The sequence below is a fragment of the Antechinus flavipes genome, chromosome 1, assembly GCF_016432865.1.
Source record: "Antechinus flavipes isolate AdamAnt ecotype Samford, QLD, Australia chromosome 1, AdamAnt_v2, whole genome shotgun sequence".
Classification (NCBI taxonomy): domain Eukaryota; kingdom Metazoa; phylum Chordata; class Mammalia; order Dasyuromorphia; family Dasyuridae; genus Antechinus; species Antechinus flavipes.
This window is the reverse complement of record NC_067398.1, coordinates 241402029-241690386: the sequence shown is the minus strand read 5'-3', so window position 1 is coordinate 241690386 and position 288358 is coordinate 241402029.

The window sequence follows — 288358 nt, the reverse complement described above, 5'->3', positions numbered from 1 at the left end:
AATAATTTGGAACACCTATCAGACTGGTTAACATGACAGAAAAATTAAATGACAAATGCTGAAACATATGTGGGGACGGGGGAAAAGAGACACTAATTCACTATTAGTGGAGTTATAAACTGATCCAACCATTTTGGAGAACAGTTTGGAACTGTACCTAAAGGGCAACACAACTGTGCATTCTTTTGACCCAGCTATACCACTACTTGTTTTGTATCCCAAAAAGATCAAAGAAAATGAGAAAGGACTTATGTGTAGAAAAAAATATTTATGACATTTATTTATGACAAAAAAATTGGAAATTAAGGGAATAGCTATTAATTGGGACAGCTAGGTGGTATAGTAGATAAAATGCTAAGCCTATAGATAGGAAGATGTCTTCCTAAGTTCATATCTGCCATTAGACACTTAAGAGGTATATGAGTCTGGGCAAGTGATTTAATTTTGTTTGCCTCAATGTACTCATCTGTAAAATGAGCTGGAGAAGAAAATGATAAATCACTCCAGTATCTCTGTATGAAAACCCCAATGGAACCACAAAGGATCAGATATTTCTGAGAAATTATGGAATAGGAATATCAATTCAGAAAGGGATGATATGGTGTTTACAATTATGATGGTACACTATTGTGCTATAAAAAAAATGACAAGCAGAATGTTTTCAGAAAAACTGGGAAAATGTACACGAATTTATGTAGAGGGAGCAGAATCAGGGATATGTTGTACACAGTAATAGCAATATTATAATGATGATCAAATATAAAGACATAACTACTCTGATCAGTACAATAATCCAAGACAAATTCCAAAGGATTCATGATAAAAAATACCATACACTTTGAGAGAGAAAACTAATGAACTCTGAATGTAGAGTTATGCATCCTTTTTTAAAAAAAAAAACTCCATTTTTCAACTTTTCTTGCTTTATTTGCAACATGGCTAATATAGAAATCTATTTCTGCCTTAGTAACTCAGAGGGTATAAATGTAACTGATAAAATGTGAAGATACAATAGATGAATAAAAACCTCATTAATATATAGAGAATTGACCCATATTTATAAGAATTCAAGTCATTCTCCAATTGATAAATGGTCAAAGGATATGAACAGACAATTTTAAGATGAAGAAATTGAAACCATCTCTAGTCATATGAAAAGGTGTTCCAAATCACTATGGATCAGAGAAATGTAAATTAAGACAACTCTGAGATATCACTACACACCTCTCAGATTGGCTAAGAAGACAAGAAAAGGTAATGACAAATGTTGGAGGGGATGTGGGAAAACTGGGACACTGATACATTGTTGGTGGAGTTATGAATGGATCTAACCGTTCTGGAGAGCAATTTGGAAAGAATACTCAAAGAGTTATCAAACTATGCACAGACTTTGATCAAGCAATGTTTCTACTGGTTTTATATTCCAAAGAGATCTTAAAGGAGGGAAATGGACCCATATGTGCAAAAATGTTTGTGGCAGCCCTTTTTGTAGTGGCAAGAAACTGGACACAGAGTGGATGCCCATCAGTAGTAGAGTAGCTGAATGAATTATGGTATGTGAATATTATGGAATATTATTGTTCTATAAGAAATGATCAGCAGGATGATTTCAGAGAGGCCTGGAGAGACTTACATGAACTAAAGCTAAGTAAAATGAGCAGAACCAGGAGATCATATAGCAATATTATATGATGATCAATAAGAAGCTTTCTTCAACAATGAGATGATTCAGACCAAATCCAATGGTCTTGTGATCAAAAGGGCCATCTACACCCAGAGAGAGGACTGTGGGAACTGAGAGTGGTTCACAAGATAGCGTTCTCACTCTTTTTGTTGTTGTTTATTTGCATTTTATGTTCTTCATTATTTTCTCTTCTGGTTTGATTTGATTTTTCTTGTACAGCAATATAATTGCATAAATATGTATGCATATATTGATTTAACATATATCATGTTTACCATATATTGGACTATTTGTCATTTAGAGGAGAAGGGTGAGAGAAAGTGGGGGAATCAGAACACAAGGTTTTGCAAGGGCTAATTTTGCAGAATTATTTATGCATATGTTTTGAAAAATAAAAAGATTTTAATAAAAATAAAGGAGGCAATAGGTGCCAAAAATGTTCTTACTGCCCCTCCAGGAAATAGTTAACTTGCAGTTTTATTCTATGTTAAAATATGATTAAGAGAAAGAGCCTTGTTAGTCATTTTTACATTCATACAAATGACTTTATCAGAATTTTCTTTGAATATCATGTTGGATAGCAGAATGAATGGACAAATAGAGCATGTGGCCCTTGAGTTTCTTGCAGAAGAAAAGAGGAAAGAGCTGGGATCATGGATAAGGAACATAAAAGAATTAAGGCTCTCTAATTAACCTAAGTAGGTGCCTATTCATTCCATTCTAAGGAAGATGTGATGGACTTAAGACACAGGAAGGAGAAAGAGCTACAATAGGTTAGTATGCAGCCTCATTCATTTGCATTGTGAGCACTGACCTCTCCTTCCTTCATATGTTTTGCTATTATTAGAACCTGATTGATGCCTCTTTAGGAAATCATGCTAAAATATAAACTGAATCAGGGATTATTGCCAAACTAATCAATATTATGGCAGCCCAGAGCTTAATATCATGAGTCTTTCCCCATTTCTTCTTTTTTCATGATATCTTTAGGTAAGTATTCCTTTAAAAAAAGTTACACAATGAAACTGTCCCAGTTGACTCTACAATCTGGGACAGTGGAAGTCCATACTTTAGCCAGCAAATTCCCTGGATTTGCTAAAGGCATTCATTTCCATCCAAAGTCCCCAAATAGAACAAATTCCAGGCTAGCCATTCTGCTACAAGGATAATTAGCCCTACAGAATCATCTGTAGGACAGGTTTAGAACTTTAAAGCTCTCTCATGCCTTGGGAGGAAAAAAAATCAAAAATAAAACCCAAAACCAAAACAAAACAAAAAACAACTTGACCTGTTCTATTTCTGCTGGGGGCTGCCTTATTTATTATATCTTGAGATGATTTGCTGGTTAAAGCAAGCCCACTCTGCTTCATCAAAGTCAGAAGAGCTATCATTCTCAAATACTCAATAATGACTTTAAAAAGTGATTATGAACTAGCTCATTTCTCCATGCAGAGAGCACTACAGTAATAATCCAAATTGCCTGTGACTTATGAGTATATTTGGCAACAACCACTAGCTCCCACTGTAGTGTGAAATTAACACCACAGACTGAGCCATGGCATTAATGGAGCACAGGGGAGCTGATTATAGCCTTATAAATTCAAAAGCAACCTCTGCTATTACTTAATTAGAATCAGGATATGTGCATAAATTATGGTAACATTCACTAGGCCCGTTATGGTTAAAAAATTTGTCAGCTTCCTTATTATACCAAAAGTCTCTTCTTTTTTCTTTCCTTTTTTTTTTCATATAAACCTTCAATTTAGGGGGGGAGGTAATAAGTTATATGTAAAAACTTACTCAGAAAAGAAACTTGGCGGATTCTTTCTTGAAGACCAATAGTATTTTACCTCTAACAGAAGTTCTTAAAAATAAAAATTAAAAAAAAATAAACCTTACCCAACTGTTGTTTTGATTTTTTTTTTAATTTTTAGATTATAAAGTTTATCCCATTTCTCTGATACACTACTGAAATTTACTTCTTGGTAGTATGACTTTGGAGCTATTTTTTAACATGACTTTATAGAACAAAGTATTTTTCTTCACTTTTAAAATGAATGTAGTTTTGACCCTTTTTTCTTTAGATTATTTTCTTTAGATTAATCCATTAATTTTTTTTAGTATTTCAACAACTACATTTCAATATAATTGGTTACTTTTGTAATTCCATATCTTCAACTTTATTAATTTAAAAGCACTATTCTGAGAAGAGGTACATAAGCTTCATCAGACTGCCAGAAGTTTTCATAAAGGAATATACCAAAGTCAGCTCATAATGGCTCATAAGAGCCAATTATATAATTTTCACTGGGAGCACTTACACAGCAAAATTTGAAAACACTATAAATTAAGTGTTTACTGTTTTGATGATTCCCTAGACTTACAAAATTGATAGAGAAAATGTTGGTAGTACAAATAAACTTAAGAGCATTATAAATCTACCCTAGCCTTCTCCTCCTCCACCCTCTTATAGAGTTGGTTGTTAAATATTTACCAACATGCCATTGATTCCAAAGCACACAAAAATTTAAGACTCCCTATTTTAGAATTTTAACACAGAAGTAATAAAGAGAGAAAGAAACTGTAGGACCATGAGATACCTTAGAAATACAACAATACCCAAAGTAAGATTCCCCTCAGGCAACTAAGATATATTTAGTGGTAGAAACCATCAAATCAATCAAAAAATAATTGATTGAGAATTGAATTTTTAAATTTTAAATTTTTGAATTTAAAAAAAAAATTTAAAAAGAGATTGATTTTTTTTTAACATCTCAATTGGCTTTTTGCTGCTACTACAGAAATGCCTCCCTACCCCATTTCTCAGACAGTTACAGATTTACCAAAGAGATTGCACATGTGCACATAAAGAGACAACATTAACTAAATCCCTTCCTGTTTTCAATTACATTCAATAAGCCATTTTATTCTCAGATGGGTATGGTCCATACTTTAGCAGTTCAATATTTTAAAAATCAGATCTCTAAATTGGCCACCGTGGAACTGGGTTTTAAAACACAACAGACTGAACTTGTAAATACAGAAATGTGCCAAATAAAATTACCATTCCTCATAAATGCTTTGCCTACTTGCCTTCCTCCATAGAGGCATCACTGTTAGTAAAATGAAGGAAGCCAAGAATCTTTTTGATGAAGTGACTAGACCCTAGCAAACAGCCATATTCCTGGTAGCAACCCAATGTCTAGGTGGGCCCTGGGGAGGAATATTGACAAGATTATTTTGTTTCCAAGTGGGCCTTTGTGGAATTTCTTGTATTAACAGTATTATCTTGTACAAATAAAGCTGTCTTGAACTGAGGTCCACCGTTATTAGATACAATCAGGAAGCCAAGCTATAAATGTCAAGTTGTTTTATATAAATATTATTTAATCACAAGTTGACTTTCTGAGATAAGGAACCAAATATAGTGAACACAGCATACTCTGAGTCTTTTCCCTGTAAAAGATCCCCCTTTTCCCTTGTACATTTTAAGTTCCACTAGGAAACTTAGCCTACCTTATGGCATCATAATAAAGCTTTTGCCTTTTGACTGGAAGATGGCCTGAGCCTGTGAATTGTTTCTTGATGACTTCTCACTTTCATGACTTGTACCCTATTGTTCTGGTTCCCAGTGTGAGAAACAGTCTGTTGCCTCAAGGCTCCCAGTCAAAGTAAGTTTTCCTTTGCCCTGAAGTTGGGTTATCCTTTCAAGTACTTAGGAAGACTTTTGGGTTTTGAGTCAGGCCTGTCAAATTGAGGGCTCTTATAGAACCTTGATTGGGAATGCCTTGTCTTGGGAATATCTACAATTTGCTTCCTCTCTCTTCAGGATGCTGGCAGAGGCTAATGATTACAGAAATTTTTGGTTTCTCCTTTCCTTCTCCTTTTACAGCTTACTGGAAAAATAGGCCAATTTTCTTCTGTACCCCAGGATTCACCTTTAAGCTGCCTTTTGCAGAACTGGAATAAGGTCAGTCTTCAAGATCTTAAAAAGGAACATCTTGAATGGTCTTATGTAACACTGCTTGGCCTCAGTGTACTCTGAAGGATAGGAAAAACTTGGTCCATCAACAGGTCTCTCTTGTTTTCTTTTTAAAATATGTGTGTGTGTGTGTGTGTGTGTGTGTGTGTGTGTGTGTGTGGTGTTCTCTTCTTTTAAACTATAATAGTTCTCTCTGGGAGCAGGCTTCTTGGGGAGGTTTTCGGAAGGCAGCCTTAGTTTCAGCTCAGAGTAATAATCACTCCAAAAGCAACTAGCTGATAAAATCCAAACATTTATTTTCTCCTTCTTTGGGCCTGGGTAGCTTTCTTAGAGGCCTCAGCTTTCCTTGGTTCCGAGACCTCTCGTAGGTAGTCTTTTGCCTCTAGCTCAACTCCGAATGTCTCCAGCCAGCAAGGTGAAAGTTGGAATGAATCTGTCTTGCCTCCAAGAGAGGGTTTCTGGCTCTCAATCTCCCAGAGTGCTCTGTGTCTGTCCCAGAGTGCCTCTGTGTCCCTAAGAGCTTCTTGCTTATATGAACTCTCTAAAGGTGTGAATACAAGCATTGTTTCTATCAGTTCTATTTAGTACCTTGTTTCAAGTTCTGGCCCATAACATCTCCTTGTAGGATCAGATCAATCATACTGAACCATGCTAAATTAGATAATTATTGTCTCTATCAACTCTAATGAGTTAACACTTTGTAAGGATTCCAATATTTGTATGTATGTGTGTGTGTATATATATATACATATATACACACACACATATATATATATTTTCTTTTAAGACACTATGATCAGAGCTTTTATATCATAGCCTTAAGTGTAATCATTTTAGGATTTCAGTAGTTTATCTAAAATGTATATTAACATCATAAAAGCTGTTTTTCTTTAATATGTAATGTGGTGAAAATTGTGAGAGAGATAGAGTATTAACTGTTTCCAGAATCTAAAAAATGAAAAAATGAAAAGCAGGACAAAAAAAAGGGTGAATATAATTTGTAATTTGGAAAATTTGGGGGAAATGTATTAAGAAGGATGTCAAGCCTTTTGTAATTTGTTAATGGATTTTGAAGTAACTAGAACCCACTTTTGTCTTTCAACAGGAACACAATTCACTTCATTCTGCAAGGGGATAATAATTGAACACATCTCCTAGGGGTGTTGTGAGGACCACATGACTATAAAAATACTTGGCATAGGGCAAATGCTATTGAATGTTAACTTTTTTATTGGATATAACTGCTTGGATAGCTTTATATAGGTCTTTAGATGTGACCAATACATATTGTCAATGTTGTGATAAATGATTTTCTGTGTAAGGCAATTTGGAAGCACATTCAAGTAAATTAAGGTCACCCTGATTGGTAATTAATGGGATACCCAAACCTAGGCTCCTGAGGAATAGGAGGATGGTGTATAGAGAAAAGAGTCTCTTTTTCTCACCCTCTCTCCCTCCTTAACTGCCACAGGGATGGGTAGACAGAAAAGAAAATGAAGAGGCAGATTTAGAGAGCTGTGCCAGTAAGAATTCCAGGATGAAGGTCTTCATTCTGAAATAAGAACTGACATCCCTTTCTTGGCTCACAAAAAAAGAAAAGAGGTTTGTGTGAACTGTGAAACAACCAAAAGGTAATTGCGATTGACTGGAACATTTAGCTAGAACTTAGGAGAATTACAAACCAAAGTTTAAGTGCTGGTCAGTTATACTGTAACCTTTTAAATTGGTGGGTATGTTAAAATTGGAAATTTGGTTGTAAATTAGATGATTCCTACCCATTTCTGTGGTAAGATTATGTTTTATCTGAATTTTAAGAATTGTCTTGTTTTCTCCCTAAAATTTAATTAAAGGAACAGGAGAGGGAAGCCCAGGCCCTTCCCACAACTTCCCACAGCAATAGCTTGAGAAAAGTAAAAATTCCTACTAGTTGGGTCGACTTCTGAGTGATATGACTCAGTAAATACTAATTGATGAGAAATGGGTTAATTCTGAGATTGTAGAAGACAAATTTGGTTTGTCATCCAGTAATTTGAATGTTATAAGCTGAACAATTAAAAGAAGGAGAAATATTTGTTTAAAGTCTATTGTTATTTTTTTTCAGCTCAGCTAAACCTGTTTTTATAGTGTTTTATAGCTACAATTTAAGGAATTGCTTGTAAGTTTAGAGGAAGTTACACCTAATCTAATTTGGCTATCACTTATGAAAATTGTAAGATTGTTAATTAAATTATTTGGAGTTACTGTCATGATAAAATCTAAAATTGCTAATTGTTGTTTATTCAAAGCATTTAGCCTTAGGGTATGAAAGTATGCTGCAGAATTAGTTTATAACCTTCACTCTTTCATAGAATTGGGGAGATGTCAAAGAGCACAACCCACAGCAGCCCTAACAATAGGGTGGACAGGCAGGAGCAGCAAGCTCAGCCTCTTCTTCTCTGTGGTTCCCCTTATTTATAAAATTGCCAGATTTCTTTAAACCATCTTATGAACAAGGTCATCAGCCCTAAGATAGTTTAGGGTATAGAGTTCCTAAACAATAAATTTGGCTTGCTAAGGATTTCCAATCTGTTTATTATATAGAAACAAGTTCTAATTGTTGATCTTTTTACCAGAATAAATTCAAACTCAAGGAGGAGAAAAAATAAAACAAGTAAAAGATATTAAGTGAAATCTATGTGTGTTAGTCATGGTAAACTTTGTTATTGTAATAGAACTAATTTAATTGGTTGTATTGTGTCACCTTAAAGTTGTTCCTATTATTTAAAGAGATTTTTAAAGCAGTAGTCAATATTTATTTACTTTTGAGCATGGTTATAGTCAATACTTCTTATTTAGGATATGTGAGTCTTGAAAACTGAACCTACCTGAAATTAGTAAAACTTGCTGCTTGAGATAAAATCTCTTGGGACTATAATTCAGATATGATTTTCTGATCATTGTTGGATCATTAAGTCACTGACCCACCATTTAAGAGAGATTCCATATAAGGCTGTGATCCTGAACCCTTTACAGGTGGAGGTCTATTTCTGAGCAAAAACTGGGAGAACAATCCCAGGGTGGGATTCTTCTGGCTCTGTTTCCCATAATGGTCTTTTGATCAGGAATGCTTATCACCTGATTATTCCTGAGTGACTGAGATTACTGCATTATTAGCTGCCAACTACAATTCTTACTGGAACTCATACAAGCTAAAGATGCTCTATAATCATATCCCTGCTTTTCTTTTATAGTAAATTTCTATAATAACAGCAAGTAGACAGTAGAAGACATGAGCACAATGCAAGTATGTAATATCTCACTGTTTTCAGCATGAAAATATGTAGTCATTATATCATGAAAGATCATGTAAATGAGTATTTAACTTTGTCATCTGTCTATTGCTATATGTGTGTGTGTGTGTGTGTGTGTGTGTGTGTGTGTGTATGACATAAAGTCCTTAAATATTTCAAAATGAGGTAAGCCTAATTAGGCATTGATACAACTGTTTGTGGGACCTAGTTATTATTGATCATTGAAATTAAATCAGAAACATCTTCAGTGTGGTTTGGAGAAGAGAATTTTAAGGATTTAAGTGTAATTGGAGTAAAGTCAGTCTTTTCTAAGTAAATTCATTTCTGCAATGATTCAATCTAGGAGTAGAAAGCCTTAATCTGCAAAAATGTCTTTACACATGTTTCTATGCCAACTGAAAATCCACTCAGTCTGGCATCCTCACTACCCAATGTCTAAACAACCCCTTTTAAACATTTTGGTACATGTATCCTTGGCCACCTCCTTTACTGTTTACAATACTACCTTTCTTATCCCACTTCTCATTAGACTTGTTTCCTCTAGGCTCTAGCTGATTCACCTTCAATGATGGCAAATACTGGATATCATCCTGTTTTTGATGCTAAAATTCAGCACTCACTGTATACTGCTTAGACCAGCTTCTGTGCCCTTGAGCACATCATCTCTCTGAGTGGGACTTATAAGGCAGAACTAGCTTTATGCTTACTCCTATCAGGAAGCAGCTTTAGATGGCAGAGACCATCACCCTGTACTCCAAAAGATTTTGGTTCTCATTTAGTTTAAGAGGGCATGATGGGGTAGACTACAGCAAAAAGCTATGTCCCTAGTAGCAATCCATTGTCTAGATGGGCCCCAAGGAGGGATTTTCTTATCCCTAAGTGGACCTCTGTGGAATTTCTTGCATTTACAGTATTATCTTGAACAAATAGAGCTATCTTGAACTGAGGTCCACAATTACTATATACAATCAGGAGGCTAAGCTATAAATGTCAACCCTGGAAGTTGTTTCATACAAACATTCCTTAATCACCAGTTGACTTTCTGAGGCAAGAAACTAGCATAGTTAGCACAGCTTGTTTCAAGTCTTTTCCCTATAAAAGGTTTCCCCCTTTCCCTTGTAAATTTCATACTCCACTAGGGAATTTAGTTCACCTTATGGCATCATAACAAAGCTATTACCCTTTCACTAAAAGATGGTCTAAGCCTGTGAATTCTTTTTTGATACTCCTCCGCTTTAAGACTTGTACCCCATCATTTTCCTTTTACCCAGAATTAATTCTATTTACCTTGGGTAAATGAGGACTTTTGAGTTAGTCAGTACTTCTTACTGTGTTAAATCTTGGACTTTGTTAAACACTGAAAAAACAACAGACCAGAAAAAATCACCCACTTCAAGGAAATTACATTCTTTGGGGGTAGGAGAGAGACAACATGCAAATAACAATATACATACTATATATCTGTATCTATGTTTGTGTGTATGTGTATGTACGTATGTATAAAAGCACAAATGGAAGGTTGTTATTGTTTGTTGTTGTTGTTTGTCCCTCATTCTGGAAAGAAGACCATGACATTAATGAGGTATTGCCATGATGCAAAAATTAATTGGATTTAAGTGAGGGAGGGCCATGCAACATTATCTGATTTGCTTTCTCTTCAGAGCCATATGAGTCCTCTGTGCAAGATATAGTTCAGGACAACTAGAGATGGCCCTGGATGTAGTGGAGATGTTGGCTAAGAATAAAAACTAAGGCTTTAAGAGTTCTGAGTTTAATTAATTAAGGCAAGGCTCACTAACCCTAACCCTAACCCTAAATTCAGTGATCAAGGCTAGGTTAGAATTGAAACAAAGACTAGCATCTTTTACCTGATCATGAAATAACCCAAAATCCAATCTGAGAGGAGAAGACCCTAAGACATCTGCTGAATTTCCAGACTTCATTTGGAGAAGGGGGGAGTGGGGCTTTTATGTCCCTAGGTAATTAGGGAGCAAAGTTAATAGGGCCAGAAGCTATGTCAAAGGAGGTGAAACTTAAAGATTTAGATACAGGTTCAATCAAATCACAGGACTATCCTGGACACTTTTTAGGAGGAAAATATACTAACCTATATTGCAAAGGAAGAGGGGAAAGCTGGAAAGTACCATATCACATATCAGGCAAAATCTTAAGAATCTTCTAGAGAACCTTCCACAATTTAAATACTTTTAGGACTTTGGCTGAAAAAACCTCACAATATAAGCTAACTACTAAGGAAGTCAGGGAACAAAAAAAAATAGACATAAAAGATTAATCACAGAAAAAAAGTGATGATGAATACAGGAGTAGCACCAGTAACATCAAAATATGACACCTTCAGCACAATCAATCCTCTTCATGTAATCCATGCCATTAAAGTGACTAAGAGAACACAAATCTCTTGCAGGCAATTTGTTTTGGGAAAGCACTGATACCAAGGTTCTCCCAATACTGCTATTTAGTTTTCTTGGACTCAGTCGCCAAAATTTCTTCCTTTCTAAGAGCCATATCAAGGGATGACTGAAAAACAAATAAGGACTCTCTTTTCATCTTTTCCCCAGGACATCATAATTTGTACTGTCAATTTCTGAGTAAATACACATTTACCATGGTGACATAGTGATGGTTTTACCTTTTATATGTTGTAGGAAAACAAAGCACATCTCAACAATTTATCTTCTTGGTCCCCTAAACCCTTTCTTGAAGAGTTGTTTAAATCACCCTAGTGAAAAGGAATCCTGTCAATGAGAAGGATCAGAACAATGCCACCCCTCTGGGGGAAAAAGGCTTTCAAGCCTAGATGATTCTACTTAAGTAATAAGAAAGGACCATAAAGAGTCAGCTGAAATTATCTCCTAAAATAATTGATTCTTAGCAATTAAGTCTTCCTGCAGATTGAATCCAGAGAATCCTTTCCATTCTTGGGATGGCACTGATTCATCACAGACATGGTCATGGCTACTGGGAGGCTGGGCACCAGACCTGAACAGTCAGGTTTATGATGATATAACTACTGATTAGCACAAGCAGACCTTTTGCCCTAAATGGGGTAAGAATGATATTTTGCCAATCAAAGGCAGTTTGATGAACATGTGTTAGGTAGATTGTCTGACTGGGCATAAGGAGCCATTTGGATAAGAACAGATTTATTGTCATTAGGGGCATAATATGGTCCCAAAGCCCAGAACAATCTGACATTACAACCTCAATGTCAAGATTAGCAATAGACTCTCTCTCCAATCTTTGCCCTTCTAATAATGGCCCCGATTTGATTGTATATGATGTTACTCGTTCCAGCCATTCTGGAGAGCAATTTGGAACTATGTTCAAAAAGTTATCAAACTGTGCATACCTTTTGATCCAGCAGTGTTTCTATTGGGACTATATCCCAAAGAGATTGTTATGAAGGGAAAGGGACCCACATGTGCAAAAATGTTTGTGGTAGCCCTTTTTGTAGTGGCAAGAAACTGGAAACTGAGTGGATGCCCATCAGTTGGAGAATGGCTGATATATACTTGTGATATATGAATCTTATATATTATTGTTCTATTAGAAATGATCAGGAGGATGATTTTAGAGAAACCTGGAGAGACTTACATGAACTGATGCTAAGTGAAATGAGCAGAACCAGGAGATTATTGTAGATGGTAATATCAATATTATATGATGATCAATTCTGATGAACATGACATTTCAACAATGAGATGTTTGATGCCAGTTCCAATGATCTTGAAATGAAGAGAGACATCTACACCCAGAGAGAGGACTGTGGGAACTGAATGTGAGTCACAACATAGCATTTTCACTCTTTTTATTGTTTTTTGCTTGCATTTTGTTATCTTACTCATTTACTTTTTTTAATCTGATTTTTCTTGTGCAGCAAGAGAATTGTATAAATACGTTTATGCATATTGGATTTAACATATGTTTTAACATGTTTAACATATCCTGGATTGCTTGTTATCTAGGGGAGGAATTGGGGGAAGAAGGAGAAAATCTGAAAAACAAGGCTATGCAACAGTCAATGTTGTCAATTTATCCATGCATGTTTTGAAAATAAAAAGATTTATTAAAAAAAAAAAAGAAGAAGAAGAAGTTCCTTATAGGTGTTGACATGTCCCACAAACAACTGCATGTAGTGAGAGGCATCAAACAAAATTCCTCCATTGGTCTTGACCCTTTGATTGTCCAGTCTCATTCTTTGTAGGTTCATGTTCATTTAGTCAGCCTGATGGCTACCACCCAGGATAAAGATTTTTTTTTCCTATTCCATCCTTTAAAGGCTGTCTTACATGCCAGCCAGTAGGTATAGCAATTATTTCTGTTTTGGTCCAAATTCTGAGGGTATTTCCCTTTTAGTTAAAATAAGCCTTTGGGGGAAGGGGGGTTCATTTATCACCTAGCCTCAAACAAACTGAGACCCGGGAAAGAGCTTAGTTTTTAAAAGGCCAAGATCTCCCACTGTATCTGAAGCCATCTTCAGTGATCCTCATTTATATCTTGCTAGTTTTTCTAGATGGCTCTGTAGGAGAAAGTGAAGATGGTGATTTTACACAACTCTCTCTCACTTAAATCAAGACATCACTTTCCTGATGTTACTAGCCTTTTTCAAGAAACAAGGACAGACAATAATCTTCAGGCAGTAGTAATTGACCCACAGGAGATACAAATGAACAGTTCCAGTTGGGGAATGCTGTTCTTTCTTTTTTTTCCCCCTCCCTCCTCCCTCCTTCCTTCCTTCCTTGTTTTCTTTCTTCCTTCCTCCCTTCCTTTCTTTTTGGCTTCATTCCTTATTTCCTTTTTTCCTTCTTTCTTTCTTCCTTCCTTCCTTCCTTCTTCCTTATTTCCTTCCTTCCTTTCTGCCTTCCTTCTTTCCTTCTTAGTTGCCTGTCTACCTTCTGGCCTGCCTTTCTACCTTCCTTCTTTCCCACTTTCCTCTCCCTCTATCCACATAGGGAATCAGCCTTATCTAAGGGTACTCTCCTCAAAAAAATGTAAATTTTTTTCATTGACTATATATAGCTTTTATGGAAACAGAAAAGAACAGATCTCAAACCCTGAGGACACTATAGCCAAATCATTTCCAGATGAAGCCCCAAAAGGTGATATGAGTTGGTCTCCATCTCACAAGGCTCTCTTGGAAGAATTCAAAAAGGATCTTAAAAGAAAATTAGAAGGAAAATAGGGAAAGGAAATGAGAACTTTCCAGGAGAGTTTGGAAAAGGAAACACAGAAATTATCTGAAGAAAACTCCTTAAAACTTAACAAAATGGGAAAAGCGATTCAGTCTTTACAAAACAGATTTGATGAAATGGAAAAAAGCATAAAACTCCTTACAAAATAGAGCTGACAAAATGTAAAAAGAAAACAACTGGTTGAAAAACAGAATTTGTAAAATGAAAAAAAAAAATCACAGTGAACAAAACGATTCATTTAAAAGTTCAATCAACCAAATGCAAAAGGATATTTTTTAAAAAGTTAGCTGAAGAAAATAATCCAGTAAAAATTAGAATTGAACAAATTGAAGTGAATGAGATATCAAGAATCAAACAAAGAAAGCCAAAAAAAATGAAAAAATAGAATAAAATATAAAATTACTCATTGGAAAATCAACTGACCTGGAAAATAGATCCAGGAGAGACAATCTAAGAATTATAGGATTACCTGAAAACCATGATAAAAAATAGCCTAGACAATATCTAACAGAAAATCATCAAGGAAAACTGGCCTGATTTCCTAGAACCGAGGGTAAAATAGCCATTGAAAGAATTCACCAGTCACCTCCAGAAAGAGACCCCCATGTGAAAACTCCAAGGAATATTGTAGCAAAATTTCAGAATTATCAGATCAAGGAGAAAATATTGCAAGTATCCAGAAAAAAAAAAAAAAAAAACAATTCAAATAGTGAGGAGTCACAGTCAAGATTACCCAGGATCTAACAGGTTACACTCTAAAATTCAAAAGTCTTGGAATATTATATTCTCAAGGGCAAATGGGCTTGGACTACAGCCAAGAATCAACTATCCAACAAAATTAAACATTATGTTTCAGGGGAAAAGATGGATATTCAATGAAATAGGTGAATTTAATTTATTTCTGATGAAAGGACCAAAGCTGAACTGAAAATTTGATCTTCAAATACAGAACTCAAAAAAGCATAAAAAGGTAAAAAGGAAAGAAAAAAATAACTTTCTTTTAAAAATTAAAAAGTTTGCATCCCTATATGGGAACATCTTAAACATATGTTTAACTTTTAAGAATGGTATCTCTGTTTGGAGTATGTTTAGAGGTATAGGTATAATTTGATTTTATTGTGATGATATAAAAAAGAAACTAGAGGTGGAAGGGGGATTGTACTGGAAGAAGAGGAAAATGGAGGCAAAATGAAGTAAATTACATCTCATGAGGAGGCAAAAAGGACCTATTACAATTGAGGGAAAGAAGGAAAGGGGATGTGCATTGTGTGAACCTTATTCTCATCAGATTTGGTTCAAAGAGAGAGTATCAGACACCTTTAGCTTCACAAAGAAACATGTCTCACCCCATAGTGAAGAAGGAAAGGAAAATGGGAAAGAAAAGGGAAAGCTAATAGAAGAGAGAACAGAAGTTCAAGGGGAAAGGGATAAGAAAGGAAGAGGGGCTGTAAAAGTGGAGAACTGTTTGAGAAATGTGGTGGTCAGAACCAAACACTGCAGAGGAGGAAAAAAAGGGAAGGGAAGAGAAAATATATCTTGGGGAAAATAAGATTGTGGGAAACACAGAGTTAGTAATTTTTTCTGTGAATGTGAATGGGATGAATTCTCCCATAGAATAAAAGTGGTTAGCAGACTGGATTGAAAGCCAGAATCCTACAATATGCTGTTTACAAAAAACACAAGAGTAAAGATAAAAGGCTGGAGCAGAATCTACTATGTTTCAGCTGAAGTAAAAAAAAAAAAAAAAAAGCAGGAGTAGCAATCCCTATCTCAGATCAAGCAAAAGCAAAAATAAATCTAATTAAAAGAGATAAGGAAGGAAACTAGATTTTGCTAAAGGATACCAGATATAATGAAGTAATAGCAGTACTAACCATATATGTACCAAGTAGTGTAATATCTAAATTCCTAGAGGAGAAGTTAAGACAGCTGCAAGAAGAATTGAACAAAAAAACTATACTAGCAGTGGATCTCAATCTTTCTCTCTCAGAATTAGATAAATTGAGCTACCAAAATAAATAAGAAAAAAATTTAAGGAGGTAAATATAATTTTAGAAAAGTTATGAATGATAGATCTTTGGAGAAAACTGAATGGAGACAGAAAAGAAATATACTTTTTTCTTGGTGGTACATAAAACCCACAGGAAAAATTAGCATCTATTAGGGCATAAAATCCTCAAAATCAAATACAGAAAGGCAGAAAGACATCAAATCATGATGTAATAAAAATTACATGTAATAAATGGCCAGGGGAAAATAGATCCAAAATTAATTGGAAACTAAATAATCTAATCCTAAAGAATGAGTAAGTGAAACAACAAAACTGATAATTTCATCCAAGAGAATGTCAATAATGAGACAACATATCAAAGTTTATGGGATGCAGCCAAAGCAGTTCTTAGGAGAAATTTTATTTGTCTAAATGCTTACTTGAATAAAATAGGGAAAGAAAAGATTAATGAATTGGACATGAAACAAAAAATGCTAGGAAAAAAAAAACAAATTTAAAACCTGCAATTAAATACTAAATTTAAAATTCTGAAAATAAAAGGGGAAATTAATAGAACTGAAAGCAAGAAAACTATTGAGCTAATAAAAACTAAGATTTGATTTTATGAAAAAAAAAAACTAACAAAATGGATAAAGTTTTAGTTGAGTTGATTAGAAAAAGGACAGAAGAAATTCAAATTGTTGGAATCAAAAATAAAAAGGGTGAGTTTTCCACCAATGAAGAGGAAATGAGAGCAAAATTGTCCAACTTTTTGCTAATTTTGTCCAACTGTATGCTAATAAAACTTATAATCTAAATGAAATGGATGAATACTTACAAAAATATAGATCATCCAGAATAACAGAGCAGAAAATAAATTACTTAAATAGTTCCATTTTAGAAAAAGAAATTAAACAAGCTATTAATCAACTCCCCAGGAAAAAATCTCCAGGACCAGATGGATTTACATGTTAATTCTATCAAACATTTAAAAAACAATTGATTCTAACACTATGTAAACTATTTGGAAAAATAGGGAAAGAAGGAGTCTTACCAAATTCCTTTTGTCATATAAATATGGTGCTGATACCTAAACTAGGTGGGGTCAAAACAACAAAAGAAAATTATAGACCAATTTCCCTAATGAATATTGATACAAAATTCTTAAATAAAATATTAGCAAAGCAATTACAGCAAGCTATCCCCAGGATAATATACCATGATCAAGTAGAATTTATACCAAGAAGAGAGTGCTGCTTCAATATTAAAAAAATGAAAATAAAAAATTATTGGCACAATTGACTATATCAATAACTAATTTAACAAAAAAGCATATGATTATCTTACTAGATGCAGAAAAATCATTTGATAAAATCCAACACCCATTACTATTAAGAATATGAGAGAGTATGGAAATAAGTGGAGTTTTCCTTAAAATGATTAGTAGCATCTATTTAAAAACCAGCAGCAAATATCATATGTAATGGGGATAGACTAGAATCATTCCCAATAATATCAGGGGTGAAACAAAGCTGCCCAGTATCACCATTACCATTCAATATTATATTTGAAATAATAGCTTTGGCAATAAGAGAAGAAAAAGAAACTAAATGAATTAGAGTAAGTAATGAAGAAACCAAATTATCAGTCTTTGCAGATGATATGATGGTATACTTAGAGAATCCTAGAGAAGCAACTAAAAAACTACTTGAAACAAAATTTTAGCAAAGCTTCAGGATACAAAATAAATCCACACAAATCATCAGCATTTCTATGTGTTCCCAACAAAGTCTAGCATCAAGATATACAAACAAAAATTCCATTAAAAATAACTGTAGATAATGTAAAATATTTGGAAGTCCTTCTGCCAAGGCAAGATCAGGAACCATATAAACACAAATACAAAACCCTTCACACACACAGATCTAATCCATTGGGAAGATATCAAGAACTAATGGGTAAGCCAAACTAATACAATAAAAATACAAAAAATTAATCTACTTATTCAGTGCTATATCAATCAAACTCCTAAGAAATTATTTAATATAAAAGTTTATATGGAAGAACAAAAGGTCAAGAATTTCAAGGGAATTAATGAAAAAAACGTAGATAAAGGTGGCCTAGTTGTAGCAGACCTAAAACTGTATTATAAACAGTGGTAATCAAAACCATTTAATGCTGGTTAAGAAATGGAGTAGTTAATCATTGGCACAAAACACAATAATCAATGACTATAGTAATCTAGTGTTTCATAAACTCAAAGATGCAAACTACTGGGATAAGAAGTTATTATTTGACACAAATTGCAAGGAAAATTAGAAATTAGTATGACAGAAACTAGGCATTGACCCATATCTAACACCCAATACCCAGATATGGTAGAAATGGTTTTAGGATTTAGACATAAAGAGTGATAATGTAAACAAATTAGGAAAATAAAGGATAGTTTACCCCTAGATCTAAGGAGAAGGAAGGCATTTGTGACCAAAGAAGAACCAGAATACATTATGGAATACCACATGGATAATTTTGATTATATTAAATTAAAAAGTTTTTGTACAAACCAAATCAATGCAGACAAGATTAAAAGAAAAGCAATAAAATGGGGTGGTGGTGGTGGTGGTGGTAGAATTTACATCTAAGGATTCTGATAAAGATCTCATTTCTAAGATATATAGAGATTGATTTAAATTTATAAGACTCCAAGCCATTTTTTAATTGATAAATGGTCAAAGGATATGAACAGACAATTTACAGATGAAATTAAAAGCATTTCTAGTCATATGAAAAAAAAATGCTCTAAATCACTATTGATCAGAGCAATGCTAATTAAGGCAACTCTAAGCTACTACTACACACCTCTCAGATTGTCTAAAATGACGGAAAAATAATGATGAATGTTGGAGGGAATATGGAAAAACTGGGCCACTAATATGTTGTTGTTGGAGTTGTGAACTGATCCAGCCATTCTGGAGAGTAATTTGAAACTATGCCCAAAGGGCCATCAAAATATACATACACTTTGATCTAGCAATGTTTCTACTGGACCTATATCCCAAAGAGATCATAAAGGAGGAGAAGAAAACCACATGTGCAAAAAATGTTTGTGGCAGCCCTTTTTGTAGTGGCAAGAAACTGGAAATTGAGTAGATATCCACCAGTTGGAGAATGGCTGAATTAGTTATAGTATATAAATGTTATGGAATATAATTATTCTATAAGAAATGATCAGCAGAATGAAGAGATACTTATATGAATTGATGCTAAGTGAAGTGAATAGAACCAGCAGAATATTGTACATAAAAACATCAAGAATATATGAGGATCAATTCTGATGGATATGTCTCTTTTACAACAGTGAGGTGATTCAAGCCAGTTCTAATGATCTTATGATGAAGAGAGCCATCTACACTCAGAGAGGGGATTGTGGAGATTGTGTATCACAACATAATATTTTCAATTTTTTTTGCTGTTTTTTACTTGCTTTTTGTTTTCTTTCTCATTATTTTTCTTTTTGATCTTATTTTTCTTGCGCAGCATGATAATTGTGAAAAATATATAGATGAATTATTGCACATGTTTAACATATATTGGATTTCTTGTTGTTTAGGGGAGGAAATGGGGGAAAGGAGAAAAAATTGGAATACAAGGTTTTGCAAGGGTGAATGTTGAAAATTATTTGGAAATAAAAAAGATTTTACTTTAAAATATTTCTAAAAAAGGAGAAAATTATAAAAATATAATTACAGGACAAAATAGAAATTGAAATATATTAGTGGGGACCTTAACTTTCCTCTCCCAGAATTAGATAAATCTAACCAAAAAATAAACAAGAAAGAAATTAAATAGGTGGATAAGATTCCTTAAAAGTTTGATATGACAGATATCTGAAGAAAATTGAATGGGAATAAGAAAGAATATACCTTCTTCTCAGCAGGGCACGGAACCCACATAAAAATTAACAGTGTAGTAGGAAATAAAAATCTTACAACCAAATACAAAAAAGCCAAAATAGCAAACATTATTTTCAGATCATAATGCAACAAAAACTACATTCAGTAATGAACAATGAAAAGAAAAATTAAAAAGTAATTGGTAATTAAATATTGTGCTCTTAAAAAAAGTAGATCAAAGAACAAATCATAGAAACAATAATTTCATTGACTTAAAGTACTTAAGGGCAATTTTATATTTCTAATATTTCTAAAATAGAGATAAATCAGATCAATGAATTGCTCATGAAACTTAAAAAAAAACTAGAACAAATTTAAAAATCTCCAATTAAATACAAAATTGGAAGTCCTGGAAATCAAAGGAGAGATTAATAAAATTAAAAGTAAGAAAAGCACTAAAATAATAAATTAACTTTGAAGCTGTTTTTTTTTAAAATAAACAAAAATAACCCAACAAAATAGATAATTGGTTAGTTTGATTTAAAAAAAGAAGAAATTCAAATTACTAGTATCAAAAATGAAAGAAGTGGTTTAGAGGATAGAGTGTCTGGCCACGGCTCTAGGTATGCAGGCTGTTCAGCCAGTGAACAGTTTTACTGTGTCTGGATTCCTTGAGGCTAGCCAGATAGGGAAAAGCTTCTGGAGGCTACATCTTCCCTGAAACAGCTGTCCCTGAAGGCTAGGTGTTTCCTGGCAAAGGACACCTTTTACAGCAGAGGGAAAAATAGAAATCAGACATTTCTCTTTACAGAAGGGAATAAGAAAAAGGTCTTTTGCAGCATTAATATTGTTCATACAGGCACTGTAGTGGGCAAACCACCTGCACCAACCTCAGGAAGAAATACTACTGGCTGGGGGTGTCTGTCTACATCAAGAAATAGATCAAGATATATGGGAAATGCCCAGACAAAAGCATAAGGGCAGCCTGGAAGCAGCATCACATGGAACACTTTAAGAAGACACTTGCACGGATCGTCACTTCTTAACCTTTACCAGCTAGCAGCTCTTTGGGATCCTGGAGCAGATTCCCAGGGGAGCTTGCTTTACCTTTGAGGCTGTGGACTACTTTACAAAGTGGGTATGTGAGCAGCAGGCAGATCCTCACCTGTTGAAGTTCAACTTACTGGAAGAGATCCATTTGTACTGAATTTTGCAGCTTCATCCTCCAGCTAAATCAAAATTTGAAAATAGCTTTGAAAATACAATTGTAACCTGGTTCTGAAATACAATCTTCAAACAGACTGCTGCCTGGAAAATGCTGGGTCCTTTGTGAAGAAGCTTCTTCCTCTAGTGCTGACAACAATTCTGACCACCTGGGACCATCCGCCAGAACGGATACTTGGGCTACTCGAGACTTAGGGAGGCTGGAGGCCGATTCATAAGAGCCTCCTCTGCCCCATCTGGAGCTGTCCCAGAGATCCCACAGGGTTCCTGCGATAGGCAGAGGGACTTCTCGGCAAAAGCCCGAGGCATGGAAACGTGTGTGTATTGTAACTGACTTCCTAATGAGAGGGACAGTGATGTGTTTGTTGTATTACAGTGTGACAAATGCCTAGCATGGGCCCAAGACAAATGTGTGAGTCAGCAGCATGGACAAATGGACCTGAAAATCGGTTTCTGGTGCAAAACCTGGCTCCTGGCAAATGTTGGAGCAGATTCAGGGCCAGAAACCTTCTCCAGAGCTCTGGAAACATGTGAGAGGGGGCAAGCATGGTGGGGACCTCAGGAGGGCTCTGCAGGCTGTGGGCACTACTAGATGTGCTCATTCATCATCTTCCTACCTTTTAGCTGACAGGCCTTAAGGCTGCATGTCTGCCAGGGAAAGACTGATGTGCCCAGATCCTGCTGTGACTGGCGAAGTCACTCAAATCTCCGATGTCTGTTCAGTGTATTCCTTAATATTTGATATTTTATTTTTCCCAGTTACATGGGGAACAATTTTTGACATTTGTTTTTGAAACAATTCCAGATTTTCCACTTTCCTCCTGCCGCCCCCTCCTTCCCACTGGAGAGACAAGTATGAAGTTGTGAAAAATATCAACACTTATGGGATCTTTGTAGTCAGAAGTCTTAGACTGCCTCATTCATTTTCATTTTTGTTTCTACTTCCTCCTTCGCAGAGACAGGACGATCAGAAAACAGTCAAAACCTATCTCTTAGATGCCTGCCAGAAAAGGTGTAGCCACTGTGCCCAGTATGTATATCTGGCTCAAGACCCCTAGCTCACCACCTCTCTAGAAACGCATAGGGTATTCTTTTATTAAAAGTTGGTATATTTGAGGATTAGTTGAGAAGTTTTGCTTTGGCAAAATTTAGTATCAAAATATTTTTTTTTTGTAAACCCCCAAACAAAAAAAAAATTAAATTCATTTAAGATATGTAGAAAGAAAAAAAGAAAGAAAGGAAGGAAGGGAGGGAGGGAAGGAGGGAGGGAGGAAGGAAAGGAGGGAGGGAGGAAGGAAGGGAGGGAAGGAGGAAGGAAGGAAGAAAGGAACAAAGGAAGGAAGGAAAAGGAAGGGGTGAATTGGTGAATTCACCACCAAAGAAGAAGAGATTAAAACAATTGTTAAGAACTATTTTGTCCAATTATATGCCACTAAATTTGATAGTCTAAATGAATTACCCAGGTTAACAGAAAAAGAAATAAAATGGTTTAAACAACCCAATATTAGAAAAATATATTGAATAAGCCATCAATATGCTTTATAAGAAAATATTCCCAGAACCAAGTAGATTCATAAACAAATTCGAGAAAACTTTTAAAGAAGAATTAATCCCAATAATAGGTAAAATATTTAGGAAAACAGATGAAAAATCAGTCCTACTGATGAGGATGTCTAGTTTTGGGGACTCCTGGTATGGGAACCAAAAATATGAAGAGGTGAAGTCTAGTTTTTCAGAGTTCCTCATCAGGGAACCAAAATATGATGAGGTTTAGGTTTTGGGGTTCCCTTTTGTAGGGAACCAAATGATAAGGTCTAGATTTAGGGAACCAAAATGAGATTAGGGTTTCTGGTGGTCAGGGAGTTAAATAATAAGGTTTAGTGGCAGGTTTGGGGTTCAGGGAACCAAATGGAGAGGCTTGGCTCCCCTGCATCCCCTTGGGATTTGACACAAGAGTAGGGAATTTGGGGGAAGCCCTTTCTGCTGGCCCCGGGATTCTCTGTAAAGGAATTTACAAACCCGAAAACCTCAATTGATAAAAGATTTATTATAGGGATTGGGAAGTAAGGTTAGAAATCTTGACAAAGAGACATATAATCTCATTAGGGAAATAGGTGAGATAAAGAGAGGGTAGCACTGGAAAAGAATATTATCCAGTGGGCAGAAGCTTCCTTGGCATAGCATGGCATAGCATAGCATGGCATGTTTAGACCCTCTGCAAAGAGGATTTTAGATTGTCTCTTTTATAATAGTTTTGGCTACAAACTGGGTTTCAGCTTGAGCTGAATTTGAATAGAATTGAATGAGTTTCTTTAATTCAATATGGCTGGAATTCTTTTGCTCAGGACTGAACCAACCCCATCTAGATAAACCACTTTATCTGATTCCTTGGGTCTGTCTTCTCACTGAGGCAGAGTTGAAGGAGATTTTCTACTTCAAGGAGTTTTCGAGTTTTGGGGTCCCTTCTTCACTACCAAATTCCTTTTATGACACAAATATGGTGCAAATACCTAAACTAATAAGAGCTAAAATACAGAAAAAAAATACATAGACAAACTTCCCTAATGAATATTGATGCAAAAATTTTAAATAAAATACTAGCAGAGATTACAGCAATATATCAAAAGGATTATGTACTATGACCAGATGGGAGTTATACTAGGAATACAGAGTTGGTTCAATATTGGAATAAGTGACCTTGTCAATAACAAAAACAACAGAAATTTCATGATTATTTCAATAGATGTAGAAAAAGCTTTTGACAAAATTCAGCACCCATATTAAAATACTCAAGAGCATAGCAATAAGCAGAACTTACCTTAAAATGATTAGTAATATTTATCTAACAACCATCAGCAAACAATATGTGTAATGAATATAAACTAGAACTCTTTCCAATATAATCAGAGATGAAACAAAGATGCAATTACCACCTCTCTTATTTACTATTGAACTAGAAATGTTAGCTAAAACAATGAGAGAAGAAAAGGAAATTAAAGGAATTAGATTAAGCAGTGAGGAAACAAAACCAGCCTTCTTTACAAATGATATGATGTTATGCTTAGAAATTCATAGAGAACTAACTAAAAAACTACTTGAAATTATTAACAACATTAGTAAAGTTGCAGAATATTAAAAAACCCACATAAGTCATCAGCATTTCTAAAGTCTAAAGTCCAGCAACAAGAGATAGAGAAATTCTATTTAAATTCACTATAAACAATATAAAATATTTGGGAGTCTATTTGCCAAGACAAACCTAGGAACTACCATGCTTCCCCGATAATAAGACATTGTCTTATTAATTTTTTGGACAGAAAAACAACAGAGAGCTTATTTTCAGGGGAGGGCTTATTTTAATGAACATTGACAGCAATTTTAATAAACAGGTAAATGTGAACAAAAAAAAGTACCTTTATTCAATAATGTTTTAACCCCATCATGCTCCCTGAGTGCTCCTTCTATCCTCCATGATGCCCCTTGAGTTCTTCTTTTATCCTCCATCATGCCCCTTTTATCCTCCATCATGCCCCTCACTCCCACTTACATACCGGGTTTTTATGTTGTCCTGCCTCAGCTCTCCTCCGCTGCACTGCTCTCAATGGCACCAGCAAGCAAATCACTGGGGAAGAACAGGATGATGCGCTCACTGCTGCAGCTCTGATTGGATGCAGCTCAGAGCGCGGCATGCATTTCACCCCTGGGGGGGGTGGGGGAAGTGGGGACGGTGCATACAGAGGGTACCGTAATGTAGCGTGTAGCACAGGGGATCACCTTCACTACAGTAGCAATCTCAATAAGGCTTATTTTCGGGGGAGGGCTTATTTTAGAGGAATCTTACACAGTAAGGGGAGGGCTTTTTTTCGGGATAGGTCTTATTATCGGGGAAACACGGTATATGGACATAACTATAAAACATTGTTCACACAAATAAATCATATCTAAACAACTGGGGGAAAAAAACAGTTGCTCATAGGTAGGCCAAACCATCATAACAAAAATGACAATTTTACCTAAATTAATCTATTTAGTATCATACCAATTAAACTATTAAAAAAATTTTCTATAGCATTAGAAAATAATAATAAAATTCATCTGAAAGAAAAAAATTCAAGGATATTTTTAAAAAATCAATTTAAAAAAATGCAAAAGAAGGTGGTCTAGCCATTCCACATCTCAAACTGCATTAAAAAGCTGTAATCATCAAAACAATCTGATATTGGCTAAGAAACAGAATGGTTGATCAATGGAATAGATTAGGATTAAATTGCATTATAGGAAATGATCATAGTAATCTTGTATATGATAACCTCAAAGATCTAAGGTTTTGGAACAAAAACTCATTATTTCTCAGAAATTGATGAGAAAACTAGAAAATAACATGGCAAAAACTATGTATATACCAATACCAAATACCAAGATAAGGTCAAAATGGGCATATGATTTACACATAAAAAATGATATTATGAGCAAATTAAGAGAGCATAAAATGGTTTATCTGTCAGATTTATGCATAAAAGAAGAATTTGGGACCAAAGAAGATATAGAAAAAAATTACAAAATGTAAAAAGGATAATGTTGTTTATATAAAATGAAAAAGGTTTTGGACAAACAAAACCAATGCAACCAAAACTATATATAAAAAAAACAGAAAACTGGGGGGGGGGGGATGGAGCATAGAATTTTGTAACAATTATCTTTAATAAAAGCCTCATTTTTCAGATATTTAGAGAACCGAGTCAAATTTATAAAAATAAATTCCCCAGTTGTGATTCCCCAATTGATATATAATCAAAGAATATGAACAGGCATTTTCAGACAAAGAAATCAAAGCTCTTTTAGTAATATAAAAATGTTCTAAATCACTATTGATCAGAGAATTGCAAATTAAAAACTCTGAGGTAATACTTCTCACCTATTAGAGTGGATAAGATGACCAAAAAATGGGAAGAGTCAATGTTAGAGGGGCATTGGAAAGAAGCATATTGAGGAACTATTGGTAGGTGTTGTGCAGTGCCCCAGTCATTCATGCTTTGGGAATTGTGCTAAAAAATATAAATAAATTATCTGTAGTTTTTGACACTTTAAAAACCCACTACTGGAATTAAATTATTTGGGATTGGACTTAATTCAGTTAAGTTTAGTCATTAAAACTCAGGACTGAAATACAATGAAATACTTGTGGACCAACATAATTCAATTAAAATGAATTTAATTAACAATATAAAGACTTCAAAAAGATATGATCACTGATCTAGAGAGATACAACTCTTTTCCTTCTGCATTTGCATGGCAACAATATCCAATCAGAAAAACATGTCAATTTAATTGGCAATAAGAGAGTCCATCAAAACTGTAAATCAAGTTTTTAATGCCTCAGATATATAGGCCAAGTTGTCTAGTTTAAATTAGATAATGGCCATTTCTGTCATACCCAGGAAATCAAAGACAAAAAGGGGGTGGGGGGGGGAAGTTGAATCTATAGTAAGATATTCATAGCAGCCCTTTGTGTGTAAAGAACTGGAATAAGATAGATACCTGATTAGAGAATACTGGTGGGGAGGAGAGGAGAGGAAGAGCAGGGAGGGGAATATAGGATGGGGAGAGACAACCTGGGGACATAAATGTAATGGAACACTGTTGTGCAACAAGAGACGATTAATATAAAGAATTCAAACAATAAGAAGATTTGCATGAACTGATAAAAAGTACAATATGCAGAAGCAGAAAACAATAATTAAATTACTTTTTTAAAAAAGTAAATGAAAGAAACACTTTGAGTTATTGAAAAACCAATGGAGGCCTCAGAGAACAGATAATGAAACATACATCACACTTTCCCTTTTCCCCATCCTTAGGTCAGAGAAGTAGGGGACCTAATAGGAGAGAATAGGGGATATATATTTTAGATGAAATCACTGTATTGGATATTTTTGTTTAAAAATTTTTCTTATCACACATGAGCATTCATTCAGGGTCCATATGTGTATTTGTGAAATTAATTATGATATAAAGAAAAAATCACTAAAACATTAAAAAGTAATAATAATAAATTTAGCACCTTCTAAATTTGACACCTAGAGGAAAACACTAGTAACTGTTCTGCTTCTGGTTCTGCTCTTGGCAAAGGGCTTATATTCTAGGTCTGTTATCATAGTTATTCAATATATCGATAATCAGGACATACCATTTTCTAAACATATACACACAGAGTACTACTTACTACAAAGTAGTGAAATCATAGGTTAAAATGCAGGTCAGTGGAGCATTAGGCTTAGAAGGAAAAGATTGAAAAGGAATGAAGTAGGGTGATGGAACCTCCATTAAGAGCAGCAGCATGTTAATATGAAAGGATTTGAGTGCTGTACAATTTGAAAGAATAAAAATCCATTTCTTCAAAAATGGCCTTAATATAGTCTTTCACAAAAGACTGTAAAAATTCCAAATGGCTTGCTATTATATATAAAGTAGAGGATAAATAATGCACTTTTGAAAATTTGCCTAAGCACACACATTTGCATTTATTGAATTTCTAAGCCCACAATATACTAGCATCATTAGTTGTCATGTCACTTTCAAACCCTCTTCTAAGTGATTTTATTTTATTTTTCCATCTTTTTTAAAAAGACGATTACATAATGAAGTTGCAAAAATATTGCTGCTGAAAATAAAGATGCTGAGTATAATTTTGCATATTTTCTAATGCAAAAAGAGTAATAATAACCATTCAAACCAAGCAGAGTCTGTGTGTCACCTTATCATTGTAAATGTATTATACTGAAGCTGAGAACTGAGACATCTTGCCTTTGGCTGCTCTGAGTCCAAAATTACATTCACTTCCACATATTTATTAAATGACTACATGAAACACAGAGCTGGACTTAATGGAAAGAGTGTGTGAAATGATAGAAAGAGTACTGGATTTGGGGGTCAGGATTTCCTTCGGTTATTACTGCCTATGTGACCTATAAATCACTTGATGTCTCTGGAGCTCCATTTTTTTATTCATAAAAGAAAGGTGTTGAAGTAGATGGTTCCTAAGGCCTCTTCTAATTCCAAATGCATGTAGGTATCATTGAGGTGAGAAAAATGTTTCCAAGATCATTTGTTTGGTGATGACTCTTTGTATAAGAATGTATCATTTTAGGTACAGAGAAGGATCCAGGATTGCTAGCCTCCTCCTATTTTTCCATGTGACAACCTGACAAGTACACTTGGATCTAGTGATGCTGACCTCTTTGTCTCATCTCATTTTTTTTTAACAAGAAGCCTCCTCCAATTTCTATTAATTCCAGTACTTTTCTTCAGTTAATTATTTCCTATTCATTCTTTGTATTCCTATTCATACTTTGTATATGTGCATACATATGTATATATATATGTATATGTATATACATATATATGTATATATATATATATATATATATTTGTTTCTCCCATGGGAGAGCTACATTGTAAGCTACTTGAAAACAAAAACTATCTTTTGCTTCTTTTTGTATCTTTAGAGATTAGCACTGTGCTTAGCGCAAAGCAGGAGCTTAATAAGTGTTTCTAGATTGATTGAGATTCAAAATAAATGATAATGGTGAGCTGATGAGCATTAACTAGCAATAATATCATTTTCTACTTAACTGTGGGAGAGGGAACCTAGGTGGAACAATGGAGAGAGTGTCCAGCCTGGAGTCAGAAAAACTAAGTTCAAATTTGGCCTCAAATACTATTATCTATGTGACTGTGGGCAAATCACTTAATCTTGTTTTTCTCAGTTTCTTCATCTATAAAATGAGCTGGAGAATAAAATGGCAAAGCACTCTACTATCTTTGACCAAAAAAAAGGGGGGAGGTGGGTGGTGGTGGTGGTGGGGGTCATTATAATGACTTAAAACAACTGAACAACAAAAAATTAGCTCCAAGAATCTACAGATTACATGACAAAGAGCAGCCTGAGTCTCGGAGCTGCAACAAAGAACATCAGGGTATTTGAAATGGAAACAAATCTCTGGCAAGACAAGCAATCAGCAACCACTCCTCTCTTGGTTGGTGATTTCAAGAGTGGCAGCCAGAAGTGAGGAAACTGTAATAAAACTTGAAAGACCAGGCAGGAACCAAGTTAAAGTACAGTAGGGTTAAAAGAGTCTGTAATGCAAAATCACAATAAAGCCACAAACTTAAGGTTCAAACAAAGAGAATGTCAAAATCACATGTATAATAGGAGAGAGGGAAAAAAGTTAGAATCAAAGTCAGGTAGAGATATAATATAAGGTCAGATACCAGAAAATGACTAGAAATCAGTAGCTAAAGTATGGTGCCAGACTTAGGAGAATTTGATAGCTTGTTCAGCTTTTTGGAAAAACCCCAGAAACTTTTATAGTCCTTAAATCTAAGCTAAAGTCAGATCTAACTGAAGAATTATCAGGAGACGGGCAAGAAGAGGTAAAAGGCAGCAACCTATTGGAATGAGGAGAAGAGGAAGTGTCCGTTCTTGATAGTCTCCAGCTAGAACACAAAAAAGACATTCTTAGTTTCTTGCATTTATAGGGAAATTTGGAAAGAAAAAGAAAAAGCATTTGAATTCTCAGTCACATAATGTTAATCCTGAACAAAGACGGTAAACATCTACCAGTTTGAGGATCTTCACAGCAATGTGAATGGATTTCAGCTGTTCATTTTTCAGATTTCCTGACATTAATTTAAGCCACAGATATTAGTATATCATTGTTTAATGCCATTGAACATCTATATGCTATAGTGGATACAGTGATGAGGTTCTAGGTCACTAGAGGGGTTAGCAGAGAGACTACTGACAAAAAACAAAGCAAGCAGTGAAGGGCACTGATGGGGACTAGTTTAACCTTATAGTTTCACCCTCACTGAAGGTTGTAGGAAGTCCCACTTTGATTTGTTCTGTCAGAAATCCAAGTTATATCAAATCCCCAAGGTTACATTTCCCTTATAAATCTGTCCATGGTCCAAACCGGCTTTGCAGAATCTCTTTGGGGTTATAAGACACCACAGCTTCTGTCTCATGGTATCTTTCTTCCTTTTTATAGTAAGTAGCTGTTTTAGAGTGCTAAACTCCTCTACAGATTTAGCTGATCTGTTAAGGGCATACTCTCACTTCACAGTGTGTGTGTGTGTGTGTGTGTGTGTGTGTGTGTGTGTGTGTACACACCTTTCCCCTGGTTAATTATGAATACCACTAAAGAATTTGTGTTTTTCTTTGTGAATTGTTAAAAATCACTTTTCTAACTATTCCCAATTCTGCTTCATATTTACCATTCCTTATGTCTTTGTATCTCTTCATTCCTCTTCTAAATAAACCTACCTTTTACCAAAGAGAATGGCAATTCTTCGGATAAATTCTTCTACTAAAATATCTTCCCTAAACTCTCTCTTATTATCCAACTGTGAATTAATTTTAACTTTTTACTTTATGCTTCCTATTTTAATGAATTATCTTTGCTAACTAGAAACTGAGATCTGCTATTTATATGCCACTAAGAGATTTGAGGCCCTTTAGAATCCTAATCACTATTTTTTGGACTCTACCTAATTCTTCACATGATCAAATCCCAACATTTACTGCCTAAACATCAATGTCATCATTTAGTTCTGTACCCTGAACACATCACTAGTGTGGGAACTGAAGTAAGGAGTGAGTGGATTAAGATCCCAACACTTGAGCTCTGTGACCCTCAAATCATTTGATCTCTTTAGGTCTCAATTTCTTTACCCAATAAGAGGATGATAATTATCTCTATCATACATACAATTATCCACATGATATGTAATTATGTATAATATAATATACATATTTTAATGAGCTTTAAACTTTAATCTGCCTTTATATAACTTTCCACCAGTGTTCCTCAGTTTGACTTCTGGACCCAAACAGGAGGAAAATAACCCCACACTTTCATCTATAGACTTTCAAATATATGAAGACTGCTAAAATATCTTCCCTAAATCTCTTATTATCCAAATGTGAATTGATTTTAATTTTTTGCTTTATGCTTTCTATTTTAATGAATTATCCTTTATAACTAGAAGTTGAGGTCTGCTATTTAAATGCTACTAAGAGATTCAAGGCCCTTTAGAATCCCAATCACTATTCTTTGTATTCTATCCAATTTACCAAAGTTCTTAAAAAGTGGCACCTAGAAATGAACACAATAGTTCAAATTTGGTCTAACTAAGGCAGAATATTAAGAGATTATCTTCTTCCTGGTACTGGACTTCTTCTTAATCTCTTAATTAAATCTAGGATAATAATAGATTTTGGGGATGTCACATCATATTGTTGACTCATTTTGAGGTGTTGGTGAACTAAAACTTCCACATACTTCTTCAGATAAACCATAGGTCATGTAGTCATACCTTTCCCATTTTGCATTTATGAAATTAAGTTTTGAACCAAATATAAAACTTTATATTTGCCCCTATAAAATATTATCCCAATAGATGCAGTTCAACATTTTAGCTGTTTGGCATCTTTCTCAATTCTAATTTAGCCATCTGATAAATTAATTATCTCACTCAGCTTTGTGTTTTTATTAACTTTGATAATAGCATCTTTGTCTTTATTTAAATCACTGTTATGTATATTAAATAGAATGTGACCAGTATAGGTCCAAGAAGTATTATTAGAAACCTCACTTCATGATAATATTAACCCATTAATGACTATCCAATCAATTCTAAATCTACCTAACTAAACTGTCATTTAATCTTCATCTTTTCTGTCATGCCCCAAAATATAAATATCATGCCTGGGAGAAATGTTCTCAAATGGTTTTCAAGAACTTAAATATACTATATTTAAGGAATTCTCTTAGTTGACAGAAGCCAAATATGTAGATTACATGTCACTTGAAGCCCAGAATACTCCAGAATATGGCTTGAACCAAATTAAAGCATAATCCTACCTGATTTTGATGTGTTGATATATTAATAACAAAAATAAATTATACAAACATGTGTGATTTTCTAAGTTGCTATGTTTTATAGAGATCCTTCTATATAGTTTAGTAGACCCCATTTCTGAGTTTCACACTATTGCCCTAGCCTACTCATGTAATAATTTGGGAGAAAGGAAGAAAGAAGGGAAGGAAGGAGAAAATGAAAGAAAGAGAAGAAAGAAAAGAAAGAATGTGGGAAGGAAGGAAAAAGAAAAAGAAAGAAAAAAGTCTGATATCTATTTTTGATAAATCCATGACAACTTTTTATATTCATTGTTTCCTTTTATAATTGTTCACTAATCAATACTTTAATAATAATATATTTAGATTTACTAAGTATTAAAATCAATTTCACAGGTCTATTACTTAAAAATTCTTTCTTCCTTCTTTTAAAAACTAGGACAACAATCTCTACTTCTTTGACATTTCTACCTTTCTCCTAGATCTTTCGGAAATGATCTACAGTGGCTAAGTATTCACATCTTTCAGTCACCTGAGATGTAGGTTTTATGGGCCTGATAATTTGAATTATTTAGGGCAATCTGGAAAAATATAGAAGCTTATGCTAGCTCTTCAGATTTTAGTATATATTTTTTATAATAGAAATCATGTACTATTTCCCCTCATTTCCTGTGGGACTTCAGATGATTTTTGTCTTATCTACCAGTTCCCACTGAAGTAATTTAGATAAGACCATCCTGAGAAATATCTGTGAAGGCACTATCAACATTCTCATATCTGGCCCTTCTTTGGGGAGTAAAAACCTCCTCACACTTCAGAAGGAATTGTTGTTGTTCAATCATGTCTGACTCTTTGTGACACCACAAACCACACAGCACACTAACACATGACAAACACAAAGTGGTTTGTCATTTCCTTTTGCAGTATTTTAAGGCAAACAATTAAGTGACTTGCCCAGGTTCATACAGCTACTAAGTATGTGAAGCTAGTTTTGAACTCAGATGTTCCTAGTTTATATATATATATATGTTAGAGTAAAGGAAGCACTGTTTGAGAGACAATGTAGTTTAGTGGACAGGTCACAGGACTTTGAGTCAGGAACTTGAGTTCCATTCCTGTCTCAGATATTTATTTGCTATTTGACCATAGGCAAGTAATTTTACTTCTCTTGCTTAGGTTTCTTTCACTGTAAATTGTTGTTGTCATTCAGTCTTTTTAGTTGTGTCCAATTCTTAGTGACTCCCATTTGGAATTTTCTTGCAGATATTAGAACTGTTTGCAATTTCCTGCTGGAGCTCATTTTACTGATAAGGAAACTGAGGTAAACAGAGTTAAGTAAGTTGCCCAGGGTTATGTTAATAAGAGCCAATAAGTGTCTGAGACCAAATTTGAACTCAAGAAAATGATTCTAGGCCCAGAATTCTATCCACTGAATCACCTAGTTGCCTGAAAATTATAAAATTGATAAATTTTAAATGATATATGGTGTATGATATATGATACAGCACCAAATGATAGATTGATAAAATTGTAAAATTGATGACCTCCAAGGTCCTTTCCCTTCCAGCTTGAAAGTATGATTCTCTGAAATTAAAGATTGGAGCCTTCTGTACTCAGTAGGGGCTGCTACCTCAGATACAGCAGGAATGGACTTTGAAGCTGCTAATTTCTACCTTATCCTGTATGGTTCCAATAAACATCTCTAGTCTCTCAAGTGAGTCATTTCCAGTATTTCATAATTTGAACCTGATTAGTAAATAGCTGGTCCATGAGTTTTAAATAGGCAGTTAGATGTTCTCTTATTATTCCTTATTTATTTTGGGTTTTAAAGTACTTATTAGCTATATTTGTCCAGTCTTTTCCCTTGTAAAGATTATTCTTCTTGACAGAGAAAAATAAAATAAAAATAAGAGATTTTGGGAGGAACTGGCTTTTTCCTCTCATCCATTATCATTGTTCCACCCATCCTGAGCAATTCAGTCCTATTCCTTCCTTGGCCTGTCTCATGTGATTATTATAGCTTACAAACTACTGTTTTTGAGGTCAGTGATAAATAAAAAGGTCCTGCATAGCTAAAATATTTATAACAGTTCTTTCTTTAACAAAGTAATGGAAAAAAGTAGGTCTTCATCAATTAAGGAGTGGCTAAATAAAATATGGTCATGAATCCACTGGAATATTACTGTGTGATAAAGAAATGATGACTAGTATAAATAGAGAGAAGCATGGGAAGTCTTTATATGAACTGATCCACAATACATATAAGAATTACAATAATGCACATAGAAAAAACAACAAAATAATTGAAAATAGATTCTGAGATATTATAATGACTAAATTTGGTACCAAAGAAGAAATATAAGAAGACAGCTTCTTTCAATTCTTTACAAAAATATGAGGACATGAGGAGCAAGGTGGATGTAGTTGATGTGAAAACCAAAAATATAAATAAAATTTGATTAAAAAAAAAAAAAAAACTATTGCCACAATCCAAGTGAGAAATGGTAGCCATGTGAACGGAGAATAGGAAATGGATGTAAAAGATATGGAGCTAGAATTGACAATTTGTCAACTATTTGTGATGAGGTCCTGAAAAAATAGTCTGAAGTATTGATGGAATTACTCCCTGAAGCAAACAAGGAAGGGTTCTGATGGGGATCGGTTTAACCTCTATGGAGATCATAGGTAGCCCTATCTTGCTATGTTCAGTCAGAAATCCAAGTTATGCTAAATCCCTGAGGTTAAATTTCCCTTACAAATCTTCTTGTAGCTCATTCCATCTTTGCTGAACTCCTTTTTGGGTTATAACCCATGATGACACTCTGCCTCATGGTTTCTTTCCCCTCACCTCTTTCCCATGCCATGTTTCACATTCTTTTTTCCTTCTTATAGCTAACTCTTTTAAGAAAATAAATCCCTTTTAGGATTTAGCCTGCCAACTAAGGTTATGCTCCAACTTCATGGGGTATTGTGAGTTCCACCAGGGAACTTGTCTTTTTTGTTAAAAACTCCTTTCCTTGCTAATTGTATGTTTTATCAACACTATTTCATATTTACCATTCTTGGTGTCCATTGTTATCTCTTCATTTTGTCTGTAACCTCTTCTAAATAAACCTACCTTATGCCAAGGAGAATGGCCATTGTGAATTGTTCACATGACCAACTCTCAAGATTTGATGCTTACATCAATCTCACCAAGAGATTGCTCTCCTGAATCATTTACATTCAGGATATAATTATAGCTAGGAATTATTGAATCAAAGGCAAGAAAAATAAACTGCTTGGGAAAAGTAGCATGAAATCTCATTTGAAAGAATGGGGAGAAGCAAGTTCTGGAAAAGAGATATTCACTCCAGTGTATTTGTTGGCAACTTGACATTTTAATTAATTGCTCTTGCTAATGAGGTGCTAATTTCTGTTGTTTTAATGTTTCTGGAGGACTACACTTGCTATCAGTATCCTCTAATTTCATATTCTGGACCTGAATACTGATTATCCTGATCTAGTTATGGTTTTATTTATGGGAGTCAGAGAAAAAAGAATCAAGAATAGCGATGATGTTGTCCTCCTGCTTGACCAGAAGGACAATAGTGTCCTCAGTAGAAATAAAGAAGATTAGAGGCTGGGAAATTTTAATGTCTCTTTTGGACATATTGGTTTGAGATTGTCTACCAGGAGAAGACCTTCAGTACACACTTGGAACTATAAGATTGAAGTTCAGAATGGAGATTAGGACTAGTTATACATATTGATCATGATCTTGATGAAAACAATAATTGAAAGGAAGGGAGCTAGGAAGATAACCAAGAGACAATGTACACAGAAGTGGACCCAGAACAGACTTTGGGAAACTTGGGAGGATAACCATTCTATCTACTAAATTGTTTATAGACCCAAGTTTGATGATGAAAGATCAACTAAATAAATAAAAAGTCTCTGATTTCAAGAATTTTACATTCTGGTGAAGGGAGAGATTTGGTATAAAAACAAATAAATTTAGTTTAAAATAATTTGGGTAGGTTGTTCAGTCTTTTCAGTCATGTCTGCTTCTTTGTGATCCCATTTGGAATTTTCTTGAAAAAAGAAACTAGAGTGATTTGCCATTTTCTTCTCTGACTCATTTCTTACAAATAATAGGCAAACAGGATTCTGTGACTTGCCCATAGTCACACAGCTAGTAAGTGTCTGTCTGGATTTGAACCCAAGAAGATGAATCTTCCAGATTCTATTAACTGTACCACCCAGTTGCCATCTGAGGCAGGATATAAGACTAAAAACTGGTGAGAAAAGCTATTCAGAAGGAAGTGCCTGAAAGTCTGAAGCATGAGGATTCAACAAATATTTGTTGGAGCAACTGGAGTTTATCAAATAGTAACAATATGCTCTATCTATTCTTTAGAAAAATCTCCTTGATAGCTGGTTGAAGGATGAATTGAAGTAGACAGAGATTTGAAGCCAGGGGACTGAATAGGAGACATTATAACACTCTAGGCAAGATATGCTCAGGTTTTTAACAAAGGCTATGGCTATGTGAATGGAGAATATATATGAAAGATGTTATAAAGGAAGAAATTATAAATTATAAATTATACATGATGTTAGCCAGTTAGTTTTTCTCTTTGAATTTTATGTTCTTTAAAAAAAAAAGTATTTTTCCCCCAATTTCATGTAAAGATAATTGTCAGCATATAGCCAATTAATTTCTTAGTCTCTTCCACCTCTAAACAACCAAGTTCAGGGCTCATGCCCTAGTATTGGAACATAGAAACAGAATTTTATCTCCTCTGAATTTGAAGAATTGAGGACTGGTCACCAGATGTGTGAGCTTTGTCAGCTTTAGGAAATCTCTTTTTCTCTGTTTCCCTATCTTCCCTAAAATAAAAGATTAGATTTGAGCGTGTCCAGTACTGGGCATTTGAGAGAATGTGCTTTTGAAAGGCAAGAGAGTTGCTCTTGGAAACAGGAGATACTAGCTTAGGTTTTTACAAGAATTTTTTGAAAAGTGTATCATAATCAAATGAACTTAGCAAAAAATTGTATATAGGGGGTGAAGAAATGGAGATTATACTCAGGCTGAAAATCTAGGTGACTGTGAGGATGATAATATCTTTAATAGAAATGGGGAAGAAGAGAGATTTGGGGAAAGGAAAGAGAAAAGTAGTTCCCTTTGGGTATGTTGCATTTGTGATGCCTATGGGACATGTGGAGATTTCTAAAAAGGCAATTAGTGGTGTGTATCTGTAGTTCAGGAGAGAGTTTCATTCTGAGCTAACTGGAAATCACATAGCAATGGAAATGGAACATATGGGAACTAGTAAGATCACTATGAGATAGTGAGATAATATAAAACAAAAAGAGAAGAACTCCCAGGAAAAAGGCACAATTAAGAGTGATATGAAGAAACAGCCAAGAAGACTGAGGAGTAGAGAGAAGAATGAAGAGAGATTAGTGTCACAAAAACCCATAGAAGAGAAAGTACACTGGAGGAGAAGCATTAAATGCTACAGATAAATCAGAAGGATGAAGTTGAGACAGAATCATTTGATTTGGCAATTAAGAAATCATTAGCAACTTTGGAGAGGGCAAATTCCATTGTATGAAGGCCAGATTGAAGAGAATTTGTTGTTTGTTGTTTGTTCTCAAAGAGATCTCTGACATCAGGAAAGTGATGATTGACAGGCCTTCGGTTTTATTCGGGTTTGTCCAGGCCTTAAACTGGGGCTAATTTTCTACTCAATAGAAAGTTGACCATTCCTCAGGCTGAGATTTCCAATTGAATAAGATTATTTATCTTGGAGTTATCCCTAGGAGGGTGAGCCCCTTCTAGAAGCCAGGAGGGTTTGAGACTTTGGATCACCCTTCCCCCAGAAATTAAAGGAGATACAATTTACATCGGGGTCCCCCCAAGATTAAAGGGGACACAGTTTGCATCAGGTTTGCCAAACACTTTGTTTATGTTATGCCATTAGATCTTCACAATCATTCACAATCACTTCATAATAGGTGCTATTATTTTCACTTTACAGATGTGAAAGCTGAGGTTGTAGAAACTTGCCTAGAGTCAAACAGCTAATAAATATCTGAGGCAGGATTTCAAATCAGGTTTTTCTGACTCTAAATCCAGTGCTTTATCCATTGTAGCTCTCTAATCTTAGTTAAATCTCCTGTTAGATCAATTGAGTTTCAAACTTTATCTCTTTTCCTATTAAGTCTCACTAATACTATTGAATATCAGAGTCTCAACTCACTTTTTTCATGAAGGTCTTTTCCCATGGGGACAAATCAGAGGTGGGAGGTCTTCAGGGTTGTGTCCCTAGGTTCTGGAAATGTTTAGGCATCTGCCTTCTTCCATATTCAGTGGCTCTTTGAATAATAAAGCTATAAACAAACTATTAAAACACTGAAACTCTTTCAGTAGTGTAGCTACCATATTTAATAGCTATGTTTTGAAGCAAGGTTCCATAAGCACAGGTAATTTTGGGTTACATTTACTACCTTTAGTACAATATCATCTTTTCCTTCCACTTTTCGTGATCTTGGAATCGCCCCTGCCAGGTAAGTATTTCCTTCCACTTTTCATGATGTTGATGACACTCTATTCTCTTTCCTAACTTGACCTGTAGAGCCAACTTAACTCTACACTATCTTCTGTTCTTGAATCATCTGCCCCCTTTTCCTTCAATTTATGTGCAATTGAAACTAAAGGACCCCCCCCCTCCGTCCCTTCCCCTCTACACTCTCTCTCTCTGACTGAGTCCACACTACCAGGAAATTCTTCTACTTCCCTGATGGATTGTGTCACCTTTAATCTTGGGAGGAGGGCCTGATGTAAATTGTAACCCCTTTAATCTTTGGGGGGGAATGGTTGGAAAAGAATCTTTGGGGGAAGGGTGATCCAGAGTCTCAAACCCTCATACAAATATACCAATCTGGCATGAGTAGACCTCAGGTGTCTTTGATTACATCAATCATGATTAGATCTGATAATGTTGAACACAGCTGCTATTAGAATTCATTAAGAGTCAGAGACAGTATTCATGGTTATACATCATATTTGAGGATGTTAGGAACTGTATAGTTCCTAATTGTATAAAAAAACTGTATAGTTTTTTTTTTATTTAGGTATTCATGGTTATACATCATTGACTGTAGTTGTCTCTGTACTCTCCTTCTCTGGAAGGGTGGGAAGATCTTGTCTAATCAGCCTGTGTCAGGGATACTTTATTATATGTCTAATAGATTTTAAGGGAAACAATTCTTACACCTTTGTCCCTTAAATTTTCTTTTTTTTTCCCTGAGAGTTCTGAGAATTATGAAATTTAGACAAGTTATAAGAAACATTTATGAATGCCTCCCAGTTAGTTGCTGTGGCTTTTCTAAATCATAGAATATTTTACGATAATAAATCTTGTTTACCTTTCAACTTGCTAATTTCCTTTTTTTGTGTGTTTTTTGCTGATATCCTTATCTCCGAGAACTTTCTTTGCAATTTTATCCCTTTCTTTTAATAGCTAGGAAATGAACTTCTTAAACAGTTTTTCCTTATGTTAATAGATAGACTGGAAATTCAATTTGTCCCCTTTTTTGAGGAAATGGTCCTAATCTACAGAGATCCTATGCAGGCTCTTATGTCTTGCTCACTTGCTATTTGCTTAGTTAACTCTCTTCAAAAGGGTTCCACAGTAATGTGTGTGTGTGTGTGTGTGTGTGTGTGTGTGTGTGTGTCTGGGTATTTATATATATATATATATATATATATACATATATATTATGTATAGAAGTATACATATATATGAAACTATGTTTTTTAGTTTTAAATTTGAATTTAAATAAATTTAGTAGTAAATTTAAATCTACATTAAAGAAAGGTTCAAAATGAGGACAGTTTGAGTAATGTGATTGGTGGAATATATAGACAACCTGACCTACTGGGAAGGTCATTTGAGTAAGGAAGATGTAACTACCAATGAATTTATTATTAATATAATAAAAACAATAATAAAATGGTATTTTTATAGCACCTTAAAATTTGTAAATATTTGCTGTTCAGTTATTTTTCAATTGTCTCTGACTCTTTGTGACCCTATTGGAGATTTCCTTGGCAAAGATACTGAAATCACTTGCCATATCCTTCTCCAGCTCATTTTATAGATGAAGAAATTGGGGCAAACAGGGTAAAGTGATTTGCCCAGAGTCCCACAGTTAGTAAGTGTCTAAAGCCAGATTTGAACACAGGAAGATGAGTTTTCTTACTCTAGACCTGGAGCTGTATCCCTTGTATAACCTTAGAAATATTACTTATTATCTTAGTTCTTTCCACAACAACTCTGGGTGCTATTATTAATTATTTTTTGTAATGGAAAAAACTGAGGCAAATAGAGATAAACTATCTTTTTTCCTGTTCACCCAACTAGTGTCTAAGGCTATATTTGAATTCATCTCTTCCTAAAACCATATTTAATACATCCATTGCACCACCTAGTTGCCTGTTTTTTGCTATTAAATCATACTACTTGCCCTAGAAATACTAATACCTGGATCTGGATGTTAATTCCTATATATAGCTTTTTCATTATTATTCTCTCCTTTCTTAATTTTTCTTATATTTATTTATCTGTATAGGTGACTATGATGCAATCCAAGATCCATGAAGGTGGGAACTGTTTGTCATTTTTGTCTTGGTGTACTTGTGATCTAGCACAGTTCCTTCCTCCCAAAATGAATGAATGGGCAAATAAAAAGTATTGATTAATAGCTTCTCATGTGCAAAACACAGTGCTAAGGCTGGCTATGTAAATGGTAAAGCAATACAGTTCCTGATTTCAAGGACCTCATATTCTTCTAGGAAGAAATAACATCTATAGATTTTAGCTTCAAAACAAATAACTAAAAAGTAAATGGTTTTTGGCCCAGTGGTGCATTGGCAAAACAGGCAGTAATATATCTTTCTTAGAGTCATTTTCATTAATAAAACCATATCCCTTTTTGATGTTGAATCTTTTGATAGTACCAAGAGCTTTGGTGGTGAGAACTTTCAACTCCAGGTCTTTAGCAGCTGTGGATGCTGAGTATGCAGAGACTTTGGAACAACTATAGTGAAAATTAGTGTAGCCCTCAAGTCTCCATCAAGATTTCTCTTTTTATTGGCTATTGTGTATATTAGATTGGGGAAAGGGATGGTAGTTTGGACCCTGCTACTGCTGTGTTAGGGCAGTTGGGCTTCCCTGCCTTTGAGGATCACTGTAATGGATCAGTAGTATGGTAGTGGCGTGGCAGGGGTATAAGCTCCTTCTCAAGGGTGAATGAGGATTATGCAGCAGGAATTGGGCCCTAAATAAGGCTTTGAAGCATCAAGGATTCTGTAAATCAGAGAAGAAAAGAGAGTATTTTCCAGGCAAAAGGGACAGCCTGTACAAAAGCATGGAGGAAGGAAATAAAATACTATTTGGGGATCAGTGAACAGACCAATTTATCTAGAATGTAGAGTGAATATAGGAGAGAAATAAGATATGTCTGATATATCAGACAGAAACCAGAATGTGAAGAGTCAAATGCTAAATTGAAGATTTTATTTTATTACAGGTGTAATAAAGAATTACTGATGATTTTTGAGAAAAATGGTGACATGTTCAGATTTGTGTTTCAGAAAATTTATTTTAACACTTTTGTAGAGAATTAAAGAGGAAAGGAACTAGAAGAATGAGAGCTTAATTCAATAGTTCAAATGAAAGCAGAGAGGACTAAAGAGTATGGATTTGAGAACTACTGTGTGCGGAATAATTTAGATGTACAATAGAATTTGGAAGGGGTGGAAGGAAGATGAGGCAGTAATGTCTGTAAAGGGTAGAAAGGTACTTCAGGCCAAATTACAAAGAGTGTTAAAGGCCAAGCAAAGGGACTTCTATTTGTTTCTGAAGGTTATTGGGAACCACATGAGTTTACTGAGTAGGGGGTAATAAGATTAGACATAAGATATAAGAAAATTACTTTCAAGCATCTGTTGAGAATGCATTGGAATAGAGACTCAAGAGAAGGAAATCAATTAGGAGGCCATTGCAATAATCCAGATAAGATATGAATCATGGTGATATCCATGTGAAGGATGAAATGGGATGAATGTGAGGGATGGATGTGAGGGATGCTGTGAAAGAAGAATTGGCAAGATTTGACAACTAGTTAGATATCTCGTGTGAGAATGAGGAGTTAAAGATGACTCCAAAGTCGAACAACTGAGTAGCCAAAGGATATGGCATCCTTTACAATATAGGGAGGTCCTAAAAAGGGATTAATTTTGGGGGAAAGATAATGAGTTCTGATTCTGATAAATTGAATTTTAAATTCATATGGGACATTCAGTAGGCAATATCTAATTGGCAGTGGATAATGAAGACCTGGATCTCAGGAGATTTTAGGAGGGTAAGATCTGGGAATAATAAATAGAAAGATGTTAACTTTGTTAAATGTTTATTGAAGCTCTTGCTTTTATTTTGGTTATTTGTGTATTGTGTATTTTTGTTTTGTTTTAATATTTACCTTTTTTTCCTTTTTTACATTTTGAGGATGTTATTGATATTTTGATTTCATATTTCCCAATTAATTCTATTACTTTCTATATTGTAAATATAGAATTTTCAGAAAAAATTCTGAAAATATTTCAGAAACATACTTTTTCTGATACTGCTTTAGCTACACATCGAAAATTTTGACGTTTTCTCACTATTGAGGTTAACATTTAAGTAATCATTAATAGTTCCTTTGACTTATCAATACATTCATCATTCAAAATACCATTACTTAGTTTTTATGTAGGCTTATATTTAATTTTTTGTGTTACTTATTTTATTACATTATGGTCTATAAATGATATAGTTGATATGTCTGCTTTTTTCTTTTCCTTAGTATACAATCAATTTTGTAATGGTTCAATGGTATACTTAAATGGACCTTTGATTACATCAATTTGGGAGTTCCTGATAGTAAGCCATAATCCACTCATGAATACATTTATATACCTTTAGAGGGTATATACTCAAGGGTATACTTATATAGCCTTGGAAGTTTTCTAAACAATTTAAATAGATTATTGATCTTTGGGATAAGTTATATTATTATCCTCATTTTATAAAATAGGAAATGGGGTGAAAGGTAAGTGATACCCAAAGTTATGGTTAGAAAGTATTTAGGCAAATTTTGAATGCGAGTTTTCCTGATTTTTCTTAGTGTTCTATAAATTTTATCACCTAAATGACTATAAAAATGCTAAGAAGTATATGTATTCTTTAATGCCTCTATGCAGAAGATGCCATGAGTCTTTCAGATCAACTTATCTAATGTGAAGTTCATACAATGTAGAAAAATAGCTTTGCTTTTTCCTTTTTTTCTATTCATCTGCTAGCATAATCAAAGATTTTGCCCATTGGAGAACATGGGGATTCCAGACTCATTCTTATGGGTTACAGAACTTTGGACCAAGAATCCTTGACTTTCCAGGCAAGGGTATGAAAGTCCAGAATAGGTTTCATTCAAGGAAGAAAAATTCCCTTAAGGGACACTACACTTGCTTTCGCATTTTTGTTTATTTTTCTAAAGACTCTGGCAACTGGCATTTTTAAATTTGTTTATTTTTAATTGCCTATCTTCTACATGACCTTATTGTCTTTTTTAGAGTTTTTGATTTCCACTGCATTTTTTATTTTAATTTTCATTCTTTTAAAAAATTTTCCCATTTCTACTCTGAATCATTCTAGAATTTCTTACTCTTGATTTTTTTTCAGAAGGATTTGTAAGAAGTTGCAGTGGGGGTTTTCATATTCCTTTCATTGAAACATGTATTTTCATTATTGTTGTTGTTCTTCTTAATATTTCCTGGTTCTTTTATTAGTTTCCCCTTCTCTTATTATGAATCTCTTTGCTAGATTTTTTTCTTGTAAACCCAATATGTTACTAGACTTTCTCTTCCTTCTTTCCATTGCCTTCTGATAAAGTTGTATTCTATTATTATTTACTCCCTGCATTTCTCCCTTTACATTTCTCTTGTCTAGATTGAGGGTAACAAACTCAGAAAGGAGGAGAGGAGGAAGCAGGCATTAATCTGTATATAAGGATCCTTGCAGGTGGCATATTGTTTTAGTTTTAATATTTTATTTTATTTTATATTTTAATATTATTTTTTGTTTTATTTTATTATTTCTTTTCTTTTCTTTATTTTGTAAAATATTTATAATCTTATTTGTTCCACACTTAGCAGTGGTGTGGGCCACATGTGGCCTTCTGGCCATGTACTGATTTAGTTGATTTCAGAGACCTTCTAAAGTTGAGGACTAGGAGTTTGTTGAAGGCATTTCTGGTTGGATCCCTGCAATGTAGATGTAACACAAAAGGAGATACCTACAATTGACCTGATATTTTGTCCATTTTTTTCTCCCTGCACACATCTATTCCATGCTTCTGGATATTTTTTTGACCCATAATTGTTTACTCTATTCAAATATAACTCTAAATTACTTCAATTTTTAATCTTCCCCCCTCCCTTGGTTGGGGATAGGGGGAAGAGTTGGGAAGAGGCAGTGCACTAGACTGCTTGACAGCTAAGGGAAAAGTGAAAAAGTTATCCCAGCTAAGGTTCAATGAATTTGTAGTTGGTTGTGTAATTGGTTATGGAGGCATAAAGGTGGAACCCCGGCTGGCAATATAGGTTCTTCACCAATGCTCAGCATTTTCTTTCAGGAAAAAAAAAGAAAAAAATTTATTTTTGGATTTGTTTGTCATCATCTTGTCTTTGTCCTATACTATTGCAGTAATTATTTAACTGGAGCATTACATGGTGATTAAAGATGCCAAGTTTAGGGAGTTATGCTGAGACCTGACCTTTTTCAATCTCATAACTTGACTCCATTTTCTCTCCTTTGCATTTTATTTTTTTTTAAGAAAAGGTAAACAAAAAACTGCACAAAGTCAAAGGCCTAAAAGGAAATTTAAGTATCCTGATCCACTCTACTTCCTAATCAGGCAGTGATTCACTTACATCATTCATGATATACAAGATACAGGGACTTTTGGCTTGTACTCCGAGGATTCAAATCTTGCCTTAGAGTCTTTGAACATGAATGCCACACTGGTGGGGGGTCAAATGCTATATAATATTAAAGTGGGTAGATAATGGGGTAATCCTGATATCTGGAAATAGAAGCTATCCTCTTAGGACTCAATCTTTTGGTGTAATTTCATACTGAGGAAGTAGTTGCTACGGGTACTTCCTATGAGGGGACTAGACCTATGAGAGCTTGTTTAAAATATATTCATATACATGTGAATATGTGTATCCTTTACATTTTCAGAGAGTTACTAGAAAGATTTTCCATCTGGAATTCTCCTTTGGATGCTCTGGTTTTTCAGGGATCCAGTAAAGAAAAATTGACATTATTTTTCTTCTTTTGCTTTAGAATATAATCCATCATCTTCTCACTGGATTTTCATTAAAAGTCAGGTAACTCTGTGTGAGATAACTTTTGCTTGGCTGAATTCTCACATACTGTTATCTGCAGTATCACTGTGTTCATTTTTTAGTAAGGAAGCTATTATAAGTAGTATAGATATTGCATCCCTAGAATACTCATGACAACTAATAACCTGGAACAAAAAGCATCTCATCCATGAGACTTTGTTTGTTTTAACTTTTGAGCGTAGATAGATGCCAAAGATAGGGTAAAATATAGAGAAAAAAAGATTTCCTTGAGATGTTTTTCACAATTACCTCAATTGTGAAGACATTGAGGGACCAATATACAAATTATTTGAAAAAAGGGACATGAGTCATGAGGGAAAAAATCTTAGAATCTGTTGATATAACAAAGATAAGAAACCAAGAGACCATCAATGGCTGCCAAATTGTATGTCTGGTTTCCCATTTATACAAAATCTTTATGAGGATTATTTATATATCAATCAAGTCCATCTACAATGAGGGTACTGAGAAACAAGCAAGTTTTCACTATATATGTGTATGTATATCTATCTATATAGTGGTATAGATATCTATCTATATATGTATTGTGTATATATGTATAGATAGATTGCTATAAAGATACATGAAATATAAAATCCTATTGTGCTGTGGTTCTTGAATATGAAAAAAATAAATTCAGGAGGGCAAAATGTCACCTTGAATGCTCCTTTACAGCAGTGTCTCCCATTCATATATCAATATCATTAAAGATTTCTTGAAGATGTAACAATAGACATAATAACCTTATTTAAAAACAATGTCAAGTGAGACATCAAACAAAGAAATAAATACTTGTTGAAAGTATTCATCACTGTGACAGAAAAGATCCAATATAAAATTTAGGTCAAAGAGATTACCGGTGGATGATAAAGTCCTCCATATGTTACTATATATGAAGAAGATTGTATTATTCCCTAGAAAGAGCAAATGGATGAACAATGTCTATTCTCACCCAGATTTCAAAGCATATTAATGGGCTTCTGATAGAAGCTTGTTAATTGGTTAATTATATAATTGGTTAATATATAACCATTAATTTGGAAAGGAATGTAATCCCAGACCCAGCAGATATGGTGGAGTAGTATCCTCATGGAAGAATGTTAATTCTTAGGTTGTTTGTGAATTGCATCACGTCTTTGCCACAAAACAAAATAGATAAGCAAACAAAAATGTCTTCGTTGATTTGCTGGTGACAGTAAATATTTAACTGGGAAGAAAGTTAAGGGAAAGGGCATGTAATTCTCTCTCTCTCCTATTTGGTCTTAAGATTTAGTCGCAGCTAATGAAGTTTTAATGTGGTGTTAAAAGCACTGAAAAATTGAGGCCATACTCTTATTAGGTATGAACAAGTCATCTGATTGAATCAGAAAGGATAACATGGTTGACTGAGTAGAAAACTGGTCATTCTGAGTTTAGAAGTTGCTAGTTTGAATTTCAAGTTTGGAAGTGTTTTGTGGAAGAGACTCATGCAAAAGGACATAGAAGATTCTCTTCCCTATATCCCATAAATTATGGCATTTATAAGTAGAGAGGAAGACTCCACCAGAAGTTTGAGAAGTCATTGGTCTGAGAAAGTTCAAGGTGTTTTTGAAGAAGCAGATTCCCAGTGTAGAAGCAAATTTGAGGAATGGGGCCACTGTCTGCAGAAAAGATTAGTTGGCTATGTTTTACAGTGAAAAATGGCCCTAGCAATTATTAGTCAAACTTGGAGCTGAATAAGCTGGAAGAGCAGTACTCATGAGGAGTTGCATGAGGACCTCTTAGACTCCTGAAACCCCCAGAACCAGAAGCTATGAATTTCCTCGGCCTCACATGTATCCTATTCATTTATCACACTATCATGTACTCTAGGTTTGAGTCTATTCTTTCAACAAATGTCATGTATATTTGTGGGAGATTGTGCTCCAGGTTTTTTAAAAGTGTTTTATAGCTACTATTTTTACTGTGTGATCCTAGTGAATGCCTTTGCTAAAAACTAATTTTACCTACTGCCTGATTATTAATGGGAAGCACATAGATAGACACTTAGTAGATTGGATTCACTGAGAATAATAAGCTCTCTGAAGACCTAATTCTCAAGTAAGTGTAAACATAAATTGAAAGGTATATTCCAGACAAGATAATACAATATGTTAAAAAATTTAAAGCTGGAAGGGAATTTAGAACTTATCTAGTCCAACCTCCCACATTTTACTGCTGAGGAAGATGAAGTACAGAAAGGTAAATTTTCCAAGGTCACACAATTCAAGCCCTTTGACTCATATTATTCTTTGGAAGGTGGGCTAATCTCTTTAAGCTTCAGATTGCCCATCTACAAAACTGAAATAACAACATTTAATTGGTGGTGTGAGGGACAAATAAGATGTCTACGTCTACAGCTGTAGAAATTCCAAGTCTCATTAATTTAAATACTTCTATATGACTTATTAATATCTTTTTTTCAGGACTTGGTAAAATGATCCCAGAATGAATTTTTGAAATTATCTTTGTGGTTGTCTTTACATTCTTATAACTTGATTTTACATATGGTATGATGAATTTAATTTCTGAGCTCTGAAATCAAATGGTGCAATAACTTCCAAAATGTCACCTATTTGATTCCCCCAGATATTTTAGGAGCTTCTTGAAATTACACACATGCAAGGTTCACCAGTTACTGGCTCTGTTTGTTTTTGTTGTTGTTTGTAGTCCTGTCATGACTGTCTGAATCATATGCCAATCAGAACTTCTTTTTCCAGAGTTCATATTCAACATATCTTTTCATGATACATCCATAATCTTCTCACTCATTCCTAAGCAATGTTCCAAAAAATGTAAGAAACAAAACCCAAATCATTTCATGGGAGGCTTACCACTGAATGTCAATAAAAAATGGGACTTTCTGATAGATAGAAGGAGGCACTTGATGTTAAATTGATGTTAAACCATAAGCAAAGAATGAGATCATCAAGAAAAGAATACTGCTTAAATAACTGATCCAAAAGTGTTTGGCTATATTCAGTACATGCAAAATTTGATCATAGATTTTAAAAATACATTTGAAACATTATCAGCATTTCCCAACTTGGTTTCCTAATAGATGTTAAAGAAGAAGGTGAAAGAGAGGAAAGGAGTTTCTCATCAATTCTCATTATATGAACATTTCAGAGACCTCTGAAACCTGGACTAGGGAAACTGAGAGAAGAATTCCAAGAGCATAATGGGCAGAGCCAGAAGTAAAAGATCACCATAATTCCATTTAATACTAAATTCCCTTAAAGTACAGTGAGTCATCAAGGCATCTGGTTGGTTGGTTGGTTGTTATTCTTTGTTCTTGAAGAGGACCAAAATAACATTACTATATGAGAGTCAAGTTGCAGTATGTCCAACTATGGCTGATCAGACCAATATGATGAATCATACACAAATAGTCCTTTTGAACATTTGAGGTGCATTCTCCAACTTTGCACATTTCATATTTCTTCTGAGCTAATTTAATTCTGCATTGTTCATAGACCACCTTCTCTGATGAGGGCACACTATGCAACTCCATTTTTTGGCATGATGCTAGTATACTAGCCAAGTTTTACAGGCATTCAACAATGAGGTCAGAACAATGGCTTCAGTTTGGTAGTCAGTCTAATACCTCTCCTCTCCCAGACTTTCCTTCAGAAACTTCCAAACACGGAGCTAGCTATGGCAATGTGTATGATAACTATACTGAAGAATAGCTTTAGAAAGGAGACATAGAATGAAACTGCCTTCAGGAGAAAAGTCATTACTCAAGACAAGTTAATATATCACCATCAAATAAAGTAGGTTTTCTTTTGCCTTTATTTGTATCCCAAGTACTTAGCATCACATCTGGCACATAGAAGGTGCCTAATAAATGCTTGTTGACTGCCTGACTGGAATAATATGTCTCATGTTTCATGGTACAGTTTAAGAAGTAGTGATATTTGAAGAATGGATATATGTGGAGAAAGAATGTGGACAGCATTATAAATTTTGGTGGCAGGATCACTGATTTTGTACTGAGAAAAACTGAGTTTAAATCCTAGTTCCATTTCTTACTGTCTTTGTGATTTGGGTAAAAGTCATTTATCATTTTTAGACTTTAGTTTTAAACTTGGCTTTAAAATGAGAAAATTGTGATCTGTAAGACCCCAACCCCTCCTCTTTTCCTTTTTTAAGGTATACATATTATCATTTTATGAGCTTTTAGAAGGCTGTTTTCATGGTTTAGGCAGGGAATGGATTAGGGCCATAGGAGTGGGAATAAAGAGAGGAGAGAGGAAGGCAATATGACCAATCAATCAAGAAAGCTTATATTATATTGGGAAAGATAACATATATAATTATGTACAAAAATAAAACCAAGATTATTTGGAAGGCACTAGTAGTTGAGGGCATCAGGAAAACCTTAATGTAGATGATTGAATTTGAGCTAGGTTTGGAAATAAATAAAGGCTTCTAAGATGAAGAAGTGAGAAGGGCTCCTTGAGAGAAGGATTTGTTTCATTTTTTATCTTGCAAAATCTTTAGCACATTTACTTAATAAATGCTTGTTTATTGTCATTCTAGGAATGAGGAATAAAAATCAATGAACTCTGGATTCAAATCCTACTTCCAATACATATTGGCTTTGCAATGTTGAGTAAGCCACTTAATTCCTCATGCCTAAGATAATTCTCTAAAACTATAAATTACAGAGTGAATCTGCATTGGTGAAGGGATTTTCCTCACCAGGAATCCCTATACTAATAAAATTACTGGTCTGAATGAGAAGAGGTTATCAGAAGACTTGATTGTTCTTGTGGAAGTAGAATCTTTCTGTGGGAATTGGATATGAAAGAAACTCTATGGTCAAAGATAGAACTTGATGCGGAAAGGAACTTTAAAAATCTTAAAACTAGAGAGGGAATGTGTCCAAGTAGCTAGAAGAATGACCTTAAAGTCCTGACCCTAACATATATTATGTTCTAGAGCAAGTCTTTTAATCTGTCAGCATCCCAGACAATTCTTTGTAATGAAGATGTCAATCTACATTGGGAGGGGTATGTTTCTTATACTAATGAAAGCATAGCTCCAGGTTCTAAACTTTGGAGACTTTGCTTTATATTTTTCTACCTCAATGATCCAAGAAAATTCCAAAAGATGAAGGAAAATGCTACCAACATCAAGAAAAAGAAGTGATGGAATCTGAATGCAGATTGAAGCATAATATTTTCACTTTCTTTGTTGTTGTTTTTGTGGGTGTGTGTTTTTCCCTTTTGTTCTGTTTTTTTTTTCTTTTACAACATAAATAATTTGGAAATGTTATACATGATCGCACATGTATAACTTATATCAGATTGCTTGTTATCTTGGGGTGGAGGGAGGGAAGTGAGGGAGGAAAAAAATTTCAAACTCCAAATCTTTCAAAAAAAATAAATGTTGGAAATTGTCTTAAATGTAATTGGAAAAACAAAATAAAATGCTATTATATTTCTCTGTCTCTCTGTAACTTAGCATAGTGCATTGGACCTTGGAGATGCTAAATAATGTTGATTTGAATTTGAAAAGCATGGTCTTGCTTAATAAAAATCTTAGCACTTTGACATTTGATATCATTTTCTCCCATTCTCTTGGCTAAGGTATTTAAAAGAATAAAATCTAGGCAGAATTGATTTGGCTGGTCAAAGACTGCAAAATCCTATCACTTAGGCAAATATAGATATAAATACCACCAAATATTTTTTTTAATCTCATTAGCAAAAGATTCTGATCTAGGTTACAGAAAACTACCCAAACCTTAGGCTTCTTTCATTTATCTGGGCAAATACTAATTCTATGTTTAAAAATAAAATCTTACTCCCCTCCAAGAAGTGGGATATGAAAAAGTAGCCAGAAAAATTGCTATGGAAGTTACATTCAGAATCTTTTCTCAGGAAGATTCTTGCTCAAATATCCTTCCTTTGCTGCCTGCCATCTCAGTTAACACATTTTGATGTCCTTTACTTCCTCTCTGGCATTTATAGCAGAATGATATGGAGATCATTTTAGCATTTCCTCTGATTCCAGTTTCTGCCGGTTATCCTCTTATCTGAGGTCACTCACCTCATTTTTGATTTCTATAAAGCCTGTTCTGCTTGCATAGATTAGAATTTTGCTGGGTCCTTGAAATCCACTTTCTTTACGAGTAAGTGTTTGTCTTTCAAGCCTTTTTGGCCTCATTCAATTTCCCTCTAAGCTTGAGATAGGCCAGTGAGCTGTTTAGGAAGTATTTGAAGTCTCCTCAAAATTTTTTTATACCCTATATCAAATGGGGTCACTAAGGTTTTGTATTTTCATTTTTAGAAATTAATATGTTCTTTAAGATAGTTTAGAAAAATTAGGTTTAAAAGTTTTCCTATAAGAAGGGAGTCAATGATGTGAGAAGACTGGTATGAACAAATGAAAAGTCATACAGGAGACCAAGGGGAATAATACATACAAAGACTGAAATAATGTAAAAGAAAACAACACTAAAATGTAGCTCACTGAAATCAATTACAATGATGAGTCTTGGTCCGAGAAAACATGATTATACATACACTTATTCTCAGTAAAAGAGTAGAAGAATATGACTAGGAAATGTTGCATATTCTATTAGACAGTTTTGTTAGTTAACTTTGCTTAATTGTTTCTTTGTATTAGACAGAGAGAGTTCACTGGAAAAGAGGGATAATATCCAAGGATATCGGGTATGGTATAACAAAAATGTAGCTTTAAAATATTAAACTCCCTCAAAATGCATTTACCAATGAGGTAGTGTTTTTGTTCTAATTCAGTCATTTTCATGACCCTATTTGGGCTTTTCTTAACAATAATAATGATAATGGAGTGGTTTGCCATTTCCTTCTCCAGATCATTTTACAGATGAAGAAACTGAGGCAAACAGGGTGGCCAGAGTCATAGAGCTAGTAAGTGTCTGAAATCAAATTTGAACTCAAGACTTCAGGACTGACACTCTATCCACTGTGCCACTAGCTATAGAAAGAGCCAATAGATTTCCTCAAATAAAAAGATATAAGTACAGTTATCTTTGCCATGTTGTGACTGTGACTTGACATATGATATTAAATGGAAATGGGGAGAGAGAGAGAGTTTTGCAGAAGCCACAGACAATACTTGAAGGTCAGCAGGTGACACAGAAAAAAATTCAGAATCACCAAAATGCACAAAATATATCTATAGTCCTATATACTGTCAACCCAAATCTTACAATAAGGTACTGTCAACATCCTGTAAGAGAAAAAAAAAACTTGAGACTCCTCTGGTATGAAGGGGAGACCAAAAATTTTTATGAGCATTTTCCAGATCATGAGAGTGCCATGTCCCTTACTTCTGTGATGTAGAAGGGATAATTGTAGTGATATCAAGAAAACAGAAACACCCAAATTATAAATTGGGGGAGGGGGAAGCTATGGCTAAGAAGCATTTCAAGATCTTTATTTCTTACAAAGGACAATAAACCTAAGAGAATCTGGGAATTTCATTAACCAGAAATGAACTGGTAGTAGACAAGATACACCTATAGACAAAATCGAATCAAAATCATAGTTCATGAGCACCTGCTGTTATATTTCTTTTATTAGCTGAATCAGAATTATAATATTAATTTAAATCAAAATGTAGTTAAACAATATAGGAAAGTAACAGAAATATTCCTTCTCTCTATAGAGAATTGCATATTCTTTCCCACATATTGCTGCACCATCAGTAAGAAAAGGGACATACATAGAGAATATATGTAGCCAGGGCAACTTATACTTCTGAGGCTTGCAGAATCACTGATAAATTATGATTTAATCAAGTGATGCTGTCCCTTTGGCAACTAGGAGATGGAGTGGAGAGAGTGTCAGGCCTGGAGTCAGTAAGATTCATCTTACTGAGTTCAAATCTGCCCTCAGACACTTACTACTTGTGTGATACTGGGCAGCTCTGTTTGCCTCAGTTTCCTGATCTATAAAATGAGCTGGAGAAGGAAATTGCAAACTACTTCAGTCAATATCTTTACCAAGAATACTCCAAAAGGAATCACAAAGAGATAGAACTGAAAAAGGACTGAACAACAATATGTCCCTTTGTTAATGCAATAAGTGAGCCACTTTCTCTAACTGATCTAGAGTGTTCCTAGGATCTTCTGCCCTGTTCTCTCTGATCCTATAATCTCTAAAAGGTTTCTCCACAAAGCTAAATTCTGCTAACAAATTACAGGATTGTATTATTTGCTATGTAACCTTTCCTCCAGAGGAGGAACAAACTCTCTTAAACTTAGTTCAGGGCTATAAAATTATACCCATCCAGGTAGATAGTAAAACTCCAAAGAAGCCCTCAAGCTCAAAACTAAATCTGTCTTTATAAATCTTTTTCTCCTGCTACCAGTTAGAATCCCTCATTTTAGATCTTATCTGCTTTATATTCCAAAATTTCTTCTTAACTACTACCATATAACTTGGTATCTGGTCTAGGTCCCTTTAAGATAATCCTGGAGACTCAATTTCATAAAAATGCAAAAGACTTAAATGGAACTAGAGTAAGATTTCTTTCAACCCCTCCCTCATAATGCTACTGGCTACCAAGCAAATCATCTCAATAATAAGAGCCTAAAGGACTAGGTAGAGTTGTTAGTAACCAAAATCAAGGAATTCCTTAATGTTTTAGTGTGTCTAGGATCTACCACAATGCTTGAATATAGGTGCTTAATGAATGTCTGTTGTATTTGCTTTTAATTAAAAAATAGGAACAATAGTATATTTCCATTTCTCTCTCTCTCTCTCTCTCTCTCTCTCTCTCTCTCTCTCTCTATCTCTATATATATATATATATATATATATATATATATATATATATATATATATTATATATATATGTATATATATAACATATTATATATATATATACATATATATATATAGGAAACTATGTCTGAAATATATATGCTTCTTTTAAATCTCTAAGGACTGCCCCTAATGATTCCATATATTCCTCTTCCTCCATCATCTCAATCCTAGCTTCTTAAATTGGGGGTCTAGTAATTGAATGTGGGAATTGTGAAATTATGATTTATTATTAATAATTTTTTATTTGTATGTTTATGTGTCCAGGATCATGTAAAAATTTCTCTAGCAAAAAGGGGTCATGAGTGGGAAAAGTTCTCTCTCTCTTTCTCTTTCGCTCTGTTTCTCTGTTTCTCTTTTTCTTTCATCTCTCTCTTTCCTTCTCTCTTCCCCTTTCTCTGTCTTTCCCTCTCCCTTTACCTCTGTATCCTTCTCCCCCTTTCTTTCTTTTTCTCTCCCTTTCCCTTTTTTCCTCTCTTTCTCTCTTATTCTCTCTTTTCCTCCCTCCCTCCCTCTTTCCCTTCCTCCCTCCTTTCCTTCCTCCTTCTTCTTCTTCTCTCTCTCTCTCTCTCTCTCTCTCTCTCTCTCTCTCTCTCTCTCTTTCTCATTCTCTCTCTCTCTCTTTCTCATTCTCTCTCTCTCTCTCTCTTTCTCTCTCTCTCTCTCTCTCTCTCTCTCTCTCTCTCTCTCTCTCTCTCTCTCTCTCTGGGTCTCTGTCTCTGTCTTTTTCTGTCCCTCTCTATCTGTCTCTTTCTTTTTTACTTTCAGCCTAGTTACAATAATCATTTTTTCTTCTGCTAGTCAGCAAGATTGTACTTATACTTAAGTAGAATAGCTATGAGCTGATTTGTAAAGGAAGCCAAAAAAGAAATTCTCTATCCCTTCCCCAATTTCAATGTCTATAATTTTGCCATTGAAAATTCACTCATTTGAATTAAGATTTTTTCTCACTGATTATATTTTGTTAACCTTATTGTGAATGGGTTTTATTGATTCCTATCCTGGGAGCAGGTTTTGGTCAAGGTAAATATGGAAATAGGCCAAAAATCACCAGATGCTAAAAGACAGGGAAGAGGCATGATTGAGATTGCAGAAATTCATTCATTCATGAAACAAACATTAAACACCTGCTCCGGGCAAGGCGCTCAAGGCAGGTGACTGAAATGCTAACTTCTATGTAAAACTGGAAAACAGCAGGGGCAAACATGATCCATAAATTATGGTTTGAAAGCTTAATAGTGGCACACGAATTACTAGAAAAACACTTCACCAGTTTCCACAGATGCAACCTCAACTCATCGTTCTTGTTAGAAAACATATTTATTATCAAAAAATGACAACCCTAGTAATTCCTCCAAAGATGGATAAAAAAATGTTTATTTTGTACAAAATACTCATAACTTGATTCACTAAAAATTTTACAAGCTCTTAAAAGAAAATAATAAATTATTTGAGGAACAAAAAGAATGTACAAAAAAGACTCAAGGAACTAGAAATCAATTTATTATCAATTGAATGTTTATTGAATAGGCTTTCTGAAAACACATATGTGTATATGCATATAAACACATATATGCTCAATATATGATATTTTTGAATATACACTGATTATTGCAAAGCTTCTCACTTTTTTTGCACTCGTGGCTTATTCTGTCTTGCAAATGTATAAACTAGATACAAGCAGAGAGAGACCATCTCTAATATATGCCACTTGGATAGTTGTGTCAAGAATATATATATATAAACTGTACTATCTTCTATACACTGCTATAGTTCTACATTCTCTTAAATTTTTAAATTCACTTCAGAAAAAAACTTCTTATGCCTTTTAGGTCAAAGAGGGCGTTGTACCAAAAAATTATATAATATTAATCATTTGGTATACTATACATAGATAACATTTAGTAATGTGATGTGATCATATTGCTAGAATTATATACCAAAAGACTTACTGTCCTTTAAAAATTAACAGATGACAATCTCCATTCTACAAATACAAACACCAAAATATTCTTAAGACTTCAGGAAATAAACCATACTGGGTAATCATCGTAGACAGAACTGTTGTCTATAATTGCCTGGATATAACATTGATCCATAAAAATTTAAGAACAACATTTTAAGTAGATTTTTCCTATAGCTACTATTCATAATTTCCATACTTCATGAAATAACATCCTTTCCAAATATAGCAATCTAGTGGAAGAAATTAAAACCATATGGGAGCAGGATGAGATATATGTCATCTCTGTCATTCTGTTTGCCCCTAGAGTTGTCCCAAAGATACTTTCAGTCAGTAGAAGATGAGGTTACATCCAAATACTGGTATTGTTATAAAAAAAGTTATTTTATATACCTGCATAACAGTCCAAAGAACAAGAAATTTATAAGAATGTAGCAATATAGTTGGATAGCAATTTGACCTCCAACAGTTTCTATCTGAACCCCATAAAAAATATAAGATTGCAACAAAAATAATAAGAATAAGGTTTAGAGCTTGAATCTGGAGGTCAAATTTAGCTAACGTAGAAAGGTATTATCCATAAGCAAGATACATTAAGCTTTTAAAAACCTATTTAAGAGAAAACCGTAGATAACTATATCTAGCAAGAAATGAGTTGGTATCCAGAATTCTGTGTCAAAAGCTGACAATCTCTCATGGATTGTCAGAGGGAAAATCCCTGTATTACATATAAAGCCTTCAAAATAGACTAGAAAACTCAGACAATAAACTATATTGGAATTAAATCATTACCACAGATCTATATGTAATGCTGACTTTAAGAGCTATATTTTTAATGATTGTTATTCTACCATAATTTCCAAGTTGTGTGTAACAAAAAGCTTTCAAAATACAAAGACATACTAGAGGAGGTCAAAATCATATGATATCAGAAGAGGTTACATGCAGCATCCCCACCGGACTATTTGCTATTAGTATTGTGATGATGATGCTTTCAAAGAACCCTATAGAAAATGAGTTCACATTTTAATAATTTTTCCTAATTACAAATGAGTTACTTTATCTTAGCAATAATAGCTAGAGTTTTATAGTATTTTAAGGTTTTCAAAGTACTTTACATTTGTTATCTTGTTTGATCTTCATAGCAGCCCTGGAAGATAGATAACTATCATTCTGCCCATCATACAGAGAGATTCTGAGGTTGAGGAAGAATACTTATTTAGGGGCACACTGTTAATAAGTATCTGAGCTGTATTTGAACTAAGCATTCCTGAATTCAAGTCCAACACTCAATCTATTGCACTGACTATTGCTAAATAGAAAAGAATGATAGCAGATTAGTGACTACACCAACACTATTGCTAATTGGAGCTATATTTAATCGATTGAGAAAGATGCTTTTTCTAAAATAACAACTCACATTTATGTAGCACTTTAAAGTTCATACAATGTTTTCTAAGAGGGAATTAGAGAAAGCATCATCACTAAGTTGCCCCTTTAAGGAAGGAATTTCAACAGATAGATATTGGCAGGATACAGGGAATGAAACTCATTCCAAGCATGAAAGATAAGAATGTAAAGAGAGAGTAGAGAACAAGATGAGAATGGGGCATGAGGGTAGAGGAGTATGTTGCTGTAAGGAGAGGTGGTTGAATACAAATTTTACCTGCTTCACAATTTATGTGTAAAATTGGTACATGTGTAAAAAGCTGGAGATAGAAGATGGAGCTCAAATTAGTACATCTCATTTCTACATTTAGATTTCCTACTCAAGACAATTTGTAGGGATCATGAAATCATAGAAGTCACCTAGCCTAATCCACCAATTTTACAGATGTTGAAACTGAGGGCCAGGGAGGTTAATTAATTTGTTCAGGGTCACACAAATAACAAATGTCAGAGGCAGGATTTAAACCTAGCTTCTCTTAATCTCAAATTGGCACTCTTTTTACTGTATCATACCCTGGAATATTAGAGGGAAAGAAGAGATTTGTCAAAGAAATTTCCCTGCTAAAGAAATATGACTGCTTTTGGTACTTGTTTCCCCTCCTAGTCAGCTGTTTTCAATTATCATCACCTTTAGGTCTCAAGTCCAGGTTCATTTGGGAATGTTCTTACTAGAAAAAACAGGGGAATAAAAATAATTGAGTTTGGATTTTTTCCTCATTTCTGATTTTGTAATAGCTTTTTTTTCATTTATTTGAGTCCTATGAATCAAATGAAAACATATGTGAAAGCACTTTGTAAAATGTAAAATCTATATGAATATATAATAATAATAGCTCCTGATTGCTGACAATGCAACCAGGCAATTTAACCACCATATATATGACTCTGTCCTTTAAGTTCCTATACTGGGTATTTACATAGATTTTAGCTTTCTTGCCTTCCTCTGCTCTCTAATACTTGGATTCTATTGGTTTCTTTTGGCATATGCAACTTTTGAACTTTGACTCTCTGAATGTTTCCCCAAGCCACGTTTCCTGTTCATTCCCTTCTACGTGCCTTTACTTATCCTATGATTATGATAAGGCCTTTAAACTGGAAGCACAAAATGCACCTAGCAATAAAACAAAGTTCCTGTCTCTAATCTTGTTTCCCCTTTTTATAGACTCTTATAGTTGGAAGTGATGTCATAAATCACTGAGTCCAAACTCTCATCTAGTACATGAATTTTGTTTCTATTTTAGTATCTCTGACAGATGAATATCCAGTTTCTATTTTAATACTTCTTCTGATGTGAAGCTCATTACCTTCCAAGGTCTCATCAAATCACAATTTGAGCTTGGAGAGACATAAGGGAAAAAGAAAAGAGAGGGAATGAGCATGTGGCAGACACAATGCTAAGTGCTTTATAAATATTACTTCATTGCTATTGATTTGTTTTCATTCATGTCTAACTCTTCATGATGAGATTTGGGGATTCTTAGCAAAGATACCAGAAGAGTTTGCCATTTCTTTCTCCAGCTCATTTTACAGATGAGGAAACTGAGGCAAACAGGATTGTGTGATTTACTCAGAATCATACAGGTAGTAAATGTCTAAAGCAGGATTTGAATTCAGAGAAATGAGTCTTCCTGACTCCAGGGTTGGCACTCTTATCTATGTGCTTCCTAGCTGCCTGTAACAACTTTTGTGATAGTTATTATTATCTCCATTTTATTGTTGAAGAGACTGAAGTCATTGGAGGTAAAGTGACTAATCCAGGGACACAGCTAGGAAATATCTGAAGCTGGACTTGAATTCAGATCTCTTAGCAAGAATTTTCACATTAAATCAAAGTATACAAGGATACTCAATCACTTCAATGCAAAGTTGAGAATAGATAAGGATATATTTTTTTAAATTATTAGAAAATTATGGGTCATGAAAAAGGAATGAGAGAAAATAAAAACATATAGCCATATTTTCATACCTATGCACACACATATTTAATATGTATGTAGGGGTTTATACATACATATACATTTATATGTATGTGACATGCACATATACATATACTCATATACATATAATACACATATAGCATGTTTTATGTATAATTGGATGTATATAAATAAATTCATGTATGTATGTATGTGCTACAGCGAATAAAACACTGGACCTGGAATCAGGAAAACCTGAATTCCAATGTGACTTCAGACACTTAACAGTTGTGTGATCCTGGGCAAATCATTAACCCCACATGCCTCAGTTTCCCCATTTGTAAAAATGAGCAGGAGAAGGAATTGACAAACCACTCCAGTATCTTTGCCAAGAAAATCCCAAATGTGGTCATGAAAAGCTGGAGACAACAGAAATGACTAAATAATAACTTCTTGACTCCATGTCCAGTGCTTTATCCATTGGGCCACTTAACCATTCTTTTTACAGAAGGGTAAAGGAATTTCAGAGAAGAAAAATAATTTGTTCAAGATTAGATAGCTAATAAGTAGCAGAGTTGGAACTCATACCTACTCCTCTGAACCAAAATGCAATGTTTTTCTTTCCAGCCTCTTTAGAATATTCCATTTTTGAATAAATTTAATTATTAGAAAATAAAATCTAACTTCTTATAATCTATATCAATTGATCTTACATAGTTTTGCCCTCTGGGAAAAGACAGAACACAGGAAACTTTTAAAAAGTCAAAAAAAAATTACCCCTTTTTCTCCTCTCCAAACTAAGTGCCCCCTTCAATTTTTCTTCTATCAGGTGGTTTCTAGGAACACAAATCATCATGATCCTGGTGAGCTTTCTGTAAGTAGACATTCATTAGAACATAGAGACAAATGGGAAAAAAATGTCATCAGCCCCTGAGTTTTATGAATTGAAGTCAGACCTATAATACTATTCAAGAGGGTAGGATTTTTTTTCTTTATTTCTGACAGCCTCTGTTTAAAGGAACAGTCCATTGAACTATTAAAATACATTATCTTCAAAGAAGAACGCAGTTCCATGGCCATGAATCTGAAGGACACATGGGACTTATTAGAAGGTCTTTTATTGGAGCTGTTTGTTGACAAATGCTCTAGAAAGAGTACAGGGTGATCAGTAATAATAAAATCTTACGGACATCATTTCCCAAATGTTGCTCAGGAGGGATGCTAAGCCAGATTCATTAGCTATAGGTTGGTTTTCTGTGCTCCTGGATTAGTGCTTTTAAGATAAGGTCTCTGGAGAAAGTTCAAAGGTTTCTTAAAGCAAGCCCATTGTGAAAGCTGGAGTTTTATGAGAGACAGGGAAGATTTTCTGTGTGTCTGCATTCACTATTCCTTGTCAGGATTTGAAAGAAATCTGGCCCTAAATCCTCCCTCCAATGTCAAGCTGACACAATTTCTACTTGTAGGGAGAGGACACCATCATACCAACTGTCTCTTGTGCAGTTATTGATAAAATGGTCCTTTTGATAAAGGTCCTTAGAGCAATCAGGTATGGATACTCACATGATCCTCAAGTAACTCATCTCTCAGGAAACTGGCTACTTTCATAAGGTCTGAAAAAGCCAGAAGCAATGGGATATTATAACTGGATGGTCCAGAGGCCAAGGATTTTCAAGTGCTCTGGCATTCAGTCATTCATCACATGTTTATGAAGTGTCTACTATGTACAGAGCTCCATGGTAGCCTTGGAAGGAAGGGTGAAAGGTAAATTAAACCCAGTTTCTGTCATCTTGAAGCTTATAGTAGAGTAGTAGAAATTACAAAATAATGATTATAAGAATAGATTAAGTTCAATCCAATTTTGAAAACAGATATTGCATACCTATTGTGTATAAGATCCTTTACCATGTTGGCTGTGGCTACCTTGGAAGGCTAAGAAAAAAAACCAAGTTTTGTTAAAGAAGGATTAAATTAAATTAAATTTAAACTGAGTTCCTTGAAACAGAAAAGTGTATCAATTTTAAATATTTGTTCTCATAGATGGCAGCATAATAATATAATGTAATGGGAGAGGAAAGGGAAAGGGAGAGGAGGGATAAAAGAAAGGCAGGAGAGAGAGAAAGGAAGGGGAGGAAAAAGAAGGGGAAAGAAAGGGAAGAAGATGATGGGAAGGGAAGAGGAAGAGGAAGAAAAGGAGGAAGTGAGGAAGAGAAGGAAAAAAGGGAGGGAGGAAGGGAAGGAGAGAGAAGGGAGAGAGAAAAAAAGAAAAAAATACAGACAGAGACAGAGACAAAGAAGAGTACATAGAGATAAATTCTTGGGTGTTATTAATAATTACAACATTTACATTATTATAATATTAATAATTATAACATTTACAACTGTCACTATAGTGTTTTAAGGACTGCATATGTCTCATTTCAGCCTTACAGTAGCCCTGTAAAGTAAAGTATTCCAGGCACTGTTATGCTCATTTTATAGGTAAACAAAGTAAAACTCAGAAAAGTGAAATGAAGAGCTTAGACCATGAACACAGCAAATACAAAGGAGAATTTTGAACCCTGTATTTCCCCTATTTTCCTCTCTCCTAAACTCCCCTATCCTCCCTTCTTCTGCTGGAAAAGTTGTTGTTGGGTCTACCTGAAACAGGCCCAGCTTGGGTAAGAAGCAGTGACTACATTTTTTCCTTCTCAATTCTCTTTCAAAACTTTCCAGTATCATCAAGTCATATTCACCCAATACATAACATTCTGGGATGTGACAGTCGGGACTAACTCCTTATAAGCAAAGCTCTCTATCCCAAGTTTTATGCCTATGCAATCACAAGTCCTATGCCTATGGGTAACCAAGGTAAATTTACTAAGACAAATCAATTTTTTGCTTTTATGGACTACTTACAAAAATGTTTTACTACATATTCTTCAGGATACAGAAATGAATCTATCCCCTACTACCACTACCTTCAGAAAGACAAAGAAAACAGTCTCAAAATCCATTTAAAGATATTTTTAAATATCTTTCTTTGACACCTCCACCCATCCCTAGAAATAGTGGCTAGTCAAAAAAAATCTAGTTTATCAGTACAGTTTACATGATGGACTAATTTATGCCTGAAGGTTTTCATTTGACATAATGGGAAAAACATTGAAGGTGTCAGGAGCTCTGAGTTCTAATTCTGAATCTACCAATAACTACTAGTATTAGGAAATGCATAGCTTTTCTTGGCTTCAGTTGCCTTATTAAATGACAAGAATGGAGGCAAACTCTAGAGTTTCTTCCAGATGCATAAGATTCTATGACCTTCTGATTCTTGTTAAGCAATATGGAACAGGAGCATCTAGGTGATTCCTTGGAATAAGGAAGATTCATTTTCCCTCATTCAGAGCTGACTTCTGACCCTTACTAACTGTATGACCCTGAACAAATCATTTAATCCTGTTTGCCTCAGTTCCTCATCTATAAAATGGGCTAAAGAAGGAAATGGCAAAACATTAAATGATCTTTGCCAAGAAAACACCAAATGGGGTCATGTAAAATCAAATGACTGAAAACAACTAAACAGCAACACAGTGGAACAAGTGCTCGTTTTAGAATCAGAGAATTTAGTTTCAAATCTTGCCCCCTATCCAAATTTGGCTCATAACAAAACAATTACCCTCTCTGGACTGCAGTTTTTTAACTTATCAAATAGAGGTCTAAAGGATTCTTAGTGATATATTATTCAATGGGAAAAAAAACACTCTGGCCCTGGAGATAAAATATTTGGGTTCAAATTCTGACTCTGGTGCTTACTACCTATATGGCTTTGCTCAATTAAGTAAATTAATTAATATCCCTGGGCCTCAGTTTCCCCATTTGTAAAATGGAGGTTTTGGATTACATCTCTAATAAAATACTTTCCAGCTCTAGATTTATGGTTCTATAAATTTCCTTCTTGTTGCTACATCTTTTCCTTTTGACCTCTCCTTTCTGAGTTTGGGATGGTTTTAAAGAGTAGAAAGAGAGGAAGTACAATTGTACTTTATGTTTCTTTCTTAGTACAACAATAAAAACTTAAAAACAGGAAGAGTTATAAGGAAAGATTTATTTGAAATGAAAGAAGCAGAAACATAAAGTCCATCCTTACTCTGCTATATTAAGAAGAGTAAGAATGCCTGACTGCAAAAATCCCCCTAAAGGGAAGGTAAAATGTTTATTATCAGCTACTAGCCATAGTTGAAAGGAATTATATACACAATAGTCACCCAGATGCCAGTATCATTATCAATCCCTATAATGAGATAGTAAATTGAAAAAGAAAGGGGGAAAATAATGTTCAGGCCAATAACTGACTACAATATCCCTGCATGTGTATGAAAGGAAGTAAAAAGCTTGGTTTTCTTTGGGTTTTCTTTTCTTATAACTGGGAATGGGACCAGTGGTAGGGAGAGCGATGAGTGCTATAGGGGAAAGAATACACAAAATGTGAGATCCCATGTATACGCAAAACCTTACCACCTCAAAGAAGTCTGTTGCTTGAAAATGCAAAAGAAAAGACATCATAGATGGTACAAATCAAAAGTCAACATTTAAAATTCAGCTTTCTTTTCCCTTTAAGTCCCTGATCAAACACGTTGACTCCTTGTAACTACTTCAGGATAGAAATATTTTGAATTTCAAAACAGCTTAATACCTACTGTTTCATCATCAATTTGGAACTAAATTTAGAAAGAGTCAGTGTGTCACAAAATCTGAAAGATACTTCTAATTTGTCATCATTTATAGCATTCTTATTTTTAATTTTAATACTCATTCACTTTCATTACCATCACAAAGAGCAGAGTCCTAGAGGTGAAGTATGGTGATTTTGATTTCTTCTACAACTATCTTGATTTGGAGCTTTTCCTCAGATCCTATCTTCTTTCAATTAATCAGTCAAAACAACATTAAGTTATGCTGATTAGTTAGTGAACAAATGGGAACCCACCTGATCCTTTAAATCTAGTTGGCACTTAGCACAATGTCTAACACAAGGTAAATATTTTATAAATATTTGTTAAGGCTAACTGCTCCCAGACTTGAAGATGAATTAGATTGATAGGTACTCTAGTATTTTCTAAAGGCATACAAACTTCTCATCCTCTTTTCTTCCCTTTGACAACACCATTGTTCCCTTAAAGGTAAATGGAAAAGCAATCTTAAATGTCTCTTTTGATAAAACTTAATGACTTTTGTCTATTTCAAACCAAATTAAATGGATAGTGTAACAGACTAGCAGTGATATCCAATCTAGGGAAATAGTTTGGATAGTTACCTTAAAAATAAACAAGCACCTGTGAGGGAAATCAAAGGGTGAGAATCAGCAAAGACCTCTATTCACTAATTAATTCTCAAGATCACAGATTTTGTGCCATGGAGAGCAGAACTCAGAGAGACACAGTAGGTTAAGTCTTATTTACATAGATTTCTTTTTTCACTTGATTTTGACAAAACTCTGAATTATGGGCAGTAGGCATTATGAATCTTTTGTAAGTAAATTTCAGTGAAACAAGAACAACAAAATTTTCCCAAATCTCAAGCCATAGTGCATTCTGAAAAACAATATTTTAGACAGTTTTGGGAACAGGGATATCCATTTGGGCTGCTGGAATATGTCCCAACTTTAGTTCAAGTGTCCTGAGGAATCACAGCATTCCTAAGAAGGAAAAAAAAATCATCTTGAATCATTTTATAGTATCATAAAGTCTGGAAGGAAGAAAGGAGCTTTCCATAGTTATACTAGACTGTAGGCTTCAATTAAGTCATTTAAAACTGATGAAAGTCTATCTAGTCTTTTAGTGAATAGAATGCTAGATCTGAAGCTGGAAAGAGCTGTTTCAAATCCTGATACTAACACTTAATTGACTGGGTGACCACAGGGAACTCACTTAACCTCTCTGAAGCTCAGTTTCCTCATCTGTAAAATGAGTGGACTGGACTTGATGCCTTTTAAAGGGTCTTCCAGCTTTAAATCTATGATTCTATCATATTAGAGTGAGAAGAAATCCCAACAACAAAAGTTAATGTGTTCATTTGCTGCTTTTAGAGAGAGAGATCATTCAGAAACAAAAAGATGACTGCTCTGGTCAGATTGTGTTTTGTTTAGGGTGCTATCTTAGGAAGGATATTGATAAATTGGAGGGCATTGAGAGAGGGACTGTCAGGCTTACAGGAGTTGGGTCCTTGTTATATGAAAAAGGTAGAAAGAGTTAGGGGATTTTATTCTACAAAAGGAAAGAAATATGCATTTATATAGTTCCTATCATATGCTAGACATTGCATTAAGAGCTTTACAAATACCTTCTCATTTGATCCTTACAATAATACTCTGAGACACATGTTATTTTTCTCATTTTACAATTGAGGAAATTGAGGTTTTATCCAAGGTCAGACAGTTTGTAAATGATTGAGGTTAGATTTGAACTCTTAATTTCCTGATTCCAATCCCAAAGCTCTATCCACTGTACAGTCACTTAGATTTTCTGATTATGCTGGCACACATCAATAATCCCTGCTGCTAGGATGGCTGCAACTAGTGGATAGCTTGAGTTCAGAAGTTCTGAGATGTAATGAGCTAAGCCAGTGATGTCTACACTGAATCTAACACCAGCATGGTGAGCCCCTAGTAGCAAAATTATCTAAAAATCTAAGTAAAGTTGGAAGAACTGGCCCAGATCAAAAAGAGAGGAGGCTACAACTACTATTGTGATAAGAATCTCAAGACCACAAGAATTCACTGAACTTACTGTCTTATGTGTTTTGTCCAGGGTCAGACAGCTGATAAGTGGACAAGACCATTTTTGAAGTGAAACTTTCCTGACTCTCAGCTCAGTGTTCTACCCATTGTGCTACCTTCTCCATCAAATACATTGAGCTTTCTTTCAATTCTGAAATTCTGTGACTCTTTTCCTCCTTGATTCATAAGATAGTTGATATCTTTTCTATAATTACACTTTACTCATGTTTTTTGTAATTGCATATTGCACAAAGAAGTTATTTTAAAATCTTTCAGCAGATGAAAGAAACCAAGTTTCTTTGACTTTTCTTCCATTAGTGATACTTTTCTCTCTTTCTTTCCCTTTAAAGAGACAATGTGTTCTAGTGGACAGAGTACAGGTCTTAAAGTCAAGGAGACCTGATTTCAAATGGCACCTCTAAAACTTATTATGTCTGTGCCTCAGAAAAAGACATTCAACTTTTCTGAACCTCTATTTCCTCATTATGAATGATGATGATACTAGCACCTTCCTAACAGGATTTTTGTGAGATTCAATTGAGATGTGTGAAAAGTACTTTGTAAGCTTTAAGGCACCATCTAATGTGAACTATTATTCTAAGGGGATAGAGTTATATGCAGCCAGGAAGTCTAATTTGAACCTTTGTGAATTCAAAGCTATGTGCTTCTTAAATACTTGCTCCAAGATTTTCCTCCCTGCAAATCTCCCTTCAGGGGATAAATGATCAAATTTTCAGTCAGCTAGCAACACTTATTGAATACCTAATGCTCAATTAGATTTGATGGAAACATACAAAAGAAATTGGAGACAAGACCCCAGCTCTAAAGGAATAGGGATGACAATTTAGATGAAGCCAGTATCTGGATTGGGTCTCCAAAGGTGGCTTTGGGTTCCTTCCAGTGTCAGATCTGGTGCTGTTGAGTCTGCAATCAACCTAATGAATAAGTGGAGTAGGTATATTCTCATTTGATGTGATTTAATTGGCATTGAATCACCCAATCTCAAGGTTGAAAGTGACCTAAGAAGCCATCTATGTCCAACCCATACCTAAAAAAGAATTTCTTTTATAGTATATTTGCAAAAGTTTTCATCTCTACTTTACTTAAAGACCTCCAATGAAGGGAAAACCCTTCTCTTCCCTAGTAATCCATTCTATTTTTGAAGAATTCTAATTGTCATGGAGAGAATTTTTCCCTAACATTAAGACTGATTTTGCCTTTTTGAACTCCTACCCATTATTTCTATATCTGCCTTCTATCACCAAGCAAAAGAAGAGTACTCTCAAATAGCTTAAGAGAGTTTGTCATGTTTTCCTTATGTCTCCTATTTTTACTGAACTATGCATTCTCTGCCAATTCTCACATAACAGGATCTCTGGTCATTTTACCTTTCTAGCAGACTCTCCCTAGAAATCTGTAGTTTATCCATGTCCATTCTTCAATGTAGGGCTCAGATCAGAACTTAATTTTCAGATGTGATCTGACCAAAGCAGAGGACAACAACACTATCATTTTTTTGAGTTTACAATCCAATAAAATTCTCACAGACTGTTTTTTTTTTTCAGATAAACTGCTTTCTCCCCCTATTTCTCCTATCTTGTACTTATGACATAGATCTTTTTGGACCCAAGTACAAAACTTTACATTTTTTGTACTAAAATTTTAAGTGAGGTAAGCTTATTCTCAAGAAACTTAATAAAATCTGAGTCAGACAGAATCATTAAAATAAATATATACTTCATATCAGACCAACGTTCTTGTCTGTAAATTCTAAATTTTTAATACTCTGCAATTGTCAATGCAATGTGGAAAAGAAGATATGAAATAAAAAGGGAGGAAGGTTTCTGCTAAATCCTTCTGTGCAATGATGCCTAGAATTATTTTAAAAGGGGAGAAAACATTTCATCCTATAATTAGATATGGGCGAAGGAAGAAGTAAATTGCAATTACTGGGAAAGGTAACACATGAATTCACATCCACATTGAAGTGAAAACAACTTACATCATTCCCCACTATAGGCTTTACTGGGAGAAGATAGGAATGTTTTGGGCACCTAGATTGTGATATGTATGAGCAGAGGAAGTCACAAAAGAAGAAAAAGTCCAGGGAAGGGAGATCTAGGGAGACAACTTCTCTAAATCCACAATTACACCCAGGTTCACCCAGTTTCTAATTTTATTCTGATTATATCTAGTCATGAAGCTGGAAAAAAAGACTTATTTCATTGCCTTTAGGACACAGAAGCCTCCACAGAAGCAGGAGAATATTAGTGTTCTCAAACAATCCATAAATACCCAGCCACAGGACAGATAATGTAATATTGCTTTAAGGAGGAAAAAAGTGGCCCAGAAACAATGGGATCCAATAAATCTTGAAAACTTAGAAGAAGAGTAGGCCTGCTTTAGAATAAGAAGAGGTAGGTTAATCTCTAGCAATTTCATACTTTGGGTTTCTCTGGCATTTTTAAGTGAAGTGATCTTATTTTCAAAGACCTTAATAAGATTTGAGGCAGAGAAAAGCATTTTAAAAAATCCATATTTCATCCCAGGTCAATGTTCTGCTCAGTCTATTCTAATTTTAATGCATTGTGAAAAAAGAGGTTAAAAACAAAAAAGGAGAGCCTTTGAGAAGGCTATAAATTGACATGCACTATGGCATATATTTGGAACCAAGATCTTTTGATGTGAATATGATTTTTGCAACTTTCCTTCATTTGGGAAAGTCACAATAAAGATTATTGAAGACATCCTTGAGAATATTCTCTATTTAAGAAGTAGAAAATGACATCAAAACCTTTTTTTAAAATCAACTGATACTTAGTATGTTTTCTTTTCTAGTTTAATACTTTACTGTTACAGAAAATAATGCCATTTCTAGTACTTGAGAGAGAAAGCAAGCAAAGAGAGCTATAGTACATAATAGACGGCTAAATAAATCAGATTCAATCTGTCTTTTGCATATATTTGCTGTGGTCTAGTCTCCTCAGGTTTCTGCTATTCATCTACTGATGAAGAAATCTCCCTCTGGTACAATACACAATGTCCACAGGTATTATAAATAGCCCTCTATGGAGCACCACTGAGGGATAAAGTGTGAGGTCAATCCAAAGTCAAGCTTAAAATTTTAAGGCAAGTAAGTATATCATTTGCATACAGAGTGGTACTCTGTCCCTTTTGGGGGAAAAGATTTACAGGTGCCTTAAACCCAGACCTAATCTGTAAAGCCAACAGGCAAAAATAAAGAAAGAAAAGAATAATTCCACAACCCATTTTATTTGTCAGAGAGGACTATTTGTCATAACAGAGAAATATATCTGTAGGTAGCTTTTGGTTACAATTCTGAAGACCAAAAATCTAAAAGCAAATTTGTGATGGAATCATAACAATAGTACCATGTTACCTAAAGGCTGTGCTCATCTAGCCTTATGTGGCTTACCCTCATAGTGATACCCCATAATGTGGGCATTTAATACTGATGATAATTAAAATAATAATTTCCTTTCAAGTATCTCTTTTCTTATTATGGTATAACATGACAATATTCTCTGAAAGAGGAATTTATCCATAAATAGTGTTTTCTGAAAGCTATTCATTTTCTTCTGTCTCTATGGTGAAGAGGGGAGAATCAGCCCCTTCTTGAAGATTTTGGCCACAAATCTAGAGCATTATAGAAAAGATTCATTTTTTTCACAGACAATAATCATGGTTGGTATAAGATAGCTGCAGCACATTACAAAATTAGAATTATAAAGAATTAGGTGTAAAGAGTATCATCAAAGAAAATTATGTCTGAGGGGAAAAAATGATGGTGTATAGTAAAAGTTCAATGCAATGCACATACTGAAAGTTTCATGGATTTCTATGGAATGTTTAGAGAAAGTGAGGTAGACCCCAGATTTTTGGAAGTACCCCCTTCAATGAATTTTTAGAGGAGGATAGATGAGATTTTCTTAGGATAAGGAGATAGGAATGAGTTGCAGTCTATGTCTTTGGAGAAAAAATAATTGATTTGTTATCCATAAGATCACAATTACCTTGAGAATTGGAATATAATCACAGAGGCTGATATTTCTATACCACTAGGATGAGAGACTGACCCGAGGGAAAATTAAAATCCAAACAGATGAGTTACCACACAAAAGAAAACCATATGCCCCACTAGAAGAGTATTGGAAAAAAAAAAAAAGGCAAGAAAGCAGGTCAGAGGTAATTGTGAAAAGGGCAAAATCAATGGGTTTCACTGTAGTAGGAGCCCATCCTCAGCACAGGGGAAAATTTTTGAGAAAATATTTAAAGCTCACAGAGATACTGATGGCTCATAATAATTTAAAGCATTTATTTTCTCCTAAGAATACTTATATTTTAACAGGGATTTAAACTAAAGAATCACCTAATTTAATGGACTGGAAAGAAGATGAGGAAACAGAGAAGTCAAACATATAGGAAGATTATAGGCATATAGTTTTTCAGCTGGGAGGGATCTTAGACTCTATAAAGGTAAAACCTCATTTTTCAGGTAAGGAAATTCAGGCCAAGGGATGTTAAAAGGTCAAATAGGCAGTAACAAAGAGTAATTGGAAACTATGTCCTCTCCTTACAAACCCAATATTCCTTCATCTTTATCAAGGATAGCATTTAAACCCTTTTAAAACCAAGACATTTTCTGTGCTCTAAAAATCTTTTAGGATGTAGATAAGATTTGTGTTGAGATTCCTCCACAACAAAATGTGTAGAAGTCACAGGTTCTTGAGAGCAAGAACTGTGTTGGTCTTTCTTTGTATTCTCAGCATTTAGCACAGAATTTGGAACATAGAAAGCACTTTAAAAAGTTTGTTAACTGACTACTTACTGCTTCATATCTATTACTGTTTATGAGAAAGAGAAATGAGATTTGATTATTTATGGCTTTCCTATTGAGTGATAGCAAAGAATCCATTTGTCAAATTACCATACTGTTTCCTTGGGACATTTATTTGGGATATGATGAAAAGAACCTTCTAAGGAAGCATAGAAGAGGCTTCTTTCATGATAGGCATGAGCAATTAGCAAAGTTTAAGAAGGAATTTTATGTAATCTGGTCTGGAGGATTGTGAGAGCAATTTAATGATATAAATCAAATGAACGTTACCCAATTTAATGATTCATATAATGACAGAAATAATCTAGAAAATATCTACTAATGTTCATCAACTGGGAATGGCTGAATAAGTTATGGTGTATGAATGCAATGGAATATTATTTTTCTATAAAAATAATGATGAACAAGTTGATTTTAGAAAAGCCTGGAAAGATTTACATGAACTGATGCTGAAAGAAGCAAGCAGAACCAGGAAAACAATGTATCCAGCAATAGCAGGATTATGCTATATAATCAATTATGATAGACTTGGTTCTTCTCAATGATTTAGTAATACAAGGCAATTCCAATAAACTTTGGATAGAAAAGTCCATCTGCATCCAGAGAGAGAACAATGGAGATTGAATGTAGATCAACATGTACTATTTTCATTATTTTATCTTTCTTTTCTTCTGTTTTTTCTCTTTCAATCTCTTCCAACATGATTAATATGGAAATATGTAAAAAATGGATGTACATGTATAACCTAAAAACATTTTACGTGTAACTAGGGAACATAAAAATAAGAAAAAAATAAAATACCTGCTAGTGTCCCTCCATTGAAATTACACTGTATTTTTAAAAATATACTTTGCATTATCTCTATGTGCTTATAGGCCACTAGGTGGCTCAATGAACAAAATACCAGATCTGGAAACAGGAAGAATTGAGTTCAAATCGTGCTCTACACACTTAATAATCATGACCTGGATTAAGTCACTCTGATTGGCTCCGTGTCCTCATCTGCATGATGATAAGAGTAGCACCCACTTCCCATGGTTTTTCTGAAGATATAATAAGAAACAATTTGTAAAATATTTTGCAAAACACTATATAAATGCTAGATATCATTAATACTATTACATTATCTCCTTGTGGGGTAGCTAAGTGACACAATGGATAGAGAGCTGGGCGTAGAGTCAAGAAGACTCATCTTCCTGAATTTCAATTTGCACTCAGAAAAGGACCCACATGTACAAGAATTAGTAGCAGCCCTTTTTGTAATAGCAAAAAACTGGAAATTGAGGGGATGCCTATCAGTTGGAGAATGGCTGAATAAATTATGGCATATGAATGTAACAGAATATTAATGTTTTACAAGAAATAATGAGCAGGTTGACTTCAGAAAAGTCTGAAAGAGTTACATGAACTGATGCTAAGTGAAGTAAACAGAACCAAGAGACCATTATGATTATGTGATGATCTACTGTGATGGATTTGGATCTTTTCCTCAGTGAGGTGATTCAAGGCAATTCCAATAAACATGTGATGAAAGGTACCATTAGCATCCAGAGATAACTAGGGAAATTAAATGTTGATGAAATAATATTTTCATTTTTTATGTTTTTTTTTCTCTTTTGATCTGATTTTTTTCTGCAGCATGACAAATATGGAAATATGTTTAGAAGAATTTCACATATTTAACCTATGTCAGATTGCTTGCTATCTTGAGGAGAAGAGAGAAGAGGAGAGACAAAAACTTGGAACATAAAATTTTGCAAAGCTGACTGTTGAAAACTATTTTTGTATGTATTTGGGAAAATAAAATGCGAGTAAATAAATAAATGAATCTGTCTTTAGACATTTAATAGCTATGTTATCCTGAGTGAGTTGCTTAACCTTGTTTGCTTCAGTTTCTTTATCTGTAAAATAGGCTGGAGAAAGGAATAACAAACCACTTCACTATTTTTGCCACAAAAACGCCAAATAAGATCATGAAGAGTTTGACACAATCGAAAATGACTGAACAACAATGACAAAAAGTTGGTTTGAATGATTCTACTGAGGCTGGATAAGATGTGATTTGCGAATTTATACTGGAAATAAAATAGTATTTCTTTAAAAGGAATGTGTGTCTGATATAATGAAACAGTAGGTTAGCATTATTTATTTTGAAAAATATTTACTTCCATGAAGAAATCTGAGGAGCATTTAGTGAGTGTTGATGGAGGGAAAAACAAGCAGCATTGTAGTGGGAGTATGGTATAGACTTCCTGGATAGAAGGAGTAAATAGAGGATAAATTCTGAAAATAGATTCTAAACTGGGTATAGAGACAGTATATAACTGAATATAAAAGTTCAACTTCTTGATAATTTTATTCCTCAAAAGATGGAAAAATCAACATTTAAAATTACAATTCTGACACTGGCAGGTAGGTGACACAGTGGATAAAGTGCCAAGCCTAGAGTCAAAAAGACCGGATTTTACCAGACCTCTAGCTGTGTGATCATGCACAAAGCACTTAATTCATTTTGTTTTAGTTTTGTCATTTGTAAAATGAGTTAAGAAGGAAATGGCAAAAAAGATACTCCTATATCTTTATCAAGAAAACTCCAAATAGGATCACAAATAATTGGACATAACTGAAAATAAGCAAACAATATTCTGTTTAATCATTAATGAAGAACTGACTACTAATTTAACAAATCCTAGCAAGTGCTTATTATGTACTATACAAAGTACTGAACCAGTAACATAATAAAGTGAAACAATCCTTTCCCTCAAAGAACTTATATTTTATTACCAAGATAGAAATAATAGGGACCTTAAAGGGGGAAATGAGCACTATATTCTAGAGTTCAAGAGATAAAGACAGAAAAGTTAAGTTAAATTTAATCTATATTGTAGAATTTGGGAGAGTTTAGAGAATGAATGAGTCTAAAGATCAAATTGGCTTGAAAGGAATACAAAGCTCTTAAAAATAAAATTTCAACAACATAAAAATAAATTATTCCAATGAGGATGTAAAAGGGGCAATTATCCAAAGATAATTTGGTTTCAATGTGGTTTCACAGAAACTCATAAAGCAACTGCATTTTTAAAAGATATGTACAAGAGATAGAAAGAAAATAAGGCAATAGACAATAAAGACAAGAATTCTATGGGAAGATCAAAGATGCTAAAATGAATTGTGATGAGATAAATGTTAAAACAACAAAAAGATTCTTTTAAAGCTATATTAGGAGACACAGTAAGATCAACGGCCAATGCTTTAGGTTATAGAACAATAGTAACAAATGACAGTTTGCCTATCAAGGAAAATGACCTTCAGACTAAAAAGTATTGAATAAGGAATGGTTACCATGGAATTGAAATGCAATTTAGAATGCAAGGAAATATCTTCCTATCTCCATTGAATTCAAATCACCAAATCCAGTCAACTTTTAAAGTTTCTGAGAAACCTTGCATACATGAATGTCAAGTTTCTTTTAGTGATTAGTGAAATATTGAGAATCAGGGATGTGTCACAGGAAGCAAACATTGTCAGGATTTTTTTTAAAAGAAGAAGTGAATTTTTCATATCTAGGGAAGTTAATGGCCCATTTTCATATACCTGTCAAAATTATTGAAAACATTATCAAAAAGATGTAAGCACAAAAGGAAGACAGATTAGATAATAGTACATTTAAATAAATTCAGAACTTATTGAATGACCAACCCATAGATAATGATTACTTGAAAGGAAGTTTCTGGTAGTATCCCTATTCATCCTTTCTTGGCCCTAATATGTTCAACATTTTTATCAAATATTTTGGTGGAAGACTAGGTAAATATTTTTATAGTTTGATTTGAGACAAAACTGGACTCAATCAATTAACATGCATTTATTAAGCACTTATTATGTGCCAGGCATTATGTTTGGCATTGGAGATACAAATACAAAAGGTAGATATATCCTAGTCTCCCAGAGTTGACATTCTATTGTGGGATACAAGATGTTCACAGATGAATAAAATACAGAATAGGAGCAAAATAAATATGAGTAATAGTAAATAGGCTAGATTGATTGTAAATGAGAATAATATAATCTGAAACTAGAAACATGTTTTAAAATCCAGATTTTGAAGGAGGTTTAATATTCCATAGAATAGTTTGCATTCTATCCTAAAGTCAGTAGGTAACCACTCAAAATTCTTGAGTAGAGGAACAGAAAATTTTTAAGATCTTATTGGACACAAATCCAAATAATTTAAGAGAGTAGTATGGTAGATTAAAACACTCAATCTCTCTCTCTCTCTCTCTCTTTCTCTCTCTCTCTTTCTCTCTCTCTCTCTCTCTCTCTCTCTCTCTCTCACACACACACACACACACACACACACACACACACACACACACACACACAATTTTAGACTGCATTAAATGAGTCATGATGAGCAGAATTAGAGAAGTGGCGATCTCTCTAGAGCCTGCCTTTGGCAGATCAGATCTATAGAGAACAATGAATTCAGTTCTGAGCATCATATTTTAAGGAAGACATTGACAAACTGGAACATGTACAAAAGTAATAGTTACTGAATAGATGTTAACTTGGAGGGAGGTTTGAATTTCTTTATCTTTGTAATGACATCATGGGCCTAGATCATCTCTAAGGTCTATAAGTATTTTTAAAAGAGAACTATATCTAAAGCTAGAGGACAGAAGTCCATAAATTTTCTTTTATACTTATTGCCTATATGATCTTAAGCAAATGATTTACCTTATCGGGACCTCAGTTTCCCCACATATAAAATAAGGAGACTGAATAATCTCTGAATTCCACCTTGGCTTTACATCTATAATTATAGAACAGAAGGCTTCCAACCTTGTTTAAAAAGATGAAAAAAAAATTGATAGCATCTACATGATTTTTTCCAAGTTTGTGAAAAAAAATTTTCCCCAGGTAACAAACATTTATTTTCTTTTCAATCTTCCCACCACTCACAATTTCCCATAGGAAAAAATATATCTTTGTGACAAATATGCATAGTCAAATAAAACAAATCCTCAAATTGGCTATCTCCAAACATGTATGTATGTCTCCATTTACACTTTATGTCCATCATGTCTCTGACAAGTGATGGTTAGTGTATTTCATCTTCATCTCTCTAGAATTCTGGTAGTTGAGGTAATTCCAACTAGCAATGGTTTTTCCTTCATTTTTATTTTTATTTTTTTATTAATAGTATTTTATTTTTCCAATTGATGTAAAGGTAATTTTCAGCATTCATTTAATAAGACTTTATGTTCCAAATTTTTCTCCTTCCCTTCCTTATTTACCCACTCCTCAAGATAGCAAACAGTCTGATAAAGGTTAAATATGTGAAAACTTTTTAAACATATTTCCATGATGATCAACTATGAAAGAGCAGCGATCAATTATGAAAGACTTAGTTCTTCTCAGTGGTTCAATGATCCAAAGAAATCCCAGCAGACTTTGAACAGAAAATTACATCTACATCCAGAAAAAAAAAAAAAAAAAAAAAACTATGGAGATTGAATGTAAATCAATACATGCTATGTTCATTTCTTTTTTTCATGGTTTTTTTTTAGTCCTATAGTTTTTCCCTTTTCTATTGATTTTTCTCTCCCAATATGATTCATAAAGCAAGGTGATTAAAAATAAATAAAGGAAAAAAACATTTCCACATTTATCATTTTGTGAAAGAAAAATTAGACTAAAAGAGAAAAAACCATGAGTAAAAAAACAAAAAGGTAAAAGTACTATGCTTTGATCCACATTCAATTTCCATAGTTATCTTTCTGTATGTGGATGGCACATGCCATCCCCAGTGTATTGGAATTGCCTTGAATCACTACATTGTTGAGAAGAGCCAAGTCCCTCATAGTTGATCACAAATCTTATTATTATTGTGTACAATGTTCTCTTGGTTCTGCTCACTTCACTCAGCATCAGTTTATGTAAGTTTTTCCAGTCTTTTCTGAAATCAGTCTGCTCATTATTTCTTATAGAACAATAATATTCCATTACATCCATATAGCATAACTTATTCACACATTCTCCAACTGATGAGCACCCACTCAATTTCCAATTCCTTGTCACCACAAAAAGGATATAAATATTTTTTGCACATGTGGGTTCTTTTCCCTTTTTTATCATATCTTTGGGATAGAGACACTATTGGATCAAAGGATATGCAATTTAATAGCTCTTTCAGCATAGTTTCACATTGTTCTCCAGAACGACTACATCATCTCACAACTCTACCAACAATACATTAGTATCCATTGTGTAAACACTGATAAATTTAGCTCTTCTCAACAATGTAGTGATTCAAGGCAATTCAATACACTGGGGATGGCAAGTGCCATCCACATTCAGAAAGAGAACTAAGGGAGACTGAATGTGGATCAAAGTTCAGTATTTTCACCTTTTTTGTTGTGATTGTTTGTTTGCTTGTTTTTTTCCTTGTGGGTTTTTTGCCTTTTGATCTGATTTTTCTTTAAAAGTATGACAAATATAGAAATATGTTTAGAAGAATTTCCTATGTTCAACCTATATCAGATTGCTTGCTGTGTTGGGGAGGGGAGTGAGGAAGGATGAGAAAAATTTGGATCAAAAAATTTTGCAAAGGTGAATGTTGAAAACTATCTTAGCATGAATTTGTAAAAATAAAATACTATAATAATAAAAAAAAGTTATAGAACTTGGAGGGAAAAAAGCAACAATGCATTAGTGCTTCAGTTTTCCCTTAACCCCTCCAACATTTATCATGTCATCTTAGCCAATTTGAGAGGTATGAAGTAATACCTTCAAAGTTGTCTTGATTTGCATTTTTCTTATCAATAAGGATTTAGAACATTTTTTTCATATGACTGGAAATAGCTTTAATGTCTTCTTCTGAAAATTATCTGTTTATATCCTTTGACCATTTATCAATTGGGGCATGATTTGTATTTTGATAAATTTGACATAGTTATCTATATATTTTAGAAATTAGGTCTTTATCAAAAACACTGGGTATAAAAATGTTTTCCAACCTTTTTGGTTCTCTTCTAATCTTGGCTGCACTGCTTTTGTTTGTGCAAAAACTTTTTTAACTTAATGTAGTCAAAGTTATTCATTTTGCTTTTTATAATGTTCTCTAGTTTTTCTTTGGCCACAAATTCTTCCCTTTTCCACATATCTTATAGATAAGACTATCCTTTGCTCTACTAATTTGCTTATAGTGTTACCCTTTATGTCTAAACCACAAACCCATTTCAACCTTATCTTGATATAAGGTGTTAGATGTTGGTCAATGACTAGTTTCTGCCATAATATTTTCCAATTTTCCCAGAAATTTTTGTCAAATAGTGCATTCTTATTCCAGAAGTTGGAGTCTGTGGATTTATCAAACATTGGATTAGTGTCATCATTGACTATTGTGTCTTGTGTCCCTAATCTCTTCCACTGATCAACTGCTCTATTTCTTAGAAAGAAATATATCATCTGATAGGATAAGATAGCAGACACTGAGGTCCTTTCTCAAACTAAATTGTCGAGCATTCCAGTTCTACTGCAGAGAGCACAGCTCCATTGGGCTGGTCACATTGTTCAAATGCCAAATGTATGTTTGCAATATATATATAATTTATTTATTTATATGTTTTATGGAGAACTCATACAGGGCAAACATTTGCAAAGTGGTCAGATAAAGTGCTACAAAAACATGCTCAAGATATCTCTTAGAAACTTTAGAACTGACTATATGACATGGGTAACACTGGCACAGGACTGCCCAGCATGGTATGCTCTCATCAGAGAAGGTACTATGTTGTATGACCAAAGCAGAATTGAATTATCCCAAAGGAAAAGCAAAATGAGCAAAATCAGAGAAGCTACCCAAATGTTCATGTGGAGTATTTGTGTCTAATCTGTGGCAGAACATTTCAAGCCCATATTGGTCTGATCAGCCTCAGTTGGAAACATTGTAACTCATGTCTAATATAGTGATGCCATTTTTGTCCTCTTCAAAAACGAAGGACAACAACTTAGCCAGTACCAAAAGGTTTTGATGATTGCCATTTTATAATGTAGTTTTAGATTTGGTACAGCTAAGCCACAAAAAGGTGTGATTTAGTAAATTACAAAGTCCTACATGTAGGTTTTTAAAAAATAATTGTACAGTGCATACCTAGATAGCAGTTCATATTTAAAGGAGAGAGAGAGGAGTTTTAGAGCACTTACACAGGTACTGTAGCAGGCAAAACATTAATGCAATTTTTGGCTGCCTCAATATGACCACAGTGTCCAAAAGGAACTCAAAAGTTCACTCCTCTTTGCCTTGGTTACTGAGGGTCTGTTCATCACAGACTGGTGTGTGTGTGTGGGTGTGTGTGTGTGGGGGGGGGGGTGTATGAAGTCAAACTTGGCCATTTTTTGTCTCAATTCTTACCTAGCCTTTATCACTGAATAAATGTTGCCTCAGACAAACTAAGACTTAGGAAAGACCTTAGTTTAAAAGAGCCAAAATTTTCCACTGTGACCAGGGCCATCACCAATCTCCTGATCTTATATATCTTGCCAGTGGATCCAGATGACTCCAGAGAGAAAGTGAGGCTGATGACTTTGCACAGCCATCCCTCACTTTAAGCCAATTTGCTTGCAAGTCATCAAGTTCTTGATTTCCTCTTCAAGAACAAAGTATGAAAAACAGACCATCTCTAGAGTATTGTGTTGGATTATGAAGAGATCCCACATTTTAGATGGATATTCAAATTTAGGATGGAAATTCAAAACCAATTGGAGAGGGAGAGTTAGGTAGTGAAGTAGAGAGAGTCCTGGACCTGGAGTCAAGAAAAACTGAATTCAAATCTAACCTCAGATACTTACAAGATATGTGATGAGATAAGTCACCTAACTCGGTTGGTCTCCTAAAAAAAAATGGAGTGCATACAGAGATGACAAAGGACACTAAAATGCACATAGCAAAGTTGAGCCAATCATATAAGCACTCTCAGGAGGTCAAAAGCAAAAATATCACATATGCACAAAAAATATAGCCATACCAGCACTTTTTATGGAAATAAAGCTCATTGATTTAGGACTACCTAAGCAAATGATGATGTATAATTTCATTGAATATTTCTGAGCTGTAAGAAATGAGGAACATGAAGGATTCAGAGAAGTACAGAAACACTTAAATGAATTGGAACAGTGTGAAGTCAGCAAAAACAGGACAAAATAGATACAATATAAATAGAAAGAATAATAAAATAAAACATCAATATGTGATTATAATGACTAAGCCTCCTAGAAAAGAATTGAGAAAATGCACCTCCTATCTTTCATGGTAGAGATGGAGGAATATGAGAATGGAATATTGACTATATGTACAGGTATTGTCAGACAAAGTCAATGCATTAGTCAGTTCTTTTTAGTTGTATCTGTCTCCTTGTGACCCCATTTAGGCTTTTTTTTTTTCAAAAAAGTTCTGAAAGTATTTGACATTTCCTTCTCCAACTTCTTTTGCAGGTGAGAATGATTTGCCCAGGCTTACAGTTAGTCAGTGTCTGAGGCAAGATTTGAACACACGAGGATAAATCTTTCTTACTTCAAGCCCTGCACTCTATACATTGGGCCAGTGCTAAACTGAGTTTTGTTTTGTTTTTTTCTTTTTAATATTTATTACAAAGAATAGCAGGAGTAGGGGAAGGATGCAATTTAGAAGAGATACAAGAAGAATTTATTAAGCACCTACTCTGTGGTCAAGTACTTTACAAATATTTTATCTCATTTAACTCTCACAACAACACTATGAGATAAGTACTATTATTATTCCCATTTTATAATTGAAAAACTGAAGCAGACAGAAGTTAAGGAACTTGCATAGGATCAAATATCTAGAAAATAGCTGAGATTGAATTCAAACTTGGATCTTATACTTTATTCACTCTCAGGTACTTTATAATCCAGTAAGTAATACTGACTTCTGTGCTATTCCTCATAGAGAGCACTCTGTCTCTCTACTCCAGGTTTTTTCTCCAACTGTCCTTCATGCTTGGAATGACCTCCCTCTTCATTTCTATCTGACAACTTCTCAGACTTCTTCAAGTATCAGCTAATATCCTACCCTCTACAAGAGTCTTTATCTATCTATTTGAATGTCATTGTTTTTCCTCTATTATTATATCCACATTGGCTCGTCTTTATTTTTCTGTGTATAGTTTTAACATATGTCTCAATCCCGCTAGCAAGTGATTTTCTTGAGAGTAAGAATTTTTTTTGCCTTTGTATTTCCAGTGCCGGGCAGTTGATAGACTCTCAATGGTGGATGTCTTACATTCTGGAAGAGAACCAAAATGACATCACTAGGTTGTAATCAAGTTACAGTGTCTGATTGTGACTATTCAGACCAATACAGGCTTGTAATATTTTATGATAGGTTGACCACAAATAGTACATATGAACATTTGGGGTGGATTCTCTAACTTTGTACATCTATAAAGTGCTGAAGGGAGGAACATACCAATAGACTACTTTCTTTGGAGCTACTTCAATTCTGCTTTACTCATAGAGCACAGCATCTTCTCTGATGAGGAGATGCTATGCTGGGTGGTATTGTGCTAGTGACTATGCAATCAGTTTTAAAGTTCTTAAGAGAGACCTTGAGAATATCCTTGTATAGCTTTTTCTGACCACTTTGTGAGTGCTTGCTCTGTATGAGTTCTCCATAAATAATCTTTTTGATAATTATTGACTGATTCTAATTTCTGAAAGGCCTGACAACCAAATCCCCACTTTTTCTATCAGAGCTACTTCTCCTAACTCAGCCCACTGACCAAGTGTTTTGTTTGGAATGTTACTGTGAATATTTCCAACAGACCATTTCCTTCTGGTAAGCTTGTGTTTGCAAGTGGATTGAAAAGATTTGTTGCAAAGAGTAGTCCCTTTTGATACTCAGCAGGCTGCTGCAACTCATCTGTTCCTGTTTTCTTCCAGCCTTTAAGAAAGATGATCTATTTTCCAACTTGGGGGCTTGTTGAATTTTAATGAAAATAAAAATACCACATCCTTTTTTTCACATTAACACTGACAGGAGGGAGACTCCTGGCTAAGACTGATTACCAAACTTTTCTCCCTTCTAAAATCTTCTTCCTTTTTCTGGGACTGAATGTTATTGTCCATTGGCACAGAGAAAAAAATAAATAATCAGGTCTAAGCAATTGCTTGCTTTCTGGATTTCTTGCCATTGACTCTTTAGACTTTTTGAGTAAGGCAGATACTTTTGAAGAAAATTATGCTTGATAATGGAGTTAATGCAAGTTAGAGGTAAAATTGAAGAGATTATGATATGGATGGGGTTGTCAGTAGTCTATTGGTATGTTCCTCCCTTCAGCACTTTATAGATAGAAAACCACTTACATTTTTTCTTTAATCCTCTATGCATATGAAGATTTTAAGGATCTCTCTGTCCTGTCCACAGAAAATGAAAATTCAAATGATGATTTGTATAATCCCAAACATCATCACAGAGACAAAATAAAACAGTAGTAAGTTCATTGCCTCTATATCAAAGGTACTGGGTTCAAATCCTGTTTCTAATGTTTATTGCCTGTGTAACCTTGGGCAAATCAAGTAAATTTCTGGGCCTCAGTTTATTTAACTGTAGAATTAGAAAATTGGATTATATGGTATCTGAGGTCTTCCCTGCTCTAGACCTATCATTTTAAGATATCTGTCCTCACCACAGTCATTTATGCAATGTTCTACATTGCATAACATTTTATATTACATAACATAACATTTGCAATGTTCTACATTGCAAAACACTTTACACATATTATCTCGATTGAATTTCACATTATCCTGTGGGATAAATACTATAAGTCTTTATCACCCCCATTTAAAAATGTGAAATCTAGGGAGCAGAAACATGAAGAAATATATCCACACTAAAATATTAGACAGTAGATTAAACCCAGATATTCTTGACTTCATATCCAGCACTTTTTCAAATAACAAATGGAAAAAAATTTAATTTAAGAAAAATCTGCTACCCCCCCCAAAAAAAACACAATAATTGTCCATTTTGTTGTAGACTTGACCCATTCAGCATGAGAAGGACCATTCAGCACAGAAAGAATTTTAAGTACATTTATATTCTGGTGGTCTAAGCAGTGCCATAGATTTCTGATCTGATACTTCTTGATCCATGAAAGAGATGTTCTTATTTTAAATTCTGTCCTGCCTAAAAGTCATTCCAACTGAAGTGACTTATGAAGCTTAAATGCAATGAATATGGAGATAGCAGATAAATTTTCGTAAAGGACTCTGATAATTATATATCTAAAATGCAAAATGTAATACAACTGATTCAATTATGTACTGTAAAAGGGAGGATCATTTTTTCTTCTTTTGCATGGGATTCTGTGGTCCTCGATATCCTACACACATTGCAATGTAACAAATTAAACTGCAGCCCATACATCAAATCTTTTAAATGTTTTTGCAATCATTTAGTGTCTGCAAGAGTGAAAAAACATAGCCAACATCTCAACTTTAACTTGTCCCATTTATTATTGCCTTCTTTATGTTATTTCCTTTCATCTCATAAAAGATGTAGAATATCACAAAATGCAATTCCTTGTTTAGGTATTGCTTTCCCTTTGAAGAAAGTTTTCTTCAGATCAACACAACTTGGCATCTTTAACATTTACCTCCTTTTTAAAAACACAAAAATAACAATATTTAAATAGCTAGAATGAATACCAACTGCCCCCAAATAAGTAAAAGTTGATATTTTTATTTATTCAAATAGAAAATATCTTTTATCAAGATGCTTTAAGAGTGAAATGTTTCAACTTTGAGGTTGGCAGTTGAAAATAGTGTTAAATAGCTATAGAATTATAGGCACAGTAATGCAATGTGTGTAGCTAGGAATTCGTCCAACTATTCTGGAAACTCATTTGAAATTATGATTGATTAAAAAGTAATCAAATGCCTATACTTGTGACACTACTACAAGGCATAAACTTTAAGGAAGACAGGTCAATAAAAGTTCTATACATTAAATATTCATTGCTTTATTTTTTTATAGCAAGAAATGAAGTAGATACAAAAGAGAAGCAAATAGATGTTCACCAATTGGAGAATGTCTAAATAAATTGTGGTACATGAAAAAAAAGTTGTTGTTGACTTAACTAGATGATGTTCTTCTGGATTAGAATAACATCTATAAGTATCATGCTCCAGGAGTTTATTTACTTAAAGAAGACTTTAAAAAAAAATCATGAGACTAAGATTAAGATGGCAGGGTGATGTCTTAGAAAAGCCTACCTTTTCCAAAAAACACTCCATCAAAGATCTAAAAAGGCACTAGAATGAAGAATGATTAAGGACAACATGAATTAATAAATATCCACTTCAGGATTGTACACGAAGGCTTTCAAAAGTTTATGGGTGTTCCCAGTGGAAAGAAGGCAGGAGAGAAGGAAGCCAGTACCATGTTCTTGTATTAAGCCAGCAAAACATAGGTAGGCCAGGGCATGTTGGAATACCAAGAGCAGTGACAGCCCCCAGAACTCAACTGTATTTTTATTTTCACTGAACTGTTTGCAAAAATAGGAAGAAAAAGCATTTTACCATACTCTCTCTATGTGACAAATATGGTTTTGATACCTAAACAGGAGAGAGATAAGAAAAAAAAATTTATAGACCGGTATAACCAATAAATATTAATATAAAATATTGAATAAAATATAAGAAAAGAAAATATAGCAACATATTTAAAATATTATACACAATAGCAAGAATGTGTTGATATAAGGGATACAATGTTGTTTCAATATTAGGAAAACTATAAACATAATATACTGTATCAGTAACAAAAATAATAAAAATCATATGATTACATATAGAAAAAGCCTTTGATGAAACATATCACCCTTTATTTTTAAAATATCACAAAGAATATGAATGAATGGATTCATATATCAAAATATACAATAAAGCCACAAAATTATCAGTCTTTCTGTGTATTTACCCCTAAAAAATCTGGCATCAAAAAATAGGAAAAAAAATTCAATTTGTTTGCTATAGAATATATCCTAGAATATAAGTGTACTCTAGACACATATCATAAGAATTATGATTATATCTTTCATATTGTGGGGGTTAGAAGCATAGCACCCTCACAATCTGGAAAACTTGCATACAATTTTTGGCCCTCCCTTCATAACAGAGAAGTCTGAATTTTTTTTCCTTTTTTTATGGGGTGTTTATAGTATTGTTAACTTTTGGGTTGTTATTATGTAATGCTATACATATATTTTAAGCATTCCTAAGTTTCTAAAGTTTTTCAGTATCATCTGCTGCCTTCATGTGTCATCTGTAGTCTTCACAGAACTTCCCCCAAATTCCCATTTAATCTCTATGCTAATTCATAATATATAGAAACCATGATAGAGAATGTATTGATGTGGCAAGGATAATTGTATATCAATAAAACAACAAAATACTTTAAAGAAATGAAGGAAGATGTAAATAATTGAAGAAGCATTAATTGTTTCTGGTTGGGCCATGATAATATAATAACAATGAAATACCACCTAATCTAATTGATGGATTCAGTGCCATAACAAGCAAACTATCAAAGGATTTTTTTTTTAATTAGACAAAATAATGACAAAATTCATGTAGATACAAAAGGTCAAGAATCTCAAGGGAAATCATGGGGAAAAAAAACAGGAAATGGTAAGTGTAGTAGTAACAGATTTAAAACTATAGCCCAAAGCAGTGATCATCCAAACAATTTGGCTTTTTTTTTTAATAAGAAAGTCCCTAAGCTGAACAGATCAAACATACAAGATCCAGAAGCCATTGAATATAATAGCAGAGTCTTCAATAAACCCCTACTAAACTGTAAGAATAAGGACTCAGTATTTGACAAAAACAAATAGAAAATTTACAAACAGACAAGGAAAAATTAGGCTTAGCTCAACATCTTGGATCATATGCCTCTGTAGGCTTAAAACATATACACATATATGCATATACACATATACACATATGTACACATACATATATTCATATATAGGATCAATATATAAAAGGTTATATCATAAACAAGTTAAAAATTTTAAAAATATATTTCACAAGTGTATTCTTGGTCAAATAAGGGGTAGAGATGATTACAGGAGATAAAATGGAAACATTTGATTATATACCATTCATAGGATAATATATGTAGATCTTGAAGGAACCTTAGAAACCAACTATTCCCACACCATAGGGGCACAGAAAAATTAAGAAACTTGCCCAGGGCAACAAAGCTAGTAATCTATATACTCCTAAAACTTTACCAAGTTTTTGCACAAAGTCACTGCAGTTAGAATTAAAAGGGAAATAGTTAACAGGAAAAATAATTGTAGTAACTCCCTCTGATAATGTTCTGATATTCAAAATATATAGGGATCTGATAAATATGTAAGAAAAAGAGTCAATAGATAAATAATCAAAAGATATGAATGGATATACCTGAAAGAAATGCCAGTTATCTGCAAATATGAAAGAAGGATGGAATGCTCCAAATTACTACTCTAAGGTGTACTGTTTTGTTTTTTGCCTATGGAGGTAATATTATCCACATGAATCTGTTTAGATGTGGCTTATAGGTAAGCATGAATAGTTATTTTCAGATCTCCTCATTTCTCCCTTCACCAAAGAAGATTTTAGTTCCTTCCAGAAGGAAAAGAAGGAGACTGGGCTAAAGATCGACCATTTTTCTCTCCTCAGAGAGAGAAAGAACCAGACTAGAATTTATATCTATTTGCTCTCTTAAGTAGTTTGTCTAGGGGAAGCAATCTTTAAGTTCAAGCTATATTTATGATCACCATTCCTTAAAAGAAAAAGAGAGCCCCAAGCTCTATATCCAAGACTTGCCTTCCTTCTCACTAAATGCCAATTTCACAGTGTACACACATAGCCCATTGCAAATCAACCCATTTTATCCAAGTCAATTATTGTCCAGTCATTTCAGTTGTGTCCAATTCTGTGACCATATTGTTTTGTTTTGTTTTTTGCAAAAATACAGAAATAGCTTGTCATTTCTTTCTCCAATTGCTTTGAGGAAATTTAAGCAAACAGAATTAACTGACTTGCTTAGGTTCCACAGCTAGTAAGTGTTTGAGGCCAGATTTGAACTCAGGAAGATGATTCTTCCTGACTCAAGGCCCAATTCTCTATTTACAATTCCACCTAATTGTATCTAAAGCAATACCAAAACCTCACCAACTTTGCTCATCTATCATACTAATACAGGATATTGAGTAATCAATCTGAACTAATGAAGAGATAATCTCATATAGTTGGCTTTTTGAACCAAGGATTACATTAATAATAATAAGTATACTAATTGATCCTAAGGATCCAACTCACATACATCAGATTGGTAAAGATGGCAAAAAAAGAAAAATGAAAAATGTTGAACAGCAAATAGGTGCATTATTATAGAGTTGTCATTTCATTCTGAAAACAATTTTGGACCTATATCCCTCAAGTCACCAAACTATGAATACCCTTATTTAATCCAGTGATATCACTATTATGCCTATACCCCAAAGAGATTTGAGCAGAGGGGAAGCACCAAACAAACAAACAAAAAACTAAAAAACAAGTCATAAAACCCAACAAAATAGTTAATAGCAACACTTTTTGTTATAGTAAAGAACCCAAGACAATGCCAGTGCCCATTAATTGGGGAATAGTTGAACAAATTATTATATATTATGTAATGGAATGATATTGTTTCATGAGAAATAGCGATGATTTGTAGAAATCTGGACAGACATGTAAAACCTAATGCAGAGTGAAGTGAACAAAATTAAAATAAGTATTTATATAATAACCAGAACATTTGTAAAATAAAATAATTATTAATTCAGTGGCCAAATTACAATTCCAAAAAGTTAACAACAAATATGCCAAACATGTTCTGGTGGAGAGTTATTAGGCTGCAAGTACAATCTGAAACATACATTTTCATATATAATCAATATAACAAAAAATGTTTTACTTGGCTATACTTATTTAATGGCTATGGGGAGGAGGTCTTTTAATTGTGCAAGCATTATAAGGAGAGATAGGTGGTATTAATAAAAGTGATAAAAAAGAAAATAAATGGAAGAGCCATAAATGAAACATTTAAAAACAATATTAATATGAAAATAGAAGGAAATTCAGACTAAGCAGAAAAAGTAGGGCTATGTTAGTACTATCATATTGAATGTATATGTAAATCTAAATATACATATTTTTGTTTTATATATGTGCATTACATGTACAAATTTAATGCAAATTTAATGTAATAGTACAAACAGTGCTCTGAATATGTGCATATTCATACTTATGTGCATATATGTACATATATAAATTTAAAAATACCATATAAATTCTATATACACAGTTATAAAAACTATATATAATGATTCACTTTTATACATAATCTTCTTTTACTAGCTTTCTTTATATATGGCGTGTTCATATTTGTTGATGATTTCCTACTTTATAATAATTTTTAAAGAGGATTATATTCTCTGGAAATATGTTAAGAAAGAAATCCTAATTTGACTGCTTAAAAATTTTCCATGTATAAAATCATAGAGTTTTTTCTCTGCAAAACAGAATACTAAATACTCTATCATTGCATTTTATTGTTTGCTCACAGGAGATGGCCAGCTTTTAACTCACAAAGAAAGCTGTTGCCAAGTTTTTAGATATTGTTTCAAACTAGTTCAATTCAATATTCTTAGATAGTGTTTAAACCAGTTCAATTCAATATACCTTTATTAAAGGCCTACTGAGTGCAGTGAAGATTGTTCTTACTTCTGGGAGAAAATAAAGACCGTGGAAAACATTTGGTCTTATCATCATGTAGCTTACAATGTAAAAGACACACAAATAATTTAAAAGGAAGGTCCCAACTAATATAAATAATTTATCCCCCGAAGTGTCACATGTATTTATATTTGCGTTGTTCTAAGTTATAATTGTATAAAATATGAAGTGGTTCCAGACCAAAGGAAATAAATATGTGATATAAATTTAAAAAATGCAACTATTCACCATTATTCATACTATTAGAAAATCTTGCGGTACAATATAATATGTAAGTTAAAAAAAAAAAAAAAGAAAAGAAAATCAGGAAAATTCATTATTTATTGAGAGATCTGGGAAGGCATTCTGGAGGAGGTGCATAGGTTAAAATGGCAGAGAAAGGCTATTTCAGACAAGGAATGGTGCAAACATAGGAAATAAGTATGTGGGGAGGGGAAATGTATATCATGTATGGGAAATAGCAAACATTATAAGATAGCAGGAGTGCAGAATATGAGAAGGAAATGGCAAACCACCCCAATATCTTTAACCCCAAACCTCCAAGCATGAACACAAAAAGTCGAACATGACTTAACAACACAAAGAATAAGAAATGAGGCTGAGTAGGGAGGTGGGGTAGAGACATTGTGGAGAGATTTCAATACCAGTCTAAGAAATTTGAACATTGCTCAGGAAGAAATTTAAGAGTCTTTGAAAGATGAGCAATATGACTAAGTTGACTCTAGCTGTTCCCCACTGCAATCACATTCCAGGAGAACAGGTGCTTTTAGCCGGGGACTGAGTAAGGAAGTGATGAACCAGAACTATAAAAACAGAATGATGCACTCAAAAGCAGTGAGGGAGACACCAAAACACAGTGTAGCTCACTTAAACTTCTAAAGATTGGAGGCCCTGCTAGAGCCAGTACATCTCTAATAAATAAAAGAGTTACTCTTCCAATCCCAGGCATATCTTTAGTCCATTCCTCAAGTCACAAATTACTGGTACAGAGTTCTTTCAAAGGGCTGCCTTTTCACCAGATAAGCAAATATTCCTAATGGTTCTATAAATCCAACACATTTTGGAAACTTTTTACTTGATACTCCTTTGCCAACTTTTAGGAAACATAGCAATGGAAAATGAGGAGAAAGAAAGGGAAGAGTATCCAGTAAGATATTGGATAGGGAGTTTAAGAAAGAAGAATACTGAGGAAGGAAAATCATTGTTTTAGCAGCATAGAAGTGATGGAGAGACTGCTCTTGAGTCAGAAAGATCTGAATTCAGATCAAAAAGATCTGAATTCAGGTATTACCTTGCATATATACTCCCTGTGTGATGCTAGAGAGTATTTAGCATTTTATTGCTCTTCACAGCTCTCTAAGACCTTAATTAATAGAGATGTTGCAGATGTTAGTAGAAGTTTTCTCAAATGGTAGTTCCCTATACTATCAGGATCACAGATTTGGTCCCTATTCCTCTCTTTTGTAACCTTTGAGAAATTTTCAGTTTCAGTACACTAATGGGACTATAAGTTACTATAAATTGCAGTCTGACTATAAGTTAGATTGCAAAAGTTTGAGGAGAGAGTAAGTCATAAAGAAGTGGAAGAAGATATAGGTTACTCTTTCTTTCCTCTTTAGAAGTGAAAGAAGAGACATGGAACATTAATTGGAGAGAATAATAGAGGCCAAATTAATTTTTTTCTGGTAAATAAACAAAGATTAAAAATAAGAAAAAGTTATGACTTCCCTAACCTTTTCTAATTCTTTTTACTCACCTTTTTTCCTGGTGCCCACTGAGAAGAAAAGAAGAATGGAGCAAAGAAGGAATGAAAAAAGAAAGGAAGGAAGAAAAAGGAAGAGGGGGATAGAATTAAGGGCTTAATATTGGCTAAGAGAAGGGTCATCTTGTCCTCTGGGATTAAAACATAGGAGTAGAAGATTGGCACGAGTCTTAAGGTATAAAATGTGGGTAATAAAAGAATTTAAAATACATAGTTTCAATTTTCTTCATAAAGTAGGAGCAATTTTAATCTGTTGAGACAGAGGTAGATGGGAGAGGTATTAAAAGAAAGGAGATTTGTAACAATAATTGTGGTAGGTATGGTGTTATCTATTAGAAATGAATGAAAGTATTACCTTATAGTAGTTAGGGACCATTTGAGCTTGGCTGATGATGATGATACACACACACACACACACACACAAAGAGAGAGAGAGAGAGAGAGAGAGAGAGAGAGAGAGAGAGGAAGATATGTTTCCCTATTTCACTCTTACATTATTGTTAATAAATTGTTTAACAAATTTGTGTTTACTGGGAAATGAATGTGAACTATTTGTATTTTTTATTTTCTTCCCGGGTTATTTTTACCTTCTGAATCCAATTCTCCCTGTGCAACAAGAGAACTGTTTGGTTCTGCAAACATATATTATATCTAGGATATACTGCAACATACATAACATATATAGGACTACTTGCCATCTAGGGGAGGGGGTGGAGGGAGGGAGGGGAAAAATCGTAACAGAAGCGAGTACAAGGGCTAATGTTGTAAAAAAAAAAATTACCCTGGCATGGGTTCTGTCAATAAAAAGTTATTATAAAATAAAATAAAATAAAAACAAATTTGTGTTTATAGTTACACTCATCACATATCATATAATCATATAAATTTAAACTCATTCTCAGAAGACATCAGGTTTGAGAAGAACTTTCAAGACAAATTCCCATTCTGTTAAGTTAAATGCTTTATTTTTTAAAAAAGCAACAACAAATAAATAGCATTTCCAGTAGGCATATAATCATGTAAAGACTATTGTAAGAAAGATTTTTATTTTTAAAATTTTATTAGATAAGTGATTTCATGGGCAAAATGAATTCTTGGAAATTGTTCTACCATAATAGATTAGCACCTTTCCAGAGTCACCTGGGGCACTGACTTGCCCATGGTCAAATAACCATTATAGAGTTGGTACTTGAACTCAGTTCTTCTTCACTCTCAGGACAGTTTTCAGTATGCTATATTACATAGCATTTCATAGAGGAAAGAAATAAAGCACACGTATCATCTTTGCCAATATTTTCTAGGTTGTAGTTTTGGGTTCGGAGTTGATTTTTGTAAAGAAGGGATCTAGAATCTTTTCCAATCTTTGAATTCTCCCTTCTTTTAATGATCTTCAGAATCAATCCATTAGTACATTTGAAATTATGTTGCCTCTAATATGAGTTTTTTCTGTTTTTTTTGGGGGGGCAGGTACTTCCCCACAATATCTTCTTATATGCCATTAGTGTTTTCACACAATGTATTAAGAGTATTGGGGTAGCAGAGACCCAATGTAGAATTTCCACTATCATAGCTGATACCTAAAGTCATCAGAGAAATACTATTAATTCTAATTTTTTTTCCTACTTGCTGTGCTCCTTCCAGTTACATCTACAAAAGTTCTCAGGATGATTTGGTTAACTGGATTTCATGCCAAACTCTTTGCAGACTTATTTTCTCCTCAATTATATTTTATTTTTCTGTTTGGGAGAGTCTGAAATAACCATAATCTTCCATCACACCTCTTTGTAATACTTTGTAAATGAACTTTTACTCTAAAGGAGTGTGTTGTCCTTGGCTACCATGTCTCTCTGGCAAGGATATTTAATGATTACCGACTAGGTCTGTTTCTGAGTCTTGCAGTTTCTATGTTGTGAAGACCATATTGCATCAATTAAATGTCTCTTTTTTAAATGATGATACTTAGAATCAGTGCATTCCCTTTGGGGAATTCTGGGAGTAGAAGACAGATCCTGTTTAAACTTCTCAGAGCCAAGGAACTGCCATTAAGGGCAGAATCTTTATTTTGCTCTTATTTCTTATTTGGTGACCATAATTCCAGCCAGTTAACAACTAATCTGTACACAAGCAACTGATTCAGAAATGACTACCATGTCTGTAATGATTCATTTCCTGTCTGTTTGGAGAGAGTTCATTTAATTTTTAATGATGTTGTTTGGTGCTTAATATGAACGCCTCCTTCTGACTCTTTTAAGAGGCATTAAGCATCAAATTTCAGTGCTTATAAACCTTGAATTTATCAACCATTTTTTATCGTCTCCCTTTGTTTTGAAGTGACCAACTCTTGAGGATATATTGATTTACTACCAGGCTTGAAAAGCCACAATGGCTATTTCCTCTAGGATAAAATATAACTTCCTCTTTTGGTTTTTAAAGCTCTTCACAATCTGATAGCAAATATATTACTTACTTCAGGAATATTAATTATTATTATTCCTCTCCATGTCCACAAATTCCAGCTAAATACATCTACTTATAAGTTATTCCATCTTCCTTTTGAATTTGCAAATGAGAAAAAGAAATAGAAAAAAAAAAGAAAGAGAAATAGAGAGAAGGGGAGTGAAGGAGAAAGGAACAAAAGAAGGAAAGAATGAAGGAACAAAAGAAGGAAAGAATGAAGGAACAAAGGAAGGAAGAAAAGAAAAAGAAAGAAAGAAGGAAAGGAAAGGAAAGGGAAAGGGAAAGGGAAAAGGAAAAGGAAAGGAAAGGAAAGGGAAAGGGAAAGGGAAAGGGAAAGAGAAAGGGAAAAGGAAAGAGAAAGGGAAGGGGAAAGGCAAAGAGAAAGGGAAGGGGAAAGGGAAAGAGAAAGGGAAGGGGAAAGGGAAGGGAAAGAGAAGGGGAAAGGGAAAGGGAAAGAGAAAGGGAAGGGGAAAGTGAAAGGGAAAGAGAAAGGGAAGGGGAAAGGGAAAGAGAAAGGGAAAAGGAAAGAGAAAGGGAAGGGGAAAGGGAAAGAGAAAGGGAAGGGGAAAGGGAAAGGGAAAAGGAAAGAGAAAGGGAAGGGGAAAGGGAAAGGGAAGGGGAAAGGGAAGGGGAAAGGGAAGGGGAAAAGGAAAGGGAAGGGGAAAAGGAAAGGGAAAGGGAAAGGGAAAGGAAAGGGAAAGGGAAAGAGAAAGAGAAAGGGAAAAGGAAAGAGAAAGGGAAGGGGAAAGGGAAAGGGAAAGGGAAAAGGAAAGGGAAAGGGAAAGGGAAAGGGAAAGGGAAAGGGAAAAGGAAAGGGAAAGGGAAAGGGAAAGGAAAGGGAAAGGAAAGGAAAAGGAAAGGAAAGGAAAGGAAAGGAAAGGAAAGAAAAGGAAAAGGAAAGGAAAGGAAGGGAAAGGAAAGGAAAGGAAAGGAAAGGAAAGGAAAGGAAAGGAAAGGAAAGGAAAAAGGAAAGGAAAAAGGAAAGGAAAAAGGAAAGGAAAAAGGAAAGCAAAGCTGTCATAACAAATATGCATAGTCAAAAAAAAATTCTCATTTGGGAATTGTCCAAAAAGTCATATTTTATTCTGTATTTTAAGTGCTTCATTTTCTAGAGAAAGTGAGTAGTCAGTATCAGGCACATTTATTCAGTCCCTACAAAGTGCTAGGAATATAAAGAAAAGTAAAAGACACAACCCACTCTCAAGAGTTCACAGATAATATGCAAATGATTATATACAAACAAGTTACATACCAGATAAATTGAAAATAATCAACATCGAAAAGGTATTAAGGGATAGAGTGAAAGGCTCCCTGTAAAGGATAAAGTTTTAGATGGGACTCAAATCCAAAGAAGCCAGGAGGCAGACATGAGGAGAGAAAGATGGTTCCAGTCATAGAGGAGAGCTAATAAAAAGGCTTAGAAGAAAGAAATGTCTTATCTTGTTAAAGCAACAGCTAGGAGCTGTTTGTCAATGGATTGAAGAATATATGGTTGGGCAGCAAAAATCATCAAGCAAGTTTCTATGGTTTTGGGATAGAGAGAGCCATCTGAACCCAGAGAGAGGACTGTGGGGACTGAGTGTAGATCACAACATAGAATTTGTTGTTGTTGTTTTGTTTGCTTGCATTTTGTGTTCTTTCTTTTTTTTCCTTTTTGATTTGATTTTTCTTGTACAACAAGATAAGTATAAATATGTATAGAAGAATTGCATATTTAACATATTGGATTACTTGCCATCTAGGAGAGGGAGTGAGGAGAAGGGAGGGAGAAAAAAATTGGAACACAAGGTTTCACACAGGTTAGTGTTGAAAATTATATATGTATATGTTTTAAAAATAAAAAGCTTTTTACATCCCAAAGAGATCTTAAAAAGGGGAAAATGTTAGGGGCAATGAGGCATTGCTCTCTCTGAAATATGCTACATAGCCTGTATGTTAAAGACCACACCAAAGTGTGAAGGAGCAAGATGATTTTCCAAAAGCCCCCATATCTGTGAATCATAACATAATTGAAGGAAATTCAAATCAACTTTTACTGATGCAGATGTTGCTTGTGAATTGGGAATGAAATAAATTGGAGGCAAGAGAGAAGAGAAATTAGGTCAGAGAATGCAACTGCCTCTCAGTCTCCTTGTATCATTATCATCCTCTCACATGAAGGCATCTATTCTGCTGATCAGAATTAGATCCTCAGCAGCTACTAACAGGTAACTCTAGTAACAGGAAAATGTGCAAAAATGTTTGTGGCAGCCCTTTTTGTAGTGGCAAGAAACTGGAAATTGAGTGGGTGCCCATCAGTTAGAGAATAGCTGGATAAATTATGGTATATGAATGTTATGGAATATTATTGTTCTATAAGAAATGATCAGCAGGATGATTTCAGAGACACCTGGAGAAATTTGCATGAGACTGATGCTAAGTGAAGTGAGCAGACCCAGGAGATCATTGTACATGACAACAAGAAGATTATATGATGATCAATTCTATTGGATATGGCTCTCTTCAACAATAAGATGGCTGAGGCCAGTTCCAATTGTTCAGTGATGGAGAGAGCCATATATACCCAGAGAGAGGACTGTGAGAACTCAGTGTGGTTCACAACATAGCATTTTCACTCTTTTTGTTGTTTGTTTGCATTTTATTTTCTTTCTCATTTTTTCTTTTTTGATTTGATTTTTCTTGTGCAACAAGATAATTGTATAAATATGTATGAATATATTGGATTTAACATATATTTTACCATGTTTAACATATATTGGATCACTTGCTATCTAGGGGAGGGAATGGGGAGAAAGGGGCTAAAATTGGAATACAAGATTCTACAAGAGTTAGTGTTGAAAAATTATCCATGCATATCTTTTGAAAATTAAAGTTTTAATAAAAAAAGAAAAGGAAAAGTTTTTTTTTTTTTTAAAGAATACATGGTTGGGGGTAAGGAGTAGGGAATGTAAGATATAAGAAAACAGGAAAGGTAGGAAAGGAATAGGTTGTGAAGGCCTTTTAACACCAAAGAGAGAGATTTTATATTGGATCCTGAAAAGTAGGACTATCTTCATTCCTTTGGAACTATTTTTTTCTCATGGTATCATTCAGAGTTCTAAAGTCTTTCAATGATGTTTTTATTTCTAATGTTGTCACTGTATAAATTGTTATCTTAGATCAACATATTACACAGTGCATAAGTTCATAAATATCTCAGATTTTTTCCCTAAAACTATCCATTTCATCATTTATTATGGTGCGTTACTTCCCATTACATTGCTGTTGTTATTCAGTCATTTCAGTCATGTCCAACTTTTCATGACCCCATTTGGGGTTTTCTTGGCAAAGATACTGGAATGCTTTGCCATTTCTTTCTCCATACATTACATTAACATATCATAATTTGTTTAGTCCCAACAGATAAACATGATCTTGTTTTCTAGTTTGTCACTTCTATTGAAATAGCTGCTTTGAATACTGTTTTATGTGTATAATTGTGTATGTATGCTTTTGTATAAAAATATATAAAAATCTATATATTTATAAATACACATATACAAAGACATATAGATATATGTATTTATACACATATATCTAGAGACAAAGAGAGACCTTTTTCTTTTTTCTTTAACATTAGAAAAGGTTCTTAACAACAAATCATTAACTTTCTGGACTTGCAACATCTTTTTGAAATTGTCATTAATAAGGGAAGTGGCTTATCTTCTATAAGCATTATTTAAGGTCTTCAGAAACTTGGAATTGCTTAACCTTTCTGTGACCAAAGGCTAATAAGGGTACAGTGAATAGAAAGTGCAATGTGGAGTCAGAGGACCTGAGTTTACCTTGGGCAGGTAGTAACCTATATCTTTATGGATCTCAGTTTACTCAATCAAAAACTGAAGACTCAGGACAAGGAGGTCTCTGGGGATTCTTCCATCTCTAAACCTGAAATCTTTTCATAAATCTAAGTCTACTAGAATGTTCAATTTGATGGATACTTCACGAAAAAATAAGGAAGATAAATATTTTTCTGGCTTTATCAGTTTGCCTCCCAATGTCCAACACGATTTTGAGAAAGCGAGTTGTGCTCAGCCTGAATGAATATTGGATTGACTTTTTCATTGTCTTTTCAATAATATGGCTATCTGTCAGCTCTGAATCTGGAGGATGCTTCAGTGTATAGGAAGTACATCAGGATAAGGGAAATCTTTAAGCAAAAGCTGAATAACCCCTTGTCAGGATATAATATGGGAAAGATTCTTGGTTAAATATGAAATGTACTAAAAAGCCTCTGTTGGTCCCTTCTAACTATGAGATTTTGTAATTCTGTGAAATTTGCTCTTGATCATGTCTTTGGGTAGTTACAAGAGCTGGCGATATCTAGTTCTATGAGAGAGTAAGACAGACAGAGACACAGAGAGAGACAGAAAGAAACCAGAGGAAAGAGAGATACAGAGACAAAGAAAGAGAGAGAGAAAGGGGGGGGGGGGGGAAGAAAGGGAGGGAAGGAGGGAGAGGAGAGGGAGAAGAGAAGAGAGGACAGGAGAAATGGGAACTTTCATTAAATTCAAATCAGAATTTGCTAAGAAGGAAAGGTTGACAATTCTGCCAGAGGTCATTCCTTGTCTTTCTTGACCAAACTGCATTCCTTCTAAGTGCCTAATTTAATCTAAGTGCCTTCTACCTTCAATTTTTCCCATGTATACCTTGTTTGAACATAGTTATTTGCATGTTGTTCTCTCCCTCTCCCCATCAGGCTATGATCTCCTTAAGGGCAGGATTTTTTTTTTTAATTTTGAGTTTGAGTTTTTATTTTTATTTATTTGTTGTATTCATGTATTTCTTAATTTTTAAATTTATGAAATAAAACAAGCATTTCCATAATAGCATAATTTTAAAAAGATGATTGCACATAAAACTGCAAATCTACATGAACAAAACAGGCAATTTTCCAATAAGGAAATTAAAACACATTTTTATTCTTTTTACCTTCCTTTGATTCTTTAGGGATTAGAAATTCTTGACAAATAGGAGGCTGAAATACTGGTCATCTCTGTAGCAAACTGCAAGTTTTTCTTGTGTTTTTTTTTTTTTTTTCACATCCTGTCTTCTGTTTCCTAAATTGAATGGCAAAAAGTAAAGAAATAGTCTTTCTTAAACAGAGCCTGATTTTGAAGTTTATTACAAAGCCACAGTTATCAATCTATTGTCTAGGAGAATCAGGAAGACAGTGAGTTAAAAACTGTATGCAGTTGTATAAAAGGAGATTGATTCTCACACTGCTTTTATCTCCAGTGATCACTGCTGGGAATCCTTTTCTAAAGGAGAAAATCAAGAATGATCTCAGCTAGCATAATTCAAATGAAGAATGTTAGGCTGAGTCTAGAACACACTTTCATAATTGTTTACTTTCACATTTCTGTTGTATTCTGTGGGGGCACAGGAAAGGAAAGTAGCATCAGCCATAATTTTGGATAGACGTGAAATGATATACTGCCCCACTCAATACAATTGCTTCACAAGAACACAAGAATCAAACTCTGTGGGTACTGGTCTCACCTTGTTTATATCTTTTACATGTTTATTATTTATGTATATTGTGCATTTCCTATACATATATGCAAATTTCATATATATTTACATGTATGTATATATATGTATATTTTACAGATACTCTCCTATCACAAAATGTAGAGTTGCAGAACTATAAGTAGGGAACAACTGAGGTGTTGGCTTGTGATGACCGCGTATTTAAAATCAGCCAGAGTCAGGAATTCAGGTTAGGGGAAAATCGCTGATCTTTATTCTTAGTAGAGGTGAAGAAGGATCGAAGGGGAAGGGGAATTGGAGGTGAAGGGGGGTCGTGATAGCAATGTGTGCAGCTGCAACAAGACGCCAGCCAGTAGTCTCTCTTTCTGCTTCCCTCTCCCACCTCCCTGCCTCCACCCACCAAAAACGTCATTTCCTATACAACACATCAGGACTTGCACAAAGAGTGGGCGGGGGCCATTCTTTCTCTAAGCTTATATATTAATAGAGTATGGTCCAATTACTATTTAGCCTCATGTGCTTGGGACCTCAGTGCATCAACTCAAGCCTCAGCCCATTACATTGGCTTATAGTCTTGGCCAAACTATTTAATCACAGTCTGCTTCAGTTCCTTCAATATAAAATGGGGGTTATAATAGGACCAACCTCTCAGGCTTGTTGTAAGGATAAAATGAGATAATTTTTGTAAAAAGGATTTAGCACTGTACCTAGCACATAGTAGGTGCTATATAAATACTTATTCTCTTTTCTTCCTCTTCCACATCTACTTTGTCAGCTCAATTTGTACAGGAATTCCTAGTTGTGAATGTAAATGCCCATTTGATGCAAGATATATCAGAGTTTTTCTACCTATCTGGCATCTCTAAATATCCCAGTAGCAATGTTAGTGCAATCAGCTGCATCTTATGGGTCATAAGAATTATAGCTGGAAGGGACCTTAAAGATTGTTTAGTCCAGTTGTCTCATTTTAGAGATGAGGAAAATAAGGTCCAGAATGGCTTGCCCAAGGTCATGATTCAGCTATTCTCAAAGCCTTAAGCACGTCATTCTCAAAGAGTGAATGATCTGAATGGTGAGACTTCAAAACGACTCAGCAACTAGATGTTGCACAATTACAAATATACTTTTGGATGACCAGTTGAGCTTTATACAATCAACTTTTACCATCCCCATTTTAACCCCCTGCCCAGGAGAGAGATACAGAGACAGAGAAAGAAGAGAAAGAAAAAAAGAAAGAGAGAGAGAGAGAGAGAGAGAGAGAGGCACAAAGAAATAAAAAGGAAAGAGATAAAGATAAACAGAGACAGAGAGATATGGTCAATAGCAAGATGGACAACATACAATGGGAAATATATGGCTAGTACTAAAAATTAGGAGAACAATGGTGCAGAAAGACCCCAAGAAATCTGAAAATGACTCTATAAAACAAGGAACAAGTAAGAAATTGCAATCCAGAAGAAATACCCATGGTGCCTCATAATAATAATAATGACTGGCATTAATGTAGCATCAGATGTACAAAGTCTTTAACATATGTTCTTTAATCCAAAGCAGTGAACAATTTTTATGTAGGTGCCTATTTTAAAAAGAAGCTGAGAGGGTTTTCTGTCATTTTAATTCATTTATTTTACTTAATAAAAATATATTAATGAACCAAAAAGCAATAGGTATTCCTAAATTGAATTTTTTAAGACATATGTTTACTTGATAATTTTCAGTTTTACATCACTTTCCCATACAATATATCCTCTCCCTTCATTTCCTCAGAAAGCCATTCCTCATTCACAAAAAATTAAAAAAAAAAATAAAAAAAATCAGTTCAGCAAAACCAACCAACAATCTATTCTATCTGACCACATATGTATTTCCCTATTTGTGCAAAAAAAAGGGAAGGCGGCTCATTTTTTCAACTCTTCTGTGGGCTAAGCTTGGTCATTTTAATCATACAACATTGTTTACTTTTGGGGGGAAGGGGATTTTTTTCTTTTACATTGTTGTAGACATTAGGTATCTCATCTTCCCAGTTCTATTTACTTCATTCTTTATCAGTTCATGTTAATTTTCCCATGCTTTTCTGAATTCTTCCATTTCTTCTCTTGTCATTCTTTACCAATACTTATTATATTGAAATTATTTATCATAGTCTACCACCGTTATATATTCAACCATTCTTCATTTGATGGGCATCAACTTTTTATACAGTTCTTTACCACCAGAAAAAGTTCTGTTATATATATTTTGGTGTTTATGGGATATTTCTTTAACCTCCTTGGAGTGTATGAAGCCACTCATTTTCAAGATTGAAGTGGCCTGTTCATATAAAGTTTAGAAGCTCTAAGTTTAATCACAGACCCTGGAATCTTCTCTTTCATCATTCAGGGATTTCCCACTGATCCTTCCAGAGACCACTATAGAAGTGCTCTTAATTTTCCTGTGCTTCTTTTATCTCTCTCACAGATGCTAAGAGCAGCAAGTGGCCTCTGCATGACATTCCAGAGATATGCCCTTAATAATTATTATTCAGTAATATCTATCTTCAAAGTTAATATCTATCGCCACAATGAAGAAAAGTTTTACTTAGGAAAACTCACCTGTTTTCTAACAGTCATCCTCATCCTACTTTTGAAGAAGAAATATGTAGTTTGCTTTCCTTTCTATAATTCTTTTCTCCCCCAGTTGTCATTAAAGATAATAGAAAGACTCAGTTGGAACAGTTGAAGAAGTAAAAACTGTATTCAACATTTATTTGCTGAAAGTACATGCAAGAGTACTTGACCTTATTAAGACTTATTTAGTTGCTCTTATCAAGTCTTCAGAGGCTCCCATTCTACAGGATGGTCCCTGCTGTCTGCTACTGGCAGCCTCCAGAAGAAATTATGTTCCCAGTGAGGGTAATTGACATTCCCCTGTCAGTGGTGAAAATTCACCACTGACAGGGGAATGTCACAGCCGGATTGCTTCCTTCCCCATTTAATCAGTAAAGCATAGGTGGAAAAGGTAGACAATTTTATAAGTAATTGCTAGGTGACCATTATAAGCATGTGGAATCTATCTGAGTCTCATAGCAACCACTGGATTAAGTATCATCTGTACTCCTAGAATAAACTCTCAAATGATTATACCAGCCTTTAATTATGCAATTCCTAATTAGACAACAATTGTTTTCAGAATCAGCAGCAGTGTCCAAAACAGGTCAAATGAAATCAAACACTATAAGGCAATGTTTTGCAAAGTACCCAATCAATCTAGAACCACCCAAAGAGTGAGGACTTGGGAAGGTCACAGAACCAAATCTTTTTTTCTCTGATTTGTTAAGGGACGAGGCAGAGAGGTCTCTTCCTTACCTGTTGTATGGCCCTGGGTAACCTCCTTTTGCCCCAGGAAACTCTTTTGGATTTATCCAAATCATAAGATCACATAATTCAGGCAAGAGAAAGCCTTCATCCATAAGAAAACAGAGACCCAGAGAGATTTATTGATTTGTACAAAGTCACAGTGGTAGGAACTTGCAGAGGTGAAATTTGCAGCCAATCTCTCTGACTTCAGATCCACATTCTTTTTTCTTGCATCAGGCTGTCCTCTTGATCTCATTTAGAACTTGATGGGTGATCTCGAATGTGACCTCCTTGGGAATTTCTGTACTATCATAAATTTAGGACTAGAAAGGACCTCAGCAATCACTTAATCTACCCTCCTTATTTTACAAATCAGGAAGTTGAGACCAAGAGAGCTTAAGAGTTTTTTTTTTTTTTTTAAATCCAAGATCTCACAAGTAGAAATAGAGCTGGGCTTCAGGTTTGAATCCTCCTGATTCCAAATAAATACATCACTTCCTCACTGTACCATGATTCCTCCTAAGTGGGTTATATTCCCACTGTGGGGGGAATGTCAAAAATCTCCATGTTGATCAAATCACAAAATTCCTGCATCCTACCAAAATCACATTATTCTTTTTATTTATTGGTTTTGTTAACATGACAAAAAGGGAATAAATTTAATATGATGTGGAAAAAGAGAAATATGAAAAAGGAGATAAAAAACATCTATATTTGGAGTTAGGAAGATCCAGATTTGAATCCCACTTTAGACACTTGTGAGTTTTGGACACTGGACAAGTCATAACCTATTTTAGCCTTGGTTCCCTCATCAGAGAAATAGGAATACTAATAGAACTTACAACATAGTGTTGTCAAAAGACACAAATGAGATAATTTTTATTGTGAACCTTAAATTGCTATAAAATGTCAGCTATAATTAGTGCCACTTTATCCAGATAATTACCTTATTCTACAATCATCCTTTTTGCCTGTACAAATGGAGACAATATGTTCAGAGAGCAGAGTCAGGACCTTAATAATTTAATTAGTCGTTAATTGCTAAAAGTTGTTTAGTATTACTACATATTACTTCCTCTATGGAAATGTTCTTTTTTACCCCTACTAATTGCCATTATCAGTTTTCTCTAATGACCCATCTTTGTCCTTAGACCTACTATAATGTGAAATAAATGAGAAGAGTGTCCATCAATAACAGATAAAGAAATTTGCCCTGTATTTTATAATGTCCATCATAATAAAATATCAGCATTTGAATTTTCTTGTGAGTTTTATTCTGTGTAGTGCTTAAAGAATAATGAACTTAAGTGCTCACTCTCAGTCCTTTCCTATTTCCCATCCCATATTTTATGTTGCTTCATTATAATGATGCTTTTTGGATCAGTACCACAAAAACACTTTATAATGAGGTTCCTTTGCAACTAGAAACTACATTTCTTTGAATTGGGACTAAATGGCATCTGGTTTATACTGAAATCGGTGTCATAGAGACAGTTTGACTCCCATCTATTTTCCCAGTCTTTCTTCATATTATACAACTTTAGAAACAGCAAGATGATACAGTGAATAGAGCACTGGATCTGGAGTCAGAAATATCTTAAGCCCAAATCTGGCCTCACATACTTATTAGCTGTGTGATCCATTTTGTTTCCTCCTGTATTAAATAGGTAGAATAACCACCTACTCACAGGGTAGTTATAAGGATCAAATGAGATAATATTTGTAAAACATTTAACAATGTAAAACATAACAAGAGCACAATAAATCCCCTTTCCCTTCCCTACATGCTCTCTGTGGTCCAGCCAAACTAGATTATTATCTGTTCTTTATACATGTCATTCCATCCTCCATATCTACTCTATGCTTTCCAGTCTGAAATTATTTTCCATTTTCTCTCTCTCTCTCTCTCTCTCTCTCTCTCTCTCTCTCTCTCTCTCTCTCTCTCTCTCCCCCTATCTCCCTATCTCCTTACTTTCCTCATTATTTTATTTCTCAAAATTCCAAGCATCCCTAAGGATCATTTCACAATTCGATTCCTACATAGACCTTTCTTGACTATATTCCTATACCCAATTGTTGATTTTGTTTCTCTTCTGAAATTGCATCTATTTATATCAGCACCTGTCCACTCCCACTGTAAGCTATTTGATAACTTGGGATCATAGATGTCGAGTAGGAAGGAGCTTGGTGATCCCCTAACACAAATTCTTATAGTTAGTGAGGGGCAGAGCTAGATTTCCAACACAGGTCCTGTGACTTCAAATTCAACAGTTTTCCACTGAACCAATTTTTTTGGTCTTTCTACCCCCAGCCTCCAACACAATCCCAAGTGTATAATAGAGATTTTATATTTATCATAACTTTGATGAATTAATGAGATTCTAGCATAGGATATGATCAGAACCAGGCTTTAGGAGAATCATTTTGGCAGCAATGTGAAGGATGGATTACAGAAGAGAGAGATTTGTATCAGGGAGACCAATTTTGGAACAACTTATCCATGAGCCATTGCTCTATAGAGAATCAAAATTCAAATGGAACGTTATGGTCATCAAATTCAACTCTTTTATTTAAGAGGATGCAGGCTCAAAAGAGGAAAGTAACTTGCCTGAAGTCACATGGATAGCATGTCAAAGAAGGAATCTTCCCTGTTTTCTTCCCAAGTCTAAGGTTTTTACATTGTACCATATAGAAGTCCCAGCATGTACACCATTTAACACATCTATTTTCACCTCTGCACATTCTGTCAGAGTTGTCTGTTAGAAAAAATTCAATTTTTGAATATTCCTTGGGACTCTAAAACCTCACACTGGTTTTTCACATCTTCACAGATTTTAAAAATCCTTCTGTTTCTCTTCTCTCTGCTGTCTGCCTTAGCCCTGAGGGGGAAAATGTTAAAAGATTTGCCCACCTCCTGTCTCTGCAGTTTGCCTACCTCTGATTCTCTCCAATATGAGCAGATAATGCAATATAGTTAGGGATATGAAAGGGCAAGATTCTTGTTTTCCAAAAACACTGATAATGTCCTTGACTCTAGATCCTTTCCGAGAATGATAGAATATTTGTACAAGGAGTAATCAGCTGGTCTAATCTATTTCTTTTATTTACAAAAGAGAAAACTAAAGTTTAGAAAGGCAGGTGAACCAATCTATCCAAGATCCCAAGGTCACTGAGCAGCAAAGAAACTTTATATTCTTGTTCTAGAAGCCCCGCATTTGCTCACTTATACTACCTATCTTATTCCCTCAAGGACCCTAGCATAATAATTCACATTTTATGGAGCTTTATGCAAAGTTTGCGTAAAGTTTGCAAATGAAGTTGACTTGGCAAAGCTACACATATATAGTAATCTAATGCTTCAGTAAACATTTATTAAAGACCTACTAAGTGCAAGATGAGAGACAAAGTGTTACAATGGATGACTTTAGTATGAGAAAGACCAGAGTTCAGGTTCTGCTCCAATACTTCTTATCCATGTGGCCATAGGCATGTCACTTAACCATGCAGTCACTCCATCCCATCTCCTCCCATCCCTCTACCCGCCCCCCAAATTAAAAAAAAAACTATTTGGTATGGAATAATTGCCCATAGTAGAGAGAATTACCATACTGGGAGTTCCTCTCACTGATAAAGTTACAAATTTGGGTACCCCATCTTCCTCAAAGGTAAAAGGCATTGTGCTAGAGATTCAAGATTGAGACTCAAAATAAACTAGATTCTGTCTTTTTCCTAGAGAAGTTTACAATACAATACATTTTGGGAATGGGAAATATGAAGTATATTCAAAACCATAATACAAAACAAAGAGGTTCAAAAAAAAATCATGTGAGATCTAGAGAAGGCAAGATCATTTCTTCAGAGAGAATGGTAATTTTTTCAAAAGCTTCATTCAGATGACATCTGAACTGCCTTGAAAGATGAGGTAGGATTTAAATTTTTTTTTTTGGCTGAGGCAATTGAAGTTAAGTGACTTGCCCAGGGTCACACAGCTAGGAAGATTTAAGTGTCTGAGGCCAGATTTGAACTCCTTCTGACTCCAGAGCTGGTGCCACTACATCACCTAGTTACCTCAATAACATAGGATTTCAAAAGAAAAATGTGGTAGTGGAGATAACCTTCTAAAAGTAAAGGAAATGCCATAAAGCATCAACTATATATAAAATAAAGTAATTTTTAAGATACAAGGTAGATTGAACTGCATTGTAAAGGAACTTAACTGTCAAACTAAATAGTTTGGGGATTTCATTTAGTAGGCAATCAATAAGCTATTCAAGGATTTGAGCAAGAGTGACATGATTCGAAGCTTGTTTCCTCTATCTTAAAAAATAAGGTAATTCATTAAATATGTGAAACAAAATCACAACAATTTCAGGTTTTTTGTAATGCCTTTTATAGTTGAGGTAATATTTATCATGGTGTCTATATTAACTGTAGTCTCCAGACCCCTTCCTCCCTTTCCCCCAGAAATAGCTTTCTTTTTGTTACTTATTCACAAAGTAAATCAAGAGTCCAGTGCTATTTGGAAAAAGAATTTTCACTCTCAGCAAAATCAAGATGTTTGTGGATCTTGTTAAAGCATGAGACATTTTTCAACCTGATCTTTAAAGGCAAAAAACAGAAAAACAAAAAACCCATATCCCCAGAGTCAATGAAGCTGGCTTTTTCATTGAGAGGATGTATTGGATTTTCACACTGGTGCCAAAGTGGGCCTGATTTACATGTTTTGTTGTTAGGCCAACTAAAAGATGCTCTTTCTCCCCTTCTTGCTCTACCTTTGAGTTGCAAGCCAATTCCCACATTCCTTTTGGCCAAATATTCCAGTAGGTGTGCACTGGAATTCCAACATGGTATAATGTTCTAAGTCTCTCCCAAAGGCAATGGGCCAAATCTGGGTAGATCAGAACATAATGAATCTGTTACTGTTGGCTGGAGAAAGCTAAGAAATATTTTTGTTAAGAACTGAGAGAATAATAGCAGAGCTCATTAAAAGTAATATTACATTAAAAAAAAAAAAACAACTCTCTAAAAGCTAGAATTGTCTGAAAATGGAATAAACTGCCTCAGAAACCTTTATCACAAGTTTTCATGTGGAGAATGACTGACCACTTGTCTGAATAGAGGTAGTATCACTAACTTCCCTGGTTTATGAACTTCCCTGAGTTCTAAGAACAACTTCATGGATGATCCCAAAAACATTATACTGGCAATTCCATAAGAGAATCCTATAAGACTGGAAAGGGCATTGGGCTGTTGGACAAGAAGAAACCTTCTTATCTCCTGTAGCCATTTGCCTTTGGAGAATCTTTGATATCTAGCAGCTTTGGGGGAAACTCAACAAAATTTTATTCAATAGTAAAATTGTAGGTTTAGATTAAATTCAACTTAACAATCATTCATAAATATCTGTTTTATGCCAGCCATTGCACTAAATCTTGGGGATACAAAAGAAAAAAAAAAGACTCTATGCCCAAGAGTTTATACCCAATGTGGGGGAGAAACAATATGTATATAAGGAAGTCAATAAGAAATATATGAATTAAATTTAAAGTATTTTTCAAGAGAAGAAGTACTAAAAACTAACTTTGGTGGAAGCAAGATTAGGAAAGGGCTCATATAAAATGAAGTTCTTGAGTTGAGCCTTGAATTTAGCAAGAAACTCCAAAAACAGAGATAGGAGAGAAAGTATTCAAGGCATGAGGAGATAGCCTTACAAAGTAATGGAACATAAAATAAGTTTGATTGGAACAAAGGGTATATGTTCCAGGAACATAAAATCGGTTTGGAAACAAAGATTCCATTGAGATTGTAAGAGACTTTAAATATCAATGAGAAGCATTTGTACTTTTTTTAGTATATTTACATACCACATTTTATTCAATTGTTTTCCAATTATTTAAGAGGTGTTTTATTTGTATTTATCCTTGTTATTTCCTTGGATTCTATTATACCATGATCAGGGCATTTGTTTTGCAGTAGAAAGAGCACTGGGTCTGAAGTCAGAAAAATCTGAGTTCAAATTCAGCCTCATACACTTATAGGCTATGTGACTCTGGGCAAGTCACTTAATCCTATTAGAGACATTTGTGTTTTTATCCTAAAGGGACAAAGGATCAAGAAAGACATCTGGAAGATGGTTAGAAATGAGGCTCAGAAATATCAGCTAAATAGCTATGTGAAGGATGAATTGGAAAGGTGAGAGCTTAGAAGCATGAGGAGTGATTAACAAATTATTAAAGTAAGACAGAGGATAGGCTATGAGGGCATGAATAAGGATGGTTCCCATGTGAATGGAAGGAAGATTCTTGAAAAGTCTTGGAGAGAGAATCAGTTTGATTAAGCATGGAAGTGAGGTGCAGGAAAGTGGAGTCAGGGATGATGGTAATATCATAAACCTTAGGGAAAATGCAAAGATATCAATATAAAGAGAGACATTAGGAAGAGAGGTAGATGAGGCGAAATATATGCTGAATGTGAAATATCCATGGAAAGTCCAGGTACAAGTTGTCATCAGGAAATTAGTGATGTGATCTCCCAAAAGAGAGATGAGGACATAGATTTTAGGATTCATCTGCAAAACCAAGAGATCATCACAAATGAAAACCATAAAGGTCAATGAGAATCCTATTCAAAATGGGTCGCCTATTAATGGTGATCCAATGTAGGAAATTGAGCAGTGATCAGATAGGAAGGGGATGATCAGGAGAAAGCAAAAACTCAGGGACCTAAGAAATTCTAGCAGAAATATATGATCAATAGTATGAAATACTGTATAAAATTCCAGAAAGGTAAAGCCTACAAGAATCTATTGAATTTAGCAATAAAGAGATTAGCAATCACCTTGAAGAGAGCAAGTTTACTCAAGAAGTAGGATTGCAATGGTATAAAAAGAGAGTAGAAAGTGTAAGCAACTTTAAAGAAGTTTGGCTATGAACGAGAATAGTGAGAGGATGTTAGGATGAAGCAAAGGTTTGCATTTTGGAAGGTATTTTGGTTGGTTTTAGAATAGAAGTAATCTGCACATATTTATAAGAAATAGAGGGGTCACAGGGTTTAGACAAATGGATAGATTAATTAAAGGGACAGTGTACTTGATCTCAGTAAATTGGTCAAGGAAAAATTAATATTTTATTTTTCCAGTTACATATAAAACAATTTTTTACATTTGTTTTTTAAATTTTTAAGTTCCAGATTGCTTCTTCCTTCTTCCCCATCCCCCCATTAAGAGCACATGTGAAGTTATACAAAATATTTCTTTAAGTCATGTTGTGAAGTAAAACACAGATTTCCCCCCCCAAAAAAAAAAAACTTAAGAAAAAAATTAAGTGTGCTTCAATCCATATTTGGAAATAATCAGTTCTTTCTCTGGGTATGGATAGCATTTTTATTCCTAAATCCTTCAGAGTAGTCTTAGATCATTATATTGCTGAGCATAGATAAGTCATTCACAGCTGTTGATCCCAAAACATTGCTTTTAAGTCATATTAAGTAATGTACACAGTATATTTCATTTTGCTGGAGTTCATGGAGGACTTTCCAGGGTTTTTGTTGTTGTTTTTTTTTTTTGAGGTCCTGCTCATCATTTCTTACAGAACAATAATATCCCATCATATTCACAGACCATAATTTATTCAGCCATTCCCCAATTAATGGGCATTCCCTCAGTTTCCAATTCTTTGCCCTGAGAAAAGAGCTCCTATAAATAGTTTTTGTATATATAGGTCCTTTTTCTTTTTTTAAAATCTCTTTTTAATCTCTTAATCTTTTTTGCCTGGTAGTGGTATTGTTAATTCAAAGGGTATATGCATGATTTTATAGCCCTTTAGGAATAGATCATATCATACCATTTATTAATTGGAGAATGACTTTTTTTTTGTAAATTTAACTCAGTTCCCTATACATTTCAGAAATGAGGCCTTCATCAGAGAAACTTACTTCAAAATTCTTTTCATAATTATTATTTCTAACTATTTCCTGCCCATTTATTTTATTCTCACTCTCTCTTTTCACCCTATCATTATTTAAAAGCATTTTATTTTTAATTACCCTCTCCCCCAATATGTCTCTCTTCTATCACCCTCCCCTCATTCTTATATCCCTTTTCCCCTCCTACTTTCCTGCAGGTAAAATAGATTTCTATAACCATTTTGATTGTGCATGTTATTTTCTCTTTGAGTCAATTATGATAACAGTAAAGTTCACTCACTCCCTTTCATCCCCACTTAAAGCTTTTTCTTGCCTTTTTTGTGGCAGATAATTTACTCCATTCTACTTCTCCCTTTTCTTTTCTCCCAGTAACTTCTTCTATCACTTTTAAATTTTTTTAGATAGTATCCTTTTATATTCAATTCACAATTGTGCCATGTGTGTATGTGTATATGTATATACACACATATTTCTTCTAACTGCCCATTACTAATAATGAGAAAGCTCTTATGAGTTACAAGTATCATCCTCCCATGTAGGAATGTAAACAGATTAATCTATATTAAATCCCTTATGATTTCCCTCTCCTGATTACTCCCCTTATGCTTCTCCTGAGTCCTATATTTGAAAGTTAAATTTTCTATTTAGTTGAATGTTTGAAAGTCTTATATTTCATTGAATATCCATTTTCTTCCCTGAAGGATTATAATGAGTTCTGCTTGGTAGGAGATTCTATATGGTAATCCTAGCTCCATCTGTACAGAATATCATATTCCAAATTCTCCTCTCCTTAAATATATAAGCGGCCAAATCTTGAGTTAATTTGATTGTGGTTCCACTATACTTCAATTTTTTCCTGGGTGCTTGCAATATTTTCTCCTTGACCTGGGAATTCCAGAATTTGGTTATAATATTGCTGAGACTTTTTATCTTGGGATCTCCTTCAGGAAGTAATTGGTAGATTCTTTCCATTTTTATTTTACCCTCTGGTTCTAAAATATCAGGATAGTTTTCATTGATAATTGCTTTCTTTTTTTTTTAAATAACTTTTTATTGATAGAACGCATGCCAGGGTAATTTTTTACAACATTATCCCTTGCATTCACTTCTGTTCCATTTTTCCCCTCCCTCCCTCCACCCCCTCCCCCAGATGGCAAGCAATCCTTTACATGTTGAATAGGTTACAGTATATCCTGGATAAATATACGTGTGCAGAACGGAACAGTTTTCTTGTTGCACAGGGAGAATTGAATTCAGAAGGTATAAATAATCCGGGAAGAAAAACAAAAATGCAAGCAGTTTATAGTCATCTCCCAGTGTTCTTTCTTTGGGTGTAGCATTGATAATTTCTTAAAAGATAATGTCCAAGCTCTTTTTCTGATCATGGCTGTTAGGCAGACCAATCATTTTTAAATTTTCTCTTCTGGATCTATTTGTTCCAGGTCAGTTGTTTTTCCAATGAAATATTTAATATTGCTTTCTATTTTTCATTCTTTTGGTATTGTTTTATTGTTTCTTAATTTCTCATACATTCATTAACTTCTGTTTGCTCAGTTTGAGATTTTAAGGAATGCTGTTTCTTTTGTACCTCCCTTCCCAGGGGACCAATTTGCTTCTTAAGTTATTCTTTTCCATATGAGATTTTTACATTTCCTTTTATACTACTCTCAATTATCTTCTAATTTTTTCCTCCATCTCTTTTATTTGATGTTCAAAATCCCTTTTGAGCTCTTCTGTGACCTGAGACCAATTCTTTTTTTTTTTTTTTTGGAGGTTTTGGATATAGGAGCTTTGACTTTGTTATTATCTTCTGAGTGTGTATTTTGATCTTCCTTGTCACCGTAGTAACTTTGGGGTCAGAATCTTTTTTTTTTCTGTTGTTTGCTCATTTTTGCAGCCTGTTACTTGGTTTTAACTCTTTCTTAAAGTAGGGCTCTGTATCCAGGTTTGATAGTGCAATGTCCCAAGGTTTAGTGATTTTGTGCTTTTAGCTGTTTTTGGAAATCCTTCTAGGGACTGCTCCTGTGAGCCAACATTGCTTCCCAGATCTAAGTATGGGCAAAGCCACTTTTTCCTGTCTCAGAACAAGCAAAGAAACCCCTCTAATCTCTTTCTGACCAGCTGTTCAGCCCCCTTAACTGTAGGATGAGATCTCCAGAAGCTCCTGCTATTGCTGCCACTGCTGCTGCCACCATCACTGTTGATTCAGTGGCTTCCAAAGCCAGATCCTGATTTACTGAAATTCCCCTCACACCCCAGTGGGAACAATTTTTTCTGCTGATCTTTCAAGTTATCCTTGGTGTCTGTGGCCTAAGAAGTATGGAAATCCATGCTAGTGCCACTGATTCTGAGCCCCAAAGCCTGCACCTGGTTTGCTGGAGCTGGGATTATGATGGCATAACCAGGACTCTATGATCCAGTGCCACCCTGGTGCAACAGACCTTTCCTGCTGACTTTTTAAGTTAACTTTGGCTAGAAAAATTATTCTACTCTATCTTTTTGCGAGCTCTAATACTCTAAAATTTGTTTAGAGTCATTATTTAAAAGTATTTGGATCTGGGGAGAACTTGGGTGAATATCTACTATTTTGGATCTACTTTGCAAGACAAAATTTGGCAGCTGCCCCTATCCCTACATCTACTTGGACAACCTAGGAAAAACACAAAAATGACTTCTAGTTTCTGCCTTTATTAATTCAGTCTGAAGGATCTCATCTCTTTTGTGTAAAATGCCTTGAAGCCACTAATAAAAGAATTTTTATATCCTTCCTTTCTCTTTTTTTTTTTTTGAAATAGACAGTGAAGGAAGATTATAATTGAGGTGCTCTCATATCATACTTCAATATATAAAAATTAAGTATACAAATCAAACATTTGCTTATAATAAATCATAATTTTGCAATTTCCAAATTTAGTTATAAGATCCTATAATAGATCACAAACCACAGTTTAAGAAACATTTTCCCTTTTTTCATGTTTTAATCTGTATTGGCATCTCAGAATCTTGTTGCTCCTTTTCTCACCACCTTCCTGCATAGAACTTCATTGTTCTCTTAATTTTACACTATTTCTATGTTACTGTTGCTGATTACTGTTACTATTTTTATGATTAAGCTTTCACACTTGTATTGCTATGTATGATTGAAGATATAATAAGTAAAATAGCTCTTAATTATTTGGAGCAGGAATGAAAAGAATTAGATTTAAATTCTCATAAGGAATTTTTTGTTTTAGTTGTACTCATTGACTGTGAGGAGAAGGATATGGAATGTTTCTTACATCTTAATACTTTTTGTATTCATATCATGAATCCATTTTGAGTATTTTATGATACTGATGGAAGATCTTGGCTGAAACCTAATTTCTTCCAAACTGCTGTTTAGCTTTCCCATAAATTTTTGTCACATAGGACTTTAGGGTGAAAAGACATCACTACTTGCTGTAGAAAGGGCAATTTTCTAGCTCAAGTCAGAGGACAAAAAGAGAGGTAAGAGCTGGAGAAAATTGAGTCCAACTTTTCTAGAGCAATCAGAAGTCACATTTCCTTCTTCCCACCCCCTCACCCAGATGGCAGGTTGATCAATACATGTTAAATATAATATATGTATACATGACTCATTCCAAAATATATAGAGAATTGATTCTAATTTATAAGAAATCTTAGAGAGATCTTTATCAGAACCTTTGAAAGTAAAAATGTTTTCCCAATTTTTTTGCTTCCCTTCTAATCTTGTCTGCATTAGTTTTGTTTGCATAAAATTTTTTCAACTTGATATCATCAAGGCTCAGTTGTTTCTGATTCATCCTTATGCATTCTGTTCTGCTTGTGTACTTTTCTTGTTAGCAGTCAAAATCAAACAGTTTTGATTGTTACTGCTTTATAATATCATTTGAGGTCAAGAAATATCATATCCTCCTTCATTCTTACCTTTTCTTTGATTATTTCTTTTGAGGTCCTAGAATTTTTGTTGCTTAAAGTGAAATTAATAATTATTTTTCTTCCATATAATACCTCCTTGATAATTTAATTGGCATAGCATCAAGTCTATAAATTAAATTAGGTAGTCATCATTTTTATTTTGTTGGCATAGCCCACATGAACACTTAATTTATATTATTTAAGTCACTCTACATTTCCTTAAGAAATATCTTGTAATTGTATCTATTCAGATCTTGAGTGAGCCTTGGTAGAGTTGCTGCCATATATTTTAAGCATTTTGTGGTAATTTTGAATGGAACTTCCCTTCTTACTATTTCCTCCTAGTTTTTATTTTTGGCACATAGAAATGATATTAAGGATGATACAATAAAAACCTGAGTATGTAAACAGATCATATGCCTTTAATAAAAATGTCTAGAAACTAAAGACTTCAGCAAGAAAGGAATAAGCTTGGTAACAAAAATATAATTTCAATAAAATTAAAGTGAATTTTTTCCCACAAAAAATTAACATAAATCATATTGAGAAGAAATAATAAATTGATAAAAAAAAGTTTCTCCAAATATCTTGTATATTTTCTGATATCAAAACTATATAGATAAATAACATATATGTAAGACCAAAACTTTTTTTCAATAGATAAATGGTCAGATGATTTGTATAAATAGTTCTTTAAAAGATTGTACACTATTAGCAAACATATAAGAGAATGTCCCAAATTCTTAATAATAAAAGAAATATAAATCAACATAACTTTAAATTTTCACCTAATGCTTAGCAAATTGGAAAAAGATGGGAATGGTCAATGTTGGAGATGATATGGAAATATTGCCATACCAAAACACTGTTGCTGAAACTCTGGGTTACTCCAACTTGTGGAAATGTTAAGTATTGTATAAAGAATATGACTAAAATAAAGGTTCTACTGCTAAGCATATATCCCAAAGATGTCAGTGACAAAAATTAATACCCCACATATGCCAAATATTTATGGTAACATTTTCTGATAATAGAAAAGAATTGGAAACAGAATAGATGCCCACTGATTGGGATGTATGCTACATGAATGTAGTAAATAATTATATTCAATAAGCTAGGAATATAATGAAAACAGAGAAGCATAGGAAGACTTTTGTGGACTGGTACAAAGTAAAATAAGAAGAACCAAAAAAAAAAAAAATGTACACAGTGACTAAAATAAGGTAAATGGAAAATATTTGAAATTGAATGCTGTGAAATAATGATGAGCAAGTTTATTTTCAAAGAAGAGAGAATGTCCCTCCTTCCCTTTGCAGAGATAGGGGTTATAAGTGTGGAACACATTTGTCATATTTGATTGATAAATTAATTGGTTTTGCTGAACTGTTTTTTTTTCCTTCCTTTTTTCTTTCCTTTGTGTATGTATGTGTTCTTCATTATAGACTATGACACTTTAGAAGGAGAGGAAATTATTGAGAAATACCGATGACATGAATACAAAAGATTCCAATACATACATGCATATACACATGAACATATATGTATATATATGCACATATATGATAAGGAAATGTAATGTGTGGTGCTATGTAAAATCTGTGGGACAAGTGAAGGACTTACTAAATACAATACTAAAATACTAAAATAAAATAACTGTGCAAGAAGATTATCAATATCCTACTTGTGTTCTACAAATCAGCTACATCCCAAAACAAATATACTAGGGTATGGTATATCTGAAAGTAGTTTCTAGACCTTTGGCTAAGGATGGAAATAATGAAAAGTCTCAAATCCTTCTTGCAAGTAGAATTGTCTGAAAAAAAAAAGAATGGGGCCTTTGTGTAAGGGGATATAATAATAATTTTGAGGTATATAGAGAGACATTTTGTTGTAGAAGAGCTTACGTAACGTAATATTTTGCTCTGCCAAATCAGTTTTTTTTGTGATCAACAGCTTACAAATAGTCTAGGCAACTTCCAATGGAAATTCAATTAACTTGGTGATCTGAAGAAAAAATTATCTTGGGGGAGCATCCATGTCCCACTGAAAGGAGCCAGTTGAATAGTAGATAGGATATGTCATTGTCAGAACATTATAGCAGTGGTGGAGAAATAAGAAGAAGAAGCAAAAGACACAATTAGAAAACTTCAGGTGATTTTCCTAAAGCACAGATCTGACTCCCCTAATCAATAAACAGGCTCCCTATCACCTCAAATCAAATACAAATTTCTCTGTCTGACATTTAAAGTCATTCTCAATCTATCTTTCCAGCCTTATTATACCTTACTCTCTTTCACTCGTACAGATTAGTCTATTAGCCCTTTTGACATTCTTCATAAATGACTCTCTCCTATACTACAATCATTCTGTTTTTCTATCTCTTTGAATATTAGGTTTCCTTTGATGCTTGAATAGAGTGCTATCTGGCAGCAAGATAGCCCAGTGGATAGAATCTTGGGCCTGGAGTTATGAAGATTCATGTTCAAATATGACCTCATATATTTACTAGCTGTTGGTCAAATGATTTAACCTCTGTGACTCATTTAGTGACCTAAAGTAAAAAAATCTGGAAACCACAGGATAGGATCATAGAGAAATACTCAGTAGCACTAAGATAGGTCCTGTCATACATACACAAAAAAAAATGCTTGTTGACTTATTGACCTGACCATGTATAGTTCCTGAATACCTATTAGCAAGAGGGAGAGGTCCTTGGAATTTTTTTTGTATGTTCAAAGACTATTTCAAAGGAGAAATGAAGACAGATAAAGTTGATAGTGTCAGACTATCTCAGGTGGGCTTTAGGGTGAAAAGACATCACTACTTGCTGTAAAAAGGGCAATTTTCTAGCTCAGGTCAGAGGACAAAAAGAGAGGTAAGAGCTGGAAAAAATTGAGTCTAACTTTTCTAGAGCAATTAGAAGTCACATCTGGTCATAAAGATTTGAAGGCAAAAACTTAGGGAAATCTGCTATGTAATAGAATAAAGGGAAGAATAGTTCCTTCCCAAAGAGGGGTGTAACAAGTGAAGGCTGAATGCTTTAAAAAAAAATAACAGTGGCAAAAGATAGCCAAGGAAGGAAAGTGGTATTCTGTTATAAGAGTGGAGAATGAAAGATGCCAGAAGCTAAATATGACCAGATAAGAAAGAAATAAGAAATGGGAATCTTGCCAGCCCCATTCCCAACCTAAGTTATTTCCTCATAACATTCTGTCCTATATCCTTTCCACTCAGACTTGTAGGACCTCATAAAATAATGGTGGTGAGGACTGAAGATGTGGAATGTCTGGCTATTTGGAATAGTTAATGAAGTTGTTAATCAATAAATAAATATTTATTCAGCGCACACTATGTGCCAGATACTATGCCAAGTGCTGGAGACACAAAACAAGTCAAAAGCCAGAACCCACCCTCAAGGAGCTTACAAACAAATGTATTAGATGTTAGATGAAAGATGTTGACTGACCATCAATTGACAAGAGCCAGTTTTTCAGAACTACTGCAAAAACTTGGATTATATTGTATCTCATCAGGAAACAAATACTGAGCTAGAAAAGAGTTTTCATTGATTGGCAACATTCAACTATGATTTGGGGGATTAATAATTAGTAAAAAGTTGTGCCATCATTGCTAAGATGTACAATAATCTCATTTATGAGTATTTGCTTAAGAATATGAAAAACAAAAGAACAAGGCAAGAATAAACCATCTGGCTTGTCATTTTGAGTGTTAGTGTAAGCTTAATGAGGTGAGATTTCAATACCTGAGAGACTGGACAGACCATTAAACAGACCTCTGAACTTGAGGAAGTTTTCATGAAACTGTTTGCAAAACTGAGATAAAGTGCATGTAATCAGTAGGATACACCATGATGAAATCCAAAGAGCCCTGGACTTAGAATCATAAATAACGGGTTTAAGTTACATTTATGACATATATTAGTTGTGTGATCTTATACAAATTATTTTGCTTTTCCATATCCCAGATGACTCTCTAAAGCAATAAATTATGGAGAAATTTTTGACCATCTATATAGAGAACTTCCACACTGGGAGTTCCTTTGCAAATAATCAAAGAGATTTATCATTTTATTGTTTGTAGATTTTCCTGTAAAAATACGGATCAGAACTTATCCATGACTGCTCAAATCCTGTATAACTCTTATCTATGTCATCCCATAAATTTGTCAGGAAGGTAAAGGGAGATACTGGTAGAAAGGGGTCTACCAAAATATTCGAGATCTTCCTTTCTCCTGATATGGTGACTGTGAAAAAAAACTTAAGCTTTCCATCTCTTATCCTTGATAAATGGCCAGCCAGCTCATCTACTAATTACTATCATATAGTTCCTTGACAACATCTTATATTCCTGTTCTTTGGAGTTCTTTATTGTTCCAGGTTTGGGCCTGCTCCTATCCACCAATGTCACATTCTCCAATGTTCTTTATTTTGAATTCTTTGGAAGTAGTTGTATTTATTACTTCAGTGCCACGTAATAATGTTATTAATGAATAAATGGATCTTTGATTTTATGGGTACTTGGGTTAATAAAAGAGTTTTGAAATTTCCTAAAAACACCAGTCTGCCTTCCTCTCCTATTCAACTCAGCCCAACTCACTGTCCATATGTACTTCATGGCTCATATATACTTATAGAGAAATTCTATAGTTTCATCCAAATGCATGTTGAAATAGAGACAGTAAATATTCTTCATCCACTTGATCTTTTCAGTGTGGATAGATAAATCAAACTTTTAAAAAAAAATTATAGATTTTACACAGGATGCTCTATAACATTCTGGGGTTTGATGCGATCAGCACATGGACAAACAAGAATCCTGAGAAACCTTACCATCTATAGGGTCCCTCTTCAACCTGCTTACTGCATAGAAACACCTCTATCACAATGGCAAATGGGTTTTATCAACCATCCAGCTCTTAGTTTTATGCTTTTTCTGATATTTGTTATCAAAAAATTATTGATAGGATTATTTCTGTTGTTATATTTTCCCAAGAATCTTGAATGATTTTGAAGTGTGTGTGGGAGATATTTTGTTATGAAAGAGACTACATAAAGTGGTATTTTGCTCTGCCAAATCAATTTTTTTTTTTTTTTTTTTTTTTTTTTTGTGATCAACAAATGTAATGACCATGTATTTAAAATCAGCCGGAGTCAGGAATTCAGGTTAAGGGAAAAATTTTTAATCTTTATTGAAGTGAAGAGATGAATAAGGATTGCGATAGCAATATGGACAAGAAAGATTGCGATAGCAATATGGACAGCTGCGATAGGAAGCCAGCTAACAGAGAGAGATCTGAGCTGAGCAAACCGTTGCAGTGGCAATGCAAAAAGTCTCTCCTTCCACTTCCTTTTCCACTCCCCTGCCTCCACCCACCAAAATCGTCATTTCCTATACAACAAATCAGGACTTGCACAAAGAGTGGGTGGGGGTCATTTTTTCTCCAAGCTTATATATTAATAGAGTATGGTCTAATTACTATTTAGCCTCATGTGCTTGGGACCTCAGTGTATCAACTCAAGCCTCAGCCCATTACAAACAAAAAGTAAGGCCCATGGGACTTAATAATCTTTTTATCTATCAACTAATTGTGCAATGATTAAGATGTGGCCTACTGGTGAATTTGCTTGCAAAAGCCTACTTGTTCCCTACTAATACCTTTATGGAGAATCTCTTTGAGTTTTATACTGATTATTTTCATAGAGATTTTGCATAGATAAGAGAGTAGATATACTCTCAATAGATTTGACTCATACAGGTGCCCTTAAAAAAAACATATTGAAGTCCTAGAGCTTTTTTCTCCACACCTTTGAATGTTTCCTTATTTTAGATAACTTGTGTATTGATCCCCCAACCCCCTCACAATTTCCTCACTTTCACTTTGCATTACCTCCGTAAACTGCTTGGATTTTTCATAATAGATTTTTCCCTTGGATTGTTTATCATGGCTCAAATAAATTAGATGTTCTAATTGTAAACAGACAGACAACTCAGAGGTAACCTCCGCATCAATAACAAGTTACTCTCCTTATATGTACAAAAAAAAAAAAAAATCTGCTTCATCCCTCTGACATTTGATGCTTCTCGTGTCTGCAGCCCATTAATTACTTTCTCAAAGAAAATACTGACCAAATCAAAACTTCTGATGAATCTTCAAGTCTTTGGCCTTTCTTTTTCCTTGAATCCTACATTTACATATATTTCTCTCCATACTTTCATTTTTCCAACTTTTCATTGAAGTCACCTCATATCCTATATTATTTAGTATAATTTGGAGGACCATAGAATATTCTTAGTAAAATTTCTCTATCAGTTCACCTTCAGCAACATAAGTAACCAATTTGGGAGGAGGGAGTCTTTTGTCAACACTTGACATTAATTCTGCAATATATGATGGCCAGATTTAAAAAAAAAAAAAAAAAAAAACTTTTGCCTTTAAGCATATGATAAAATCCTCTCCAACAACTCCATTCTTTACATCTCCAGGAAGTACCTGTGAACCCTGCTTCCATTTAACTGCAATTTTCTTCTTTCTTCTGGTTTTGTTTACAGCACAATGTCAATTGAGAATTCCCTGTATAGATGAAATCACAGTTCCAAAAAAGAAAAAAAAAATCAATCAATATAAAGATTCAGATAGTGGCTATGACAAAAGAAAAAAAATCTAAAAATTCTTTAAACTTCTTCTGAGAGTCCCCAGCTAATGCTGGAGAAGCAGACCATGCATTTATTCTGGAAGTAGAAAATGGTGTCCATTTTACTTTAGGCACTGGCTCTCTCTCCTCAAAGGATTACAATGTGAGGGGCTTCTTTTGTTATATTGATTTGTTTCACCATGAAAATGTATGACAGTTGAAAGAACTAGATTTACAATAGATACATTTACCATCAGAACTGCTGGATAGTACTTCAAAGTTAAATACCTGATCTTTTTTTTTCACCCTTCTCCCTACCCCATACAGTGTATAGCCCAGGGTTTTCTAGTAGCTAATTCCAACAAATAGGTCTTTTATTTCCTTCAAAATTCATAGGCCACAACCAACAAGAATGGAAATTTGGGGGGGGAAGTCATCTCATTTTTCTACCTGCTTCTAGGTAAGTTATACTTCCAAACTCCAGCCTATGCATTTGCCTCTTCTTTAGAGAGCTCCTGAGCAGGATATCCTTTGATCACCTAGTTGAATTCCTGAGAGTTCATTATTCAGTATTGAAGAATCATACAAGAGTTAAAGTTGAAAAGGGCATATGGTTCAGAGCAACACTGACCTTCATTAGCAATGAATTTCATTCCTTTAATCCCTTAGAGATCTGTGATTAATCAATAATTGGACACTTCTACTACCAGAGCATAGTAACTCTTCAGCAGGGCTTAAAATTCTGTCCCTGGGTGTCCCCATATGAAAATATTTCTCCTTTCCCTTTATGAAAATAATTTCAGGTAGTGACTTAGGCCTTTGTCCCTTGCAGTAGTTCCCCGGAATTTATCTTAGTCTGATCACATGGTGATGAGACAGACAGAGAGACAGAGTGACATAAAGAAAGAGGAATGGAGGAAGGGAAGGGAGGAGGCAGGATAATGGATACTTTTTTTCTTTTACTATTTATTACAGTAGCTTATATTTTTATTTCTTGTAGATAAATATAATAATAATTGTTTTGCTCTTATTTAGTCGTCTCGTTATTAAGGAACTCAAATGCACTGTTAACTCCTTGAGAACAAGTTCTGTTTTTATTTTATATTCTGCATTCGCTTCTACAGTGCCTAGAACAAAGTACTTATTTGTTTATTGAACTGAATTGAGATTAGGGAAAGGAGAGAAAAAAATATTATTCTCACTTAGAGAAATCCTGGGAGGAAGTCTTAAGCCTGAAATTAATTGATGATGTAATGGCTAAAATTACTTGATGAGTTACTGTTTATAAGACAATGATAGTTATAATTTCGAATGCAGTGCACTATTTTCCCCAGTGTCAAATCATTCTCTTAACAGAGGTTTCCCATCATAGTGTTGAATGAACTGTTTACACCTACTTGGGACTTCCTGCTCTGTTATTTGAGAAGGTACTAAGGGCAGACCTCCCTTCTTCATCTTTTTGTTTTTACAGCCCTAATCTTTTGAGGCTTCAGGAGTTTTTAGTTTTCCAAAGTCCTCTATGAAAAATGCAAATATGCCTTTGAGATTTTAAATGCTCTCATCAGCTAAACCCTAAAAGAACAAAATTCTGCCTAAGTAAAAGAAAATTAGTGAAAGTATAACATAGAATAGGAATAGGAAAAGGCTTGGTCACTGGGGTGTGGGAGAAGAAGAATAAAAGGAGATCTATTTCTTACCATTAAAGGATAAATTTTATCAGTTGTAGAACTTTACCAAAAGCTAGCATCACATAAATGTACCAGTTAGCATACTGCACCAGAATGTTTCCTAGGAAATGACTTGAGCAAAGAGGAAAATTAAACTGCTTTACATTTCTATAGGATTTTTATTTCAAAAACCTCAAATCCTTTTCACATCTCTCATTTATTTTTCTTTCTTGGACATTTTGAGGGTGATGGAAGACAGATATAATTATCTCCTGAAAGAAATTAATATTATACTATTATATTAATAACTACTTATTAATTTGTGATCCATCCCTTTCCTTCTTATTTTTGTTAAAATCCATCTCCTGAAAAGGTCAATCAGCCTTTAAAGGGCACAGTGAATGATGAGATTTGCTCTTAGTTCTCAAGGCACATGTTCATTAGTTGGCCAGGACCCCACCCAATTGGGAAACAATTTCTGTTTAGAATGTAAACAGAATTCAGTCTGGGAAAGCTTTTACCTGGAGGAGGAAGCTATAGTCCTTGGTCCCCTCCATTAAAGTAGGGCAATTCAACTGATGAAGGAGAAAACTAGCTGAAGAGATCCAGATGGAGATGGCTTTCCCTTCTTTTGATGCTATGAGTCTTAGGATCAAATTATGTTTTCAACAAGAGAAGAAGATTTTTAGCCCAATTTATTAATGTAGCCAATAAGGTTTGAATTTCATCCTTTCAGAAGGGGTCTAAAGCAATTCAGGGCATCCCTTGACATCTTTGATTATCAAGAGAAACCATTAATAATCAACTTTTTGATTATCAGTTAGACTAATTAGTAAGTTGATTATACCTAGAACCTCTGTCTCTCAGAAGAAAAAAAAGGGAGACATATCTTTTCCATTGGGGAAAAATGGGAGATAGGTGGTAATGGAATAGGTGGATAGAAGCTGACCATAGAGTAAGAAAGATCTGAGTTCAAGTTCCATCTCTGACATATGATTTGTAATCCTAGGAAAGTCATTTACTTTTTCAGTGTTCCTAAGACAACTCTCTGACTAAATTACAGAATAGGTTAGAATCTGTATCTGGGGACAGTTAGGTGGAACAGTGGATAGAACACCTGTACCTAAAGGTAGGAGAACCTGAGTTCAAATCCAATCTCACACACTTACCAGCTTACTAGTGATCCTATTTACCCAATTGCCGCAAAAAGAGAGAGAGAAGGAGAGGAAGAAGTTGCTCAAAAGGAACTCTTTATAGTGATGGATTTATAAGTTGATTTTTTTAAATGGAACAACCAGATGGTACAGTGTATAAAGCACTAGCCCTGAAGTCAAGACCACCTAAATTCAAATCTGGTCTAAGACACTTAATACATCCTAGTTATGTGAACCCTTGGCTAAGGATCTTAACTCAAATTACCTCATCAAAAACCAACAAACAAAAAAAAGCTGTAGAATTATGGGGTGCTTGATCCTTGATATCTGGATAGATAATAGGGAGAGGTATTAACCAGAGACAGCCTGAATCACTATATACTAGTCAAGCTACTCCCTGAGACAAGCAAGACAATTGGCAGGATTTTGTTTCTTGTCTAATCTCTTGCATTGACAAAATTATCATGACCCCACAGTTTCTGCTTCTAATCAGAAGGCCAAGTTATGCTGTCAAACCCTAAAGTTATTTTTCTCCTATAAAAAAACCTACTTGTACCTCATTTCTTTACTAACTTCTTTAGAAAATTAGCTCACCTTATGGTGGCACAGATTCATTAGGAACTGCCTGCCTTATGGCAGCAAGTTCTCCAAGAACTTTGCTTTATGGCACCTTTCCCCTTGTGATGGCTAGCCCATTAGGAACTAGCTCCAACTTAATGCCATCTTCCTCCTTGTTAATGGCAAGTTCTCACAAAGAACTTAGCCTGTGTCTTTCCCCTTACTAATTGCTAAATAATCCTACTTAGAACTTAGATCTCCGGTCAATGTTATAATAAAAATTATGCCTTTTGATTTGGAGAAGGCCTAAGCCTACAAATCCTTTTGAGACACCTTGCAACATTGACCCAAAACCCCATATATATTTTTGGGTTCAAACCCCTGCTCCCCAACATAATTAGGCAGCAATGACACTTGGATAGGAATAATTCCAGGGGAGAATCAGGGAAAAGAATTCACCAAAAAAAGGTATAGCACGCAAAAGAAGGTATATCTTGTAGCAAAAGCAAGGGATGATAATTGAAGCAATATGCTCTACTAGTATCCATACTATGTCAAGAGTATAATAAGCATGTAATGCTCCACTGAATGGACTACCTCTGAAAGATTTCGGAGAAAACAGAGAGAAAAGTTGCCCAGGATAAAACATAAATAGGCTATGATCCATATAATTGGAGGAAGTGCCCACCTGAGGAAGTTACAGAGCCAATGAAAGAAAGATAATAAATCACATTTATATAATGCTTCAAGGTTTATAGTATGTTTTACATATATTATCTCATTTATTGAGGAGGACAGAGAACTAAAGTGATACATTGGTGTAATGAAGATTGTCCTAGAGATGAGCTATAGAGGAAGAGGTTAAAAAGAATATGCAAGTTTCTAAATTAACTGGGTGGAACAGTGGATAAAGCACTGGGTCTGGAGTCAGGAAGACCTGATTTCAAATCTGATATGTTCTGCACACAAAAACAAGAAGACTATGTGATGATCAATTACTATGGACTTGGCTCTTCTCAACAATGAGGTGATTCAAGGCAATTCTAATAGACATGTGATGGTAAGAGCTATCCACATCCAGAGAGAAAATTATAGAGACTGAATGTGGATCAGAGCACAGTATTTTCATTTTTGTTGTTGTTCGCTTGATTGTGTTTTTTTCTTTCTCTTCATTTTTCCCCTTTTGATCTGATTTTTCTTTTATAGCATGACAAATATGAAATATGTTTAGAAGAATAACACATGTTTAACCTATATTATATTTTTTGTTGTCTTGGGAAGGGCAAAAGGAGAAAGAGAAGGAGAAAAGATTTTGCAAACTATCTGCATATATTTGGAAAAATAAAACAATATTAAATTTTTTTGAAAAGAGAAAGAAAAGTCAGATGGGTCATAAAGGGTAGGATATGAGTGAAATAACTGAATAACACCAATAACAAATAAGTACAAAATAAACCAAAAAAACCACAAGCCTTTAATATTTGCATGGTTAATATTTACATCAGAAGAATGTAAAAAGTATGAGGAGGATGCAAAGGGAGAGAGAGATCATCAGCAAAATATTTTTTAAATACAAAAATAAATTCAGAAAGGGATACAACTGGGACAATATTATTACTACTTCACTGAATGTAATTTCACTTTGAAAACACATTGTGTATAATAGTTCACAATTTCATAAGCTATCCTCCTTTTTTGCATTTTGTATGATAAAATGTTTGTTGCTGGCTATTAAGTTAATAATAATGTAAGAGGAAAAGAGAAAAAATTACCAGAAAAAGGTAGTCAGACAAAATTCTTTAGTTCATGCAGTAGTATGAGGATTGATTTAAAGAACTGGAAATGTTTAGCCTATAACAGAGAAGACTCAGGGAAAAAATGATACTTATTCTCAATACCTGGAGGGTTGCTGTATGGAAGAGGGATTGATATTGTCAGTTTGATCTCAGAAGGCAAAACTAGGAAAATGGGTGGAACATATATATATATATACAAAAATTTTAAGAGTTTAGATTTAAAATCAGGAAAACCTTCTTATCAATTAGAATTCTGCAAATGTAGATTGGGGGTGGCAGTCCTCCTTTTTAGAGCACTGGATTTGGAGAGAGAGGATCTGAATTTAAATCCAGATTTTATTCCCTTACCTGGGTAATTTCAGACAAATCACTTAACCTCTCTGGGCCTTGGTAAAATGATAAGTTTGGAGCAGATGACTTCCAAAGTCCCTTCCAACTGTAAATCTCTGATCTCTCTAGACTTCACACCCATGCTTCAATTTCCTTCTTTTCTATATCCTCATAGCCCTACTTCTACCATTGGTAAAGTCATTTTAAAACTTCATTTTGAAGGACTCAAACCAATCATCTTTTACTCTCTGAACTTCTCCACTATGCACCTCACAGGCATTTCTGTTTCTTCTTTTCAGTTCTCTTTTTTTATATGGTTATGTGTTCTTATATATTTAGAATATAAGATCCTTTAGAGCAAAGTCTGTCTTTCTGCATATATATATATATACTTTTCATAAATATACTTTTCATATATATTATACTTATACATATAGTGCTTAGCACAGTGCTTAACACATAGAAATCACATAAAAATCCTTTAAATTTGTTGGCTTAATCATATGATCCATACATGTACACACACACAAACACATATATGATCCTTGAAAGACTGCGTGTTGCTCCTTTTGAGTAAAGCTTGAAAGAGTACTAACTGAGGTTTCATGCCCTTGGAAGAAGTAAATCTTTTTAATGTGCTTCAACAGCTGCAGCCTTTATTTTTTATAAATGTAAGAAATCTATAATACTTCCTTGAAATTTAAAGTTACATTTCCTTAATTGAAATTTCCTGAATGAGTGAATGAATGAGTGATTAGATGGTTGTATCAGGGGTGTGCTACAGTCAGCTTGAATGGACTCAAAAACACATTGTTAAATTTTCAGTATGGGCATTTACACTTCAGAAATCACAAATGCTACAAATCAGGCTTAATTTCTTGTTTTGTTGATTGACTTTTAAAAAGTAGTGGGAAAAATGTTAACAAGACAGATTAAACTTGAGTGTATTGTGTGTATGTTTCCTCCCCAAGGTCCAATTGTTAAATATTTACCCATATGCTGTCTTTGACAAAATCTCTTCTGAATTACAAAGGAGAATTTTCTCTCTAAATCTACTGGTAATTTCAACATTGACTTTTATTAATCCCAGATAGAGATTGCCATAAACAGGACAGAGATCACTATCTTTTCCCCACTACAGAAATCCAGGACAGTTTATATTGTTATTCTTCCTCAGAATTCTAGTTTATATGAATTCAGATTATAATATTGTCTAAAGTTCCTTCCATTTAACAGCTGAAATAGTTTGTCCAAGGCAAAAAAATCTCCCTCTAGACCAAATGTTACAACTGGTTGAATAATAACCATTTACATCATCTTCTCCACTTGGAGGGGAATAGGAGTGCAATCACCTCCGTGATTTAAAAAATCTGTGCAAAATTTTTGGTCCTCTTTTTGCACCAGAGTAGATGTCTAATTTTCTTTTTCTTTTTCTTTTATGGGTGTTTACAATACCTGATTGCAAAATTTGGATTAAGTATTTGGTCATAGGCTCTCTGTGGTCTTTTGAGCTTCTCGTGTCATTTGCAGCTTCCACAAAACTCCCCCAAAATTCCAATTTAATTTCTTATGCCAACTCATGGTATATGGAAACCCCAATAATAAAAGTCATGGATGTAGAAGGAATAACTGTATTTTTAATGTGTGAGTCTTCAATAGTCCTTTGACACTAAACTACACAAATGAAAATGTCTTTAAGTGAAATCATGCAGCAGGAATTATTTCCTTGCTTCATTCTTAAGCAAATTAACAGAAATTACTTGCAGCTCTGACCAATGGCAATATAAGTTTCTGCCTTCATCACAAAGTTATTAACTTCTTCCATCATTTTCTCTGAATATTTACTGAATGCAATAAAAATCTAGATTCTCTGTCTTAATCACCAAATTCAACATCGGATTTGCATTAAAAAAAAAAAAAAAAAAAAAAAAAACATGGTTTCACAATCCAGGTCTGATGCTTATTATCTATGCTACTTTGCATAAGCAACTGGATCATTCTAAATCACATTGCTCATTCGTAAAATGAGGAAATTGGACTAGATGACCTTCAATATTCCTTCCATTTTTCTATCTTGGATCCTAAGTTTAAGGATTAGAAGGCTTCTTCTTGTTTGGTTGTTTCAGTTGCATCTAATTCTTCATGACCCCACTAGGGGTTTTCTTGGCAAATAAGTTTTTCATTGTCTTCTCTAGATCATTTTACAGATGAGGAAATTGAGACAAACAGGACAAGTAACTTATCTAGGGTCATCTTGAGGATGATGTTATTGAGAATGCATTTTTCCTTCCCACGTATAGCTCCCATACTCAATATTAAGGTATCAACAATTATACTCTCATGTTTTTTGCCTTGAGTTTGCAAATATTAATTTACTGCAGATGTGTATTTTGTCCAAGATATAAGACATAATCAGGGAGATCTAGTTCCAGAGAGTTAATGCAGAATTGAACTTGGAAATCATCTTACATGAAATGTTCTCCTTTTAGATATTTAAGAACCAGTGTCAGATCTAGAAGGAAGTGTTTGTGGGCAAATCATTTCCTGTTCTGATCCTTTTCCCAGCTATCAAATAGGAAAGATAATATTTGTAGCTCCTCTTTCAGAGAGGTGTTTTTGAGGAAATGCCTTATAAATATGCTATATTATACTATCTAATCACCTAGGCATTGCCCATTCTAAATTGATGTATCATCTTGTCTGTCCCAAAAGTCCTTTTTTTTCCCCTTTCAGACTCTTACTTCTCCCTTCAGACCAAAGTAAACAATATCTAGTCCCTTTGGATTCCCAAAGATATAATCATTTTTAAAATATTTTTCAAGGACTAGTCTTGATTCAAGAAAACTACTCCCTCCTCCATGATTCCAGCTCACTAACTTGGCCCCCCAAATTCTCCTAAGCAAGGCAACTAGGGAGTACTATTAATGGGAGTAGGGACTTAGATTTGAAATCAAGGATTTGAGGTTAAATCTTCTCTCACATACTTTCTAGTGCAGCGACTCTGGAAAAGTCCTTTAACCTCTGTCTGATTCAGTCTAATCTGCAAAATGGGGGTAACTACCACATAAGGTTGTTATGAATATCAATTGAGATATACTCTTACCTCATTCAGTTTTTCTAATACATCTCTCTTCTCCCCTTAGATGCTACTTTCTCATACATTATTTTTTCTTTTATCTCTTATTGTGCTGCACCTGGGTACCTTTCTAGTCTCCTCCAATAGAAAGTAAAGTCCACAAAGACATGAACTGTTTCATTTTTGTCTTTGCATTTCCAATATCTAGCAGATTGTCTACCATATGGTAAGCACTTAACAAATATTTGAAGATTGATCGGGTTCTTCCTTTAAAATAAAAATAAAAATTGCAAATTAGTATATTTCTTCCAGGATATCTCAGTAGTGTTTAAAAAAAGTCTGATGATTGATTGATAAGCTGGTTACCTAGTGAAATGAAGGATCTATATTTGCTTACTCTTAGTTCATTTTGGCAGCTGTTCAGAGAAAAGGTCACCTTAATTTCAACTCATAATTCAATAGCACAAAATGTATTCCTCACAACTGTCTGTAAGAGAGGTGCTACAGGCATTGTTATTCCCATTTTTGTAAATCAGGAAACTGAAGCTTGGAGTTTAAATGGTTTGTCCATAATCAAGCAACTAAGAAGTATCAAAGGTTGAATTCAGGCCTATTGACCCACTGATTCTGTTTGCTATCCTTTAAACCAGGATGCCTCCTCATAAAATTATAGATTTAGAATGGGTAGGTTTCACTACATAGCCATGGACAGCACTGAGTCCAACCTCTTCATTATCCAAATGTGGAACATGATATTGAGAGACATTAAGTAACTTCCCAGGGTCACACAACTAATAAATGTCTGAAGCAAGAATCAAATTCATTTTCCTGACTCCAAGTTCAATATAGTATTTATGTATGCATTTCCAAAATTAAAAACTGATATTTTGGTAAGACTTCAAGGATTGAAAAATCACTTAAATCCATTGTTTTATTTGAACTCTGAAAGAAAACTGTAAGATTGGTGCTTGAGGATATCATTGTCTTCAACTCAGAGATGAGAAAACTGAGCAGATTAGTATGAAGGTATTAAAGTAGAAAAATATAAGAATGAAATATTACATATATAATCAGAAGTGGCTGTTCTTTCATTTTGCTGTTTTCTTTATTATAAGAGTCCTTTGGGAGACATAATGGAAAATGACTATAATATCAAAAACAAAAGGCACTAGGAAAAGTTTTTTTTTTAAATAACAAAACATTCTTGTGAATCTTTTCTGGAATCAGCTTCAGAGTTCATTTGCCAGTCAAACAAGAAAATCAATCTCATTAGAGCCACACCTCATTTTGGACCAAAAAATGATATGACCTAGCTTAATCACCAACTTTATTAGCCAGACATTGCCTTTAACTGTTTCAAAATACCAAGTTTACTTTCTGAAGATTTATCATGAATAAATATATTCATACTAACTTGCTCTGCAACTATGAATAGATCACTTAATTTCCCTAAACCTCAGTTTAGTCATCTGTAAAATAGAGATTGAAATAGGTCAGTATTGTGTGAAAGATTAATATTAGGATGAGGTGACAAAACAGATTCTTTGAGCAAATGTTCGTATTGGTGATAGTTATTTCAGGACTGAAAAATGCAGGTAATTGAATCTTAGCTTTCAAACAGACCTAAATGATAATTTAGTTCAACTCCAACTTTTTGCAGATGAGGAACTTGAAGTATTAAGAAGTTAAATCACTTGCCTAATATCATACACCTTGTGTGTGGGTGGGAAAGCCAGACCTGAAAGCTAGGTCTCCAAGATTTATTCTTTCTACTCACCCGGAGCAAGAAGGGAAGATTCCTTCTTCCTAGCATGTAGGAAAGAGAGAGAAAAGAGAAGGGAGAGAAAAATAGAAGAAGGGTAGAAAAGCAAAGGGGTAGATGGTTCTTTTTTGCCCCTCCCTCTAGCAGCAGGGCACATAAAAGGCTTTGACCATTGGTGAGCTTGAAGAAGATCTGAGTACAAAACTCTGGTTCCCTCACATGCTGCCTATATAACAGAGGACAAATTGCTTAACCTCTAAGCCGCCTAACCTAAAATATGAAGTGCCTTAGTCTCAATGGGCTCTATGGTTCTTTTCCACTTTAAATCCATAATGCTTTTATCTCATGCCCCTAGTTACTAAAGACCTGGGCAAGACAAGTGAGTGAGATAATGACTACAGTCAAGGCCAAGACCTTTGCATAAGCCGAGCATGCAGCTCTGGCTGAACTTGGAGAAAAGTCTACTAGAGAAATGGGCTGAAGTTGTAGACCTGACACCATGATAATAGAAACAGAGTCTAATTCTTGTGGAAGAAGGAGAATAGAAAGTATTAAAATCTTCCCCCAGGGAGGGTTAGAAAGGAGGTAAAAAATTTGAAGCTCAAAATTTTTTAAATAAATGCTGATTTTTTACACCTAATTGTGAAATATTTAATGAAATACATAGAAATAATATTAAAGAAACTCCACCAATACATTCTAGGTTCACAGTTCTTGCTCCCTCCTTTTTCACCCCACAAATGACAAACAATACTAGACCTCCAAGCCTTAGCAACTAAGCACAATTTTGACTTGTTCATTTTTTTTCCAGTATGAAAATGGGCTTAATTTCTTCTACTTTATTTCAAACATCTTTTTTATTCCAGAGGTATTCCAAAACCTCAGATTTTTAAAATCAAACTATATGGATTCTATAAAGAAGTTATAGCCTCCAAAGTGCCCTATAGTTAAATTTGCTTAAGTAACTCTAGAACAGCTAGGTGTCACAGTGGATAAAAAGTCAAGAAGACTCATATTCCTGAGTTCAGATCCAATTGTCTAAGTGTCTAACAACAACAATAGTAATAATTAAAATAACCAACAACAATCTGAATGAATGCCATCTACTCCATGAATCACTTTTAGAAGTGATTCTCCCTTATTATAAACTATACCTCTCTTGTGCTCGTCAACTCTGATCATACCTGATTCTTCATGACCCTAATTAGGATTTCCTTGGCAAAAATAATGCAGTGGTTTGCCATTTCCTTCTCATTTTACAGATGAGGAAACTGAGGCAATCAACTAAATGATTTCCGCAGGGTCACAAAGCTAGTAAGTCTCTGAGGGCACATTTGAATGCAGGAAGATGAGTTTTCCTGACTCCAAGCCCAGCATTGTATCCTTATATTGTATGTTATGATATAGTTCATAGAATAAATTAGAGCTGAATAAGACTTCAGAAACCATCGTGTCCTACCCCTTATAGGAAAACAAATCTCAAAGCAATTGTAACTTGCCTCGAGTCATCTAGCTAATATACTGATATATATATATATAAATTATTTGGAACAAATAACAATTTTTACCTGGTTTCATTTTGTTATGGTAACATTTGTGCTACCACTAACTGATGGACTGGTTCACAGCACCTGACTTGAATCAATGAAATCATATTGAACTGGTTTCCCCAGCTGTAATTAGTTCTCTGTTGGTCAAGTGCTAGATTTTATGCCATAGATATGCTTTTTATTCCTCTCTTTTGTTGTGTCTTAATCCTATGTTGTTATTTTTTAATGGTTATTATTTCAAAGAAAGGTACAAAAAGTCATACCTCTCGAGGAACACACTTCAATAATTCTTAAAAGTATTTCACCAGCTGTTGGTATGGGGAAATCAGGCATTTCAAGTAATATTCAAATCCATAATGCAACAATCAGTATGCAAAAGCAAAAAGAAAATGGTTTAACTTATAGGTTAAACTTTTTTTTTTAAGTCTGAGATTGCTAACTAATGCTGCAGAACAACTTAATTCTCAGAAAACCCGCAAAAAACTTGAGTGGGATCTAGCACCATGTGAAGTTCTTGCTGATTTCTCTATAATTCAGCATAGACTTCTTGAGATTGTAAAAACAGTAAAAAAAAAAAAAAAAAAAAAAAAAAAAACATAGTTATTAAACATTAAGAAGAAAAAATACATGACATGGGTAAGACATTACAAAGATTGGAATACTAAAGAGTTGATAAAACTATTTTTTTATTGATCAAACTCACTTTTCCATTCAAAACTATATTAAAACCAATAGGCATATCTAAACTTCACCCTCCAAAATATTTGTTTTTATAAATCCAATTAAATCTGGAAGTCCTGTCCCCATTTAAATAACATAAAATAAAATTTTTTTGATAAATATACTGATAACTGTGAGGTAGACATGTTCCAGACTTATAGAAAGTCCCAAATGAAGATGAAATACTGTAACATTATTTTGTTTTATGCCACATTTTCATTATGAAACATTAGGAAATGTATCCAAGAAATGGAAATATGCAAGCTTCAATGGACTAGGGATTTACCTGATTGTAAACCCTATTGAAAGCCTATGGATAATAATCAAATCTAAAGTTAAGTTTAATATCCAGTGTGATACAAATATGGTTTCATAAAAGAAATCTTAAGAATTCAATGAAGGTCAATAAATCCCATAGAAAGGGGACAGAGGAGACTGCAGAAAAGAATCTTGGATCCAATTTTTAGGGACTTCCAGTCTCCCTAATAAATATATGCTCCTACAAGCGCTTCAGTTGTCTTTCATTGCAGATTGGAATTTTGTGGCCCCTAGGAGTCTAGAAGACCACATTTCAATTCCTTTCTCTGACATTCACGCTGTATGTACATGAACAAATGACTTAATTTCTCAATTGCCTAAGTAATTCACTAAGACCTTAACTTACAGATATGTTGCCTATCTGCATCTGTAGAATTTCCATTGTAGAAACTCCCTATATCAAAATCACAAGTCTAGACCAAAAAAATGCCAACACAACTGTAATACTGTAAATCCATTTTTTCCATTACATATTCTGTGCCATTTTCTTCAATTTATTTATTTCTCCAGATTGGTGTTTTCCAGTTTTGTCTTTTTCTTCTTTTCTACCCAGCCACAAACACTTTTGACAAATTCCTTGAAGGCAGAGAGGCACTTTGGACCAAATGTATCTTTAAGCTTGCTTTGCCTATGGGTAATTTAACAAATGCATGATAATAATGATAATGATAGGGATGATCATTTTAAGGACATTTTCTTCAGTCATCTTTTCAGTCTTTCCTTATCCCCCTCCTTCCAGGAAACCCCAAGCTTTTGTTTACGTTAATCATGATGTATTCTGCTTCCAAAGGGAGAGATTGTTAATGCCTTGCCTTTAGCCCAGAGCTCTAGATTTCCAATGAAAAAGTCTTTGAAGTATTTGGAGAAAGTATTAAATTTATATGAAAGGTTTCATTTTTTCACTTGCTGGATTCTTCAGACTATTTACTGGGGGAAAGAACACTCTGTGCACTGAACCATTCAATCCATTTTAGTTGGATGTATGATATTTTCATTTCTATCAAAAATGCCTGTAAATCCCCCTGCAGAGACTCTTCTTTATCTTTAATGCAAATTACCCCCATGGGTGGACTGCTAGTTAAAAGTTCAGCCAGTTGGGAGATTTTATATGCTCTTTCCAGCTCTTCAGAGGATAGGTTCTCCAACCCAGAAAAAGAAAGAGAAGCAGCTAACTGTAAATCAGATTTCTATGGTTTAAAAAATGGAGCTGATTCACAATGAAAACCGTGAAACTCCACGGGGATTATAGGCAGCCCTGTTGTTGACTGTGGGGAGGGACCGTGTTGATGCACAGTTGCCACCAGCCTGGTTTGCAAGGGCCCCGGGTTCCCTGCTGGTATAGGCAGCCCATGAACAACAGGGGGAAAAGGCTAGAGAAAACTTTAGCTTCCAAATTGCTCCATCTTGAAGATTAGAAAGAGAAGGGAAGAAGGAAAGCAGTCTGTCTGCTTGGAGTTTGGAAAGGAAGCAATGGTTCGTTTGGTGGCTGATGAAACAAACATTGTCTTTAAAATAAGAAGGCAGGCAGGATTGTGAGTTTATATAATATTATTGGGATGGTAATACTATATAAAGAGATCATTTTGAACGCTACCTATGCTCTAGAGACTCTTTCAACCACAGCCACAGCAAAATATCTGTGCAGGCTCATAGAACTGATCAGAAATTTATTTGTCTGGACTCTGATAATGCTAATTTCTGTTTCAGCAGATGTGCTCTGACTTTAATACTACGATTGTGGAAGAATGACATCAGTTGTGAATATGCTCTAGGCAGCTCTCTAAGATTATCAGTTATCAAGTTGTGGCTGGCCTGTATTAGTGAAAGGAGAGTTCACACTAAATTCCCAAACCAATGAAAATACAGGTCTGGGCCAAAACAACAACAAATTCCCAAAATAAATGTAAATAACGCTGAATATAAATCTACTTGTCAATGTATTCTGTGTCATTCCATTCAATTTATTTTTCTAGATCAGTATTTGTCAATCTAATCCCCTCACTAAATGACAAACTCCTTGAAGGCTGAGTGCGCATTTCTAATGCTCTCATTTCTTTGTAAAAATTGGCTTTAAATGACATCCCTTTGTCAAAGCTAATGAAAGCAGTGGGGACCCTGGGGAGGCTTATGAACTAAACTGGGATGTTTTATAAGAAATACTGAAGGGAGGGCTGATAGGAGAGGGAAAGAGATGAGAAAAAGGAAAGGGCAGGGTGAGTGAGGAATTCAAAGAATTTCACAGCCTGAAGGGACCTCTGTGCCCCATTTGGTTTACCCTATTTCTGACAAAAAATTTCCCTTACAGCATATGTGACAAGTGGTCATCCAGTCTTTGGTTGAAGACTTCTAATGAAGAGGACCCAACAGCCTTTAAAGTCAGCCCATTACAATTCCAAAAGTTCTAATTATTTGATAGGGATTTTTTTTCCCTTGAGACCAAGTCTAAATTTGCTGTTCTGTAATTTCTACCTCATGCCCTTAAGTTAGACCTTCTTGAACCAAAAGGAAACCTAATTTTTCGTCAAAGGTACAATTCCTGAAATACTTGAGGAAAACTAGCATGTCCTTCCTCTCCCAAGTCTTCTCTTTACAGAGGGGCAAGAGGAAAATACCATTTAAAGGGAAACTAAAGGATAAGAGATGGCTGAGAAAAAAAAGAAATTGTGCAAAAATACCAATTATTTCTCTTATGTACAACTAAGGAACTATGCTATATTCTACTTTCTTCCAAGTCTCAGTGTTACTAAGGATTGATTTTAGGTTAGGCAAAGAGTCATAGCTGATTGTGAAGCTACAAAAATGAACAAAAAAGATGCAGAAATTGTCAAAAGACCTACCAAGATTTTCCTCACTCAATGAGTTCTCCATAAATGCTACCTACTGCTGAAGGACTGGGGATATAGGAACCCTTACTTCTAAGATGTCAAATGGGATTTGATAATTTTTTTTAAATTATGTAGGTTAATTGATGATATGGGGTGAAAAACTTGCAAAGAAAGGAAGAAAGGAAGCAGAAAAGAAAGGGAGGAAGGAAGTAGAGAAGAAAGGGAGGAAGGGAAGAAGGGAGGAAGGGAGGAAGGAAGGAAGGAAGGAAGGAAGGAAGGAAGGAAGGAAGGAAGGAAGGAAGGAAGGAAGAAGGAAGGAAGGAAGGAAGGAAGGAGGAAGGGAGGGAATGAATGGAAGAAAGGAGAAAGAAAGGAAGGGAGAAAGAGAGGAAGGAAGAAGGAAGGAAAGGAGGAAGTAAGGAAGGGAAGGAAAGAGGGAGAAAGGAAAGGAGAAAGGAAGGAAAGGAAGGAGGGAGAGAGAAAAGAAAAGAGGGAGGGAAGAAGGGAGGAAACAAGTATTTGTTAAGCATTTACTTTGTGCTACACACTGTGACAGGTGCTAGGGATAAAAATCCAAGCCCCTCCCCACCAAAAAAAGACAATTTCTGTCCTCAAGGAGTTTACTTTACACAAGGGAAAACAATACACAGAACGGAGCAGACTAAAGTGAGAGAGATATAGTTTTAAAGTCCAGAAAAATTTGAAATTGGATTGGGAGGGAAATAAAGGTAGGCCAATCTGGATTCCTTCACCAAGTGGAAATTCTAAAAGGAAGTCACCAGTAGGATTTCTCCCATTGGACAGGCATTATAAAGTGATTCTGTGGTAAACAAACCACATGGAAAGTAAAATGTACCAGAATGAGGAAATTTCAGATACTCAATGAGGAAGTACCAGAATGAGACAAAAGTAAAAATATGAATTCAGAAGTCCAGAAAGTTGAGAACATGAAGGAAATTACTGGGAGAGAAATTGGAGGAGTAGTAGGAGGAAGTATAGAAGGAGGAAGAAGAGGAGAAGGAGATGGGAAAAGAGGAAGAAAAGGAAGAGGAGGAGGAGGAGGAAGAGGAGGAGAAGGAATAAGAGGAGGAAGAGGACAAAGACGAGGAGGAAGAGGACAAAGACGAGGAGGATGAGGAAAGAAAAAAGCAAAAGCAAAATGACCTTACAAAACATAGATGTCTAGTCATATTTATCCTTTCTTTTGGAAGAGAACCATGATATTAGGGAGATGATGCTATAACAGGAAAATGAGTTGATTTAAGTGAGAAAGGGAGGGCTGTGCAAAGTCACCTTCCTCACTCTCCCCTCCAGAGCCATTTGGGTTCAGTAGCAAGGTATAGATCAGGATGAATAGTGTAGCCCTGAGTGAAATGAGGGATCTTGACCTTTTTAAGCTATGGTTTTCAACAGGTTTCAGTTTGACTTAGCTTGCACTCATTCAGTGATTAAGGCTACATAGCAATTAAGACAAAGAATCCCCTTTTCCATCTAGTCCAAAAAAGGAAAATCCCAATCAATAAATAAATAATTCTAGGAAGGGAAAACTTGGCCAGTGTTTTTGGCCAAAGCAGAAATGACTGTCTTCTTATATGGTTCAAATAGTGAATGAGCTCTCTACAAACTGAATAACTTATGTTGACTTGATACAAATGTTGTTATATTAGAAAATATCTAAATATATTATTACATATAGACTATAACCAAGTGTGCAGAAAGTAGTGACAGATGTAATTATTGAGGATTCTATTCTATTAGAGAGCAGAGATATCACTAAAGAGTATATCTAGAATCAGATTAAAATGTTTGTAAAATAATTGCTTAAAACAAATTTAAAATACAATTAAATGTAAAGTTAATATATGACTTTCTAAGTCAATAAGTATATATAGAAGTCTTTACGGGTTAATTTTTATTTTAGTAATCCCTCTTTTCCTTTGAATTTGATATTATTTCTGCTAAAAACTGGAGAAGTATTAGAAGACTGGAGAAAGTCAAGTATTGACCCACTTTAAGAAAAAGAAAAAGATAGACAGTAGAATTTTAAAACTATAAAGCGAGAAGCTTGAGTTTATCTCCTGACAACATGCTAAATTGTATTAGTAAAGGAATAGTGTGGTATCACTCACTATATCATTAAAAGCCAGCATGGCATCTTCAAAAATAAGTCATACCAGCCTAGCTTCATTTCTCTTTTTGATAGTATTACTGAATTACTAAATCAAGTTTATACAAATATGCCTCAATTTCAGCAAAGTTCTTTGACAGTAATAATGTCTGACATTTATAGAATGTTTTAAGGTTAGAAAAATACTTTCCATCTGATCTCATTTGATCCTCATAAAAATACTATTAATATTTGAATTCTATTATTTCTATTTCAGAGTTGAGGAAACTGAGGTTTAGAGAGAATATATCAGTCTAATTTAGAATGATACATAGAAATAGTAATAACAATAACAGCATTTATGTAGCACTTTAAGTTTTTCAAAGCACTTCATATTAATTATCTCATTTATTATTCACACCACCTTGTGATGTTCATATTATTAGAATCATAATTTTTCAGATAAAGAAATTTAGGATGATAAAAGTTAAGTGGCTTGCTTAGGTTTATACAGTACATAAGTATCAGAGGCAAAATTTGAATTCAAGCCATCCTGACTTGAATATTCAACACTGTGCCACTTAGTTGGAAGTTAGATAATAAAATATTATTATTCTCATTTTATAGATGAGTCTGACTTACCTACATTCACATAATTAATATAAGTGTCTGATTTTAAGAGGCAGCTAGTAATGCTATGATTAGAGTCAGGAAGGCCTGGGCTCTAGCCTCAAGCACTTGAAAGTTGTGTGAGCTTGAGCAAGTCATTTAACCTTTTTCTACCTCAATCTCCTTATCTGAAAATGAGGATGATAAAAACAGCACCTCTCTCTCAGGGTGGTTGCAGCAATAAAATGAGATCATTAAAAGTGCTTACTGTAAATGCTCTAAAAATTCACATCTCTTCAATTAAACCCGACTCTTTCTAACTACAAGTTCAACCTGCATTCTATGACAAAGTTAATAAAGTTTCTCATACTATGTTTTTGGACAAGATAGAGAGATGTACATTGACTATCACAGAGTTAGGTGGATTTGGAGTTAGTTGCACAACTGGACCCATATGGGAATTTTTGTTGATATTTTGTTGACTTGGAAGGAATTCTCTGGTGGTTTGTCTTTTGCAGTATTGTGTCCAACATTTTGATCAGTAATTTATTTGGAAGAATAGATGGCATGCTTGTCAGATTCAAAGATAATATGAAACTGGGGAATAATAGCCCAGTTGATAAAAGTATCAGAATACCAAAAAACAAAAAAATAAACCACAACAATGGGACAAGAATAATGAGATGCAGACAGCTACATGGAGCAGTGGATAGAAGTCAGAATGATCTGATTTCAAATTTGGCCTCCTATACTTAACACTTAATAGCTGTGTGACCCTGGGCAACCCCAATTGTCTTGCCAAAAAAAAAAAAAATAGAATAATAAGACAAATATAATCCTGTACTTTGGTTCAACAAATTAACTTCATAAGTTTAAGTTGGGGTAGATATGACTAACCAGTAATTTTTTGGGGGAGGGATTAAAAATCTAAGGCTTTGGATATACTGTTAACTCAATATCAGTCAAAGGTAAAATATGATAGCCAAAAAAAGCTATACATTGAGGAGGCATAATATCTAAAGTGGAAGCAATAGTCCTTCTGTAATTCTGTTCTGGTCAGACCTCATCTGAATTATGATGTTCAGTTCTGTACAAGCTAAACTATGACCTAAGGTGCCAACAAGATAGTTTTAAAGGATGTTAAAGGCCATATAAACCAGGGATTCTTAACCCTGGTACATAAATATGATTTTAAAAATATTTTAATAACTGTATTTAAATATAATTGATTTCTTTGACAATTCTATATATTTTATTTTATGCCTTTGAAATATTTCCAAAAGGGATACTTAGATTTCATGAGACTATCAAAAAGGTCCAGAACACACAAAAAAGCTTAAGAACCCCTGATCTAGCCCAACCTTTCATTTTTTTCCTAATAGTATTTTATTTTTCCAGATGCATGCAAAGATAGTTTTCAACATTCACCTTTACAAAACCTTGTTTTCCAAATTTTTCTCATTCCTTCCCCCTCCCCTCCTCAAGACAGCAAGCAATCTGATATAGTTAGTTAAACATGTGCAATTTTTCTAAACATATTTCCATATTTGTCATGGAAAAATCAAATCAAAAGGGGGAAAAAAAACATGAGAAAGAAAAAAAAATCAATCAAACAAACAACAGCAACAAAAGGTAAAAATATTATGCTTTGATCCACATTCAGTCTCCATAATTCTCTCTCTCTTTGGATGCAATTGGCACTTTTCATTCCAAGTCTATTCAACCTTTCATTTTACAAATAAAGAAATGAAGACCCGGAAATGTTGAGTGGCTTGCCCACTATCCCACAAGTATTAATTAACAGAGTCATGATATCTGTCTTCAATGAAGAGAAATACTTGGTTCCAAGAGACAGAGTTAAGAGCAATGGCCAGAAATTTTGAAGAGATAGATTTAGATTTAATTATAAGTGAAAATTTCCTGGTGATTAGAGCTATACAAAAGTGAAATGGACTGGCTCCAGGAAAAAAAAAAATTGGTTGTTTCCTATCGAGGCTTTCCAGTGAAGGTTGAGTGATGGCTTTTTTGGGGTAAAACAGGGGTAATTTCTTTTCAGACACAGATTGGATTTGGTGGCCTCTGAGGTCTCATTCAACTGAAATTCTGTTATTCATTAAAACTGATCACATCCCTTATTTTGTCAAGGAAACAATCATGAAAATTCAGGACCCCATTACAATTTTCACATTTGAAAGAAGAAAAAAAAGGATGCACTGTTGTCCTAAAAGGTTCCTTGGGACACAGGAGCAAAACGTGAAAATGAGGATAAATCTCCTTTCCCTAATTTTTCTTCTGTGCAGGCCTTCTATTGCTGTTTGGCAAAGTTTGGCACTCGGTGTGTGTGGATATGGCTTGAAGCCTGCCAGCTCATTTCATTTAGGCCATTGAACAGCTCTTAGGAGGTAATGTAACCTGACAAATTGATGGGCTCTAATAAAGCCACACTTGGGAAGTAAAACTGATTTAATTACCAGACAAATGTGCATGATTAAAATGACCCATGTTCACGTTTTGCTATAGGATTATATCACAAGGTTGGAATCCAAGCCTCTCACTAGGAAGTACTGCTGATTCATAGTATGTATTCACCCAGATGTGCATATAATCTGCCTTTCCTGTAGCCCCCCTCCGATAGCTTCACAGGCATATTGTTTCAAAGGCCCAGGCCTCCCTTTTTTTGCTTTAGAAAATCTATCTTTGCAACCTTGGTGGATGGGCATCTGGAGTCAAGGTTGATTGGTTTGTGTGCACTCATAAGCTTAGAATTTCATTGTATATCCAATGTATAATTATACGGACTTTTCTGCTTTCCATTTGTAAAAGCCTGCTCAGATTTGACTATATTTTCCTTACCTGCTGTTTGGACTCAAGGTATTTACATGTGGATGTTTTGACAGCGGACCCTCTGCAGACCACTGGTCTTTTGTTACTCCTCTGGGTGAAGCCTCGTGGCTATTTTTCAGTCTGAATTGATCATGAGGGGAAAATTAGAGCCCCGCTGCATGGGTGAATAATGTGATGGAAATTCCAAGTTTCTTTCTTGGCCTTGGGGTTAGACAGCGGTGGGGAGGGCGGGGGGGAGAGGGAAGAAGGGGGGAAAGTGAGATCACAATTAAAACATGAGTAGTGTTGACAAAGATCATGGGGTTCCAAACTGATTGTCAAAATATCTCTGTCCAGACCAGGTATTTAAAGTGACTGTCTAGAATCTTGGGAAGGGTAGAAGAAACCTTGGATTTTTCATCCTATTTTTCTCACTAACTAGCTTTGTGACCTTGGAGAACAGAGGGGAACAATCTCTCTGAGCCTTGCCTTCTCCACCTATTAAAAAGAGGTATTAAACTAGGAAATCTCTAAGGTCCCTTCCAGCCCCAGCACTAGGATCTTTCTCTGGAATCCTTAATAATAATTCTGGGAAGTTCAGCAGCTTCTGGGCAGCATGTGTGAATTTCAGGAGAACCAAGTCTGCCATCTCTTGAGACAATCCCATTTACCTAAAACTAACTCTCTATTGGGCTCACACAGAACTGACCCCTCTTTCCATACATACTTTCTCAAGCCAGGAAAGATTTACTGGGGAAAGCCTCCTCCCCTTCTCTTGGAGCTCAAAAATGGACTTTCCATTTCTGGCTCTCAGTCCTATATCTTTTTTAGCATCTGGCCTCTTTAGCATGTGGATACTTGCCATCTGCCACTGCACTCACTGTTTCTCATTTCGTGTATGCATCCCATGTGCTGAGTACAATACCTTGCGAATAAATGCTTTAAAAAAAAATTGTGTGCAATTTATCTCTAGATAAGTACCACTGAAACTAGAAACTCCAGGTGTGGCTTTTTAATTTATGTAAAGTCATATTTTATGTATATTATGATCATGATGTAGGCTAGTAGGGCTTGATTTACCCCCAATCATTGTGCTGAATTTCAAATCCATTTGGTTTATTCTGCATACTTACTTTTTCTCTATTCATCAGTTTTAAAAATTGGTTTGGAATTTGGATATAATATATTCATTGTTATTAAAGAACTCATTTGGTTTTCTGGAAAGAGATTTCATCTTGTTTTCTAAATGTCTTAAGTATCTCAAGTCCAATCAGAAATGAAAAGAACTGGATCACTGTTTGTGGTATTCCCTGATAGCCTGTGACTTTTTTGGGTTCGTTTTAGGAAGAAGAATAAAAGATATCTCTATATTCTATATCCCATATTTGGACTTAGAGTTCCCAGTCCTAAACTTTTTAATACATGTCTGACATGGAGAGATTCTGTGATAGTAATATCAGTAGAAAAGAACCCCCAAATTCATAGCTATTCTACCTTTCTCAGACAAGCCCTCCTCCTTTCATATTACAATCCAATAACCTAGAAAACTCAGTTAACCATATGCAAAATTGTATCTTGTATACAGTGAACACTTAGGGTGCTAATTTCCAGAGCTCTGTTTCCAACTCCAGTTTAGTGGCTGTAAACTAGGAGCCTGGGCCTGCTGAGAACCTTCAACCACATTCTTATCATCCCTACCCCTCTCCTCACAAATACTGAGCTTGAGGCAATAATAAAGCTCCTGGTGCATCGAATGCAACATTTATTAAGAAACACACACAAGGGGATGAGAAAAATAGTTAAACAGAAGTCAGCAATGGTCCAAGAGGGTCCTCTTGAGTTCCCCTTACTAATGATACACAACTGCCACATTACTCTTCCTGAAATACTTTTTTGTCTAAAAGATTTTGAAGGCTTCCCATTCCTGCCAAATAAAATCCATTCTTCCAACTTGGAATTTGAGGACTTCTCCAGGATTATCCCAAGTCATCTCTCTAGCTCCTCTATAATTATTATGTACTCCAATTAAACTGTACTGTTTGTTGTTCAGCCATATGTTGTTCCCTCTACACAAAATGCCTTCACCTATCAAAGTCCTACCTATCCTTCAATACCAACTCAAATAATACCTTCTCCAAGAAGACTTTCATGGTTTTTTCATTTGGTTCTCTTCCTTCTCAGGAATCCATATATTATTATGGTACTTATGCTTCACTCTCTTGTACTGTAGCTTTTTAGGTATCTAGTTTCTGAAAAGTGAAATGGTAAACCACTCTAAGATCTTTAGTAAGAGAACCTCAAATGGGATTACAGAGTTGGACATAAATGAAATGAATGAACAATTGTTCTCCCAAGTGTCCCTTAATGGATTTGAAGGGCCTTAAACAAGGGATAACATATTCATCCTCGTTGTAGATCTTAACACAGTTCCTGGCACAGAGTGAATGCTTAATAAATAGTTGTTAAGTCAAATAGCTCCTAGGATAACAGATTTAAATTTGGAAAGACTTTCAGGAGCTATCCTGTCCAGCCTAATCATCTTTTAGATGAGGAAACTGAAGCCAAGAGAAAAACAAAGGTAATAACTATAAGAAGTGAGATTTCAACCCAGGAATTCTAAATCCAGAGTTAATGCTGTGCCATGCTGATTGAATGACACTTTTGCAATGAATAGGGTATGAAAGTACAAATTACTAAATAGAGCCAAGTGGCAAGTGGGGACAGTGAAATCTCCTGAAGTGATCAGAGTTATTGGCTCAAATAATACTGCATTATGCACAAAGCTAAAGAACTGTGTTTTGCCTTTCTTTGTGTTCCTAAAACTTAGAACAGTAACTGACACATACTAAGCACTGAATAAATGTTAATTGAGAGATTGCTTAAAAGAGAAGGGGCTAAAATACACTATATTGATTAAATGCCCCAGCCCCATATTGAAACATAAAGCTATTGCTAAGGAATTAGGGAAAACTGAATAGGGAAGGGGCAGGGAACAAATGTGATCTATGAATTTCAGTGAGAGGTACATGAATTAGAGATCATGTATATTTTATATACATACATGCATAGGGTGTGTGTGTGTGTTCAGAGAAGCAGTAATAGTGCACCTATGGTGTGAAAACTTGCCAAGATTTTTTTTTTTTCAGGGCAGCTCATCCACCTTTGGTGTCCACCTGTCTTCCAACTCTTATTTGCGGCTCCAAGAAGCTGTAGCATGTATAGCAGTCACCCCATAGTAAAACTATCTCAGTAAATGGGTTAAAACAGATTAAGTGTAATGGAGGGGTCTCAAACTCTTTGGTGAGCTGGGGGGGGGGGGTGTCTAAACCAAGTATGTGAAGACTTCCTCAGGCAGAATGTGTGGATAACAATTGTTCCAACAGCTATGAAGGCAGCTGAAGCAGGCACTGTGGAATACTTAGAAATCAAGACAGCAAGGTCATCCCCTGCGTCCCAGAGCATTGCCAGTCATCCTGACTTTTATCTTGCCACTACACTACGATGACTTTGGAATAGAGAATGAAGCTGATGAGTTTGTGTAACTCTACTTCATTTAAATCCAATTTATGAGCAAGTCAAGACATCATCCCTGATGTCATTAGTCCTCTTTTAAAACAAAGGACAAACAATATGTTTATGTCATATTGTATATAATATACAAATATATGTTATATTTTTTTTTACTTTTTACTTTACCTTATTTTTTAAACTTGACCTTTAAATTTTGCTGACCAAACTTTTATCTTCTTAGGTTTCCTGATTGTTGTTAGGTAGAGATCATAGTATATCACAGTTAATGTATATATTCTGGCCAAGAAAACCAACATGTAGTCAAATATGATCTTAGACAGATTGTTCTTTTTGCTGAGGCAATTGGGGTTAAGTGACTTGCCCAGGGTCACACAGCCAGGAAGTGTTAAATATGTGATATCAGATTTGAACTCAGGTCCTCCTAACTTCAGGGCTGGTGCTCTATTTACTACATCAACTAGCTGCCCCTTAGAAAGATTTTTTTTTTACTTTTGCCTGTTTGAACAGCTAAACTTTAACTATATCTTTATTTCAGACCCCAGACTATTGTCATGTGATTCTAAAGACTAGCTGGCATTTTTGCTTCCATGACATTGATAGAATCTCTCTTGCCCTTTCTCTTTTCCTACCCAGAAACAGGTTAAAGTCTTTCCTCCACTGCTTTCTGCTTCAATTGCCATTCTGACCTGTAATAAATAAAATCTTTGAAAATCCAAAAGTAGGAAAAAAAGCTACACAATGACAAGAACAATGCAATTATTTGCCCTTGTACTTAAAGAGTGTTCTAATGACTGTTGACCACAGGACCTGATTATTTCTCATCTCTCTTCTTTTTTTTTTTTTTTTTTTTTTTTGCCAAGGCAATTGAGGTTGAGTAATTTGCCCGGAGTCACACAGTTAGGAAATATTAAGTGCCTGACAATAGATTTGAACTTAGGTTCTCCTTACTTCAGGGTAGTTGCTCTATCCACTGTACCATCTAGCTGCCCCTTCTCATCTCTTTCAGGTAATATCAATTACTGATTTTTCTGTATAAGACAATAAAGTATTTGCTTCTAAAAGCAATGAATAATTTCCTTTGCCATCAAAAGTTCACAAAATCTAGTGCATATTTCCTCCATGCAGTCATGCAATTTTTCTTCATATCTGGAATGTACTCCCTCCTCTTCCCCACCTCAAAGATCCCCTGACTTCTTTAAAACCCAGCTCAAGTGCTTCATATGAAAGTGCTTCCCTGATTCTCTTCTTTTATTTTTAAAACTTGCTTTATACTTTGCATTTATTTAACTGTGTACCTGTATATTCTCCACAATAGAATGTAAGCTTCTGGAGGACAAGGATAGCTTTGTTTTTGTCTTTTTATCCCTAATGTCTCTTACAGTGTCTTGCACTTAGAATTAGATTGATATTTGCTGAAGTGATTTGAGTTGAATTAGTTTTATGTTAACACTTTATTTGAGGAGCCTTTAGTATAAACTAGTTGTATTTACAATTGTTTCCATGAACTTGAATTATATAGACATGCACTACACTCTTCCAGAAACAAATGTTGCAATATCTTTCCTGAATGTGGAGAGATGGAGAAGCCAAATTGATTCTTTTCCCATATGACTTAGTAACAAACTGATAACACAGCATAGGACTGAGCATACAAAATCCAGATGTTGTCAAGGTTTTTCTACATAGTTCTTCAACTGCATCTCAGTCCCCAGGGCCCCAAATTTTTTTTTTATTTCCATGCTTTGCCTTTGAATTTGTTAGTGCTTCTAAAGAAAAAAATTTTTGTAACATTAAAAGAGTAATAGTAGGATCATTTATTAAGAGCCATAAATGCTCAGGAAAAGCCCAAAGTCATTTTTAAATGCAAAGACATAAAGCAAAATGAAACAAAATTGCCACTTTCTATCAATGGATTCTGCAGAAAGTGCTTCTTGCTTCTCAATTCAAAAAGGATACCTCTATGCAACAGGTAATTAGCATAGGAGGTCACTATTGCTTTCTTGCCAGATCCTAGCAAGATAGTGCCAATAAACAAGCCTACATATCATCTAATTACAATCAAAGTATTTTCTGAAAATGCTTCTGAAAATGGGTGACTCAAAATCAAAGAGAGGGATAACTCAATGTGATTAAATAGCCCCAATCAATAATTCACATGAAATATTAATTGAAATATTTAAGCAATTTTTCTTATAAGTATACATTTATACATATATGTATGTAATACACATGTATTTATTTATATATTTGGTTAGTGGATCAGTTCTTGGTGGGTTTTTTTCCAAATGGGGCCTTCCTAGATCAATCAGGTTCAAAGTGCAATAACCATTCATATCACCAATTCCAATACTCATCAACACAGAAGCTTTTTTCTAGTCTACAACTCCAGCCTGGCCTTAATTCATCCTTCCTAAGGCAGCCTAGTGGCCCACTGCTTCCAAAGTCTCAACATATTCTTGCCAGACTTAGTGAAGATACTCAATCAGCTTTAACCCTACTATTGCTCAGGATTCCCATGTTTAAGCTATCCACTAATATAGACCTTCCCAGAAGTGGAGTCTGCTATTTAAGCATCCCCCTACTCCCATCTTCCTTGCCAAAAATAATTTTATTCTTATTTTTCCTGTTTTTGGATTTATTTTTTTCTGAAAGCATTATATATATATGTGTGTGTGTGTGTGTGTGTGTATGCATATATATATATACATATATATATATATACACACACACACACACACACACACACAAATATGTGTGTGATGAGAGCTATTCCCTATATGTAACATGGATGTGGCATATGGTTCAATAGGAGGCAAAAAGGACATTTCTGATCTCTTTTCCATGTACTTAGCTTAATGCCTGACATAGTTACTTAATAAATGTTTATTGATTGATTGATTCTCCTCCTACTTTTCTTCAAAGGAGAATTTAATTCCTGCCAGGAGAAGCAGCAGGTAGAAGTTCATTTAGCTATTCTGCTCTCCTCAGAGAGAGGGGTTACGAGGTTAAAGTGATATCTCTCTGCTTCCTTAAATATTATTTCTTTAGGTGATATGTTTTTCAGATTCAAGCCAACTTTTTATCATTGTTTCATTAATAGAGTAAACAAACCCTTGTCTTCAAGGTTTGAACTCTTTTCACCAAATACTAATTCCACAATAGACATATATAACAATTATCAAGGAAATGCATTTGCTGAATTCAATAGCAAAAGAGAAATTTTAAAGTGTTATACACAGGAAAATATATATACCAGACATTGTAGAGTGAAAGAGCTCTCCCTTTGGGATTGAGATAATTTAGCTCAATTAAAAGAAAGACAGAGATCAAGAGAGAGACAGAGAGACAGAGACAAAGAAAAAGAGAGCGTCAAAGAGAGACACACAGGGTGGGGGGAGAGAGACAGAGACACAGAGAGAGAGACAGAGAGAGACAGAGAGAAGCAGAGAAAGAGACAGAGAGAGAGACAGAGAGAGAGACAGAGAAAGAGAGAGACAGAGAGAGACAGAGACAGAGAGAGACAGAGAGAGACAGAGAGACAGAGAGACAGAGACAGAGACAGAGACAGAGACAGAGAGAGAGAGAGAAAGAGAGAGAGAGAGAGAGAGAGAGAGAGAGAGAGAGAGAGAGAGAGATCATCAGTAAAATAATAGTTTGTCTGTGTGTCCTAGATCTCAGGCAAGGCTAGTTCCCTGAAGTCTCTTCTATAGCAATTTGGGGATAGGGACGTGATGAAAACAGCCAGCTTCTCATGTTGCCTTCTTCCAAGAATCTTTTCCTTCAGCAACCTGAAGGTTGACCCCATTCATATTCTCTCCTTTCTCTTAAATCTTGAAGTGTCAAGTGCCTGAAGCAACTGAAGAGCCCAAAGAGACTCAGCTATTTAAAAAGATAGAGAGGGAAAACTTAAAAGACCAGAAAAAACTTGCAGCTTAAAGAGAACTCAAGAACTGTCTTTTCCCCTGTTCTTCCCAAGTTTATTCTGAACCTCACATAGGGGGAGGACACTGATCTCCACTAGTAAAGAGAGAGTTCATACCAATGAGTTTTGGGACTAGAGTTATGGATGTAAAGTGTGTGTGTGTGTGTTTGTATGTATGTAAATATATGTACTATATATATGTACATACATATATGTATGTTTATGTATATATAGAAATATATCTGTGTATATATGTATATATGAATTTTTAATTCAATAACTACTTTCCAACAATAAATAAAAATTTATCAAAAGCTTATTATATAGTATATGCTAGGCATAAATTCTGAATAAATAATAGAGAGAAGGAGCTATTGTCAGTGGGAGGAAATCCTCCACTGATAGATACCAACTTACCTGTATAAATACTCTACTGATAGATACCAGCTTATCTGTGACTTCATAGGTTTGGTCTGGACAATGCTTGAGGTACATAAGTGGCTCATTCAATGTCACACAGATAAAAGGTATCAGAAGTGTTATCTGAACCCTGAGCCCTGTTTGTTATACTTCATCTCTTCTAGAATTTTGGGGAGGAAGCATTATACCCCCCCAAACAAGTCAAGTTGTTAATATTATCAGAAAAGAGTGGTATACCCTTTCATTTTGACAGTGGACAATAGAATTGTCCATTCTAATTGACCAGAATTTTATCGCCTCTCTGTGTTTGTTTTATTTATTCCTTTGTTTTGGTCATTTTATAATTTGTTCTTTTCATTCTTCATTCTTTGCTCTACTTCATACAAATCTTTCTATGGTTCTCTGAATTCTAATTCATCACTCCTTATGACATAGTAATATTCCATTACACATATATGCCATCACTATTTCAATCATTCCTAATAATTGGATGCTTAGGTGCAAGCATTCTGCATATTCTATTTCTGAGGAGAAGTATTGCAAAATAACTTTGGGAATTCTGTTATAGACAAGAAAAATACAGCACTTGGAAGGCTCTGTGCAAATCTCTTACTATATTGCTTTGCTGTGTATAACTTTGAGCAGGTCCTTGAGACTTTTGGCCTCTGTTGCCAAAGCTAACAATAACAATGTCTGCTGACAATGTGTTTTGAGCTTTAGGCAAAAGGGGTGGTCCAAAAATACAAAATATTCAATTTTGGCTTTAGGGGAAGACATAAGTCACTTTCTTGAATTGTAGCCAGAAACAAAGAGGATGCCAATAGTTGTGACATATCTAGCCCCCAGGGTGAGAGAAGCCAAAGGGTAACACACTACCTGCTGTATCAATGAGTCTCACCTGAATTCAGAGTCGAAACACCTAGGTTCCAAGGGGCAAGTCACTTTTCTGGACCTCAGTTTCTTCATCTATATATAAGAAATATCCTTGTTCTTTATCCCTTTGCCCATAATGCGGAATTCCACTCAGCACAAACTTAGGCTCTTGGATAAGGAATGACAGGGAGGTGCTTAGGGAAACAATAGGACTGTGCTAAATAGAAATTACTGCAGCAAAGGATATAGATATATATGTGGGGGGGAGGGAGGTAGTGGAGGAGAGGCCTTCAAGGACACAGAGAAAGTGGAAAGATGACCAGTAGGAATAAGTGGGGGTGGAGGAGGGGTTGAGTAGCTTAGCAACTGTTCCGAAGTGATTAGATGTCATACCTCCAAAGAAAAACCGGATAATCACAGGACTGTGCTAGAATGTCATGGTCACCTTTCCATAAGTGGCATTTTGACCTTATCACAAAATAAATTCGTATTTTTGATATGATATTTTAGCAAAGAATGGCGAGGAGCCTGCCCTCCACAAGACAGAGGAAGAAGAAGGGGCCTCCTTGATTTAAATAGGCTTCTGGTTATCCTCTCCTTTACTGACTAGAATCTTAACCAAGAGAAGTTGAAGCCAGAAATCTTGGGTGGAGCTACTCCAGGCGGGCGAAAATTCCAATTTGCATGGGCCAGGCTGACAGTGATTGAAACTCAACTTCTGGTTTTGATTTGATCTTCTAATCCCAGCCAAGCTGTAAGACAATCACTGGAAAATGAAAACCTCAAGGAACTGTTTTATACTAAGAGTTTGGAGTCCAGAGGGGGACACTCACTGTTTAAGGTCATATTCCTCTCAGAAGAGGTAGGCCTGTTTCTCTGTGGATCCCGAGTGTCCACACAGCACACATCATGGTCAGCCATTTCCATTCTGCTCCACAGCTTTTCAGACCAAGGCTTTAACTGTGTCTTTACCAGAGTCTAGTAGGAATCCTTCCTTTTTGCATTCCAGTTTTTAAAAACTATTGGATTGGGGAGCTTCCAAGGATGAAGTCCTAACCCTCTGCTCCTGTGGTACATAGTGTTGACAGAATTACGGTCTCTTTGCTCATAGTTTCTGAAAATCTCTACTTGGAAACAAACAGCCCAGACAGGCAAGGCATACAGATGTGATATCTTATTAATATCTGCCTCTCCTTGTGCCGGCTCCAGATCGCCTCCCCGAAATATGAAATTCAGGCAGCAAGTGTGTCCAACATAGATTTTCCAGTCTCGTGGGGAAACATGTAAACTGTTATTGGAAAACAAACACATGTAGTACTAAGCTATAAGATGACCTGACTTGGCCAAAGCACTAACCTTGTTGATGTTGTCTCATAAATCAGGATTGTAATGATCCATTCAGCAAATCCAATTCATACCAAGGGCTTTCTCGTACCCTACCGGTAGCAAAGCCAGCCTGCTCTCTGATTTTTGTTTTCAGTTAAGAAAAAGCAATTTTCTCAAATCAAACCATGCATTTATTAAACACTTATTAATATACAGAGTGCTGTGCCAAGGAAATGTCACATAGCCCCTGCTCTCAAAGAGCTCACATTTTAATGGGGGAGAAAACACACACAGAAAAATTTAGCTGCAGGATATATGGAAAGATCCACATTGTCTCTTTAACATAATTTTCACTGATATAATACCATTTTCTGATTCTAAACCATTAGTTTAGTTAAAAGTGCCAAGGACTTTTGGGTAATAAGAAGTTTCTTTCTGGGGTCTTCAATAGATGTGGCTATAGTATTTGCTGGAAGAAATTTGTAAATAAGTACATGGGATACATTGAAAGTACAACATTCCTAATGTACATGAGTCATTTAGTATTGACTCAAATCTGCTCAAACCAATTAATTGATAATTCTGCTGTCTCAGTCATCCTGCAGTTCTCTCATAGCTTCTCTCCACTGAACATTGACATAGCCATCATACCAAACATATAGCTATCTGGGTACTTCATGTTAGACATCCAGATCAATGGTGTCACAAAAAGAAAAGCACTTAAAGATCGACCAAATGTCACTCTCTATCCAGATAGTTTGCTTTAGTGTAGAATTGATTCATGAGGAAGGATTCTAGCTCATTGACCAAATAAAGTCTGAGTGAATATTCTAATATTAAATATCTTTGTCTATTTCTAAAATTTAGATATTCAAGTCAAAATTCCTAAATTTGGGGGAGGGGGGTATTTTCTCAGAGATCTATGCTTCACTACATGATTTTCTTGGTATTCATTATTTTTATTAATTCTTTCTTTTTACACCTATTTATCTGTAAAAAATTTGGACTTTATTAGAAAATGATCGTTTAGCAAGAAAATATCCATTTAAAAAAATCATAACAGAACATAAATATGGTGTAATAGCAATAGTGAAAATGTGATTCCTGAGCCACCCCCTCTATGTGTAGGGCCCTAGGGGAAAAAAATACCACAATTTTGAGATTTGAGGTCATCTGTGGGTCAGCCTTCACACAAAAGCCTGGCCTGTGAGTCTCCATCATTGTGTTTAGCAGCAAGGGAGAGGCTATATGATTTCAAAATAAAGAAGACTGAATCAAACAACATAGCAAATTAAAGAAAATTGAATCCTCCCATCCCTTGTCAAGTTATTAGCTATATTCTTTCATTGGTTATTATAAAATAGTGGGGAAAAGTAAATATGCACACACATATGTATGTATATATGGATATATATCCATATAATTTATATATAACATATGTAATTTGCAAATATTTATGCATATATAAATAACAATAAACACATATGACCATAAAATATATATGAAGGCTTTGCATATAGAGAACATGAATGACTAAGGAATGTGTATTGAGTACCTAGCACAAAGTAATTGCTCAATAAGTGTGTGCTGGCTTGATTTTACTTGACACACATTAGTGGGGATGTGTATACAAATACATTTACATACTACATGGGCATACATGTATAATATGTGCCTAATTATACATATGCTCATATATGTGAGTCCATAAAAACGTACTAGGATGGGCAGTGTGATACAGTAGAAAGAGGCCTGAATTTGTAATCATGGACTCCAAGTTCTAACAGCTTCTTCTGTCACTCACTATCTGTGTTACCTTGGGCAAGATACTTTTTGGTCCTCAGTTTCCTCATGTATAAAATGATGGAGTGGGATTTGGATCATCCCTGAGGTCCCGTCAGCTCTAGATTATGATCCTTTGATCTTGAGGAATTCTTATGTGTCAGAGCACTTTAGAATTCATTAGCACATTCACCACTTGTCTGTGAAAGACAAGTTTTTAGAACCCAGTCTCAGCGAGAAGGATGACCTAGTCTCTACTTTAACCTTAATCACACTTTTACAATCAATGCTAAATTCTTTCTATGTTGACTTTTGACCTTCCCCTCAGTGATACAAGGCAGATGCTATAACTCCTCTAAGAAAATACATCTATGAGATTATGATGTGATTTAGGCACATGAGTCCTGAAAAATTATTGATGTCAAGACTCTAGACTGTCCTATTTTTCATAAACTTTCCCTCCTTCTAACTTATTCCATAATGAATTGGACTATACCTTTTTTTTCCCCCTTCAGCATTTTTTTTTGGCTCTGTGCTCTCTGAAATGCCCCTAGGTATCCTTCAAAAAATTCTTTTAAAAAAAATCCTATTGAAATAGATTGATTCTCATTATATAACCTATTGCATTTGCTCTCTAGGGAATGGTCGACTCATGCTTCATGCCCTTTCACATCTTGTGTTCCATCTGGATATTATTTTTGGAATATCTCCACCTGACTTCCCAACCTCATCTACTTGTTAAATAGGTCTATCCTTTCCATTTAGAAGAAAAGGTGTACAAACTCATCATTAAACAGTTCCCAGAGAACAAAAAGGAGTAATTCATTAAGGTGCTCCCACTTTTTTTCTTGTAAGATACTGTTCTATTTTTTTTTTCCTTCTTTGGTCTGACCATATGATAGTATCCCTATAGGGAACTAACTCTAAGAGTACAAACTCCTTCTCACTGATTCAGAAAAGCAACATTTTGGGGAACATCAGAATGTTGACTAGGAAACTAAGAAGTAAAAAGACTTGCCCGCATACTCAAATCAAGTCAAATCAATAATCATTTATTGAATCCCTACCCACACACAAGTATGTTAGAAGCAAGACCTGAACAAAAATCTTCCTGATTACAAGATTGAAGATCACTCAAAGATGCTTCTCTGCCTAGAATTTTACCTAGTATAATTTCAGTTTTCTCCGGTACTCTCCTAAATTTTCAGTGTGAGTATTTGTACCTTGAAATCAGTAATCACTGGAAATCAGGGATGAAAATATAATTTTGTGGATTATTTAGACTTGTGATAGAAAAATATTAATAAACAGATTAAACTTTAAAATATGTAAGTTTAATGTGTTTATTAATATTTTCTTTTCTAAAATGCTTAAACAGTTACCAACATGCTCCTGGATATAAATGAGGTATGCAATAAAGTTACCATTTAGCAGAGAAGGAAATCAAGGCACAGAGAACTTAAGTAAGTTGTCCATGGTTACACAGGAAAGAAAATGCCAAATGAAGCAATTGGCAAAGAAAGGACCTTATCCCTGCCTTTAAAGCTTTGCATTTAAAATAAATGACCCTTCAGTTACCAATATTTTGAAAATTTATTTTTCTTGGAAATATCCTAAAGTCTAAGAATAATATCAATTAAATATTGATTCAGTGTTGAGTTGCTAGTCAATAGCATTTTTAAGTACCTGTCACATGGATTGGATGATTCTGAGGGAAAGAAAATAAATAGAAGTCATATAAAAACTGGCTGTGAAGCACAGTAATCCATGGCTAGACTTCATGAAACATCCAGTCAAATTTCATTCCAATAGATTGTGTAGACAAAACATCGGGATAGAGGATGCAATGCTTTGATGTTTTGTAGCCAAAGACTTTTCTAAAGGTTTTATAATGTGGAAAAGGTCCCTCCCCGCCTCAAGAAACATTATTCCTGCTTTGTAAGGAATACAGAGTAAAATGTAGTTGTTTTGGTATTATAGGAAACTGCCAGAAGAGAAAACTACCTCTAATACTGAAGGCTAGTAATCTTCTCAGACACTGATAGTTTTAAAGGGTTGCCTAGAACATTGAGAGATTAATTGTCTTGTCTATGTTACATAGTAATAATGTTTTAGGAGAAGGACTTGATTCCAGATTTTTCTTGCTCCATGGCTGGCTCTCTATTTCTTGCCTTATAAAGGGGGAAAAACCCAAAACAAAGCAAAATACAGTTCAATTGAGAAATAGCTCAATAAAGAATAGTATGTGGTTGTCATGGAGTACTATTGTTCTATGGGAAAAGATGAATAGGATTCTCTCAAAAAGACCTGGAAAGTACTTCATGAACTCAAGCAAAGTGAAATGTACTGTATAGAAAGTAATAGCAATGTTCTGGGCTGACCAGCTATAAATAAGTTTGCTATTTTCAGAAATACGATGATCCACAACTGCTCTGAAGGATTTATGATGAAAAATCCTATCCATATCCAGAGAAGGAACTGACTTTGTCTGAATACAATTCAAAAAGCATTCTTTCTCTCTCTCTCTCTCTCTCTCTCTCTCTCTCTCTCTCTCTCTCTCTCTCTCTCACTTCATTTTTTCTTGAGCTTTTTATTATTAGGGTGGGAGATCAATGTTTTCTTTCACAACATAACTTTTATGGAGATGTTCTATATAATTTCATATGTAGTTTCTTAAGGGGAGTGGGGGTGGGGATAAAGGAGAGAATCTGAAACTCAAAAAGTTTTTTTCTAAAATGTCAAAAATTTGTTTTAAATGTAACTAGGGGAAAATATTAGATAAATTTAAGAAGAAAAATAAATTTCAAAAACTTTATACTATATAGCACTACTTATTCTATTTCCATAGATGATTGAAGAAAGAGGAAAAGAAACTTATTGTAGAAAAATATTTATAGCAGCTCTTTGTGGTAACAAAGAATTGAAATGTGTGGAGATGTCTATCAATTGGGGAATGGCTAAATAAGTTGTGGTATATGAAATTAATGGAATACTATTGTGCTATAAAAATAATTAGCTCAGTGATCTTAAAAAACATGGAAATATTTGCACAAAATATGAACAAAATGACCAGAATCAGAATATATTTTTTCTAGAAATGTTGTTTTAACAATGACGTTAAGCAACTAAGTAATTTTGTCTATGATAAATGCTGAAACAAACCTTAAAGGACTTATAAAGAAAGATGCTATGTCTAGAGATAAATATAAGTATGTATAGAATAAATTTATATATAAATATGTGCATATATGTATACACATACCCATTTGTGTTTAATAATAACCATCTCTATGATAGGGACAAGGAGAAGGAAGAAAAAAGTGAAAAAAGGAATTTACATAATAATTTTGTTGTATATTTAGAAAAATACCAAGTTTTGCATAGTAGATTTGCAGTTTCATGTTCAATCATCTTTTTCTATTGCCTTATGTTATGGAAATGCTTGTTTTATTCCATAAATTAAAAATAAAAGGCTCTAAGATAATTTAGTATTAATCTTAGATTTTTACCACATTTTCTACACTTTCCCCTAGGTTTCTTCACTGTCAGTTTTAAGGTATGTGGCCAAGACAGTAAGCTACCTTCATCACCAGACTTGGTAACCTAGGTCTATTGGGGTATAGTCTATTAGAACACAAATAAAATGGGCAGATGATATACGACTATGAGGCAATCAAAGACAGGAATGGCAATGAACCAGGTTAATATATCCCCACTGAAGAAAGAAAACTCTCCTACATGGGTCATCTGATTGCTTCATTTTCTGTAAACTTGATTTGAACCTAGAAGGCTCTTCCAATTCATCCCCGTTCCTGCCCCACGATCCCTAGCTTCTCCTTTCAACACGCAAACACCCTCTACTCTTATTCTGGAAAACAGACATGACCACATTTATCTGACCCTTGGGCCTCAAACATTTTGTACAGATGCCTTTTGTGTTATGTTATGCAGTCGCCTGGTTTCAGGAGAGTGTGGTCATTCAGGGAGTGGCTGTATATGGGACTATTTCTGCTCTAAAGGGGAAGGGACAAATGCAAGGGTTTTCTCAGCTACAGAGGAAAACAACAGGGTGAACTAGTGTTAATGCCAGGTGTTATGAAGAAACCTGCTCTGAAAAAAGCATCAACTCATTTCTGAGAGACTTTTTTTTTAATCATTTCATTCTAACCAAGGCATTAATTTTGAGATTGCCTGGAGCTAATGGTAACTTTGGGGAAAAGGCTTTGGAAGATTACAGTGCCAAACAGCTGGAATAAATTACCTGTCTGATAGAAACAGCCTTCAGCATTGTTCAGGTTACAGACATCTTTAATCCCTGATTTTAAGAAGCAGCATCTTTGGGGACTGTAATTAACACTCTTCAGGGTGGTAATCTGCCAATTTTTGTAACAGATGAGTTTTCTGCATTATAACATTTGCTCTGTTCTCAAGCAACTCCATCAGTTGACATCCACACAGGTGATCCAGAATGAACTTTATGGGAGGCCTCTGATTGCTTTAGAGAAGTCTCATCTCCCATCAAGTTTTTGCCTAGAAATATGAGAAAGGCAATGAGGTCAAGTCAGTACCACCCACAGAGTTTTTATGCTTGTAAAGGTGTTTTTCATTCAATCATGACGTAGCCAAACACAGTTTTCCTGTATGGAATTAGAGCCAGCAAGGTACAATGTGTGTACTGAATTAAATACTGAATTAAGAATCAAAAGACCTTATTTTGTACCTTGCATCTGCCACTAACAAGCTGAGTAGAGTTGGGAAGTCCACTCAGCCTTTCTAAATTCTCATTTTCTTCAACTATAAAAGGATGAAGTTAGTCTCAGAGGTCCTCAAACTTTTTAAATAGGGGGCCAGTTCACTGTCCCTCAGACTGTTGGAGGGCTGGATTATAGTAAAAACAAAAACTTTGTTTTGTGGGCCTTTAAATAAAGAAACTTCATAGCCCTGAGTGAGGGGGATAAACGTCCTCAGCTGCTGCATTTGGCCCACGGGCCATAGTTTGAGGAATCCTGGACTTCTAAACTTTCAGTTTTAAATATAAATAATAAAAAGAGCGCTATCCTAGAGTCTGGAAGAGCTGAGTTCAAATTTCAGATACTAGTTTTGTGACCCTAAGAAAGTCACCTAATCTCACTCAGTTTTCTCAATCTGTTAAATGGTATTACTAGCAAGTACCTTGACAGTTATAAAAGATAAAATTAAATATCTGTAAAGTTTTTTTAAATCTTTAAAATTATAAAATATATACTGGTATTGTTATTAACTGTGATCTTCTGAATTTTCCTAAGAAGACTATATTCTAAATGACCAATAAAGTCTTAAATGTTTTTCATGTTTGATTTTGAGTGTGATTCAAGAACCTCAGAGGCCAAGGATGGACAGTTGGCTTAGGTGTCAGCATGGTACAACACTAAAGAATCAGAGGGCTTAAATTCAAATCTCAGCTTTATGAATTCCTTCTTATATGATCTTGAACAAGTCTCATCTATAAAATAGAATTTGGAAATGTTGTTGAGTTGGAGCTCTAAGGATCCTTCCACCTTTAAATCCATAATTCTTTGATTCATGTTGCCTTAGCATTTAATTCAACTAATATTTTAAAAGTATTTACTATGTGAAGATATAATTCAAGCATTTCAGGGAATTTTGTTGTTCTTCTGTTGTTTCAATCCTATCCAGCATTGTATAATCCCATTTGAGATTTTCTTGGCAAAGTGATCACTAGAGTGATTTGTTATTTCCTTCTCCAGCTCATTTTATAGATGAGGAAACTGAGGCTAACAGGATTCAGTGACTTGCCCAGGGTCACACAAGTAGTAATTGAAGCCAGATTTAAAATCAGGAAGATAAATCTTCCTGATTCCAGATCTGACACTTTATCCACTATGCCACCTACCTACCCTTCAGGCAAGATGAATAAAATTTCATTCCCAAACCTCCAAAAATTTAGAACTTATAAGGGAGAAGAGAGAGACACTTACAAATAGTTACAATACAAAGTAAAAATTCATAAGAGGAACCACAAATTCTATAGATGTTAGAGAAGGAAAAACTCACCCCAGTCAAAGAGATCAAGGAAAACTTTGTCAAGGATATGGTATTTGATTTGTGCCTTGAAAAACTGAAAGGATTTCAGTAGATTAGAGGAGGAAAATATCCGAGGCATGAGCAAAGATGGTGCAAGGTTTATCTGGAAAACAGCAAGTTGTGTAATTTAATCAGTGCATCTACTAAGTTTGGTGGAGGAAAAGTAAGATAGATAAGAACTGAGAACACGAGGAGAGAATGTTTGAACATTATACTGGATGCATTGGGAAGCCATTGAAAGTGTTAAGCAAAAAGCTGTGCATTTTAGAAAGATTTACCAGATAGAGCATAGGAAGGATTTAAAGGAAGGTGATTAGAGCAGAAGAAGCCAATTGACATTTTGTGTTTGAAATTTATTAAGTTATATATATATATATATATATATATATATATATATACACACACACACACACACAACACATATACACACACATACGTGTAGGTGTGTGTGTGTGTGTGTGTGTGTGTGTGTGTGTGTATCAGGCAACCAGGTGATTTTATATTGGGCAGCTCTCTTTCCTGAGAAAATTCCAAAAGGAATCATGAAGTGTTGTACAAGATAGAAAAAAGACTAAGCAATAAAAATGTGTCAGGCACTGTTATAAGCTCTAGATATTCAAAGGAAGGCAAAAATATAAAAATAGTCTGTGACTTCTAGGATCTTATATAATAATGAGGGAGATAACATATAGAAAATGTTATAGATATCGATAATATATAGAGAGTATATAGAAATAGTCTCAATATTGAGTATAAAGGAGGTTAATTTGGTGTGAAAAGATAAATTAATCAGAGAGAATGGAAAGCTGTACTTATTGCATAAGACAGTATTTGAGTTATGTCATAAAATGTCAAGAGGCAGAGATAAAGAGTTTGAGTATTCTAGGCAGGGCAGCTGGTAAAAGTCACAGAGATGGAGTGTCATGAAATGATGGTACAGGGAGTAATATTGCTGGACCATAGAATTTGGAGAGGGGAGTAAAGAAAAGGAAGACTCAAAAGATAAAGAGAAAAGTTGTAAAGAGTTTTAAGTACCAAAGAGAGAATTTTATATCTGAATCTAAAGAATTGGAAGCCACTGGAATTCCTTGAGGTGGGGGCGAGGTTTACACTTTAAGAAAGTAACTGGCAGCTGAATGAAGGATGGATTGTGTTGAGGACAGAGGAGGCAAAGAGATCTGTTAGAAGGCTCTATCAATAATTCGGACAAGATGAGATGAGGGACTGAACTAACGTAGTGACTTGGGATGTGTGGGATGCTCAGGGAAGACTAGCACTCTTCATGCTCTAAATAATCGGCAAGCTTTATGCACCACTCAATGTAGGACTCATAGTAGAATATGTCTGTGCACACATTAAATTCAGTTAGACTTTGTTCCTCCTTGCAGGAACTCAGGTAATATGAACACTAGCCCCAAACACACACAGTCTTCCCTTATCATTCCTCCTTCCTTTTTCTCCTTCCCTTTTGGTCTCAACTTTGGAAAGATCTACTTTCTCTCTAGGGTGAATTCTTTGACAAAAAAACAACATAGCTAATCAGTGAACAAATGATAATTTTTAAGATGAGAGTTCTCTATATTCTTGTCCCTTTTCAGCTTTCTTTTGTTTGTTATCTTCCCCAATTAGATTGTAAACTTCTTGAGGGCAAAGACTGTCTTGTTTGCATCCCTAACACTTAGCACAGTGTTGGTACATGTAAAAATTTTGTTACCTATCGAATATAAACAAGTAGCAAGACAAATGGTATATTGCGATAGTTTGCTTCTTTTCTTGTTTGATCTATTAAAGACCCCTGAACTTCACTCTCTGCCAATCTCTTAAAATTCATGATCATAATCTAACTCCTTTTTAAAATTTGAATTGTGAACATGATAAACATAACACATATGAACATTTCTATATAAAAAAGCAGCAAAAATATGACATATATGAAATGGTGAATCTTTTTTAAATGGTTTCTTTTTTCCAGTATTATTTCAAATTCATATATATACACACACATATATATATATATCTATATATAGATATAGATATATATATATAGAGAGAGAGAGAGAATATATAAAAGAGAGAATATATGAAACCAAGGCTGCACATAGAGAAATTGGCCTTAGCAAGGAGTAGGGCTATCATTGTCAGCAACTGGGGAAGGAAGAGATAAGGGATTCCAAGATAAAAAGAAAGGAAAAAAAATATGATCATGGCCATATAGTTAGTCAATTTCATAAGGATATGTGCTTAGAACCCTGATCATCTTATTCCAAGCTCAGAAGTCTATCCATTCCACTTTGGACATTTCTGGCCATCCCTGGTTTACTGTAATCTCCAAACAACTAGACTTTTGCCATCTATTTTGCATCTAAGGCCTCCTGAGGGAATTGGCTCTTTTAGCTCTAGAATTCTGTGTACCAGGCTCTTGTTGTCATGATTGGAAAATGAACCAACTGCTTCACTCTGTCTATATAGCCACCAAATCTAGCCATGGCCAGTTATACTTCACACTTGCACCCTATTTGCTACCACACCCTCTGGTTCTGTAAACCTTGACATTTGCCCTGCAGTTTCTCATGAGCCTTTCCTCCCCACCCCATCCTTCCAACTCTTGAACTATAATAAAAATCAATATTGTCATTGATACTAGGGGGGGAAATGTCAACCCCTTTTCAGGGATTGTTGGATTGCTGAATTTCCCTACATGACATCCTTGTGTTTTCCCAAACAAGGTACTTGTGTCTTGTCATTACTTCCCATACATGTATTTCCTTCCCTATAATAATTCAAATAGCCTAAGGATAGAGACTGTCTCACTTTTGTATGTGTATCCTCAGCACTTAGTATAGTTTTTGGCATATACTAAGTACTTAACATTTGCTTTTCCATTCATTCATTCATTCACAGTCCCATATTATTTCTGTTAAATTTTTATCTCAATGAATACCGTGAATTCCTTAATTATTCTGTGCACAGGGCTAGCTAGTGAACTAGATAGGCTGGGTATATAACACAGAGCACTGAAAAGATGCCAGCACCCTCAACCTATCAAGACTATCATCATTAGGGAGGCAATATCTCTTTCGATTCAATTCAGTGAACAAATCTTAATTATGCATATTGTTTATAAACTTATCCTTATATTGTTTTTTGTTATTATTGCTTAAAGCTCCTACTGTATTAAGCACCGCAATACAAATTTAAAAAAAAAGACAGTCCCTGCTCTTAAGGACCTTCCAATCTACAGGGATAAGACAATATGCAAAAGGAAAAGTGATGATAAACTGGAGCAAAGAAGTGGGGGATAGGATATGGGGGAGAAAGAATGACATTCCATAGAGTCAAAACCAAGCTGAGCTGCTGATGGAAAAAGGAGAGTTCTGAAAGTTCAGAGCCTCTATAAAGGAAGGGTTTAGGGGTTTACTGCCCCATCCTCCATCCTTCCAATCAGAGAGGAAAGTGAACAAAAAAAAAACCTCATCTGTATAGATGAATTTTCAGGTGATCAGCTTATTCTACGGGAGGCATGATGTTTTATGGAGTGAAAAACGTAGCAGAGCTGCCAAAGTTTGAAAATGGAAAATTACTTCTTTGGTGGCTAGGCTTTATTCTGAAAGCCTATGGTGACCAGAGAAAATACCATTTGATTTGTCAAAGTTACATCATTTTTTTTAAATGACAAATGTAAATCAGAAATAAACATTGCTGGCTACTTTGAAATACAGGAGTTTGCAACATTCATTAGTAGCCTAGTAGTTATTTTAGAATTTAATTGATTCAGGAAAAAAATCTAAATAAGCTTAGAAAAGATCATCACTAAAAGACTGTCTAGCAGATAGATTTCTTAAAACAACAACAACAACAACAACAAACCTCATAGTAACTAAAGAAAAGATTGGTTGCTTATTATCCGGTTTGGTGGAGAAAGTGCCCACCCAGATAAAATTATAGATCTTTTGAAGCAGTGAAGAATAGTCAAAAAGAATTTCTTAAGTGTCTTTTGTGTGCCAAGTGCTACAGGCATTGTGGGTACAATGACAAAAAGAAGAAAGTTCCTCATGATAAGTTGTAGAGTACTACTCAACTATTTTTATCCTATGTATTCCTATAAACCCTCCTATAAATCTATTCAAACTATTGAATGCTCTTCCTTTGGTCTTTTGATATTTTTCATAATCAGTGAGCATTTTAAATGGACCATTTTAGCCCATCTCCTTTTCCTGAGCATTCATTTACAGAAAGACATCGTTTAGTGTCTTCTTAACCACTTCTTAACCTTCTTAACCACAAGTCAAAATTTGCAAATATGCTTCAACCTACACACTATTTCCCTACCATAAAATCCATCAGTGCTTTTTGATTTTGAGTTACAGAATCACAAAATCTAAAGTTGGAGGGCTCCTCATTGGCCATCTGGTCCAACCCATAGTGGTTGTGGATTGTAGATTGAAGATTGAAACTTTCCATGATTCCTAAGTGAGTGCCTCACCTGGCTTTCCACTTCTCAGCTATCCATTCAATAGGGCCACTTTCTCACCTTTGATGTATCTAAACTTGGTTCCCTTTCCTTTTTTTTTCACTTCAGCAATCCCAAATTTTGCAATTTTGTATACACAATTAGAAATAGAATCAATAGTTCCATCATTACTATTGTTGTGATTACATTCACCATCCTTTCATGTTTACACACCAAGATAGATCTCCCTCAACACCAATCTTATATGTGTTGTTTTCCCCATCATACTAAGCTTTTTTAGTTAAAAAAAAAAGACTGCCTTTCCTTTTTTTATTTATCTCTCTAGATCTTAGCATAATATTTGAAACATGGCAAGTGCTTCAGGTTTTTGTTTTTTATTATTCATTCAGATAGAACAGATATTCTTAACCTAAGGTCTAAAAACTTGTTTTTTTTTGTTTTAGTATTTTGATAACTGTTTAAGTATTAATGGTTTCCTTTGTAACCCAAGATAATTTATTTTGTGCACTTAAAAACAACACTGTAGGGTCCTTAAGTCAGGAGGATCTGAGTTCTAATACTTCTTAGGTGTATGATCCTAGTCAAGTCACCTAACCCCAATTGACTCAGAGAAAAAAATTCTATTAAAAAATACTCAAAGAATTATAAACATCATTAGACTTCCAAAAGAGTCTAAGACACAAAAAGAGGTTAAGAACTAAAATAGAGATGGATTTTGTTTGTTTGGGGCTGTTCAGCTTTTTTCTGTTATTTATTTGTAAAAAGTGTTTAACACAATACTTGGTACATGGTAGACACGATATAACTTACTCCTTTTCTTTTCCTTTCACTTATTTGTCTATTCATAGGTATTTGAGAATGTCTTGGTATTATTGAAGGTTCTGATCAATTTCACAAAGACAATTAAAATCATTCTCCTTCTTTTATCTAATCCTAAATTCATCTCATTATCCATCTGAAGTCTCTCTTCAAGGCCCTAGTTAAATAATTCAATGAACTGCCAATCCAACTGCATGTTAAAGTCATACAATTAGAATTATTCTTAGTAACTTTCTATTTACTGGTATTGGAGTCAAGTTCAAAACCTGCCTCAGATACCTAAAGCCTATGTAATACTGGAAAAGTCAATTAATATCTCTTGTTTTCCTCATCTGTAAAATGGGGTTGATAATGTCACCAGCTTCACACAGTTGTTGTGAGAACTGAATAATATAATATATATAAAACACTTTTCATAGTTTAAATTCTATAGAAATGATAGCTATTCTTTAAAAAATAAGAATTTCCTGTATTGATATTCGTGCTCATCTCATTTGAGTAATCATGGATCTAATTAAAATTGAACTCAGCAGCATTCTAGGCCCTAGGTTCAGTCAGCACAAGATCATCTGCCAACAGGAGGAATTACCATTAAATGGAACCCTTCTTTCTGAGGGAATCTGGGCAGACCCTCCTCCATGGACGTTCACAGAAAGGGTTAGCCATGGAGTGATGTACAGAGCCTTCACATGCTTCATGTTTTTGCCTAAGGATAGACTAGCTACATTTTTAATGTCCACAACCAGCTATAATTCTCTCCCCCACTTAAGAAGAATATGACTCTTTCCTCTCGGTCCCTCAATTATTGGAAGATGTTTCCAGATGGCTCTAACTCATACTGGATGATCATACCTTTCAGGACCAAGATCTCAGGAATATACACATACTCATAGAACCTATGGATAAAGAAAAAAAGTCACTCCTTTCCCACTGTGCCTATTCACACTTGGGAATCCCAATATGGATTTATATAAGTCTGTTCTTCATGCACAGCAGATTATAATAGGCTTGAGAATATTGAATTGGCTAACTGTGACAAGAGTGAGTCATCATGTAATTATAGATTTATAATTGGCAACTTCAGAGATCATCTAGTTCAATTCACCCATTTTAAAGGTATATAAATTAAGGACCCCAAAGAAATGAAATGACTGACCTAAAATTACTATCAATAAATAAGAAAGTAAAAGGGAAGGGTGGGGAAGATTCCCAGTTCAGGTTCTCTGATTGTAAGTCAAGTGCTCTTCTATCCTGTAAACTGCTAACTTCTACTATTATACTCCATAAATTAGTGATACTGTTCTTATACTGTTTATAGCATGTGGCACTATCTCCTAACTCTGCCTTTACAGGAGCTGTCCTCCTTGTTTGAAATACACTTATTTTCATCTTTACCTCCAGGTTTTCGGGTCAGATCCTGCCTTCTATAAGAAGCCTTTCACAGTCCCCTCCCACCCATCCTTTCCCACCCATCCCTCCCACCTCTACCTTCCAAGATTGTTTCCAGTATAACCCATATATATCTTGTATGCATATAGTTGTTTGTGTTTTATTTCCTGGAGAGTGGGAACTTTTTTGCCTTATTTTGTTTCCCCAGAGCTTAACACACAGCAATTTCATAATAAATGTTCCTTGACTTGACTTGATTTTACCATGAATATAAGTGTTTTGAAAAATACTAACATGTGGCAGATACCATTTAATCAATCAACAAGATTTTGTTAAAAACCTTATTTATTTCTAATACTCCTGAACTGAATTGTCTCCCATTTGGAAGTGCTTATTATGAAAATATGGACCCTCTCCACTCACACTCCAAATTGCTTTGGATGTTTTGCATGTTTGCAAAGTCCTAGGAGGGCCAGAAGAGGTTCTTCCATTTATGACATGACAGTCCCAGAGGGATGGAAAATCGGTCAAAGTTTTCAGACCTTATACAAGCTTTAACTTGGCTATGAAATCCTTATCAAATGACCCACAAATGGAGAAACTATTAGAGGTATTAAATGGTTTCAATTTTCACATTCTCATTTTAAATGAAACCAGAGTAGAAAAGGAACTTGTAGTTAAATTGAAGGTGACTCACAGGTTTTCCTTGGAGAGGAATATAAAGGAATTTCTGAAGTTGATTTCATTTTGTATCCAAAGACAAAAAACATCATTTCATGGAGCATAAGGGTCATCTCATATTTAAGTGGTCATGATGGGTATTTGCAAAGAGGCCACCATGAAATAATAAGAGTTTATGTACCAAGGTGCATTGCAGAAAATGACAAGGTAGAAAAATTCTAAGGAGATCTCTTTGTAAGAATTTCCAAATTAAATCAACATATACTAGGATTTTTAATGACTTCAGTTCAAAAGGTGAGTATATTTGAAGGTAATGAAAAAACATTACTGAAAAATATAAATCATGAAAAAAGAATGAAAGAAAATAAAGACTTGCAGATTACATGAAAGCAGTGTCTGCATATATATACATATGTATGTATGTATGTATATAAATACATTGCTACTAAACGAGATAGAGTGAGATCTCTCAGACAGTCCTGAAGATTGAGTAAGGCTTCACCAATCCCAAGTTAAAATGGGCCTGAACCAACACCCATTAGGACATACCTACCTCTCCTTCCTGCTATTTTTTCATGACATCATTCACTTGCTACCTCAACCTAAACCAAATATGGGCAGTTATATTCTCATTGGCCAAAGCTCAATTTCCTGGGGTAGTTCCCATTTTTTAGAATGCAAGACCCAGTCCTTCAGCCAATGAGAATAAGGGTCAGTGGTAGGAGGAATTTATTTTGCATTAGGTACTATTTTAGTGCTGTTCTGTCTCTATAAGATGTCTCCTCCCTTCAAATAAATGTTTATTCAACTGAAGTAACTCTCACTTCTGGGGAGAAGATGCAATAAACCTTTGTTTTGCTCCAAGAGATATCTTCAGCTATTTTATTATATGGTTGTTGCTCACTTCTCTGACCCACACACTATATAAACATATATGAATATATACATGTTTGTATGTATATAAATATATATACATATTCTAGGTAGGTAAGTAAATAGATGATAGATAGAGAATATCTTCTTCAAAATCAGAAGGCACTGGACATGGAAAGAACTAAATAACAATACAATGAGCCCACAAAAAATGAAATTAATATTAAGGAAATGGCTTTTTACTGATATTAGAACTATTCCTAAATCAGCTTTCTATAGAAAAGATTGAAGTTAGTATAAAATTACTAGACAGAAATTAGAAAAATTATGGCATGCAAATAAAGCATTCTAATCATCACCAATTTCAGCAAATTATTGGTGATGGATGGGGGGAAAAAGGGCAAAGACACAGACTATAATTCTAATTGGAAAATTAACCAATGTAAATCAACATCCATAGCAATAAAACCAAAAGAGTATAAAATACATCTTAGTCAGCAATCATTTCACTAACTTGCCAAGAGGAGAGAAATGGCAGCCAAAGGCAACAATGGTTCACAAGATAAACTCATTTGTAAAGTATTATGGAGAAGGATGATGGGGAATTATGAATAGTACTGCCTCATAAAACAGAGAAAATCAGTGGAGGGTAAAACTAGCTTGAATAAAGTTTGGCAAGAGACCCAAATAAGCTAAGTAATCCCTAAGGGCATTTAAGGATGAAAAATGAGGAAAGGGGGAAACAAAAGAAGAAAAATGAAAATATCTGCAAAGAGTTTTCTAACAAACTTTTTTTCATCATCAAGAACCATAGAATTACTACTCTGGAACACTAATATGACAGTCTTGGATATGCTTATACAGTAGATAAAAAGAACACCAAAAAGAAAAAAAAGTAATTAAATTAGATCAAATGTAAGTAGAGGAAAATTATGCCAGCAGTAACAATTTTGAGGTCATTGAGAAAATTGTTCAGCAGATATTTAGAGAAAGACATTTTGGTTTCAAATCTCTTCATGTTAACATGTTAGATATTCTGGAGTTGATGACCTCCTAATCTTTTTCCACTTGAACAGTGATAGTGGCACAGAGATAGAAAAGAGTTTTAGACTATGTGTATGGGTCCACAAAAATAAAAATCTCAGAATTTATTAATGCAAAAAGAAAAGGCCACCAAGAAAACATTAATTGTTACTGACATAGCTGCCTATTTTTTTCACCTACATAAACTTTTAATTAAAATTGTCTACATATGCATCAAAGGAATCCTTAATTAGTAGGGGAAAAAAATCCTTAATTAGTAGAAAATTAGTAGGAAACAGACATGTTCTCATAAACAATAATCTTCAGAAGACTTAAGCTTTACTAATTCACAATTGTTTGAATGATAGAGAAAATATAAGGTCATCCCATGATTATTGTGTTGTTTTTATTTTCAAGAATATTTGATTCAGTAGAGCAAAATGATGTCTTCCAGGCTTTCTTCCAAAAAGGTGTCTTCCATTCATATGCTAAATTTAGCCAAGATTCCTTGAAAGATGTACAATAGTGATAATCTTGTTACATGACCTTCTACTTATAAACAGTATAATGTAGGGAAATGTATATTCACAAAAGGTATTCAACATTAAGGGTGAGAACCATTGCAGATTCTCAATTGAAAAGGGCATCCTTTTGGATGCTACAATCCATCAGATCTTGCTAGCTACTACAAGTCCTGGAAATATTGCTTGGCAACCACTTAAAGGAGTCCAATCTAACTATGTACCAAGGGGAAAAAAAGAAGATGAAAAATATTTGATTTGACACGCATTTATAGGAAAGACAATATAAATGTACAATGAGATGGACCTAGAATTAAACAGGAAGAGTGAAGTGCCTTTCGGCAATTGCAAAGCTCCTTTAACTGAAACTTTTCACACACACACACAAAAAAAAAAAAAAAAACAAACAAACAAACAAACAAAAAAAACCCAGCTATTTCTAATAACAACATTCTATCTATGTTGCTTTATGACTGTGAGTCTATTGTCTCTAACAAATGAAATGTTAAAGGAGAACTGGAGTAAAAGGATGGTGGCGGTGCAATATATGACTGGGGAAAAAAAGGTGAGTTAGTCATCTGGTAAGATTAGGGAGTAAAAGGTGGATAGTTGAAATGATTCACTAGTATCATTGTAATACTAGGGAAAAATCAAAGAAGGTCCCCAGCAATTTCAGTTTACTATTCTATGGCAAATTTATATGAGGATAAAAACAACACTATGGTCAAGCAGATATGGATCAGATTCTGAATCATTGGGGAGGACAAATGGTGTTGTTGTTAGTCCTTAATTCTCTAAGATAGAAGGGGACATTCAATCAGATGAAACCACTGATCCATTTGAAGGTTTGAGTGTCTCCCTTCTAATAGAGTCTAAAGCTTCTCAAAATCAGAGTGTGTTTTGATTTTTGTCTTTATTGCAATATCTAGCATATAATTTATATTTAGGTCCTTATTACTATAGAAGTACATTTATTGGGGGAAAGAGAAATCAATAACCCCATGAAGAAGTTGTTTATGTTGGATTCATTAAGACCCAAGTTCAAATCCAGCCTAACACTAGCTGTGTAATCCTGAGCAAGGTACTTATCTCTGTCTGCTTCAGTTCTTTCAAATATAAAAATGAAGAAAATAATAGCACCTTCTTCACAGGGTTGTTGTGAGAATCAAATGAGATGATATTTGTAAAACACTTAAGACAATGCCTAGAGCTTAACAGACACTAGATAAATGCTTATTGACTTCTCTTCCCCCTAATAAATGCTTGTTGAACTGAACTGATTTAAAGTAAGCAAAGCTATAAAAAAGGGAAAATGCAGATGCATTAGCAATCTGCCTGATTTTTCCCTCATATAATGTCAGAGAAATTTTCATGCCCGATAAAATAAGGTAGTATAGCATGTAATAGGTATAGTCATTACAGCAACTATATTAAACGTTATTCTTATATCTCAAATTCCTCTAGCTGCTGTTTAAATTTAAACAAAGCCTGAGCTTTGTCACAGACCCCTAGAATACTTTTAGATTTGACCATATGAACAGGTTGGCAGGCACAAAAGTGACAATATTTGACGCACAAACTCTTTCTCATAGTAATAAAAATAAGTCTAACATCCCCCAAAGTCCCCTACTCTGGCCTCAGATTCCAGCTGTGTGACCTGGCAAATCACTTAACCCTGTTTGACTTGGTTTCCTCATCTGTAAAATGAGATGGATAAAAAAAAATGGCAAATCACTCTAGTACTTTTGCCAAGAGAAATGGGGTCAGGAAGAGTTGGATATGACTGAAACAATTGAACAACATCCCCCAAGCAACAGAAATTGGCAATGACATTTTGTTTTGCTATGTGGATACCTTACAACATTCCCTTCTCAACTCTAGCCTAAAAATTCAGTCATCTCTGTCAAAATGGGTATGCTGTGTAATCCTGAGCAAGGTACTTATCTTGAGGTTTGAGAAATATCTATTTATGATTCATGCTAAGGAACAAGAATGGTCTGCTACAGAAACAAGCTGTTTTAACTCAATGACCATGAACAGGAGAATATTTCCTATTCAGTCCTATACTGGATCATTAAAGGCCAGCCAGAGTGGGCAGGCAGATAGTTCATAGCATTAATACATCACTCCTCCTTAGGGATCTCTAAGTAGTTTACACATGTTAATGGAGCTTCAAGACATTCTCAGGAAAAGTAACATGGTCCCCATTTCACAGGTGAAGAAACTGAAACAAAGAGATATGAAGTGATTAATTTGCTTGAGTTCAGTAATGGAGTTGTAATTCAACATGGTATAGGGTAAAGTTGTAAGTACCCAAACTTTTTGTGGTCTAATAAAAGGGATAAATACTATTTTTTTTCCTTCTTCCGAGCTACTAAGACCACATTTCTTAGTCTTGGCCCTATCAGGTCCATTATTGCTGTTGTTCTATAGATTAGCTGTGCCTGACTCTTCATGACTCTATTTAGGGTTTTCTTGGCAAAAATACTTGATTGCCATTTCCTTTTCTGTTTCATTTTACAGATGAGGAAACTGAGGCAAATAGGGTTAAGTGACTTACCCAGGGTCATCCAGCTAATAGGTATCAGAGGCCACATTGGAATCAACCTGATTCCAAGGTTGGCATATATCCACTGTACCACCTAGTTGCCCTTAGAAAAAAACAGGAAGCCAGTAAGATTTGACTCTGGTGCCTTTCCATACCCTAACTTCTTTCTAGAACTGCTTCCCCTTATCTAAAGTCCCCAGGGTTTGTTTTGTTTCTGAAGAACCTTGCTCAGTGCTTGTTGTTTTGGTTAAAAAAATAACTTTATCCATCCAATGGCCCCAAAGAAGATATGTTAAAAAAGATTTTCCCCATTCTTTTTCCCAAATGGGGTTCCAAAGGTATGGAACATTGCTTATGACAGCAGGCTTGTTGATGTATCTATTGGTTTTGCTAATTATTTTTTCTTTTCCTTTTTTTAAAAAGCTCTTAATTTTTATAATGCTCTCTGGGAAAAGATAATGGGAAGAATATTGGAGGGAATGTAAATTAACATAACAAAAGACATAAGTAAAATCTATTTTTAAAGTGATTAGGTGGAGTCAGGCATTGACAACTGAGGGCATCAAGAAAGACCTCATAAAGGGAGTAGTACTAAAGCTAACTTTTTAAGGAAACTAATTATTCTAAAAAGCAGAGATGAGGAATAAAAGCATTTCAAGCATGGAGTACAACCCTTGTAAAGACACAGAGGGACCTAAGTTGTTGTCTTTCATTGATAGTAGTTGATAACGCGGTAAGTTAAGTAGGTATGTTTAAAGTTGTGAGGAATTATGTAAAAAGGAGAAACAGGACCAATGCAAAAATTTTGCTTATCAATTTTTACACTGTCTTCTCAGAATTCATTTTATTTATGAAGCTAGATCTCTTAGCAACCTATTACAAAACTATTACATTAGTGAATATTGAACCTAGAATCCTATCTCTGACATTTTATTAGCTGTGTGACCTTGGACAAGTTATTCTCCAAATCCTGATTTCTTCATTTGGGAGATACCAATCCACCATGATTATTTGTCTTGAGACAGTGTGGTATTACTGATAGAGAATTAGTCTTGAATAGTCTTGAATACTAAACTCCAAACAACTCTGGGAAAGGATAAGACTGATGACTTTGCACAATTCTGCTTCATTTTAATCCAATTCTTATTCAGGTGAAGACATCATCTTGCCTTGACTTGAAAATGAACATCCACAAAGATTCATGTCCTGGTGCTGACATAAACTGATTGTAAGACCCCTAAGTAATTCCTTTAGTCTTTCAGTGCTCTGGACAACTCCCTAAGACTCCAGGTAAACTTCACTTAAGAATTCTGTACCCTAAGGGAATCACAAGTACAGTCCCTAACCCTATCCCTATCCAACTTATATCATGGGATAATTTTTGTAAAGTGCTTTGCAAACCTCAAGGCACATAATTGCCAATGTTATTATCATCAGCTCTGAGATCTTAAGAGATTTTAAAATCCATCTAAATTATGCCCACAGGGCATTTTATTCTCAATTTGAAGCAACAGATTTTCTTAGCATGCGTCCCCCCAAAGAAAAAGAAGAACAAAAAAGAAAACCCAACCCAGTGACAATTGATTCATTTAATTTAAAGTGTAACCTATTAGTTGCCTTATTAATAAAAATGAGTTGTAGGTTATTAGATTGTCACTACAATTCCTATCAGATCTTAATCAAATGGTTTCAGATTCATGAAATTTAATTTGATTTTTTATGAATTCAAAATAGATACTTGAGATCTTGTTAGTAACCAGTTGATTCAACTTTTCAATAGGATTGCTTTAACTTCTTTGTCTGATACTGAATGTTTGTCTGAATGTTGATTACTAATTCAATAATAAAGTAATCTATTTGGTGAATTAGCCCAAATCAACTCTATAAAGGTAGAATGAGCCTAGGTGGCCATTGTATGGTCTACTGAATGTAACTTTGTAAGAAAAAAAAAAACTCTCATCTATATGATGCTAGAAAGTTAGCAAAGCTCTCTACATGCCTTATCTCATTTGATTTCTAATATAGAGGAAAGGACACTAGATTTGGAATCTGAGGGCATGACTCAAATTCTTGCTTTCTTTTATATTCTTATCCCAGTGTCTAAGAAATAATAGGTATTTAATAAATGCTTGCTGTTGACAATGAGCTCTGGATTTCAATTTGATCCTATCTTTTTTTATCTGCAAAATTAGTATGACCCAAAGAGCTGTAAGAAGGGGACACAATGATGCTCTCAATTTCAAATACTGAAAATTCCAATTCTTAAGAAAACCCTTTTGTAGTCTGAATCAGGCCTAAAAGTCAGAACTTGGGGTTCTGGTCTAATCTAGTTGCCTGGTATATATAGTTGGTGCAGACATTTCCTAAGGAAACCCCAAAACTATCTTCTGATGGATGTTCTTAATCTCTGACAGAAATACATTCCTACAAAAAACTTAAAAAAAAAAAATAAAGGTACACTGCTTTTAAAAAGAAAGACAGAGCTTGCTAAATTTGGTTTTGCTTAGCTCTACTATTTCCTGATTGGGTCTGGCTATGCAGACACATTCTGATTTACATGGTTGACTTCAATCCATCTTCAGAGTTAAATAACATGTCCTGAGCCCACTATCACATTTTCCTTCCAAAATCAGCACAATAAGCCTCCTCATTCCTTGTTGCTTTATTTACTTTTTCAAAAGCAGCTCCTGCATAAAAGGAAGTGATTGGCAGGTGGTTTTCTTTGGTATTTTCTTTTTACAAAAGGGTAGAAAGCAGTAAGAATGGTTGATTTGACTGTGAATTGAAGCCAAGTAATGTCTGAGAATAAATGCACAAGTGTACATTTTTTAACCAAAAAAAAGTATGTTTGATACTGCCAATGAGCATAAAAATAGAACTTTTTTTAGATTCCAGATAGCACCAATGATATAAAACAAGTGGGAGAGTGGTTGCAAGTTATGAATTTCTTATAAGAAGTTTGGGAATTGTCAAGAAGGGGAGGGAATGGCTGGGATCTCAAGAACTTACAGCTGAGTACTGATTCATTTTGCTTTTAGGATGCCTTTTCATCTCATTGCCAGTCCAAGCAGTATGGCTAAATGGACCCATTTAGGTGGTGACAGGTAGACCTTCAGATTCTGGAGCTGCCAAATTCAACAGAATGAGTTTGAGACCAAAGCTGGGCCTATATGACTAGGTTTGGTTGGTCTGTCTTGCCCATAAACTATTTACAATAAGATAAAACAAAGGCTAGCTCTGGAAAAACTAGGACATTTTAAGCTTCCGTAAATATTTTTTGAATTAATGAATGAATGAACCAACTAAATAAACAAACCTAGTGGAAAAGAAAACAGGCATCAATTGAAGGCACACATACACAAAAAATCCTCCATTGTGGTTCTCTTGGCTTTGGGATTTGATATAATTTATTTGTTTTAATGTAAAAAGTTGCCTAAAATTTTTTTTAAAAACTAATTATCATTAGAGAAGACTATTTTGTTTGAGGAAAAGAATCACTTAAGTACAGAGAAAGTCTCTCACTGTGATTTTTCTAACATTTAAAATATACAGCTCACCAAAGGGCAAAATCTATTTTAAAGTAGGCACAGTCTTATTGTTTGAGATTTCTGCTGGCAAATGATCCCTACTAACAATGAACATTTATAAAGCATTTCACAAATATTTATAAAGCAATTTGCAAAACACTTTACATATGATTATTTGTTGTTGTTCAATCAAGTCCAACTCTTTTGAATCTGTTTAGGATTTTTCTTGGCAAAGATACTGGAATAGTTTACCATTTCCTTTTTCAGTTCATTTTACAGATGAAGAAACTGAGGCAAACAGGGTCAAGTGATTTGCCCAGAGTCACGTAGCTAGTAAGTGTCTGAAGCCATATTTGAACTCATGAAGATGAGCATTCCAGACTTTGGACCCAGCACTCTATCCATTGAGCCATCCATCTGTCCCATATATAATAATATCTAACACTTAAATAGATTTTAAGGTTTGCAAAGCACTTTAGAATTATTATCTCATTTGCTTCTCACAATATCCTTTTAAGGGAGATGCTACTCTTTCCCCAATCTTATACACAAGGATTTTAAAGGTCAAAAGGGTTAAAACTGTCTTGCCCAAGATTACGTAAGAGAGGATTTGAACAGATCTTCCTGAAGGAGGGTCCAGCATTCCATTCAAAGAGTGCTTAATTTGAGTCCAATAATTTGGCTTCAAATCCCATGTGTACCAAGTCACAACTCGGGTGATGTTGGCACTGTGCCTCAGGCTTCTCGTTTATAAAATGAGGTGACTGGACTATTAGCGGCACAAGAAACATTTATTAAGCACTTGCTAGGTGCCAGGTGCTGTCCTGGGTCTCAAGGGATACAAAGATAAAAAGGACATGGTCCTTGCTTTCAGGGAGTTTACATATGAGAGATAACCTCAAAGATTCCTTCCATCTCTAAACTGATGATCCTATTAAAATTCAAAATCAGTCAAAAGCCAGGCTCCCAAAGACAACACAGTTGTATCTAATCCAGTTTGTGTTAAAGTGATTTTCAATGATGTTGCTTCTTAGTTCCAGAGGCTGCTATCTTGCTGGGACTAGGATAAAAGAATTAAGCCCCAAAATGTAATTTTTCAAAAAGAAATACTGTCACAGTTTAGATTTTTTTGAAAATTTCTTTCACTTTATTTTTATTTCCATTTTTTCTTCATTTTTTTTCTTTTAGTCTGTTTCTTCTTTCACAACATGACTAATATAGAAATATGTTTTACATAATTGCACATATATAACCTATATCAAATTGCTTACCATTTTAGAAAGGGAGGATGGGAGAAAATTTGGAACTCAAAAAAAAATTTTAAATGAATGTTATCTTTAGAAAAAAATAAAATATTAAAAATTTAAGTCTTTTTTAGCTTACTTATCTCTACTAATCATATGGGGGTCATTACCACATGGGGCAACTACAATGTCACAATTCAAGGTTCCTTAACCCTAGGTGGAAGTTCCCCTGCCCCATCTTTCTCATCACTTTTATTTGAATGTACCCAAGAGCTATTTTTAGAGTTTCTTAGTACAAAATCCCTGCAGAAAATCCTAAATCAGACTTTTCATGAAATGAATCCCTTGGCCATGCTTTCTTTTTATTTTGAATGTTGTCTCTGGTTTTTATAGTGAGTTGGTCAGAGCTACATTCCCAAGAATAAGGCTGACCTAGTCTAGTCAGCAGGGGCACAATACCCAGAAGGATCATTCAAGTTATCAGTTCAAAGTTATTTGAGCTTCAAGGTCACATCATCCACACTAATGAAAACCCTGCTGAAAATTGAAGTGTTGGGCCACTTCAAGAAGGAGGAAGTATAACTGAGGAAAAAGAGAGAGAGAGAGAAAAGAGAGAGCTACATTATGCTGGAGTGGGAAAGGTATTTTATTTTCTTTCTTCCACTAAATATAAAGCCGAAGAGAAAATATATATTTTGAACTTTTTATAACTTTTTTCTCTTTGATTTCTCATTTCTAATTAGTTCAATATACAATGGTAGAGTCGGGAAGAATTGAGTTCAGATCTGATTTCAGACACTTAATAGTTATATGACCTTTTTTTCAGTTTCCTCATCTATAAAATAGGGATAATATGCCCAGGGTTGTTGTGAGAAACAAATGAAATATTTGGGAAGTGCTTCATAATCTTAAACTATCATATAAATGCTAGTTATTATTATTACTGATCTTATTTTATATTTCCTGTGTTTTGTATTTGAAATCTCAGATATGTTTACAAAAGCATTAGGTGCAGTGAATTAGTAACCCCTAAGGATCCAAAGAGATCATCTGCAAAAACAATGCTGATCATCATTCAGTAGATCCCAACAGTTGACACATGCACACATAAATATAAGAATACCATTCTCCACTGAGTTTTTCATGGCTGTGTTATTCTAGTCCAAAGATATTCCTTTATATGTCTCCAGTTTATGACTCTCCAAAATATTTTTGATTTATTATCCAGCATCCAAATCAAAAGCCAACCCCCAAAGGAGTGCTAATTGAGCAAATGGGTCTCAGTGTTAAAAGATTTTTAATAAATGCATTCAGTCTTCTACTCCCCGAAGGACCTCAGGGCAACAAATGAAACTGAACTTTGCTTTGAAATGGAAAATCAAGGCAACAGGTGAAGTTGTCTTTCAGCCAAAAGACCTGCAGTCCTCATTACAATCCCTGTTCAAGGAATGAGGTGCTGGGGAGGAGAGGCTGCAGAGGTTTGTTGTTTGAAAAATAATAATAGGCATCAAATTGAACTCTAGCTCCAGGAGGGAGGTTTCTCATTAAACCATGGCTGAAGCTTCTGTGAAGATTCCAGTGCTAAAAGTAGCTTGTCCAACCTAATAGCTTTCCTTCCTCTCCTTGAAGGTAGTTATTCAAAAGGGATGGGGTTGTTTGTGAGATTGTTATAATTACTGACAGTTTCTGATTCATCAACAGTTTGGAGTTGCTGTAAACTGATAGGAAGATTTAAATGGTTTTAGAAGTACTTAAAAGTCCCTTTTAATACTCAGTCTTACAATTTGCTAAGAACTGGAAATATACATTAGAAAAGAAAAAAGTTCCTGCCCTCAAGGAACTTAGATTCTAATGATGTGTTAAAATATCAACATTCCATCAATCAATTAACACACATGTACCACGCACTGTATGAAATACTAGGGATTTAAGGAAAGGCAAAAAACATGGTTCCTATCCTCTAGAATTTTACATTCTAATGTAATAGATGACACGTAAAAATATTTAAACAGGATGTATATAAGGGAAATGGAAGATAATTTCTGAGGAAAGGTACCAGGAAGAGGAATAGATTTCTCTTACAGAAGGTAGAATTTGAGCTGAGCCTTGAAAGAGGCAATGGAAGTCAGGAGGCAGAAGTAAAGAGGAAAGCATTCCAGGCAGGGGGAACATATAGGAATATACAAAATGCAAATAAAGTGTATACAAGTAATTTTGTGGGGTTTCTTTCTCTTTTGAAAAATTCTTCACTAAATAAAATTGGCCTTTCCACATACATTGTAGAATGACAGAAGATTATATATAAAACTGCAAATCTCTATTACAAAAATCTTGCTTTTCTTTTAAAGTATAGAATAAAATCTAGCTAAAATGTGCAGAAAATCGAGTTCTGGGCCTGGCAGAAGGCTTATCTTCAATTGTGGCCTTAGACACCTATTAACTAGGTGACCCTGGGTAAATCCCTTAAACTTTTTTGCCTCAGTTTCCTCATCTGTAAAATGAGCTGAGGAAAATGGCAAACCACTCTAGTATCTCTGTCAAGAAAGTCCCAAATTGTCTCACAGAGAATCAGACACAACTGAAAAAAATTATTTAACAACAATAAACAAAATCAATATATAATTTTCTTTCTCTTTCTTGACTTTTAAATATATGCGAGTGTGTTTGTTTGTTATTTTAAACCTTCATTTCTTTTTACTTTGAGTTATAAATTTTTTCCCTCCCTCTGGGCCATCCCCCATCCATTGAGAAAGCAACCCATATGATAATCATTGTACATGTAAAGTCATGTGCAACATATTTTCATATTAACTACAACATGAAACTTTCAAAGTTGTACTTTCTGTTGTACTTATCTATAATTCCTTCTGGGTTGTTTTATGTGCTCTTCCCATTTGAGGAGAAATCTTATTCCTGATGCTTCTCTTTCACTTCCCCCTTTTTATTAAAAAAAAGTAAAATAAAAAGTTTTACAAGATAACTTTTAAAAAAGAAAAGGCTAACAGCTGGGAGGACTTCTGCAGAAGCAGTCAGTTAAATTGAGTAGAATTTCAAAAGATGGAAATGTGGACGAGTTCTAGTCACAGCAGGCATCCAGGGCAACCTCATAGTGAGAAGAGATCGAACACGTCACACGTGAGGAATAACAAATAGTGCAGGATGGCTGATCTATGGAATGAGTAGAGAGGTGCAATGTGTAAAAAGGCCAGAAAAGTTGGATGTAGCCAAATTTTGAAGAGTTCTAAATTCAAACAATGGTGTTTCCACCTAATCCTAAAGGTAATAGAAACTGCTGAAGTATGTTTTGAGGGGAATGGAGAACTAGTAACATAATCACACTTATGTTCTAGGAAAATTACTTTGGCAGCTTGATGTAGGATAGATTATAAAAGAAAGATATTTGGAGGCTAATTAGAAGGCTATTGAAACAGTTCAAGAGAAAGTTGATGAAGGTCTGAAACAGTAGTTATGTGAATGGAGATGGGGGATATAAGCAGATGATGTTGTGGATAACCACTTGGATGTTTCTTGCAGGATCAATCTTGGAAAGTGATGTGTCTGCCTGTCCAGGAGTTGGATTGAAATAGCCCATTTGCCATCTGCTGTTTTTCTATTTGATTAAGTATGGATAGAGCCAAATAATGTGTTTAGATGGTCTTTATTCATCGTTCTCTTTTCTGCAGAAACTTTCATGAGCCTTTAGCTGACCTTCATAAAATCACAGAATTGAAATTAGATGGTATCTTAGTGGTCATTTCTTCTAACCCATAGCTAGAAAAAAAAGTTAATCTTTCTAATACACTCCCCAAAACATTTGCTTGATGATTTTCAGGAAGGAGAAACCAATCTCTTTGAGCCACAGAAAGATTTCACTTTGGGAGAATTCTAATTGTTTGGAAATTTTCAAGTCTAAATCGGTATCTTTTTTAACTTCTAACAATTGTCCCTATTTTCTCCTTTGGGAACTAACAGAACACATCTAAACTTTTTTTCTATATGACAATTGTTCAAATACTTAAAGACAGCTGTCATTCTATCTCCATGTCTTCTCTTCTCAAGCAAAGTAACTGTGGTTTCTTCCACCATATGTCTGGATGAATATGAGCCTCTTTATCACGTTAAGTGACTTTCTCTGGATACTTTCTAGCCTATTAGTGTTTTCCCTAAAACATGATATATAAAACTGAACAAAATATCCTATATGTGATCTGACCAAAGCAAAATATAGCAGGACTATTATCTTCTGTAATTATCCTTGGTTCAGTTCATTCTGATAACCATTTAAGTCAGAAGGAACATTTTTTATTGCCATAGATTAAAAAGAAAGAATAGAAGGGAAGAGTGTAAAAAAAAGAGCATAAGGCAAAAAATGTCAAGAGGTAGGAAGAACCAAATTAATAAAAGTATATTTAAAGCAACTTAGCAGGCAGTAATATGATAAACAACAGAGCACTTGTTAAGCTACTACCAGATGTCAGGGATTGGGCTAAGAGCTAGGGATACAAATAAAGGTAAAAGGCAGTTCATTCTCTCAAAGAGCTCACAGTATAAAGAGAGAAGCAGCATATACAAATAATATATAAACAGGATAATTCAGAGATAATCTCAGAGGGAAGTCACTAAGATTAAGGAAAACAGTAAAGACCTACTTGTAGAAGTTGGGACTTTAACTGAGATTTTGAAGGAATTTAATATAACAGGAGGTGAAGATTATAGAGACTTCCAGATATAGAGAACAACCAGTAAAAAATACTTGGAATGGAGAAATGGCATGTCATGGTACAAAGAATAGCAAAGAATTGAGTTTCATTGGATTAATGAGTATATGGAGGGGAGTAAATTGTAAGAAAGAATTAGATTATGAAGAGCTTTAAAAGTCATACAGAAGATTTTATATTTGTTTGTTGAAGTGATAGGGAATCATTGGAGTTTATTGAGAAAGGGGTAACACTGAATTTTAATATTCTCTTTCAATCGCTTTTTTCCCTTCAATGTGTCTACTACTCTTTTCCTAAAGTGTTTATTTTCCTTTTGAATTTTTCATCAAGGTCTTTAATTTCATTCCTGATCTCTTCTCTCAGTCATTATATAAGGATTTTTAACCACTTTCAATATTCTCATGGTCAATTCATTTGCTATTCTCTTCTGGACTTACTATGTTTCAGAAAAGTCTTTCAGAAAAGAAATGCATTATTCTCTCATTTCTAGAACTCATACTTCATCTGTATCCACTGCCCTGGACCTTTTCCTCCATCTTATTAGAAGGTGGAGAGTACCTCCTAGAACTTCCATTTAAGAAGACCTGCTATCTTCATTTCCTACCCAGCTTCCCTCCTCTGGGATATCATTTAAATCAGTTAATATTGATTACTCTGATTTATTTGTAGTTCGTTGTAGGATTAAGCTCTCTTTTTTAGGAAAAACTAGCCCTAATAAGCTAAACCAAACTCATTAGTGTAGGTCACCTATAGATTTAGTGTAAAGATTGATAAGACTTTATCATTTAGTATTAGATGATTTAAAATAAGACATATCTTTGTAGAAATAAAAAAGTCATAGAATTATAAGACTCTTTTTAAAAGCTAAATTCCCATTCTGGAAGCTAGAGAAAGGGGGGAGTGTGTTGCCTAAGAGATAAGTTTTTCTTTTGAGTCTTAATGGATAAGCTCCCTTTTTTTCTTGAGCAAGAAGTTAAGTCTAAATTGATGTAATCTTAACAGCAGGAAGATTGGGGGGGGAGTGCTAATTGCTGACTACAAACCACAAATTCTCCTCTAAAGTGAGTGGTTGCAAAAGGCATCACCTGTAGGATAAGGACTTTTGGAGGTAATTTCACTTTAACAGCTAGATGTTGCCAACAGTACAAATTTAGATTAAGAAAAGCTGGGACAGCAAAGTAGTGAGATGATTTGTCTTGTTCAGACAATTATGTTCAAAACAAATTTCCTATTTTTTATTTCTCTTTTCTATTTTAAAAAAGCTCTGTAAATTACTACTTTGGCAGTAATTACTGAGGAATTAGTTGACCTGACTTCGTAGTAATCTATTGACTGTTACAATTAAATCATTATTTTTTTCCTCAGTAACTTTGTGCTCATAATTATTTTCTATTTCAGATAATTTTAACAGTATTGCTCCATCATGTCCCTTTACTATAGCCTTCCCACTACCCTTTGCTTTTCAGCTCTTTTTTGACTAAACTGCCATGAAATTGTAAGCTTTTTCAGGGCAGTAGTAGTATTTTTGCCTTTCTTTTTTTTCCCAGTGTTAAGCCCAGTACCTGGTACATAGGAGTCACTTAATAAATGTTTATTGGCTGGCCAATTAGTCTGGATTTCTCTGTGTAATTGATATTTAATCATTCTTTCATTCTGTTGTTTTTGTTTTTATATAAACCTGGGATTCTCTTTGTTCCAAGCATTTCCACATTATATTGAAGTTTCTCTTTGCTTGTTCAATCTCTCTTCTATCCCTCTCAGTTGACTTAAAACTTTAATTTCTGAGCTTTTCATTATTGAGGGTTAGATAACTCTGATGAAATCACTGCTCAGGGGTAATTCCTTTAGAGGTGGCTGATGAAAAACAAACCCACAGGTTTTTCTTTCCAAGCTTCTCTCAATTCTGAAGCTTTTGGAGCCTTTGTTACACGGAGTCCTCAGTGAAGAAATAAGAAATCCAGAGTAAGGATGGCAAGTAAGGAATAAACACAAATATGTGGAGCCCCAGGCCTATGGATAATTTCCTTGGTCTTCAGTTCAGAGCTCTTAAACCTTAGAACAGGGCTTATAAAAGACATAATGAACACAGAGCAATTTGCAGACCCTTAGAGTCTTTGGCCTTCATCACAGAACTTCAGCACAGAGCCCTCCGCTCTTGACATGTAGCCAAGAGAACCAAGTGGCAAGCAGAAAGACAACAACAGCCATATGGAGGCTTGAAACCTCAGACTAGCCTAGATGTAATTACAAAGGAGCCCTCCATCCTAAGGACTAGGCATGTAATGGGTACACCAATTGTAGAGGTAATAACAATCATTCATATCCCTCAATCCTCCTTAATACAGGGCTAATACTAAGGGCTGGAACCAGGTAGAATGGAGAGCCATTATTATGTCCCATAATATTTTCTCTTGCTTTTTTCTTTTCATTATCCTCTTTTGATTGATCTTTTCCTTCATTTGGTACAATTTCATGCTTGTTGCAATAATTTTTTGAGGTAATAGTAAAAGAAGATGAGTTCATCCAGTTTTAAACATCTATTTTGTCATTTTACCAGAAGTCTTATATATCTACCTTCTCTTATAATGGTAAGTGCCTTGATGTTATCTTTTTTTCAATTAAAAAGTTAAAGTAATATTTTGAATTTACAATGTGCCTTTACAACTAGGAGCTCAAACCATTTTACACTTTATTTATTATCATATTTATTATAAAAACACACACATAGTTTCCTTGCATGTCTATGTACACTTATACATATTGCATACACATATCTACATAAATATAAGTAATAAAGAGCTCTTTGGAATGAACCCAATGGGTCTGTAACTTAACCTCAAGATAAAAGTACAAATTAGCGAGTGAGAAGAGAGGTGTTGTATCTTTTTCTCCCATAAGCAATATTGGGCTTTCCTGCTCTTATCCTCTTCAATTGTTCTTGATTCCTTACTCACTTGAAAATGCTACCTTCAAAGTTATCGGTGCTCTCCAAACTGTCAAATCTCATAGTGTATGTGTGTGTGTGTGTGTGTGTGTGTGTGTGTGTGTGTGTGTGTGTAAGTGTATATGTGTGGTGAGATAATGGGGGTTAAATGACCTACTCAGTGTCACACAGCTAAGAAGTATTAATTTTCTGAGGCTGAATTTGAATCCAGGTCCTGCTTACTCCAGGGTCAGAGCTCTATCCACTGTACCATCCAGCTGCCCTTTGTAGATTTTTTTCAATCTTCATCTTGCTTGACCTTAATGAAGCATTTTATCTTGTTGACCACTCTCCTTCCCTAGATACCTTTTCTCCTCTGGGTTGCCATGACATTGCTCTCTTTCTGTTCTCCTCCTGGCTTAGGGATTTATCAATCACTTGACCTCGTTCAATCATCTTCTAATTAGTCTTCCTTTCTCAAGTCTATTTCCTCTCCAATCCACCCTCTAGAAAATTGCCAAAGTGATTTTCCTAAAGTGTAGATATGACCATGTCACTTTCACACTCAATAAACTCCAATGGCTCCCTATTAACTAACTCTAGAATCAGACACTATCTCTTATCTTTATTTTATGCTTTTAAAATTTTATTGTGTTATAAGCTTTATAATGTATAAAATTATGTATATGATAGTTTATGAATATAATTTATAAACAAGTAAATACACATATATTGGGGAACATATATAATTTTTATATTTATGGAGTACATGATCAAAGTTTGAAGGCTGATGCCACAAAGCAGGACTTCTTAAACTTTTTCCACTCCCAATCCCTTTTTACTTGAGAAATTTTTATATGACCCTGGATATAGAGGTATACAAAACAGCTATACAGACCAAACATTTACTAATAAATCATAATTTTGTGTCTTCCACATTGTTACACAATCCCATATAGGGTTGTAACGCAATTTAAGCTTTGCCATAGGAAAAAAAAAGTCATTCTGTCCATGGCTTAAAGCAGTAAGGGTCTCTTTGCCCACCATCACAGAAAATAAGCAAGCACCTCCAGGAAGTGGACAAAAAAGCCTAGGAATCACTGACTGGGACCTTCAGTCTACTCTCATATCACAATGCCAAATTATGATGTGTGCTTTTATCTTCAACAAGTCCCAGGATGTTGATGTCTAGATATATTTAGGAATCACTAGGAAAGCACCCAGGCTAAATGTGATTATTCAAGATCTATGGCTACTCTTCTGTTCTACTCTGGTGTTGGCCCATGATTTTTAGGCAGTGAGGATGGTTAGCCTATTAAGTTCTTGTCATGTGCAGATAACTCATCCTTCTGTGCCTCCGGTTACTGAATGGCAATGAACAGGGTGTCTTTCTACTTCTGACTTAATGATTTGTTGGATCAGGGAAAATGGTAACGACTTCCTTGCTTGTAATTGGAACCCTGAATCACCTAAGTTGGTATCTGTTAAATCCATCATCAGAAAGCATTAGTGCTTAAATCAAAGAGATAGATATATTATCTTCTCTATTCGACCCCTGCAGATGCAAAAATAAACACAATGAAACTCATAGATAAAAACATGTGTTTTTATCTTATTTGTTGTTCTTTTTTTGATCATTTTTTTCAGTTGTGTTGGATCTGTGACCTTATTTGGGGTTTTTTTGGAAAATACATTGGAGTGGTTTGCCATTTCCTTCTCCAACTTCTTTTACATATGAGGAAACTGAGGCAAATGGAGTTGATGACTTTCCCCAGAATCATACAACTAGAAATGTCTGAGGCCAGATTTGAATTCTGAAAGATGAGTTTTCACGATTCCAGACCTGGCACTCTATCCACTATGTCACTTAGCTGCCATATAGTCTAACTTTCAATTATTCAAGGAAATCAGAGTGGCAGAGGCAGGATACGGGAGAAATATAAATTAAGAATTTATTTTAGATTTTACCATGGAATCAAAATCATCTACTATGTCTGAGTTATTCCCTTTATAATTTATCTACAAATCCATTAAGACACATACATTTAACATCTCTAGCACTACCTAGCTGCTTCTTGTTAGAGCTAAAAAGGACTTTAGAAGGTCATTGAGTCCGGCCTCCTGATTCTACAGATGTGAAAACTGCAATTCAATGAGGTCAGGTGACTTCTCCAGTGCCATATAAGTAAAAAACTGGGATTCAAATTTAGGTCCTCTCCCCCAATTCTAACACGCCTCCTACCTTACCACATTGCCTGATGTCAATAACCTTAATGATTGAACTTAATAAAAAAAAAGCCTTCAGTGATGTCCCCTAAAACAAAGCTAGAAATAGCCTCAAACTCCAGAATAGATATTAAAAACTTGGCCATTCTCAGCTGGAATCCTAACAGTTGAGGTTAAGCTCCCATGGCGGGACCAGGCAGACCATTTCTATTACCTCAATTTTATACTTCTTTTGAAGAGAAACATAATGAACCATTTTCCAAGTGGAAAGATATATCAACCTTTATTAAAGAAAAGAAAAGAGACTTTCTATGGCAATTTTATAGTTACAATAACATGCTTCAATATTTTCATTACTTTGAGATTACAGTGGGAAGGAAAAGGGCAAGTGAATTCTTGGGTCATTAAAGGCAGCCGAGACTCTAATGAATGCCCCTGAGATGTATGTAATTGTCGCCGGTAATATGCACCTTGTCATGTTTTGTTGCCAGGGCTATTAGGGATTCTCCACTGTAGCTTATCAGCTTAGGACTTGCTGAGACAAAGTTAAACCTGTTTTCTGCACTGACATTTGCTACAAAATCATTAGCTGCCAAAAATGTGACAATGGAGAGGGTTTTAAGCTTTTAGGCAAAACACATTAGAGGATCCGTCCAAGGAAAGTTGATAATTATTTTGACGAGTAAGTCAAAAGAAGGCAATACAATACCTGGAGTTCAAATTTAGTCATGGACAAGGCAGGAAGAAAACAAAGAATAGCAACAAAAAACTCATGAGGGGAAGGATATATAAGGGTGTGGGGGGCAGTCTACCACAAAGAGCAAGAGAGATTGAACAGAAACCTCTGGAAAGATAAAGGAGTGATGGTAGATGGTATCCCCTGGATAAAAGAGCATCCCGCCCTTCCTCCTTCAGGTTGACACCTGGAGCAAAGCTCCAAATGCCCTACGCCGCTTCCAGTTGAGACCCACCATTCTTCTTAATAGAAAGCACATTTTCTGAAAGTGCCCCCAACCTACTCACTACAGTAGGATGAGGAGTATCTGAAAATGCTGTGGTCTTCTGATACGAGCTATTTGTTTCACGGCCAGACAGATGCTCCTTGACGAGCCAGTGCTAGAAGTAAACCACTTTTAAAAAGCTTATTACATTTTTGTGTATGCATCCAGTGTGTTTTGTGTCAAGACTAGGTACTGAACTTGGGCAGAGGAAGGCCTGGCTTGGCTGCAGTAAGACCTTTAAACTACTCCTTGACTATACTCCTTAGTATGGCTGTGATTTATGGCATTCCCTGGAAATCCTCAATATTCCTGGAAGGTTTGTTTTCTTTGATTTTTGCTTCCTTCCTTATCCCCAGGTTGTGACTAGCTCCCCAATAACAAGACCTTGTTTTTTTGTCCCTTCCCTGGCCCCTAAGTCATACAATATAAAGCCTTAGTTCTCTATCCCAAAAATGACAACTCCTTTCACAAATCATTCTCATGTGGTGATAGGATCCAGTACAAGTTAGTAAATATTACGCTAGAATTTATTTATGTAAAGCTCTTTATAGATAATATCTAATCTGGGCCTTATAACATTTCTATAATTATTCTCATTTTACATGAGGATGCAAAAACAAAGTTAGGATTTGAACTCCAAACTCAGCACTCTACCCATTATACTATAATCAGGAATATTTGGGAGTAAATTTTGTCTCTGCCATCTCCTAACTATGTGACTATTTATGAGTCATTTAATCTCTCTGACTCTCAGGAAATTGTCTGAGCTTCTGTAAAATATAGATAATAATACCTGTCCCAACTATCTCAAAGGATTGCTGTGGAGCTTAAATAAGATAATATATGTGAAGTACTTTGCAAATTTTCACGCATATGATATAAATGCTGGCTATTATGTTCTTAAGATTTAGAAAATAATGTTTCAGAAGACATTCTTGGATTAAAGTTTGCTGGAAATCTAAAGTACTTGTTACCTTTTTTTTAAGAAAGAAAAATAGTCAAGATGGTTAGCATCTTAATGACTGTTAAAACATAAGAATGCAGAATAAAGGTATGAAGTAAATGAAATGAAAAAATAAGAAACAGAACATAATAGTAAATAAATATGGCTTTGAAGTCAGGAAGACCAGGAGTTAAGTCCCATCTAAGGCATGTACAGGTTGTGTGAAACTGAACAAGACTATCCTCTCAGTAACTAAGAAGCTGTAGAGTGTTGTCATTAGGAGATTGTTCACTCAGTATTACTGGTTAAAATTGCAGATCCAATCTCTATCCCTATCCTTGTTTTAATACAGTTGGCTAAAAGGAAGTGAAATGAACAGAAAAAGGAGAATTATGCACATAGCAATAGTGCATTGTAAGATGATCAGCTGTAAATGACTTAACTCTTCCCAGCAATACAATGATCCAAGTCAGTTCCAAAGATCTCATGGTGAAAATAGCTCTCTACCTCCAGAGAAAGAACTGATGGAGTCTAAATGTCAGATTTTTTTTACTTTATTTTTCTTGGGTGTTTTTTAGTCTGTGTTTTCTTTTGCAACATGGCTAATGCAGAAATGTTTTGCATGACTGCACATGTATAATCTATATCAAATTGCCTTCTCAAGGAAGGAAGAAAATATGAAATGCAGAATTTTTTAAATGTCAAAAATTTCTGATTATATGTCATTGGGGAAAATTAAAAGTAAATGTTTAAAAAAAAGATCTAAAATTTTTACACTATGTGAAAGAAAAGAATTCTATAGTTGCAACATCCTAAAAATGACCCAAGATTATGTCTATGTAGGAGGATCAAATTATCAGATAGTTCTTGTATTCTGATAACCTCAATGAACAGAACTCACCTATTACTGAAGCTTAATATCTTTATATTAATGAAATTCAGTCTTTGATCAGTTCCCTGAAATGTTTTGATATCTGAGATTTAGAATCTTGTTTTCATGCTGGAGTAAAGTAAAATTAGATGACCATCACTTCCAACAATGAAGGCCTAAGATCAATCCTCTCTTGAATCAGTCTTCCAAAACCCTTCTCTTCCTTGAAAGTTCAAATCAGATGCCCTCTTCCTTGCTTAAAGTATTATCTCTTCCATCAAATCTTCCTATACTACTTTTTTAGCCACTATCACTCCTAGCTTTATATTATATTTGCATAAGTTCATAGGATCTTTTTGTGCTCCAGTAGAATGTAAGCTCTTTGAAGACAGTTCTGTCTTTAACATTTAAGTACAAAACTTAAGTTCTTTGGCTTAAGTTGAAATCCTTTGAAGTCTTCACTACTTATCCCTCTTCTTACTTTCCCAGTCTTTTTATACATAACTCCCCTCTACAAATTTTGTGTTCCAGCTATGCTTTCCTACTTGCTGTTCCTTGCACACAATGATTTACTTCCCCCTGCTGTACATTTTTATTTCTTGTTCCCCATGCCTGAAATGATCTCTCTCTTCACTGCTATCCCTTAAGAGTTTTTTCCTGCAAAACTCAGTTCAAATGCTGCCATCCCACTGAAGGCCTTTCTAAGTCTCCAGAGGTGTCAGTAACCTTCCCTCCAATGCTGTTGTTCAGTCACTTATGATTGTGTCTGATTCTTCATGATCCTATTTAGGGTTTTCTTGGCAAAGATACCGGAATGGTTTGCCATTTTCCAAATGAAGAAACTGAGGTAAATGGGGTTAAGTAACTTACTCCCAGCAAGTACTAGGATACATAGCTAGTAAGTATCCTGAGATCACATTTGAATTCCTGGCTCTAGACCTAGCACTCTATCTGCTGTGGTACCTCATTGCCCCCACCCCTCAAAATGCTACCTTCCACCTACTCTCTATGTATATTGTATATAGGATTTATTTTTAAACATGTCATTTTCCAACGAGAATGGGAGTTCCTTGAAGGCCAGGAAAATTTTAGCTTGTAACAATGCAGAATATCTACTACTCATGAAATGCTTGTCTATTAACTGATTGTGATAACAATTATAACAGCAATGCTAGCTGTATTTATGTATTATATTACTAATTATATTATGTGTATAATATATTCTAATATATTTATATTATATTATAATGTTTCTCTGCAGTACCCTGAACTTTGCAAAACACTTTACAAATATTATCTGATTTTATCCTTGCAACAAGTCTGAATGATAAATGCTATTTCCCCCTCTATTTTACAGATGAAGAAAACAGAAAGATTATATAACTTTCTTGGAGTCACACAGCTAATAAGCATCTGAGGTGGGATTTTAATTCAGGTCTACCTGATACCTGGTCCAGTTTGCTTATTCACTGGCTTCATTAATTATTATTATATTCATGAAAATGAATAATGAAGATTTTCACAATGATACCTTCCTCGAGACTAAAGGGACAACATTCTACTATTGACCTTTCTCTCACTTCAAAGTAGGCCAAAAACAAAAAACAAAATACAGTGGGCCCCACAGACCACACAACAAATTCCTGCCTGCCTTCTGAGGTTAACCAATGTTGCCTGGGTTTTCCAATCCACAACACCCTTCCTTCCAGACTCTAATGCAGCAAAGCTTATTTTTTTTTCCTTACCATATTTATCTTAATTTACTTTGGTGTATATGTTGGGCTATATGGTGGATCTCAGGTATCTTATTTGGACTAAAAAGCAATCAAAGCCTGCTTGCCTTTTTCAGACAATGTACTAGGAGTATATTTTTTAAAGTAAAATGATTTATAGGAGTCAAAGATTTCTGAACATTGGGCAGAAGCCAAAGGCTTAACATGACCTAAGAGATGGAATGTAACTGGGCAGTTCAATCTAAGGTTTGATTGGCCAGGAATTCAAAGGTTCATTTCTTGGTGACTGTCACCTTGAAAAAGTCATTCTAAGAAGTAGTTAATTAGGGGATAGCCTGTTTACCGCATGGTGCCCCATGCTAGGAGGGTCTGAAAACTGCTAGAGACTGGAGCAGAGTTAGACAAGTACCAGAAAAATAATTATTTAGCTTGAGGAGCCCTCTATTATTTGTTTGCCCTCTATTCTTACTCATGGGGTAGCTAGGTGGTCCAATAGATAGAATGCCAGACCTGAAGTCAGAAAGATTCATCTTCATGAGTTCAACTCCAATCTCAGTCACTTCCTAATTGTGTGATTCTGGTCTGGTCAAATCCCTTAACCTTGTTTGCCTCGGTTTCCTCATCTGTAACATGATCTGAAAAAGAAAATGGCAAATCTCCAGGACCTCTGCCAATAAAGCTCCAAATAGGGTCACAAGATCGACACAACCAAAAAAAATTACTGAACAACAGCATCCATATTCATGGTGCAGAGGGCCATCCCAGGATTTTCAAAGTCTCATATCTGTAGAATATATCTCTTACCCTTACCCTTCCCTCTATCCCCAAGAATAGGAATGACCTAGAGTAAACTGACCTTAATATCCTAGATTTTGGAAGATATCTCAGGGACTATTTACATCAACCCTTTCATTTTACAAATGAGTATACTGAGACCTGGAAAGATTATGTTACTTCTCTAAGGTATAAACTAGCACTTCTTCACTCTTTCTTAGATTCCCTCTTGAAACTTTCAACAAACTAGAATTCTTTCTTCTATGGATACCTTCTCTTAAAAATTGTTCTCAGGCTAAGTTCTTAAGAGTCATTTTATTGTTGAATTTAAGTCATTGGTTACTTCTTGTAGTGTTGATTTGCTTTATAAACTTTATTTCTATAAAATAAAAAACTTCTTCCCCCTGTAATTTCATCTTTTGACCACTGAGGTAGATAAATTAGTCATAGAGGAATAGAGGAATTTCATAAGCCCTTTTAAATTATACTAACATCTGAAGGCAGAACTAAAGTGCACCCAAGTTCTGCAGGCAACTCAGTGAAGAGAAAGAGTCTTGGACTTCTACTCAAGAAAAAATGAATTCAAATTCACTTCAGAAATGTATTAGGCAAGTCACTTAGTCTTCTCCAGCTCAGTTCCCTTATATACAAAACAGAGATGATATAGCGCCATCTTATAGATATGTTATAAGAATCAAATGAAATAATATCTTCAAAGTGCTAAATAATTGTGATCTACTGTTATTATTATTATTTCTAGATCAGTATGATCTAGAAAGCATAAAGTTCCTACATCCCTCGAGAATTGAAAGTCTAATGTAGGGTTTTGTAGGGAATTTATTACCTGTGAGACAGGTCCTTTCTTGGATTATCTCAGCTTCCCATTCAGATTCCAGAGACTCAGAGCATTACTAAACTCGTCAGACCTCTGGGACTTTGAGGGCAAGCCAATGGTTTACATGCAAGTTCACACTTGGTCTAACACAAATTCACACTTGAAATTTAAATAGTCCTTACAAATTTTCTTTGCAGATGAAGTAATTAGTTTTTTGACTAAGGTACTAAATGTAGACCTAGCATATTTTTGTTGTGCTTTGGGAATGTGAGAAAGAATAGAAGAAGGGCTAGGAGAAGAAATCACATGACTCTACTGCAGAAAGGTTCTTTTTATTCTGCCTTTAATAAATTCAATTCAAGTCAAGTCAACCAGCATTTATTAAGTACCTGCTCTATGCCAAGAATTATCCTAAGCTCACAAAGAAATACCCTCAAAAGAAAATCTCTGGGGGGAGATAATGTGCAAAATGCACAATCCACTCTAATTTGTTAATTAAGGAATGACCTGTTTATTGCATAATGTTGTTTGCTATCTGATAGCTGCTAGAGACTAGAGCAAGGTTTGAAGAGGTACCAGATACAGAATTAATGGGAAGAAATGTACCAAAAAACTACTTTCAAATAAGATATATTCAGAGTAAATTGGAAATAAAACATGAACACTCAAAGGGACTGCAAATTTCTTGCAAAAGATGAGGTATTAGCTAAGAGCTTAAGTTAAAGAAGTCAAGAGACAGAAATGAGGAGGAAAAGAATTCTAGGTATGGGGCTGAGAGGAGTGGGAGGGAGAGGCAATAGAACCAGTGAAGATGCCTGGAATATACAAATGCTATAGGTCATATGTGATACATAACATATAACATAATATGGGACAGATGCAAGTGCTGCTATATCACAGAATATATGGGGGGAATTATAAGAAGAATTCCAAGGTAGGAAGAGGACAGGTTTTAAAGAACTTTAAAAGCCAAACAGGATTTTATGTTTGATCCTGTTCATAACTGGGTTTATTAAATGAGGTGGTGACATAGAGATTCCTCCCTTTCCCTTTTTTTTCCATAGGCCATCCTTGACTTGCATCTATGAAATTGTATTTTAAAACTCTATAAAATGTGGGGCTAGAAGGAAAAAAGCTAGAAAACATATTCTAATAGTATTATTTAGTGCTGTAAGGCCATTTTACAACCACATAATCAAAGCCTCAAGTCTCTTGGCCAAAGGTGTCATTATGCCATCTTTTTTACTGTCTTCAAGACTATTTCCTAATGAGCCATTCTAATCCAAACACCAAAGTTGGAAATTATTGCTATAGTGTCAAATAGAGCAGGGGTCTTTTGCAGACAGGCTGTCAATAAGTCAACCAATAACACCAATCAGCAGGGCCCTCAGGGCTCTATTTAAGTATACCGTTTTGTACTATACAGCCAAGAAGCATAAATGAAATACTTTCATTCTAAAGCAGTGGAATGCGAAGCAGCTAAACCAACAATTTTGCTAAGATTTTTTCCCTCCCTCAGTGTGATCTCAAGATGGAATGTAATCCAACAAGTTAAAAATGGAACAACTTGAGGACGCTTCGTTCTAAAGCCTGAAACATGCAAAATTATAGTCTGCAGAATGTAGAGTCAGCTTGGTAATCTGATTCACTAGTCATTTTTGAGTACTTTATAATGGACCACTATTACAGGAACTCAGTTTGGCAGTACAAAATTCCATTAAAATTAACAGAATATTTGCTTCATTACCTTTCCGAGCAAGGCGATGGCTCCAGAATGGTGCAAAATTATATTACACAATGTTGTATCTAAATATAAAGTTTATTAAGAAAGAAATAGTTGTTGATATGTGTCTGGGAGTGATAAAAAGCTTTGTTCCACAAGTAACTGGGGCCAAAGGAAAATAAGGCATTATTTTTAGTGCTATATAAAGTTAAAATAAATTGGGTGTCTCTGCTGCTGGTTATGATAACATTTTTATAGTAAAATTGTCACATGGGAAGAAAGCATATTCTGTGGATTCAAAAAGGACCTTAATCCTTCAAATGCAAAGACGTCTTTTAGTAATAATATTGTCCTAATTGGATGAAGTCACATCATCAGAGGGGGAAAGGATGCAAACAGATCTCAGTCATTGGGTCTCAAGTGTGATAATATTTAGATTAAAACAGCTAAAAGAAAGTGAGAAAGGAAGGGAGGGATGGGGGACAGAAGGAGAGAAAGAGAAAGAAAGAAAAAAGGAAAGAGAGGGATATACAAAGGGAAAGAGAAAGGAAGAAAGGGAGGGAGGGAGGGAGGGAAGGACAGAAGGAGAGAAAGAGAAAGAAAGAAAAAAGAAAAGAAGAGAGGATATACAAAGAGAAGGAGAAAGGAAGGAAGGAAGGAAGGAAGGAAGGAAGGAAGGAAGGAAGGAAGGAAGGAAGGAAGGAAGGAAGGAAGAAAAGGGAAGGTAAGGGAGGAAGCACTGCATTGTTCCTCCTATGTCCTAGGTACTGTGCTAAGCACTTTACAAATATTATTCATTTGGTCCTCACAACAACCCTGGAGGTTGGTACTATTATCTCCATTTTTAAAATGAGGAAACAGAGACTAAAAGAAAATAAATTGAAATCATATGAAATCAAATCTTTGACTCAACATCTGTGCTCTATCCACTGTACCACTTCAAGCACCAACAACTGGAAGAACCAAGAATAGCTTTCTATGGAGCATGAGATTCATCTACAATATCTCATCTGAGCTTCACAACAACCTATTAAGGCAGGCAGTGCTAGCATTATTATCCACAATGTACCAGAGAACAAACAGAGATCTATGGACATTAAGTGACTTTTCCAAAGTCTTTCAGCTAATAAGTGACTATAGACTAGAGATAAAATCTTGACTCTAAGAAAATTACACTCTTAGCCTTTTCTCAAAAATATAGAATATAGAATCTCAATGTCATAAGTAACATACCTGGCCCATCTGATCATCCTTGAACATAAAAGCACTTCACACAAGTAAGTTTCTAGTCTTTGTTTAGAAATCTTGAGTGAGGAGGAATCCTCTACTTCCTAAGGCAGCCCCTTCCACTAGCTAAAGTTGTTAGGAGGTTTTGTTTATATCAAACCCAGATCTGCCTCTCTGTAACCTCTATCTGTCTTGCCTTAGTTCTGCCCTCTGGGATTAAACAGGATGGACTGATTCCATTTTCACTTCTAATTCTTGAGATACCTCTCATGACCTTCCTTCATTATTTCTTTTCCAAACTAAATAACTTCACTTCTTTCAATGGATTCTCTTAATACTGATGCCCTCTGGCATTTTGCTTGCTCTCCTCAGGATACCCTATTGCTACACCAACTTATCAATTATCTTTTATGTTCCAGGCAATGTGCTATAAACCCTTCACAAATATTAGCTCATGGGACAGTTAGATGGTACAGTGAAAAGAGCACTAGCCCTGAAGTCAGGAGGACCCGAGATTCAGCCTCAGACACTTAAAAAATTATCTTATTTGATCCTCACAACAATCCTGAGAGAGTAGGTGCTATTACTATCCCCATTTTTCAGATAAGGAAACAGCTAGACAATTCAATGGATAGTGCATTGAATTCTGAAGACCTGAGTTCTAATCTCCTTTAAACATGTGCTAGATCCTGGATAAGTCTTTTAACTTCAATTTACCTCAATTGACTCAACTCTGAAATAGATATAATATTAGCAACTATCTCCCAGGGTTGTTGTGAGCAACAAATGAGATTACACTGGTAAAGCACTTAGCACAATGTCTAGCACAGGGGTCCTCAAACTATGGCCTGCAGGCCAGATGCAGCAGCTGAGGACGTTTATCCCCCTCACCCAGGGCTATGAAAGGCCTACAAAACAAAGCTTTTGTTTTTACTATAGTCCAGCCCTCCAACAGTCTGAGGGACAGTGAACTGGCCCCCATTTAAAAAGTTTGAGGACCCCTGGACTCTAGCATTTAGTAAGCGCTCAATAAAAGTTTATTTCTTTCCTTCCTACCAAAATGTGGTACCAAGAACTGAACCCAATAAACAATTTCTCCAGATGTTGTCTAATGAAAGCAAAGTACATTGAGACTGACATCTCCCAAGTCCTAAGCATTCTGTTTCTCATAGGATGGCCTGAGAACACATTAGCTTTTTTGCCTTTCACATCTCTCTTTTGACTTCTGCTTATACTAAAGGCACCAGACCTTTTCAGAAAGACTTAAGCACACTACTCCTATCTTGTACTTCCTTTGAGGTATACTTTTATTTATTTGATACAATATTCTAGCCTGTATAGATAAATGTATTTCGACCCTCGCACTGAGACCCCACATTTTAGTTTTTTCTCTTTCTGTTATAAGATAAGCATGTCATTCTTTGCTATTATCCAAGTCATTGATAAAAATGTGAAAAAGCCCTAGACCATGTACAGCTTCCATTGACACTCAAGTCAGGTGAAGAAAACAAATGCTTTTAAGCATTTATTATGTTCCAGGCACTCAGTTAAGTGCTAGAGATACAAAGAAAAGTAAGGGAGAAAGCACAGTCCCTATTATTTGTTCACAATTTAATGTGAGACAACATGCAAACTATGTACAAACATGATAAGATATATACAGGATAAATTAGAAATAATCTCAGGGAAAGGCGCTAAGATTAAGGAAGACGGGAAAAGGCTTCTAACAAAACAGAACTTTATCTGAATCTAAAGGAAGAAAGAGGATCTGGGAAGTAGAGATTAGGTAAGAGAGCCCTCCAGGAATGAAAGAAAGCTAGTGAAAATGCCCAAAGTCAAACGATGAGTATCTTGGGAATGAATTGTAAGAAAACTATGTAAGAAAAACTATAGGAAAGTGAAGAGGTTTAAAAGCCAAATACAGGATTTTATATTTGATCCCAAAGATGATAGGGAGCCACTAGAGCTTATTGAATGGGGGAGGATAGAGTAACATGGTGAGCCATGCACTTCAGGAAGATCAATTTGTTAGGACTGGAATACAGAGATAATTTTGGGATTAAAATACTAACCAAGTAGTCAAGGTATAAAGTGACAAAGATCTTTTTTCAGGGTGGTGGCAGTGTGATAAAAGAATAAAACATTATGAGAGATATTATAAAGATGCCAGGACTTAGCAACTAATTAGATTTGCAAGTAGGAGAAATTGAGAAAGAATGATAGGTCAAAGATAACATAGTTAGGCTGTGAGCCTGGATGATAGGGTGGTACCCTCAACAGTAATAGCAAGTTAGGAAAAATGGAGAGTTAAAGGGAAGATGAGTTCAATTTTTAACATGTTGAGTTTAATGTGTTTATAATACACACCGTTGTGGTGAAATGACTAATAAACAGTTGGGGATGCAAGACTCAAGGTCCAGAGAAACGTTAGGGTTGGACAAATAGATCTGAGAATCACCCACACAGAGGTGATAATTGACTCCATGGTTATTGATAAAAAACACCAAGTATAAAAAGAGAGAAGAAAGAATAATTCCGGAAGGAGTTTTGATGGACAACCATGGTTAGCAAGTATCACTTGAATTCACAAAAGAAAGTGTGTCAGAGGTAAGAGAACTAGGAAAAAGCAGTAGTACGAAAACCTAGAGAAAAGAGAATAAAGGAAAAGATGGTGACATTAAAGATAACAGAGAGATCAAGAATAAGAGATCTTGTTAAAGATAACAAGAGAGGAGCAAGAGAAATTGAAAAAAGACCATTAGATTTGTCAATCAAAAGTCATTGTTATATTGGAGGGGACAATTTCATTTTAATATGAGGTTGGAAGTCATCCTGAAGACAGTAGTCTCCATAATTTTTCAAGTTGATATTGAATTTTTGGTGTCTCTTTGTGTCCTACCATTCTATATCCACATATCTATACAATTGGCTGTCACATCTTTCTTCCTTATCTTAAAAAATGGCATGGGAGATTTTGTAAAAGATTTTCCTAAAAATAGAAATAAATTAATCTTTGATCTATCAATTTAGTAACTTGTCAAAAAAAAGTTCTTGAAAGAGTCTTGGTTCTTTGAAATCATCACTTTCTTCTTTAAATGTCTTCACTAACTATCTCTTTAATAATTTATTCCAAAATTTTGCCAGTAATCAAAGTCAAGCTTATCAGCATAGAAAATGAATGGAAAATAAGAGCTGTTTTGTCTAGTTTCCGTCATCTGTTATCATCATCCACCCTATTATCCTTCTCCTTGTTGGCTTGTTTTTAGCTGATTCTTTATAACTTCATTTTTGGAGTTTTCTTTTCTCAAGCTATTTTATAGATGAGGAACTGAGGTAAACAAGGTCAAGGGGCTTGTCCAGAATCACATATCTAGTATGTGTCTGAGGACAGATTTCAATTTATAAAGAGATAGAGACACAGAAAGAAACAATTAGAGACAATCAGAGAGACAGAGAAAGACAGACAGAAAGAAAAAGAAAACTCTCCAGCAGATTTCAGGTAAAGTTCTTATAATTATCACTTATCCATTCCATGTTTGTGCTCTTTTTTATTAATTGCTCTTCTGTTTCCCTCTGGTTTGGGGCAGCTAGGGAGTACTGAGTCTGTTCCCGAGTTCAAATCTGCCTCAGACACTAGTTTATATGATTCTGAGTAAAGTCATTTAATTCTATTTGCTTCAGTTCCTCATCTGGAAAATGAGTTGGAAAAGAAAATGGCAAACCACTCGAGTATCTTTGCCAAGAAAATCCAAATGGGGTCACAAAGAGTCACACACAACTGAAACAATTGAAGGACAACAACGAAAAGCATGCTTCAATGGCAATATCACTTCTGTTTCTGCTACATTAACCACTAGTTCCATCCATCAAAAGAGGTCTGCAGGCATTCGATGATCAGAAAAAAATTTTAAATAAAATAAATAAAAAACCTGACAGCCTTTCCTACCCTCTGGCATGCATCTTTTGTATTTCAAACCATTTAGGTACATTAAATTCAGGGATTAAATAAAGATGCCCCGTGGAGAACCTTCGACTCTCCACATTATCAACAGTGCCAATAGTGGTTGAACCATGAAGTTTCTGTTCTAAATTGTGAGTCAAGACTGGCCACTCTACCCAGAGTTATCCAAGCTCTTACCACATGTGGTCATGGGTTTCATTCCACTAAGTTTCAATTATAATTTTATGAGTTCAAATTTGCTTTCTTGCATGAAGAAATCTAGTGCATCTTGCATATAATTCCTCTTTGTACGTTTGTTTTTAGACATCTGAAACTGTGAATTTTATTGTTGGATTCTTTCTTGGATTTGCTTGGCTATGAATTTATGAGCATCTTTACTGCTATTATAACATTATAGCTACCCTCTATGCTATATCTAGCTTGCTTGATATACAGAGACAAATTTGCTCCCTCCTCCTTCCTTTTGATTTTAAAGCTCTTTGATCAGATTTGCAATACTCTCAGAAAATACATTTTATCAGCCCTTATTAGGCACATTCCATCTCTGCCCTGTTATTTTTGGATTTAAAGACATGGCCCAGAAATATAAATCCTTTTCTCAGACACCATCTTCTCAGCTAGCTATTCACTTCCTGAGTATCCACTTTTACTCCTCACTAATTTGTTCTCTTTTTCACTCCCCACAATAGACATTCCAAACCTCTTCTCTCCTCAAGATTTCCATACCATTGCTTCCATTCATCCTCTTAGCTAAGGACCTCTCCTCATACAATACCAAGAAAATATAATCCATTTCCTATAAGCTTCCTTTTTCCCTTTCTTGACATTTCAAAGCTCCTTGACATCATTCTCCATTTTCTCTTCCTTTACTCCAGTCTCTGATAAAAAAATATTATTTCTTACCAAGATCAAGCTAATATTCCCCTAAGTTATCATCTTGTATCTCTACTTCTTCTCCCAAAGTATTAAAAGAAGTTGTCTATACTCCTTGCTGTCACTTCATCTCTTCTTATTCATCTCTTAGCTCTTAAAAATTTGTCATCTCCAAAGTTGACAGTGATCTCTTAATTGTCAAATAAGAAGACTTTGTGCATCCCTCATCTTTCTTGATTTCTCTGGCACCTGACATTGTTAATTATTCTCACCTGTTACTCTCTCCTCTAAGGTTTCCTTAGTTTTTTGAGATTCAGTACAACCTGTTCAGAGCACCTGAACTGCTTCATTGTGATAAACAAGATCTTGCTACATCTGACTCCAACTGACCCTTCAAGTATTATTGTGTCTGTGTGTATAACTATTATAGCTTTATGATTCTTTTATCTACATGACCATTCTTTCTTAGCTTTCCTTGCTGACTTATCATCCATATCCTATGGGTTTAATTATTTTCAATATGCAAATAATTTCCAAATATCTAAGTCCAGCCTTACTCTGTTTCCTGGACTTTAATTTCATAATCACATATTGAATATCTCAAAGTAATGCCCCATCTCAAACCTAACAAAATAATTTTGAAACTCCAAAAGCATTATTTTTTGCCTGTCAGAGGGTGCCAGGCTGACTCATTTTGGTACATTGTGAGCTGAAGTTCAATGCTGGAATGAAATTAACTCAATTCAGTAAACACTTGTTATGTACCTATGTTCTGGGCACCATGCTAAGTACAATTAGGACAAAAAAGACAGTCTCTGTCCTCTAGGAAATTACTATTTAATAAAGGAAGCCAACACAAGAGGAAGCTGGAGAGCTGGAAAGGCCATTAGAATTCTGTATCCAGTACAGAAGCATCATATTCAGTGATGTTCAAACCAAATAGAGCTGAATATGGAAAATGGAAAGTTATAGGAAAGTCCAGGTCCCAGAACCCTATTAAGGAAAGCATTGGAAAGTTTAGTGAAGCATCTGGTCATTCTACAATTAATAACAGATTGACTTAACAGGAACTATATGAGCAAAACTACAAAACACTTTCCACACAAATAAAGTCAGATCTAAACAATTGGAAAAATATTAAGTGTTCCTGGATAGGCCGAGTGAATATAATAAAGCTAACAATACTATCTAAACTAATCTATTTATTTAGTGCTATACCAATCAGACTCTCAAGAAACTATTTTAATGACCTAGAAAAAATGACAACAAAATTCATCTGGAAGAACAAAAGGTCAAGAATTTCAAGGGAACTAATGAAAAAAAAAATCAAATAAAGGTGGCCTAGCTGTACCTGATCTAAAACTATATTATAAAGCAGTGGTTACCAAAACCATTTGGTACTGGCTAAGAAATAGACTAGCTGATCATTGGAATAGATTAGGTTCACAGGACAAAATAGTCAACAACTTTAATAATCTAGTGTTTGACAAACCCAAAGACCCCAGCTTTTGGGATAAGAATTCACTATTTGACAAAAATTTCTGGGAAAAATTGGAAATTAATATGGCAGAAACTAGGCATTGATCCATACTTAAGACCATATATCAATATAAGATCAAAATGGGTTCATGATCTAGACATAAAGAATGAGATTATAAATAAATTAGAAGAACATAAGATAGTTTACCTCTCAGACCTGTGGAGGAGGAAGGAATTTGTGACCAAAGAAAAACTAGAGGCCCTTATAAGCTTCTGTACAAACAAAACTAATGCAAACAAGATTAGAAGGAAAACAACAAACTGGGAAAACATTTTTACAGCTAAAGGCTCTGATAAAGGCCTCATCTCCAAACTATATAGAGAATTGACTCTAATTTATAAGAAATCAAGCCATTCTCCAATTCATAAATGGTCAAAGGATATGAACAGACAATTTTCAGATGAAGAAATTGAAACCATTTCTAGCCATATGAAAAGGTGTTCCAAAGCATTATTGATGAGAAAAATGCAAATTAAGACAATTACACACCTGTCAGATTGTCTAAGATGACAGGAAAAGATGACGAATGTTGGAGGGGATGTGGGAAAACTGGGACATTGATGCATTGTTGGTGGAGTTGTGAACGGATCCAACCATTCTGGGGAGCAATTTGGAACTATGCTCAAAAAGTAATCAAACTGTGCATATTCTTTGATTCAGCAGTGTTACTACTGGGCTTATATCCCAAAGAGATCTTAAAGAAAGGAAAGGGACCTATATGTGCCAAAATGTTTGTGACAGCCCTCTTTGTAGTGGCCAGAAAGTGGAAATTGAATGGATGTCCATCAATTGGAGAATGGCTGAATAAATTGTGGATATTAAAATTATGGAATATTATTGTTCTGTAATAAATGACCAGTAGACAGCCAGCAAAAGAATTCAGGGAAATGAGTGTGAACCACTACACAGAATTCCCAATCCCTCTATTTTTGTCTGCCTGCATTTTTGATTTCCTTCACAGACTAATTGTACACTATTTCAAAGTCTGATTCTTTTTTGCAACAAAATAACTGTATGGAAATGTATAGATATATTGTATTTAACATATACTGTAATATATTTAACATGTATTGGTCAACCTGCCCCCTTGGGGAGGGGGTGGGAAGAAGGAGGGGAAAAATTGTAACAAAATATTTTGCAACTGTCAATGCTGAAAAATTACCCATGCATATATCTTGTAAATAAAAAGCTATAATAAAAAAAGAAGAAGAAAAAGAAATGACCAGCAGGATGAATACAGAGAAACTTGGAGAGACTTACATGAACTGATGCTGAGTGAAATGAGCAGAACCAGGAAATCATTATATACTTCAACAACAATACTATATGAGGATCAATTCTTATGGAAGTGGCCCTCTTCAACAATGAGAGGATCCAAATCGGTTCCAACTGATCTGCAATGAACAGAACCAGCTACACCCAAAGAAAGAACACTGGGAAATGAGTATGGACTACAACATAACATTTCCATTCTTTCTGTTATTGTTTGCTTATGTTTATTTTTTTCAGGTTATTATTATTCTTTCTAAATCCGATCTTTCTTGTGCAACAAGATAACTGTATAAACATGTATACATACATTGTATTTAACATATACTTTAACATATTTAATATGTGTGGGGCTACCTACTATCTAGGGGAGGGGGTGGGGGGAAGAAGGGGAAAAGTTAAAACAGAAGTGTTTGCAAGGATCAATGTTGAAAAATTACCCATACATATATTTTGTCTATAAAAAGCTATAATAAAAAAAAAAATAATAACAACAGATTGACTTAGAGATGACATAGAAGAAGCAAGCAGCTAGGTGGTGCAAGAGATAGATTGCAGACCCTAAAGTCAAAAAAGACTTCTGACCTCAGATATTATTAGCTGTAAGACCCTATTAAAGTCACTTCACCCTGTTTTCCTCAGTTTTCTCATCTATAAAATGAATTGGAGTAAGAAATAGCAAGCCACTCCATATCTCTGCCAAGAAAACTTCATAGGAGACCTTGGTGTGCTATGATCTGTGGTATAACAAAGAGTCAGATACATTTGAATTACTGAACAACAAACTCAATGTACCAACTTTCCTTAGTTTTTTGAGGTTCAGTACAACCTGTTCAGAGCACCTGTACTGCTTCATTGTGAATAAGATCTTGCTATATCTGACTCCAACTGATCCATCGAGTATTATCTTATTATCTTCTATATATCCTACATTCCAGCTACATTGCATCAGATTAAGGGTCAGCAAACTGTAACCAGTGAGCCAAATCCAGCCCTTAGCCTGTTTTTGTACAGCCAAGAATGGTTTTATATTTTTTTAATAAAACATGACTTCATTCAAAACAATAAAAATCATTCTTAGCTCATGAGGTTGTACAAAAGCAAGCAGAAAAATTTGATCCTTGGGTCATAGTTTACTGATTCCTAAGAAGTGCTCCCCAGACTCCAGGATACAATCTCTCCCTCTGCATTTTACAATGGCTACCCCATAGCTACATTCCATTCATTCCTTAATTCTCAGAATCCTTTTGCTCTTCAAAGCTCTGCTCAGGTGCTGTGTCTTCTACAAAGCCTTCCCTAATCCCTTCAATTCTTTCTCTCTTGAAACTATCTTGTATTTATTTCTATGTGCAATGTTGTATTTTCCCTGTACGTGGTCTTCCTTATCTTTTTTGTGTCATGGTCTCATTCAGGAGTCTGATGAAGACTATGGATCCATTTCAGAATAATGTTTATAAATTCATAAAATAAAATATATAAGATAGCAAGGAAAACTATTAAACTGAAACATAGTTATAAAAAAAATATTTTTTTTTTTGGCAAAGCAATGGGGGTTAAGTGACTTGCTCAGAATCATAAATAGTAGGTGTTATGAATCTGAAGACATATTTTGAACTCAGGTTTTCCTGACTTTAGGACTGGTATTTATCTATTGTACCATCTAGCTGCCTCTCCCCCTCAAAAAAATTTTTTTAAATCATGGATTTCTGGTTAAAAATGCCTGCCCCAAGAGTTTAAAAGTTCCTTGAGAGCTGGAGCTTTTTCTTTTCTTTCTTTCTAACACTAAGCACAGTGGAATGAACATAGTAGGTATTTATCAAATTTTTTTTAACTAAATTAAGTTGACTTGAATCAAAGATGGCATAAGCTGAATCCTCTTTAAAGAATGCAAAATTAAATTTTTGAGAGAAAAAAAATATGAAAATTTCCAACTTCTTTAAAAATCCAAAGGTAGGAAACATAATGTAATCACATAATTAAGTTTGTTTTTCTCTAAAGTATTGCTTCTAAAAAGGTAATGTATTTTCCTTTTTTCTATGGGGTGTGTTATTGTATTGTGTGTGTGTGTGTGTGTGTGTGCATGGGTGGGTTGTTTATTTCTTACTAAGTTTTATAAAATGCCAGTGTATTCATGGTGTATTTCTCACCCAATGACAATGACACAGAAGGCAGACTCTCCAAGAAGCACATAATGTTCCAGACTGGAACCCTAAGGCCCACCCAAGTCAGCAGTTCATACATAGTCTTTTTTCTCCTCCTCCATCCCTCATTTCACCCACCCCCAGCAACAGTTACCAATAAACTATCAAACCAGCATGTTTATTGCCCATGGAATGAGTCCCCCCACCAATGCAATAAAATCTTATAACAGGTACATATTCCAAAGGGAGGAAATATACTATATAAATATATAATTTTATCTCAGCCAAGAATATGAAGTAACTCATAAAAGTACAGTCATTAAAAGACAAGGGTAGAAAACCTCTGTTTTCTCCAAGTACAAGTGGGCATTTCATAACTATTATTAGATGGTGATAATCCCAGGAAAATCAATGTAGTTTAGATAGTGAAGCCATCCCTCTGGATAGTGATCTCTTAATGAATTAGGACATGGTGTTGGCTCATCCCTACATTAATCTTTTTTTTTCCTCTGAGAAAGAAGAGTTTCTTATATCATCTCAGTTAAAAGAAAGTATAAATAATCCCTCCTCCTCCAGGAAAACAAGAAGTCGTCAGGGATTGAGACAAGGGACAGAATTTTCAAAAATCCCAAGATCATAATCATCCAGCTTTTCTTCACTTTTCTGTCATTTCACCACCACCATATTTAAGTTCTAAGAAGTAATAATTTGGAGGAAAGGGAAAATAGGACAGGAAGATTACTGAGAAGATAGAATCAGAAATTTAATGATAGAAAATACTCTACAAGCCATTTTCCAGATGATATATTAAATGACTTGTCCAAAAGTAGCTAGGGGGGAGCCATAGAGCACAGAATGCTGAGTCTGGAGCCAGGAAGGCATCTTTCTGAATTCAAATTTGGCCTTAGACATTAGATGTGTGACCCTAGGCAAGTCACTTCACCCCATTTGCCTCAGTTTTCTCATCTGTAAAATGATCTGGAGAAGGAAATGGCAAACTACTCCAGAATCTTGGCTGATAAAAGCCCAAATAGGGTCACCAAGAGTGAGACACACTGAAAAACAATAACAAAAGTCACATGAGCAGTAAGTGGCAGTCAGGATTTTTATCCAGATGTTTTGGCTCCAAATTCAGTGTTTTTTCTTCTTCTTTTAAAGGTCTATCTCATGGAAAAAAGAAGAGGCTTATTCTGCTTGGCTCCAGCCCTCAGAACTGAAAGCAGGGAGTTGTGCTGCAGGGCTAGATTTGGGCTTAAAATAAGGGGAAATTTCCTAACCATTACAATTTAGGAATTGTAACTATTATAATTATTTGACAGGAAAATAGGTGACCTCAGGAAAGGAAAGTCTTCAGACAATGAAGATTTTCAAGTAAAGGCAAGAAGGCTACTCCTCAGAGCTATTGTGGAGGAAATTAAGTTGAACTAAATGATCTCTAAGATCCCTTCAAGTTCTAAAGTTCTGAAATCCTATATCATAAAGATAATATTTCATTAAAAACAATTACCCTGATTTTGGCTTCATAGTATCTCTTGCATACATCCCATTTTCTCAACTCATTCTACTACCACCCTAATGCAAGCCTTTCTCACTTCTTATTTATATTATTGAAATAGCCTCCTAATTGGTTTCCTTGCATCCACCTTCTCACTTCCTGAAGTTCTTCCTCACTCTGCTACTAAATTGACAAGTCTAAAACATAACTTTTTATCATGTCATCCTCCTGTTTAAGAAGTGGCTCCCTAATGCCTCTAGGATAAGATGTATTTGTATCCTAACTGCCTCCAATTGTCATTTTAAAAAATCTAACTCATCTTTCCCTATGAGTTACATATTATTCTCCTGGTTCTGCTCATTTAACTTTGTATCCATTGATGTAAGTCTTTTCATGTTTCTCTGAGAGTATCCTACTCATCATTACTTATAACAAAAATAGTATTCCATCAACATTACATAATACAATTTATTCAGCCATTCTCCAATTGATGGGCATACCCTCAATTTCCAATTCTTTGTTCCAGAAAAAAAAAAAAGATGCTATAAATAATTTTGTACATATAGGTCCTTTTCCTTTTCCTTTTTTAGCTCTTTTGAGATATAGATCTGGCAGTAGTATTTCTGGGTCAAAGAATATGCATGTTTTTTTTTTATCCCTTTGGAGATAATTCCAAATTGTTCTACATAATGGTTGAATCAGTTCACAACCCTATCAACAATGCTTTACTGTCTCATTTTTCCCTATGCCCCCTCCAGCATTTGTCATTTTTCTTTTATTCTATATTGGCCAATCTGACAGGTATGAAATAGTACCTCAGAATTGTTTTAATTTGTATTTCTCTCATCAATAGTAACTGAGAGAACTTTTTTGTATGACTATAAATAGCTATGATTACTTTGAAAATTTCCTGTTTATATCCTTTGACCATTTATCAATTGAGGAATGGCTCTTATTTCAATAAATTTGTCTCCATTTTCTATGAAGACTTTATCAAAGAAATTCACTGTAAATTTTTTTTCACAGCAATGATTATCAACTATATATTTCCTTCCATCTTATTTCTCCATTTTTTCCTTCTCTCTCTGTCTCCCCCTCTGCCCCACCCCCATCTCCCTCTCTGTCTGTCTGTCTCTCTCTGTGTGTCTCTCTCCTTTTACCCTGTTTATTCTCAAAAGTGTTTTGTTTCTAACAACCAGCCTTTCTATCAGCTGCCCCCATCCCCTTCTCTTATTCCCTTCCTTTCCTCCTTTCCTGTATGGTAAGATAGATTTCAACACATAATTGAATGTGTATATCTTTCTCTCTTTGAACCAATTCCACTGAATTCAAATTCATATACCTCCTTCCCTACCTCCCCCATTTTCCCATTCACTGTAAAATCTCTTTCAAGCCAATTTTATGTCAGAAAGTTTAACCCATTCTATCTACTCCTTTTTCCAATGCATTCTTCTTTTTCATGCCTTAATTTTATTTTTCATATAATCATACCATTATATTCAACTCACACTTCTGGTTTCTGTATATATATATATATATATGCCTTATGTTTCCTTTGCATTTTGTATTTGAAAGTCAAGTTTTCTATTCAGCTCTGGTCTTAACATCAGGAATGCTTGAAAGTCCTCTATGTTATTGATTGTCCATTTTTCCCCCTGAAAAAAAAATACTGTTTTCTGGGTATGTGATTCTTGGTAATAATCCTAGCCCTTTTGTGCTCTGAAATATCATATTCCAATTCCTATGATCCTTTAATATAGAATCTGTTAAATCTTACATTAGCCTGACTATAGCTCCTTGATATCTGAAATGTTTTTTGGTGGTTGCTTGCCATATTCTCTCCTTGATCTGAGAAATTTTAAATTTGTTTATTATATTCCTGGAAGTTTTTGTTTTGGTGTCCTTTTCAGGATGTGATTGGTGAATTCTTTCTACTTGTATTTTACTCTCTGGTTCTAGAATATAGGAGCAGAAAGTTTTCCTTGATTATTTCTTGAAAGATGATATCTAGACTTTAAAGAAAAATATGACTTTCAGGTAATCCCAAAATTCTTAAGTTATCTTTCTTAGATCTATTTTACAGGTCAGTTGTTTTTCCAATGAGATATTTTATCTTTTCTTTTCATTTTGTTTATTGTTTCTTGATGTCTTGTAAAGTCATTAACTTCAACTTGCCCAATTCTAACTTATAAGAAATTATTTTCTTCAGTGAGTTTTTGTACCTCTTTTTCCATTTGGCCAATTCTACTTGTTAAGGAGTTTTTCTCTTCCATGAACTTTTGTATATCTTTTCCCATTTAGCTAATTTTGTTTTTCAAGGTATTGTTCTCTTTATTGGATTTTTGTGACTTTTTTTTTTTTTTTTTTTACCATTTGGTCTATTCTGTTTTTAAAGTGTTATTTTCCTCAGTACTTTTTTCCCCTTTACCAAGCTGTTGACCCTTTTGTCATAATTTCCTTGCATTGGTCTCATTTCTCTTCCCAACTTTTTCTCGACCTCTCTCTTTCATGGCCTGAGACCATTTAATATTTAATTCGAGGCTTTGGATGCAGGGATTTTGACTTTGTCTTCTGAATGTGTATTTTGATGTTCCCTGTCACTATACTAACTATACTAAAGTCAGATTTTTTCTGTTGTTTTCTTATTTTCCCAGCCTATTACTTGGCTGTTAAATCTTTGTTACTTTGTTAAAGTAGTTAAAGTAGGGCTCTATTTACAGGGTGGAGCAAACAACAGAAAATAATCTGACCAAAAAAGGTTACTATGGTGAATCTGATTTGGGCTGAGAGAGAGTCAAGAGTCAGATCACTCTGACATTGCAAAGCTGGGGACCAGAAGGACTGAAATGTCCTCAATAGAAATGGGAAATTGAGAAAAAACAAACCTCTCACTGAAGAGAAAAATAATAAGTTCTGCTGGACACATGATCATTTTAAGATCCTTATGGCTATCCAGTTGGAAATATGGACTGTAATTCTAGGTTCTCTGCTGAGCTCTAATCCTGTATTATCAGCTGCCTCCTGGACATTTCTAACTCAGTATCTCATAGGCATGAGATATAGACATACATCAAAGGGTTATTTGCACAGAAATTTTTTATTGGTCCCATGATAACTAATGAAATAACATACATACAGAGAGAGAGAGAGAGAGAGAGAGAGAGAGAGAGAGAGAAGAGAAGAGAAACATACAAAGACAAAGAATATAATGAAATATACAAGTGTATTCAAGATAAAAAAAACCTTTGAGTAAACCCACAGATCAATGGTGAGGCATAAATGATGATTTAGTAAAGGAACCTAAAGAATATCCAGAGAGGGTGAAAGTGAGAACAGTATTATGAAAAACAAGGGTGGAGAGAATATCCTAAAAAAGAGGGATGTGAATAATGAAACATGCTTCAGAAAGGTAAAAAATAAAACCTGACTATAAGTTATTAGATTGGAAAATTAAAAGATCATTGGCAATCTTGGACTAGTTTCAGTTGATTGGAGAAATCAGGAGTCAGAAATTATTGTGGGGTGAAGATGTAGGAACTATACCATGCTGCATCTCATTGCAGGTATTATTTGTCCCATTTTGCATGTGGGAAAACCAAGGTACATAAAGATTCAATAGCTTGTCTGGAGTTACACAGATTATAGGTGTCAAAGATGAGATTTGAATTCAGATTTCTCCCAACTCTAAAGTGAATTCCAGAAAAGGAAGGCTTCAAAGAGTTTTTTTAAGGACTTTGACTGTGGCTTAGACCAAGTGATGTAACCTTAATTTTCTAGATCACTCTCTTAGGACTATAAATTTCAAAAAATCCCAATATGCATTAGTAGATAGAGGTTCCTCATCCAAGAGAGCCCTATGCCAATTACATAACTGATCCAATCTCTATTTTTATACTTAGAAGAATGGTTTAAGGGCATGGCAGGGTTGATTGAGTGTTTTTTTTTTTTAAGAATGAGGAAAACTTGTGCATATTTGTAGATATTTAGAGAAGGAGACAATAAATAGGAAAAGACTGAAAATTCTTTAGAGAAGAAATTATCATTCAGACATTTTTCAGTCAGATTCAATTCTTCATGACTCCATTTGGAATTTTCTTGGCAAAGATACTGAAGTGGTCTGCCATTTCCTTCTCCAGTTGTACAGATGGGGAACTGGAAGCAACTAAATGTCAGGAAGACCTGAGTTCAAATCTAGCCTCAGATTAAGTGTTAACACTTACTAACTGTGTAACTCTGGGCAAGTCAAACTCTAATTGCCTCACAAAAAAAGACAGATGAGAAAACTAAGGTAAATACAATTAAGTGATTTAACTAGGGTTACACAGCTAATGTCTAAAATCTAATTTGAACTCAGAAAAATGGATCTTCCTAACTCCAGGGTCAGCACTCTAATTCACTATACAATCTAACTTTACAGAGAAGAGTCAATTAAGACTTGAAACTATCTGAGAAAGTAATTGGGGAGGAGATCCAGGACACAAGTAGGGTATTGACTTTGGAAAAGAAAACAGTTACAGAGCTGGAGAATAGAGAAAATGGAGGTAGGAAAGAGTGATATCAAGGAGTTTTGAGATACAAAAACTTGTGATAGTCACTGTTGGGAAGTCTTTCTTTAAGGAAGAGAAAAAAGAATTATCTTGCAGCAATCAAAGCCTTTATGGGATCTGATAATAAAAATTTATAGTGAATTCAGTCAACATGGCTGTGTAGCTTCTAATACTGTAGCAAACAGTAGCATGATACAGAGTAGAGAGAGCCAGTCTTGAAGTCAGAAAAAATCTGTATTTCAAATTCTACCTCCAACACAGACTGTGTGATCAAGGGCAGGGATAAGACACAAACTCTCAGCAACCCCCCTCCCATACACTCTCTTCTTGTCCTCCTTATCTCCTGCAACTCTCTAACAGTGGTTCTCAGACTTTTGTTTTCAGTATCTTTATCCTATTAAAAATTATTGAGGATCTCTCCAAAGCGTTTTTGTTTATTTAGATTATATTTATATACATTTACCATATTGGAAATAAAAACTATTTTTGAATTTGTGGACCCTCTAAAAGGGTTTCCAGAGATTCTCTAGACCAGTGGTCCTCAAAGTGTATAGTCCAAAGAATTGTTGGGGTCTCTGAAACCCTTTCAGACGGTCTACAAATTTAAAATTATTTTTTATTTATAATATAGTAAATAGCTATAAATATAACCCATGTAAACAAAAACTCTTTGAACAGATAGTTTTTTTTTTTTTTAACAACATGAAGATACTGAGAACAAAAGTTTGAGAACCACTGCTCTAGACCATACTTTGAGAACCACTGCCGGTCTAAGACGAATACAGAGGAGGTGGCAATCTGCTTTGTAGGAGAGAATTCCCACACCAGGAGTTTCCCTGATGACTGATGAAATCATAGGACTGTGCCACCTATCATCCCCAGAAAGTATTCGCCTGCCAGGCTTGTTGTGGGACTTAAATAAGATGATGTGTTTTAAGTAGTTCAAAAAACTTGGAATGCTCTATAAATGTCAGCTACCAGTATTATTGAATATTTCTACCTCCCCAGAATGCTTTGCTTGCTTTTCCTCTAACTCTTGGAATCTTTAATACCCTTTTAAAATCCTGTTAAGTGTTTTTCTTCTCCTGATGGTAAGGCAGTTATCTGCATCCCAGGGTTTGTTTGTTGTTGTTATTGTTGTCACCCCAGGACAATATAAGCTTCTTGGCAGCAAGAATTCTTTTCTCTTTTCCTTCTTCTCCCCAGTGCTTGGCTAGTAACCACATAGGAGTTTAATAAGTGCTTATAAAATTGAATTGATCAAATCCCTCTTCTCATACCTTGAATGCATCCTTGCACCAAACTAGATAGTTAGGTGGTTTAGTGGATAAAGTCCAGAGCCTGGAATCAGAGAGAGTCATCTTCCTGAGTTCGAATCTGGCTTCAGACACTTCCTAGCTGTGTGCCCCTGAGCAAGTCACTTATCCCTGTTTGCCTCATTTCCTCATCTGTAAAATTAGCTAGAGAAGAAAATGACAAATGCCATCACCAAAAGTTAGTATGATTGAAATACAGGGGAAAAAAAACTTGCTAAAATCAGTGTCCTCCAACTTCCTCAAATACAATTGGGTGAGCAGCAGGGCTTCCAACACATCAATAACAGACTGATTTGCCCCAATCTTCTAATATTTCCTGACATTCTGATCGCCTATGGACAATTCTACAGGTCTCTCTATTTCCTCTGCTAAACTTTTCTGAGTTTTTGAGTTGCTTGATTTCACCAGAAAAGATGGACCTTAGAAAATCTAATCCATGCTGTTATAGCTTTTCTGAGTATACAAGCATGATCTTTGGATGTCCACAGCTCCATATAACCACTCTGCTTTTGCCCATCCCAGTCTAGTAGGTATTAATTAATTGATTGATTGATTTTGATAATTTAATTAAAAATGCAGTGCTTTCTGTATTAACCCGATAATTAAAAATGCAGTGCTTTCAGACTGAAGGGTTTTTCCTTCAAAGACTACATGGTCTTGGGGGTCCCCACTGCCAGTTCGTTTTCATAGGCAATTTAAAACAGCTAAGTCTTATGGAACTCCACAGATACCTGATCTCAATGAATCTTGGAGGGATAGTTATAGTGGAGAAGATGGAGAAGAGGGATTCATTTTTTTCCTGCATGGCTTCATGACAATCCTGAAGAGGCGGCATGGACCTAAGAGAGATTCTTATTCACAATCCCTAATGTTTAAACTCAGATTGTTAGAGAGATTTCCTCTCAGTCACACAGTTTGGTAAAACCCTAGTGGATAAACCTCAGACAAGATTCAGAAATTATTTCAGCCTGGGTATACATCCTGGAAGAATCATATTTTCTTTGGAGCCTTTAATGACAATGTAGGCTCAATTGACATTTCCCAACTTGGGGATTTTTATTTTAATGGAAACTTTGGGGTGGAGAGTTTGTTGGAAACTCCTTTTCTATATAAATAGGATGTCCCAAAGGCATGGGAAAGATGTGAAGGGGTCTTAATAAGACAAAGTGAGACAAAGCGCCTATTCTTCATAAAAGGATTTGAGGACAGACCTCTATTTTGTGATCATTCACTCTTCTCTGACATTTTCCAACTGGCAGGTCCAGTTCTGTAGCTAGTCCTAAATTCAAAGCGGAATCATGGCATTAATCTGATGTCACTCCAAAATGATATGCTTTCAATATGCTTTTAATTGTTGGACTGAACATGAAGCTATCATGAATTCAATGATATCTAAGATTAATTTATACTGTGTTAATCACAATGGCAGAGAGGCAATGTGGTGATGTCAGAATCATTTTTAGATTAACATAAATACCACTCCATCTACAAACAGACTATTCTGTTTCCACCCCAATAACAACAATGGTTTGCTGAAGTTTCATAGCCTAAGCAGTAATAATTCACAATATAAACTACAATAAAATGGGCTGACTCACCAAATTTTTCATTAGCAAGCATTGTATAATCATATAATTACCACTTATGGATGAATATGAAGTAAATAAATTTGTATCATTTCCAAAAATAACTGCTCTGTCTAGTCCTCTCTGGTTTTGTATGCAGTGAAAATTAGTATCATGACCTTTAAAGTCTCCTCTAAGCAGTATTTTCACTGAATTGTCCCATGCTATTTTCTGATTAAAATTGGCTACTTTGTTAGTGCTCTCTCACCAAACACTATCACACTGAGACTGAAACAGGTAACTATTCCATGCTCTCTTAAAGCCATTTGTAAGTGACTATAGTTACCTACCCAAAACCTACTTAACTTGAGCAAATATGCTTTCATGCTGTAGAAAGGTATAACTTAGACGCATCTTACTCCTGAATGTATTGAGTTTACCCAGTGAATCTCAGTATGTGAGCCCTGGGGCCTTGGAGAGCTGAAGAATTATAAGAGGGGTTACGATTTCACATAGGTACTGAGTATTGCCATTTGAATCCATATTAAACTAACAAAATATACATTATGACACAGCATAATAAATAAACTGTAGGCTGAATATCTGTAGTCTGAATTAATAACTTTTCATATGTACTGAAATTGCTGTTTGGCAAATAGTATAGCAGATATATCTTTGGTTTTGGAGTCTAGATCAATGATTTCTTCAAGACAGAAAACTTTCCACTTGGGTAGAGCAGCAACTTCTTTTAAAAAGTTTATTGAAGGAACAGAGAAATTAAGTGATTTGCCCACACTCATAGAGCTTACAGATGACAGATTGGACTTGCACTCAAATTTCCTGATTCTAACACTGTCTCACTAACCATTACAATATACTGTCTCTTCTATTGTGATTAACATATAAACTAATTTTAAGATATCAGTTAATAATTAACTGAATTCATGATAGCTTCATGTCCAATCCAACAACAAAAAGCATATAGAAAGTCTCAGAAAGTGTTAGACACTAGGGATAAAAAGACAAAACAAACAGAACTTGTAGCCTACCAAGAGAAGACAAGATGTCCAAAGAAAAGGAAATGCATAATAATCTCAGAATGGAAAAGATGATAAGAATTAAGGGCATCAGGAAACGCTTCCCAGAAGAGGTTGCACATGAATAGGACCTTGAAGAAAGCTGAGGTTTCCAAGTAGAGTGAGGAGGAAGTCCATTTTTAGCCCAGGGAGGTGGGAGACAGTCTAAATTTGAGGGATAGCAAATAGACTACTTTAACTGAAATATAAATAATATAAAGAGGGGAAAATAATTAGCCCAGAAAGATAAGCTGGAGAGAGATTATGAAAGATGTTAATAAAAATCTGAACTTCTCTATACCAAATTTGTGCTGTAAGATTATTATTTTGCCACCTTTTCAAAGGACAAATTGGCTAAAAGAGAGACTAAAAGCTGGGACACTACTTAAAACACTATTGTAATAATCCAGATAAGTGGAAGCAAGGGCCTGATATAAGTGGTGGCTATGTGAATTAAGAGAAGAATAATCAAAAAAAACTTGACAAATGATTGAATATAAGGGATAAGTAATAAGAAAGAGTTGAAGATGTCTTAAATATCAAGAATCCCACCACTATCACCCAAAATACTGGGTTCAAATGATTCCCATGCTCCACAAATGTAGTTAACTAACTTCTGTTTTGCTGTTTATGCTTTTTTTTAAGGATATGTAGAGACAAAGAAAATTTAACAGTTTCTAGATGGTTTGGTGACATGTTAACTATTATACATGACACCCCTGGACTCAGGAATATTCTTAAACCTGAGATATAATGGTCAATGCCTAGAGTGTGCTTTACACAAATTGGGATTTTTGTTAGAATCAAAAAACCTACCATTTCAGGAGTAAGAATTGCAAGGATGGGTACTTAATATGAATTGTAAACCTGCAAGTATGTGAAAATGTGACTTGGCTTAAATTCAACTCAGTACATACAGTATTTAACCCATAAAGTGTTTTATTATTGGATTCAAATACTGGGCATATTCCTAGGCTTGGATGATATGCTCATCTGTTTTAGCCTAGGAAGGGAAATTGTAATGACTCTTGAGCTGGAATTGTTTCCAAAATATCTGAGTGACTAGAAAGATGATGATATCCTCAGGAGATCTAGAAAAATTTGAAGGAGTCATCTCAATGGGAGAAAGATAATGTGTTTTTCTGATTATGTTAACCTTGAGATAGAATTTCCAATTGAAGATGTCCAATAAGCAACCGATAATTAACAGTAGAATTTAGAAAAGAGACTGGAAGTGGATAATAGTTGTGGGAGTCAACAGTGTAGAGGTGATAACTGAATAATCACCATGAGAACAAAGCAGTGGAGTAATCTCCAGACCCAGCTCAGAAGGGAAATTCTTAGAAACCAGGTTATTTCCTGGATCTTTCTTGATCTGGTGAGTGGTTTTATTCCATCAGATTCTATTCAGAGGCTTGCTTTCATGTGGTTTTTTAGGGAAACTAGGAGATCTCCAGCAACTTTCTGGCTTCACTTCTCCATTTTGGTTCCACCTCCAGAAATGCCCTGTGACTTTCCCCTGGATGTTTTAGTGGCATGTAAATAAGAGTAGAAAAAGTAAATGGTGTGAGTAAAACTCATGTTAATTTACACTTAGAGCAAGATTGAGAAGATGCAAAAGTAAGAACAAATGAGGAATGATAGTCTGTGAAATCACTGAAAGGTACAGTGCCTTAAACATGATAAGGATGAAAAAATGGGATTATAAATTTTAAGTGACAGAAATGGGAGGACAGGAAATTATGATCATGGTCGAATTTCATACTTTTCAGTCATAAAAGTAGAATACTGATTAATGTCAGTGAGATAAATATATATGTATATATGTACACATATATGTATATTATATATGTATATTTATTTATTTATATGGCCATTCTTTGAGTGCCTGGTATAACTGGAGATATGAACCATAGCAATTGAGAAAGCTCATAAGAAGTCTTGAATGTCTGGAGAAATGCCAAAATGTCCACTGAAATTACAAAATCTAAGAACAGGTAATTAGAGGTACCCAAAAGACTGAAAGCTAATTACTGAATTCATTAAGAATTTTTTTTTAAATAGCAGAAGTCCCAAGATTGTAGGAGTTACTTCCATGCTCTAACCTCCTTATCAGAGTCCTTTCAATATGGAGGCAAAGAGGAATGGAACACCTTTACTGAAGCAAAACAAACAAATCTCATTGGATATCCTTTCTAAGCAATGACAAAGTAATTGTTAACTATTGAATGAGCTGCATCTGTTTCATTTCATTGTAGTATGAGACCTAAACTACCAGGGTAGCAGCCTAAGTCAGGCCCAACTCATTATAGAACGGATGGATAGATAGATAGATAGATAGATAGATAGATAGATAGATAGATAGATAGATAGATAGATAGATAGATAGACATAGATTTGGATATAGATGTAGGGAACTTTAAAGGAAAAAAAGATGGAGGAGTAATGATGGAAGAGATAAGATCTGGAAGTAGCAATGAAGAACAATAGATAAATGTATGTAAAGTACTTTACAAACTTCAAATCGCCACTTATCTATTATTAATTACTTTGGGTTTTTTATTTTAATTTTAAAATTAAATATTCATTGATATGTTTCATGATTTTATTTGACACAATTTTTATATAATTTTAGTATAAGGAAAGGCTGGGAATGACCCCTCTCTGTCAATCAATGAAGATCAGCACTTTCTCTGCAATTTGTTTTCTTAGAGGGTTACCTAAAGTACTGAAAAGTGAATAATAAAAATTGTAATTATAACCACATTTATAAAGAACTTTAAGGTTTTGTAACCTTAAAGTTTTTTACATGTGTTCTCTCAATTGATGCTCAGAAAAGCCATGAGAAATAGGTAGTATTCATATTTTTACAGAGGAGGAAACTAAGGTTAAATCTGGTTATATGATTTGCCAAAAGTCCAAAAGTTAATTGTTTTGTGGCTTAGATAGCCATCCTCCATATTATTGCCAAAATGATTTTCCTTGAGTCCAAAACTGGCAAATTATTCCCCCACTCAATAAGCTCAGTGGCTTCCTATTGACTCTAAAATCAAAAATAAGTTTTTTTATGTAGTTTTTAAAGCCTTCACAATCTGACTCTATCCTTTCTTTCCAGTGTTGTTATATTTCACTTCCCCTCATGCACCATAGTGATCTAATCCAATTGAATTTCTCTTTGGTGCTCACACTGAATTTACAATCTCTGTGCCTTTAGAGTCCATTCACCATTCCTGGAATAAACTCCTTCTTCTCTGCACCATAGAAAACCATTCTTCTTTCAACATATGGCTCTCACTTGAAGGTCATGGCCATCTATGAGAATAAAGAAACAGCAAGAAGTATCATTTCTTCGATAATATTTTGGCACACTTTGTATTTGCTGTTTTGTGGACAATTTTGTAGGTAGATAAAATAACTACTACTTGTATTTGAATAAAAGTATTGCTGTGTAAGATGATGATGATAATGATGACAAATCATAGAATTCCAATACCTGGAGAAATTAAGAAAAGAAGAAAGCCAAGTTGATCTATTTTATTTGTTTCCCCATAAAGAAGACAAGAGTAGGGAGAGAAAGAAGAGTAACTACTGACAAAATAGCACTGAATGTATATGGATAGCATTTGTAAGCTTACAAAGCAATTTCCTCATGACAATCAACTAGTGTCCAAGAAAACAAATGGACAAGCCAAGTACTGAATTGTGACCCATGGAACATTTTTTTTTTTTAATACTTACGGAAAACAAAGAAAAGAGACAAGGAAGAAAAATATTCACAGGGAGACTTTTTATGTGGATCCTCTACATAATATTTATGGGATGGCATGAGTAATGAAGAATGAAAAAGTTAATAGATCACAATTCCCATTATTGATGGGAGCAATTATTTTGATAAGATCACAGATTGACTGAAGCACTGAAGCATTATTTACTACAACCCTGTGAGGTAGGGAAATTTAGAGACAAGAAAAATGAGTTGAGTAGTTAAACAAATTGCTCAAAGTCATACAATTAAGAAATGGAAGAGCGAGGCTCCTGACTCTCTGTCTAGGATTCTTTCCACTAAACAACAGTTGCTCCATTGACCAGAGATAATAAACTTATCTGAGAACATCAAAATCTTCAATAAAACACCCTACAGCTCACTGGTGAACAAATCCCCTATTCCTCTAACCAGCAAGCCACTTTATCTCTTTTCTGATTTGCATGAGTCGTCATTATTAAATGTAATGACAATTCCTTTTGTGTTGATGAGGTGTTGAATGGTATTTGGCCTTTTATTACATGTGAGGGCTTTTTATCTGCAGGGTCTTTTAATCTGATGCAACTCATTAAAATAGATGGGAATGTTCTATCATCCACTAGAAATGCCTTTGAGAACTTAGAATAATGGTTTTATAATTGCAAAATGCACAGTGAATAACAAAGAATAGAATGGAGAATTTGCATGATATTCTCTCCACTAGATGCAATTTTTTTGCTGACTAAGGAGTATCTGTGTCCAGCCAGGTCAATTCCATGGTCAAGAAACCTCAATGTCTTCTTATCACATCTTTTTTTTTGGTAAGGCAGTGGGGTTAAGTGATTTGCCAAAGGTCAAACAGCTAGCAACTGTTAAGGGTCTGAAGCCAGATTTGAACTCGGGTTCTCCTGACTCCAGGGCTGATGCTCTATTCATTGCACCATCTAGCTGCCCTCTAGCATTTCTAATAATAAAATAGAAATAATAATAATAGTAAAAAATAATAAAATAAACTCTTCTCTTGGGCAATTAAAGCCCTTCACAACCAACCTATCTTCCAACATTATTTCTCCTCCCATATGCAACTTTCAGCCAAAGAGACCTATTTGAGAAAGTTAGGTGTGGACTTGGAGTTAAGTTCTCCAAGCTAAGTTAAGAGCTGAGTTCAAATCCAGCCCCAGTCACTTCTAAGTTGTGTGACCATAGGACAATTGTTTAATGGGAATAATGTAAAATGAGAATAATAAGAACACTTCCCTCCTAAGATTATTGTAAGGGTCAGATGAAATAAAGTATTATGTAAACTTTGAAGTGCTTTATAATGCTAATTATAATTATTATTGTTTTATACACACATACATATTGGGGTATGTATATATACTCATATGTGTGTACATGTGTTGACATATACTTAATGTATATCCCCGAGTGAGTCTGTGTATGTCTATGTGTATAATGAGGTGGTACAGTGGCTAGAGTACCTTCCCTAGAATCAAGAAGACCTACTTTCTTGCCTCGCCATGAGCAAGGCACTTAACCCTGTTTGCCTCAGTTTCCTCATCTATAAAACGATCTGGAGAAGGAAATGGCAAACCATTTCTCCAATATCTTGGCCATCAAACCCCAAATAGGGTCATGAAGAATCAAACACAATTAACTGACTAAACCGTAATCTTCATATATATCTTGTATTTAGTTTTCTGGTGTATGCTGTTTTTCCTTAGATGAATATAAACTCGTTGAAGGGAAAGATTGGTACAGATTTTATTTTTATATGCTCAGTACTAAATTGAATGGAATGGAACTAAACTGAGATGAATGGAAAGGAAAGGAATCGAAGTACAGGTAATCAAATCCCAGCAGGTTTCTAAAGTCTGTGGGTGTTAAAAATGAAACCGGGGTTTACCTGATAGGGTGAGTTTTTTAGTCATTACCTTTCAGAGCCTACTTGCTTACAAGCTGCTGTAGTGAAACCTATTAACTGGGATTACATCTTGCTGTATTAGGAATTGTGTAAAAAGCTTCTACACCTGGGGATTAAATAGTTGCATCAAGGTTTACTAGATGCTGAGAATCTGGATTTGTTACCTAGAATAATCATCTGAATTCTAATCCCTGTGATTTATCCTGCTTTCCAGTTCCTGTAGATTTGTATCCATCAGGATTTGTGTCCTTCAGCTCCTGACTTTGTCTGATTTCAATCAACTGACTTATTTTGAACTTCAGGAGATGCTTATGTGTACCCCAACTCCAAAAGCTCATCTTTCAGTCTCTGGGTGTGTCTTCATCACTGATTCTGATACCTACATCTTATTGTTTCCATAGTTATCTTGCCTCTAGCCCACTACCATGAATTTTGTGTCTCACACTATTCTTATACAAAAGAGAAAGATGGCCTATATGAGTGTACAATGAGGAGGGTTCAGGACAAATTGAACAGCTGGGCCCCAAGAGTAATTATTATTAGCTCCACTTCAAAGTAGAATGAAATCTTCAGAGGTCTCTCACTCTCACTCTGTGTTGTTGGGTTTTTATTTTGTTTTTGCATTTTAATCAATGGCTTAGATTAAAAAGAAAAAGAAAAAGATGGAATCCTCGACAATATTCAGATGACATCAAGGTAACAGGGAGAGACAGTCAACACTTTAGATGACAGAACTAAGGATTCCAAAAATTAAAAAGATGTTGAGAGACTAAAATATTAGATCAAATCTAAGAAGATGAAATTCAATCAGATAAATGAAAAGTTAGGTTTCAAAACATGATTGTCACAAGAGAAAGATGGAGAAAAAAAGAGATAGATTAGCCTATTTGGAAAAAAAAAAAAAACTAGGGTTTAAAATATACTTAATATGAGTCAAAAGAGAGAACCAGAAGCCTAGAAAGTAAATATAGTTTTTGACTACACGAAGAGAAATCACATTTGGGAATCTGAAGATTTCTAACATGATTAGACCACCTATAATAATGATAATGATGATGATAATGGCAACAGTGCTTACTTTGTGCCAGAAATGGTCTTCAATGCTTTAAAATTGTAATCCGATTTGATCCTTACTACCACTTTGGGAGGTAGATATATTATTATTATCCCCATTTTATAGATGAGGAAACTGAGACATCTGGGGTATAATGTTCAGTTCTAAGCATCACATTTTAGAAAAGACACTTATAAGACAGAGAATATGCAAGGAGGGTCAACTAGGCTAATGCATTCATGAGATACAAGAATGGATTGAAACAATTAGGATGTTTAGCCCCAAAAGGAGGAGACATGATAGATAGCTGGCTTCGTATTTGAAGGACTATCATAAGGAAAAAAAATTAAAATTGTTCCATCTGGTCCCACAGGGGTTACCTAGATAGAAGCTACAGAAGCCAATTTATTTCTCATAAAAGGAAAAACTCCTTAACAATTATAAATATTTAAAAGTGGAATGGGTCTTCTTAGGAGACAGCGAGTTTCCCCTTATTGTTGCTTTTTAATCAAAGACTAGAGAATCCCTTGGGATATTGGAGAGAGAAATACTTTACAGATAAGGTTTTGACTAGATGATCACAGAAGTCCTTTTGTTGAATTTTAGGATTATGGATTTAGACTGAAAAGGATTTCGGAAACCTCCACATTATATAGATGATAGAATGGAGGCCAAGAGAAAGGAACATACCCAAGATCACATAGACGTGACTTATCAAAACAACTATAAAATGCAACAGAATGTCATGCCCTTGTCTGACAGGCCAAGCAGAGCTATTACTAATAAAAGGATGAAATTAATCCAACCATGGACCCGGATTACTAAATCTCTCTGGAAGTCAATATGGAGGAGGAAAATCTGGCCTACCCTAATCTCCGTTTTTATATACAGAGAGAGAATTGACTAGAGAAACTTTTTTTTTTTTTTTGCTTCTTCTGATCATAACATGGAATAATAGAGAATTAGGACTAGAACTCAAAGAGAATCACATTCAAATCAGGGCAATTTTACATGAAGCCTTTTTGACCAATAACAATGAATATTAATGGAAAGCCAGCAAAAAATATTTCTGATTTTTCTGTACTGTATAGAGTTGTATAATTTTTTCATTCTTTCTCTTTAAGTGTGTATATATGTATATATGTTTGTGTGTGTGTGTGTGTGTGTGTGTATATAAGCTTATATGGAATATATAAACATAACAATAAATAAATTATTAAAGCAAGAATATGTAAGTGCATATGCATGTGTGAATAGAAACACATGATAGATATGTATATATGTGTGTATGTACATATGTTTGGGTATGTGTTTATATAGACAATTATACATGCATTTATTTAGACAACATAATTGGGGGAAGTATAAACAAGGTCAAATTTATTAAAAACACATTTTGTGGCTTGCATATACAAGAATATATAGTGCTATATTTTATAAGCAAAAGAAAATAATATCATCTTCTGAAAATTATGTATACTAACCTTGGAATTTGTCAGTCATCCATTTGTTTGTACTAGGAAGATTGTAAAAAATATTTAATTTGTCTTACTACCTAGGTAATTAAGCAGGCTATTGAGCTGATAAAACTTAGTGAAGTAATAATAAGAGAAATGAAAATCAAAACAACTCTGAAATTTCACTTCATATCTGGTAAATTGGCCAGGAAACAAAAGATAGGAGTAGCTAATGGCATCGGGGACTAAGGGAAGATAGCACATTAATACTCTTTGGTGGAACTGTGAATGAGTCCAACTATTATGGAAATTCAGAAATTATGTTAAGATACTGATTAAAATATCTTCCTTTGATCCTATTCCACCCCCAAGTCCCCCTCCTAAGCATATATCCTAAGGAAGTCAAAGGTAGAAAAAGCTCCAACATGCACCAAAATATTTATAGCAGTATGGTTTTTGTTTGTTTGTTTGTTTAGCAGTAACAAAGGAGTGGAAATAAAGATGCAAATCATTTGTAGAATGGCTAAACAAATCATGGTCTATGAATGTAATGGAATATTACTATGCCCTAAGAAATGATCAACACGAAGAATGCAAAGAAGCATGGGAATACTTATATGAACTATTGCAAAGTGAAGCAAGCAGAACTAGCAAAACAATAAACAAAATGATTACAGTAATATAAAGGGAAGAACTACAAGAAACAAAACTAAATGCTGTATAATTTGAATGGCCAAGTTTGACCCCAGAGAAAACTTGAAAAAATGCATCTCCCTTCTTTTGCAGAGATGAAGAGATATAGGTCTATAATATTGCATATGCCCTGTTATCAGAGTATTGATTAGTTTTACTAAGCTGCTTCTTTTATCTCCTCTATCTTTTTTTATTCTTTACTGAAAGGAATGATTCTCTAAGTAAGGAGAAAAGAAGGGATTTAGTTAGAAATAAAGAAAATGGAAAAGCAAGAGATTCATAAAAATTATTCATACACACATATATATACACATACACAAATATTATATATGTATGTTTTATGTGGAGTAGGTAGATGGCTCTCTGGAACAAGCACTAGACCCAGAGTCAAGCAAACCTAAGTTCAAATTCAGACTCAGATACTTACTAGATCTTGGGCACTCTGTTTAACTCATTTTCCTCATCTGTAAAATGAGCTGGAGAAGGAAAAAGCAAGCCACTCCAGCATCTTTATCACAAAAACTCAGACAAAACTGAATAACAACAAAAGAAATATGTGTGTATTTGTGTGTTCACATCCCTCTTTACAAATATATATAGTGAGGAAATTTTCCTATATTAACACTAAGCCTTCATTTTATCTTATTTTATTAGTGTGAAGATCATTCTTGGGAAAGCTTGATTTCTTCAGTCAATCTTTATGTCTTGTGAGAGGATTTTAGGTGGGAAATGTTTAATTTTGTATTCCTCACCTCTTCTGTTTAACACCATTGTTGATAAAACTTCATTGATATGACCTGAATCCCAACATTTAAAACCAGAGAAGAAACTAGAAGAGTGGAGGTTTGAGATGTAATGCTCCTGATAATTACACATTTAGCTGACAGAAAAGGATCATTAAATCAAAATATCAAATTACCACACCCAACCAAAGGAGGCAAGAGAACTGGTAGACCAATAGGAAAAAAAGAAAAAAGCAACTCAGCTCAAGCTTATCATGCTTAATCATGAAGGACGATATCATTAATGCAGGCATAGTAATTCACCATAATGGAATGGGCATCCTAATCTGGAGAGTTAAAGTTCTGAGTTCTAGTCCCTGCTTGCTCTGCCACTTTAGTATCTATTTGAACTTTGGCAAGTTAGTATCCTCCTCAGTAAAATGAAGGGGCTGACTAGGTTATCTTTGATATCCCTTTATATTATTCAAATATATCATCCTGACTCCAGAGATGATGCTCTATTCACTGTGCTATCTAACTTTATATTGCTAAAATTTTGCTAAAATATATATTGCTATATATATGTTGCTAAAATTTTATGATCTAAAATTACAGAAGGAGGAGTTCTAGAACTAAGAAGCTAGTAAGGGTTGGTCTCTTAAAAAAAAAAAAAAACATAGTAGAAGATAGAGATAATTGAATTGTTTGAATTCTGACTTTGCTACTTTAAAACTCATTTCTCTAATCCATAAAATAAAAGGGTCAGACAAATGACCTTAAGGCACTTTCTCAATTTATGATCATATAGTTTTATTCCATGATTGTTCAATTCTTTCCAAGTGATTTGGTAGATCAGATGTCATAGCTGGTAGAACAACATCCCATAGGGAAAATAAACTCAGAAAATAGATCCATTTGAATAATTGTCCCCATTTGTGACAATTTGTTCCCAAATCAAAAAATGTATTAAAGGAATTGGTATGTGAAAACACATCAAAAGTATGGAAAAAACAAGATTTGAACTTGTCTGTCTGATTACTAAGCAGGCTCTCTAACATCGCTTTACCGAGAAATACTAACTTGTCCTTTTTGGGAGAGTGTCCATTTTCCGATTTCATTTCATTTTAGCACTGACTATTTCCGGGCTCATTCTTCCCAATAGCCATCTCATCAGCGGGCTAGGAGAATATATTTCTTCTCGCCTAACTACTTACTCAGTGAATGGTACTACTATGTGCCAGGCACTGTGCTAAATGCTTTACAAATATTTCATTTGATCCTCACAACAACTGTCTAGTAGCAGATACAAAATGCTTTGTTTGGCATTCAAATACTTTCATTAAAAAATACTTTCATGACCTAGTCTCCTCCTGCCTTTCCAATCTTCTTACACTTTACTCCCCAACAAGTGCTCACTAAACCAGTAACACCAGCCTCAAGGCAGTTCCAAAATCAAAACCCTCCATCTCTCAGCTCTTTCTGCATTCTTTCTGACTGTCCTTCATGCCTAAAAGTCTCTCTCTCCTCCCTTGCAACTTCTGGCTCCCTGACTCCTTTCCTCCTGGATTCTTTTAAGTCTTTTAAGTTAAATCCCATTTTCTACAGGAAGCCTTCCCAGATTTCTTAATCACAGTACTTTCCCTATTTTAATTATTTCTAACTACTTGATTATAGTTTCCATTGTATATATTTTCTTGCATGTTGTCTCACCATTAGATTGTTATCTTCTTAAGAGCAAAAACTTTCTTTGCCTCTTTTTTCCTTTTAAAATTTTTAAATTTATTTTTTCTGATTATAGATGTATTTTAACTTTTTTAATACACATTTCTTTATAAATCATGTTGAGAGAGAAAAATTAGAATAAAAACAGTAAAGGGGGAAAAACAGAAAAAAGAAGTAAACATGGCATGTATTGATTTATATTCAATCTACATAGTTCTCTTTCTGGATGCAAGATGGCATTTTCTATCCAAAGTGTATTGGGATTGCAAAAAATTATCAAATTATGCATACCCTTTGATCCAGCAGTGTTTCTATTGGGCTTATATCCCAAAGAAATACTAAAGAAGGGAAAGGGACCTGTATGTGCCAAAATGTTTGTAGCAGCCCTGTTTGTAGTGGCTAGAAACTGGAAAATGAATGGATGCCCATCAATTGGAGAATGGCTGGGTAAATTATGGTATATGAATGTTATGGAATATTATTGTTCTGTAAGAAATGACCAGCAGGATGAATACAGAGAGGACTGGCGAGACTTACATGAACTGATGCTAAGTGAAATGAGCAGAACCAGGAGATCATTATACACTTCGACAACGATATTGTATGAGGACATATTTTGATGGAAGGGGATTTCTTTGACAAAGAGATCTGAGTTTCAATTGATAAATGACGGACAAAAGCAGCTACACCCAAAGAAAGAACACTGGGAAACGAATGTGAACTATTTGCATTTTTGTTTTTCTTTCCGGGTTGTTTTTACCTTCTGAATCCAATTCTCCCTGTGCAACAAGAGAACTGTTCAGTTCTGCAAACATATATTGTATCTAGGATATACTGCAACATATCTAACATATATAAGACTGCTTGCCATCTAGGGGAGGGGGTGGAGGGAGGGGAAAAATCGGAACAGAAGCGAGTGCAAGGGATAATATAAAAAAATTACCCTGGCATGGGTCTGTCAATATAAAGTTATTATAAAATAAAATAAAATATTAAAAAAAAGTGTATTGGGATTGCCTTGCTTCTTTTTGTATCCTCAGCATTTAGCACAATACCTGGCACATAGTAGGTGCTTAATCAATGTTTAATGATTGGTTTACTCATAAAATAGGGACAATAAGATCAATGTTAGGTGACTTGCCCAGATCACACGGCTATTAAGTATTTGAGTCCAGATTTGAGCAACAGCCTGATTCCAAGGTGAATTTTAATATCTACTATACCAACTAGCTGCAAATTTCAAGGTTAAGTGACTAAAAAGCTGTTCTATTTCTTGGGAAGAGTCGAGGTGTTCTTCCCTTTGGAAATCTATTCAAATAATGTCATCATTGTAAAGACTTAATGCCTAGGAAAAGAATTTTAGTTGATAGAGGAATGCTTGAATGAATGGGTTGCTCCAAAGTCAGTGGACTTGGCTCCAATTCTGACATAGTATTGTTGTTATTTGTCCTTTATTTTCAAAAAGAACCATGACATCAAGGAAGTGATACCATGACATACAATTGAATTGGATTTAAGAGAGAGAGGGCTGGGCAAGCACCTGCCTCACTTTCCCCTCCAGAGCCATCCAGGACTAGTGGTCAAATATTGATCAAGATGACAGAAATGGTCCTGGATAAAATGAGAGACCTTGATCTTTCTAAGGTAAGGCCTTCACTAGATCTCAGTTTGACTGAGGCTGCAACCATTCAATAATAAAAGCTAGGTAGTAATTGAAGCAAAGAATCTCCTTTTTCACCTACTCCAAAAAAGAAAAATATGGATGGATGGAGTAATAGATAGATAGATAGATAGATAGATAGATAGATAGATAGATAGATAGATAGATAGATAATAGATGAATGGATAATTCTGGGAAGGGAAGAGCCACAGGGTTTCTGGCCACAGCAGAAATGATTGCTAATTTAACTTCCCTGGGCTTTTGTTTCCCCAACTATAAAAATAAGTGGATAGACTAGACCTTCTAATTCTAGATTTATGATCCTATGACCTTACAATTAATACTTATGATTTTAAAAGAGTATAAGCATATAATTGGGGGAGAAATAGAATATTAAATACATTCTTAAATAGAGTATGGGGGGAGGAACAAAGGTGTTACATTGAATTGCAAATTCTAGGGGAATTATTTTCACTGTATAGCTAACAAAGAAACTAATTTGTTCTTTCAGTTTAGTTCAGTTGTTTTTCAGTCATATCTGACTCTCCATGACCCTATTTGGGGTCTTTTTGACAAGGACACTGAAGTAGTTTGTCATTTTCTTCCCACGTCATTTTGCAGAAGAGGAAACTGAGGCAAAAAGGTTAAGTGATTTGCCCAGATTCACACAACTAATAAGTCTCTGAGGACAGAGTTGAACTTAGAGAGATGAGTCTTCCTGATTCCAGCCCAAGTACTCTAGCCACTATAGCACCTAGCTAACCTATAATTTATTTTTAAGAATATTTAATTTCATTAATGTTGACTTGCCCTCTATTGATAAAGATGCAACCCTCTATAATTCAGGTGATCTTTGAAAATTGTTGTGGCCTCCCTGACCTTAATAAGGTTGATCATTGGACAACAAATATAAGCAATCTCTCACTGGATGTGATTTTGAAGATTTGCTAACTTAGTAACTTTACAATGTTTACCTTCTGCAGACAGCATTCAAAAACCCAGGATCACCTTCAGCATAATGATATATTCAAATAAAACTTTTTTGAAGGGCTACATTGACAGATCTGCTGCCTAGAATGAATAAGGTGATAATATCCTTGTATTCTTCTGTAATCAACATCATTTGTTTATCTCTCAGTTTTATGTAGGATTAGTATTATTACCCCTTACCTATAGCAGTTGAGTTGATTATACACTTAAGTAGTGCTTCCTTGGCCCCACATTAATCTCAGCCCCATAAAACTGGTAATGTAATGAGAAAAACAGTAATTCTTACATGAAAGGATCCTAATACTGTCACCATTTCTAATTTGTAGTCAGACATTTCACCCTCTAGACCGTAGTTTCTTCATTTGTAAAAAGAAATGAATTAGACTACCATAACCTCTAAGATTTCTTCCAGTTTTATATCTACAATTCTGATCCATAAACAGGTGTGTGCGTCTATGGAGCCAAATCACAATTTTACGTCTTGTCAAAAGTTTTTTCCCTCATCATCAAATTCTTCCCTAGTCCTGGTCTGGCATAATTCTTTATTTCTACATTTATTCCAAACCTAATAAACTGTTATCTCCCTACTGGGATAAAGAACAGAAAATATGAGATGAATGCCTTTAGTCTTAATCTTTAATGCCATTTTCACTTTTCCAACAGTTAATATGATTGTGATTTTGCTTTGTCTTCTTTGAAACAAAAGGGAAATATGTAAGCAGCATTTTTAGCCTAGGAATTTTAGAGGCTATTATTACTCTAGAAGAAACAATGAAAAAAAAAAGAAGAAGAAGAATACAGAAAAGCTTGAGAAAAAATTTGAACCGATTTAAAACAAGTAGGACTATGTGTATATGTGTATATATATATATACATATATATACACACACACAAATACATATATATGTATACACACACACACACACACACACACACACACAAAATTAACAATGTTAATTAAGAGAAAATGACTTCAAAACTATCAGCTATTATGTAATTATAGAGACCACAGAGAGATAAAAGAATGTTAATAAGGTAGAAGAATGTGGTTTCAGAATATTGCATGTACATTTATATTTAGTTAATATGTTGGTTATTTTTCCTTTATTATTAATTATCTCTATGTATATGTCTCTGTCCAGGTCTCCGTCTCTCTCTCCCTCTGTCTCTCTGTCTCTGTCTCTGTCTCTCTCTCTCCCCCTCTGTCTCTCCAGGTGTCTCTGTCTCTGTCTCTCTGTCCCTCTCTCTGCCTCTATCTCTCTGTCTTTCCTGGTATTCCCTTGTGTGTGTGTCTATTTCTCTGTTTCTCTTTGAGGAAAAAAAAGGAAGGAGACAAGCATTTATTGTGTCTATAATGTAACAGGCTGTGTACTTACTATGTACCAATCATACTCTATAAAACATTATCTTATTTTATCCTAACAATAACTCTGGGAGGTAAATGCTATTGTTTTGCCTATTTTACAGCTAAGGAAACTGAGGCAAAGAGAAGTTAAATTGTCACACAGTTAGTAAGTGTCTGAAGGTGAATTTGGGTTCACGTCTTCCTGACTCTGGGCAGGGGCTCTACCCACTAGAGCTTACTGCCTTTGGATAGGTAGAATTATATCTGGAAATAAAGGTTATATAAAAACAAAAGACTTCAAAAATTTAAAAACAAAAAAGAAATAGAAAGAAAAAAGAATAGGAAAGAGAATCCTTGCTCCTAGCAATCTTTAATGAACATCCTAAGACTCACTTATTGGTTCTGGTATAGGAAAAGGAAAAGTAGCAAGAACTCTGCAAAATTTTCATATTTAAAACACCATAATATAGGCAATTAAGCAAATAAGTCAAAACATCCTGAAAGTCAAAACAAAATATAAATGGTTGGACAGCTGGTATGCATATGAACATGTTCCTTCATTGCCTGGAGTGAGGTATAAATAGGGACTCTGTTGTTCAAGTTCTAATTTGAGCTCCATTCACTGACAATTAAATACATTAATTCTCCTGGGCTCCCAGCTTTTCTTTTCATCAAAGAAGTGGGAGTTAGGCGATTAAAATAATAAAATAGAGGTCTCCCCTTTTTCTCCAGCAGAGCAGGACTAAATGTGTTTACCAATTACTTCATCCCATTCTCCTTGAAAATTCTATGGCAATTGAGATCCTGGATATATTGCTAAATAACAAGATGGTAAAGGAGGAAATAATGAGAAAATTTTAAATTTAAATATCTCTGTGATTTCATCTCACACTGATTTAGGTAGTGAAAGAACATTGGTTTAGATGATAAGAGATAAAAATAATTAATTTTGCAGCAGTTATGGAAAATCACACATACATTATTGGTGGAATTGTAAATTTTATCCAACTACTTCAGAAAGCAATTTGGATTATGGAAGAAAAATTGCTAACCTAGTCATACTCTTGACCCAACTATACCATGCCTGAGCATATATCCTAAGGCAGTCATAGAAAGAGAAAAAAAAACTTTCTACATGCTAAAATATGAATATAATCACTTATTTGTAGAATTAAAACTTGGAAACAAAGGAGATGGCCATCAACTGAGGAATAGTAGAAGAAATTGTGAAATGTGACTATAATGGAATATTATTATGTCTTCAGAAATTTCTAATATGAGGAATACTTGAAACAGAGATAAACATAGAGTCAAACTAGAGATATCAAATCAAGCCAAAGCAACCGAAAAAAAAAATAAACTTGATTAAAAGAGATAAAGGAGGGAATGAAATTATGCTAAGGGCATATAGACCACAGATATTAGTACTTCATATATGTACTTCATATAGTACTTCACCTGTACTTCATACTGTACAACTAATGGCATATTTAAATATTTAAGAAAAAGCTAAACAAGTTACAGAAGAAATATACAGCAAAACTATAACAATTGGTGACTTCAATATACTCCCTTTCAGACACAAACGGATCTTGCACACAAAAAAAGATAAATAAGACAAAATTTATGGATTTTAATAGAATATTTTAAAGATTAAATATGCTAGATATCCAGTTATAACTGAAATAGAATAGAAAGGCACAGCTACCTTTTAGAGAATGTTCAAAGGTGCCACATCTTTACAAAAAATATTCTAATATGTATTAGGATATAAAACTTCCCAAACAAATGCAGAAAAATGGGGGAAAGGAGGGGAAAAATTGGAACAAAAGGTTGGCAATTGTCAATGCTGTAAAATTACCCATGCATATAACTTGTAAATCAAAAGCTATTAAAAAAAAAAAAAGACTTCAAAGAAAGACTTAAAATTGATTGCAAACAACTTTATTCTAAAGAATTGATGGATCAAGAACAAATCATATAAACAGATAAACCCATCTGTTGGGAACACAATATGTAACTTTGTTTTACCTCTGGTAGGCCTTTTCTTCTCTTCTTGTGAGAGGATGATAGTGATTCAAGGAGACTTGAGAGGCAGTTGGTGTTCTCTAACGACTGTTGCATTGTCTGTCTAACCTATCTCCTCTTCTCTTTGCCTTCAATTTATTTTCCCAGTCCACAAGCAACACCTGGGCCAGTAAAGACTGCTTTGCAATGTCTTCAGATGTTCACAGCTGTGGAGGCTCTCGTAGAATTGACTTGCCCCTTACAGTGCACTTAGGCATGGTCCTTAACACCCATCAAAAATAAAATAAGAATAATGAATATGATGGAATACTATTATATTATAAGAAATAATGAAGGAAAAAGTTTTGAAGAACCTAGGAAGATTTGTATGCAAAATGACATGAAAAGGATAACAATTTATATAATAATAAAAATATTAATTTTTAATCTTTCCTTTTCCAATTACATGTAAAAATAATTTTAACATTCATTTAAAAAATTTTTAATTTCCAAATTCCCTCCCTCCCTTCCCTTCTCCTTGAGAAGGTGAGCTAATTTACATGTGCCATCATGTAAAACATTTCTGTATTTAGCCATGTTGCAAAATAAAACGCAGATTTTTTTTTTCTAAAAATGCACATGCACAAGAAAAATAAAGGATTTTTTAAAGATATGTTTCAATCATCCTTTAGATTTTACCAGTTCTTTCTCGGGATGGAAGTGGGGATAGTATTTTTTGTCATATATTCTTTGGAATTTTCTTGGATCATTGTATCAACAATATTATCAAAATAATCAAGTCTAAAAGACTTGGTAATTCTGATCAATCATGATGAACTCATTTTTTTATTTATTTTTTTAAAAATAACTTTTCATTGACAGAACCCATGCCAGGGTAATTTTTTACAGCATTATCCCTTGCACTCACTTCTGTTCTGACTTTTCTCCTCCCTCCCTTCACTCCCTCCCCCAGATGGCAAGCAGTCCTTTACATGTTAAATAGGTTACAGTATATCCTAGATACAATATATGTGTGCAGAACCAAACAGTTCTCTTGTTGCACAGGAAGAATTGGATTCAGAAGGTATAAATAACCCGGGAAGAAAAACAAAAATGCAAACAGTTTATATTCATTTCCCAGTGTTCTTTCTTTGGGTGTAGCTGCTTCTGTCCATCATTGATCAATTGAAACTGAATTAGCTCTCTTTATCGAAGAGATCCACTTCCATCAGAATACATCCTCAAACAGTATCGTTGTTGAGGTATATAATTATCTCCTGGTTCTGCTCATTTCACTTAGCATCAGTTCATGTAAGTCTCACCAGTCCTCTCTGTATTCATCCTGCTGGTCATTACTTACAAAACAATAATATTCCATAACATTCATATACCACAATTTACTCAACCATTCTCCAGTTGATGGGCATCCATTCATTTTCCAGCTCCTAGCCACTACAAACAGGGCTGCCACAAACATTTTGGCACATACAGGTCCCTTTCCCTTCTTTAGTATCTCTTTGGGATATAAGCTCAGTAGTAACACTGCTGGATCAAAGAATATGCACAGTTTGATAACTTTTTGAGCATAGTTCCAAATTGCTCTTCAGAATGGCTGGATGTGTTCACAATTCCACCAATAATGTATCAATGTCCCTGTTTTCCCACATCCCCTCCAACATTCTGCATTGTCTTTCCCTGTCATTCTAGCCAGTCTGACAGGTGTGTAGTGGTATCTCAGAGTTGTCTTGATTTGCGTTTCTCTGGTTAATAATGATTTGGAGCATATTTTCATATGGCTATAAATAATTTTAATTTCTTCATCTGAGAATTGTCTGTTCATATCCTTTGACCATTATCAATTGGAGAATGGCTTAATTAATGATGAACTCATAACGAAACATGTTATTCAACTTTAAAAGGCAAGTTAATAAACTCTTATTGCATAACGAAGCATATTTTCTTCTATTTCTTTCTTATCTTTTGGGGGGAAGGTTGAGGAGATAGAAGGATACTATACACATTTGTGACACTTTTTTCTTTTTATTATCTTCTCAATTAGTGAGGAAAGAGTAAGGGAAAAAAATTGGAACTGGAAATAAAATTGATTTTTTTTAAGTAGAAAAATTAAAACAATGAGAACATATTGAAATTTGTAGAATCAAGTTGACACTATCTTCAGGAGGAAAAATACAAAATAACTACATAAGTAGAATTCTAATTAAAAGTATCATGAAGGCAAAATTCAGGCTCAGCAAAGACAAAAATTGTGAATTATCCAGTGTTTTCTTGATACTGCCTAAATCAGGTAAGAATCAGACTTCCTTAGTGAGAATAGTGGATGGCTTTGATCCAGCAATGTTTCTATTGGGCTTATACCCCAAAGAGATACTAAAAAAGGGAAAGGGACCTGTATGTGCCAAAATGTTTGTAGCAGCCCTGTTTGTAGTGGCTAGAAACTGGAAAATGAATGGATGCCCATCAATTGGAGAATGGCTGGGTAAATTGTGGTATATGAATGTTATGGAATATTATTGCTCTGAAGGAATGACCAGCAGGATGAATAGAGAGAGGCTTGGAGAGACCTACATGGGCTGATGCTAAATGAGATGAGCAGAACCAGGAGATCATTATACACTTCGACAGATATTGTATGAGGATGCATTCTGATGGAAGTGGATTTCTATGACAAAGAGACCTAACTGAGTTTCAATGGATAAATGATGGACAGAAACAGCTACACCCAAAGAAGGAACACTGGGAAACGAATGTGAACTCTTTGCATTTTTGATTTTCTTCCCGAGTTATTTTTACCTTCTGAATCCAATTCTCCCTTTGCAACAGAAGAACTGTTTGGTTCTGCAAATATGTATTGTATCTAGGATATACTGCAACATATTTAACATATATAGGACTGCTTGCCATCTTGGGGGCGGGGGTGGAGGGAGGGAGGGGAAAAAACGAAACATAAGCGAGTGCAAGGGATAATGTTGTAAAAAATTACCCTGGCATGGATTCTGTCAATACAAAGTTATTATTAAATAAAATAAAATTTTTAAAAAGAGAGAATAGTGGGTGGCAAATGTAAAATTATAAATGCCAGTACTTCAAATAGCCTAGAGTTAACCTGTGTGATTGTCATGCCAGTCTAATTGATGGATATATAACTGGATTTAATAATTACCTGAATCACTTATCAGCACTGCACAGTTCTTTATTCATAAATTGACAGTCACTAGAAACATGTCTTGGTAGTATAGTGACAAAAAGATGCTTCATTTGGGTCACTGAATTTGAAATTACTTTGGAGTGTGATTGATTCTTTGTGATCCCATTTGGGATTTTTTGGGCAAAAAATACTGGAGTGGTTTGGCATTTCCTTCTCTAACTTATTTTATAGAGGAAGAAACTGAGGCAAATAAGGTTAAGTGATTTGTCCAGAGTCACACAATGAGGACATATCTGAGTTGACTTTTAAATTCAGAAGTCCTTTTGTGTTCTATTCATTGCACTATCCAGCTGCCTTTAGCTACTAGAGTTAGAGGACCTGAATTATAAATCCCAAAAGCCCTGGTTTGGAGATTTAAAAGTAAAAGGAGTTTTTGAGGTGATTTAATCCAAACTTCTCATTTCCCAGATGCAGAATCCCAATGAGCTTAAGAAATTTGTCTATGATCACATGGATAATATGGTGGCCGAGTTAACATCCAAGCCAAGATCCCATGACTCTAAATTGGGACCTGTTTTCACTCCATCCTTCTTCTATCTACTTCTCTGAATTAGAAGCCCCATTGGCAGCTGGTACAATTGTCAATACAATACCCCAAACCCATTATATGTGACTCTGGGATGATAAGTGATTGAGTCTGGAGTCTTCACCTATTTTATTTAAGTTTAACTTCTGGCCCTCTCCTCCCTTCACCCCATTGCCCCTCCCCTCCCCATACAGTAAATATCTGAAATTAAGCAACTAGACCAATAAAACTGCTACAATCTCATTTGGAAAACCAGTGCTTCTCTTTTCAAAGTTGAACTAACCATGATGTTTATGGAAATGTTTTTCATAACATCACATGTGCTTTCTTAATGGAGGCTGAGAATAGGTATGGGAGAGAATCCAGAACTCAAAGTTTTAAAAACAAATGCAAAAAAATGTTTTAACTGTAACTGAGGGAAATAAAAATATTAAATAAATTTTAAAAAGAAAAGAAATATAAAAGCTACAATGTTGTGTTTTCTCAAAAAAATGAGTTAAAACAATTCATATATGGAAAATATGATTATTTTTAGAAAATTTCTCTCTGCTCATGAAATCAAAGTCATGTGGGAGCCTCAAATGAACTGTCAAAGTGTAATGAGCAGAACCAGGAAAGCAATGTACATCATAACCACAGTAATGTAAGCAAAAACAGCAATAAAAGGTAGATAGACTCAGATTGATTGTAGTAACTAATCTAAATCCTGGAGATGCTCTAATGAAATAAACCTTGTTCCTCTCCATAAAGAAGTGGGGGTCTACAGGTGGGGGATATTACATATGTGATTGGATTCTGTGGCTATGACAGTTTTGCTAACTGGTTTTCTTTGTGCAATGGAAATGAAGGCATATCAGAAAAATGACAATGAAATAAAAACAAAATCTATTAATTTTTTTTAAATCTCAATGGTGCACAGATTTGAAAATGCTTAAATGTAGAAAAGAATAAAACCTAAAGCCATTCATTCTGTTCTCCCCTTTCCCCCAACCCCCACCATATAGCGAATTCCCTCCCTTGCCACAAAGTCAATTGATTTTTTATTTGTGAGTAGGCAGACTTCTCATTTCTGGCAGCCAACATTATTTATAGTAAAAGATTATTCATAAAATATCACAACTTATTTGCGTACCAGGATTTTTTCTCCCAATTACAACACAATGCATTTAATGATGGCATTGTAAATAAATTCAGTGGGACAGTACAATTTGCAGCTTAATAGAATAAGATATATTAAAAATACAATGGTGTTTCCATGCAGAAAACATAAAAAAAAAGAACTTTGGGAGGAATCTAGAAGACTAGGGTGCTCTCTTGTGCTACAAGGATTTTCCCCCCAGCCAAAGCCAGGGGGAATAGACCATAACCTAAAGACAAGCATTGAGAGACAACAGAAGCAAGCACTGTTTTGCCCTCTTCTCTTGCTCTGAGAAACTATTCAGTAATTCCTCTTTGTTAAAAAAAAAAAAAAAAAAAGAAATAAAGAAATACGACTTAACAAAAAAAATTAAAGTTAGAGCTAAAAAATGCTCAATAAGCGAGTGATGATGCAGAAGGCAATAACCATCTTCCCCCTTTCCCTCAGACAAAATGATCTTTTGGGATGTTTCCCACCCTGCACCTGCTGCTGTGCCTGGTTTGTACTAGTAACAAGATGCTTTTCCCAGGATAAGCTCATCACCTGCAATCTCATCTGCTATTGCTCCTCAGTCCTGCCTGCCTCTTGCTCTCTTCGTTATTCCTTGGAAAAGCTGGGCTAAATGGCTTTAGGGTCTCTTTTAGCTTTTAGCTTTACATAGCTTTACATCTATGATTCTATTGTCTTATATCTTGAGAATATTATTATTTTTTAACAATTTGAATAACTTTGTATTTTTCCAAATACCTGCAAAGATAGTTTTCAACATTCCTTGTGTTCCAATTTTTCTCCCTCTCTTTCCCTTCCTCCTCCCCTAGATAGTGAGCAATCTGATATAGGTTAAACATGTGCAATTCTTCTAAACATATTGCTGCCAGTTTGTGTAGGACTTTAAAAGCTGGGTTTTTGATTACTGTGGCTTCAAAATCTTTTTGTTTCAATTTTATGAAAAGAAAAAAGGCTGAAGAAGAAAATGGATGTGTGGGCAGATTTTTACCGAGTCCACCATACATAGAAATCTTTTATATTAGAACAGAATATTTTTATTTATATGAACTAATGAAGAGTGAAGTGAGCAAAACCAGGAGAAAAAAATTGATATTAACAACACATTATAGGCCTTCCAGCTCATATGATCAAAACCATAGAGGTTTAAATATTCTCTGATCTTTAAGATTTCTTAACCCTCTCCAAAACAGAAATAATGTGTCAAAGACAAAGCAGCAATGGATGTCTCCATAGTCTAGAACAGTCATAACCCCAAATTTAAAAAAAAAAAATCCATGAACTGACAACTACCCTGAGCTCCCATTGTACCCCTCTGTAAGACTGGTATGCAAATTTATGAAATGTTTCATATTTTTGAGTGTCATCCTGATTTGACAAAGATAATGCAGAATGAGATAGATATTGGGGGGCATGGGAAATATGGGAATTTTATTTGCCAATGCTTATTTGCTACCAACAGTTTTATTTCCCTACTCCTACTAGAAGGGAAAAGATGGGTTTAGAAGAAAAGAGGGGAGGGGAGGATCAGCTATGTGGTCATGGCATCCATACCTCAACATGATGATAAATAGATCAGAGCAAATACTTTCAGTGCTTCATTAATCTGCCAGAAGTTTCTTCAGGAAAAATTCTGAAAGAGAGTACAAACATTAACTTTCTAATTCTTCTAATTAGATAGTTTTCTTCTATCTAGTTACTTCTACTAATATGAAATTACTATATTCCCTCATTATGTTAGGGAGTTAGAGGAATTAAATTTGATTATATTCGATTTTAAATAACATAAAAATAACAGATTTTTCATCCATTTGTGTATGGATTCAAAGCATGTTTCACTCCTCGATTTAGTTCTTGTCTTGTTTTATGCTTTAATTAAATGATTTTGCTATTACATATGTATGTCTCTGATATGGAATGGTGATTACCTATCTAGTGAGAGCTTGGGTCATAGTGTGAATAGCTATCACCACTAAAACAGTTGCATCTGGGGAAAGCCCAGGGGAAGCTTTTGCTCTGCGGAAGGATAAAAAATACTGGGCACAGTTTTCCAGTTTTTCTTAACATTGTACAAGTATCCAATAGAGTTCAGAAAGTTAGAAAACCTAAGTAAACATCTACCATATCCCATAATTTGATAAGTAAATAACAAATGTAGAAAAATAGAATATAATTTCACTGTCAACTTTGGAAACTTTCAAAGAAGACTAAAAAAACATGTATAAAAATATTAAAAACAGTTCTTTTTGTAATGGCAAAGAATTGGGAATTGAGGGGATGTCCATCAACTAGGATATAACTGAAAAAGTTGTGGTACATGATTGTGATGGAATTTTATTATACTATAAGAAATGATGAGCAGATCATTCTCAGAAAAACCTGGAAAAACTTACATGAACTGATTAAAAGTGAAGTGAGCAGAACCAGCAGATCATTGTACAGAGTAACTATCATATTGTGTATTGACTGATCTATTGTGAATGACTTAACTATTCTCAACAGTAAAATGATCTAACACAATTCCAATTTATGATAAAAATTCTATCCACCTCCAGAGAAATAATTGTAGAGTCTAAATATAGATTGAAGCAAACTTTTTAAAGCTTTCTTTATTTTTCTTGTTTGTTATTTTTGTCTGTGTTTTCTTTCACAACATGACTGATATGAAATTATTTTTTGCATGGTTGTACATCTATAGATTATATCAAATTGCTTGCCTTATCAAGGAGCAAGAAGGGGTGGGAGAGAAGGGGAAATTTTGAAAGTTGACTTTTTAAAATAAATGTTTAAAATAGTTTTTACATGTATTTGGAAAAAATAAAATATAAAAAAAGAAAGGAAGAAGACCACCTTTGGGAGAAAAAATCCCCAATCTAAAAGATTAGGATCATTTTGCATACATGATTGAGTGTGAGAAAGAGTCAGGACCACAGGAGGAAAAAAAAAAGACAAACACAAACCCAAAATCTAAAGAAGATAAGGTCTAATTCTTGGTTACCATCTTTCCCTTTATGGCTCTCTCTAAATTTGTTGCTCTCTCTAGTTTTTCTTATTTTAAGCCAAGATGTAGTAAAAGAGATTGATATAAAACCATGTTACAGCTATATGATTCTATGAATATGGTTGAATAAAATTTCACTGATTTGGATAAATTAATATTTTATTTCCCACACCACCCTTGAATGTCATGCTTCTTTAATGCAATGTGTGAGTTCAGGTATCTTCAGAATCACTAGGGGGAAAAAAAAGTTGTTGCTTTGAAATGGAATTGAGCTGAGAGAGGAGGTCTTTATGGATAAGGCAGATAGCTACACCTATTTCTCACTGTCAGAAAGTAGGCTTAGTCGTGTGATTTCTTTTCTCCAAGAAGTTTGGGGGCAGTTTTATATACCTTGAATTGCATTCAAAAATTGCCATTTGGAAAAGATATTAAAATGCTGATTCTCCTCATCCCTGGGGAATGAACCTGCCTGAGTAACTGAAGTGTGGCACTGAAAACCAGAGTTTCACTTAGTTTCATATTTCAAGACCAATGAATCTGCAATGTGTGTACTCTTGTATGTATGTACTATATTCCCTCCAACAAGGAAGACTGTAACCTCATTCCTGCCCAGCCATCCATGATCACCTGTCATATTTGTTACTCATTCATGCCCTTTTGTAAATTCTCAACAGTGGTGCAGTTCAGTGTGCTGAGGGCTGAAGTCCTTTCTTCAGTTTCATTGACAATATGTAGATACTAATAAAGTACATATCCTTCCTTCCCTTTCTCCTTCCCTCCCTCCCTCCTTTCTTCATTCTCCTTTCTCATCTTTTTCTTCTCTCTCTCTCTCTCTCTCTCTCTCTCTTTCTCTCTCTCTCTCTCTCTCTCTGTCTCTGTCTCTCTGTCTCCCTTTCTCTGTCTGTCTGTCTGTCTCTGTCTCTGTCTCTGTCTGTCTGTGTGTGTGTCTTTCTCTCTGACTTTCTCTCTGTGTCTCTGTCTCTCTGTGTCTCTGTCTCTGTCTCTCTCTGTCTCTGTTTCTCTCTGCCTCTGTCTGTCTTTCTCTCTCTTTGTGTGTGTGTGTCTCTCAGTCTTTCTCTCTCTCTCTCTCTCTCTCTCTCTCTCTCTCTCTCTCTCTCTCTCTCTCTCTGTCTCTCTCTCTGTGTCCCTATTTCTCTCTGTGTCTCTCTCTCTGTCTCTCTCTGTCTCTCTCTCTCTCTCTCTCTCTCTCTTTCTCTGTCTCTCTCTCTGTCTCTCTGTCTCTCTGTCTCTCTCTCTCTTTGTGTGTGTGTGTGTCTCTCTGTCTCTCTGTCTCTGCCTCTCTCTCTCTCTCTCTCTCTCTCTCTCTCTCTCTCTCTCTCTCTCTCTCTCTCTCTCTCTCTGTCTCTCTCTCTCTCTCTCTCTCTCTCTCTCTCTCTCTCTCTGTCTCTCTCTCTCTCTCTCTCTCTCTGTCTCTCTCTCTCTCCTTCCCTCTTCCCCCTCTCTCTATATATGTGTCTCATTGTTTCTCTTAAGACATACTCTAGGCTGTTTTACCTATTCATTCTTTCTTTTATGAGGAAAATTAATGTGATAATTAATTTCTAAGAAATTACCCTATTATATAATGGGGAAAAAAAGGTGAAACTTGGAGCAAGGAGACCTTCTTGGGTTCAAAATCCTCCTCAGTTTATTGTGGCTCCTCTGTAAGACTACAGGTAAATTCATGAAGCATTCCATGTTTTTTTAATACTACCCACATCTGGATGTAAGGGGATAGACTAATATGCAGAATGAGACAGACATTTGGGGCATGGAAACGTATTTTGTTCAGCAATTCCTATTTTTTGGAGCTTTGTTCCTTACCCCACCCTAAATGGGTAGGAGGAGATAAAAGGAGAAAAGAATAAATATTTGATGACTGAAAAAAATGAAACTTAATTTTGAAAAACCTTAAAGTGCTATAAAAATGTGAGATACTGTTGTTATTTTTGTTAATAATGGAGAGACTTAGGTAAAAAGAAAGAAAGAGCTAGATTGAATAAGTTGGCTTGTGTTAAAAAAGCCAAAAGCTTTTGTCAGAATTGGCTCTGACCTGGGAGACATTAGGTCAGATACATATATAACTACATACACACTTTTAAGTTATTCTTCAGTTGCATCAATCAGGTGCCCCAGGAGCCAGCTGCTGTGACTACACTATCATCTTGGACTTCTAGCCTCCACTGTTATTACTACTAATACCTTGCCCATTGCAGAAAGATGGATAAGGTATGGTGATCCCAAAGTCCCAGAAGGTATGAACCCATCAAAATGCATTCTAACAATCTACAGAACTTTGTATTTTTCAAAGTAGTTTCAAAACCTCTTAATTCATTAGATCCTTACAACAACTCTGGGAGAAAAGAAAGTCAGATATGGTTATCCCCATCTTCTTGCTCTTATTCCATTATTTTTCAATTGTGTCCAATTCTTCATGTCCCTATTTGTAGTTTTCTTGGCACTTACCATTTTATGTCCACCTAAATAAACAGAAACTGTTATGTGTATATATGTAAGTGGAAATTGTTAGATATTAACATTTTAATATCATTTTACTTTATCTTTTATTAGCCAGATAGATAACTTAAAGAAATAAGTGAGTGAATGAATGAATGTACCTAATTTGAGATTCTCTGGGTACTCTCATCCCAATTTAAACTGCATAAACATTAATAATGATTTCAAAGACATCTTGGATTTTCTATAGTCTCTCCTTCCCAGGTGGCCAAAATACTCCACTTATGCTAGTATTTATCCTTGATGGGTAGATAAAACAAAACAAAAAATGATCTAATGGCTTACTAATTCTCCTCTTCTTACTAAGCACTCCCTGATTTGGATTTCTCATCTCCTGACATCACATGCAATCTTTCCATCTGCTGTGATCCTCATTTAAATGTAAGTTAAAATGAAGATACTTCTGAATTTAAAATACTTGGTGTTTTGTATGACTTTGTTCCAACTGTAGTGATGTTTAAGCCATTCTCTACAATTCAGTGGGCTCAGAAACTGTCATATGTATATATAAATGGAAATACTGGTGAGTCATTAACATTTTAATACCATTTTATTTTACTTTTTTTATTAGCTGCTGTGATGCTTTAGACTCAAGAGTTTATGGGATGCAGGAGCACTGTGAAGAATTTCTCTATGCCTTGCACTGAAAATTTAACTGCATTTATTTAACAGTTAAGGTTTTGAGAAACTCTAGCAAGACTTGGTGCTCTCTCTCCTTTACATGAATGGTTGACTGATGAGCTTCTCATTTTAGAGCCCTGTGAAAAGCTATAGAAATAGATTTCTTTTCCTTTTTTTTAAGTGAGTTTTCAGGATTATTAACTCTACTTGTAAATGTTTACACTCTCAGGACTTCTTAACCAAATAATGGCAGAGAGACTGTCCCTTGCAGTGGGTAAAGATTTGCCATTTGCTAGTTACACAAAAAAAAAAAAGGTAACTTGCTAGGCCTTCTATATTGTGAAAAAAAAAAAAGTATTAAAAGTTGTTGACATAAGGAAGCTAACTTCCTTTTTGATGGCTAGGTTTAAGAACGATTTTAGTGTAGATCAGGAATTAATGAGTCTAATCATCCTGAAAGGGGGAGTGGAGGAAGGCAGAGGTAGAGAAAAGGCTTCTAAGGACACATGTGCTCTCCTTACATGACCTTATACAAGGTACCTCTGCCCATCATGGTCTTCCTGGGGAGGGTTGAATACAATATGAGCCCAGATGCAAGTCTAAAGCAAGAATCCCTCAGGCTTTCCATAGGGCCAGAGGAAGCAGTTGTTTTGAGGAATAAACCTTGTATTTAAGTTGTTATCCAGTGCTTCTTTTATTATTGTTTCCTTCTGCTCCTTAAGCTGTAGGAAATTGAGTTTAGTCAACAGAATGAATATATGAAAGAGTGCTTTGAGAAATCATAGCTGATCCCAGAGAAAAGATCATTGAAGGCTAGAGTTACTCAGGAGCGTTGGATGAGCCATAGTTCTAGCTGGGAGATCCAGGTCAGAGACATCCAATGTTTTTTCAATTATGAAGTCCTCTAAGTAAAAAAAAAAAAAAAAAATATATATATATATATATATATATATATATATATTATATATATACATAAATTGCATCAATCATGCAAATCACAACATAGTTTCGTTTGTGCCCCTTGTGCAACTGCTGTTCTCACAATTTAGGATGACTTTCAAAGAGAGTCTACCCAAATTTCTCAGGGCCTTTCCCTCATCTCCTGATTTTGTGTGACTACCGAGAGAACCTGTGTGTATCTCAATTACCCCTCCCCTCATCCCTATCATACATTTCTCTGAAGACATTCTTTGTGTTATTTCATCTGTGTAATTCCTCAATGGGTTTATAAAGAAAACATTCCTACTGCTGTTATGGTAGGGCCACCATCTACTCCAGTGCACCTCAGGGAAACAACACCCATAGGAAAGATGACTAAATTTCTGCCCTCTATTTCTAGAAAAGGATGTAACTGTTATTCTCTCAAGCTTTGAAATGAAAAATTGGTTTGAAAAATCTAGGGAAGTCCTAATATTTTAGGGATTGCAGCCAGTTGAATCATGAAATCTTAGTCTTTCAGAGGTGGGAAGAATCATAGAAGTCATCTGGTCCCCAAAAAAGGAAACTGCAATCTGGGGACAATAGATAACTTACAAAAGGTAATACATATAATAAAAGGTAAAACTGGAATTTAAATAAGAGCTATCTGACACCAAATTCTCTGATTTTTTTACTGGTATCATGAAGCTATTCATTGCTCAATTTTTGTGAGCACCAAATTCCATCAAAAGAAAAGTGTCATACAGCTTCTTTGTTTTTAAAATAAATTTAAATATATTGCTTCAATAATAGTTTTTATTCACACAATGTTTCACTATTTTAGAACACTTTACATTCCAACTTTGAAATATGCATATCTCCTGAGAGTATGAGAAGTTTGTCAAATTACTACAGTACCCTATCAACATTAATTAATCTCTATTTCTTACATGCATGTGTATTGTAAACCCTAGAATTAATTTCCTTTCAGATTTGAAAGCCAAGGGTAAAAATGTTGGGAACTTACGTTTTATTGGATCCTCAAAACAACATTATGGAGGAGTTAATCTATAGATAAGGAAACTGAGACTTACATAGATTAAATGACACGTTTCCATGGTTATGTGGAAAAGTCAAGATATAAGCTCAAGTCTTCTGATTTCAAGCCCAGGATTGATATGTTATAAAAGGTCCTAAATTTGGAAAAAAATCTTAGTTTGACTCCAAATTTTGCCATTAACTAGCTGTATGACTTTGAAAAAATCATTTTCATTTTTAAATCCTTTGTTTTTTCATCTAAATGGAAGGGGGAATTGATAAAATTAGATGATCTCTTCCACTTCCAAATCCAGTGACTGGCCTCTGAATCACTAACAATATTTTGAATTATAATCCATCTTGGTGATACCATTTGAGATGATTAGAAACTAGGACCATAAGTAGGCAGAATAACTAAGGCTTTGAAGAGATGTCCTTTCTTTCAGTAGTAGAAATAAGGCACCGCTTCTTTCTCTGTGTGTCTGCCTTTCTGCAGGGAAGGTAAAAGACAAGTCTGGAGACAATATCTGACTGTGGATATCAGGCAAGGAAGAGAAGCATCATTTCTAAAACCTTCATTGGAAAATGCTGACAGCCCAAAAGATACTTGCCAGGATCTCAACCCTGCCAGTATACTAGCTGACCCATTCCCTCAGCTACTACTTCACCAAGAGGAGCTGTCATAGTCTAGGGTCTAGGTACCATAATGTCCCTCTCCTGGGGCCTTCTTACTCTCCAGATGTGATAACTGTTGAGTTTAATCCCACCTCCCACAGTAAATTTAACCTTAAACTTCCTCAGTTCCTATCCTCTTCTCGGCTTTCTTTTCCCATAGCACCTTCTAAAATCTTCTATTTTGTTATAGTGGATAGATTGATGGAATTAAAATTAGAAAATCCTAGTTCAAATTGTATAACTACTTGTGTGATCTTTATCTTTCTGGAGCTGTTTTCATAATTTTAAAACAAAAGGATTGAAATAGATGATTTCTAAAGCCTAAATTCTAAATCTATGATCTAGAGCTTCTCTACTCCCATTTTTTCCATATTCTAGTGTTTACCAAACCTATTTTTATCCTGAAAACATGGAATCTCTTTGTACCTTCTCTAAGGCTAGATAGCACCCCCTTCTGTTGTACCCCATGACACAGAGACCCAGGGATAAAAAATGAGTCTTTGCTCCTCTCTGACACTCATAGATAACTTTGCCATCGGTGTTCAACAACTACTCTTTTCTATTAAAATTAACTATTCTGTCCAGTTCCTTATTGTTGTTGACCTTTAAGTTACTTTGTTCCTTCTCCAAATCTCAATAAGATCAGTATCTTGTCCACAGTATTTTTTCCATCCCAAACCAAATATTCTGGCCTCCTAGATCATCAACTTCCTCAATTACCATGACTTTTGTCTCTAATCTACCTTACCAATGTATAGAAATATTTAGATACCAACTCCAAGAACTGAAGTTGCCCAAGTATAGGAATTCCTAGTTACTGATCTGGCCAATAATAATTTTAAAGTAAGAATCAATCAAAAATATTTTTTGGAATCATCAAAATAATCTGGTACTGGCCAAGAATGGAATAGATTGGATACAGAATACACAGCAGTAAATTATCATAGCAATTTAATGTTTGATAAACCCAAAGATACAAGTTTTTAAAACAAGAACTCACTACTTGACAAAAATTTCTGGGAAAACTGGAAAACAGTATGGCAGAAATTAGGCTTAGACCAGCATCTCATATTATATATCAAGATATGGTCAAAATGGGTACATGATTTAAATGTGAAGAATGACACCAAAAGCAAATCAGGTGAGCATGGAATAGTTTATCTGTCAGGTCTATAGAGAAGGGGAAAAGGTTAGTACCCAAATGAGATAGAGAGTATTATGATATAGAAAATAATAATTTTGACTGTTAAATTTTTATTAAATTAAAATGGGTTTGTACAACCAAAACAAATGCAACTAAGGTTAGAAAAAAACAAAGTTGGGAAACAGTCTTTACAGCAAGTGACTCTGATAAATGCTTCATTCTCAAATATATTGAGAATTGTGTCAAATTTATAAGACTACAACTCATTCCCCAAATAATTAGTGGACAAAAGATATGAACAGTAAGTTTTCAGAAGATATAAAAGCTATCTGTAATCATATGAAAAAATGCTCTAAATAACTGTTGGTTAGAGAAATGCAAATTAAAACAATCACCTCATACCTATCAGATTAGCTATTATAACAGAAAAGGAAAATGTGAAATGTTGAAGGAGATATGGGAAAATTGGGACACTAATGGAGTGTTGGTGGAGCTGTAAAGTGATCAAACCATTCTGGAGAGCAATTTGGAATATGTCTAAAGGGCTATTCTATTAAACAGCAGATCCTTTCCTCCAGTAATACTACTACTATTAAGTCTATATCCAAAGAGATCCCCCAAAAAGGGGGGGGGGGCGGTGAAGGTTCTATTTGTAAAAAAAAAAAAAAAAAAAAAAAAAATCCATGTCAGTTTTTTTTTGTTTGTTTGTTTGTTTGTTTTTTTTGTTTTTTGTTTTTTTTTTTTTTGTGGTGGCAAAGAATTGGAAATTGAAGAGATGTCCATAAGTTGAGGTATATGATTGTAATGGAATATGATTGTACTATAAGAAATGGCAAACAGGACAATTCTAGCAAAATCTGGAAAGAGTTACATGAGCTGATGCAAAGTAAATAGAGGAGAGCATTCTACAACAATACTGTATGATAATCAGGTATGAATGACTTAGCTATTCTGAGCAATACAATGATCCAAGACAATCCCAAAGGACTCAAGATGAAAAATGCCATCTAATTCTAAAGGAAAAACTGATGAAGTCTGAATGAGATCAAAGCATACTATCTTTTTTTTTTACTTCTTAATTTTGTTTTGGGTTTTTTTGGTTTGAATTTTCTCCCACAAAATGACTAATATGGAAATATGTTTTAAATGATTGCATATATATAATCCATATCAGATTGCTTAACATCTTAGCAAGAAGTAAGGGGAGAGAGGAAGAAGAGAATTTGGAACTCAAAAAATTTTTAAGTGAATGTTAAAGATTATTTTTACACATAATTAGAGAAAAATAAAATATTTTTATTGATGACAAGATTGAATTGGCAACAAATAAAATGACAAATTTTCCTTATCTAACTGACAAATATTATTCAAGTATAATGCTGTGTTCAAGTAAAGTTAAAGAATGCATTTTCCAATATAATATCTGAAATGATTCATTTAGCAGCCTGGAAGATATAATGATCTACAATGTGTGAACCAGTAAGCCACAAAGAGCTCAGTGATGAAACCTGTTATCAGTCTTAGAGAGAGTTTTGCAAATTACAAACAATTTCACTCAGCACAAGAAAGCAGATTATAATGACAGAAAGGGGCATAAATTTCATTTAAATTGTTTGATAATTCCCTATTCATAATGTGTTATAGCTGCTTATGCATCCCATGTCTTTCTCCATTGTCCTTTGGGCAATATTCAACTTAGATTCTTCAGAAACTGTAGTATTGTATTAGTTGGAGTCATTCAACATCACCAGAAGCATATTGGTATTAAAAGGATAGTCCTCCAAACCCAAAGACCCCAGCTTTTTGGATAAGAATTTGCTATTTGACAAAAATTTTGGGAAAATTGGAAACTAGTATGGCAGAAACTAGGCATTGATCAACATGTAACACCGTACACCAAGATAAGGTCAAAATGGGTTCAGGATCTAGACAGAAAGAATGACGTTATAAATAAATTAGAGGAACATAGGATAGTTTACCTCTCAGACATGTGGAGGAGGAAGGAATTTGTGACCAAAGAAGAACTAGAGATCATTATTGACTACAAAATAGAAAATTTTGATTATATTAAATTAAAAAGGTTTTGTACAAACAAAACTAATGCAAACAAGATTAGAAGGGAAACGATAAACTGGGAAAACAATTTTACAGTCAAAGGTTCTGATAAAGACCTCATTTCCAAAATATATAGATAGAGAATTGACTCAAATTTATAAGAACTCAAACCATTCTCCAATTGATAAATGGTCGAAGGATATGAACAGACAATTTTCACATGAAGAAATTGAAAGTATTACTAGTCATATGAAAAGGTGCTCCAAATCATTATTGATCAGAGAAATGCAAATTAAGACAACTCTGAGATACCACTACATACCTCTCAGATTGGCTAAGATATCAGGAAAAGATAATGACAACTGTTGGAGAGGATGTGGGAAAACTGAGACACTGATATATATTGGTGGAGTTGTGAATGAATCCAACCACTCTGGAGAGCACTTTGAAACTATGCTCAAAAAGTTATCAAACTGTGCATACTCTTTGATCCAGCAGTGTTTCTACTGGGCTCATATCCCAAACAGATCTTAAAGGGAAAGGGACCTGTATGTGCCAAAATGTTTGTGGCAGCCCTTTTTGTAGTGGTCAGAAACTGGAAAATGAGTGGATGCCCATCAATTGGAGAATGACTGAGTAAATTGGGGTATATGAATGTTATGGAATCTTATTATTCTGTAAGAAATGACCAGCAGGATGATTTTAGGGAAGCTTGGAGAGACTTACATGAATTGATGCTGAGTGAAATAAGCAGAACCAGGATATCATTATACATGGCAACAAGATTATATGATAAACAACTCTGATGGATATGGCTCTCTTCAACAATGAGATGATTCAAACCAACTTTACTTTTTTAGTGATGAAGAGAGCCATCTACACCTAAAGAGAGGACCATGGGAGCTGAGGGCGGACCACAACATAGCATTTTCACTCTCTCTGTTATTGTTTGCTTGCATTTTTGTTTTCCTTATCAGGTTTTTCTTTCTTTCTAGATCCAGTTTTTCTGGTGCAGCAAGATAACTGTATAAATATGTATACATATTTTGAATTTAACATATAGTTTAACCTATTTAACATGTATTAGACTACCTGCCATCTAGAAAAGGGGATGGAGGGAAGGAGGAGGAAAGTTTGAACAGAAGATTTTGCAAGGGTCAATGTTGAAAAATTACCCAAGCATATGTTTTGTAAACAAAAAGCTATAATAATAATAAAAAATAAAAATAAAAGGTTAGTCCTCAAAAGTCCCACATCCCCCTTTCAGTAATTACCTAGAGGGAGATAATGTACTATAGTTGATAAGACAATTAGAATCCATGAATGAATATCTCTCTTAACAGAAAAAAAGAGAGACAGAGAAAGACAGAGACATTAATAAGAAAGAGAGAGAGAGAATTATAGACACATCACATTCACTAATAAGGGCTTTTATCTCAGAGAGAAACAGGGTCATTAAAAAATAAGTTGGAGTTTTCTAAAATTAATCCTGCTTGTGCTCCTCCTCTTGCTTCAGTTTTGGTTCCAATTAATTGTCCATTTGCAACATCTCTCTTAGATATTTACATATACACATATATGTTCAAAAATACATATATATATAATGTGTATATAAATAAAACATATCTCTACACATGAAAGATTCTTTATATAACTTCATATGTCAGAGTTTGAGTAGAAGATTGATAGAAAACAAAACAAAGGAAAAAGGAAAGAAGAAAAAAGAGACAAATAATAAAAGAAAGAAAAACAAAAGAAAGAAAGGAATGAAGGGAGAAAAGAGGAAGGAGGGAAAAGAGGAGGGAAGGATGGATAGAGGAACAAAAGAAAGAAGAAAAGAAGGAAGGAAGGGATAGAAAGAAAAGAAAGAAAAGGAAAGAAAGGAAAAATAGAAAGAAAAGAAAGAAAAGGAAAGAAAGGAAAAAAATAGAAAGAAAAGAAAGATGGGAAGGAGGGAGAAAGGAAGGGAGAGAGGGAGGAAATTTGTTAGATGTATAGAGAGAAAGACAGAGAGAGAGACGAAGACACAAAGAGAGAAACAGAGAAACAGACATAGACAGAGACACCGACAGAGAGGAAAGTGGGAGAGAGAAGGGGAGAGGATGGGATCATAAATTGCATACACATCACATTCATAAATATACCTTCGAAAATGTCTTATTTCCTTCACTCTTTTCCCCTTCCTGCCTTCAAATACGATCACCACTATTGTGAGTATACTCAACATCTATGTAATGTCTTAGCTTTCAAAAGTGCTTTCACTCACAGTGATTACTTCATTCACTTCCTAGCAACACCTTAGGATGCACAGAGGTAACTTTGGCCTCAGTTTACAATGAGGAAGTATATTTGGCTCCAATGGTTCTCAAACTTTTGTTCTCACTATCTTTATACTATTTTTAAAAACTATTGAGGATCTGTCTGAAGAATTTTTGTTTATGTGGGTTATATTGATAGATATTTACCATATTAAAAAAACTAATTTGAATTTGCAGACCTTCTGTAAGGATTTCAGAGACCACCAGAGAATCTCTGGACTTGACTTTGAGAACCACTGGCTTACCCATGATGACATTGATAGTTGGTAACAAAACTGTGTTCTCCCAGTTGCTTGTTCTTCTTTTACTGGGTACTGTTCCCTCTAGGACTGCACTCTACTGTTACTTTCTCTCTTTGTACCCTCAAATTTAGCATATTTCCTAGCATATAGTAGGTACTAAATAAATGTATATTGATCGACTTCCATGTAATTCTCACTATCTCCATACTTCAACTTGAAATGTCAAATGTGTCATAATATATAAGCTACATTTTTTCCTACACTCATATTCAGAACCACGAACTAATTTTGAAGAAAGGACTTACCACAACTATAAGTAATTTGTCCTATCTGGCTATCAGTTTCTTCATCTGAAATATTAGAAATTTGGAAAAAATATACTTGATGGTCCCTTCCAAGCTTAATTCTAGAATACTATGATCCAATATAACATCATACAGTAGAGACACACTGTATAAATATGTACCTGAATAATCAGGTTCACACTCTAAAAATATTTATTTCTTATTTCTTTCAATAGAAATGTGATGGTATTTTTGCTGAAATTAATTATTCTATCTTTATTAATGATAGAGTTCTGTTCTGAATGAAAAAACAAAAACATATCTTAACAACATTGAAGTTTGAGTTGCAAACAACTTCTTATGGGAAAACACCAAGGTGTAACTAAGATTCAAACTACTACTTGGTACTTATAAAAGTAGAAACCATAGTTCATCACCCCAAGAGCAAAGGAAGTTGGGGATGTGCTCCACACTACCCTAGGACTGATTAGCTGATTGTGAAACAGGGCATCTGGGCCAGGCATGAGAGCCAAGTGCAGCACGTGTGGGTGAGTCCATTAAGAGCCAAGTCAGGAAAAGAAAGGCTACTTCTGGACACAACTTCCTTCTGCGGAAACATAACATTTCAACAAGTAAGACACAGAAGACAGACCTAACTCCTTCAGCTTTCTATGGCTCTTTTCATAAGAAAAAGATATTTTAATGCTTGGGAGGAAACGTCATTAAATAGACCATCCCTAGACAAGATTGTTCACTGTTTTATCTGCAGCCCATTCTCTAGTAAACACTGACAGAATCACCATTTATTTTTCATTATCCTGCTAGATGAAGCACAAAGAAAGCAATCAGAAAATAATATGGTAGGAAAGACCCAGGCAACTAAGCTTCTGAAGAACACATATTTGTACACTATATACCTCCAGTTACAATGTAAACTCCTTGAGGGCATCCCTATTACAGTATAAGCTCCTTGAAGCTCTTTCTTGTATCATGAGGTATTTAGCATAATCCTTGGCACATAGTAGGAATTTAATAAATGTTTACTATTTACTATACTGGCTGTATGGCAAGTCATTTAATTTGTAAGGGCCCTAGAGAACTCATTATAACTCTATGCTTCTGAGAAAGAAGCAGCCTTTGAATTAAAAGAAGTTTCCTCATCAGCAATTTTTGAATTAGGAAGAGCTCCTCATCTAGGCACTCCCTATAGCAGTGAAATCACAAGCCTGATTTCCTATTGTAATTTGTACAAAAATTTTATGAAAAAGCACCCCTGACTTTCCCCTTTCTTCTTCTTTTTTTGATATCTTTAAATTTGGGTATCAAGAAAATCCTATAGAGAATATTGCTATCGCCAGAACACCCCTCTGCCCTGTTCCTGGCCAGCTTTCTCAAAGGACTCCAAAAGATTCAAACTACTATTTGCCTTATTGCCAAAGAATGAAGCCTGGAAATTAATATCATAGTCTACTTCCAATCTCCAGGTCTGCGCAAATACATCCCTAGTCCAGAAAAACACAGTCTGGCTATAGAGAGACTATGTGACTTGGAAGATTCCAACTTGATTAGAAAGAACTATGCTTTTTTGAGGAAGAAGCCGTTTATATTTCAGACCCCTGGAAAGCTGAAAATGCCAAATACAATTTCCAACATTCCAGAAGATGAAAAAATTGAAAACTAAATATTTGGTGCTAACACAAGCATGTAACAAATGTTTAACTCAAATCCAGTACTTGGACATTGGAGTCTGCACATGTCTATCCAAAGTCAATGAGTTTGCCACCCACTTTTGAATTTGCCAGAAAAACACAAGGCATATAATCTAATAGCAAAACACAGAGAAAGTAATTGTGGTATTCACTAAAATTCACTCATCTTCCCAGGTCACTGGGCCAATATGACCTTAGGCAATAAGAAGGGAAACTAATATTTCTAACAATTATCCAGAAGAGTAACCTATATATTATTATATGTATCTTCAACTCTTCAAACAGTAAAATAATTTACTTTACACAGTAATTAATTCAAAATATAGCCAATTTTCATTTATGTTGGTCTCTGAATCTTGAAAGGGCTTAGAAGTAGGCTTTTTTTGTGGAATGTCAAGTGTGGAATGCACTGCCTCTTCACCTTTGACCTTTAGAATTCCTAGCTTCTTTCTTTATATTCAAAACTCAGGTGCTATCTCTTCCTCATCTTTCCTGATCTCACTGATTGTAAGCATTCTCTGCCTCTTAAAATTACTTTCTATTACTTTTTATTTATTTTTCCATGTCCTCATTGAATGGCAATCCAATGTCTAATTTAATGCAGCTGGCTCAGTTTTCTGGTTAAAATAAAGGTACATTTAATTTGGAAATCAAAATTGCTCTCCACAATTCAAAATGTATCATGTTAGAAAGTCTGCATATTTGTACCATATCATGCAATCCTAGGGGGGAAATATTCTTTTTTTTTTTTTTTCACTTGAATCTACTTAGCCTTGCACAAACTAGCTCACACATTTTTCACATGAGTTGGATCCCCTTCTACCTCAAATAACAAACACAAGTTTAAGGCACTCTTTGGGTCCACATCCAATCAATACCAGAATAAGTTAGCCCCTATTGGTGTGTTTATATCTTCTCTAATGAGTTACGGGCCATTACCAGTTGTCCTGATCTGTATCTTGCCACTTTGCCCAAGTGGCTCCAGAGGAGAAAGTGAGGCTGGTGACTTTGCCCAATCCTCCTTCACTTAAATCCAAATCACTTTCATCTCAAAGTAAAATCTCCCTAACATGGTTTTCTAGAACAATGGACAAACAATAACAAAACAACAATCAGCTACAGAGTACAAGAATTCAAAGAACAAGAAAATAGATTGTAGAAGATTTCTCTGATAAACCCAGGATGCACTCTCCCACAAACACACATATCCTCTTGGGATGGTGAACATTCATAGGAATTACTCATTAAAAAGTATATATGGAATAAACACTTGCAGTTAACATATATCAATCAAGTGTACGGTGATTGAGATGAGATCAACAAGTCTAGCACCAATGGGGAGTACAGAATAACCAGAATCCCTGAGGGATTAGGAGAATGATGTCACTCTCTATACTAACAAGGAAAACAGGAGAGAGAGAAGGTTTAGGGGAAAAGATATTACATCCCATTTTAGACATACTACTAGAGAACCATTTTGAGATGTTTTAAAGTCAATTGGAGATGTGAGACTGGAGAGCAGAAGATAGATTGGGGTAGGAAATGTAGACTTGAGAATCATCATCATAGAGATGGATATTAAATCCCTGGGAACTGATGAAGTAGTATAGAAGGAGAAAAGGGCCCAGGAGCAAAAGCTGAAGGATACCAACATTAAAGGGTATAATCTGGAGGAAGGTCCTGCAAAGGAGACAGAGAAGGAATGGTCAGAGAGATAGAAGGAGAAAGAGTTGGAATAAGAGAGTTGAAGAGGTTCATTGGCACAGAAGCCCATACAGCTGCAGGTACAGTTGTGCTCAGAGAAAGGGCAGCCCTTCCCCCTAGATCCCTGGATTTTCTCTTATGGCAATTAAAAAGACAGGTCCTAGAAGAGGTGATACATAGAAACTGGAGGCTAGGAGATAACAGCTTAGAGCTGTACAAATCTCTAGGCACACAGTCTCTTTGGGATTCATTGCTACTCTTAGCTCCGATAATTTACAAAATCATAGTGACTGAGCTGTGACAAATGGATAAAAAAAAAAAATGGACACATCATCTCTTGTGATCATTTTGGTCTTGTAGTTGGCTAAATACATAATCTCTCATAAAATCTCCTGGAGTTATCTCTTCTGAGCCATCCAAACCATTTCCCTTTCATTCAGCTAGGCTATAATGACTAGGACCTATTTTTGATAAGGACCAGTTGATAACTCTTTTTGTCAAGCCCAGTTAACAAAGACCATGTTGAGAACTTCCGGCTAAAACTGAATCCTTTCTTTTATAATCTTTATGCATAAATGAAGATCAAAGATTTCAGAGATAGGTCACTATCTACTTTAGGAATAAATATTCCCAAAATCTTCTCTGGTTTAGCATGCAAAAGAATTTCAGCCAGAAAATAAGAAAGACAATGTCATGGCTTCCTCCCCATTTAGCCTGCATTCTTATCTTTATTATTCATATCTGTCAGTTTGTTATCTTGCTTGGCCCCAAAAAACTTTACAGATTCATAGAATTTTACAACTAAAAAGAATTTTGGTCAAAACATCTAGTTTGGGGAGTAAACCACTGCAGAAAGGTGAAATTATTTGTTCAGAGTCATATGGTAAAATAATTTGTAGTAACTGAGACAAGTTCTCCTAACTTCCAGATAAGAACTCTTTGTTCTATTTTTTTTAAAATCTGTTCTTCTTTCAACTTCTTTCACTCCTTTCCTTTCTCTACCTTTGACCTTTTTGATTACTGATATTCATCCCTACATCCAGCTTTCCATTTCTCAATTTCTCCCTTCCACTTTCCTTCTCTTCTTTATGTTTATTCTGAGTAATCAAGTCATTTTCTACTTCTTTCCTTAACTAATTTATCTCCCTTTAAAATGCCTACTATGTCTGTGATTCCTTTACCCAACTCTGTCAGGAATAGAAACAGTAAAGGGGAGTCTGGTAAATAGGAGTCAGGAATCTGTGAATTCCAATTCCACTTCAGAGCTTTACTAACTGTACAACCTTGGACAAGTGATTTAATAACTTTCCCTCTCATTTTCTTCATCTGTGAAACGGATAATAATAGCAGTTACCTCCCACAGTTATTGTGAGGATTAAGTGAGCAAACATATATGTGTAAATATAAATACATACACATATATGTAAAATGCTTTGCAAACCTGAAAGCATTATATAAATACTAGCTGTTATTATTATTATTATATTTTCTCTAAAGTTGAAATAAATGTTTTCTCATACCTGATATTCATACTGTAAACTGGGTATTTCTTTGGTTAATGGAGACTCTGTTCCCTGCCTCTGGGAAAACCTAAACTGGAACTATATATTAGCTTTATTTCAGAGTTTTAACTAGAGTTGCATTTCAGGATAAAAACAACGAGCAAAAAAACTGAAACTGATTCTGCTGGGATTGGAAGTTCAGGATTAGATAGAGCTTATCGAGCCCCAAATCTGTAAGGAGTCCCTAAACCATAGCTTACAGGAAAAAAGAAAGTCTATCACTGATTCATAAGGCACCCAATCCATCCTCCACATTCAAACAGGAACACAAATAATACACAAAAAAGTCATGGATTTGTGGATTTATTTGTTTTTATAAGCGTTTAAAAATCACTTATGAAACCACTACCACCCACCTTAGAGTTCTAACAGGTAACTCAGCTCTTCTCCTAGGGATTCAAAATATTCTTCAACTCTTCCATCTGTCTCAAGCCTCTTGTAGAAATGTCCCTGGCAGCTGATCAGGGAATGAAGGTGAAGCCTCCAATTAAAATGACTTATATGTCTTTCTTTCTCCAAGAGTCACCCTGCCTTGTTAACCTGCCTAGCCCTGCATTAAGAGGTGGGAGCCTCGCTACTGAGAATTTCATATACTAGCCGTTAAAGGTAATTATCTGAGCTTCCAGTGATGTCTCAAGTGATTCAGGAGCAATGGCATGTGTTTTTCTTCACTTGAGAAGAAAATATAAGGGGCTATGGAACATAGATTAGGTCTCAGTTCATAAACACAGCAAATTAATAAGCCTCTCTAGAACACAAATTTGGATTTCTCAGCAAGCTGGACTTTTTGTGCTTTGCATATGCCTTTTAAATCTTAATGATAGATCAAGAACCTTTTTTTTTTAAGTCCACAGAAAAGATTAGAAGGAAGGATAGAAAGAATTGTGGAAAAGCAGAACAGCTTTGAAAGTTACACCTTGAAACTGTTTATATTTAAAAGAAAAGCCAGCTATACATAATGGAGATTGTAGTTTTAGATATAATCTTCTGTTATTATCCATTTTATTTGGGGTTTTAATCTATAATAAAAAAAAAGAAACTTAATTTTGTAAGTAAATTGTAACTCTAAAAATTCCAAGCACACATGGGAAGCAATCTAGACAAAGAATTCTAAATTCTAAAACCAAATTGTGAAACCAAGCTATAATCTTTTTTTTTTGAATACACAATTATCTCATCTGAACAAGCATCATATTCAATGCTCATACAACATTTATTAAGTTTACTGTGTACTAGACATTGTGCTGGGCACTGGGGAAACGAGCACAAAAAAATGAAATATACTCTGAAGGATTTTGTACTTTTAATAAGGGGAGACAAGTAGATATGTACATAAGCATAAGGTGACTAAATATAAAAATATATAAAGCAATTTTTAAAATGATAGTTTAAGAGAAAGGGCACTCAGGCAAAAGATGGTTTGAAGATAAAGTCTTAAAGGAAGAGATGTACTCTAGGAGAGGTACTCCAGGAATAGTCCAGGGCTTCTTCATTTTTTTTTTATTTATGACCCCTTTTGACTCAAGAAATTTTTATGCGACCCCATATATAATATTATAGGTATATAAAATAAACATACAAATCAAACATTTACTAATAATAAGTCATAATTCTGGAATCCCCTATATTCAGTTACATGACCCAAGATAGAGTTGCAATCCCCAGTTTAAGAAGCTTTGGGACAGGCCATGCAAGACATAGAGGTAGGAGATTAATCCTATATTAAAAGATAAAGAGGAAGCCAGTGGTCAGAAGGATCAGTAATGTCCAAAACACCTGAAAAGCAGGGCCAGGTGGAATAGGCCTTTAAAAGCCAAAGTATTTATAATGTATCCTAGCAATATTGAAATTGTTGGAGTATGGGAATCACATGATTGACCAATGAAGGAAAAATTTTCCACTTAGGGCAAATCATGATGTTAAAAGTTATATATCAGTTGCTATATTAGAGCAGTCAGAATGACAGGTCAGTAGTGTCAGATCTGACCTGCATTAGAATGCAGCTGGTTTGTGCTGTCTGTTCACATTAAAATGGAATTTTCTTCATCTACCTGTTCCTAGACCCATTTTTCCTATTTGATAAATGACAGTCATGGGCCCTGAATGATTCCTAATTCTTCAAAGGCCAGGCACACAGGAAGTGTCTCAAGCAAATGATCGGATTATTAAAATAGAGGAGGAGAAGGGAATGGTACAGTAGAGGAAGGTAGTTGTACCAACTGGTACCAAAACAGAAAGCCCAAAGATTCATATGCAGGCCAATACAGAGGTACTTTCCTTTCCATCCTCACTGATATGGTGGCTTTTGTAATTTCTTTTTCCCTTAAAGGATGCCTTAAATGCTTATTTTAATCAAATTTCAACTGCATAAGACATACAGGGATTAAAAGGGAGTGAAGATGAGAATTCAGAGAAGAAAGACCTTCCTGTAGTGTTGCAGAATGAAGTAAGCAGAACCAGAAAAAATATATATAAACATACACACATATATGTGCATATATATTATATACATATATATGTATGTCTATTGCTCTATAGTTGGAAAAGAAAAAAACATTCATTCAATTCTTTGTAATTATAATGACCGAGATTATCCCTGAAGGAAAGTTAAAAACATGCACCCCCTTTCCTTCTTTGCAAAGATTTTGAGTATGGAATATATTGTCAGACTCAGTTGATGTATTGGTTAATTTTAATAAACTACCTTTCCCCCTCTTTTTTCTCTCTATAGATTTTTTTTTTATTCTGTTACATTTTGTTTAAATTTTGTTACAAAGATCAACCCTCTAAGTAGGAAAAAGAGGAGAAATATACTCAGAAATGAAGGGGATGTTAAAATGTGAGATTTTTCTTATTAAGCATGGAAGCAGGTTTCCACTCAAATCTCTTTGCCATTTTTATTATGCTATCTATACTCTGACCATCCTTATCTTCTTATTCCTGCCTATCTTCAATGGTCCTCATTCTTCCCTGGCTCTGAAACATGAGTTTTCACCTTATCCTGTCCAGAACCAGACCTGTATTCCACCTTTTCTTTTTGGCAAGGCAATTGGGATTAAGTGACTTGCTCAGGGTCACACAGCTAGCAAGTGAACTCAGGTCCTCCTGATTTCAGGACCAGTAATCTATCCATTGCACTATCTGGTTGCCCCCTATATTTCATTTCTAAGTCACCTCCATAACATCCTTCCACAAAGAGCTTCCCCACTCCCTTTTTATCACAACACCTCTGTATATAGTCTGCTCCCATTAAAATAAAATTTCCCTATGGCCATAGAATATCCTGCTTGCTTATATTTGTATCTCCAATTTTTAGCACAAGGTTTGGAACATAAAATATCTATAATTGCATTAGTGGAAGGTTATTCTACTAATGTGGATCAAATCCCATTTGTAACTAAGCTATCTTCATAAATCTCTGTGTTTTGTTTTTTGTTTTTTGTTTTTTTTAAATCCTGGAGGCTGCTAAATAGCACAATGAATAGAATGCTGGACCTAGAGCCAAGAAGATCTGATTGGATCAATTGGAGTCTCCAACTCTTACTAGCTGTGTACTCCATGGCAAATTATCCCTACCTCAGTTTTCTCATCTTTTAAATGGCAATAATAATAGCATCTACTTCCTACCATTGTTGTGAGGATCAAATGAAATAATTGTAAAGTTCTTAGCATAGGGCCTGGAACATAGTAAGTGCTAGTTATTATTATTATCATTATCATCATCTTGACCTCCCTCTTGAACCTCATGTTTTGTAGTCCTCTAATATATTTATCATGTAATACTGTGTATTAAAGTTATTTGGGTTATTTATTCATTATTCCACTACTAAAATATATGCCCCAGAAGGGCAAGGAGCACTACATCCTCTCCATATTGTCTCCCCTCCCAGATAAATAAGACTCTTACTGTTTAATATTTAATTTTATTTTGTTTTGGCTTGGGGGGATTGTTGTTGTTGTTTTTAATAAATAAGTGAGCCCATGACAAAAAAAAAAAATTACCCAATGATTAACCCTCTAGTAGCAAATCCAAACATAACTGCACTGTTCTTTGGACAATGCATAAATTCTATGTCTGGGCTCATACTCATAATGTGTTTCTAGATTTGTAGAATCCACCAGAGCTTGTACTTCTTGTACTTCACTGTCACAGGGACACCTCCATGTCATGAAAAGGCTGATTGTATGGACATCAGCAAAGGCCATTTTAGTCTGTTTCTAAAATGAAGGACAACAACCAACCACGACAGTGACCATAGTTCTTCCTTCTTTAGAGTATAAGTTCCTCAAAGATAGGAATTGTCTTTATTTTGTATTTGTATTCCCAACAATTAGCACAGTGTTTGGTACAGATTAAGCTCTTAATAAATGGTTTTTCATTCATCATTTCATCCATTCCCTAGTTTATAGTTGAAAAAATTTAAAAGATTAAGTAATTTTCTCAGGTATACAGTTACTAAGCAACAAAATCAGAACTTGAACCCACATCATTTGCTCTGAAGTTAAGGACTTATGCCATGCTGAGCTTCCCATATTAAAAAAAAAAAAAAATCAAAACATTGGGGGAAGGGGAAATGAGAGAATGACCTAGGAGAAAGAAAAGAAAATAGTTGCTACTTTAAAATAAACAATTTTTAAAAATGATTTAGAAACAATAGAAAAACAGATAACCTTCATCCAATACCTAAGCTCTAAATTAAGCAAATATAATAATTATTATTATATGATGAGACAGATCACATTTATAATTACATTTAACAGATGGCAAAAAAAAAAAAAATCCCACCTTTCTTCACAACGTATATCATTAGTTCAGTTTGACTTGCTTTGACTTGAAAAGATTTAAAAGAGACCTCAGAGGTCACTTTAGTTCAACCTTTTCAATTTTTCTGATGAGGAAAAATCCCTAAGATATTGTTACTTGCCCAAATGTTCACTAGGAATCACAAGTGGAATTTGCGCAAATGTCAGAAACTACACTTGAACCTATTTTGTGATTCTTAAAATTCCTCTAAAAATTCTCCTAATATGTATTAATTCATTTAATACTTACTTAAACACTACTTTATTTCCCTAACTACAAAGAAAACTTCTTTAAAATAGAAACTAATTTTTTTTAACTCCTATATCCAATACTTTTTGCAAAAGTCAAGATAACGATTAATATTGAAAAGGTGGGAAATTTTGTGAAGAAAAGAGAAATCATAGCATCATAGATCTAGAGTTGAAAGTTCATAGATCGTCTAAATTAGTAGGGTCAAACACAAATAGAAATGTTGCTATCATGCCTTAATCTTCTTGAATCCTTCTTGGCAAAGTTTCTAGAGTGGTTTGCCATTTCCTGGAGAAGCTCATTTTACAGACAAGAAACTGAGGCAAACATTCTTGCCCAGAGTTACACAGCCCTTAAGATTCTGAGATTAAATTTGACCTCAGATTTTCCCTACTTCAGGCCATGCCTTCTATCCACTGTATAATATAGTTACCAAATTTGAAGGAAAAAAAGACAAAAATAATATTAATAATTGAACCTCCCTTTTGATTACTTGACCACTATGAGACTGGAAAAAGGATTGGGATTTTCTTGGCAAAAATATTGAGGGTTAGAAACATATATTCTAAGAATATACCACACTCATACCCCCTAAAAAGAGAGAACTATCCAAACTTTGTAATGAAGAGAGATCAATTGTGAGGAAAATAATGACCAATAACCAGATGAATAAGATTCTGCAAATGTCAAAAGCTGGAGAACAAATGAGAGAAATATAAGTAAAGTGAGTATACTTACTGCCTCTTCAATAAAGGGGAGATATGGAGGGAGGGGAAGAGGAGAGGCCAGTGGGGAAGGGTACACTACAGATACAAAATGTAAGATATGCTGGCAGATATAATCAATTATGCTTAACTAATTTTTCCCTGGTTGTTAGGGAGGATTTATTGGGGAGAATATCAGAAAATGAAAGTGATATTTAAAAAAAAAACAAAATACATGAATAAAACTTAATAATACAAGGTGATATGAGAGGCAAGGGAGTAAAGACCTCTGAGTTCCCTGTGAAATGTTAGGGCATTAGTGGGAAAATGAGGATTTGGAGGTCAAACTCACTGCCAGAGCAGTGAAAAGCATAATAAAACCCCTAAGGAAAGAGCAGGTTGCTGAAACAAAAGAATTGTACTCTTTGTAGGTTTTAAGTAAGCCTTCTGGCAAAAGTTCTGGCTTCAGTTGAGAAAAACAGAGAAGTGGTTATCTGTTCCCTTTCTTAAAGTAAAAGGAAAAATATCAGGAATTGGATGCCGTTAGCATAATTTATGGGAATTTGATTGCACAGTCTGTGCTAAAGGTATGACTGGCAGAATGAATCACAGGCATCCAAATTGAGCAATAAGAGGCAAGAAGATTTCAGACTTCTCAATGTGGGAAAAAGAATAATAGAATGATCACATCTGGGGAAATGGTTAGGATGCCTTCTAAGCCTGGATCAAGGCAAAGGATTTGACAAGACAAAGCATGCTGTTTGTAGGTTAAAGCAGTGCAAGCACAAAAATTGTCTTCCAAATTTGTGAGATATTGAAAATGATGCCCGCTTCCAACAAGGGATTAAGTAAATTGCAAAAGGGCCTGCCAGGTGGTACATGGATAGAATGCTAAGTCTGGAGTCAAGAAGACTCATCTTCCCGAGTTCAAATTTGACCTCAGACTAGTTTAAACACTTAACCGTGTTTGCCTCCGTTTACTCATCTGTAAAATGAGCAGGAGAAAGAAATGGCAGACCACTCCAGAGACTTTGCCAAGAAAAACCCAAATGGGCTCACAAAAAGGATACAACTAAATGACTAAAAAAACTACAAATTTCAAATGAAATAAAGTCACAAGAAAGAAAGAGAGTAAATAGTATCTATGGTGTTTGACATGATACAGAGGGGCGAGAAGTTTCCTGACCTGGATTCTGCACAATCTAAAATGATATAGCGAATATATGGGCAACTTAATGAGGAGACTAAGGGCCCATGATTATATAAGCATGAGTATTTCCTCTGGTGGAGATAACATCTATATTTTAATACAAGATTTATGTGATGTATTAGACTACCTGCCATCTGGGGGAAGGGAAGGAGAGGATAATTTGGAACAGAAGGCTTTGCAAGGGTCAGTGTTGAAAAATTATCCATGCATATGTTTTGTAAATAAAAAGCCTTAATAAGAAAAATGTATGTAAGTTTCTAAAGGGGGAAAAAATCATCAATCTTAACCTAGCCTTTCTCTACTTAAGAAGCAGCTCTGGGCAGGATTAAAAATGCTGTCTTAGGCATTGGAGGACAGGAATTTGAATTCTATCTTTGCTATATGATCTTGTCAACAATTACTTAAACTCTGGTTGTCAGATTTTTTTAATTTCTTTTCTCAGTTGTAAAATGAGAGGATTAAGTTCGATGATTCTGAAAGTCTTTGCTAGCTCTAAATCTGTGGTCCCATTCAATGAAAATATTCTCAGACATAGATGTGCCTGGCCCATACTGGAAGTCTTACTAACTTGATAGGACCTGCTAGATTTCTCCTTCTTCTGGCAGTGCCTTTGATAACCCAGAGTTAGTCACCTTTATCCCATAATTCAGCATTAGAGCAGGACTTTAGTTCACATATTTTTCTTCTACAATCCAGACTTGTTCATTTTATCACTTTAGAAACTTCTTCCACTGATGCAAATTGGCTTTTCAGTTTTAAATTATAGTCTTAGAATTTTGTCTGGGGGTACAGACAAGCTATGTTACTTGCTCATGGTCACAACCAGGATTTATCAGAGAGAAAAGAAATACACACACATATATATTCACACATACATATGTATATATTGTATCTACCTACCTACCTACCTATACTATCTACTATTTACCTGTACTACTACTTACCTACCAGAAAGAGACATTGGAGAGACAGAACACGTGGGGTCCAAAGTTAATGAAAATAAATTCAGAATAATAACAGCAGTAAAGGAGAAGTGAAGAGAATATGATGAGAATGAAAATACAGCTGACTTTTTTTTTTTTTTTTTGGTACCAGATATGTTATTTCATTGGTCTATAAGGGGAGGGAATAAGTCTTTATATAGTGACTTTTAAATGCTAGCAGTTTCCAAACACTTTAGAAATACTATCTCATTTGATCTTCACACCAACTCTGCAAAGTAGGTGCTGTCATCTTTATTTTCCAAATAAGGAAACAAGCAAATGCTCAGGATCCACAGCTAATAATTGTAGATTTGAACTCAGGTAGTCTTGATTCCAAGCCCAGAAAATCTCTCAATAAAGAAACTTCCTCTATCAAAGCAAATTAGCCCTTGTTCTGCACATTAGCCGCATTAGAGAGTTTCCTGAGACTCTGAGATGTTGACTTCTCCTATTCCACAGACAATATCCATTATATTCTCATTTGAACCCTAAAGCCAAGCTACCTCTTATTTGAAAATTATTTCTCACAAATATTTTACATATAACAATTAGTTATTCACTGAGATTTATATTGAGGTAAATTACATTGTATTCTTGGGAAGGGGAATGATTATTTTAATTTTTCAAAATTTTTTCCAATTACCTATATAGTTTTCAACATTTAATTTTATAAGATTTAGATTTCCAATTTTTTCCCTCCCTTTCTTCCCTCATCCTTCTGATTATAGCTTATTCTGAGAGGCACCTCTCAGAGCCACTGATGGTAAATCTTACTTCTTAGAGATCAAGGCAACTGTAAGTTATAAGAAGGCCAATCTACATTGGTAGAGCGTTGTTTCTCTTCCAAGAATTCCCTTTATCAATAGACGCATATGTCCAGTCCCTAGCCCTATTTCTACATTTTTCCTACTCCAATACCTCATCCTGTGCTTGCTATCCACTATTCCTTGCTGCCTCTCTCAAACTGAAACCTCCTAATCCCAATCTCTCTATTTTCAGAGTTCCTGCCATGGACTTTTTAAAAAGGAAACTGTCAAAAATAACATGCAAAGGGAGAGAGAGTAGGAAAATTGAGCCTAGATTCACTCAGGACCTACTCTTGGATGTGATAAGGTCTGTTTCATCGTTTCTTAGACTTACCAGATCATAACTGATCTCAGCAGCAATCAATCTTAAACTATATGGAGTTGAGATTGGCTTTTAAAAATAGCAGCCTCATCCCTGATCATGAAGCTTACAAATCCTAGAACTCCACACAATATTGCTAAAGCACATGAGAGATAAGCAGGGTGTCCCAAAAGTCTTAGTGAAGTTTTCAGCTCTAATAACTTAAAACTCCACTAAGACATTTTGGATGCCCTGTATATTCACTTAGGTATCAACTTATGACTGAAATGAGTTATAAAAACAATTCTGGATAAAATCTATGGTGTCTAACATCATATACAGGAGCAACAGGTTTCCTGATTGATTCTACCCCAATGTGAAATAATTAGCAAACATAAGGTCAACTTAATGAATAGACTGAGTACCCATGATTACATAAATATGAGTAGTTCCACTGGCAGAGATGACATCTATATTTTAGTATATATGGAAATAATAAAGATAGTGGAAGAATGTTTGTAATATATTCTACACTCCCTCCCATGCTCTATCTCCCCAACCCCCCAGTCATTCCAGCTGAAACCCTAAGGTTGGTACACTGTGGGTGGTGATGAAGAATGGGGGACCTCCAAGAAACTCTATGAGGATAGAGCCAGATATCTTGCATTAATGGAATGAAAGGAATCCTCCTCTACCTATTTATGAGAATACAAAACAGCTGTTGGGGATTTTTTTTTTCCTATTGTGGTACGGATGTGAGCTAGAATATCATATGTGGGGAATAGCAAGAAAGCCAGTTTGGCTGAACCCTAAAATGCCTAAAGGAGAGTAGTGCACAATAAGTCTAGAAAAGTAGGTTGGAGCTCATTTGAGAAGAGCTTGAAATGTCAAATGGAAGAATTTGTATTTGTATACCTAGCACTTAGTATTGTGGATTGTGCACAAAGCAAGGAATTAGTAAATGCTTTTTGACAGATTGATCCTTGAAGTAAAAAGGAGTGACTGGAATTTATTGAGCAGGGTGGTGACATGGTCAGACCTGTGCTTTAGGAAAATTATTTTGCTTACTACATAGAGAATAGATCAGAGAAGGAAGAAATGTGAGACACAGAGCTCAATTAAGGAGCTGCAATAGAGCAGGAGAGAGATGACAAGGACAGCTACACAAGCAGAGAGAAAGGGACAGACATGACAGAGGTTATAGTGATAAAACTGGCCTGATGGGACAACTGATTAGATATAGTAGGTGAGAGGGAGAAAAAAGCTGAGCATGACTGAGGTTTTAAAACTGGGCCTGAAGGATGCTAGTGCCCTCAACAGCAATTGAAATGCATAAAGTCATGTTTTGGTATAAAGACTTTTTTGTACAAAGTATTTTTTCTTTTTTTTTTTTTATCTGTTTTGCTTTTTTAAAACTTCAATAATATTTTATTCCTCTAAACACATGCAAAGATATTTTTCAACATTTACCTTTGCAAAATCTTGTATTCCAAATTTTTCTTCCTCTTCTCCTTCCTCCCCCTCCCCAAGACAGCAAGCAATCTGATATAGGTTAAATATGTACAATTCTTCTAAACATATTTCCAAATTCATAGAGATCCTTCCACCCCACCCCCATTTAACTTAGTTTCTCTCTCTTCTTGGAGATGGTTCTTGATGTCAGTATGATGATGTCAGAGTGTAAAGCGAAACCTCAAAATTAGCATATTCTTACAGCAATCCTTCAAATCTTTAATTTCATGATGTGACTGGTGTTATACTTGTTAAAGGGCTGAACTGAGTTCAAATCTGCCCTCAGATACTTATTAGCTTTGTGAAATTGGGTAAGTCATTTAATCTCTGTTTGTCTCAGTTTCCTCAAACAAAAAATATCATTAACTCACAGCAATGTTGTGAAGATCAAATGAGACACTATTTGTAAATAGATTAGCACAGGTCCTGGTACATAATAGGCGACATATAAATGCTTATTCCTTCTTTTCATGTGTGAATGATTATTTTTAGCATCTTAAACCCTTTAAAATAAAAAGGGTTTAAGATGTTTTCTTAGACATGTGAATATTTTTGTGAATAAGAAAAGAGTTCATAATTCTACAAATAACTTGATCTGCTTTACATTAAGGACTCAATTTTTATCCTTACATTTAATTTGTTTACTGCATTATTAAGCTAATTTTGAGGTCAGTATTATACATTTTCTAGGCAGAATTTCAAAGACCTTAAATAAATAAATGAGTGAATAAAGTAGCACTTATTAAATAACTACTACATGCTAAGCATTGTACTAAAGCTGAGAGTCCCTTACTTCCCAAGAAGTTTAATAAAAGAGACTATATATAGAAGAGTCATAGCCAAGGAAGAGTGTTTTAAACTGGGCAGAAATAATGACACTAAGTGAAAAATAACAGGTCCTTTCTAGAAACAATAGTAGGATTGGCCTACTATTGCAATTCTCAAGAATCTTCAGTGGCTCTCTACATCCTCTGGGACAAAATATAAATGTGCCTATTTAGAATTTAAGTCCTTTACAATCTGGATGCAATGTCAATCTCCAAGATCATTATATATTTATTTTACCCTCACACCTTCTAACTTCCAGCCAAATAGGTCTCCATGATCTTCCTTGCACAAAGCATTCCATCTCCTGTCTCTGCACCTTTATGGAAGCTTTATCTGCTGGAATATTTTCCCTCCTTAACTCTGCCTCTTAATTCCCTTGTAGGCTTCATTCTAGTGCCATTCCTTACAATAGGCTTTTCCTGATTTATCCAGCTACTATTCCTCTTTCCCCTCTCAATCCCCTAATTATTTCATATTTATTTAATATATATTGTGAATTTACTTATCTGTGAACATTGTTTCTACCAACTATAAATTCCTTAAGGGAAAGGAAGGGAAGTTTTGCTTTTACCTTTGTATTCTTGCTAGGTAACATGGTGCCTAGTAAATGGCATTTGTTCATTTAATTGAATGGAGTCAGATAAAAAAGGAATTGGGGGTGGGAGAAAGGAGAAGGAAAACACTACCTATCTGTGTGTCCTTGATTAAATCATGCCCATGGTTAAATCATGGCTTTATTTTCCCTGTCTGAAAAATAAAAAAAAAATAAAAACAGATGACAAGTAAAATCCCTTTCCATTCTGATTTTCTGTGAAGTTATGGAAGTTTTGAAAGGCTATAACCTGAATTGTAATCTACATTATTCAAGGCAGGACCCACATCTATGAGTTAATAAATCCATCAATATATTCAAGTATGAAATTACTGCTTTAGTATGTCAAAGATTCAAGATTTTTCTCATGTGGTTACTCCTTCCCCTTGCAGATCATAATCCCTCCACCAACACAATTTTCATGAGTTGCCATGTCTGAGGAAATGTTATCCCAAAGTGATAACGAAGCCCTGGAATTAGAGAACTTGGATTCTAATCTCAACTTTTAAGTTTACTATCTGTGCGATCACTTATTTTCCCTGATGACCAGTTTTCTTATTGGTGAAAAGAGGTTTTAGATCTCAGGGCACGTGAGCTTCCTTTCAGTTTTATCTCTGTAATGGCTTAAAGGAAGGGAAGAGAGAACCAGTGTTTCTCTGGTATTGAGATCTCCTGTTAAGGAAGCTTCCTCTACCAAAACAGATTCACAACTTCTTTGTAATTTAGAGTTTCCTGGGGACACGGAGAAGCTGTGACTTGGCCATGGTCATGTAGCCCATATATATCAGAGGCAGATTTTGATCCCAGATTTTGCAGGGTCTATGCAACACTTATCAACATAGATATTAACATAGACCTAACAACATAGACAACATAGGCAACATAGACAGGAATTAAGTGTGTAAAAGGGAAGGAAAATCTTTCTCCACTTTCTCTTTTACCTCAGTGCTAAGAAATTGGTCTGGTGATATTTGTTTCTGTTCTGTGTTGTTTTTCCTCAGTTTCAGATGTCCAAGATGATTCCCAAAGAATCCCATGAGAGCAAGAGTTGGACCCATGGTGACTCTAGGCCAGGATTACATTGCAGCAGTGCAGCTAGACAGCTGGGCATGGAAACCCCTAAGAAGCCATGGTGCCTGGGAACTCCAGCTTGAGAGAGATTTGGGACTTGCAACTGCAACTATGCTCTATGGGAATTCAATTGAACTATGGACCTAAGCTCCTTTTTCTCCCTCGGAAAAGAAGTTGGAGCAGGAGGGAAAGGGATCATATTCCTCATGTGTAAGAGGGCGTAAGTGTATCTATTTCTAATTATAGCCTTTAAAGTAAAATTTCCATTGTGACAAATTCCTGCAAGATGTAAAATCAACCTTTATCTGCTTTAACTTTTTTATTCATACCTAATTGAAGAAGGGACACCGAATCTCTAAAACTCCTTGAAGAAGAAAATTTCCCTCTTTCCTGCCTCAGTGGGAGACCCCGCCTGAGGGAAACAAGATAAACAGCTTCATTCTATTATCTAGGTGGGATTGGCTCAGTCCTGAGCTAAAAGAATTCCAATCCTAGTGAATTAAAGAGACTCATTCAATTCTAATTCCAGCTCAAACTGAAATCCAGCTTGTAGATAAAAAGAGCCAACTTGGAACTCCACCCACTAGCCCAGCCCCCATGGAGCTGGCTTGGAATGTAGCCAAAGACTTCTTTATAAAAATGGCAATTTAAAAATCATTTCTTTGCAGAGGTCCTGACATGCCAGGCTATGCCATACTATTCCAAGGAAGCCTCTGCCCACTGGAATAATATTCTCTTTCAATGTTGCCCTCTCTTTATCCTCACCTATTTTCCTAATGAGACTTTCTCTCTGCCTCTCTGCCAGAATTCCTCCACTGAGGAATTCAGCCTTTCTATTCTTGCATAGTAAAGGCTGACTTTCCAATCCCCATAATAAACCTCTTTTATCAATCTAGGTTTCTGTATCTTCCTTCTGTAAATTCCTTTACAGAGAATCTCTGCGCCATCAAAAGGGGTTCCCCAAACTCCCTACCCTTGTGCCAAATCCCAAGAGGGTATAGGGGAGCCAAATCTCTCCATTTGGTTCCCTGAACCCCGAACCTGTCACTAGACCTTATTTAACTCCCTGACCACCAGAAACCCTCATTTTGGTTCCCTAAATCTAGACCTTATCATTTGGTTTCCTGACAAAAGGGAATCCCAAAACCTAAACCTCATCATAATCACAATATATTTTAGAAATAAAAGTAAAAGAAATATGGATCTTCTTTTTTTAAATAAGAAAACCTTGCTAAAGAACAAGCTCATTCTGTTTTAATGTGGGTATGCTTATATTCCCCAGATTTGTTGCAATTCTCCGTCTCCATCTGTCTCCTCCTTGTCTTTGTCTCTGTCTGTCTCTTTCTCTGAATTTCTCTGTGTGTGTGTCTCTCTCTGTCTCTGTGTCTCTGTCTCTCTATCTCTCTGTCTTTCTCTCTCTGTCTCTCTCTCCCCCCCTCCTCTCTCTCTCTCTCTCTCTCTCTCTCTCTCTCTCTCTCTCTCTCTCTCTCTCTCTCTCTCTCTCTCTCTCTCTCTCTCTCTCTTTAACTATGGCCAAGTTTTTATTCTCATCCTGTCATCCTTGAACAACAGTGTCAGAGAAGAATTCTACTGTAATTAAACAGAACTATTTTTATTTGACTTTTAAGGGAAAAAAATAAGATGAGGTGAGTCTTCAAAGCAAAAGGAGAAAGCAAAGAGAAAACCTGAAATTAATATGAGTAGGGAAAAGAGATAGTAAAATCCCTAGTATCTCCCTGATGCTTTGAAAACTTGAAGTAGGTTAACCACTTTTTGGCTATTTCAAAAAAAACAGCTGATTGCAAAACAATTTGGTGAAGGCTGTGCCCAATCATTCTTGGAGCTTGTTCCAGTTCACTTTGACATTCTCTAATCCACATGCTCACATAGCCTCCAAGAAAATTGTGGTTTGGGGGTTTGTGCAGAGCCTCCTATTTCTTTTCTCCATGCACTGGACTTGATATTACCCTTGAATTCAGACATCAAAAGAAATTGTGTGGCCACCGGTTTCCTTATATTTCAGATGTCACTGTGTTTTCTTCTGTCTTAAAGTTTCATTCTGATTAAGAGCTAAAACCATTGCTTCCCATAGTCAGGATGTCCTCTCATGTTCTGGGAACCATTAGAGCAGAATGCTCTTTTTGACCTTTAAAGTCCTTCCTGACTTAAGCCCTTCCTACCTTTCCAGTTTCCTCCTGCTTTACTCACCTCCAATTTTTTTTTTTAATTTTTTTGCTGAGGCAATTGGGGTCAAGTGACTTGCCCAGGATGATACAACTAGGAAGTGTTAAGTGTCTGAGATCAGATTTGAACTCAGGTCCTCCTGACTTCAGGACTGGTGCTCCATCCATTGCCCCACCTAGCTGCCTTCACCTTTGATTCTTTATGATCTAGTGCCACTCATCTATTTTGCTGCTCCTTGCATATGACATTTCATAAACCTTCTCCTTGACTTTGTACTAGCTGTCCCCTATGGCTGGAATATTCTCCCAGACATTATTCATAATTTAGTTCAAATCTCACCTTTTAGCAGCAGACTTTTTCCATCTCTCTACTCACTCCCCTTCCTCTAAGATTACCTTACATTTATAAAAGTACATAGTTTTTATACCTGGTTATTTGCATATCTGCATCATTAAAATGTGAATTCCTTGATGACAGAGTTGGTTTTGCCTTTGCTTGTACAACCAGTACTTAATGCAATGCCTGGAATATTGTAAGCACTTAATACTGTGCTTGTTGACTGACTGACAGCTCACCTGGGGTTTGAACAGGTCAACGAATCTTTGCCTTGACATATGATTAAAAGAGGTTGTCAGGATAATCCACTGTTGGCTTAAAAATCTTGCTTCCCACTTTGATCCCAAATCTGCCTTCAGCTGCTACCTCCACCAAGAGGCAAATGACAAACCAGTCAACCTTTCCTCTATTCAGTTCCCCAGAACAACATTATAAAGGAGAGGTAGAGCTGCGTCTTTCTTGAATTTTCTTCCCAATGAGCCACAGCTGAAGTCAATAAATTTGATTCAATAAATTTGATTCAATTCAAGAAACATTAAGTATCTGGTATTCAATTCAATGAGCATTTATTAAGCACCTATGTGCCAAGCAGTTTGGAATAATGGAGAGAGAACTAACTTTGAAATTAGAAAGGAAATTGTGTAACTAAACACTGACCCTGGAGAAGAAAACCTATTACTCTATTGATTAATTATTGCCCATCCCAGCCAAACTCAACTACTCTGGATTCATTGTTCTTTTCTTGCATTTTTCCAATTTCATGTCTTTGCTCATTTCTCTCTCCATGCTTACATTGTACTATCCCTACTCCTAATTTCCATCTGTTGAAAATGCTTCCTTTCTTCAATGTCCAGCTCAGGTACTCTCTCTTTTCTGAAACTTTTCTTTTAAATTTCCCATAGCATTTCAATTAGAGTTCTTCGTTGTACTCATCTCATTTTCTCTTTTTTATTATTGTTGAGTAGTTTCATCCATGTCTGACTCTGAATGACCCCATTTAGGGTCTTGATGGCAGAGGTACTAGAGTGATTGGTCATTTCTTTCTCCAGTTCATTCTACAGATGAGGAAAATGAGCAAAACCAGGGTTACACAGCTAGTAAGTGTCTGAAGTCAATTTTGAATTCTGATTCCAGGCCTGGCACTCTGTCCACTGTGCCAGTGCCTAATTGCCCATTTTCTTTTTTTATCATATTTGTACACTAGTTCCCTCTCTTATTCCTGAGGGATTATAAATTTCTTGCAAGAAGAGCAAGATCTGTGTCCATTTTTGCAACCCTAGCCAGTGCTAAGTGGATTTAGTGCTAAATAAAATATTAGTTGGATTAAAGGGCTCTAAACACAAACAGAGTGGTACAGCAAAAGGGTTATTGGTTCTGGGGTCAAGGGACCTACATTCAGCTCCTACTTCAGGCACTGAGTGACCCTGACCAAGCGTGTATGGAGCAAGGATGTGCTGTAGGCAGCCAGGATGGTGAAATTTTCCCGTGAGTATTTATACCATAGAAATCAGGGCTTTGTTGATGGTCTAAGAAAGTAATGAAATTAATGCTAATGTAGATTCAACTTAAAAGTGTGACATATATATTCAAAGAGTGGTTATGAACACACTCCTAGATTTAAGCTTCTTGAGCCTCTGTTTCTTCACCTGTAAATGGAAGAGGTTGAAATAGATAGAGCATTCCAGTTCTAGATGTATGAATTGAATTATAAAATCACTCTAATCTTCATTATATATAATTATATATTATTATCTATTATTATAATTATTATATATTTTTATTTATTATGTTATATATAATTATTATAATTATATAATATATATAATCATATAATATAATATAATCAGATAAAATCACTCTGCGTTTCAAAGAATGAAAATACCTTATATCCAGTCTTTTGTCATTCAGTCATTTCAATCATGTCTGAGTTCACATGAATACATTTGGGGTTTTCTTGGCAAAGATACTAGAGTGATGTGCCATTTCCTTCTCCTGCTCATTTTACAGATGAGGAAACTGAGAGCAAACAGGGACAAGTGACTTGCCTAGAGTCACAGTTAGGAAGTGTTTGTGGCTGGGTTTGAACTCAGTTCTTCCTGACTCTACACCTGGTACTCTATCTGCTGCACTATCTCATTGCACTTGTGTCCATTCTACCATCTAGCAAAAGATTATTCTCAGTCATACCCCAACAGGTTGTTTACTTAGCCTCTACTTGAATACTTTCAATGATGGGAAACTTGCTACTTCTCCATACACTTCATAATATTGTCAACTCTGATAGCAAGTTCTTCTCCTTATGGTTCATTGTTCCCAGTTCTATGTAGGCAGCAGTACAAATTTTAATTTCATTAGAGAAACATTTATTAAAAACAAGTGTTCACTTTTCAGGCAACCCTTTTTCTTCTTGAAGACAGCCATTCTATCACCCCTCTATTTTCTCTTATTCACACTAAATATCCCCAGCTGTTTCATCTGTTCCTCATATGGCATGGTATCCAGACCCTTCACCATCCCTGTTGCGCTTCTTTAGAGGCACTCTAGCTTGCCAATAACATAAAATGTGGTTCCCATCACCAAACACAATAATAATCCAGATGTGATCTGACCAGAGCAAGTCACAATGGAACTATTACTTCCCTTAATCTGGATGCTATATTTCTATGAATGTAGTCTACGACCCTCTTTAGCAGTTTTAACTCCAAGCGAACATCTGTTACTCTGGCTTTTGGAAAGAATTTAACTTCATTCTGCAGGCAGTCCCAATTCTTTCAATCCCAGGAAAAATAACAAACCAATCCCCCCATGCAGCAAGTCACCCCTTGAAAGAATGGGAAGGTAAGACATGGTTTTCCCCCAAGATAAGCTTGTGGCAATAATGCAGAGTGCTTTGAAGAAATATTCATTGTTGTTACAGTGAGTTAACACTTCTTTGAAAATGGCTAACTTGGCAACATTGGAGCTAATTTTCATTCATCCAGACATGGGAAAAATTTAAGCCACAGGACAAAATACCACCCAAGCAGCTCATACAGTTTGTGAGTTAAGAAAGGGGGCAGGGAAGATTAAAAGGAAATTCATCTTTCATGAGATTTAGAATTACAAAAACCTTAGAAAAGTGGTCTCAAATTCAAATCAAAATGAAGGCCACTAAGCTATACAAAAGGATCATTAGTGACAGGACACTGATTTCATTTTAAAATGCAATATTATCTATGATTTATTATATTTTTATTTATTTTGCTAAATATATCCAATCATATTCTAATCTGGTTTGGGCAGCATTTGGGACTATTTCATACCTCTCTGTTTTAGAGATCATTTAGTCTAAAAAGTTCTTAACCTGTGTGTGTGTGTGTGTGTGTGTGTGTGTGTGTGTGTGTGTTAACTGATCCTTTTATCAGTCTGTTGAAGCCAATGAATCCCTTCTCAGAATAATTACTTAAGAGCTTAAAATAAAATACATAGACTTACAAAGGAAATCAAAGGTTAATAAAAAAAAATGAACATGAAATCATCTTTTCCTATACAAATTTTTAGATTCCATGAAATCTTTCCATGGACATCAGGTTAAAAACTGATTTTTTTCAGATGAGGAAAAGCCTGTAGTCGTTTAGTTATTTCTGTCATGTCTAATTCTCTGGGACTCTGTTGGGGTTTTCTTGGCAATGATACTGGAGTGGCTTGCCAATTTTTTATCCAGTTCATTTTACAGATGAACAAACTGAGGACCCATCTAGATTCTGTTACACTACTCCTCACTGATAATTTCCTGTCAATCTGGGTTTTGTGGGGAGTTTTGTAGCAAATAAAGAATAAATAGGCCCTTTCTGAAATTTTTTGCAAAATTTTGGCAAGATGGAAGAATGTCTAGCTATTCCAGTTTTAAGTAATCAGTATTTCAACAATATTAAAAATTACTCATCAGTGTAGATTCATCGATGGGTTCATATATGTATATATATGGTTGAGATATAGAGATAGATAGATAAATAGATAGATAGATAGATAGATAGATAGATAGATAGATAGATATGAGTAGAACACCAATGGCCCACTGATAGTAATTGATATATATTATTTTTCCAATAGTGATGATGACAGTATATAGATTTTCTTTCCCAGAACTATTGGCAACTAAGATTGTAAACTAGTAGAACAGCTATCTGAACATAGAGATATGTAGATCTGCTGCAATGGAATTCGTATTGAATTGTTTTTTGTTTTTTGTTTTTTTTTTCTCCCTGAAGCAAACTGGCTTATGTAGAAATTGAAACGGGTTGGATATATAAGTCTGGAAATCAGCGACATAACTGAATCCATAGGAACTGATGAAATTACCAAGCAAGACAGTGCAAAGGGAAAAGAACAGAAGGCCAAGGACATAGCTTAGAGAGATACCCAGCTTAGCGGGTGTGATCTGGATAAAAATCCAGCAAAGGACATGGAGAAATAGACAGGTAAGAGGAAAGCCAGGAGAGAACAATGTCACGTCACTTCCCAAAAATGACTGAGTCCCCCTGATTATTATTGAAAGTAATGTTCTAGATCCATAGCTTTTCCCCCTCTCATTACTCTGATAAGAGCATCAGGAAAAAAAATGATGATTGTCCTGTCCAGCAGGACATCAACAGTGGGTCATCGAGGGGAGCCGGGGCCGAGGGGGAGCAAAGGCTCCGTAAGACAACAGTCTGGGAAGGCACATTGTGCCTGGGAACAGGATCGGAGAGACAGAGAGGCAACTCAAGGTTTAGGTTGGTGAATGTCTCTGTTTAATGAATGAAGAGGGTTTAATTAAATATGATTTCTGAGTGGGGGGTTGCAATGAGAAGAATGTCGGACCACAGGTGTGGCAGAAATCCTGGGGTATACTGTTATCTAGATCCTGGGCGGAGATGACCGATTTCTTGGGACACACATTATCTAATCTCAGGAATTTAGGGTGTTTGCTACTCTTCTTAGCTCTTTGTGTCCTGCCTCCAAGGACATGGTCTCCGGCAGTCTTCAAGGACATGGTCTCTGACAGATGATGATATCAAAGACTACAGAGATGTCAAGAAATATGAAGACTGAGAAAAACCCATTAGATTTGGCAAATTTTTATAGTTTCTATTTATGTCAAACTTCCTCATCCAATCTCAACATAGGGCTTATCTCCTTAAAAATCACCAGGATTTCATATTACAGTGAAATATGGAATGTACTTCTCCCACAAGTTTATTGGCACATAAAAGAGCAATATAACTTGAGAGAAGGAATTGTTCACAATCAAAAACTTTATTTGAAGTCTGGAGGAATTATTTCAAGGGGACATCTCTTGTTTTCCACCATTGTCCCTATAACCATAAAGATCTTCGGGAGCATAAGTGATCCCTTAGCCATTGAACACTATTTCCAGTAGTTTTGATTTCATTATCACCTATAACTCTGGCTATCACAACCTGTGAATAGAGAATGAAAGTTGCAAAAAGTAATAGATCAATTTTAGATATCTAAAATATCAACCATTGTGATGACCATGTATTTAAAATCAGCCGGAGTCAGGAATTCAGGTTAAGGGAAAAATCTTCAATCTTTATTCTTTTTGAGGTGACGGGGGATCGGAGGTGAAGGGGGGGTCGTGATAGCAATGCGAGCAGCTGTGTCAAGACACCAGCCAGCAGTCTCTCTTTTTGCTTCCCTTTCCACTCCTCTGCCTCCACCCACCAAAACTGTCATTTCCTATATAACACATCAGGACTTGCACAAAAAGTGGGTGGGGGCCATTCTTTCTCCAAGCATATATATTAATAGATTATGGTCCAATTATTATTTAGCCTCATGTGCTTGGGACCTCAGTGCATCAACTCAAACCTCAGTTCATTACAAACCATCCCAATAGGTCCATCTGTAGAGCCCTAATTTTTTAGTCACTGTGTCTCAACTGGAGCTACTAGATTTAACTACCAGTGATAGCTATGGAGTACCAAGAAACAGACATAATCCCACAATCAAGCCAGGATCAGTCATAGATGATTGTTACAATCTTTTCGATTCTCTGCTCTTAAGTGATGGTGACCTTAGATTTGTTATGACCATAATCTGGCCCAGCAACACGATGCCATCTCAGAGTAAGATCCTTGTGAGTAGGAATTGCTTCGTGTGTTTTCCTTATGTATCAAACACATAGAACAGTGACTGAAACATCTTAGGCACTTAATAAATGTCTGTTAATTAGGTGATTGATTGGTAATAGCCATGCTGACCAGTGGTTAACTGCCTTCTTGTGCTAAACTTCCCAGCCTACAGCTAGGTCCCTACTCATTCCTGAAGGCAATGGTTCTAGATTCATTTACAATTAGAGATCCAAATTTTTGCCATATTTTTGGGCACTATATACTCACAATATATAATCCTCAGTTCAACAAACTTCCTGAGAATACACTGGAACAATATCTTGGACATTACACCTCCAAAAATCAAATTTTTTTTATTTTTGTTCTTAATATATTTGACATTGCCTGGTCCACTTTCCATTTGGAACAAGGATGGTCTTTTTCTTAAAATCCAGTGACTTACTTGACTATTGTTGCCCCACTTTACAGTTAGAGGAACTACTAATAAATTAACAACTCCCTGTAGAAATGAAGCTGACTGATGGACGAAGTCAGCCCATTTGTGGGATCGGATCTATTTATCACTCACTATGTACTGGAACTGTTAAGTGCATTCTGAGAGATTCCTTCCCTAAGTAAAATAAGCATCTCTATTACATATAATGTATTAAAATCCTTTTTTGCCAACATAGAAAGAGTTAATAGCTTTTTTTAAGGTGGTACAATAGAAAGAATGCTTGCTGTGGAGCTAGAAGATCCTATTGCTTATTATACTTTTATGATTTTGGCAAGTCACTTAACTTCCCTAGGCCTTGGTATCCCTTTCTGTTACCATAAAAAGTTAGATCAAATTGCCTTGAAATTTCCTTCTAGCTGTAGAACTATGATATGAAGAACCTAACAGTATAGCTAATTTTTGGATTTCATTTTTTGGATACTAAAAAGCCAATAATTGGGGGAGGGAGGGGTTAATGTGTGTTTTTTGTTTTTTTTAACTTTTCAAAATTTTTTCTACTTAATAGCATTTTATATTTTCCAATTACATATAAAGATAGTTTTCAACATTTACTTTTATGAGATTTTTATTTCCATTTCTTTTCTTCTTCTTTCTCTCCCTTTTCTTTCCTCTCCCCAAGATGGCAAGCAATCTGATATAGGCAATTATATTAAACATATTTCCACATTAGCTATGTGGTGAAAGGAAGAACAAAAGAGAAAAACCACAAGAAAAAAAAATACATTTTAAAAAGTGAAAATAATATGCTTCAATCTGCATTCATAATCAATAATTTTTTATCTGAATGTGGATAGAATTTTCCATCATGAGTCTTTTGGAATTGTCTTAGATCATTGTATTGTTGAGAAGAATAATTCTATCAAAGCTGATCATCACACAATGTTGCTATTACTGTGTAAAATGTTCTTCTGGTTCTGCTCACTTCACTCAGCAACAATTCATGTAAGTCTTTCCAGGTTTTTCTGAAATCTGCCTGTTCATCATTTCTTATGAACAATACTATTCCACTACACTCATATACTACAACTTCTTCAGCCATTCCCTACTGATGAGCATCCCTTCTTTAACACCACAAAGAGAACTGTTATAAACAGTTTTGTATATGTGAGTCACTTTCCCTTTTTTAATGATCTCTTTGGGATATAGACTTAGTAATGGTATTGCTGGATCAAAGGATATATACAGTTTTATAGCCCTTTGGGCAGAGTTCCAAATTGTTCTCCAGAATGTTTGGATCATTTCACAACTAATTTTTAAATTTTTGATGAGAAATTTTACTGGGTTTTGCACCTTACTGTAAGATAACAGTTTTTTTTTAAATTTTTTATTTAATAATTACTTTATATTGACACTCGTTTCTGTTCCGATTTTTTTTTTCCCCTCCCTCCCTCTACCCCCTCCCCTCAGGGTAATTATTAGCATCTGTAGTAAGCAAGGCTTCCCACCTTGAAATAAGTATCCTCCCAAGGTCACTAAGTAACTTTAGGGTAGTTAAATAAAACTGGGACTAATTGATGAGTTCACAGATAGAATACCTGTGCCAGTAACTACAATACACAATAACACATAAAAACTTTTTTTTATTTTTTTTCCTCTTGGAACTAATTTCATTGATGTAAAGCAGAGGTGGCAAAAAATGCAGCCAGGACCACAAACAATGGGCCCAAATCAAATTAAAATTGTAAAATATTTAACAAAATAAAAATACCAAGCAACATAAATGGTGGCAATTTGTGGTTTTCTAATTCAATGTACAGCTATTTCTGTTTGATTCCCCCAGAAGTAGGGAACTTTTAGGTTTCTTCTTTGTGTCAAGCACTGTGCTAAGTTCTGGAGAGGAAACTCTTTGATAAAGCAAACCTCATCTATAATTTTGGGTCTTTGAGAACTGTTTGAGTCATTGAAAGGTTATGTTCTTTGACCATGAACACATGGGTATAATGTATCATGGGTCAGGACTTCAAATTCAGGTTTCCAGAATCCAAGACTAGACCATCATCCATTCTTCCCTGCTTTGTTGTTGTTACTGAGTTACTGCACTCATGTCTGACTCTTTGTAAACCCCCTTAGGGTTTTCTTGTCAAAGATACTGGAGGGATTTGCCATTCTCTTCTCCAGTTCATTTTACAGATGAGGAAACTGAGGAAAACAGGAGCAACTTGTCCAAGGGTCACACAGCTAGTAAGTATCTGAGACCATATTTTAGCTAAAGAAGAGAAATATTTCTGATTCTAGCCAGGCCTGATACTCTATCCACTGTGCCATCCAGCTGCCCTTCTTTTCCATCCTATGGAGGTATAATTGTACCTCTCAATTATAGGAGAGAAATACAAGACAAAGTGGTAGGTGTGAAGAAGAAGCTCATTACTGATGGAAAATCATCAAAGGCTTCACAAAGGTGTTGGCATTTGCTTGAGTTTTAAAGTATGTGTGGATGTTCAGAAGGTGAAAAGAGAGAGGCAGTACATACGAAGGAGGAAAAAAAATAGTGTGAATAAGGGGATGAAGCTATAGGGAATGTTTGAAAAGGGCTGAACTTAGTTGTTTAACTACAGGATGTGTATAAGATAAGGATGGACAGATAGAGTGACTCTGGACAAGCCACTTAACCTCTCAGTCTCAGTTTTCCTAGTTACAAAATAGAGTAACAATGGCACCTGCCTGAAGATTATTGTGGGGAATTCAATGAGAAAATATATGATTTTGCAAATTTTAAATGTGCTACATAAATATTAGTTGTGATTATTAATGAATCTATGATCTGTTACCACTTTAAAACCCTTCTAAAGCTTAAAAAGCCATTTGACTACACTCTACAAGTTAACCATCTGAAAGGGGAGAGTATACATGTACACAAGTATATACAAGACACAAGATTAGTATAATAAGGAAAGTATAAAGAAAATCACATGGAAGCCAGTAAAAATGAATTGAGGGGAAGAGAGGAGAATAAGATAGCTATAAAGTTCATCCTCTAAATATGTGTCATCAAAAGGAAAAAAGTCAAAAAGTGAGTAATAGAAGAATAAAGGGTAAAAGGTTAAAACACCATAGATCTCAGGAAGAAAAAAAAACTGAACTAAAATCTAGAGCACAAACCAATAAATCAAGAGAGAATATGTGAAAATGGAAGGGAAAATGACTTCCAAAACATCTAAGCAAGTATTTCTAAATGAATATTGTTAAAACAAAGGAAATGAAATATTACCCTGCATATACCCAACAAAGCACAGAATGTTGATCAAGGGGGAAATCATAATCTTCAAAGAATTTAAAAGTTTAAAATGTCAGAATTTATGGCTTAAAAAGTAAAAATAATTAAAAGAATCAAAAAACTTGAAGCCATATAGTGAGTCTCTCCAAAGATGTGAAGAATAAAAAAATAGCTGATTGGGACATAATTATAATTATTCAGACATAAATATTATTAAACTAAGTTAATCAGAATGCCCAGGATAAAGAGCATTGTGAAATATCATAATTAATTGAATTTTCTGCTTAAGATTTAGGAAATACCTATATTTGTATTAATATTTATTGAAATAATTTCTAAACTGTATTGGTTAACTTTGCTGCTAGAATAAATCAAGTATCCTGAAAATTCTTTTCATTTCTAATATCCCTACACTAATTCAGATCCTTATTAAGTAATAGCCTCCTAATTTGTCTTCTTGCCTGGAAAAAGATGGCATTTGACCTTATTCTCAGAGCATAGTAATCAGAGATGGGCATGATAATATTCCAGACAAAGAGAATTGTATATACAAAGACAGAGAGGTAAAGAAACTAAGAGGAGTGTTTAGTGGTTAACTGATAGTCCAGCTTGACCAAAAAACAGGGAACCTGAATAAGAGTAGAGAAACAGTTGCTGGGAAGGTAGGTCATAGATAAATCACATGGGGCCTTGAACTTGACAGGTGAATTTCATTTCATAAGCAGTAGGTATAATCCTTTCAAGGATTTTGAGCAGAGTGGTATGATCAGTCCTATGTCATAAGGAAATTAATCTTTCAGCTGTGTTAAATGGTTTAAAAGATAATGCTTAAGTCAGAAAGACAAATTAGAATGCTATTACAGTGATCCAGGTGAGAGGTGATAAGTGCTTGAACTGGGATTCTGATAATAAGAATGAAAAGGAGGTGAATTTCAGAGATTTTACAGAGATAGAATTAAAGACATTTTGTGACAAAGTAAATATAATGAGGAAGATGGGAAAAATAAAAGATGATTCTGACATTGGAGACTGGTTGGAGAATGATGCAATTTTTAAAAAGAACGGGGCAATAGAAGGAGGAGGATATGCTACAACAAAATGAATCCCTTCTCTGGAGTCTATGGACCAATATTCAAAACCTGCCACCTGTCACTTACTGTCCAAGTGACCTTTAGCAAGTCACTTAAATTTAACTAGATCTCAGTTCCTTATCTGAGGATGCAAAACAAGAGAGTTTGATTAAATGACTAAATAAAGGTCTCTTCTGGCTATAGATTTATGATCATATAAATTCAGTTTGGGATTTGTTGAATCTGAGATGTTGGTAGGATGTTCAGGTAGGATATTCAAGCCCAGCAACTGACAATATGAAAATTCAAGTCCCCAAGAGACCAATGTTTCTACTGTCTCCCCCACCTCAATATTCTTCTTTCCTCTTTTTTCTCTTCTTTCCTTCTTTTGTAATTTTGTGTGAGTAACTGAAGTCTTCAATTATTACAGTTTTATCTACATAAGGGAGTAAAAGAAGCTATCTGTAATTCACATATTATGCTTATTTTGAAGTTGGTACAGATGAAACCTTTTAAGATCTTCTTTAGAGGCAATCCTGAATCATTCTATAGGTTTCTTTCCTTTGATGGTCCCTTCTATTCTTTTAGAAAATTCAGTGAACTGATCCTGGAATTCCTCTGATTTCTAAGGACTTCTATTTTTGCAAAGTTTTTATCCTTTTTCTTTTTCAGAATGTGAAACAGTTGGTCTTAATAATAGTAATAATATCAGAATAAATCATTGACTGGAAAGATTGGCAGATAAAAAGAGGGATAATAAGATAATAGTAATTTTTACTAGGACCAGAACATGGATGTTGAAGAAAACTGTCAAGCAGTACTCTCCCCCAGAGAGCTGGTTTCCTGTGCAAAGCTCAAGTGACAGATTTTATGCATAAAACAGCTAACCTGATATTTCAACTTCATTTAAATTGCCCCCCAAAATAAAAACAAATTAATGAAAAAAGGAAAAAGGAAGTTCTTTGGAGGTATGATTATAAATTTAGTAATCACGTTCCTCTATGAAATTTGTGAGAAAATCTAGATATTTTCTATTTCATAGTCAATAGCAAGGAAATGTGGAAGCCTATTCTTAGGATAATATCCAACAGAAACATTGTGACCTAGTACATAGAATGTCAACATTGGAGTCAGAAAGATTTGAGTTAAGATCTTCTCCTGACTCATGCTAGCTATGTGACCATAAACAAATCTCTTAACTTTTCAATGAACACCCTTAGGCAATTCCTTTTGACTCTTCAGTTCTAAATAGTGGCCCTTGTGCATGTAGAAGGGAGTTTGCATCCAGAGAGTTCTCTTTAGCAAATGAAATTATGAGTTAGGTGCTTCCCCTTCCCCAAACACATACATATGTACATAAGCAATTTAGAAAGAGGAGTAATGACCAGTGACAAAAATGCCTATAATTGTACTCAAGGAAGAAATGGTGAGTGAATTGCTGTTAAATTCACTGTATATTCTTTTTTTGTATACATTTGAGCCTGACCTGAGGCCCTAAAGTGCATCCCCACATTCTCCTGCCCAGTCATATATTGTGCAACCCTCAAGAAACATAGCATCTCAGTTCACAGTAAACTATGTCCAGCAAACTTATTCCACTGTTTCCTAGAGTGAGGGGGTAGAAGAAAGGGAAAAGTAGGAAGAACAAGAGGGAGAAGGGGGAAGTATTTTTACTTCCTAAGGAAAGTAAAAAAGGATTTTCTCGTGTTTTGGATGACTTAAATATGATCATATAAACTTAGTGTCCCAAACTATCTAATCTTGACTGGAATGTTGCAGACATCATTACATACTACAAAAAACTCTTTAATGTCTCACCTAAAGAATTTCAAATAAGGTTCTTGTCCAGGATGACTTCAGGCAGAAGATGCCTACATGCCATGATATTGAAAGAACCCACCACTACCAAATATCTGAAATCTTATGATTAGCATTTCGATACATAAGGTTTGGGGATTTATTTTTAAATGAAATTGTCCAACTTAAGCAAAATGTAAATAGAAGGCATTAAAAAAAAAAAAGCAAACTATAGACTATGAAATTATAATTACCAAGAAATTTGATACTGAGAAGAATGAATGAATGAAAAATATGTACTGTTTTAAGAATGTACTATGTTCCAGGCATTACGCTAGGGTTGGGCCCTGATTGGCTCAGAGTAAATGTAAAAAGCAATTGTTTCTGTTTTGGCCAGAAACCCTGCAAATCTTCCCCTCCTAGATTGATTTTTATTTTTTTGAATAGGTCAAAAAGTCATAATGCCTTCTATTTACATTTTGCTTAAGTTGGACAATTTCATTTAAAAATAAATCCCCAAACCTTATGTATCGAAATGCTAATCATAAGATTCTCTGCCTCATTTCTTACCTAGTCTTAATTACTTAATCACTGGCCTCAATCAATCAAATTGAAACCTGTTAAAGACTTTCCCTTTTAAAGGCCAAGTTCTCACATGATGTGAAAGGCCATCTCCTGTCATCCTGATCTATATTTGACTACTGAATCCAGATGGCTCTGAAACAGAGAGTGAGACTGATGACTTTGCACAGTCCTTCCTCACTTAAATTCAATTTACTTGCAGGTCATGATTTTACCTCCCTAATATATTTTAGAATGAAGAACAAACAAGATTTGGGGGTATAAAAACAAGCCAGCAAGATTATACTTGCCCCCAAAGAGCTTATATTTTAACAAGGGAAGACAACACATATCATTAGAGTTTCTGTAGAAGAAGATGGAGAAGTAGTAGAAGAAGCTGGAGCTCCAGGCAGCATAGCATAGAGATGGTAGGGAAAATGGGCCAAAGACTAGGATTAGACAAAGGAAAAGCTCACTAAATCAAAATACAGGGTCAAGGGAGTGAAATAAGACTGTGTGCTTGCTCCCATACTTCTTCAGCTCCAAAAATTTTGGCCATGTAAACCATCTTGTCAAGCTGGAATTTTTACTTCATTCAACTATAAAACCTTACAAAGAGAATCTAATCTAAGTGAATTCTGACCCATTGTGTTCTACTCAGACAGGTTTGGGGGGGGTGGGTAGAGAAACATAAGAGTGATATAATCAAAGTCATGTTTCTCTAGACCCTCATTAGAATAGGTCCATCTTTCATCATAAAATTCATTCTCTTATTAATCATTAACCAAAGTTGATTTTTGCTTATAAGGAAAATATACTCTTCCAAGAATATATAAGCATGTACAGCCTTCATGATTTGTCTTTGGTTTATAAAAGAAAACCAAAGGACCATTTTATCAATTATCTGTTAGTTTATCTGTTAATAAAACCATTAATTATCCAGAAACTATATCTCTCAAATTCTTAAGTCACAAAAAGGAAATGTGTAGTGCGGGACAAGTCCAAGACATTGAGACACTCTAAGCCCCCAATTGGTTGGTTGTTGCTCTTCATTTTTGAAGAGGATCAAAATGATGTCAGTATGTTAGGGTCAAGTTAGTGTGCCTGACTGTGGCTATTTAGACCAATATGTTCTGCCATAGGTCAAACACAAATAGTACACACGAACATTTAAGGTGGATTCTTTAACTTTGCATATCTCACATTTCTTCTTAGCTAATTCAATTCTGCTTTGCTCATAGAGCACAGCACCTTCTCTGATGAGGGCATGCAGATTAATGTAAAAGGATTAAATGTAAAAGATGAGAAAATGAGTGAGGCATTTGTTGACTGCTTGTTATATGCTAGAAGCCCTGGGGATAATTTATTTTTTAATTAAGATAGTCCTTACTCTCAAGGAACTCAAATTCAAAAGAGGAAAAAATATTTCCAAGTTCCCTTCTAGTTCTAACATTCAATGATCACACAATGAGCAAAGCTCAATTTGATTTTTAAAAAGTAATTTTTTAAAAAGGATTAATTGA